The 284,750-nt window shown below is 42.4% G+C and overlaps 8 protein-coding genes and 1 long non-coding RNA gene across 27 annotated transcripts; 4 read left to right on the top strand and 5 right to left on the bottom strand.

Annotated features, from left to right (window-relative positions):
* Positions 1-9,607: 9,607 nt before the first annotated feature.
* Positions 9,608-20,400, bottom strand: FAM200A (family with sequence similarity 200 member A). 2 transcript variants are annotated; one of them, XM_008018629.3, is made up of 2 exons: positions 20,315-20,400; positions 9,608-11,448 (listed from the first exon to the last, which is right to left on the bottom strand). In XM_008018629.3, exon 2 carries the CDS (start codon positions 11,347-11,349, stop codon positions 9,628-9,630), a length of 1,722 nt encoding a protein of 573 aa, XP_008016820.3. In that variant the 5' UTR covers positions 11,350-11,448; positions 20,315-20,400; the 3' UTR covers positions 9,608-9,627. The 2 variants fall into 2 exon arrangements, with proteins under 2 accessions (XP_008016820.3, XP_008016818.3); XM_008018627.3 differs by lacking the exon at positions 20,315-20,400 and adding an exon at positions 13,744-14,006.
* Positions 20,401-20,690: 290 nt separating this feature from the next.
* On the top strand, positions 20,691-39,505 carry ZNF655 (zinc finger protein 655). Of its 7 annotated transcripts, none has more exons than XM_008018637.3 (5): positions 20,691-20,799; positions 22,859-23,021; positions 24,212-24,297; positions 24,742-24,868; positions 26,224-27,066. In XM_008018637.3, the coding sequence occupies exons 2-5, from the start codon at positions 22,886-22,888 to the stop codon at positions 26,418-26,420; spliced, it is 546 nt and encodes a 181-aa protein (XP_008016828.1). In that variant the 5' UTR covers positions 20,691-20,799; positions 22,859-22,885; the 3' UTR covers positions 26,421-27,066. The 7 variants fall into 7 exon arrangements, with proteins under 7 accessions (XP_008016828.1, XP_008016829.1, XP_008016825.1 ...); XM_008018638.3 differs by lacking the exon at positions 20,691-20,799 and adding an exon at positions 20,806-21,029; XM_008018634.3 differs by lacking the exons at positions 20,691-20,799; positions 24,212-24,297; positions 24,742-24,868; positions 26,224-27,066 and adding exons at positions 20,806-21,029; positions 34,768-34,872; positions 35,323-39,505.
* On the top strand, positions 22,912-68,901 carry TMEM225B (transmembrane protein 225B). Of its 2 annotated transcripts, none has more exons than XM_008018643.3 (6): positions 22,912-23,021; positions 56,460-56,541; positions 61,322-61,532; positions 64,356-64,502; positions 65,289-65,426; positions 68,530-68,901. In XM_008018643.3, exons 3-6 carry the CDS (start codon positions 61,325-61,327, stop codon positions 68,700-68,702), a joined length of 666 nt encoding a protein of 221 aa, XP_008016834.2. In that variant the 5' UTR covers positions 22,912-23,021; positions 56,460-56,541; positions 61,322-61,324; the 3' UTR covers positions 68,703-68,901. The 2 variants fall into 2 exon arrangements, with proteins under 2 accessions (XP_008016834.2, XP_072868885.1); XM_073012784.1 differs by lacking the exon at positions 22,912-23,021 and adding an exon at positions 39,617-43,002.
* Positions 68,902-74,791: 5,890 nt separating this feature from the next.
* On the top strand, positions 74,792-169,559 carry ZSCAN25 (zinc finger and SCAN domain containing 25). Of its 10 annotated transcripts, none has more exons than XR_005237932.2 (9): positions 74,792-75,178; positions 76,692-76,821; positions 77,719-78,151; positions 79,544-79,745; positions 80,402-80,493; positions 81,969-82,092; positions 143,677-143,776; positions 163,133-163,242; positions 168,734-169,559. XR_005237932.2 is itself a non-coding variant. In XM_037990549.2 (7 exons), exons 3-7 carry the CDS (start codon positions 77,765-77,767, stop codon positions 125,099-125,101), a joined length of 846 nt encoding a protein of 281 aa, XP_037846477.1. In that variant the 5' UTR covers positions 74,792-75,178; positions 76,692-76,821; positions 77,719-77,764; the 3' UTR covers positions 125,102-128,215. The 10 variants fall into 10 exon arrangements, 4 of the variants coding, with proteins under 4 accessions (XP_037846477.1, XP_072868882.1, XP_008016804.1 ...); XR_012091714.1 differs by lacking the exons at positions 163,133-163,242; positions 168,734-169,559 and adding exons at positions 86,964-87,861; positions 125,061-126,851 and having other exon boundaries at positions 74,793-75,178; positions 143,677-143,771; XR_012091715.1 differs by lacking the exons at positions 143,677-143,776; positions 163,133-163,242; positions 168,734-169,559 and adding exons at positions 86,964-87,861; positions 125,061-125,273; positions 126,695-128,204 and having other exon boundaries at positions 74,793-75,178.
* CYP3A5 (cytochrome P450 family 3 subfamily A member 5) lies at positions 110,780-155,148 on the bottom strand. 2 transcript variants are annotated; one of them, XM_073012782.1, is made up of 13 exons: positions 154,852-155,148; positions 150,661-150,754; positions 130,187-130,239; positions 128,239-128,338; positions 122,930-123,043; positions 122,579-122,667; positions 121,144-121,292; positions 119,964-120,091; positions 118,779-118,845; positions 116,457-116,617; positions 114,671-114,897; positions 112,647-112,809; positions 110,780-110,990 (listed from the first exon to the last, which is right to left on the bottom strand). In XM_073012782.1, exons 1-13 carry the CDS (start codon positions 154,920-154,922, stop codon positions 110,895-110,897), a joined length of 1,512 nt encoding a protein of 503 aa, XP_072868883.1. In that variant the 5' UTR covers positions 154,923-155,148; the 3' UTR covers positions 110,780-110,894. The 2 variants fall into 2 exon arrangements, with proteins under 2 accessions (XP_072868883.1, XP_008016807.1); XM_008018616.3 differs by lacking the exons at positions 150,661-150,754; positions 154,852-155,148 and adding exons at positions 132,641-132,734; positions 136,342-136,545.
* On the bottom strand, positions 156,284-185,170 carry CYP3A166 (cytochrome P450 family 3 subfamily A member 166). Its single transcript, XM_008018620.3, has 13 exons — positions 184,584-185,170; positions 181,941-182,034; positions 177,192-177,244; positions 175,531-175,630; positions 172,874-172,987; positions 172,521-172,609; positions 171,093-171,241; positions 169,878-170,005; positions 168,792-168,858; positions 166,019-166,179; positions 164,346-164,572; positions 163,117-163,279; positions 156,284-160,211 (listed from the first exon to the last, which is right to left on the bottom strand). The coding sequence occupies exons 1-13, from the start codon at positions 184,652-184,654 to the stop codon at positions 160,116-160,118; spliced, it is 1,512 nt and encodes a 503-aa protein (XP_008016811.3). The 5' UTR covers positions 184,655-185,170; the 3' UTR covers positions 156,284-160,115.
* Positions 175,624-180,030, top strand: LOC140710615 (uncharacterized). The gene is made up of 2 exons (XR_012091717.1): positions 175,624-178,569; positions 178,673-180,030. It is a non-coding gene; the product is annotated as an uncharacterized lncRNA (long non-coding RNA).
* A 21,238-nt stretch (positions 185,171-206,408) lies between the features above and the next one.
* On the bottom strand, positions 206,409-230,843 carry CYP3A7 (cytochrome P450 family 3 subfamily A member 7). Its single transcript, XM_008018612.3, has 13 exons — positions 230,649-230,843; positions 226,750-226,843; positions 224,364-224,416; positions 222,384-222,483; positions 219,734-219,847; positions 219,380-219,468; positions 217,953-218,101; positions 216,726-216,853; positions 215,651-215,717; positions 212,883-213,043; positions 211,126-211,352; positions 209,906-210,068; positions 206,409-207,673 (listed from the first exon to the last, which is right to left on the bottom strand). Exons 1-13 carry the CDS (start codon positions 230,717-230,719, stop codon positions 207,578-207,580), a joined length of 1,512 nt encoding a protein of 503 aa, XP_008016803.3. The 5' UTR covers positions 230,720-230,843; the 3' UTR covers positions 206,409-207,577.
* Positions 230,844-255,621: 24,778 nt separating this feature from the next.
* On the bottom strand, positions 255,622-260,340 carry LOC140710613 (cytochrome P450 3A7-like). Its single transcript, XM_073012779.1, has 3 exons — positions 260,120-260,340; positions 258,900-259,062; positions 255,622-256,667 (listed from the first exon to the last, which is right to left on the bottom strand). Exons 1-3 carry the CDS (start codon positions 260,314-260,316, stop codon positions 256,572-256,574), a joined length of 456 nt encoding a protein of 151 aa, XP_072868880.1. The 5' UTR covers positions 260,317-260,340; the 3' UTR covers positions 255,622-256,571.
* Between the last annotated feature and the right edge of the window lie 24,410 nt (positions 260,341-284,750).

Below are 284,750 nucleotides of genomic sequence, written 5' to 3'. Positions count from 1 at the left end.
TGTCCTTATGAGAAGCTGACTGTGGACGCAGGCACACAAGAGAGAAGGCCACATGATGGCAACGGCAGAGGCAGAGATGGGTTATGCAGCTGCAAGCCAAGGAATGCCAAAGATTGCCAGCAAACCACCAGAAGCTCTGAAGAGCCAAAGTTTCCCTTGCAGGTTTCAGGGGGAGCATAGACCTGCTGACACCTTAGTTTCTGACTTCGGAACTCCAGTACTGAGAGACAATACATTTTTATTGTTTTAAACCACCCAGTTTGTGGTACTTTGTTACAGCAGACCTGGGAAATGAATGCACAAGTGTATTCTCTCCTTTGTGAATATTAGCATATTAAGGATTTTTTTTTTTTTTTTTTTTTTTTGAGATGGAGTCTCACTCTCTCGCCCAGGCTGGAGTGTAGTGGTGCAATCTTGGCGCACTGCAACCTCCGCCTTCCGAGTTCAAGCGATTGTCTTGCCTCAGCCTCCCAAGTAGCTGGGATTGAAGAGCCGGCCGCACAGCTGTGTGTGGGAGCCACCGGACTAAGCAGCCGAGACAAGGTGGACAGTATAAGAGAATAGTGTAAGTAAGCTGCTAAGAGAGCTGCTAAATAAAACGACATTTCACCTGCCTCCTGCCTCCTGAGTGTTCTTTCAGCTATCTGCTCATCCACCCACTCCCTTTGAACCTCAGCATGAGTTGGAACCTCACCCTGGGCATGACAGTTGGCGTAGTTGTGAACCTGACACCGATGGAATAGTAGAGCTCTAAGGCGATCAATTGGAATATGAAGCAGTTAATTTTTGCATTGAGTTATTTCCACTTGTTAAAAGTGAAAAGGGGGGAAATGATTAAAATCTGCTTTTGTTGTTATTGTTGTTGAGACAGAGTCTCACTCTGTCACCCAGGCTGGAGTGCAATGGTGTGATGGTGGTTCACTGCACCCTCGACTTCCTGGGCTCAAGTGATCCTCCCACCTCGACCTCCTGAGCATTAGGGACTACAGGTGCTCACCATCATTCCTGGCTAAGTTGTAATTTTTGTGTGTGATGAGACTGGCTCTCACATGTTGCCCTGGCTGGTCTGTTAACTCCTGGCCTCAAGCAATCCTTCCACCTCAGCCTCCTGAGCAGCTGGGTCCATAGGCACACACCATCGTGCCTGGCTAATTTTTGCATTTTTGTAGAGATGGGGTTTTGCCGTGTTGCCTAGGCTCATCTCGAACTCTTGGGCAAAGGATCAAGTGATCCTCTGACTTCAGCCCACTTTGGCCTCCCAAAGTGTTGGGACTACAGGTATGAGCCACTACACCTGGCCCTGCTCTCTCTTTAGGAAGCAAAACCCATAAGAACTTTAAAGACTTCCTAAAGCAATTGGTCTTAACATTTTGGGGATAAGGTAGCCTTCTTAGAATCTGTTGAAATCCACTGGCCTTCCCCCCAGAAAAGTCCATATTTACAGAGTCTGATGCATGATGTCAGAATGTCTGTGGAGCCACTAGGGCTATCTGAAAATTCCAAAAGAAGGGACACAGAGGAAAAACTGGCTGAGGGGAATTGCATCAGGAGCACTGGGAGTAGTGACACAATCATACCTAAAGTAAGAGAACACCAAAGCATTACGGGGCATAGATGGATGTTAGAGAGTGGGGAAAAGGCAGGTTTATGGAGCCTGCACTACAAATGAGAAAGTAGGCAAAAATAAAAGACTGGCAGCTCAGAGTAATAACAAAAAAGAGGGGAGAAAATTATCTTTTTTCCTTTTTTCCCCTCCTTTTTTTTTTTTGAGACAGGGTCTCACTCTGTCCCCCAGGCTGGAGTGCAGTGGCATGATCTCAGCTCACTGCAATCTCCGCTTCCTGGTTTCAAGCGATTCTCCTGCCTCAGCCTCCCAAGTAGCTGGGACTATAGGCACCCATCACCATGCCCAGCTAATTTTTGTATTTTTTGGTAGAGATGGGGTTTCACCATGTTTGCCAGGCTGGTCTTGAACTCCTGACCTCAGGTGATCCACCCGCCTCAGTTGCCCAAAGTGCTGGGATTACAGGCATGAGCCACTGTGCCTGGCCTCATTTTCTTTTTGCTTTGATGATATACATTCTTTACATAATAATCATTCAGTACTAGTACAGAAAACACTTGTATTTCTTAAAAACCTAGGCATGATTGTTAACCTCAATGATATTTCCCTGAGGGAGCCCACGTGCTTAGCCAGGGTCAGCAAATAAAGTCAAAGAGTGATGAGTGGAGGTCAAGAGAAAACTCTCAGAGGTCACCCTAAAATCAGCATTTGTGGCTCAGATAACCCTGTTATATTTCAAGGATTATGTCCCTTCCTATCAGGGAATCTTCCCTTGGTCTTGACATTCCTGACCCTTGCTCAGTATCTTTTCCACTGGTTGACACATGAAGATAGGACACAGGAAGTGAAAACACACACTCTTTCCCCTCTGCCCGGGCTATCCAACACCATGTAATTAATCCTGGGGCGAAGGAAAACACCAGATGTCTTCGCTCATGTAGTATTTTATTCACAAGACACACCCCTTTGAAGTAGTGGTTTCTCTCCTTTGCTGGGTATTGTTGCTTATGACCAAGGAAATCTAGTATATATATATATATATTTTTCTGAGACGGGGACTTTCTCTGTTCCCCAGGCTGGAGTGCAGTGGCAAAATCCCAGCTCACTGCAGCCTTGAACTCCTGTGCTCAAGTGATCCTCTTGCCTCAGCCTCCTGGATAGCTGAGACTATGGGTGCACCACCGAGCCTTCCTACTTTTTAAAATTTTTTGTAGAGTTGAGGTCTTGCTATGTTGCTCAGGCTGGTCTTGAACTCCTGGCCTCAAGTGATCCATTTTGACCTCCCAAAGTCCTGGAATTACATGTGAGAGCCACCGCCCCCAGCAGAAATCTAGTCTTTTAGAGCTTTTCTCTGTCACATCATTCCTGAGATGTGGATTTTCTGGCACCTTAAAAGATGAGGGCTCCACCAAATCTCTTCTCCCATGCATGACAGTCATAAGGTTTATCTCTCAGGTAGATTCTATAATGTAAAATTAAGCTAATGCTGTGGCCCAAACTTTCCCACCTCCAGGATTTACAGGGCTTCTCTTCTGTCTACCACAAATGTCATGCTGAGGCTGGAAGCCTTTTCACACCCATTGCACTGCAGGATCTCTCCCCAGGCAGATCCTTGGTGCACAGTGAAGCATGAGCTTGACCTGAAGCTTTTCCCACACTCGCCATAAGGGTGGAATTGCTCTTCAGTGGAGCTACCTGGTGGTGATGAGAACTGAGCTCAGCCTGAAGCTTCTGCCACTCTTCCTACATGTTACAGTTTGGTCTCAGTGTGGATTCTTCCATGCACCATCCCCATGGTGCATGTAAAGTGTTCTCACAGTCAAGGCAATGATATCACCTCTCCCTGGTGCGATTCATGGTGAGGCCTGAGTTAGAACTAAAGCTCTTCTTGCACTTGTCACATGTTCGGGGCCTCTCCTGGGTATGCACTCTCTGGCTGAGCTTTTCCTGCATTCTTTTTTTTTTTTTTTTTTTTGAGACGGAGTCTCGCTCTGTTGCTCAGGCTGGAGTGCAGTGGCGTGGCGTGATCTTGGCTCACTGCAGGCTCCGTGTGGCGTGATCTTGGCTCACTGCAAGCTCCGCCTCCTGGATTCATGCCATTCTTCTGCCTCAGCCTCTCGAGTAGCTAGGACTATATAGGCACCCGCCAGCATGCCTGAATAATTTTTTTGTATTTTTAGTAGAGATGGGGTTTCACCGTGTTAGCCTTTGATCTCCTGACCTCGTGATCTGCCTGTCTCGGCCTCCCAAAGTGCTGGGATTACAGGCGTGAGCCACCGTGCCTGGCCTACGTTCTTTACACTGGTAGGGCTTCTCTCTGGCATGTGTCTTGTGATGGCACACCATGTTAGAACTCTGCCCAAGTTTTTTCCACTCTCCCCTATATGGGTTATGAAGACTATTTTTTTCCGGGCTTATTTTCCAGACATCTCTGTGCACATCTTCACATTGGACCTCTCTCTCCTGATCTCCTCTTCCTGGCCTTGCCCACCTTGCAAAATCATGGCCAGCTTATTGTTTGGTTTCTCCTCATAATGTCCTGGCAGGTATTTTTTTCACCGTTTTCTGCCTTGAAGGCCTTTTCCTTCTTCACGTTAGAATCCAAAGGCAAAAGTACAAAGTGAAGGTGTTAGCCTTGAAATAGGGTGTGGAACTGGGAAAAAAATAACAGGAACAATTGCATTAGATTCAGTTTAAGTGCAAGTTTCTTTGAATGAAGTAATTCACAGAGCTCAAAGGCAAAGCTAGAAGGAAGGTAGCTTTGGGTGACTCTGTCGAAACAACCCCTGAGCAAGGTCTTTTTCATAGGCTCATATGGACTGCTTCTTTTTTTTTTTTTTTGAGATGGAGTCTCTGTTGCCTAGGCTGGAGTGTAGAGGCGTGATCTCAGCTCACTGCAACCTCCGCCTCCCAGGTTCAAGTGATTCTCCCACTTCGGCCTCCCAAGTAGCTGGGATTACAGGTGCCCGCCACTGCCCTCAGCTAAGTTTTTTTTTTTTTTTTTTTTTTTTAAGACAGAGTCTCGCTCTGTCACCCAGGCTAGAGTGCAGTGGCTTGATCTTGGCTCACTGCAACCTCTGCCTCCTGGGTTCAAGTAATTCTCTTGCCTCAGCCTCCCAAGTAGCTGGGACTACAGGTGCCTGCCACCATGACCAGCTAATTTTTTTATTTTTAGTAGAGATGGGGTTTCACCATGTTGGCCAGGCTAGTCTCAAACTCCTGACCTTAATTGATCCTCCCACTTTGGCCTCCCAAAGTGCTGGAATTACAGGCATGAGCCACTGCGCCCAGCCTGGACTACTTGTGAACGATCATTTTACAGCCTGCCATGTATTTACTTCCTCTACAAAGACCTTTGTGATTCTTTCACAGTCTTCTCTACAGTCCCTCATTTAATTGAAATTACTCATTTATAATCCTCTTTTGTTTAACATTTATTTATTACTTGTGTAGCACTTACTAAACATCAGTCAGTCTCCTAAGTGCATGACATATATTAATTCAGTTATTTCACACAGTAACTGCATTAGGTAGGTACTATTATATATGTGTTTATTTATCAAGAGGTATTTTTTCATCCATGTACAAAAGAATGGTTAGAAAAAGACTGGGGACCAGGCACAGTGGCTCAGGCCTGTAATCCTAGCACTTTAGGAGGCTGAGGTGGGAGGATCGCTTGAGCCCAGGAGTTCAAGACCAGCCTGGGCAACACAGCGAGACCCCATTGCTACAAAAAAAAATCAACATTAGAGGCTGGGCGCAGTGGCTCACGCCTGTAATCCCAACACTTTGGGAGGCCGAGACGGGCCTGAAAGTCAGGAGTTCGAGACCAGCCTGGCCAACATGGTGAAACCGCATCTCCACCAAAAACACAAAAATTAGCTGGACATGGTGGCGGGCGCCTGTAATCCCAGCTACTCAGGAGGCTGAAGCAGGAGAATTGCTTGAGCTCGGGAGATGGAGGTTGCAGTGAGCTGAGATCGTGCCACTGCATTCCAGCCTGGGCGACAGAGTGAGACTCCATTTCAGGAAAAAATCAAAAACAAAAACAAAAAAAAACCAACATTAGCGGGGCGTGGTGGCACATGCCTATAGTCCCAGGAGGCTGTGGTGAGAGGATCACTTGAGCCCTGGAGGTTGAGACTGCAGTGAGTTGTCATCATGCCCACCTGGGCACCAGAGAAAGGGTCTGTCTGCCACCCTCCCACCCCAGGCACAGCCAAAAAAAAAGAAAAAGAAAAAAAAAGTATAGCCTCACAGAAATCTTGGGCCACTTCAGTCAGGGAGTGACAGTCCCATGACTAACTTGGGTCTCCTGACTCCTATCTATGGGACTTTCTGCTAACACTCACCTTCTAACTCCAGTTCCACCTGTCCCACGTCAAAAACCCTAATTTCAGCATCTCCGGGTTGGGGTCCAGGCGCCTCACTGTCCCTTTTGTTTGTGCCGCGTGCTCGCCCCGGCGAGGCCATTGGGTAGGGCAGGTGCATAGGGCACCTAGGGTGGGGGACGGACGTGTTCACTGCAGGCGCCAACTGCATGCACACAATGCTCACCTGCAGGCCTTGCCACCTAGGGTGGGTATGGAGCACCAGAGTCTTTTGCATAACTACAGTTCTGGCTCTGGATTTTCCGCCATTGCGACTGGCCGAGGCAGGGGCACCAGCTCCCAGCAATGCTCAGCGAAGGGCAGGCTGGGTCGTTCCTGCCACTTGAAGGACCGGGGTGGCCAGGCTGAGGACCTGGAGGAGAAGCGCCCTGTGCCCTGGTGTGCTCACTCCCAAAGCCTTTCTTCTCCATCCCAGGAAGCAGCCCTGAGTAGCGGTTTGCGCCCGGGTGTTGGTTCTGTTCTGCGGCCTAAGCTCTGTCTGCGGTCTACGAAGGAGCCACCTAATACCAAGGGTCTGTGAGCCAGAGTGCCCACTGGACAGGGGTCCTCAGCTCTGGGCAGAGGGAAGGCTTGGACCTCAGGCAGGCTCAACACACCCTTAGCCGGTCAGCGTGGGGACCAAGTGTGGTGTAGCTGCAGACGGCCAACGAAAAGGAGAAAGGGGTTGAAGAGCAGCTACCTCCTACCTCCCGTTTGCTCTGTCTAGCACAGGGGCACCAATCCCTGGAAGTGGAGAGAAGCACTTTAACTTCAAGTTTGAAGTTGAGAAAACTTCAGGCTTCACCTTGTACCCCAGTGAATGGCTAAACTAGCAAATCGACGGCCACTGTCTGATGTGTCCCACAGACGTACCATTTGTCCCTCACCATGTTTTCGGTATCTTTGAGGCAACATTAAAAATTGGATTTCAGGCCAGGCTCAGTGGCTCACATCTGTAATTCCAGCACTTCGGAAGGCTGAGGCAGGAGGACTACCTGAGACCAGGAGTCAAGGACAGCCTGGGCAACACAGTGAGATCCGTCTCTACAAAAAATAAAAATGATGAGGCAGGAAGATCGCTTGAGCCTGGAAAGGCTACAGTAAGCCCTGATTGCAAAGTGCATTCCAGCTGGGTGATGGAATGAGACCCTGTCTTGAAACAAAACACAAGAAAACAAAACACCATCATCATCTATCTTCTTTCCTGTGTCCTGACTTTTTTTTTTTTTTTGAGATGGAGTCTCGCTCTGTTGCCAGGCTGGAGTACAGTGGTGCGATCTCCACTCACTGCGACCTCTGCCTCCTGGGTTCAAGCTATTCTCCTGCCTCAGTCTCCCAAGTAGTTGAGATTATAGGCATGCGCCACCACACCTGGCTAATTTTTTTGCATTTTTAGTAGAGATGGGGTTTCACCATGTTAGCTAGGATGATCTCAATCTCTTGACCTCACGATCTGCCTGCCTCGGCCTCCCAATGCGCTGGGATTATGGGTGTGAGACACTGTGCCTGGCCTTTGTTTTTGTTTTTGAGATGGAGTCTCATTCTGCTGCCCAGGCTGGAGCGCAGTGGCAAAATCTTGGCTCACTGCAACTTCTGCCTCTCAGGTTCAAGTGATTCTCCTGCCTCAGCCTCCTGAGTAGCTGAGATTACAGGCACCCACTACCACACCCAGTTAATTTTTGTAGCTCCTGACCTCAAGTAATCCACCGCCTTGGTCTCCCAAAGTGCTGGGATTACAGGTGGCAGCCACCGCACCTGGCCTCTTGTGTCCTTTTTGAGAACAGGGAAAGTCAAGAAATATCCCAATAGATGGCCTAAACGTCTCATTAGCTAAATTGTAACACTTACCCATCTAAAAAAACCCAGCATGGCGTTAAACCAAGACTGGCATTAAGACTCACTTCCGGTGGTGCGCGGTGGCTCATGCCTGTAATCTCAGCACTTTGGGAGGCCGAGGTGGATCACCTGAGGTCAGGAGTTAGAGACCAGCCTGACCAAAATGGTGAAACCCTGTCTCTACTAAAAATACAAAAAAGTAGCACTCCATCCTGGGCAACAAGAGCAAAATTCTGTCCACAAAAAAAAAAAAAAAAAAAGGTACTCACTTCCTGGAATTAGGACAAAAAAAGACAAGCACATAGACAGGGAGTAACTGAATGTCAACAAGGTTCTGATGGAAAAGAGGAAGCAAGCCGATGGCGGTGGACAGGGGAACAGATTTGGGTATAAAAATAAGTGTTAAGCCGGGCATGGTGGCTCATGCCTGTAATCCCAGCACTTTGGGAGGCCGAGGCGGGCGGATCACCTGAGGTTGGGAGTTCGAGACCAGCCTGACCAACATGGAGAAACCCTGTCTCTACTAAAAAAATACAAAATTAGCCGGGCATGGTGGTGCATGCCTGTAATCCTAGCTACTTGGGAGGCTGAGGCAGGAGAATCACTTGAGCTGAGGAAGCGGAGGTTGCTGTGAGCTGAGATCACGCCATTGCACTCCAGCCTGGGCAACAAGAGTGAAACTCCGTCTCAAAAAAAAAAAAAAAAAAAAAAAAAGTGTTAAAAGCACTATTTACACCAGCCCGGTGGCTCACCCCTGTAACCCCAGCACTTTGGGAGGCCGAGGCGGGCTGATCACCTGAGGTCAGGAGTTTGAGACTAGCCTGGCTAACATGGTGAAACCCTGTTTCTACCAAAAATACAAAAAAAGTTACCTGGGCATGGTGGCGCATGCCTGTCATCCCAACTACTCGGGAGGCTGAGGCAGGAGAATCACTTGAACCCAGGAGGTGGAGGTTGCAGTGAGCCGAGATTGCGCCACTGCACTCCAGCTTGGGCAATAAGAGTGAAACCCTGTCTCAAAAAAAAAAGCAAAGCAGTACTTAAAAAAACTTTTTTTCAAGACAGGGTCTCACTCTGTTGCTCAGGCTAGAGGGCAGTGGCACGATCACAGCTCACTGTGGCCTCGACCTGCTGGGCTCATGATCCTCCCACCTCAGCCTCCCAAGAAGCTGGTACCAAAGGTGCGCACCACCAAGCCTGGCTAAATTTTTGTATTTTTTGTAGAGATGGGATTTGAATGTGTTGCCCAGGCGGGTCTCAAAACTCCTGGGCACAAGCAATCCACCCACCTTGGCCTCCCAAAGTGCTGGGATTACAGGTGTGAGCCACTGTGCTGGCCTCTTAGTTTTCAAAATTCTTGACAGTAATTCACAGAAGGACATATATTTTATATAATCATCTTCTACACATACACACATTCATGTAACTGAAATGAGTTTCATCAAACATACTATGTAGAAAAATAAAAACCTAATCGCAAATATAATTTTATTAACATTTAAATACAATATACTGCAAAATCCCTTTAAAAGTACAATTTTTTTTTTGTTTTGTTTTTGAGATGGAGTCTCACTCTGTTGCCCAGGCTGGAATGCAGTGGGATTATCTCAGCTCACTGCAATCTCTGGTTTAAGAGATTCTCCTGCCTTAGGCACCCAGGTAAGAGGGACTGCAGCCATGTACCACCATGCCTCGCTAAGTTTTGTATTTTTAGTAGAGATGGGGTTTCACCATGTTGGCCAGGCTTGTCTCGAACTCCCGATCTCATGTGGTCTGCCCACCTCGGTCTCCCAGTGCTGGGATTACAGGCGTAAGCCACCACACCCGACTAAACACAGAATTTTGTAAAGATTTTATTTAATGTGATGGGTGTGCTTGTCTGTTCATAAGTTCCTTCCAGTCAGGAACACATGAAGATAATGCTACCCGCATGTCCGGTGCACTGTTGAGCCTGTTTCTCTTCTTTGTTTTTAATCGTGTCAAGATTGAAAATCCTAGTTCACACAAGTAAGTAGTTGTGAATGGTAGTAACAGCGATATACTCTTCCTACTTAGCAGTGGAAATTCATCTTTAATCTTAATCCAAAATGCTGATAAACTTAATGTCTTATAATAATTCTTTAGTGTGAATGATGAACTGAGCTGCAATAATTCATTCCCTTCTTCAGGCTCCAAGTTTAACTTAATTATTGATGCTGGGTTTTGAAAAGCAAATGGATCTTTCATCCAAATATTTTCCTTTAATGATTCAAATTTCTCTTCTGGAAAGTAATAATTAAAAGTTTGAGACAAAGAAGTGAGATGCAACAATATCTCTAATTTTATTTCTTTTAAGCAGTCTTCGTTAATAATGTTCTCTTCGATGTGTTGCAATAATGTTGGAAACATATAGTAGCTAGGGCGGTTACTTTTAAGTCTTGCTTGCCAAAATAATAATGTCTTTTGGAATCCTAGAATATGTTCAAGATACTGAAATATATCATTGTTTTTCCCCTGTATTTTCAGGTTGAATTCATTAAGAATGCCAAAAATATCACTTAAATATGCCAATTTGGTTACCCAAATGTCGTCTTCAAAAATATTTGCCAAATGAGATTGCTTTTCAATGAGAAAAATGTAAATCTCATTCCTGAGTTCATATACTCTGCTCAATACCTTTCCTTGAGAAAGCCAACGAACTTCTGTATGAAACAATAAGTGGGTATGGTTAACTCCAATCTCTGAACAAAATATTTCGAGAAGTCGGCTATTCAGTGAGCTTCCTTTAATAAAATTAACAATTTTCACTGCCTTTTTCAATACATCCATTAGACTTGGTGAAATTTCTTTGGATACCAAAGCTTCTCGATGAATAAAACAGTGATTCCAAAGAGCATTGTTGTGGGTTGCTTCTAACAATTTTTCAGTAAGTCTGCTGTGTTTTCCGGTCATATTGGCTGCTCCATCACTTGAAATTCCTTTACAATGTTTCCAGTTTAATTTATACTGACCAACAATGCAGTTTTCTAATTCAGTAAATAAATCTAATCCAGTTATATGTGAATTTAAATTTAAACAACATAAGAGATCCTCTACGAAATCATCTTGCCACACATATCTGACATAGACCAAGAGTGTGGGACAACTTGCAATATCAGTGCTCTCATCAAGTTGGATTGCAAAGTCTATACCAGACTGCAGCCGTGTAATAAGCATTGCTTCCAAATGTTTTGCAATCGTACAGATTCGACGAGATATTGTATTATCACTAAGAGGTATAGTTCTTAGTTTATCAGCTGATTTGTCATCAAAAATTGTCCGTACCATGTCCATACATGCTGGAAGGATAATTTTTTCAGCCGCTGTGTGAGCCATTTTCTCTTTTGCCACTCTATATGCAACTAAATATGATGATAATAAGGCTCTCTCATTCATAGTTGTAGAGCGACTGAGAACTTGTGGCGACGACTCTACTTTGTTTCTTTGCTTTTGAAAATGGTCTTCTTCATCTTCCTCCTCCACCTTTACTATCACGATGCCTTCCATCTCCTGGGTACCCCGTAGAGACAAATCTGTAGTATCCCTTGATTCAGGAGTCATTATTCAGGTTCCAGGAACTGGCTCACTTGATCCAAATAGCGTCTGTTTTGTAGGGCTGTCCTTTGTGACCTAGGTTTTATGAGATCAGGTTTTGCTATCCTGCAAGGTAGAAAAACGTAACAGCAGTATTAAAAAGCAACATGGTATTGCTGGGCTGCTAACAACTCATACAAAACAATTCACTAAATCTAGTGGTGTGACATAGTAAATGATGAGCAACTGCCATTCATGTTGGCTGTGTGTCAGGGAGATTCGGTATACTACATACACCACTCATTTAATACCCAGGGAAACCTAATGAGGTTCACATAATTACTATTCTTATATTATAGATGAAAAATAAAACTTCAGAAAGATTAAATGTGTCTAACAACCCACAGTAAGTACAGAACCAGCACTCAAATCCAAGTCTGAAGCCAGTGTCCTAAATGTGCTGCTACATTGCCAACTCTAAAAAGTGATCTGGTCATTCTTTTTTTTTTTTTTTTTTTGAGATGGAGTGTCGCTCTTGTTGCCCAGGCTGGAGTGCAATGACGTGATCTCGGCTCACGGCAACCTCCGCCTCCCAGGTTCAAGTGATTCTCCTGCCTCTGCCTCCCAAATAGCTGGAATTACAGGCCATGTGCCACCACACCTGTCTAATTTTGTATTTTTAGTAGAGATGGGGTTTCTCCATGTTGGTCAGGACTGGTCTTGAACTCCTGACCTCAGATGATCCACCCGCCTCAACCTCCCAAAGTGCTGGGATTACAGGGGCATGAGTCACTGTGCCTGGCTGATCTGGTCACTCTTAAAAATGATCACCAAAGTAGGGTATATAGTATGATCCACTGGGGCATAGGGAAAAAAATTAGAACTTGTATTTATTTCTTAAAAATAAGAAATTAAGCTGTATAATTAGTATTATGAATACTGAAACATGTTCATGTTACATAGATCCATGAATTATTCTGAAGAGAGAATGAGATTTCTACAACACACGGGATTGAGAAAACACCCTCATTTGTTTGTTTGCTTTTAGTATACTGCAATATTTCACCATTCATGTGAGCTTAGTGGATTTAAAGATACTGCCTGACTTTACTAAACGAACCCCATTTTTTCTTCTCCTTTTTGAGACAGAGTCTTGGTCTGTCGCCCAGGCTCCAGCGCAGTGGCACAATCTTGGCTCACTGCAACCTCTGCCTTCTGGGTGCAAGTGATTCTCCTGCCTCGGCCTCCTGAGTAGCTGGGATTACAGGCTCCCACCACCACGCCCAGCTAATTTTTTTTTTTAGTAGAGACAGGATTTCACCATGTTGGCCAGGCTGGTCTCGAACTCCTGACCTCGTGATCCAACCGCCTTGGCCTCCCAAAGTGCTGGGATTACAAGCGAGAGCCACCGTACCCGGACAACAAACCCCATCTTTTCTTTGGTACCACTTAGCCTCTCAAAAATGCAATTAACTTTCTGCATGTTGGTGGCACAACTGGAAATGAACATTGGGCAGTAGGTTTTGCCTAGCTGAATGTTAAATTCAGTCTATCCGTGAATTCCAAAATTGGAAGAGACCTTGAGATAATCTATTTTACTTAGGACACGTTTGAGACTTGGTGGTCTACGTGTTCCATCCAAGAACATCAGTGGCAGAACTGGTACCATTCGCCAATGGTCCGCTGCACCGTCCACAAATTCCCTTCTCTCCTTTACCCCTCAGTGTAAAATAAAGCACTGATACTTCCCACAACTGAAAACCTCCCATGCCCGAAACTGCTCATTTAAAACCCTTCTCTGTCACCAGGCTGGAGTGCAGTGACACGATCTCGGCTCACTGCAACCTCCACCTCCCGGGTTCAAGCGATTCCCCTGCCTCAGCCTCCCAAGTAGCTGGGATTACAGGCGTGTGTCGCCACGCCTAATTTTCTGTATTTCTAGTAGAGACAGTGTTTCACTATGGAGGCAAGACTGATCTTGGAACTCCTGGCCTCAAGTGATTCGCCCGCCTAGGCTTCCCAAAGTGCTGGAATTACAGGCGTGAGCCACTGCGCCCGGCCTTCACTCTAATCACTACCATAATGGTGGTGGGTTTGAGGGTGAACATATCATCCGCGGACACTGGCTTAACAAGCCCATCCGAATAAAAAAAAATTATAACGCCAATGGCACTTGGTATCGTGTAAGATCGCCCGAATTTTACAACTCGGGGTACATAGGAAACCAAAAACTCCCCACCACAAGAAAAACCAGTGGGGACAACTGGGGAGTACAGATACCTGACTGGGGTCATTTTGTCCGCGCGTCTTTGGGATAAAAAACTAGGAGTAGGGGTCCAGAAGGGACACGCAGACCGCCTCTCCCCAGTCCCAGGAGTGTCTCATTCCAATCCGGAAACCAAAACTTCGTTCCCTTCCCACCTGTATCCAGGGACGCCTCTGCTGAGGGACAGCGCTTGCCACCGCCGACGCTGACGCGAGGGACGGGGACACGGACCCGCTTCCACTCCGTCCGGGGCGGTCGTGGCGAGCGGATTGCAGGACACAGCCGTGCACATCCACCTCTGTCCCCGCCCGGAGACGTCTGGGGTGCTGGGATAGAACGGGTTGTGACTTTGGGGACCAGGAGCGCTGGACTCAGATCTAGGCCTCCTGGACGTCAGAACCCAGGGAAAGCGTCACAAAAGCCGGAAGTGCGTCACACCCGCCTTCCGGAGCTGCGCTCCTCTTCGCGGTCCTCTCTAGGATCGCGGGAGGACTTTGCATTCCTGTCTAGGGCTCTAATCCCGGTTTGGGGGTCTTGGTCCTCAGCTTGCCCGCTCCGAGGAGGTGCGCGGGGTGGGGAAAAAGGGACGAATTTCCTTTTATACCGCCCTGCTCAGATGCTTATATATTCCTTCTATTTTTCTTGATGACAATAATTTTAATAGTTACAATACAAATAGTGATTGTCTGTGGCAGAGGAGCTGAATGAAACGAGGGTGGAGACAGGATCAAGAATAAATGGCTTCACAAAACCAAGAGGTTGTCTCTTGAGATGCTGATTATGTATGTATTGCCAGTTGAATAGGCAGTACTTTCAAATATTTGATCTATAGGCAACAGACGTTCTTTCCAACACTAGATAGTTATAAAATTATGAGTTTGCCTTACGTTTCCAGGGAGTTTTCAGATTAGCGACGGTGAAGAAATTTGAGGCCTTTTTGCTGTCAAAGTGTTACTGTAATAATTAAGGCTTCAATGAGTGGATCAAGCATAACTTCACCTTTTATAAAACAGTAACTGAAACCTTGAATGCTGTGACATGACTCTAAAAGTTCTGGGCAAGTCTGTGGTACAGCCCAACAAGAGAAAAGCCCACAAAAGGAACTGCTACCTGCTACAGAGCCTCTGATTACGTGGTATCCCGAATTACCTTCTAGGCCCTAACTAATGCTCCTTTCCTTTTGGGGTTTGATCTTGCTGTGGTTGCCATTTTCTACTTCCCCATGAGTCTTCTCAGTAATCCACTTGAGTGTGTCTTTGTTCCATATATATATATATTTTTTCCTCCTACGGCACCATCAAGTCCAATCTTTGCTCCTTTATCACTGGCTGGCCCTCTAACCTACAGTCTTCCTTGATGACATCATAGTCTCAGAACTTACTCCTCCAGATACATCCTCATATTTCCTTCCAGTGTTCCAAGGCATCTCTAAGAGCCATTACATTGCTACGTACTGTATTTTTCTTGTCTAAAACAGTCTCTCCTCCCCACCCCGTCCCCATTCCTACACTAAAGTGCCTAAAGGATCCAGGAAGGCAGATTACTGAATGCAGCTGACTGGGTATATGATTTTATATTTATGTTGTGTGTGTGGCAGGAATTGTGGGCATCTCTATAATGACTCCTTTCTTTGCCTACGGACCTGCTGGCACAAGAAACTCAAAGTGGCCTGGTGGTGTTCTGTTTTCAGTTCAGTGGAACAATTTAATGTCTCCTAAAGGAAATGTTCTTACTGGAAATGAGAATCATAACTCAGCTGGCTCCAGATTTCGGAGCTAGGAGGCACAAATTCTACATGTAAGTGGCTGGGTGTGATAGTAATAGAGGCTACTCCTGTATGCACGTAGTCCTACTGGAGACACAATACTATATATCCATTTTGGCCCAATGCATATCAGTGCATATACCATATCCTGAAGAACTGCTCCCAACTTTGCAAGGCATTACATCTTAGTCGGCAATTGAGCCCGGTCTTCAACAGGCCATTCCAAAGTCCTATCTGGCTAGCTACTTCTGGATGAATGGTATGCACCATTAATTCTGTAGCTTCGAGTTCACTGTCACACCTCCTTGGTTATCAATGGGTTCCTTAGTTTCAGGTATGTCAATGGATAAAGCACCCTGTAAGCTCTCAGATGGTGGTACTGCTGGAGGCAAAGTAGTTGGGGAAGACAAGCTCATTTAGAGTATATATCATTTCTGGTAAGAACAAATTGATGCCCATTCCAAGGTAAAGGGGATCTGATGCACTCAACCTGGTGGTAGCTGGTATCCCCAAGACTGAGTGTTGGTCTCCAGTGCTGGCAGGCTGGACACTCCACCATGGTGGGAGTTACATCAGCCTTGGTAAGAGGTAGCCCATATTGGCCGGGCATGGTAGCCCACGCCTGTAATCCCAGCACTTTGGGAGGCCAAGGTGGGTAGATCACAAGGTCAGGAGTTCAAGACCAGCCTGAGCAACATGGTGAAACCCCGTCTCAACTAAAAATACAAAAATTAGCTGGGCATGGTGGCATGCACCTGTAGTCCCAGCTACTCGGGAGGCTGAGGCAGGAGAATTGCTTGAACCCAGGAGGCTGCAGTGAGCCGAGATCACACCACTGCACTCCAGCCTGGGCAACAGGGTGAGACTCCGTCTCAAAAAAAAAAAAAGAAAAAAGAAAAAAATAAGAGGTAGCGCATATTGTTGGGACCACACACAGCCTCTATCCCTGCTACCATGGTCTCTGTTCATAAGCCTATTGCATAAACAATAAGATGGCCCCTAACCAACAAGCCAAGTCATTCATCACTGCCTGGGAGTCAATGCATATCTGTACCTTAGGTTACCTCCTCCAAAATATGGCATGGGTGACCAAATGTACCATTGCTCACTGAGGTAATTTCTCTTCACCAGTATGCTTCAGGGCAACTCAAGTGGGGCTGGAATGAAGGAACAGTCTGTTTCTGGAAGATGCCAACATGCTGAACTGACCCAATCTCCAATCTGTGAAGAGGCCAAGGCTCTTCTGTCTCCATCAGTTAGTTGTAGGGAACTTCTATAAGGCCATAGGTGTAAGTTTATGGGAGAGGTGGCAGTAGCGCAAAGGTAAGTGACATAGGAGCTTGGAAACGTGGTTTTTTTTGCCTTAGAAGGCATGACGTTGCTCCAGAATCTTAGGTATTTGTGCTGTGATTTTTTTTTTTTTTTTTTTTTTTTGAGACGGATTCTCGCTCTGTCGCCCAGACTGGAGTGCAGTGGCATGATCTCGGCTCACTGCAAGCTCTGCCTCCCGGGTTCACGCCATTCTCCTGCCTCAGCCTCCCGAGTAGCTGGGACTACAGGTGCCCACCACCATGCCTGGCTGATTTTTTGTATTTTTAGTGGAGATGGGGTTTCACCGTGTTAGCCAGGATGGTCTCAATCTCCTGACCTCGTGATCCGCCCTCCTCGGCCTCCGGAAGTGCTGGAATCACAGGAGTGAGCCACCGCGCCCGGCCTGCTGTGACTCTATTAGGGGTTGAATTGTACCTCCACCTCATCCCCTTAAGTTCTAGCCCCTGATACCTCAGAATGTGATCTTATTTGGCAACAGGAGCATTGCAGATGTAATTACTTAAGATGAGGTCATAGCGGATTAGCGTGGGTCCCTCATCTAATGACTGGTATCCTCATAAAAAAGGGAAGTTTGGAAGTAGCATGCAGGGAGAATGCCAAATGAAGATGAGGGTAAAGACAAGGAATGCAAAAGACATCCAGCAAACGCCCAGAAACTAGGAGAGAGGCATGGACAGATTGCTTCTCACAGCCTCAATAGGAACCACACCTTAATTTCTGACTTCTAGCCTCCAGACTGTGAACCAACAGATTTCTCTTGTTTAAGCCACCCAGTTTGTGGTACTTTGTTATGGGAGCCCTATCACACAAATGCACTCTCCTATTGGGGTGTGCCAGCGAGTGCATACAGCACCTGTATCCATCAAGGATATTTCTGGAACCAATGAATTTGCAAGTAAGCCTGCACTGTTGCTTGAATTTACTACAGAGCTCTCTCTTGCCTCAATAAAAAGTGGAAGCTGCCAGGCATAGTGGCTCACGCATGTAATCCCAGCACTTTGGGAGGCTGAGGTGGGTGGATTGCTTGAGGTCAGGAGTTCAAGATCAGCCAGGCCAACATGGTGAAACTCCTCTTCTACTAAAATACAAAAATGCTGGGCGTGATGTCGGGCACCTGTAATCCCAGCTACTAGGGAGGCTGAGGCAGGAGAATTGCTTGAATCCAGAAAGTGGAGGTTGCAGTGAGCCGAGATCACAGCACTGTACTCTAGCCTGGGCTACAGAGCAAGCCTCTGTGTCAAGAAAAATAACTAACTAACTAACTAACTAACTAACTAAATAAATAAAAAGTAGAAACCTTTTAGGTCACCTAATACATGTATTGGAACAGTTTTCTCAGGTGCAGAATATGCTACCTCCCAAATCCAAAGGGTCCCACCAGGACCTGTACCAATTTCTTTGGGATTAGAGGGTGCAAGGTGGAACGAACTTCTTTTCCCTTTGGGTGAAACCACTGGACCCCACCAAAACTTCATCCATTTGGTAAGTGCCCATATCTTCAGGTTTCTGTACTGCCTTAGTAAGAAGTCTTACTAGGATATCTATGACCCTTGTCACTTGCTGCCCACTGGGTGCTATTAGCATTTGTTATCAATATGTGGACCATCATGAACTTGCAGGTTGGGTCAAGTTCCTGCAGACTACACTGTGACAGAGAACAGGTCTCAGGATCCCACCCTCTCCCTGTATGAACCACGACTTTGACTCAGGGGACCTGCCGAGTATGCACAATTGGTCTCCTTTGCATTACTGTCACTGTTATAAACAGATCCTCGGCCTAATTTTCAGCTTAGCTAGATGCAGAATTACCTTAGTAATTTATAAAACAGCTATTGTATGTATTTAGGCCTATTTTTGGACTTTTTTCTTCTTTAAGAAATTCACCGATATTTTTGGACTTTCTGTTCTGCTCTATTGATCTATTTGTCTATCTTTATGCTGATACCATATCGTCTTGATTACTATAACTTTAGGAAAAAATCTTAAAAGTATACAAGTACTCCAATTTTATTCTTTTTCAAAATTGTTTTGGCAATTCTAAATCCTTAGCATTTCTACATAAACTTTAGAATCAGTTTGTTAATTTGCACTAAAAAAACAAAATAGGCTAGGTGCGGTGGCTCACACTTGTAATCCCAGCACTTTGGGAGGCCAAAGCGGGCGGATCACCTGAGGTCAGGAGTTTGGGACCAGCCTGGTGAAACCCCATCTGTACTAAAAATACAAAAATTAGCTGGGTGTGGTGGCACCCGCCTGTAATCCCAGCTACTCTGGAGGCTGAGGCAGGGAAATCCCTTGAACCCGGGAGCTGGAGGTTGCAGTGAGCTGAGATCACGCCACTGCACTCCAGCCTGGGCGACAGAGCAAGACTCTGTCTCAACAACAACAAAACAAAACAAAACAAAATAACAACTTTCTGAGTTGTTGCCACCGGTGTCATCTGGCAAACTGTTAAAAGAAGATTTTACTCAAAAGCAAAATAGTAGCTGCTGTTTCTTAGGACTCTTTGTTATGTTTCGATGAGTATTGGTGGGAAGTGGCCTCTTTAAGTGGGTGCCTTTTCTGGTCCTCTCACTGGAGCCAACAGCCCGAGTCAGCTAAAACTTGGAGGCAATGTGCCTCACTGCCATAGTTCACTCACCTCTGCTGCTGAAATGGTTTCCCATCACTTTGCTAATAGGTACAACCTGTGAAGGGTTCTGAGGTGGGGAAATGACAACTCAGGAAATAACTCCAAACCTTTAGCTCTCCTAGCATATTAAGGAAGTACTATGTCATCTATTGTCCTCGGGACCTGTCAATAGGAACAATAGCTAGACATCACCAGGGGGTGTATTTCTATTCAACACAAGGAAAAGTTTCTAATTGCAGCCCTCCAGCATGAAATGGACTAAGCCGTGTATTTTCCTTCTCTGATCCTGACTCCACTGTGACTGACTCTAATCTGTGACTGCAGATTAGAGAGACTGTGTCATAGTATGAATTTAGGTTAGGTCGATAGTTAGGGGGAAAGAGAGCAAAGGAATATCAGAATCTCCAAGAAGCTCATACAATTTGAAAAAATAAAATGCCACACTTCAGGTTTTCTTGTATTTAATTTGAAATGTCAAGTAACATTAAAGAATAGCATTTGATTTGCTTAAACAAAGTAGTAATAGCTGAAGTTCCTTCCAAATCACTTTTTGGATTCTCTAAGACGCTTGCCTATGCCTCGCAGATTAGCTCCATCCAGAAAACATATTCTTTAAGGATCCAGGATCAGCAAGGGGTCACAATGTCCTAAGAGTTTCTGTCCCGGCGCTCTACCTGTCCTGCTCGTGCACCATGCTTTTGCCTATCCCTGTTTCTGCATAGATTTTAGTCTTCCCACCAGGGGCGCAACTATCAGTCTCCTCGGTCTCTCTCGGTCCCATTCCAATCTGCTCATCTCCCCTCCCGTCCCCGCTTTCCCCAAGGACCTACTGAGTAGATTTCGATCCCACGACTTAGTGGGTCCCATCTCACCCAGGCCCCGCAATCCTCGCCTTCTACGAGTCAGCGTAGTACCACACTCTGAGCAGGCACCCCTGTGCTACTCACGGAAGCGGGACCATTAGGTCGGCCATTCCTCCTCACCCCACGACACGCACCCACAGAGTCGGGCCGCCTCCGAGTCTCAAGGGTGGGCTCGCGTCAGGGAGAGGCCCCGGGAGCGCTTTCCCAACATTGGTCTCAGTCATTGCTGGTATAACGGCTAGAGAAGCCCAGTGAGTTAGGATGGAGGGCGGTAGGACCGGAAAAAGACGTGGAAAAGCTGCGAAAACGAGCCTTTGAAGCCTGCACGCGCGGGCCCAGCTCCTCATCCGAGTTCCTCATCCGGGGCCCTCACTCACATCCGGGGCCCTCACTCACATCCGGGACCCTCATCCTGGACTTTTACCCACATCCGGGACCCTCATGCCGCGGCGCGGTGAGGGGGCCCTCATTCTGGGCCCTGCACTCCGTCGCCGGAAGTGCTACAGAGAAGCGCCGGCCTCCGGGCTGTCTAGAGTGGCCCGGGAGAAGCTGTGGTGGCCCGGAGCGCGGGTGTGTAGGTGACAGGACAGCTGCCAGGCCCGCCCCTCCCCTCCCCTCGGTGAGTACCCGGAAGCCGTTCTGGGGTCGCAGTGGGGTAGCCGCTTGTTTCGCCTTCACGGGAGTAGAAGGAGGCGGCGTCCGTCCGCGGCCGACGGTGGTTTGCTTCCCCGAGAGTGCGCGGAGGCCCGGGTGCGAGGAGGGCCTGTTTTTCTTCAGCCCTGGTTCATTCACCTCGCGGACCTAGGGCCCCGCCGTCAGGAGCCGGCGACCGTGCCCTGGTGCGAGCTGGTCGGTATGGCCCCCCTGGTTCTTTTGGGACTTTGCCTTGGCCTAAAAGGGAAGTGGGAGGAGGGCAGCGCCGGGCAAGGCCTTCTGAGGACCGAGCTGGGAGCCCGGCGAGGGCCCAGGGCGAGGGTGGTGGGAGGGGGACGGCACCCTCATGCGTCCTTGGGCCTGAAGGACGCCGCTCAAACCTGTTCGAACCGCAGCTTTTCCCTGCGTTGCTCTCAGGATTGCGGGAAAAGGCCGGCCTAGCTGGTCTGAGTTAGCGAAGGGCCTGCCCCAGAAGTGGAGTGTTATTTGCCAAGCCCGTTTAGTAAATCAGAGTGGGCTGACGGTGTTACCAAGACATTCCTAAGGGGCCTGCTGTTTATTTATTTATTTAAATGAGTTTATTTACGTAAACGCGGGCTTGTCACGGTGGTTCAAGCCTGTAATCCCCTCAGTTTGGGAGGCCAAGGTGGGAGGATTGCTTGAGTCCAGGAGTTCGAGTCCAACCTGGGCAACATAGGGAAACTCCCATCTCCACTAAAACAAAATTAAAGTGAGTAATCACAACTAGCGTTTTTCTTTGGGCACCAACTTGAGCCTCCAAAGAAAATTGTAAATTTTAAATATTTTATTTCAGACGGGCTGCCATGCTGTCATACAGGCTGGAGTGCAGTGGCGCAGTCATAGCTCACTGCAGCCTCTACCTCCCAAGCTCAAGCGATTCTCTTGACTTGGCCTTTGCAGTAGCTGGAACTACAGGCCTGGGCCACCACGCTTGGCTATTTATTTTTATTTTTTGTAGAGATGGGGTTTCACCGTGTTGTCCAGGACGGTTTGGAACTCCTGAGCTTAAGGGATCCACCCGTCTGGGCCTCCCAAAGTGTTGGGATTACAGGCTCGAGCCACCACACGTGGCCAATTTTAAATATTTTAAACTTTCTACAGAAAGTTTTACACTATTGAATTGTACTGTGTTGATTTTTTTTAATGCTACGAATTCCAAATTAGAGACTCCTCCATACTTGGATCATATGATTTGGTTCTTAAGTATTTAAAGCTGAAGCATATCCATATTTCTTTTTCTTTCTTTCTTTTTTTTTTTTTTTTGAAATGGAGCCTCACTCCGTTACCCAGGTTGGAGTGCAGTGGCGAGATCTTGGCTCACTGCGACGTACGCCTTCTGGATTCAAGCAATTCTTCTGCCTCAGCCTCCCAAATAGCTGGGATTACAGACCTGTACCAGCATGCTGGCTCATTTTTGTATTTTTAGTAGAGATGAAGTTGCCCCATGTTGATCAGGCTGGTCTCAAACTCCTGACCTCAAGTGATTGTCCCGCCTCAGCCTCCCAAAGTGCTGGGATTACATGCCACTGCACCTGGCCCCATTTTTCTGTAACTTTTTTTTTTTTTTTTTTTTGAGATGGAGTCTCGTTCTGTCACCCAGGCTGGAGTGCAGTGGCCGGATCTCAGCTCACTGCAAGCTCCGCCTCCCGGGTTTATGCCATTCTCCTGCCTCAGCCTTCTGAGTAGCTGGGACTACAGGTGCCCGCCACCACGCCCTGCTAGTTTTTTGTATTTTTTAGTAGAGACGGGGTTTCACTGTGTTAGCCAGGATGGTCTCGATCTCCTGACCTCGTGATCTGCCCGTCTCGGCCTCCCAAAGTGCTGGGATCACAGGCGTGAGCCACCGCGCCCGGCCTCTGTAACTTATTTAGGGTGGTTAATCATTATCAACTAATTTTTATTGAATATCCACAGTGTGTAAGATATTTTGCAAAGTCCTGATGATATAAAATGATGAAATGTTTTAACTTATTACAGTAATTTTTCTTAATCTCACCTTGCAGTGATGGTCATTGTCCTCCAGAGCAGTGATGGAGGAAATACCAGCCCAGGAAGCAGCAGGGTCACCAAGGGTACAGTTTCAGTCTTTGGAGACCCAGTCTGAGTGTCTGTCCCCAGAGCCTCAGTTTGTGCAGGACACCGACATGGAACAGGGACTCGCTGGGGGTAAGGCAGAGACAGCACTTCTATCTGGGAGAGTGGGAGTGTGGAGGGGCTCCCGAGGGGGCTCCTGGGCCTGGTGTGAGAGAGGCCAAGAACTGGAATAAGAACGTGGTCCCTAGAGGGAGGAATGAAAGAGGGGGCAGATGTGACTCAGTTCAGTCCTAGTCTGAGCCCTTTTATTAAGGACAGCTCGTCTTTCTTAAATAAGCAGAGTGATGGCACTTACTCGCTGTGGTTGTTTTTCCTTCAGGCAACCTTCACTTCATCCCAGTTCTCACATCCGGAATAATTTCTAAAATATGCTGCTTTTGCCACATCTCACAGTCCTTTCCTGGCTCTCACTTCCTCTTAAGATTCAGGACCTTTCCTTCCCTGGTTCCCTTCACTTAGTTTTGCTTTGCTTTGTCACCTGCCATCCATTCTGTTGTAACTGCAGTTTTTTGTGACTAGACTAAATTTGGTCAAGGAAGCAACCATTTAATTCCTTGTTTGAACACAATGCCTGTATGAATGTATATATACTGTATTTTGACTACGCAGTCACACTTTTCTGTATCGTATAGGTAGGTTGGTCTTTTTCTTCCTTTGTTTTGTAAGAGCTGTGTCTTAGATTGCCTGTGGTTAACCCTAGTGCCTGAAATAACTTGTGTGTCACCCACACAGATCAAGTGGCACAATGTGTAGAGTGCTGTGGGGGATTGTGGGACTGTAGAAAAGATTTCGAGGAAACAGATGACCCTTTCTTGTTCTTGGGGGCCTTACACACTGGTTGAGACAGTGCCCATTCACAAGAGAAAGGCTTATCAAGTGTCTAGAACAGTGCCTGGAAAGGGTCAGAAGTCTGCTAAATAACCCTAGCCCAGGACAAGTCCCCACAAATCTTTATGCTTTGCTTTGCCCATCTGCAAAACAGGTATAGTCTTACTCCTCTGTAAGAGGACTGTCATGTGATGAAAATAAAGTGAAATACAAGCTTTCCTAAGAAAATCCTGTATCACAGGTCTAAACTTGCATAAGGCATGCAAGTACTGAGACAAAGCAGAGTAGACACAACCCAATACCTAAAAAATGTTCATTGGTTTTACTAGAGTATTGAGGAGGGTCCTGCTGACACCCCTTGGGCTGGAGAGGCCTCTGAAAGGGAGCCCTGGGAAAGGGCTGCTCTCACCCTTCACTCCTTTCTCCTCCCTCAGCTCCACCTGTTCCCCAGGTGCCTGCTCTTCCCTGTGAGGGAAGCCCAGGAGACCAGGCAGCTGCGCTCTTGACAGCCAGGTACCAGGTGAGCTGAGGAACCCTCTGCTTTTCCTCAGGGACTATTGCTACTGATGGAGTGTGGCCTCTCACTCATCCCATCTGTAGACCTTGCCTGGAATTTTTTTCAATAGCAGAATCCAGTTTGGGAATTGATCCTCTTCAGAGACCTGGACTTCATATAAACCAACTTCCCATCTCCCCAGTACCATGAGCAAACTCTGTTTTTTCTTTGTTCATGGTTGTGTGACGGGTGCTTATTAGATGTTTAAGGGTTATGGGCTTTATTCCATAGGTTCTAATCTGTTCTCCCTCCTCCTCAACGTAAGTACATACTGGATACCCTCTCTGTGATCTTCATTCTCTGGCCATGATGCTACAGTGTTCTCATTCCCTCGCTATGATCTTCATTCTCTGGCCATGGTACTACAGTGTTCTCATTCCTCAGAGCAGCCAGGATATGTTATTTCAGGAGTTTGTGACATTCGAGGATGTGGCTGTGCACCTTACTCGAGAGGAATGGGGATACCTGGACCCTGTTCAGAGGGACCTCTACAGAGAAGTGATGTTAGAGAATTATGGGAACGTGGTCTCACTGGGTAAGGACTTCCTTATTATTTGGTTTATCTATTTGAATTTCTTTACTTTCTTGTTTCTTCCTAAGTATAAGGTCTCTGAGAAGGTCTGTAGAGTGTGGCTTAGATTCCAGGTCTTAGAACCTCTGAATCCTTATCTTTCATATCATCTTCTCTGGGAGGGATAATTAAGGTTTGTTTGGGGGTGCCAAGAGGAGACATTCTCCTCCTCATCCCCAGTTCATATTTCTGGCCATTGTGGGGCATCTGTTCCCTTTTAGCAAAGGGAAACTTTCTTGTGCTTTGCTTGATTTCTCACTATTCTCTCTTCCATTTTTGTAGAAGAGACCCCAGGGTGGCCTCCCAACCTCCACCTGGACACTTTCCTCTTTGGTATCTCAGTGTCCCTGTATTGGAGAATTGGAGAATTTCCCATTTTTCCAGGAAAAAGAAATGCCGTTTAAAAAGATAGGCTAAATTCCTTCTTGCTGAGTAGTCCCTCACCCCATAAGATCCCCAGATGTATCTCCAAGCAGGCAGAACTTGAGATGTCATTTGAAGGCGTGACTCACTGTGAGTACATTTCAGTGAGTCACCCAGAATGGTAATCCAACGTAACCGCACCCAGGGCAGCAGAAATCTCAGACGTTTACCCCACGCTGAGGTGGGGTCAATGCTTAACTCATGTCTCTCCCTTGTCATTTTGAAAGGTATAGTAGGAAGCTGGGATTAGGCAAGCTGTAGTGCTGCCGGGAAGCATCAGTAGGGTTTGTCGGCAGCTCCCTTGGTGTGAGCATTGTTCCTTTCTCTTTAGTTTATTTTTTATATTATATTTTTAATTTAATTTTATTTTTAGACAGAGTTTCACTCTTGTTGCCCAGGCTGGAGTGCAATGGTACAATCTCAGCTCACTGCAACCTCTGCCTCCTGGGTTCAAGCGATTCTCCTGCCTCAGCCTCCCAAGTAGCTGGGATTACAGGCGTGGGCCACCACGCCCGGCTAATTTTGTATTTTTAGAGGAGACGGAGTTTCACCGTGCTGGTCAGGCTGATCTCGAACTCTTGACCTCAAGTGATCCACCCTCCTCGGCCTCCCAAAGTGCTGGAATTACAGGCATGAGCCACTGCACCCGGCCTCCTTTTTCTTTAGTTTCTTGCTTGCTTCTGCACTCTTCTTTTTGTGTGTGTAAATACTGAATCACACGTTTTATTTTCTTTTTTTTCCCGTTGGCTTTGTCTATGCTGGTGGTATCCAGGGCATTGCTTTGTCTCCCGCTGATTATGCTCAGAATTCAAGGTCTTCTTATCTGTGGGGAGGCAGCCTGCCCACTGGGACGGTTTTTAGTGTGTTTTCCATTCCCGGCTCTTTAATCTTTGTAGGCATACTTCTCCGCCTTCCCACCACCCGGATTCATAGTGTGAATTCCTGCCCGGCCCTGAGTCATACCCAGGCAAGTGCTTTCTCTGGAGAAACACTTGCCATCCTTACAGCAGGAATCTCCAAGAGATGGCCCAAGTATCGGCTTCCCATCGATATTGCTCGTCCCTGCTCGGAAACTCCTTTTCCACGATTGTGAGATATTAAACTTGACTGATGGAATAGAAGCTCCCCAGGATGCCACCACTGTGTAAAATCGCAGCTCCTCAAATTACCTCTGTTTAATTTCTAATGTTAGGGTCCAAGGAAGCCCTCTGTTGCAACCAGATGCATTTTGAACTCAGTTCATTCAGAAACCATGGTTTGTGGTCATCATCTACTTGTGTTGTGAGAAACCAGAAATTCCAACTTCAGCTCTTCAGTTATGGTCTTTTCGTATTATTTTAGAATGTGAAACTTACGCTATGTGCCCCTCCTTTTATGTGGCAAACACAACCTGCCCCGTATGGTGCCTAACTCTCCTGTGAACCCTGGGCTTTCCTCATGTTTAACATTCTGGTTTCCTACTTCCTTGAAGTCCCTGTGGCCCTCTTCAAGGTCCTACCTTCTTCCCCTTTGTTCTTTGTGGTTCTGTACAGATTGATGTGTTTATATTGCCTTTCCTGATTAAGTGTTCCTTACTCTGTCCTTGATGGAGGGGAGAAGGGAGGGCAAAGAAGTTAAATTTATTTCAGCACATCAAAATGAATATCTACTTAATAACTTTGTAAACTGTAAAGTGACATACATATAATTGTAAAGTACTGTTAATTTTGTCTAATAATTACAGAGTTTCCAACAGTTAACCTGTCTACTTTTTGAAGTAAAGAAACTTTGTAGCAGTTTAATGCAGTCTAATAGCATAATATGCTATAGATTGAACTTTATCCCATTTCCTCTCTTATCTCTGCACGCACACTCCACATGCTTGCACACTTAAACGTACGAGAGACATACACACACGATGTAAGAGACCCTTCTACTCATCTTGCTTTTGTGATCAAGTTAGCAGCATCTCCTTAGCAGTTATTTTTACAATCATTGGGAAGTCATTTTCATATTTGTGGATTCAGCAAACTTCATCTGAAATTTAACTCATTTATGCCTAGAGTTCTATTATTGGAACACTAAGCTTGCGGGAATGATTTATATCTTGCTGCTCAAGGTCATCGCTAAGGTCTGATTTTTAACAAAAAATATGTGCAACCACTGGCACAACTGGGTTAAGTTTATACGTTTATTAATTTAACTTTTTGGGGTTGTAAGACTTTTTTTTTTTTTTTTTTTTTGGAGACGGAGTCTCGCTCTGTCGCCCAGGCTGGAGTGCAGTGGCACCATCTCGGCTCACTGCAAGCTCCGCCTCCTGGGTTCATGCCATTCTCCTGCCTCAGCCTCCCAAGTAGCTGGGACTACAGGCACTTGCCACCACGCCCGACTAATTTTTTTGTACTTTTAATAGAGACGGGGTGTCACCATGTTAGCCAAGATGGTCTCAATCTCCTGACCTCGTGATCTGCCCGTGTCAGCCTCCCACAGTGCTGGGATTACAGTCGTGAGCCACCGCACCCGGCCAAGACTTTATAATTCAGTCCTGCTTTCCAGTTTACATCGTTTTCTCATGGCAGGAGCTCCAGATTGTATTTTGTTTTGTTTTGTTTTTGAGACGGAGTCTCGCTGTGTCGCCCAGGCTGGAATGCAGTGGTGTGATCTCGGCTCACTGCAAGCTCCGCCTCCCGGGTTCATGCCATTCTCCTGCCTCAGCCTCCCGAGTGGTTGGGACTACAGGCGCCCACTACCATGCCCAGCTAATTTTTTGTTGTGTTTTTAGTAAAGACGGAGTTCATCATCTTAGCCAGGATGGTCTCGATCTCCTGACCTGGTGATCTGCCTGCCTCGGCCTCCCAAAGTGCTGGAATTACAGGTGTTAGGCACTGCGCCCGGCCTCCAGATTGTATTTGTCACAGACATCAGGACGTTGGTCCTTTGCTTAAGTGCTTCCACTATGTAGCAGTAAATATACAGAGTACAAATAGCTGAGTAAAGAAATCGGTAATAAGTAGTTTTCATTACCACATAATTTAAAAAGGAACATACTCCGTTGATGATGAATGAACAATTTGCTTGTGGGTCACTATCCATGGGGAAGTTACCTGTTACTTAGTGTGGGAGATTAAGACTGGGAAAGGGGACCGGGTTGCTTTTCACATGGGTCAGTGTGGCAGGTGCCCTATTAGATGCTGGCCTCAGAAACATGCTTGTTAAAATTCTAGTTGATACTAACTGGGTCAATAGATTGGGAATGTTTGGCACATACTCTCTGCTTTTTTAACTTGATGTCATGAAGAATTACAGTGATTTTGCACAGAATGTTTTCCATTGTCACAGCTATTTAATATTTATTGAACAGCCAGTATGTTATTGGGTGCTATAGATATGTGTGTGTGTATACACACACACACACACACAGAGACATAGGACATTTATATGTGTGTGTGTATATATATATAAATGAGATATATATATATATAAAAATGAGATATATATATCTCGTTTAGTCCTTACCATAACCCTGTGAGCAGATGATACTGCTCCATTTTATATCTGAGGAAACTGAGGTTCAGAGAAGTTAAGTGATCTTTGCAGGATCAGTGAGAGGATTGGGACCAGATCTGCCTCTGAAGCCCCTGCACTTTTTCACTACTTTGTGCCTTTAGGACAATAAGTTCAACTACACGTGAAGTTTTTAATATTTTTGGTGAGTTGTGTGTACTCTGATGACAAAAATTCAAAATGCCATGACAAATTAGACAGACAGGCCAGTTTATAGTTTGGGACCAGAAGGGCATGCATTCAAAAAGTAAAACTCTCTAGGGACACATTCCAGTCCAGCAGGTATCTACAAAAGAATGATATTGCTATGGAGAGATATTATTTGTGTATTAAGGACCAGGAAGAAAAGTGTGAAACTTTCAGATGGCTAAAAGCATAGCTGTAGTAAAAGCAACAAACCATATAATATGGCAGATTTTAAATATTATTATTACTATTTTTGAGACAGGGTCTCCTGTTGTCTCCCAGGCTGGAATACAGTGGCAAAATAACAGCTCACTGCAGCCTGGACTTCCCCCCCAGGCTCAGGTGATCCTCCTACCTCAGCCTTCTATGTAGCGGGGCATATAGGCCTGTACCACAGTGTAATTTTTTTCTATTTTTAGTAAAGAAGGTTTTTAGCTGTTACCCAGGTTGTTGAACTCCTGGACTCAAGTGATCTGCCTGCCTCAGCTCCCCAAAGTCCTGGGATTACACATGTGAGCCAACACCACACTCGGCTTTAACTGTTATTTTTGAAGACTAGATTAAAATAAATTTTATTAGAAAACTCTCAAGATTTAAATAAAATCTTCTTTTTTTTTTTTTTTTTTAGACAGGAGGCTTGCTCTGTCGCTCAGGCTGGAGTGTGGTGGCACAATGTCAGCTCACTGCAACCTCCACCTCCCAGGCCCAAAGCTGTTCTTGTACCTCAGCCTCCAGAGTAGCTGGGACTACAGGCATGCACCACCATACCCAGCTAATTTTTGTATTTTTAGTAGAGATGGGGTTTTGCCATGTTGGTCAGGCTGGTCTTGAACTCTTGGCCTCATGTGATCCACATCCAGCCTTAAAATCAAAAGGTTTTAATACGTTAATTTTAAATGGGAAAAATGTAAAGCAAGTGCATATTTTGAAAGCATAGAGTCGGCTGGGCGTGGTGGCATGAGCCACCTGTAATCCCAGCACTTTGGGAGGCCTAGGCGGGCAGATCATCTGAGGCTGGGAGTTCGAGATCAGCCTGACCAACATGGAGAAACCCCATCTCTACTAAAAATGAAATTAGCTGGGCATAGTGGCACATGCCAGTAATCTTAGCTACTCTGGAGGCTGAGGCAGAAGAATCACTTGAACCCAAGAGGTGGAGGTTGCAGTGAGCTGAGATCGTGCCATTGCACTCCAGCCTGGGCGACAAAGTGAGACTCTGTCTCAAAAAAAAAAAAAAAAAAAAAAAAAAAAGCATTCACATCAGTGTCAAGAGAACCTGCTACTAATGCTTTCTTTGATAGGCAGTATAGTAGGTTGGAAGGAATATAAACTGTGGGATCAAACTTGGGTTCCAGTATGTTGAGCAAATTATTTAATCTGACACTCATTTTCTTCATTTATAAAACATGAAAAACAACGTCTACCTTCTGGGTTGTACAGGATTGAATTTGATTATGCATGTAAGTTCCTGGCTTGTACTGGGTGTGGTGGCTCACGCCTAATCCCAGCACTTTGGGAGGGTGAGATGGGCAGATCACAAGGTCAGGAGTTCGAGACCAGCCTGACCAACATGGTGAAACCCTGTCTCTACTAAAAATACAAAAATTAGCCAGGCGTGGTGGTATGTGCCTGTGATTCTAGCTACCCAGGAGGCTGAGGCTGGAGAATTGCTTGAATCCGGGAGGTGGAGGTTGCAGCGAGCCAAGATTGTGTCATTGTACTCCAGCCTGGGTAACTCCATACCCGCCCCACCAAAAAAAAAAAAAAAATTAAGTACCTGGCTTGTGCTAGTAACTTTAATATTTTGGAAAGACAGCAGGTGATACGAGCTATAGACCAGATTGTTAAATACAAATAAAAATTTTAGGAATGTGTTCCAATTATTTATTTATAGTGGAGTTTCCTCAAATTGATTTTTGTTTGGATTATTGCTTAGGGGTTTGCATTTTTTTTTGTTTGTTTGTTTTTTTGAAATGGAGTCTCACTCTGTCACCCAGGCTAGAGTGCAGTGGCGCGATCTCAGCTCACTGCAACCTCCGCCTCCTGGGTTCAAGCGATTCTCCTGCCTCAGCTTCCCGAGTAGCTGGGACTACAGGCACCCACCACCATGCCTGGCTAACTTTTGGTATTTTTAGTAGAGACGGGGTTTCACTGTGTTAGCCAGTATGGTCTCGATCTCCTGACCTCGTGATCTGCCTGCCTTGGCCTCCCAAAGTGCTAGGATTACAGGCGTGAGTCACCGCGCCTGGCCGGGGTTTGCATTTTTATTGTAAAGGGATTTGCATTTCCTTGATAATAAATCATCTTTTAGATCACTTTTAATTTTTAATTTTAATTTTTTGTAGCAACAGAGTCTATGTTCCCCAGTCAGGTCTCAAATTTCTGAGCTCATGAGATCCTCCTGCCTTGGCTTGTCAAAGTGCTGGGATTATATGTGTGAGCCACCATGCCTGGTACATAGATCACATTGATTGGTTTATTGGTTGATTGACTGACAGGATCTCACTCTCACCCAGGCTGGAGTACAATGGTGTGATCTCAGCTCACTGCAGCCTCGACCTTCTGAGCTCAAGGGATCATTATGCCTCTGCCTCCCAAGTAGCTGGGACTACAGGCATGTGCCACCATGCCTGGCTAATTTTTGTATTTTTTGTAGAGATGGGATCTCACTATGTTGCCCAGGCTGGTCTCAGACTCTTGGGCTGAAGCGATCTGTCCGTCTTGGCCTCCCAAAGTGCTGGAATTACAGATGTGAGCTTCTGTGCCCAGCCATAGATCCCTTTTAAGTAACACTTCTACAACTCCCAATTATTTAGGCTCCTGGCTCACCGTATATTATTCCAATCACTTTTTCTCTGTTGTTTGTATTATTACCTTTTACTTCACTGTCAGTATTTTATAAATCATATTAGAAAACTCAAGATTTAAATAAAATCAAAAGGTTTTAATACACTAATTTTAAACAGGAAAAATGTAAAGCAAGTACATATTTTTGAAAGTAAAGTTTTGAGTTAAATTTAGGAAACAGGCATTTAGGCTAGTGGCAAGAAAACTTACATGTTCTTTCTGTGTGTAATTTGGAGGAAGGGATGAATTTTGTCCACAATCATCATTTATTTTTTTTCAGGGCTTGTTAGGAGGCAAAATCATATATATATATATATATATTTTTTTTTTTTTAACTAGCAGATTGTTTAAAGGCTAGGTTTTGAAATAAGACTGTACAGGTTTGAAAACTAAGCATTACCAGTTATTGTAACCTTGGGCAAGCTACTTAACCTCTGTGAATCTTAGTATTCCCATCTGTAAAATGGCTATAATAATAGTTTCTACCTTTTAAATTTATGGTATTAAATGAGTGAAAACCTAGAGAGCTCTTGGCACGGTACTTCGCACCTACCAAATACTTGGTAAAACTTAATAATATTTTGATGATACTGATGATACCCTGTTCCCTCTTCTAAACTGTGATATTGTATCTCTGCCTGCTCAGCATTTTCTCTCTTTTTTTTTTTTTTTTTTTTTTTTTTGAGACGGAGTCTCGCTCTGTAGCCCAGGCTGGAGTGCAGTGGCCGGATCTCAGCTCACTGCAAGCTCCGCCTCCCGGGCTTATGCCATTCTCCAGCCTCAGCCTCCCAAGTAGCTGGGACTACAGGCGCCCGCCACCTTGCCCGGCTAGGTTTTTTGTGTGTTTTTTAGTAGAGACGGGGTTTCACCGTATTATCCAGGATGGTCTTGATCTCTTGACTTCGTGATCCGCCTGTCTCGGCCTCCCAAAGTGCTGGGATTACAGGCTTGAGCCACCGAGCCCGGCCTCTCTTTTTTTTTTTTTTTTTTTTAAAAAAGTTAGTAGTGTTGGGGTACAAGTGGTTTTTTGTTACATGGATGAATTATATCACATAGTGGTGAATTTTGAGATTTTAGTGCACCTGTCACTGGAATAGTGTACATTGTGCCTAATATGTAGTTTTTTATCCCTTGTCCCTTCTCCCACCCTTTCCCTTCTTACTCTCTGAAGTCCATTTTATCACTCTGTATGCGTTTGCATACTCATCTACTGGGCATTTTCTCTTACACCTTCCTACGTTACGTTAAACAGATATCTAAAATCAAACCCCTCATCCTATATCAAGACCACCTTTTTGGTTGTGCGTATGTGTTTTAAGTGTAGATATGGAGTAAACAGCCAGAATTTCTTTCAGTTACTAAATATCGACAGACACCTTAAATATCTCAGTTAAAAGTTGCAAATTATGTTATTGGAATTCTGAGAATAATATTGATTGCTTCATGTTACACTAACTTTACTTTTTAAACTTCTGAAACGATTTCATTTGACATAGCAGACCTTAATTAAATAAATATCCACAAGGAGAACTGACTCTAAATGTCCAGCAGGATTTCAGAAACACAGTAAATACTTTTCTTCTATCTATTCTGATCTCCTTGCTCATAGGCTCTCACGTGGAATTTTCGGGGCAGCTGTCAACTCTTCATATTTTCCAGCCCCAGTGCCCTTTTTATAAAATTGGGTGGCTGTTAATACACTGATGCTTGGGCGCACAGAGTTGGCACTCAATAAGTAGCTGTTAAGTAAATTAATGAAAAGAAGTACAAGATACAAGATACCTGGTCCCTTCTATCAAAGAGTTTATAAATCAAGTATGAGTGATAATGCCTGAAACCACTTAAAAAAAATCTATGTAAACACCATTATATGTGACATGTCAGGATAAGAGGAACAACTAACAAATTTGGTACACATTCAGTAAATGAAGAGAAAGGTTTTTGGAGATGAGGGGCTTGAGCCAGACCTTGTATGTGTGCTATTAGAAGCTTTCTGGAATGGACAAATATAAAAACTGCCCTTTGATACTAATAGTATTAAAATTCTGTCTCTTTGGAAGCTGACTGTGTGTTGCTTTAGCCTTAAAAGAGATTTATATCCAGTCATTGCATTATGCAAGCCATAGAAGGACTGTTTTATGTGAAGATGCACTGATTGCACTTTACTCTCTATATTTTATTGTAGTTAGTTGTTTAGAGCTGTTTCTGTGTAGAATGTGAGGTCCTCAAGGGAAGGGACCTTCTTGGCCTCTTTATCCCCTGCATGCTTTGCATAGAGGAGGCACTTCATAAATGTTTATCGAATAAATACTACACTCCTAATGGGTAAGAATGTGTCATATTACTCTTTTTTTTCTTATGTGCACTGAAACAAATTGTTCCTTGAGATTGGTCCTTAGAATATTTATTTCGTTTTCACTGATTCTCTTGCTACAGGTTAGCTAACCATGCAGCAGGTGCTTGAGTTTCACCTTTCTCCAGTCCAGCAGAATTATATTTTGATGACCTCCGTTTTGATACTTGTAGACCAGATCTAATCTGAAGATTAATCTTTAGGTAACAGATGGAGAGTGATAATGATAACTTCTGTGAAGACAAACCCATGCACACATTCTGTTGTCTGAATAATATTTAAATGAATCCTTCTGCTCCCAAGTCATCAACTTGCCCCTTAACACACATCTCTCTAGAGCACAAATCTGAGCTCCTTGTAGAAGATCTTTGCCCTCTTCACTCTCCAGGCCTTCCTAATTAATGCCTTCTCAGAATTGACCTCTCTCTCTTAATCATTAGTTAAAAGAAAAAGTGACTGGTGTAGGACCTGGGGATACACTGCCACATTCCATTTCCTTCTCTATGAGCAGGATTTCCAATTTCCAAGCCTGATGGGATCTCCCAGCTGGAACAGGATCTACAGGTCTTTGATCTGGAAACTAAGACTAGAGAAGTCTTAAGAGGTGACTGCTCAGGTGAGTAAGGCAGAATCAATCAATTAGTAGGGAAGTAAAGTTCAGTTGTTCAGCCAAGTTGTAGCTGCTTTGGCACTCAGAATGAAGAGCTCTGTGTGTGTGCTAGCATGGAGAGTTCCTTCCTTTTCCCTTCAGTTAGGCTGACCTTTCCCATTTGTTTAGTACCTGTGCATATGTCGTACTAGACCCCTAATGAAGTTGCTTACCTAAAATTCTTTCAACTGTTTCCCTGTTATCTCCTTACTCTGCTGAACATGTCCGCTGTTTTACCTCACTGCTCCTGTTTATGCCCTTACTTCTGCTGTTGAGATTTTGTGCCTGTTTTTCAGAGGAAATAAACTTTTCTTGTCCTTGTAGATACTACATTGTTTAGTTTTCTCATCTGAGTTTTCTTTTCCTAAGCACAGGGTACAGATTACATTTGCATTTTCTATTTATATATTATATCAGATGGAGAGACCAGAGAAGAAAACAAGCTGTTGATTCCTAAGCAGAAAATTTCGGAAGAAGTACATTCATACAAAGTGAGAGTAGGAAGACTCAAACACGATATTACCCAAGTTCCTGAGACTAGAGAAGTGTATAAGTCTGAGGACAGATTAGAAAGGCTTCAGGAAATTCTAAGGAAATTTCTGTACCTGGAGAGAGAGTTTAGGCAAATAACAATCAGCAAGGAAACCTTCACCAGTGAGAAGAACAATGAATGTAATGAACCCGAGAAAAGCTTCAGTCTGGACTCTACTATTGATGCGGATCAGAGAGTTCTTAGAATACAGAATACTGATGACAGTGATAAGTACGACATGAGCTTCAGCCAGAATTCAGCCTCTGGTAAACATGAACACATAAATCTAACACAGGATTTTCAGAGTAGTGAATGTAAGGAAAGCTTAATGGATCTCTCCCACCTTAATAAATGGGAGAGCATCCCTAACACTGAGAAATCCTATAAATGTGATGTATGTGGGAAAATTTTCCATCAGAGTTCAGCCCTTACTAGACATCAGAGAATCCATACTAGAGAGAAGCCCTACAAATGTAAAGAATGTGAGAAGTCTTTCAGTCAGAGCTCAAGTCTTAGTCGACATAAAAGAATACACACTAGAGAAAAACCTTACAAATGTGAAGCATCTGATAAATCCTGTGAAGCGTCTGATAAATCCTGTAGTCCAAGCTCAGGCATTATTCAGCACAAGAAAATTCACACCAGAGCCAAATCTTACAAATGTAGCAGTTGTGAAAGAGTCTTCAGTCGTAGTGTCCACCTTACTCAACATCAGAAAATTCACAAAGAGATGTCCTGTAAGTGTACTATATGTGGCAGTGACTTCTGCCATACTTCATACCTACTTGAACATCAGAGGGTCCATCATGAAGAGAAAGCCTATGAGTATGATGAATATGGGTTGACCTATATTAAACAACAAGGAATTCATTTCAGAGAAAAGCCCTATACGTGTAATGAATGTGGAAAAGACTTCAGATTGAATTCACATCTTATTCAGCATCAAAGAATTCACACAGGAGAGAAAGCGCATGAATGTAATGAATGTGGAAAAGCTTTCAGTCAAACCTCATGCCTTATTCAGCACCACAAAATGCATAGGAAAGAGAAATCATATGAATGTAATGAGTATGAGGGCAGTTACAGTCATAGCTCAGATCTTATCCTGCAACAAGAAGTCCTCACCAGACAGAAAGCCTTTGATTGTGATGTATGGGAAAAGAACTCCAGTCAGAGAGCACACCTGGTTCAACATCAGAGCATTCATACCAAAGAGAACTCATGAATGTAATGAAGATGGGAAGACATTTAGTCAAATTCAGGCTTCATTCAGCATCTGAGCGTTCACACCAGGGAGAAATCATGTATGTACTGCATGTGGTAAAACCTTCAGTCATAGCTCAACCATTGCTCAGCATCAGATAATTCACACCAGAGGGAAACCCTCTGAATGTGACGAATGAAGAAAAGGTATTAGTGTTAAACTCCTAATTGACTCCGGAAATCTATACCAGTGAGAAATCTTATAAATGTATTGAATGTGGTAAATTTTTCATGCTGTTAATATTTTCATATCTTAGTCACATTCAGATAATTCACACGGGAATAAAATTCCATTGCTGCAGTGAATGTGAAAAAGCCATCAGTCAAAGAAACTACCTTGTTTAGTATCAAATTCATGCCATGCAAAAAGATTATAAATGTAATAAACATGTATGTGTGTGAGGAGATTCAGTCATAACCCAACACTCATTCAACATCAAATAATTTATACCTAAGATAACTTATTTGGGTGTAGTAAATGGCAAATCTTTCAATAGGAGTTTAGTCTTTGTCATATCAGAATATCCATAGTAGACAAGAATTTGATGTAATGCAAATGGAAAAACTTGACACCACATTTCAGGCTTTACCCAACATCGAAATAATGGAGAGAAAATTGTTGATTATTTGTTTATGAAATTGTTAATACATTGTCCCAATCTTTTTCATTACACAAAAATCTAGGGTTGACTTGGTAAATGCAGTGCCATTTTCTCATGGAGTTCCTTTATTTAATATGTATTCTAAGTAGGTACATTTATTTTTACTTTTTTATTATAATTTTGATATTAAAAAGAACAGAGATGGGGTCTTGCTTTGTTGCCCAGGCTGGTCTCGAACTCCTGGCCTTGAGCAATCCTCCCACCCGTCCTCCCAAAGTGCTGGGGTTGCAGGTGTGAGTCACTGTGCCGGGCCTATTTTATTTATAGAACTCATTTAAGCTGTTTTTATTTTAATATGCCCTATAAACATTTTTATTTTTGAAATTGGTTCTTAGTGTTCACAACTTCCATAAGATACTGCTAATGCACCAGTGTTAAAACACATCGACATAAGTAGCTCATTTAGCTTTTTCTGCTGTTCTTGGCCTAAGTTCTCTCCAAAACCAACTCTTAGGCCTGCTTTTTACTAGGGATCCTATGTCATATTGTTTTACAGCCACAACACTTGGATTCCTGTTGATTAACTTCTCCATTCTCTTAAGCACCTTTAGAAGACTTAGAAGTTTCCTAATTTTAAGCATTTCACCAGCAAGTATTCCATACCTACTTGATGTTGCTGGTCTGGTGTCTTATTTCCTAAAGCGAAGCATCTTTTTTAGAAAAATAATTGGATTGAAAATATATCCAGTCCAATATAAGTATGAAGGATTCTCTCTCTTGAGATTGTAGCAGGCAGCCAGACATTTTCAAATGATGCCCAAGGTTTTAGCTGTCTTATGTGCATCCACAGTCTGCGAAGAAGAGAGATGATAAGGACATCAGGGAGCCACCAAGACTCCTGGTAGCCTCACTACATTCATCCAGTGCCTATTCTGCATGCCTAAGCTTAGAGTTCTTTTATATACCTCTCAGGCCAGCAAAATGCTCAGGTCTGCTTTTGGTAGGGTAAACATAAGATACACAGGCTGGGCGTGGTGGCTCACACCTGTAATCCCAGCACTTTGGGAGGCTGAGGCAGGTGGATCATGAGGTCAGGCGATCCAGACCATCCTGGCCAACTTGGTGAAACCCCGTCTGTACTAAAAATACAAAAATTAGCCGGGCGTGGTGGCGTGTGCCTGTAATCCCAGCTACTCAGGAGGCTGAGGCAGGAGAACCGCCTGAACCTGGGAGGCAGAGGTTACAGTGAGCTGAGGTCGTGCCACTGCACTCCAGCCTGGGCAACAGAGCGGGACTCTGTCTCAAATAAATGAATAAATAAAATAAATAATAACACACACACAAATCAGTATCATAAGGGAATGTAGCCTTCCAACAGAGATGATGCTGTTCTTATGTTAATCTCAGAGACAGTATTTCAAGAGAGTGGCAGGTCTGTTCCTGGTAAAATTTTAACCATTAGGATTGCAGATAAATATTGAATTCTGCTCCCCCCTCATCAATCCAGGACAGTATTTGAAGTGTGAGGGCTTTGTGTATAGTTGTTTATCCATTGCCACATTTTTGTATTTTAATAGTCTACAGGCTATATAAAAGAACATGGCTTTTTGATTGATAAAAGTGATTACAGATGTTGGCTCAAGTTCAGGGCCACCATCATACACCGAACAAGAGTTCATGATTCTTTAGGTAATGTCAAAACATTTTGTATTTTTCTGTCTTAAGCTTTATAACATTTTGTGAGTGAGACAGATGTTGTTTAAAATTCTTGTTGTCAGTCCAGCAATTGAGGCTTTCATAGTTCAGTGTTAATAATATTCAGTAGAGTCCCTCAACAAATATATAAAAATATATTGCTCACTCTGTAATCTTCCTATGGCTAACCTCTAGGATAGTTCTGCCACTATATTTTACTTCTTTGCCATCAGCAAGAATAGGATCTCATCAAGGCAAGGTAGGAATCTAAATGAAATTGATATATAAATGAATTGATCTAAATGTAAAAGCAAATGAAAAATGCATGTGTTTTTTCCTATCAAACATGTATACCCTTATGTATAGAGACCAGTAGTCACCTGTGGTGACTGAAACAGGATTATGTAATCCCAAAAGCAGAATATGTAAAAATCACATGTATGCATTTGGTTTAGGAATGTGCTTTTGTACTTCCACTTGAATAAAGATGTGTTTGGTATTCTGAGAATTTGTTTCAAACAAAATCTGAAGGTCTCAGCCAGAAGCATTTGGGAATGTTGGAATCACCTCTGGCTACAACTCCTTTCCTTCCTGAAACTTGCTTCACAGCAAGAGTGGATCATTTTCCTTTGCATTGATGCAAAGCTTGCTTTTCCGCAGACCTCTGGAACAAAAGCTGAATGTTTGGAACTTAAAGCAGATTTGATTGGGAAGTTGTTGGTATATAAAATAAGACTAAATAGTTTGAGGTTTCAGTAGAACTAGGAATTTTTTTTTTTTTTTTTTTTTTTTTTGAGACAGAGTCTCATTCTGTTGCCCAGGCTGGAGTGCAGTGGCGCAATCTTGGCTCACTGCAACCTCTGCCTCGGGTTCAAGTGATTGTCTTGTGTCAGCCTCCCAAGTAGCTGGGATTACAGGCACCTGCCACCTTGCCTGGCTGATATTTGTATTTTTAGTAGAGACAGGGTTTCACTATGTTGGCCAGCCTGGTCTCAAACTCCTGACCTCAGGTGATCTGTCTGCCTCGGTCCCCCAAAGTGCTGGGATTACAGGTGTGAGCCGCCGTGCCCAGCCATATTTTTAAAATAAGTAAAACTTTCCTGGGCGTGGTGGCTCATGCTTGTAATCCCAGCACTTTGGGAGGCCAAGGTGGGCGGATCTCCTGAGGTCGGGAGTTTGAGACCAGCCTGACCAACATGAAGAAACCCCGTCTCTACTAAAAATACAAAAAATTAGCCAGGCGTGGTGGCACATGCCTGTAATCCCAGCTACTCGGGAGGCTGAGGCAGGAGAATCCCTTGAACCTGGGAGGTGGAGGTTGGGATGAGCCAAGACCACGCCATTGCACTCCAGCCTAGGCAACGAGCGAAACTCTGTCTCAAAAATAAAATAAAATAAAATAAAACTTTTAAAAATGCGGAATCAAAATAGTCCTTCAGGGCAATCCTTTAAGCAGCTATTTAAGGGGCCTGATACATGAGTTTGTGTTCTGAGTCATTTTGGTCTTGAAAGGGGAGAGAAGAGAAATAGAATAGTAGAGGGCACCTTTATCTTTTGTCTTTCCACCTACCTACACACACGTATGTTTGTACATATCTAAACTTTATTCTCAATTCTGCAAAGCAGCTAGCTTCATTTTACAGATAAATGTTTTAGTAAACATACCCCAGCCCTGGTGCAGTGGCTCACGCCTGTAATCCCAACCCTTTGGGAGGCCGAGGCAGGCAGATCACTTAAGGTCAGGAGTTTGAGACCAGCCTGGCCAACATGGCAAAACCCGGTCTATATTTAAAATAGAAAAATTAGCCAAGCGTGGTGTTGTGCACCTAAAATTCCAGCTACCTGGGAAGCTGAGGCACAACAATAGCTTGAGCCTGGGAGGCAGAGGTTGCAATGAGCCGAGATTGCGCCACTGTGCTCCAGCCTGGGTGACAGAGAGACTTTGTCTTAAGAAAACACGCAAAACAACAATATACCCCAAAGTGATGTTGGTATTACACAGATCTCAAAACCCAGAGAAGTTTGATAGCTCTTCATTCCCTAGTACATTGCTGATGACTCATTGTCATTAGTTTGCCACTGATCTCAAGCGCTCCCAGAGCTCTCTGGGATACTAGGAGAGAATATCCTGAGGTTTTTTTAGGGAGCTAGTCAAACCTGTGCTCTGAAACAGGTTTGGACAGTTTTGACAATGGCAGGTCACAGGTCAAAGCTCCCAGATTCATATCTCCTGTCAAGATACCGCTGCTGCCATCACTAGATTTGCATTTCCATTACACGGTGACCAAATTTACTCTTATATTTTTCTGATAACCAGAACTTGCTGGTGGGCATGTATCCTTGCTACGAGTCACTGTCACCTCTGGTTATAGCAGTGGAGCAAAGTGGTAATGGGAAAATTCCTAGGTTTTTGGCCTGAGTAAAAGGGTGGATAGAAGTAGATGACAGGTGGGGAACATGGGGACAGGAGCAGGGAGAGTTTTAGCCAAAGAGCTAGCATGTCAAGGCCTACATGTGAGAGTATGGCACTTTCAAGGTAATAAGTGAAGTCTGGAGAAATGCCTCACCCTAGGATGTAGTATGTGGGCAACTGAGGAGGTTGAAGAACCAAGTTCAAAGGAGGCCCCTAGAGATTAATCTAGAGAACCAAGCACTGTGGGATTCCCACATCTAAAAATGTTGCCTTCATTCATCCATTCATTCAGTAAACATTTAGCAGTGTAGGACTGGCATTGTTTGAGGAGGGATACCCTGGATTTGGAGATCTTAACATGTAACTAGAGAATACATTGGCATCCTGGGCTGTGGTGAGAACTACCACCCAAAAGGTAACTCCTTGCTGGAGTCAGCAAACTAACATCTGTCCTTTTTCTAACATTTGTATCATATGGAACCACCCTTTTTTTTTTTTGTTTTTTGAGACAGAATCTTGCTCTCTCGCCCAGGGTGGAGTGCAGTGATGCGATCTTGGCTCAGTGCAACCTCTGCCTCCCAGGTTTAAGTGATTTCCTGCCTCAGCCTCTTGTATGTGTATTTCATTCATGTTTATAAATTTACAACCTGGGCATAATAAAAGCATTTGTTTTTGTCTTTTCCCCATTTGCTCATGTTATAATGACACAGTCTTCCTCCATTGTCCTTTGTGGGTGCAGTTAGATGCCCCCGCTCTGGTATGAGCAGGCCAGGGTTCAAATGCTGCCTTTGTTACATAGCAACTGCAGCTCCAGAATGTAAGATGGTAAAAAAAAAAAACACCACCTGCACAGGACCGTTGTGAGGATTAATGAGTGTCAGTTTAAATGCTTCATAACTGGTAGTTGCTGTTTCTGAGTTTATCAGGAAACCCCTTATCATGAACAATTTGTCTCCTTAATCTTTTTTCTTCCTTTTCTGCTTCAATATATCTCATGCCTCTGGCAAACCCATACTCCTGGCGGGCTAGGTGATTGGCTCTTGGCCCCTTCTCTAAGGCTTTTCTTGCCCATTCCCTCTGCCTATTTATAGGTGGTGCAAAAGTAATTGCGGTTTTTGCCATTTGTAAAAAATTGCAAAACCACAGTTACTTTTGCACCAACCTAATACATACTCCAGGCCAAACTGGGAGGCGTTGGGGTGCACACAGGGAGAGGAGAATAGGCTGGCCTGAGGGTGAAGAGCGCAGGCCCAGCAGGGTCAACCCGGCCAGCGGTCACGAAAGGAGGTGAAGTTGAGGGGAGGCGACATAGGGCAGGAAGAGGGGAGGACAAACGGGGTGCACATGGGGACCGTGGCGATGACACGGAAGGGACAGCCAGTTAGAGTGTAGGCCCACTTAGGCGATGAAGGGCAGGTGAAGAAATCCCGTTCCATCTCCCTGCAGTCCTCCCTTGGGGAACCCCCATCCTATCCTGCTCTGGACCAGGGCGGTTCTTGGAGGGCCCGCGATCGAGATGAGGCCTCCGAGCCGCCCAGAATAGACTCCGAAGTGCGCGCAGCTGACCCCGAGGTTTCCTTGCGCCCCCTAGGGTGAGTGGGCGAGCTGCGCGCCCCCGTGCGAACAGAAGCGGGGTCCGCACCGTAGCGGCTGGAAACGCGGTCGACAGCGGGGCCCAGCTTGCAGGGCTCCTGGTCGCAGGGGCGGGGCCCGCCGCCGGTTTCTAAGGGCCTGGCTGCGTTCCTGCAGTCATGATCAGGGGTCTTCGCTTTCGCCCATCCCCTCCTGGAGAAAGAACGCAGCTTCTAACGCCGTCTTGGTTGGGCACCCTTCTGGGGAAAGCTCCGCCTACCATTGCCCTTGTACCTGCCCTCTCTCTCCCTTTCCTGAAGTGACTGCCCGTCTCTTGCATTGTGTTGTGAATGTGTCGAGATCTTGGCGCTGCAGCAGCGTGGGGGATTGGATCCAGCCCACGGAGAGGTCCCCGGACTCCATTTGTCCGTCTCCAGGGCAGGGGCCTCGGAAGAGGAAGGGAGAGGAGCTGATCTAGCCGGCTGATCTTTGTGGCTTAGACAAAACTTTAGAGTTTATTTGTCCTTCTGACCATGCTCTCAGATCAGATGGACAAGATTAGCCTTACACTTAGAAGCGTTGTGGTGCAAGACTAGTGACTTTTTTCTCCCTCTCTCCCTTCCCTTCCCTTCCCTTCCCTTCCCTTCCCTTCCCTCCCTCCCTCCCTCCCTCCCTCCCTCCCTCCCTCCCTTCCTTCCTTCCTTCCTTCCTTCCTTCCTTCCTTCCTTCCTTCCTTCCTTCCTTCCTTCCTTCCTCCCTTCCGCCCTCCCTCTCTCCCTCCTTCCCTCCCTTTCTTCCTTCCCTTTATCCACCTCCTTCTCTTTTTTCTTTTTGAGACAGGGTCTCACTCTGTTACTCAGGCTGGAGTGCAATGGCATGATCATCACTCACTGCAGCCTCGACCTTGTGGGCTCAGGTGATCCTCTCACCTCAGCCTCCCAAGTAGCTGGAACGACAGGCCCACACAACTACGCCCGGCTAATTAAATTTTTTTTTTTTTTTTTTTTGTAGAGACAGTGTCTCACTATGTTGCCCAGGCTGGTCTCCAGCTCCTGATATTAAGCTATTCTCGCTCCTTGGCCTACCAAGATGCTAGGATTACAGGTGTGAGCCACTGTGCCCGGCCATGACTTTTTTTTCTTCTTCTTTTTTTTTTTTTTTAAATTTTTTTTTTTTTTTTTTGAGACGGAGTCTCGCTCTGTCGCCCAGGCTGGAGTGCAGTGGCGCAATCTCGGCTCACTGCAAGCTCCGCCTCCCGGGTTCACGCCATTCTCCTACCTCAGCCTCCCGAGTAGCTGGGACTACAGGCGCCCGCCACTGCGCCTGGCTAATTTTTTTCTATTTTTTAGTAGAGACGGGGTTTCACCATGGTCTCGATCTCCTGACCTTGTGATCCGCCCGCCTCGGCCTCCCAAAGTGCTGGGATTACAGGCGTGAGCCACCGCGCCCGGCCTTTTTTCTTCTTTTTTAACCTGAAGCTGTAGCCCCTTTAACCTAAAGCCTGCAGCTAATGTTTCCTCTCTAACTGTGTAATATCTCCCTTAGATATTATGAACAATACCACAGGATGTACACCCACTGTGATATTAGGAGTAATATCTCCCTAAGATATTACGAATAATGTTAAAGGGTGTACCCCCACTGTGATATGAAGGTAATATTTCCCTTAGATATTATGAATAGTGTCACAGGGTGTACATTCACTGTGATATTAGGGGTAATATCTCCCTTAGATATTGGGAATAATATCACAGGGTATACAGCCACTGTGATAGTAGCATTAAGATCTTTCTTAGATATTATGAACCCACTGTGACATTAGGAGTAATAGCTCCCTGAAATGAATAATATCATAGGGTATACATCCACTGTGAAATTAGAAGTAATATCTCCCTTAGATATTATGAATATTATCACAGGGTGGATAACCACTATGATATTAGAAGTGATATCTCTCTTAGATATTACAAATAATATCAAAGGGTGTACATACAGGGTATAAACCCACTGCGATATTAGGAGTAATATCTCCCTTAGGTATCATGAATAATATCACAGGGTGTATAGCCACTGTGATATTAAAAGTAATATTTTCCTTAAATATTATGAATAATATCAAACAATGCACATCTACTTTGATATTAGGAGTAATGCATTCCTTAGATATTACAAATAATATTAAAGGTTGTACATCTACTGTGATATTAGGAGTAATGTCTCCCTTAGATATTATGAATAATATAACCCCACCATGATATCATTAGTAATATTCGGGGGGAAGAGGATGATAATACTGCCAATGTCCCAGGGGGTGTACACCCCACTGTGATATTGTTCATAATATCAAGGGAGGGAGAGGTTGATATTAATTCCAATATCGCTGCGGTTGTAGATATCCCTGTGATACTGTTCCTAATACACAGAGGAGGACAGTATGATATTACTCCCAACATCGCAGGGGGTGTACACCTTCCTGTGATATTGTTTGTAATATCCGGGGGGAGAGGATGATATTACTCGCAATATTGCAAGGGGTGTACACCCCCCTGTGATATTGCTTGTAGCATCCAGGAAAAGAGAGGATGATATTACTCCCAATATCACAGGGTGTGTATAGCCTCTGTGATATTGTCCGTAATATCCAGGGTGGAGAGGATGATATTACTTCCCATATCGCAGGGTGTGTACACTCCCCTGTAATATTGTCTGTAACATCCAGGAGTGGAGAGGATGACATTATTCTCCATATTGCAGAATGTGTACACTCCGCTGCGATACTGTTCCTATCATCCAGCGGGAGAGAGGATCATATTACTCCCCATATCGCAGAAGGTGTACACCCCCCTGTAATATTTTTCATAACATCTGGCGGGGAGGGGATGATATTACTTCCCATATCGCAGGAGGTGTTCACCCCCCTGTGAAGCTGTCCTTAACAGCAAGAGGGAGAGGGAATTATATAACTCCCCATATCGCAGAGGGTGTACACCCCCGTGTGATATTGTACTTAACATCCAGGGGCATGGAGGATGATATTACTCCCCATATAGCAGGGAGCGGACACTTCCTGTGATATTCATATTCAGGGGGGAAGAGGATGATATTGCTCTCTATGTCACAGAGGGTGTACACCTTCCTGTGATATTGTCTGTAATATCCAGGAAGAGAGAGGAAGATGTTAGTCCTCATATCGCAGGGGGTGTACACCCCCCTGCGATATTATCCATAATATCAAGAAAGGGCGAGGATAAAATTACTTTCCATATTGCAGCGGGGAGGAAGATGTTATTCTTCATATCCCAGTGGGTGTACACGCCCCTATGATATTGTTTGTAATATCCAGAAGAGGAGAGGATGATGTTACTCCCCATATCGCCGGGTGTGTACACCCACCTGCGATATTGTTTGTAATATTTGGGGGGAGAGAAAATGATATTACTTCACATATTTCAGGGGGTATGTAACCCACTGAGATACTGTTCGTTATATCCAGAGGGGTTATGATATTACTCCCAATATCGTAAACACCCTTTATGTACATTTTCTGTGATATTGTTCATAATATCCAGGGTGGCAGAGGATGATATTACTTCCAATATCACAGGTTGTGTACACCCTCCTTTGATATTGTTCGTAATATTCAGCTGAGGAGAGGATGATATTACTCCGAATATCACGGGGGGTGTACAACACCCCGTGATATTGTTCATAATTTTCAGGGAGGAAGAGGATGATATTACTCCGAATATCACGGGGGGTGTACAACGCCCCGTGATATTGTTCATAATTTTCAGGGAGGAAGAGGATGATATTACCCCGAACATCGCAGGGGGTGTACACCCCCCTGTGATACTGTTCATAATATCCAAGGAGGGAGAGGATGATATTACTCCCTATATCACAGGAGGTGTGCACCCTTCTGTGATATTGTTCTTAATATCCAGAGGGGGAGAGGATGATATTACTCCCAATATCGCAGGTGGTGTACACCCCCCTTGATATTATTAGTAATATCCAGAGGGGGAGAGGATGATATTATTCCCTATGTTGAATGAGGTGTACACACCTCTGTGATTTTGTTTGTAATGTCCTGGTGGGGAGATGATGATATTACTCCCAATATCGCAGAAGGTGTACACCCCCCTGTGATACTGTTCCTAATATCCAGGGAGGGTGAGGATTATATTAATCCCAATATCACAGGGGGATGTTCACTCCCCTGTGATATTGTTTGTAATATTTAGAAAGGGAGAAGATGATATTATTCCCAATATCGCAGGGGGTGTACATGTCCTGTGATATTGTTTGTAATATCCAGTGAGGGGAGAGGATATTACTCTCAACATCGCAGCGGGTGTGTATTATCCTGTGATATTGTTTTTAATATTCAGGGGAAGAGAAGATGATATTACTCCCAGTATCACAGGGGCTGCACCCCCCTGTGGTATTGTTTGTAATATTCAGGGAAGAAGATGATATGGTTTTCAATATCGTAAACACCCTGTGTGTGCAAAGTCTGTGATACTGTTTGTAATATCCAAGGGAAGAGAAGATGATATTACTCCCAATATCACAGGGGGTGCACCCCTCTGTGGTATTGTTTGTAATATTCAGGGAAGAAGATGATATGATTTTCAATATCGTAAACACCCTGTTTGTGCAAAGTCTGTGATACTGTTTGTAATATCCAAGGGAAGAGAAGATGATATTACTCCCCATATCGCAGAAGGTGTACATTTCTCTGCGATATAGTTCGTGACATTAAGGTGGGGAGAGGATGATATTACATCTCATATCGCAGGGTGTGTACACCCACTGTGATATTAGGAGTAATATCTTTCTTAGATATTATGAGTAATATACACAGTAGGTGTAAACCCACGGTGATATTATGAGTGATATCTCCCTTAGATATTATGAATAATATTACAGGGTTTACACCCACTGTGATACTAGGGGTAATGTCTCCCTTAAATATTACAAATAATTGAATAATATCACAGAGCATACACCCACTGTGATATTAGTAGGAATATTTCCCTAGGATATTACAAATAATATCACAAGGTGTACACCCACTGTGATATTAAAAGTAATATCTCTGTTAGATATTATAAATAATATCACAAGGTGTACACCCACTGTGATATTACGAGTAACATCTCCTTTAGATTTTATGATTACTATCACAGGGTGTACACCCACTGTGATATGAGGTGTACTATCTCCCTTACCTATTACGAATAATATCACAGGGTGTATATCCACTGTGATGTTAAAGGTACTATCTCCCTTAGATATTATGAATAATGTAACAGGGTGTACACCCACTGTGATATTAGGAGTCATATCTTCCTTAGATTTTATGAATAATATAACAGGGGGTGTACACACAGGGTGTACACCCACTGTGATATTACGAGTAAGGTCTCCCTTAGATATTACGAATAATATCACTGGGTTTACACACAGGGTGTACAACCACTGTGATAGTAGAGGTAATATATTCCTTATATATTACAAATAATGTCACTGTAATATTATGAGTAATATCTCCCTTATATATTACAAATAATATCACAGGGTGTACACACAGGGTGTACATCCACTGTGATATTAGGAGTAATATCTCCCTTAGATATCATGAGTAATATCACTGCGTTTACACACAGGGTGTATACCCATTGAGATATTAGGTGTACTACCTTCTTTAGATACAACAAATAATATCACAGGATGTACACCCACTTTGATATATGGAGTAATATCTTTTTTAGATATTACGAACAATATCACAGTGGGTGTACACACAGTGTACTGCACCACTGTGATATTAGAAGGAATATCTTTTAGATATTACGACTAATATCACATTTTGTACACACAGGGTCTACACTCCCGGTAGTATTAGGAGTAATATCTTTTAGATATTGTAAATAATATCACAGGGTGTACATCCATGGTTTTATTAGAAGGAATATCTTTTGAATATTGCCAATAGTATCACAGGGTGTACCCCCATGGTGATATTAGGAGTAATATCTTTTAGATATTGTAAATAATATCACAGCGTGTACACCCAAGGTGATATTAGGAGTAATATCTTTTAGATACTGTGAATAATATCATCACATGGTGTACACCCACTGTGGTATTAGGAGTAATGTCTTTTAGATATTATGAATAATATCATCACAGGTGATACTCCCACTGTAAACACTCTGAACGGCTACTTCAATATCACAGTATATAAACCCCCTGTAAACACTGATATGATAAATATCAGAAGCAATATTTCATCAATATCACAGTGTGTAAACACTGTTACATGATAAATATCAGAAGCGACATTTAATCAATATGACAGTATGTAAACCTATGTAAACACTTTGGTATGACATATATCAGAGACGATATTTCATCAATATCACAGTGTGTAAACACGCTGTGTAAATACTGTGATATGACAAATATCAGAAACGATACTTCACCAATATCATAGTGTGTAAACACTCTGTAAACACAAAGATATGACAAATATCAGAAGTGATATTTCATCAATATCATAGTGTGTAAACCCCCTGTAATCACTGTGATATGATAAACATCAGAAGGAGTATTTCATCACTAACACAGCATGTAAACACTGATATGATAAATATCAGAATCAATATTTCATCAATATCACAGAGTGTAAAGTTCCTGTAAATAGTGGTATGATAAATATCAGAAGCAATATTTCATCAATATCACAGCGTGTAAACACTGCGATATGATAAATATTAGAAACAATACTTCATCAATATCATAGTATGTAAACCCCCTGTAAACAGTGATATGATAAATATCAAAAGCGATATTTCATCAATATCACAGTGTGTATACCCCCTCTGTCAACACTGATATGATGAATATGAGAAGCAATATTTCATCAATATCACAGTGTGTGAACCGTCTGTGTAAGCACTGTGATATGATAATTATCGGAAGCGATATTTCATCAGTATCACAGTGTGTATACCCCCTCTGGCAACACTGTCGTATGATGAATATGAGAAGCGATATTTCGTCAATATCACAGTGTGTCAACTATCTGTGTAAGCACTGTGATATGATAATTATCAGAAGCGATATTTCATCAATATTACTGTGTGTAAACACTGTGATGTGATAAATATCAGAAGTGATATTTCATTAATATCACAAGTGCAACCATTGTGATACGGTAAATATCAGAAGCGATATTTCATTAATATCACCCTGTGTAAGCACTGTGATATGATAAATATCTGAAGCGATATTTCATTAATATCACAGTGTGTAAACACTCTGTAAACACTGTGATTTGATAAATATCAGAAGCTTTATTTCATTAATATCACAGTGAGTAAACGATCTGTGTAAACACTGTGATTTGATAACTATCAGAAGCGATATTTCATTAATATCACATTATGTAAACACTGTGTAAACACTTTTATACGATAAATATCAGAAGCGTTATTTCATTAATATCAGAGTGTAAACACTGTGTAAACACGGTGGTATGATCAATATCAGAAGCAATTTTTCATTATCACAGTATGTAAACACTGTGTGTAAACACTGCAATATGACAAATTTCAGAAGCGGTATTTCATTAATATCACGGTGTGTAAACTGTGTAATATGATCAATATCAGAAGCGATATACCATTAATATCACAATGTGTAAACACTCTGTGTAAACACTGTGATATGAAAAATATCAGAACGGATATTTCGTTTATATCACACTGTGTAAACACTGTGATATATCAGCAGTGATATTTCATGAATATCAGTGTGTAAACGCTCTGTGCAAACACTGATATGATATTAGAAGCGATATATCATTAATATCAAAGTGTGTAAACACTGTGTAAACACTATGATATGATAAATATCAGCAGTGATATTTCATTAATAACAGTGTATAAACACTCTGTGTAAACACCGTGATATGAAAAATATCAGAACCGATATTTCATTAATATCACAGTGTGTAAACTGAGAAATATTATAACAGATATTTCATTAATATCACAATGTGTAAACACTGGATGTTATAAATATTACAGTGATATTTTATTCATATCAGTGCGGAAACACTGGATATTATAAATATCACAGGGATATTTCATTTGTATCTGTGTGCATAAAGAGTGGATATTATAAATATCATCGATATTTCATTTATAGCCCTAAATGTGGAAACACTGGATATTATATATATCACAGCTGTATCTCATTTATATCTCTGTGTGGAAACATTGGATATTATAAATATCACAGCAAGATTTCAACTTTATCCCTGTGTGGAAACAGTGGATATTATAAATATCACGGCGATATTTCATTTATATCCTTTTGTGGAAACACCGGATATTTTAGTATTTCATTCATATCCCTATGTGGAAACACTGGATATTTTAATATTTCATTCATATCCCTGTTTGGAAACACTGGATATTTTAATATTTCATTCATAGCACAGTGTGGAAACACTGCATAGTATAATATTTCATTCATATCCCTGTGTGGAAACACTGCATAATATAATATTTCATTCATAACCCTGTGTGGAAACACTCAATATTATAATATTTCATTCATAGCTAATGTGGAAACACTGGATATTATAATATTTGATTCATAGCACAATGTGGAAACACTGAATATTATTTCATTCATAGCACAGTGTGGAAACACTGGATATTATAATATTTCATTCATAGCACGGTGTGAAAACACTGAATAGTATGATATTTCATAGCACAGTGTGGAAACACTGGATAGTATACTTCATACATAGCACAGTGTGGAAACACTGTATATTATAAATGTAACAGCAATATTTCATTAATATCACAGTGTGAAACAATAGGTATCAGTAGTGATATTGATGATGTTATGAACAAAATACAGTGTGTTAACACTGCGTTTTCACCCTGGATGTCAGTGGTAATATCATGGATATTATGAATAATATCACAGGGTGCGAACACAGTGTGTTCACACCCTGGATATCAGTAGTAACATCATAGACATGAATAATATCACAGGGTGTTAACACAGTGTGTTATCCTGGATATCAGTAGTGGATCAGTATCAGGATATCATCTTGGATATCACAGGGTGATATTATTCATAATATCATGGATATTAATTGTATTAACACCCTCGATATCAATAGTAATACACTGGATATTGTGAATAATATCAGAGGGTGTTAACCCAGTTTAACACCCTGGATGTCAGTAGTAATACATTGGATATTATGAATAATATCACAGTCTGTTAACAACAGTGGATATCAGTAGTAATATCGTGGATATTAGGAAGAATATCACAGTTTGTTAACACAGTATGTCAACACTGGATATTAGTGATGTTATGAAAAATATCACCGTGTGTTAACACTGAACATTAGTAGTAATATCATGAATATTCTGAATAACATCACAGTGTGTTAACATAGTGTGTTAACACTGGATATCAGCATTAATATCATAGATATTATGAATAATATCACAGTGTGTTAACATAGTGTGTTAACACTGGATATTAGTATTAATATCTAATGTGTGTTAACAGTAGTAATATGGATATGAATAATATCACAGTGTGTGACATTAATAATAATTATTAATGTCATAAATAGTAGTATCACAGTGTGATAACACTGGATATTAATATAGATATTAGTAATATCTAATATCTATAATAGATATTAGTAATATCTAATATCTATAATAGATATTAGTAATATCTAATATCTATAATAGATATTAATATAACACTGGATATCACTAATATGATAGATAATATAGATATTAGTAATATCACAGTGTGTTAACAGTGTGCTAACACTGGATATTATTAATGTCACAAATATTAGTAATATCACAGTGTGCTAACACTGAATACTATGAATATCATAGATGTTAGTAATACCACAGTGTGTTAACAGTGTGCTAACACTGGGTATCATTAGCATAACAGATATTAGTAATATCACAGTGTGCCACTATTAATATAAATGTTAATACTATTGGCATTCTATTATTAATATAACAGTGTTAACACTATATTATTAATGTAAGTGTTAATACTATGTTATTAATATGAGTGTTAATACTACTAACACTATATTTTTAATATGATGGTGTTAACACATTACTAATATAAGTAATGTGTTAGTGTTAATATTATTAGTGTTATATTATTAACAATATGTTAATATTATTAACACTATAATATTAATAACATAGCGTTAACCCTATTAATAATATAGTGATATTTTTCATAACATCACTAATATCCAGTGTTGACATACTGTGTTAACACACTATGGTATTCTTCCTAATATCTACGATATTACTACTGATATCCACTGTTGTTAACACACTGTGATATTATTCATAATATCCAATGTATTACTACTGACGTCCAGGGTGTTAATAATATAGTGTTAACTATATTATTAGCTAGTAATAGTTAACACCATTAATAATATAGTGTTAACGCTATATTATTAACAGTGTTAATACTATTAACACTATATTGTTAATATAATATATTACACAGTGTTAACGCTATATTATTAATATAATAGTTAATAGTGTTAAGTCTATATTATTAATATATTAATATAATAGTGTTAATACTATATTATTATACTATATTATTATTATTATTATTATTTGAGACGGAGTCTTGCTCTGTCGCCCAGGCTGGAGTGCAGTGGTGCGATCTCAGCTCACTGCAAGCTCCGCCTCCCGGGTTCACGCCATTCTCCTGCCTCAGTCTCCCGAGTAGCTGGAACTACAGGTGCCCGTCACCACGCCCGGCTAATTTTTTGTATTTTTTAGTAGAGACGGGGTTTCACCGTGTTAGCCAGGATGGTCTCGATCTTCTAACCTCATGATCCGCCTGCCTCGGCCTCCCAAATTACAGGCGTGAGCCACCGCGCCCAGACTAACACTATATTATGAAACACTATATTATTACTATAGTGTAGATACTATTACCACATTATTAATAGTGTTAACACTATTATATTAATAATAAAGTATTGACACTATTATATTAACGTAATGTAATGTAGTATTAATATAATAGTGTTAACACTATATTAATATAATAGTGTTAACTGTACTATTAATATAATAGTGTTAACACTATTAATAATGTAGTTAATCATGTATTAATATAGCAGTGTTAATACTAATAATGTAATCATGTATCATTAATATAGCAGTGTTAATACTAAGCCTATATTATTAATACAAGTGTTAATGCTATTAACGCTATATTATTAATAAAGTGTTAACATTATTAACACTATATTACTAATATAATAGTGTTAATAGGATATTAATATAATAGTGTGAATACTATTAACAGTATATTATTACTACTATTATTATTCCCATTTTACAGATGAGAAGCCCAGGACTCAGGAAGGAGACACAGGACGTTTACTCAAAGTCCCCACACTGGGAATGGCAGAGCTAGGATTTGAATTCAGATCCCTCCCGCTCTCTATTCCTCCGCCCCCACCCACCCGTGAGCGAGGCCGGTACTGTGGGCAGATGCCAGGGCCAGATTTCCCCACCCTCCCGCCAGATTTCCCCATCCTCCACCCGCCAGGTGTGCGGCGGCGGGGGCGGCAGGTAGGGAGGGTTGAGCCCGCGTCTCCTCCGTCTCCTCCGCAGAGCTGGAGCTGGAGCCAGGCCCAGAGGCCCAGGCTCAGTGGGTTCTGTCTCGGGTCGGGGCAACCCCCCGCCGGGGCCTCAGGGGCCAACGGAAGCTCCAGGAGCGCGGCGGAGCCTGGAAGGGCGGGCGAGGGCCCCACCGTGACCCGCCTGGAGGGCAGCCCAGTCCTGGGACGCGAGACCCCCTATGATGGTGCCGCAGGTGGAGGGAAGGGTAGAGGGGAGACCAGTAGGGGGCCAAGCAAGGTGGCCCCGCAGGTTGGGAGAAGATGTGGGGAAGTCCCCCTACCCACCCAAGGCCGAACATCACCTAACTGGCTGTGGGAAGCCCGGGGCAGGGGCTGGGGGCGGATGGCTTGGTTAGGGCGCAGCTTGGGGTCTTGAAAATATACCTATGGCTTTGGGGCCATGGAAGGGCGGAGTCCTGGCATTCAGGGGAAAGTGCCGAAGAGGGTTGTCAACGGGGAGGAACTTTGACCCCACCCTGGGTCAACGTGCAGTCCAAGTTGCCACAAATGACCAGAGGAAACAGTGGGAAGGGAAGGTCTCTTTCCCATTCCAAACCAGGATGCCCTTTAGGTAGCCCACTTCCTTCATCCCCAGCGCAGCTGCCGGCTTTCTCTGGAGGTGCCAGGGCCTGGGAGGTACGGGGCTGCAGCTCAGGCGCTGAAGAGGGGCAGGAGTCCAGGAACCTCCTGCCAAGCCAGTGGTCCTCAGATGCTGGTCCAGGCACCACCACGGGGTACACAGGTCTTCTTACCTCCTGGTGTTGTGGACCCTTTAAAAAATAATAATTTGGCCAGACATGGGGGCTCACGCCTGTCATTTCGGCACTTTGGGAGGTCAAGGTGGGAGGATCACTTGAACCTAGGGGTTGCCTGGGCAACATAGCAGGACCCCATCTCTTAAAAAAACAAAAAACAAAAAACAAAAAACAGGTGTAATGGCATACACCTGTAGTCCCAGCTACTTGGGAGGCTGAGGCAGGAGGATCGCTTGTGTCCAGGAGGCATGAATGCACTCCAGCCTGGGTGACACAAGAGTCTGTCTCAAAAATAAATAAAATAAATAAATAAATAAATAAATAAATAAAAATAAAAAAATAAAAACCAAACCAGTGACAGTAGATAAGTTGCTTTGTTTTGAATGCTCTTGGCAAAATAAAAAGTTGGCAGTCCTATATTCCCCCATTCTCTCTCCCTTTCTCACATATGCACATGCCTATAAAGAAAGCATTCTCTGGATCCACAGAATTCCAGATTTGGGAATCACTGAATTGAACTGCCGGCCACTGGTGGCTGGTGAGGCTGGCCTGGCAGTGATGCAGTATTCTGGTCCCTGTGCCAGCACTGATGGGCTGTGGAATCCTCCACCAGTTATTCCCTCTCTCCAGCTCTCCATCTCTGCTTCTGTACAAAAGGATCTTATACAAATCCCCTCTTATATTCAAATATCTATGATCTTTCGGCTTGGCCTATATCCGTGCGGATCTTAAGTTGTGTATCCGAAGATATACCCTTGTCCAGTACTGGCACTAAGGGCTGCTTCAGGGAGGGCCCTGGCCTAGTGCCCAGGGAAAGGAGGACAAGGTCCTCATCACTGGAGAGTGGAGGGGGCAGTGGGAAAGGGACAGATAAGGGGTAGTGCCCTGGAGTATGCCTGGCCCCAAAGTAACCTCGGGCTGTGAAGATGAAAGCACTGCATCACACGATGTGTTTCTGTGTCTCTCTCCCTAACAGTTCCAAGAGCCTCTGCTGAGTTCCTGTCTTTTTTTCATCTCAGAATCCCCACCATTGGCCTACACTGGGAACAGGGAGACCTGTAAGTGCACAGTGAATTTTTGCTGAGGGAGTGGCTGGGAGGGCTGTGTGGAGTGGACAGGACCAAGCTGCACTTTTCAGGGGAGTGGGATTTGGAAAATTTAGGAGAGCAGAACGGTCACCCTCCAGGAAGGAACCCATGTGTTCTCATGCTGCTAATAAAGACATACCCGAGACTGGGTAACTTATAAAAGAAAGAGATTTAATTGACTCGCACCACATGGCTGCGGAGGCCTCACAATCATGGCTGAAGGCGAATGAAGAGCAAAGTCACATCTTTCGTGGTGGCTGGTAGGAGAGAGCTTAAGCAGGGAAACTTCCACTTATAAAACCATCAGATCTTGTGAGACTTATTCACCACCACGAGAACAGTATGGGGGAAACTGCCCCCTGTGTTTCAATTATCTCCACCTGGCCCTGCTCTTGACACATGGGGATTATTACAATGCAAGGTGAGATTTGGGTGGGGACACAGCTAAACCAAATCACCAGGTATAGAGGCCAGAGAAGCCTGGGGGTGACGGTGATGTTCCGTGTGTGGAGGGAGGCGTGGTAGGCGTGGGGACAGGAAGGATGGAAGGTTGGGGAACTTTATGAAGGGAAAACTGAGAAGATGAGGAAGGCTGGTGAGATGGAAGTGGGGTTGGGGAGAGGGAAGAACCAGCATGAGCTCAAGGCTAGGGTTTGGGTGAAGGAGAGAAAAAAAGGTAGAAATAAAGGAGACACAGAGATCACTTCTAGACAAATTGAGGTGGAGATGGGGTAGACAGGAAGAGGTGCCCCCTATCAAATAAGAATGCCCAGTGTACTCCCATCTATACAGAGGACAGGGTCTAGATGCAGTCAGGACTCCTTCCCATTGAGTTCTAATACTAGAAGGATGCCTCAATGCTCTCTGGTCCAACAGACTTCATCATTTTAGAGAGAAGAAAATGGAGGCCCTGAGGTTGGGGTGGCTTGTATGACCTGGAGAGTGGATGGGAGATGGAAAAGGGAGATTTAAAGAGAGGGGAAGGCCAAGTGTGGTGGTTCATGCCTGTAATCCTAACTTTTTGGGAGGCCAAGACAGGAAGATCACTTAAGCTCAGGAGCTTAAGACACCCTAGGCAACATAGTGAGACCCCTGTCTCTACAAAAAATTAAAAAATTAGCTGGGCGTGGTGGCATGCACCTGTAGTCCCAGCTACTCATGAGGCTGAGGTAGGAGGATCACTTGTGCCCAGGAGGTTTAGCCTGGGTGACAGAGTGAGACCCTGTATCTAAAAACAAAAAATAATAAGGAAAGAAAGGGAAGAATTCAAGTTTTCAAGTGGGAAGAAGAGAAACTAGAGAACGTCAGAAAGGAAGAAAAGTACAAACATTTTCAAGTCACTCTGACAGCATTGAAGATAAACATGTGTTTACCCATTTATAACCAGTGTATTTGGGTGTGGGGGATACAGGAAGGGACCCACACCTCTGCCCTCTGCCATTAGGCTTGTTCAGCCATAGCCATCGGTAACTCTCAAAGATGCCCCCTTCCCTGGCTGCAGTGAGGGTCTGCATGGGGATTGGGTAGAGGCCCCAGTTCCTGCACTGAGCAAGGTTTCCACAGGGTGTGGGAGAAGAAGAGGGAAGCATGCTCACTCCAAGGGCCTTGTGCTCTCTACTTCCCAGGCACAGCTTGAAAACCGTGATGCTGCCAAGCCCAGCCTTGCACAGGCAAGAGTCCCCAGGCCTGGCTTTGGATAGGACTTGGAAAGAAAGGCTGTCATCTTGGGGTGCACCTCCCTTGTCACATCTTCCTATTACCTCCTGATGCCCCCTTTCTGCACTGCCAGGTAGCAAGGGTCATCATAGTGCCACCTGGAGGCCTCTGGCCAGGCTCACCCTCCCTGCAGCTCCAACCTCCCTGCTCCTTCCTTCCCTTCTTTCCTTCCTCCCTCCCTCCTTCCTTCCTCCCTCCCTCTCCCTCCCCTCCCCTTCCCTTCCCTCCTTCCCATTGATGGATAACTCTCATTCCTCAGAGCTGCCAGGCTCAGCACAGACAGAGGGGAAAGCAGATTCATTGAATCAATTTGTCCTGAAGTTGGGTGTGGCTTCCAGCCCCCTTCTCCCACAGGGATATCTGAATTTAAGAAGCCTGCCCTCCATCCCTGCCCTCCCAACTTTAACCAAGTACCTGAGTGCTCAGCACTGTGTTGGACACTTTGGTATGCGTTGTTTCATTTGGTCCTCTCAGTGGGCAGGTGTTGTATTCTTATTATTGGGCAGGTGTTATAATATATTCTTCCTTATCATTAGGCAGGTGTTATATCCTTCCTTTTCCACATGGGGAAAGCAAGGTCCTGAGACTCTGAGCAAGTTCCCCAAGATCACACAGCTAGGAAGTGATGAAGCTGAGACAAGACCAGCCAGCACTCACCCATCACGGTGTAACTACTCATTCAAAAGACGACATCTTTTGAAAATTTTTATTCTTTGAGCGACAAGGTCTTGCTTTGTTGCCCAGGCTGGAGTACAATGGCATGATCATAGCTCACTGCAGTCTCTAACTCCTGGGCTCAAGAGATCCTCCTGCCTCGTCCTCCCAAGTAGCTGGGAACTACAGACAGGCACATGCCCCCATGCCTGGCTAATTTTTAACAATTTCTTGTGGAGACTGGTCTGACTGTGTTGCCTAAGCTAGTCTCAAAACTCCTGAGTTCATGCGATCCTCCCGTGACAGCCTTCCAAAGTGCTGAGATTATAGGCATGAGCCACCAGTGACTGGCCACAAAAGAGACACCTCAGTGACAGATGGTGATGAAAGAGAAGATGGGTTTGGGGGAGGAACTCCACGTGATAGGAAGCCTTCACTGAGGGCCCGGGCTGCGGGAGGCTCGTATGAAACACCAGAACTCTTTGTAAAACTTCCTGTATGTACATGACCTGCTCATTTCTCAACATAGGCTCCTCCTGCCCAGATGGACCCCTCCACATCTAAACCCACAGTTCCTGTGGTCAGAAGGCCAGTCACTGAATAAGGGCACCTAAGGCTCTGGTCTGAATATCTCCCCTTGGTTCTCAGTCTGAAATCCCAAAAGGAAGACAGCTGACTGCAAAATAGGCTGGAGTTGTCCTTCTGATGGCCAGTAGAGGTGGCTGTTGATAGAACTGAAAGCTTAGGGCTGGGCGCGGTGGCTCACGTCTGCAATCCCAGCACTTTGGGAGGCTGAGGCGGATGGATCACCTGAGGTCAGGAGTTCGAGACCAGCCTGGCCAACATGGTGAAACCCCATCTCTACTAAAAATACAAAAATTAGCTGGGTGTGGTGGTGGACGTCTATAATCTCAGCTACTCAGGAGGCTGAGGCAGGAGAGTTGCTGGAACCCAGGAGGTGGAGGTTGCAGTGAGCCGAGATCATGTCATTGCACTCTAGCCTGGGCTGACAACAGCGAGACTCCATCTAAAAAAAAAAAAAAAAAAGGCCGGGCGTGGTGGCTCAAGCCTGTAATCCCAGCACTTTGGGAGGCCGAGACGGGCTGATCACGAGGTCAGGAGATTGAGACCATCCTGGCTAACACGGTGAAACCCCGTCTCTACTAAAAAATGCAAAAAAGTAGCCGGGCAAGGTGGCCGACGCCTGTAGTCCCAGCTACTCGGGAGGCTGAGGCAGGAGAATGGCGTGAACCCGGGAGGTGGAGCTTGCGGTGAGCTGAGATCTGGCCGCTGCACTCCAGCCTGGGCGACAGAGCGAGACTCTGTCTCAAAATAAATAAATAAATAAATAAATAAATAAATAAATAAATAAATAAAAAGAAAGCTTAGAACTTCAGTTTTTAAAAATTTTTAAAATTATTTAAGTTAATTTTTTTTTTTTTTTTTTGAGGCAGGGTCTTGCTCTGTCACACAGGCTGGAGGACAGTGGTGTGATCATGGTTCACTGCAGCCTTGACCTTCCTGGGCTTAGGCGATCCTCTCACCTCAGTCTTCTGAGTAGCTGGGACTACAGGCATGCACCACCATGCCTGGCTAATTTTTGGTAGAGACAGGGTTTCGCCATGTTGCCCAGGCTGTTCTTAAACTCCTGGACTCAAGCCATCCACCTGTCTCAGCCTCCCAAAGTGGTGGGATTGCAGGTGTGAGCCACCGCACCCAGCTGCAAGTTGAGAACTTTGAAGCTGAAGAGGCCTTGTGAATGGCCCAGGTCAACCTCCTCACTTTACCAGAGGAAGAAATTGGAGCTCAGAGGGGGAACCTGACATGCCCAAGATCACCTAGTGACTTAGCGACAGAAACATTTTATGCAATTTTTTTTTTTTTTTTTTTTTTTTTTTTTTTTGAGACGGAGTCTCGCTCTGTCTCCCAGGCTGGAGTGCAGTGGCCGGATCTCTGCTCACTGCAAGCTCCGCCTCCCGGGTTCACGCCATTCTCCTGCCTCAGCCTCCCGAGTAGCTGGGACTACAGGCGCCCGCCACCTCGCCCGGCTAGTTTTTTGTATTTTTTTAGTAGAGACGGGGTTTCACCGGGTTAGCCAGGATGGTCTCGATCTCCTGACCTCGTGATCCGCCCGTCTCGGCCTCCCAAAGTGCTGGGATTACAGGCTTGAGCCACCGCGCCCGGCCTTTTTTTTTTTTTTTTTTGTCTGCTGCAGAGGTGTGTAGGCTGTAAAGTTAAGCAAAGAAATCATCATTTACTGAGCTTCACATATGGGCCATACACAGCACTGACACTTCCCCACCTGTCATCTCCTTCCCTCTGTGCTGCAGGAGAATTTGGGTCGGTGTCCCACCTCCGTGATCACTTTTCTCTTACACAGGTGATGCTGATGTTAGAGGACAAGGACATGAAGGGATTCTCCTGGGCCATAGTCCCAGCCTTAACCTCCCTAGGCTACCTGCTTATCCTGGTGGTCTCCATCTATCCCTTCTGGGTGCGACTGACGAACGAGGAGTCCCACGAAGTCTTTTTCAGTGGCCTATTTGAGAACTGCTTCCATGTCAAATGCTGGAAGCCTCGACCCTTATCCAGTAAGGAGGGATGGAGGTGGGGAGGGGAGCGAGGGGGACGGGGCCAGTGTCGGGACAGAGGTGAGGGGTGAAAGAACAGAGTGGGAGCAGAGAGGACAAAATCCTATTAGCTCAGGGCTGGATGCAGTGGCTTGTGCCTGTAATCCCAGCACTTTGGGAGGCCGAAGCGAGAGGACTGCTTGAGACCAGCCTGGGCAACATAGCCAAACCCTGTTGCTACAAAAATGAAAAAATTAGCTAAGCATGGTGGCATGTGCCTGTAGTCCCAGCTACTCAAAAAGCTGAGGTTGGAGGGCTCCCACTTGAGCCCAGGAGTTCAAGGCTGCAGTGAGCTGTGATCGCGCCACAGAATTCCAGCCTGGGAGTGAGAGTGAGGCCCTGTCTTAAAAAAACAAAACAAAACAAAAAAAACCCAACCAATCAACAAACAAAAAAACACGTACAAAAAATTAACCAGGCTTGGTTAACCCAAGGGTAGACTCTGGGATATCTGGGACTTCAACAGCAACTTTGACTCCTTGTCCCACTGCCAGCTGCCCACCTCTACCAGCTCAGGAGGGTATACAAACTCATTTTCACATGGGTCTGCATCATGCCAGCAGTCAGAGAACAAATCACCCTGTTACCAGACTCTGGCTCTGCTAATTTTGGTCTGTTTCACTACTCTGGTTGTTGTTGTCGCTCTTTTTTGTTTTGTTTTGTTTTTTTGAGACAGAGTCTTGCTCTGTCGCCCAGGCTGGAGTGCAGTGGCCCGATCTCTGCTCACTGCAAGCTCCACCTCCCAGGTTCATGCCATTCTCCTGCCTCAGCCTCCCGAGTAGCTGGGACTACAGGCACCCGCCACCATGCCCGGCTAATTTTTTTTGTATTGTTAGTAGAGACGGGGTTTCACCGTGTTAGCCAGCATGGTCTTGATCTCCTGACCTCATGATCCGCCCGCCTCGGCCTCCCAAAGTGCTGGGATTACAGGCATGAGCCACCGCGCCCGGCCTGTTGTTGCTTTTAGAGATGGGGCCTCACTCTGTTGCCCAGGCTGAAGTGCAGTGGCATGACCATGGCTCACTGCAGCCTCCAACTCCTGATCCTCCTGCTTCAGCCTCATGAGTAGTTGGGACTACATGTGCTCACCATAGCTCCCAGCTAATTTTTAAATTTTATGTTTTGTGAAAAACAGGATCTCGCTCTGTCACCCAGGCTGGTGTGATCATAGCTTACTGGAGCCTCCAACTCTTGAGTTCAAGCGATCCTCCTACCTTAGCCTCCTGAGTAGTTAGGACTACAGGTGCGCACCACAGCTCCCAGCTAATTTTTTAATTTTAGGTTTTGTAAAAACAAGATCTTGCTCTGTCACGCAGGCTGGTGTGATCATAGCTCACTGCAGCCTCCACCTCCTCAGCTCAAGTGATCCTCCTGCCTCAGCCTCCCAAGTAGCTGGGACTACAGGTGTGCCCCACCATGCCCAACTTTTTAAAATTTCTTGTAGAGATAGGGTCTTATTATGTGGCCCAGGCTGGTCTCCAACTCCTGGCCTCAGGCAATCCTCCCACGTCAGCCTCCCAAAGTGTTGAGATTGTAGGTGTGAACCATTGCACCCAGTCTCACTCCTATTAACTAGGAAAATTAAATAGGGGTGTGGCGATTCCTTCGGAGTTCAGAACATTTTGACCTCACAAAGTTCTGATTTTCCACAGGTGAATTATTTCAGGGTAACCAATACAGGTGTGATTCTTCACATTTGCACATGCAACAAATTTTATCACAAGAGTTTGATTTTGTGTTGCTTTTTAAAACCACCATTTTCCCCTAGTGGATGATACATGGTTTGGTACAACCAAATTCACAAAATAACATTTGTTGGCTGGGCGCCGTGGCTCAAGCCTGTAATCACAGCACTTTGGGAGGCCGAGACGGGCGGATCACAAGGTCAGGAGATCGAGACCATCCTGGCTAACACGGTGAAACCCCGTCTCTACTAAAAAAATACAAAAAAACTAGCCGGGTAAGGTGGCGGGCGCCTGTAGTCCCAGCTACTCGGGAGGCTGAGGCAGGAGAATGGCATAAACCCGGGAGGTGGAGCTTGCAGTGAGCCGAGATCCGGCCACTGCACGCCAGCCTGGGCGACAGAGTGAGACTCCGTCTCAAAAAAACAAAACAAAACAAAACAAAACAAAACAAAAAACATTTGTTAAGGCCAGGCACGGTGGCTCACGCCTGTCATCCCAGCACTTTGAGAGGCCAAGATGGGAGGATCGCTGGAGCCCAGGAGGTTGAGGCTGCAGTGACCTATGATGGTGCCACTGCACTCTAGCTTGGGTGACAGACCAAGACCCTGTTTCTACAAAACAAAAATAAAAAAATTAGCCAGGTGTGGTGGTGCATGTCTATGGTCCCGGCTACTCTGGAAGCTGAAGCAGGAGGATTGTTTGGTCAGCCTGCAGAGTAGCTGGGACCATAGACATGCACTTCAAACTGTGAGGTCGAAGTTACAGTGAGCTGAGATCACACCACCACACTCCAGCCGGGATGATAGAGTGAGACCCTGTTGCAAAAAAAGAAAAAAAATTATTAAGAACTGGTGATTTCAGTGTCTGACATTGTCAATTTAATTTTTTTCATATATTTCTATGTCATTGGGAATCAAATTGTGGGACCAGAGCATTCTTGGGGCCAAGTGGCATGGTCACAACCTTGGTCCCAAGGCCATGCTTTGGGATCCAAGGGTGGTGGAGGCTCCGGGGGCCAGCCCTGCCCAGGCTCTGCGGGACTCTGTCCTTTTTCGGGTCAGGGTTCCCAGCTTCAGCCCCACTTTTCCCTCCCCTGCAGTTTACATCCTCCTCGGCCGGGTTTTCCTGCTGTCTGCAGTTTTCCTGGCTTTCCTCACCACCTTCATCATGGTGCCCTTTGAATCCAAGTTCTTCCCGAGGACCTGGAAGCAAAACTTTGTGTTAGCCTTCGTCAGCTTCTTCACAGGTGTGGAATAGCTAGGTGATCCCTGACCTTTGCTAGTGCCTGGGGAGGAGTCCAGAGAAAGAGGGTTGCTCAGTCTCTGTGATGTCAAAAGAGGCATAATTTTTCTTTTTAGGGACAGGGTCTCACTCTGTTGCCCAGGCTGGAGTGCAGTGGTGTGATCACAGCTCACTGCAGCCTCAACCTCCTGGGCTAAAGTGATCCTCCCACCTCAGCCTCCCAAGCAGATGGGACTCCAGGCATGTGCCACCATGCCTGGCTAACTTAAACATTTTTTTTTTTTGTAGAGATGTGGATCTCGCTATGTTGCCCAGACTGGCCTTGAACCCCTGGTGTCAAGTGGTACTCCTGCCTCAGCCTCCCAATTGCTGAGATTACAGGCATGAGCCACTGCACCCGGCCCCTTTTGACATTGATAAAGGGTGACCCAGGCTCCACCCTGAGAGGCTCCCAGGCAAATGGTGGACGTCGAGCACATGCAGTGGGAAAATGGGGTTGCATTTAATCCAAAGTGTTGCACCCAGAGGGTGCAACCTGAAGTGAGCTAAGGGCAGATGAAGAGGGTGCTAGGAAAGGGAGTTCTGATGATGGTTCCCTGCAAGTTGAAGCACATAGGTTTGAAGATGAGTCAGAAAGGAGGGAGGGACAGGCATCTGGGTGGGAGTTTTTTTTTTTCAGAGAGGGGGCAAGGAGGAAGGAGCCTCCAGGCAGGAGCCACAGGGGGTGAAGTTTGGAGGGAAGGTGGGCAGCATGGGAGGAGAGTGAGAGTGCCTCCCTGTGACCCTGCAGGGGCCTGTGCCTTCCTGGCTTTGGTGCTGCATGCCCTGGAGATCCAGGCTCTGCGGATGAAGCTCAGCCCCCTGCAGTTCTCCGTGCTATGGCCTTACTACGTGCTGGGCTTTGGCATCTTTCTGTTCATAGTGGCTGGTGAGTGTCCAGGGAACAGTGCCCTGCTTCTTGTCCTTGGTCTGGATTTAGGAACCTGTCTTGTGGAGGCCTTCCCTTTGGATTTTCTAGAGTTGCACTGCTCCAAACTGCAGCCACCTGCTAGACGTGGCTATTTAACTTTCATTAATTAAAACAGTTATTAGCCGGGTGTGGTGGCTCACGCCTGTAATCCCAGCACTTCGGGAGGCTGAGATGGGTGGATCACTTGAGGCCAGGAGTTTGAGACCAGCCTGGCCAACATGGTGAAACCCTGTCTCTACTAGAAATACAAAAATTAGCTGGGTGTGGTGGCACATGCCTGCAATCCCAGCTACTTGGGAGGCTGAGGCAGGAGAATTGCTTGAACCCAGGAGGCAGAGGTTTTAGTGAGCCGAGATTACACCGCTGCACTCTAGCCTGGGTGACAAAGCAAGACTCCATCTCTAAAATGAAATAAAAAGTGACGAATTCAGTTCCTCAGCCATACTAGCCATATCACCAGTGTTCAATAACCACATATATCCAGTGGCTATTGGACACTGTCATGTTGGACAGTGCAGACAGAGAAATTTCCTTCTCTGCAGAACGTTCTACTGGACAGCACTGCTCTGGAGCTTCAACCCCATACTTGGCCTTCTCGTTCTTATCCTTCTTGACTTAGAACTAAACTCCTTCAAATTTTTACAGTCTCCCTTCCACCATCCTGGTTGCTTCGGCTATCTATTCCTGTCTCTACCTTTTTTTTTTTTTTTTTTTTTAAGAGACAGGGTCTTGCTTTGTTGCCCAAGTTGGAGTGCAGTGGTTCAACTGCAGCCTCCAACTCCTGGGCTCAAGTGATCCTCTTGCCTCAGCCTTTTGAATCACTGAAACTACAGGCATGTGCCACCATGGCCAGCTAGTTTAAAAATATATATATATATACACACACACACACATATGTATATACACATACATATATATGTATGTGTATATATGGCCACGTGCGCTGGCTCACGCCTGTAATCCCAGCACTTTGGGAGGCTGAGGCAGGTGGACCACCTGAGGTTAGGAGTTCAAGACCAGCCTGGCCAACATGGGGAAACCCCATTTCTACTAAAAATACAAAAATTAGCTGGACATGGTGGCGTGTGCCTGTAATCCCAGCTACTCAGTAGGCTGAAGCAGGTGAATTGCTTGAACCCAGGAGGTGGAGGTTGTGGTGAGCGGAGATCTCACCACTGCACTCCAGCCTGGGCAACAGCGGGACTCCATCTCAAAAAACAAAACAGAACAAAAAGCAGCAACAACAACAACAACAACAAACCCCACATATTTATTTTTGTTTTTTTTATTTCTTATTTTCCCCATCACCAAATAGTTACAATATTTTATATTTTAACCTTTTAATTCCATTTTTTCATGATTTCCATGAACTCTTTGAAATTCCCTCACATTTTATTTAAAATTTTTGTGGCTTTTAGTGGGAGAGTAGTCTGCTATAATGATGAAAATATAAGTTGTCTTTTATCTTAGTCTTCATCTTAACACAGCATTGATCATTCACTCAGGATATCTCCATTTATTCTTTTTTTTTTTTTTCCTGAGACGGAATCTTGCTCTGTCACCCAGGCTGGAGTGCAGTGGTGTGATCTCGGCTCACTGCAACCTCCATCTCCTGGGTTCAAGCAATTCTGCCTCAGCCTCCCGAGTAGCTGGGACTACAGGCGCACATCACCATGCCCGGCTAATTTTTATATTTTTAGTAGAGACAGGGGTTTCACCGTGTTGGCCAGGCTGGTCTCGAACTCCCGACCTTGTGATATGCCCGCCTCAGCCTCCCAAAGTGCTCAGATTACAGGCATGAGCCACCGTGCCTGGCCATTTGTTCTGTCGCCCAGGCTGGAGTGTAGCGGCGGATCTCAGCTCACTGCAAGCTCCGCCTCTGGGGTTCCCGCCATTCTCCTGCCTCAGCCTCCTGAGTAGCTGGGACTACAGGCGCCCGCCACCACGCCCGGCTAATTTTTTGTATTTTTAGTAGAGACGGGGTTTCACTGTGTTAGCCAGGATGGTCTCGATCTCCTGACCTTGTGATCCGCCCACCTTGGCCTCCCAAAGTGCTGGGATTACAGGCTGAGCCACCACGCCCGGCCTATTTGTTCTTTTTTCTTTTTTTTTTTTTTTTTTTTTGAGACGGAGTCTCGCTGTCGCCCAGGCTGGAGTGCAGTGGCGCAATCTCGGCTCACTGCAAGCTCCGCCTCCCGGGTTCACGCCATTCTCCTGCCTCAGCCTCCCGAGTAGCTGGGACTACAGGCGCCCGCCACTGCGCCCGGTTAATTTTTTTCTATTTTTTAGTAGAGACGGTGTTTCACCATGGTCTCGATCTCCTGACCTTGTGATCCGCCCGCCTCGGCCTCCCAAAGTGCTGGGATTACAGGCGTGAGCCACCGCGCCCGGCCTATTTGTTCTTTTTTCAAAGGGACAAGGTCTTGCTCTGTCGCCCAGGCTGGAGGGCAGTGGTGTGATCATACCTCACTGCACCCTTGACCTCCCGGGCTCAAGTGATCCTCCTGCCTCAGCCTCCCAAGTAGCTGGGGCTTCAGGCTCATGCTATCATGCCTGGCTAATTTTATTTTTTTTTGTAGACACAAGGTCTTGCTATGTTGCCCATGATGAGTCTCGAATTCCTGGGCTCAAAAGACCCTCCTGCCTTGGCTTCCCAAAGCACTGGAATTATAGGCGTGAACTACCATGTCCATCCCTCATTTGTTCTTATTCATGTCAGTTGTCTATCTTTTACTTCACTGAAGGTCTTGAGTTGGGCCTGGGTTTTGTGTTGGAACTTCCTTTCTCTAAACCCTAGTTGTTTTTTTTTCACCCATTAAGGGACTACATGATTGCTGAGATGTCCTTCTAGGTGTTGACCATGGGTCTGTGATTTTATACATGTATTTATATTTCTTGTCCTTTGATGCATCCTGTCTGGAATCTCTCTCTGTAATACCCTAGACTGGGTGGCGGGGGTGCAGAATGAGGGAGGGTGGGTCTGGAGCTAGAGGGACCTGACCTCCAGGGCGTGGAGCTCTGGACTCTCTCTGACCTAACCCAAACCTTGGCTGTTCCCTAGGTACCATCTGCCTCGCTCAAGAAATGGCCTGCCCTTGCTGGCACTTGTTGTCCACTTCCCAGAGGATGAAGGAGGACCACGGGAGCCTGTACCTGGACAATCTGGAGAGTTTGGGAGTAGAACTGAGTTCAGTACAAAAGGAGACACAGGTGATGGGAGAAACAGTCATCTAGTCCATGACACGGCTTCTCTACCCTTCTTCAAGCCATGTGAGTGCACACATGTAGCTGTTTGTAGCCCTCCCCACCTTCTCTGCCAGCATCTGTGCCTTTGAGGAGCTTCTTGCATGTCAGATCAACCCTCCACCTCCCCATACTCACAGCAATTCTATCTTGCTTGTATGTGAAATTTGCTAAAAGTCCTTTCAACTCTTCTGAGCTTCCTGAGTGACATTTTTGCAGGGATTTTCAATAAAAAGAAGGGCTACTTTGTTCATCCATACCTCAAAAACAAAGCCTGCAGGGCAGGAGGGGAGGGAGGAATATTACAAGATAACCAAGTGAAATGGGATTTTGCAAAACAGAAACTGTACAGAATACAGAATATACTCGGGAGAATGACAACTATCTGGGCTGGTGGTACAGGGGTAAAATAATTTACCAAGACAGTAGTAGATAAAGAAAGGCAGATTTATTAAAGGAAGTATAAAAGTACGTTGCCAGGCTGGGCACGGTGGCTCATGCCTATAATCCCAGCACTTTGGGAGCTGAGGCGGGCAGATCACCTGAGGTCAGGAGTTTAAGACCAGTCTGATCAACATGGAGAAACCCTGTCTCTATTAAAAATACAAAATTAGCTGGGCGTGGTGGTGCATGCCTGTAATCCTAGCTACTTGGGAGACTGAGGCAGGAGAATCGCTTGAACCCAGGAGATGGAGGCTGCGGTGAGCTGAGATTGCGCCATTGCACTCCAGCCTGGGCAACAAGAGCGAAATTCCATCTCAAAAAAAAAAAAAAAAAAAAAAAGTACATTGCCAGGGAGCAACAGGCAGAACCAGCAGAAAAGGAGCTGACTGTAAGGAAACAAAGACTTGCTGGAGATTTGATGGCATACTGTTTATGCTGTATGCTGAAGAGGGCTTTGTGCAGTACTGATAATGCCAACGTTGCAGTGAGCTAACTTGCAGGTGTCTGGTGATAGTCTGGGCACAGGAAGATTGTGAGTTATTTGCACAGGAGGGTTCGTGTCCTGGACCATGAAGAAAGGCAGACTTGTAGCTTATCTGCTTCTTCTTTTTGCTTTCCCCTCCTCCCGCCAACCTGACTCCTTTTCCACAATTAGGACTGCACATTATATCTGGCATTCCATCATTTTCCTATAGCCAGAGGCCTCCCGAGTGCTCCTCCAGTGTGCTCCATTCACTGCCCTATGGTGCTTACATCATGGGGAGCACTCAGCCTCCCAGCAAAATGGGTGTAGCTGGGAAGAACACATGCTTGGGGCAGTGGGGCAGCTAGAACAGCGATACAAGCCCTCCACTGGCTTCATCTCTGTATTATTCTGTTTTCACGCTGCTGATGAAGACCTATCCGAGACTGGGTAATTTATCAAGAAAAAGAGGTTTAATTGATTCACGGTACCACATGGCTCGGGGTGCGGGGGTGCTCACAATCATGGCGGAAGGCAAAAGGCATGTCTTACATGGTGGCAGACAAGAGATAATGAGAACCAAGCAAAAAGGGAAACCTCGTATAAAACCATCAGATCTCGTGAGACTTATTCACTACCACAAGAACAATAGGGGGAAACCACCCCCATGATCCAATTATATTCCACTGGGTCCCTCCCACAACACGTGGGAATTATGAGAGCTACAAATTCAAGATGAGATCTGGGTGGGGACAAAGCCAAACCATATGAATCTCCATCCTTCATCTCAAAGATACCACCTATCAATGGCTTCCCACTTCTCTCTCCAAAAAACAGATGTGCAGAAAAAGCTCTTAGCACTTAAGCAGTGCAACTTCTAAAGCAAGTGCAGGGAGCTGTGGATGTCTTTTGGGAGAGAAGATGCCATGGACATGGCTAGAGTCACGTGGACTCCATAGTGATTAAATAGCATTCACTGAAGGTGAACTCATGTGGTGCACCTTGGAGTACAAAGAGATTTCAGAATTTGTCCCTGTTCCTACAGGCAAACACCCAAGCAGAGGAACTAAGACATACACACTTGAACAACCAACAGTCACTAGGTGCTTTAGTTAATTTTTTTGGAATTTCTCTTTTTCTTTTCTTTTCTTTTTCTTTCTTTTTTTTTTTTGGAGACAGAGTCTCACTCTGTCACCAGGCTGGAGTGCAGTGGCACGATCTCGACTCACTGCAACTTCTACCTCCCTGGTTCAAGCGATTCTCCTGCCTCAGCTTCCCGAGTAGCTGGGATTACAGGTGCATGCCACCATGCCCAGCTAATTTTTGTATTTTTAGTAGAGACAGGGTTTCACCACGTTGGCCAGGATGGTCTCGATCTCTTGACCTCGTGATCCGCCCGCCTCGGCCTCCCAAAGTGCTGGGATTACAGGCGTGAGCCACTGCGCCCGGCCTGGAATTTCTTATTACATTTCTCCCCAAAAGGTATCTTGGGAGTTTCTTATAGGGATATGATTACAGCCTAGCTCCAAATTGTCTCACTTTTCCATCTTAAAAAAGAAACCATGGGAACTGAAATTGTCAGTGAAACTAGGAATAGAGAACATCTACAAACTCCAACTTATATATCTGTGGCCCAAACCACCCCAATCCAGCAGAATCAGTTTGGGAAGCCATAGATGGGGGACTGGCTTGGTGGGCACAGTAGGGCAGATTAGAGAACATATAGGGGTTCCAGTGGTAGCAAATTTCAAATCATTAGCAAATATCAACCCTCAGATGCCTGAGAAGGACCCACCCTGAGGGGGAATGGCTATGAATGCAATAGAGAACAAACATGGTGGGATGTGTGTTGGGGAGGGGTGAAGGCATGGAAAGTGCATTGGGGCCTGTAGAGGGAAAGATTTAAGAATCAGCCTGTTTTAGTTATTTCAGCTTAGAATTAGAATGGGCCAGTAGTCCATGACTCACCTCCCCAAACTTCTCATCCAAATTCCTATAAATAACCAGAAAAGAATGGAAATTCGGCCAGGCGCAGTGGCTCACGCCTGTAATCCCAGCACTTTGGGAGGCTGAGGCGGGCGGATCGTGAGGTCAAGAGATCGAGACCATCCTGGCCAACATGGTGAAACGCCATCTCTAATAAAATTACAAAAATTAGCTGGGCATGGTGGTGCGCACCTGTAGTCTCAGCTACTTGGGAGGCTGAGGGAGGAGAATCGCTTGAACCCAGGAGGCAGAGGTTGCAGTGAGCCGAGATCACGCCACTGCACTCTAGCCTGGTGACAGAGCGAGACTCTGTCTCAAACAAACAAACAATGGAAATTCATGCCACCAGTGAAAGCTAGGATTGATGATGGATTTATTGCCAGAACTTGGAAAGAATTTTTACTAAAGGCCTATACAACTGGTCAAATAAAAAAATTAAATGAAAATCAAATCCACAAAGATTAGAAACCAGTCTTAGCCAATTTTGGTGAGTTGAGCACTCTCATATACATTTGATGGGAATGTAAATTGGCATGAACTTTCTGGAAAGCATTTTATAGGAGCATGCATTAATAGGTTTAAAAATATTCATACTTGGCGGCCCAGGAGTTGAATTTTAGGAATTTATTCTAAGGAAATAACCAGGGGTGAGGTCAAGTATTTGTATACAAGAATGCTTGTTCCAGGTTGCTTACAATAGCAAAAATAAAAGAGTATATTCTAGATTATTTCCCCCATGTTGAAATACTTTTTAAAAGTATAGTATATTCAGAGGATGGAATATTATACAGGCATTAAAAATATAATTTTAAGTGTCCTATTTGGAAGAAATAAAAACATATAAACAAAGAAGCCTGGAGAAAGCCTGCATCTGATAACATGGCAGACTAAATAGTTGGGCTGATTCTTCAGCCAAAAACAACAGAAATGATAAAATTCATAATAAAATCTAAAGGTATCAGAGAGATAACAAAATCATAATGCATTATAACATCAAAGTAAAGAGTAATACCTAGAGAAACCGTCTTGCGGAGATTTGATTTTTTAAAACTATGCCTAAAGTTTACTCAAGGAAGGGCATCTGATAGGAGAGCTTTCCCCCCATAAACCAAGGACTGCAAAAGGCTGGATTATCAGAAGAGACCGGGTGCGTTCAGGGTGGTATGGTCATAGACAAGGGCTGGCTTATCAATGTAAGGGTGAGAGATAAGTCACCTATCCCGTACCCCGACCACCAGGCGCCAGCAAGGCAATTTGTCTTAGTGCCAAGCTGAACAACCACAAAACCACAAAGATTTGTGGTTGAGAAGTTGCAACCACAAATCACCCCTCAATATTTGCAGCCCAAATTCATATTACTATTATAGCATGGTTCAAAAATCCTCAAATTATAGATTTGGTTTACAATGACCCTGGACTGGTGATGGTGACAAGAAAAAAATTTACACGGAAGAAAAAAATATCAATCTTCTCTAGATAAATTCACTTTATCCTGGAACTCAAGTTTCACAAAAACATTTCCAAGGAAAATGAGCAGCCTGTCACACAAGGAAGCCAGGTACCATGGTATGTTCGAGGAAGATATGTTTGAGGAATGCCCCCAATTAATGTTCTGGGGACGTTATTTAATGTACTGGAGACATAGTTAATGTCCTGGGGACAGTATTCAATGCTCTAGAGACATTATATAATGTCCCCAGAACTCATAAATCAATAAGAAAGAGATAAACAGCTTAACAGAAACACAAACAAAAGTCAGTTCACAGAAAAGGGAAGGCAAGAAGTTAATGAAAGTAGGAATAATGACTGACCTCACTCATAATGAAGAACATGCAAATTAAAAAATGAGGTAACATTTACTTCACCTGTCAATTGGCAACGATTAAAGCTGGATAATGGCAGAGATTATGAGATATGGGAAATGGATGCTGTCGGGTACTCCTGGTGGAAGTGGCACCATCAAAAACAGTGGAAATAGCAGATAACAGAAAGAGATCTCAGGGGACTTCACATCTCAGAATTATCAGGCTCAACTCTATTTACTATGTATAAAGAAAAGCCTAAACATATAGTAAATTCTTCTTTTAAAAGATCAATCTAGAATATTTGGAAAAAATCCAATAGAAATTCTAGAAATGAAAAAATATATTAATTAAAACAAAAATATGGGCGGCCAAGTGGGGAGGATTGCTTGAGCTCAGGAGTTTAAGACTAGCCTGGGCAACATAGTGAGACTCCGTCCTTACAAAACATTTTTTAAAGATTAGCTGGGTGTGGTGGCTCATGCCTGTAGTTCCAGCTATTTGCGAAGCTGAGGTGGGAGGATTGCTTGAACCCAGGAGTTGAAAGCTGTAGTGAGCTATGATAGCACTGCTGTACTCCAGCCTAGGTGACAGAGCAAGACCTTGTCTCTAAAACAAACAAACAAACAAAAACTGTAGATTTTGTAGCATATGAGAAACAGCTGAAAAGTGGGTTATTAACAAAAAGGTGAAGAAATAAACCCAAGTCAAATATGGGCAGACAAGAAAAATATGAAAGTGGGACAGAGACATAGAGGATAAAATGAGATGGTCTAACACCTATGTTATATTCTAGAAGTTCATTTATTCTGTAAGTATATATTTTTAGCAAATACTGTATCAGACACTTTGCAAAGTGCTGGAGAAGAGTAAGACGAGGGTTTCCTGTTTCCTGAGTGGATTCTGGAGGAACACTGGGCCATCCAGTTGAGGCAGACTGCCTTCAGGCTGGGCGCGGTGGCTTAAGCCTGCAATCCCAGCACTTTGGGAGGCCAAAGGTGGAAGATCGTTTGAGTCCAGAAGTTGGCGACCAGACTGGGCAAAATAGAGAGACCCCCTCTCTGCAAAAAATTGAAAAAAAGTCCCAGGAGACTGAGGTGGGAGGAATGCTTGAACTCAGGGCTTCGAGGTTGCAGTGAGCTGTGATCTCACCACTGCGCTCCATCCTAGCAGACAGAACGAGACTTCTCTCTCTCTCAAAAAACAAAAACAAAAAGAGACCAAAAAAACCCCCACAAAAAACAGATCCGATGCTGGTTCCTCCAGGAAGCCTTCCCTGACTACACACACACACACACGCGCGCGCGCGCACACTACTCGGGGTCAGGCACCTCTTATGTGAGCCCATAAGACCCAGTGCGCCCTCTATCTCCTCTGCCCCTACGCCCGGCGCAAGGCCCTGGCGGCCGGAATAGTCAACGCACGGACCGACTGGATTCTAAAGCTCCTTGGGGCAGGTGCTGTGTCCAGTAGTGTATCTGGCGATGCACTGAGTCCTCTTCACGGAGGGCAAGCAGGTGCAAAAGCACGGAGGTGGAAACGGGCCTGGCGACAGAGCGCCTCGAGCTGAGCAGTCAGTTTTGAGGAAGCCCTGGTGGTCTCGCCTCGCCGGTCTGGTAACAGCCGGCTGGGATCAGCGACCATCGAGGCGCATCCGCCGAGACCTCCGAGCATGCTAGAGAGGACACGGAAGCGAGTCTTTCCTTACGCACCTGTCTGACAGCGTCCGCGGTTCACTTCCGGTCCGCGGAGGGCACTGGCGACCCTGGCGGGTGAGAGCCTCTTCAGGGCCGCGGCGGGTGGCGGGCCAGGTGGTAAACGGCCGCGTTGACGGGTTTTGGTGCCGCTACGGGGCTCGGCGGCAGCGGGGTTGCACTAGAGCCCGTCTCCCTACACTCAGCCCCGGCTGGGGGTGGCAAGTCTCTCCGGAGCTGCATTCCGCGGCCCCGAGGTCCTGCGGGTCTGGACTCTGAGGGGCCGCCGCGTTGTAGGCTCAGGTAGGAGCGAGGCAGAACCCGTTCTGCCAGGCTTGGCTTAGTGCAGGGCTGGCTACGAACCCGAAGAGATCTTGAACCAAAGCAGAACTCTCTGCAAAGTCAAAGTAATCACGTAGGACACTGATTGAAAGAATAGTGATGGGCCAGCCTGGTCAACGTAGCAAGACCCTGTCTCTACAAAAATTAAAAAGTAGCCGGACATGGTGGCACGCGCCTGTGGTCCCAGCTAGTCGGGAGGCTGAGGCAGGATAATCTCCTGAGCCTAGGAGTTCAAGGCTGCAGTGACTTACATTCATGCCACTGCACTCCAGCCTGGGAAATGTAGGAAGACCCTGTCTCTACAAAAATAAAAAAAATTAGCTGGTCATGGTGGTACTTGCCAGTAGTTCCACCTACTCTGGAGGCTGAGGTGGGAGGATCGCCTCATCCCAGGAGGCAAAGGCTGCAGTGATCTCACCACTGCTCTCCAGCTGGGGTGACAAAACCCTGAGACCCTGTCTCAAAAAGAAACAAAAGAGTAACAATGGGTGGGGGAAGATAAAGAATAGCAATGGGGCACCTTCTGTTTGTCAAATGGCAGAGATAAAAGATTAATGAGGATCTTTCTTGCCTCCAGGGAGTCTGTTAGAGGGAGACACATGGGTAAACATTTGCACTGTAGTGCATTAAATGCACTAGTGGAGTGAACCAACGCAATAGCTAGAAAGGAATGAAAGAGAAATCTTAATGTTGCAGAGTCAATGAATAGAGTGAAAATATAAAATTGGTTTAAGTGGGGGTAGATAAATACACAAACTCCCAATAGAATATTTAGCAGATGCTTTGGGGTGTGCCTCCTGCCAGCTGCCGGTTCTCTGCTCCAGTCAGGTGATCTTTCCGTTTTCTGACAAGCAGGATCCCCTTCCCCTGATGCTTTGGACTTCCAAGTGTGTCTTCCCAGCCTAGGTCTTCCACCTAATCCACTTGGAAGTAAATAGGACTCATGCTCCAGTCTACTTCAAGCCTCTTGTTTTCCTTGAATACTTGGACTTTGATTAGTTCTCTCTCTTTTGACTTCGCATGTTTTTTTTTGTTTCAATCTGTACCATGTATTTTGGGAGGCAGTTATCATCTAGTCTCTTTTTTTTTTCCTTCTGAAAAGTAGGAGGAGTAGTACTCACCCTACAGAAGTATTTTAAGTATTAAATGAAGTTTGTGTTCACATGCTTTCTAAATAGTAAAGCCTGTACACGTTAGAAATCTTTTGATCATTTATAATGTATATATGTTGCTCCATTGTCTTTTTCAGGTTGAGTGCCCCATCACATCTAAGCCGTCAGCAAGTTTGTTGGTTTTAATCTCCAAAATACGTCTTGATTTTGTCTGACTCTCTGCCACCACCCTGATGTAAGCCCCTATCATCTCCTGCTTGAATCACTGTAAGTGCCATTTCCCTCTTGCCACCTCTAACCTATTCCCTGTCAACATACAGGCAGAATGACTTTTATAAAACGTGTAGTTCCTCGCTAAAGTAAGAAATAAGAATAAAGTTCGTAATTCTTACTGTGGCGCAGGCTCTGGGTGATGTGGTTTCTGTCTGCCTCTGCCACCTCTTCTGTTGCAGCTCTGCTGAAGCCATACTGAAATATGTCTTGTTCTTGGACACCCTACGTAATTTCTTAGCCTCAGGGCTTTTGCCTGGAATGCTCTTAGAATAACTGACTCATTCTCATCCTTAAAGTGAGCCCAGTGTCATGTCTTTAGAAAAGCCTTCTTCAAGTCATTTGCCCCCTGTTAACAGAGCATTCTACTTATTTTCTTTCTAGAACTTGTCCCCACTTGCAGTTTTTAAAAAAGTTGCTTCCATTTGACTTTTTCTGTCTGCTGTACCAGTATAGGAGTTTCAAGAGGGCAAACTCCCAGTGTGTCTTGTTCTCTATTTTGTTTGTTGTTTCTGCCTACCTGTTGTGTGTGTATATGTGTGTGTGTGTGTGTTGCATGTATGTTTCCTTTAGTATTGGAAGAGTAGGCCCCGGTGACTAACCCAGTTATAACCCATTATATATTATTCTCTGATTATAGTGTTATTCTTCAGTGAGATCCTAAGTTGTTTGTGGGTATAAGCAAAATCTTAGACATTTTCTATTTAGTCTCTGTACCTAATAGGTGCTTAGCAAATGATTACTATGTTGAATTGACCTGACTTTTGGGATCTGTGTTCAGTCTTTTGAAAATGCCTTGTAAAAAGGTAATTACTGTGTTCTCCAGTGGAATATTCCTTGATGTAGAGACAGAACTGGGATGGGCTGACCTTCTACATGTCTCGTTCTCAAAAGGGTCATTGATGTGGTCATTCTCGGTCTCCTCGAAGGGAGTGTGAAGATGCTTAAAGAGCATCCAGAGATGGCGGAAGCTCCTCAGCAGCAGTTGGGTGTTCCTGTGGTGAAACTGGAGAAAGAGTTGCCATGGGGCAGAGGAAGGGAAGACCCTAGTCCAGAGACTTTTCGGCTAAGGTTTCGGCAGTTCCGCTACCAGGAGGCAGCTGGACCCCAGGAAGCTCTTAGGGAGCTCCAGGAACTCTGTCGTCGGTGGCTGAGGCCCGAGTTGCACACCAAGGAGCAGATCCTGGAGTTGCTGGTGCTGGAGCAGTTCCTCACTATCCTGCCCCGCGAGTTCTACACCTGGATCCGGGAACATGGCCCAGAGAGTGGCAAGGCTCTGGCTGCCATAGTGGAGGACCTGACAGAAAGAGCGCTGGAGGCCAAGGCGGTGGGTGAGGAGGGGATCCAGGTCTGGCGCCCTTGGTGTGGGCAGGGAGTGTTAAAGAATCCAAAGATTTGAGGAAGTAGGAGTGGATGAGGTGTGGAACCTCCCTCCTCTGCCCTCAGACTCCCTGAGGCCCTTTTTGGAGAGCAGTGGAGTTTTCAGCAAGAAAAGCCTTTTCCAGGGGAGATGCTCTAATGCAGAAGGGCCTGAAGCCTCTGTTTGGTCATGAGGGCAGAGGCCTGGCCATATTTCCCTTGTGGGCATCAGGCAAAAAGAAGGCAGTTGTGATTGTTTTTGGGGTCCCTTATAGAACTGACCCTGCTTTGGACAGAGATGCCTCTGGGAAGGCAGAGAATCCTGCCTGGGGAATCTTTTTCCAGAAAAGGGTTGTCAGTAGCAGTGCTGTTTCTCTGTGGCTCACAGGGCTCCTGTAACAATTCTCTGGTGCTGCTGTAATGACACCAAGTGACTTGCACCACACGTGCTTCCTTGAGGTTCCAGCCATATTTCGGTCACTCTGTGGTACAGCCCCCTGATGGACGACTGGGAAAGGAGAGCAGGACTGAAGATACCGTCTTGCTCACAAGCCCCCATCCTTCTGTAGTTCAGCCTTCCGTGCACACTCTCGTCACCCTGACTTCCTGTCTTCAGAATCCTAAGAGAATTTTTTCCTACTCCCAACTCAGGAGCTTAAAAGTGGACCAGAAAGGCCTTGTTTTTGTGTGTTTTTCTCAGTGTGAGGGTCCTTCTGATTTTCCTTGCTCTTTTTAATTTATTATTTTTGAGACAAGACAGGGTCAGGTGACAGCCCAGGCTGGAGTGCAGTGGCACAATCCTAGCTTACTGCAGCCTTGAGCTCCTGGCTCAGTTGATCCTCCCACCTCAGCCTCCTGAGTAGCTGACACCACAGGCATGTACCACCTTGCCTGGCTAATTTTTTTTATTTTTTGTAACGATGGAGTCTCACCGTGTTGCCCAGGCTTCCTGGCTCTCTTTAAAGCAACTGTTTCTCACTAGCCTATTCACTGCGGGGTCTAGGCTTTGCATTTTTTATTTTCAGCTTCTTCAATTAAGAATTTTTTTTTTTTCTAGTAGTGAGTATATTGTGCTGAAATCCTCAGCAGGATAATATTTGGGCTTGGTGATGGCAGGTAGAAGGGATCCTTGTCAAATGGCATGGACAGATAAAAGTTGCTGAGGGCCTGATGCAGGGAATTTAGCTTCCTTTTCACTTCCTCACTGATGTCCTGGGGAAGAGCTCAGCTGATTTTTCCTGCCTCTCCCCTGAAGCTGGAGTGGGTCTTTTCTTGGTTCTCTTTTTAGATTTTAATTCAATTCCCTTCATAACAGCCTTGCCCAGGCCTCATTCTAATCAGTGTTGGGAACTGTTCTTAGGTTCCAAGCCACGGGCAGGGGGCGCAGGAGGAAACAGCTCTTTGCAGAGGCGCTTGGGAGCCAGGCATCCAGCTGGGGCCAGTGGAGGTCAAGCCTGAGTGGGGGATGCCCCCTGGGGAAGGAGTTCAAGGTCCAAACCCGGGTACCGAGGAGCAGCTCAGTCAGGACCCTGGAGATGAGACGCGGGCCTTCCAGGAGCAAGGTGAGTAAGAGCAGATAGTGGGGATGTCAGGGCACAGGAAACTGCTATGCAGCCAGCCCTCTTCAGAAACCCAGCAATGGAGCAACTAAGTTACCCACGAGGTGTAATTGTGAATTTTCTTGGCTGCTTCCTCCACCTTAGGAAGTAGATGAAGTGAAACTGTTTCTTCTCCCTTTACCCTCTGGTGTCTGGAGGGGATATCTGGGATCAAGCTTTCCTATTATTTTTCTTTTCTTTCCCTCAGATCCTTTCTAGAAACTACCAGGAAATATTCAGCTGACTTGCAGGAATACTTTTTCAGTGGGCAGATGAACTGTATCCCCTAAAGTAATACGTAGCTTTATTTTGCTACTGAATCTCAAAGGGGGTTATTCCCAGAGTGTGACTGGGGAGCATGGGTAGCCCTAAAGGGACAGGGCTGGGACAATCTTGCCAGCTGAGAACAGGGCTGGAGACACCCAGGCCCCAGCTGAGAACAGGGCAGGGGACACCCAGGCCCCTGTGCATGGGAAAACATGGTACCAAAGTGAAAAGTGATTTTGTCTGGAGTCTCCTGGTTCCTGAGGTTGTGTGCATCTGGTGGGGCACACCTTTGAACGAGCTAACAGCATGACATCACTGATCCTTCTGATCTTATGCTTTTTGTCCCTGTTCAGCACTACCTGTTCTGCAGGCAGGTCCTGGCCTCCCCACAATGAATCCCAGAGACCAAGAGATGGCAGCCGGGTTCTTTACCGCTGGACCGCAGGTGAGCTCTGACTCCCTTTCCAGAGATCATGGTGTTGCTTTGATTGAGGTTCACCTTCCCCAGGGTTTCTCTGCACAACAGTGCGCCCTCCCCACCCCCAAGTTGAGTCATTCTCCCTTCCTAGTCCTGGTGGACCTGATGGTGTGGTTTCCTCCGCTGAACCACCAGCCCCAGTTGTTAATTTGCTTTGAACCTTATGTGTGGAGCCTGAGCCACAGATGGACTATTTTTTTTTTTTTTTTTTTTGAGACAGAGTCTCGCTCTGTCGCCCAGGCTAGAGTGCAGTGGTGCAGTCTCGGCTCACTGCAAGTTCTGCCTCCCAGGTTCATGCCATTCTCCTGCCTCAGCCTCCCGAGTAGCTGGGACTACAGGTGCCCGCCACCGTGCCTGGCTAATTTTTTGTATTTTTAGTAGAGATGGGCTTTCACTGTGTTAGCCAGGATGGTCTTGATCTCCTGACCTCGTGATCCACCCGCCTCAGCCTCCCAAAGTGTTAGGATTACAGGTGTGAGCCACCACACCCGGCCACAGATGGACTCCTAATAACTGTTACAGATAGAAACCCCCTAGGGCTATCTAGGCCATGCTGGTTGGCCCCGAGGTAACCCTTTGTGGTTGTCCTTTATGGATACTTCTGCTGCTGCTTTTTCTGTTTTGGAAACTTCCCTGTCTCCTAACCTCAGCAGGAATGTGGCTGACTCAGGGTTGGGGCTTCCAGGAGCATTGAGCAGGGTGGTCTCTGTGGCCACAGAGGCCACACTAGGCCACACTACCTCGTTAACATTACTCATCTGCCACAAATGGTGTAACTGAAGCATAGATGGGGTGCTCTCTCTTCCACAGGGTGCTGAGTGCTACCAGGGAGGTGGGGGCTTTCCAGTGGGGCACCTTCCTCAAGGAGGCGAGTCTAAAAGAGTTCTTTGAAGAGGAAAAGGTGTTTGGCAGAAAAAAGAAGGGGATCAACTCTGGCCCTGCTCAAGCCATATTTGGGCAAGGCTGGATGCCAGCATCATTTCCCTTTCCTGTTCTCCAAGGACGTACTTTGGAGGGGATGAGGAATGATATCAGTGCTTTTTAATTTGGTTGGACCCTCCCTTGTACCATAATAGTTCTTCATGGTGCAGTGAGTGAGAAATTGAGGATGCATTTAATTTACCACAGCCTTGTTCTTAAGACAGGGCTTGGCTGAATGTGAACTTTCTTCTTGATGAGAAGGTAAATAGTGGCTGCCAGGCTCTGTCAAGCATGAGGTGTGAGTGGAGGCTGCTGCAGAGTGGAAATGAGGTGCCTTGGTTGTTAGGCGCAAGCTGAGCCCCAGCCACAGAGGCTCAAAACCACAGTGGCTCAAACAAGTAGATTACTCCAGTTCAACTGTTGGGAGGAAGCTGGTTGGGAGGAAGTTGAATTACAGACATAAGCCACTGTCTCTGGCCTAGGATTCTTTCTTTATTCATAGCAATCTCCTGTTGTTGCAGGGGTTGGGGCCATTTAAAGATATGGCCCTGGCCTTCCCTGAGGAGGAGTGGAGGCATGTGACCCCAGCCCAGATAGACTGCTTTGGGGAGTACGTGGAACCGCAGGACTGCAGGGTCTGCCCAGGTAAGACTGTCTCCACCCGCAGGTGAGGAACTGGGGAGTTCTGAAAGCTCAGGTCAGGGGTCCTGCCATAGCTCTGGTATTCCTAGCAAAGGAAGGAGATTTCATGGCAGGTGGGTAAATGGGTCCAGCATGGACCACGGGGCACGAGGAGCTGCTTTCCTGTGTCAAGAGAGGAGCCGAATAATAGAGCAGGAAATCATGAGGCCATTATTCTGGCTGTATGGAGACAGGTCGGTCATGAGGACCCCCAAACACCTACACTGTGTCCATGATTAAAGACACTGAGGGCTTGAGAGCAAGATACCAACAGCAAAAGATGGGGCATCTGAGCTTGTTCAGATATTTATTGAGTGCTCCCTGCATGTGGGCCCTGTGTTAGTGGTTTTCTCTTGGGGCAGGAAGTGGGCAGGACTAACGTGCATAAAAGCATCGGAGCTCACAGTGTGCATGTAGGAGGGCGTGAGGGGGCTTCGTGATGGTAGAGGTCAGAGTGGCCCGAGTCACAGAGGAAGCGGAGCTGTGCTAGGCCTCAGGTGGTGGCTGGGTTTGACCTGGACTCAGAGCCTGTGCGGATGCAGCCATTGTGTGTGACAGCAGCTCATGGGAGGAGGAGCAGCAGGAGAGAGCCCACAGAGGCTGCCAGCAGAGCGCACTGCAGGGCTTTGGGGCTGCCAGGGCAAGGGGCAGTATGGAGAGTCTGCATGGGTGGAATGAGGACACCAGCGGGGAGAGGATTTGTGGCTGGAACGGCCTCTCCTTGTTCTTTGATTTTCTTCTTTTTTGTTTCATAACTTCTTTGTGAGTTGTGCACTGACCTCCCATCTGTACTGACCCCACCTGGCTTTTCCTTATCCTGAAATGCTTTGAAGGATGATCAAGGTTATCCCTGTGCTTCCTTCAAGACATAAGAGAATCCATCCTGCCCCTCCACTTGCTGACCCTGACCTTGAGCATCTCCCTTGAGCTTTCCAGGTCTCAGTTTCCTCCATTGTGGAATGAGACTGTTCATGGAACCTGTGCTCATGGTGCTATGAGAATGAAGGGAGGCAGTTCATCTAAATGTGTGGTGACCATGGTATTGTTAGATTGTTTAGTTAGTGCTGAAATATTACTAAGGGATTCTTGTAGGAGCCATCAGCCTTCACTCATTTGTTCACCACAGAGCTGGACTTGGCACCTGCTCTGTGGCCAGTGCTGTTCTGGTCACTATGAAGAGTTAAAAATAAAGGTGCTTGCCTGTGGGGTCTTAGAGTTCAGGGGAAGAGGCCATGTGCATGTAATAGTGGGATAGGGCAAGGGGCACTGGGCTCTTGGGAGACCTGGGTCCAGGGCATGGTTGGCACAGCGTGACAGTGATGTGAGTGGCAGAACGATGTCAGCATACTTTACTTGGAGATGTGTGATTGCCGTGATGGCAGAGGATGACAGAACATAGCAGGGGCTCCAGTGACAAGCCCCGGACAAAGGTGCCAGTGTCCTGGTGCCAGGGTCCCCCTCAGGGGTGTTCCCCTCCCAGTGATGCTGCTGTGTGGGGTGAGGAGCCCCTTGCCCCCATTCTCACAAGGTTTTCATGCCCTCCTGGCCATTTCTGACTGTTCTGGAGACTGGTTCTGTTCTTGTCCCCTCACCAGCTTGGTGTCTCAGAACTCAGAGCAACTCAAGCCCCCACCTGAAATTGAACAGAAATGTTCAATTTCTGCCGAGGCCAGGTGACACGAAGGCCCATTTCCCAAGTGTACCATTCACTTGCTGTCCCAGCTTTCAGGTCTTCCTGGGATTCACACTCGGGTTGTCCTGGTGCTTGTACTGACAGCTGCGTGGGGCTGGGCCTGAGCTGCTTCACCTGTAAAGAGGCTGGATGCACAGGGCAGGGTTGAGCTAGGTGGCTGCCCAGATCACTTCCAGTTGTTGATCTGTTCTCCTTAGTGGACCGTGAGGTGCAGACCTTGTCGTCTGAGTTGTAATTGCAGTCATGGCCACAAGGACTGTAGCAAGAACTCACAAGATGATTTGGAATCACAGAGGCAAAAGGAGCAGGTGCAGAAATGTGAATGAGGACTCTGCAGGCTGGTTCCCAGGGTGATGAGGGTCTTGGAGTGAGAAACGAGTGATCAGGAGTAAGGAGGGGGCAGGAGTGAGGAGAGTGAGGCCGGCCATGAAGACTTGCGGTCCTTGTTTTAAAATTTTTTTCTGCGCAGAGTAATGTGATAGAGGTTTTACTTGAGGAAATTGGATTGACAGCAGGGTACGGCCAGTCTGGAGGGTTGAAATAATGTAGGCACCGGGGTAAGAGCAGGAACCAGGCCAGTGACCATGAAGAAGAGGGTTTACTGAAATATGCTTCCAAGGATGGGCCACACATTGGCCAGAGGGGAGGAAAGAGAAGAGTCAGAGAGGAGTCTACGTCTTAGGATCCTGGCTGGGACTAAAAATTATGTTACTCCTGTAAAGACTGGAAAAATTATGTTACTCCTGTCAGAAAGGGAGGGAAGCGTTTTCCTAAGAGGGAGGAAGAATGGAAAGTTCCATTTGTTGACTTTGAGATCTAAGTGGATGGTCCCTGGAAGTAGCTGTAAGTCCGGTAGATGGTCTGGGGGTTAAAATAATACCACGAACCATTGCATTCCTGCTCCATGTGTGCAGTGAACTTCATGAGTGTACAATCCATTTTGAAGGTGAAGAATGTAAGGCTCAGAGAGGTTAATTTTCCCATGATCATGCAGCAGTTGAGCAGCCAGTGCAGCACTCAAAACCGGTTTCTTACTGCTAGGTCCCTTCTCTTCCACTACTGTCTCTTTCTCCCAGTGTCTCTATTTATGTTTAGGTATCTCATTGTATTTATTTTTCCTGCAGCTTTATATTTTGAACTCTTTTTATGCAAATTTTCAAACATACAGGAAAGCTAAGACTAGTACAGAGAACACACTTAGGCCTTTATGTAGATTCACCAGTTGTTAACGTTTGCCATATTTAGCTGTATAATGTGTGTTTTTTTTGGAATGATATGGAAGTTGGAGGCATCTCAATCTTTCATCTGTAAATACTTCAGCATTTGTGTCACAATGACATTCCCAACATAGACCAGTGGCATAATTCCATCTAAGAAAATAAACATAAATTCCATGTGTGTAACATCTAGGGCATAGTCAGATTTCCCCAAGATCTAGTGGTTTGTGCATTGCATTTAGTTTTAATCTTACTATTCATAGCACCTCAAAACTGAAAACTACTCACATGAACATCAGTCAAATTAATAAGTAGGTTGCAATCTATCTATTATCTATATATCTCTATATATATACACAGACACACACACATACTCACAGTGGAATACTATACACCAATGAAAAAGAATAAACTACAGCTTCACACCATGACATAGGTGTATGTTACAAACATGATACCGAGCAGAAGAGGCCAGAAACAATGTGTGAGACAATTACATGAAGTTCAAGAACAGACAAAAAAGTCTGGACAGTGTGTTCCCCTTGGTATAATGTATATGTATACTATATATGTATATTATGTATATACCGTATGTGTATATACTATATATGGCAGGGTATAGTAATGGAGGAGATGAAAAATGGGCTTCTAGGGACTGGTTATGTTCTGTTTGTTGAACTGAATGCGGTTTACATGGTTGGGTTTGTTAAGAAAATTTGCATAGGGTGTGGTGATGCACACCTGTAATCCCAGCACTCAGTGAGGCAGAGGCGGGAGGGTCACTTGAGCCAAGGAATTTGAGACCAGCCTGGGCAACATAGTGAGGCGCCCATCTCCACAAAAAGGAGAAAAAGGGTAACTTGACATTTTTTAGCCAGCACTGGATCAAAAAAAAAATAAAATCTTTGCATATACAAAACATAAATGGCTTGTACACTTTTACTTTCACGAAAAGTTTACAAAGTAAAATCGAAGCTGATATGTATATATTTCATATTTTATCAAACCAGGAGGCATATACAGTCAGGTTTTTTTTTGTCTTCTAGTCATCTTGCCTAAAAGGACTCTATTCCCCTTTAAGCACCACTTATTTCTCCTTTTCTTTTTTTCTCTTCGCCTCTTTCTTCCCCAATACCTTTTCTTTTCTTCTCTTCTCTTCCCCTTCCTCTTACTCTTCCATAAACACCTGTTCTGTTAATTTAGAGAGAGTATAAGAAGGATCAGAGTGAGGATGAAGGAAGGGTGAGGCTGAGCATTTCAGCAGCATCATGGTCTCAGTCCTGATAAATGTGCTACCTAGGGGCTTTCTCCTGCAGGAGCCTCAGTGAAGCCTGCTTCATTCATTCAGCCAGCGGTTAGCAAGCATCTTCCCTGAGTCAGTCCCCTGTCAGGCTCCTAGGAGACCCTGGTTAGGCAGAGGGAGCATGTGGGCAGGACAGGGGGCTGAGCAGGCACCTGGAAGGTCTGGAGAGCTGCATGCTGCCCTGTGCTACAGCAGGTGTAGAATCGTTTGGGGAAGGCGCAGGACATCTGGATGAATGGAAACAGCATTTCCAACAAAGTCACATGTAAATAGGTACAGAATAATAAAGTGCTAGTTAGGTGCACAGTGCTGAAGAGGCCCAGAGTAAGAGAATAATCACGGTGAGTGTCTTAGAGGAAATTATTGAGCTACATTTTGAAGGAAATAAAAGTCTAGATTAGCAGCAAGATAAGTGGGCGGGCACTGAATTTGGCAGACTATTCTGTAAGAAGACATGGAAGTGGAAATAAGGAAAAAGAAGTAAGAAAAGCCTGAGTTGAGGTTGTTGGTCAAAGGAAAAAAGAGAAGGAACGGTGAATGGGACCCCTGTGAAGCAGAGTTCTAACCTGTAAATGTCCTGCGGCTACCACAGAATCAATCTTTATCTCCTCCTGTCCTGTAGGCGGTGGGAGCAAGGAAAAGGAGGCAAAACCCCCACAGGAAGACCTGAAAGGGGCGCTGGCGGCACTGACGTCAGAGAGGTTTGGGGAAGCCGCTCTCCAGGGCCCTGGGCTCGGAAGGGCCTGTGAGCAGGAGCCTGGTGGCTCTGCGGGCAGTGCGCCCGGGCTTCCTCCTCCCCAGCACGGTGCCATCCCCCTGCCTGACGAAGTCAAAACCCACAGCTCCTTCTGGAAGCCTTTCCAGTGCCCCGAGTGTGGGAAAGGATTCAGTCGGAGCTCCAATCTTGTCAGGCACCAGCGAACCCACGAAGAGGAGAAGTCCTATGGCTGTGTGGAGTGTGGGAAGGGCTTTACCCTGAGAGAGTACCTGATGAAGCACCAGAGAACCCACCTGGGAAAGAGGCCCTACGTGTGCAGTGAGTGCTGGAAAACCTTCAGCCAGAGACACCACCTGGAGGTGCACCAGCGCAGCCACACTGGGGAGAAGCCCTACAAGTGCGGGGACTGCTGGAAGAGCTTCAGCCGCCGGCAGCACCTGCAGGTGCACCGGAGGACGCACACCGGGGAGAAGCCCTACACCTGTGAGTGTGGCAAGAGCTTCAGCAGGAATGCCAACCTGGCGGTGCACCGGCGTGCCCACACTGGTGAGAAGCCGTATGGGTGCCAGGTGTGCGGGAAGCGGTTCAGCAAAGGGGAGCGGCTGGTCCGACACCAGAGGATCCACACAGGGGAGAAGCCCTACCACTGTCCTGCCTGTGGGCGAAGCTTCAACCAGAGGTCCATCCTCAACCGGCACCAGAAGACCCAGCACCGCCAGGAGCCGCTGGTGCAGTGAGCACAGCAGGTGGCAGGCAGCACCATCATTCATCTTTCTCACTGCCGGGCCTTGCAGGGTGCAAGGTGAGGCTGCAGGAAAGCACTGGTCCCATTCACAAACGCAGGAAAGGCAAGGCCTGGCTTACTTAGAGCTTCCAAGAGCATAGCTGCTTCCGTCTCTTACCCAAGTGGTGCTAAACAATTTTTCTTCCCATGTTTGAGAGAAGCAGTCTCCTGTGGTTCAGTTCAGGCTGATTTTTTCTCCTTCAGTGGACTGTCTGTGTCCCCCTGCCGAACAAGGCTGGGAGTAAAGGCATAACCATGACACGTGTTGGTAGCTGGGACCTCATCTTCCTGAGGGCTCTGTCCTGCCTGCAGGGTCGTTAGCTCAGACTCTTCCCTCACCCCCTCTCTTTTCCATTGAACAAACATTTATTGAACATCCTCTGAGCACCTGGCCCTGGGAATGCAGTGGTGAATAAGAGACTAGACCTCATTCCCCTGGGGCTCGTGCATTGGGGACGCGTGCAACAGCCCATGACCCGAGGCATTCTCAGGGTATCTGTGCTGTGTGCTCATGAGAGCATCTTCCCATGACCACTCCTGCCCTCCTGCCCCGTGCTGGATCTTCCTGCCCCAGCTGGGATCTGCTCCCAGGCAACTGTGTGAATTTTACATTATTTGGAGACTTGTCTGTGTCAGGCTGTAACATTCTATCCTCATCTGTAAAACTTCCCCATCCATTATTCCTTGCACTATAACAACTGTCAACACCAACTGTTAGGAAGTTACTATTTTGCTATTGATCACTGAATAAACATCAGAGTATTTTAAAAAACAGTTCTCTAGAAAGAACTGTTAAAATGAGTCGGAAAGGTGAACTAGTATTAACGCCCTATATTTGATGGCACTTTATAGTACATAAAATTAATTTCGCCCCATTCTCATTCAACCCATTTCCCAAGTGTTTATTCAGGCCCTGTAACATGTCAGGAACTCTTCTGGGTGCTTGAGAGACATCCATGAATAAAATAGGGAGAGACGCCATTGAACTCGTAGAGCTTACATCTCGTGGATGTACCTGATCTTTAGAACCCATGGATATTCCTGCAAATCCTCTGGGCCTGTATTCATGGCTTTGTCAGCATCTTGACCTGAAATGCATTTGCCACCTACCTCTTGTTACGGAATGGTCTCTGCCCTCTAGACCCTTGTCATCAAGGCACTCGGGGTCCTGGACACCCACTGGGGATGGTGAGCTGGTAGCGACCTGTTTTGCATGAGTGCCAAGTCAGGAAAAATAAAGATGTTTGTAGGCATTAAAAATATATACATTTCTTTAAAAATGAGAAGATGCAATATTTGTAAACTGTTGAAACTTCCTTATTGTGCCATCACTGAAGGGTTTCATTTCTGTTTAAAGTTCTGGAAGCTGCGTAACTAGCATGGACTGACTGCTGTGTCATTGTGCTGTGCCTTTGAACCCTGGCTGAGTGAGTGAGTTTGTCTTTTGTTGACATTGTACTATAATTGCGAAATGTGGTTTGTCCTCTGATGCCTCTTAATACCAGATTCTTCTACTGAGATTTTGTTTTTTCATTTTCCATTGTAAATAAGGTAAATGGTAATGACTAACACAAAGTTATATTACTCAGTCCACTTTAAAACATGGTTTTATCACCTATTCTTGGCAGGCAGCATGGTGTTTAATTTTGACTTAGCACATGGCCCTCCTTGGTCTTCCTGGCCCATTAGCTGTGCCCACGAGGCTGCAGTGACCAGATCGTAAATGTATCTGAGATGTCCACACAGGGCGGCTGCTGCTTCTCTGTGATACTGAGGTCCATGTGCAAAATCAGCTTCCCCCCCCGGCAATTATCAGAGCAGCTAGACAGGGCTGACAGCCAAGCAGACTCAGTGGGAGGCTTCTGGCCTGAGCGTGGCCATCCCCAGCGGGCGGTATTCCAAAGGCAGGTGGGGACTGGGGAGACCTCCAGGGGCTGCTTGTCACTCATCATTCTGTTTACCTGAATCGCGGATGCTCTTTAATCATACGCAGCCAGCACTCCTCTGGGTTTCAGCAAGTTGGGATATCTTAAGCTTCAGTAGGAGCTGGGCCTTGCTGACTTTCCTATCTGGCCTCTTCCCTATCTCCTGTGGGGCCAAAAGGTTAGGACAGTGTCTCAGAAAAGCCTCTTAGTAGGGGGTTTATCCCATGGGATTGTGGTAGTTTGATTTTTCATATCTATTCAAATGTTAAGAAATATTTTGTTTTCTGTATTTTTCTATTCTTTAGAAATTTTTTATAATAGATAATTTCAAACCTATATAAATGAATCCTTATGTATTTATCATTTGACTTTATTATAAACTCATAATCAGTCAATCTTGTTTCATCTCTGTCCACTCCTTCCTCCCCATCTTCTTCCCCCCACTGAAGTTTTGAAGTATATCCCAAGTGGTGTTTATGACCATTTCAGTGTGTACCTGTACAAGGTAAGGGCGGTTGGGTGTGGTGGCTCACACCTGTGATCCCTGCACTTTCGGAGGCCAAGGTGGGATTGCTTGAGAGGAGTTTGAGACCAGCCTGAGCAACATAGTGAGACCTCATCTACAAAGAAAAATTAACTGGGCATGGTGGTACATGCTGTGGTCCCAGCTATTCAGGAGGCTGAGGCGGGGCATCACTTGACCCCGAGAGGTTGAGGTTGCAGTGAGCCATGATTGTGCCATTGCACTCCAACCTGGGAGACAGAGCAAGACCCTTTCTCAATAAAGTTCCTTAATGTCAAAATATCCAGTGAATTTTAAGAACCCACCTAATTTTTCAATACATTTTAATTTGTTTCTTTGTCTCATAAGGCTTATAATCTGTAATACTTAACCTTTTCTTCTTGAAATTTATTCATTTTAAAAAACTGGATCGTTTATCCTGGAGAGTTTTTTACATTCTGCATTTTCGGTTTTTTTTTTTTTTTTAGATGGAGTCTTGCTCTGTTCCCCAGGCTGCAATGCAGTGGCACAATCTCGGCTCACTGCAACCTCCCTGTCCCGGGTTCAAGCGATTCTTCTGCCTCAGCCTCCCAAGTAGCTGGGATTACAGGCATATGCCACCATGCCCAGCTAATCATTCTGCATTTTCTGTTTGCATACCAATGGCATGATTTAACATCTTTCCCTGCCCTTGGTATTATCTAAAAATGTAGAAGTGTTTCGAGGTGTAATCAGATTCATATTTCACATTTTGGCAAGAACACATTGTAGATTGTGACATGCCTTGTTTCTGTTCATATGATTTTAGAAGCCTCGATCTGTTTGTTTCATTAGTTCTGTAAATGCTTCATCATTTAGTAGTTGGAGTATTTCTGTAAGAAATTTCCCTTCTTTAACATAGGTTACCCTTAGATACAGTTCATACAGGGAAGGCAAGAAAATGCTTCATCCTCCTCTTGATTTGCCTGTTTTCAGAATAACGAGCTAGTTACTTTTTGTTTCCTGTAAAGGGAGTCAAGTCTGTAGAAATCAATGCATTCATAGCTTTTTGCTTTTATTGGTTTTTTTGAGACAAGGTCTTGCTCTGTCACCCAGGCAGGAATGCAGTGGTGTAATTGTAGCTCACTGCAGCCTCAAACTCCCAGGGTAAGGCGCTCCCCCTTCCTTGGCCTTCCAAAGTATTGGAATTACAGGTGTGAGCCTCTGCACCTGGCCTGCACTCATAGATTTAAACATACTTGATATTGGTTAGTCCACTGCAGTTATAATTTGATGCTCAAATTATTTCACCTTTGACCAGTGGAGGCCCCTGGACCTTGGCTCCTGAATCCTTTTGACACAACCCTAATTCTCATTGACAGCTTCTTTGCTTTCTGGCGTGTCAAGATGTTCCAGGCAAATGTTCCACATTTCCTGCCCCTTTTGAGAGTGAAAGTGGGTGCTATTTATTATGCTGGTACAGTGGTGTAAACTGGGACTCTCTAGGTCAAACTGATATTTGGTCAACTCATAGATGGGCCTGCTTTTGTATGACAAGGCATCTGTGGTTGCCTCACATCCTGATGATGCTGTACACCTTTGGTGTTTGGTTGCATGTGCTGTGCTGCTGGGTAATGAGGGAGGCTGTTGTCCTTTGCAAGGGAAACTGTTTTCTCCCTTGGGTGGTGGTAGAACCAGGTAACTGCCTGAGGTCTGTCCTGGGGAAATATTTCATCAAGAAAGTTTGGTGCATGTCATAATGTGTGCCATGGGTGTTGTCTGCAGGCTGATTACGCTGAAAATACTTTCAGTACCTGTTTTATCCAAGCTGAGAGGCAAGGAGAACCTTTCTTTATTAAAAATTAAGCTGGTTTTGGCTGGGTGCAGTGGCTGACGCTTGTAATCCCAGCTCTTTGGTAGGCCAAGGCGAGTGGATCACCTGAGGCCAGGAGTTCGAGACCAGCCTGGACAACATGGTAAAACCTTGTCTCTATTAAAAATACAAAAATTTGGCCAGGCCTGGTGGCTCACGCCTGTAATCCCAGCACTTTGGGAGTCCGAGGCAGGTGGATCACAAGGTCAGGAGATTGAGAACATTCTGGTTAACACAGTGAAACCCCATCTCTATTAAAAATATAAAAAAACCAAAATAGCCGGGCATGGTGGCGGACACCTGTAGTCCCAGCTACTCGGGAGGCTGAGGCGTGAGAATGGTGTGAACCTGGGAGGTGGAACTTGCAGTGAGCTGGGATCATGCCACTGCACTCCAGCCTGGGTGACAGAGCGAGACTCTGTCTCAATAATAGTAGTAATAATAATAATAATAAGAAGAAGAATAAGCTGGTTTCAAGTCCCCTCCCTCTCCCCTTTACTGCACAGATTGACTTAATCCACTTTTGAGACAGGGAAAATGACAGGCAGCAACATGTTTCTCTAGCATGTATTTGCCCTTAAACTTCACTAGGTTTCTCAACCCCTGCACAGTTAACATTTTGTGCCAGATAATTCTCTGTTGGCAGCTGTCCTGGCTGCTTTATGCATTGTAGGATGTTCAGCAATCCTGGCCTCAACCTACCAGATGCCAGTAGCACCTGCTGGCTGTAACAACCAAAGATGTTTCTGGAGGAGCAATTTGGCTTTCAGGAAGAGCAAATAGTTCGACATCCCCTGGGGGAGGCAGAATCGACCTTAGCTGAGAATCACTGCTCTTAGCATTCAGGATAATATCTTATGTCAATTAGATATTTTAGCTATTGAGAGGAGGACTGGAACTCCATGGACTGGATCTGTTTCCTGCGGGAGTTTAAAGTCTCCACTTAGTTCCTAGAAAACAAAGGAGTTTTATTAGAGATCACTTGGGGGTAAAGGTAGTATTGTGAAGCAGAGTCAAGAGGTGTTGAAGTCTAATCTCAGGGCAGGGGCCTGCAATTCTGTAGCAAACAAACTAGGTGGTCCCTGTGGAGGCAGCCTGGCTCTAGCACTGCTGCTTTGGATTCTTGTCAGGCAGGTCCCTGCCCCAATGCCTCTGCATCACAATGAGCCTCTGCTTGGGTGTAGACTAACCTTCCCTTAGCAAGGGCCACTTAAGCGCAGTGCAGGCAGTTACAGGCTCTTTACTCCGTAACAGGAGACGGTAAATATTTGAATGAAAGGAAGACCTGGATTTCTACCTGTTTCAGCAATTAGAAGGCACTTAGGGTGAGAGCAGTTTCAGTGGCATAGTGGGGGAAAGCCAGATTCCAGTGGGTTGTAGATTTCTCCTGTGAATTCTAACTCATGTATAACTACTTACTTAGGCTGGGTGCAGTAGCTTCCGCCTGTAATCCCAGCACTTTGGAAGGCTGAGGTGGGAGGATCATTTGAGCCCAGGAGCTCAAGACCAGCCTGGGCAACATAATGAGACCCCCATCTCTACAAAAAGTTTAAAAATTAGCTGAGCATCATGGCATGCTACTCAAGAGGTTGAGGTGGAAGGATTGCTTGAGCCCAGGAGGTCAAGGCTGCAGTGAGCCAAGGTTGTATCACTACACTCCAGCCAGGGTGACAGAGCAAGACCCTGTCTCAAACAAAAACTAATTAAAGGTCAAATAGGCGTCTCATACATCACACACTAAACCAAACCCTTTGTTTTCTTCCCACCTTCAAAATCTGTTTCTCCTTTATTGACTGATTGGTTGGTTGAGACAGAGTTTTGCTCTTGTTGCCCAGGCTGGAGTGCAATGGTGCGATCTTGGCTTAATTGTAACCTCCGCCTCCCGGGTTCAAGCTATTCTGTCTCAGCCTCCAGAGTAGCTGGGATTACAGGCGCCTGCCGTATCCTGGCTAATTTTTGGTATTTTTAGTAGAGACGGGATTTCACCATGTTGGTCAGGCTGGTCTTAAACTCCTGAGCTTAGGTGATTACCTGCCTTGCCCTCCCAAAGTGCTGGGATTACAGGTGTGAGGCACCGCACCTGGCCTCTCCCTTATTTTAGTGAATGATACAATTCCCGCTCTCATACCCCACATCCAAACCATCAGCAAATCTTGCTTCTCTCATAGGCAATGATCTCTAGCTGTTTGTTGAGCCACCAATTGCAGTTCTACTGTATTCACTTGCCAGAAGTTCTCCAAGCCAAATAAATTCACTTGGTCCTCTCACAATTTTGAATTCCTGTCCTGCCTATTTTCTGTATGATCTCAGGGAAGGATATACTTCCAGAGAGCCATCTTGTTCAGCACATTCCCAGGATCAATATGTTTCAATAAAAAATCTCCATAAAAATTGGCTATGAAGCGGGGACGAGAGGCAATATTCTTTGTCACTGAGAATTAAACTGCTGGGAGAGGGAGGATGGAAATGCTTGGATAGTATATGTGTTATGCCCTGAGAAGTAGAGGGACTTGGGAGAAGCAATTTGGCTTTCAGGAAGAGCAAATAGTTTTGCTGCCACACGCACTAGCCGTAGCTCTGTGCTATCATCTGAGTGGCCAGAGACCAGGAAATGGTGGCAAACGTAAGAGCTTCATGTTTTCCCTTCCTAGTCAAAAAGTGCAGTCTCTTGAGAAGGTGGTAGAAGAGCTTTTAGATGGCGTTTGGGAGGAGAGAGGTGGTAGAAGTCTTTATTTACCTCCTGTATTAGTCTGTTCTCATGCTGCTATAAAGAACTGCCTAAGACTGGGTAATTTATAAAGGAGAGAGGTTTAATTGACTCAGTTCCTCAGGGATAGGGAGGCCTCGGGAAACTTACAATCATGGTTGAAGGGGAAGCAAACATGTCTTCATATGGCAGCAGGAAGAAGTGCCTAGCAAAGGGGGAAAAGCCCCTTATAAAACCGTCAGATCTTGTGAGAACTCACTATCATGAGAACAGCATGGGGGTAACCACCCCCATAATTCAATTACCTTCCTTCGGGTCCCTCCTACAACATGTGGGGATTATGGAAACTTCAAGATGAGATTTGGGTGGGGGCACAGACAAACCGTATCACCTCTTGTCCTTGACTCCCACCTGCAGGAGCTATTTGAGTATTATACTATCTCTGTGGCTGCAAAAATTTGGAGGAAAACCTGATCTATAAGAATTTCACTGACTTCTGAAAAGAGTCTCAGCCTGTTACTTGAAAAGGGAAAGTGGAATGTACGATGAGAAGTTTATCATTGACAGCCAGTTTTCTCACCATTTTTCCAGTCTTCATTTCTGTTCCTGCTGTCTAGACTAAGCTTCTGGTGGAGGGAATGGAAAATAAGTGATGGAAAAAAATCAACAGTTAAGATTATGTGATACTGGTCCATAAATAGACCAATGTATTAGAATAATAGTTTCAGAAATGAACTGGGTTCTATATAGAAATCTAGTATATCATAAAGATGATATCTTAAATTACTAGGGCAGAGATCGATTTTTTAAAAAGTGCTATTGGGATAAGTGATGATCTGTATGCAGCTCAGCTGAGATCGCCTATCAAGGAGAATGATGAGGAATGTCATATTAAATAGCTGCAGGAAGCCCTGTACCAATCAGGAAACTATTTACTTCTTAGCAATCACAAGAGATAGAACTCATCATTTTCTTCAAGTTATTTTTCCCTCCTTCCTTCCCTCCTTCCCTCCTTCCCTCCTTCCCTCCTTCCCTCCTTCCCTCTTTCCCTCTTTCCTTCCTTCCTTCCTTCCTTCCTTCCTTCCTTCCTTCCTTCCTTCCTTCCTTCCCTCCCTCCCTCCCTCCCTCCCTCCCTCCCTCCCTCCCTCCCTCCCTCCCTCCCTCCCTCCTTCCTTCCTTCCTTCCTTCCTTCCTTCCTTCCTTCCTTCCTTCCTTCCCTTTTTAGATGGAGTCTTGCTCTGTCACCCAGGCTGGAGTGCAGCGGCATGATCTTGGCTCACTGCAACCTCTGCCTCACGGGTTCGAGTGATTCTCCAGACTCAGCCTCCCGAGTAGCTGAGATTATGAGCGTGTGCCACCATACCCAACTAATTTTTGTATTTTTAGCAGGTATGGGTTTCACCATGTTGGCCAGGCTGGTCTTGAACTCCTGACCTCAGGTGATCCACCCGGCTTGGCCTCCCAAAGTGCTGGGATTACAGGCATGAGCCACTGCACCTGGCCTTTATTTCTTACCTGTTTTATTTTTTTAATAGAGTTGGGGAGGTCTCACTATGTTGTCTAGGCTGGTCTCAAACTTCTGGCCTCAAATGATCCTCCTGCCTTGGCCTCCCAAAGTGCTGGGATTACAGGCATGAGTCATGGAGGCTAAGCCATTTTTGATCTCTCTCCTTCATTTTTTTTTTTTTTTTTTTGAGACAGATTCTTGCTCTGTCACCGAGGCTGGAGTGCAGTGGTGCCATCTTGGCTTACTGCAACCTCTGCCTCCTGGGTTCCAGCGATTCTTGTGCCTCAGCCTCCTAAGTAGCTGGGACTACAGGGATGTACCACCACCAAGCCTGACTAATTTTTGTATTTTTAGTAGAGATTGGGTTTTACCATGTTAGCCAGGCTGGTCTCGAACTCCTGGCCTCAAACCATACACCCACCTCAGCCTCCCAAAGTGCTGGGATTACAGGTGTGAGCCCCTATACCCGGCACACTTTTGGTCTCTTGATAGCTCTTTTGCTTATTGTGCTTCTAAAGTCACATAATTGGCTGGGTGTGGCGGCTTATACCTGTAATCCCAGCACTTTGGGAGACTGAGTCAGGAGGATTGCTTGAGGCCAGGAGTTTATGACCACCCTTGCCAACATAAGGAGACCCTGTCTCTTAAAAAATAAAAAATAAAGAAAACCAAAAATGAAAGTAAAATCACGTAATATAACTATCCTTATTTTACCAGGACCATATTTTTAAAATTCAGGATATCTTGTAAGACTTTTTTGGTTCTAAGCTCATATAGGTTATGCTTGTGCCTTTTTTTCCTTTCAACTAAGGTGCATGGAAGATTTAAAGTTTGTGATTTCTATTTTCACAATAGCCTTTGGAGCCTTGTGGCCAAATGAGGTTGTCTAGGGAGAAGGCCTGGAATGAGCAGAGAAGAAGATCTTGAGGGATGCCAGCACTTAAGGGCTGGCAAGAGAAAGAGCCTGCCAGGGAGACTGAGAAAGACCAGTGAGAGAGGAAGTAGCAAGTCCCGAGTGTGTGCTGCCCTAGAAGGCAGGGGTGGATGGTGGTTTCCAAAGAAGGCCAAGTTCAAGGGTGAAATGCTGGCAAGAGGTCAAACAAGATAATGACAAAAAATGTGTGTTGGCTTTATCAACACTGGTGACATTAGTGAGATCAGTTTCAGTGGCATAGTGCATGGGAAGCCAGATTCCAGGGGGCTGTGGATTTCTCCCTTGAGTTCTAACTCATATTCACAACTACTTACTTAAAGATCAAGTAGGCATCTCAAACTTACCACCCCAAAACCAAAGTCTTCATTCTCCTCCCACCATCGAAACCTAATTCTTCCTCATCTTAATGAATGGACCCTCTGATGCCCCAGTTGCTCAGTCCAAAAAGCCTAGATGTCACTCTCTTATACCCTACATCGAAGCCATCAGCAAATCCTGTTGGCCCTACTTTCAGAATATAGACAGAGACAGGCAACTCCCCACTCCCTCCAAGGCTTCAGGTCCAATCCACCGTCTTCTCCCTAGACCTTGTCAGCTGTCTCCCTGCTTCTGCTCTTTCCTCTGTATACTCTCCTCACTATCCTAGAACCAGATAATCTTTTAAAAATAGAACTAAGATGATTTTCCATATTGTTTGGAACTTTCCAAAGGTTTCTCCTCTCAGTAACAGACAAAGTCCTTCCATACCCGACAGTTCTTCCCGATCACGCCAGGCACGCTCCCACTTTTGTGTTTAGTTCCTGTTGTTCTCCTTGCCTAGAAGCTACTTTCTCAAGCCCTTTACACAACTTTCTCCTTCTCTTCATGTGAGTTCCTATTTTGAGAGACCTTGTCTATCTGTCATGTTTTTAAAACATGTCTGCAAACTTCTTGACACTCTTTTCACCAAGAGTTCGAGTCCAGTTCCTCTCCTCTTGAAACTGACCAAAGTGACTCACTTCTAACAAATTAAATGTGAAGGCAGTGGTGCTGGGTCATAAGAGGTGATATGTGGGATGCTTGCTCTTGGAACAGAGCTGCAATGCTGGGAAGAAGCCTCTGCCACATTGACAGGCTGCACAGAGGTATTCCAGCAATAGTCCTCACTGTGGTCACAGTGGACACCTAGCACCGACCATCAGTCAGGTGAGAAGGAACCCTCCAGATGACTCCAGCTGCAGCCCCTGTTTGACTGGAACCATGTGAGAGACCCTACAGGGAAACCACCAAGCTCAGCCTGGTCACCCCTAGAAATGTGAACGAAAATAAATGCATGCTATTGTTTTTAGCCACTAAGTATGAGTGGTTTAATTACATAGCAATCAGTAATTGGAACACAGCGCTTCTACAGTAGCACTCCCCATCAGTCTCTATTTTCTTACCCAGATTTATTTTTCTTTGTAGCCCTTACCATTATCTGACATGTTATAAATTTGTTTTTGTTTCCTGTTCTACCACATGCCCTGGAATTTCAGCTGTGGGAAACTAGAAGCTTTGCTTGTTTTGCTGATATTTCCTCCACTACGTAGAACGGTGCTTGGTACAGGCGAGTCACTCAAGCTCAGAAGTTTTGTTAAATGGATGTACCTGTGGTCTGTGGTGTGAAGAAGGCATCCAAGTTGAACAGAGACAGTATGGGCATGAAAGTATTGTGGAACTTGGAAAGGACCACATAGGAGATATTATTATTCTCATTATTCTTGAGGATACTTCTACCTACCCATTAGTGGTCCTTAATAATGATTTTTTAATGGAGGTAATGAAGTTATTTTTTCTTTTTTTCTTTTTTTTTTTTTTGAGATGGAGTCTTGCTCTGTCGCCCAGGCTGGAGTGCAGTGGCCGGATCTCAGCTCACTGCAAGCTCCGCCTCCCGGGTTCACGCCATTCTCCTGCCTCAGCCTCCCGAGTAGCTGGGACTACAGGTGCTGCCACCACGCCCAGCTAGTTTTTTGTATTTTTTAGTAGAGACGGGTTTCATCGTGTTAGCCAGGATGGTCTCGATCTCCTGACCTCGTGATACGCCCGTCTCGGCCTCCCAAATTCTTTTTTTTGTAAACAATTTATTTTTGAAGTAGAAATAATTCTGGTGTTGATAGGGTTGAGTTTACACTTCCAGGTCTGTGAGAGTGACTAAGCTTCTGAACCTTTTATAGTTGCATTATGTGCAGGATGAGAAAGGGAATGTTCCTCTCCCCATGCCCCTGAGCAAGCAGCCTGCAGGCCAAGACCAGTGCCCATCTAGAAAGGCGTTTGACATGAGAGAAGGATCACTTTACCCTATGTACTCTGTTGGACTTTAGAAGACTGTGAGCCAGAAAGTCTCCTTACAGACCAGCATAGAGCAAGGTTAGGTAAAGGTCTTTAATATTTACCCATTGCTGCCCCTCTTTTTTTATTTTTTCTTGTTCATTTTTTTTTTCCATTGGGCCAAATCATTATATTCTTCACCATTACAGCAAATGCATATTGAACATTTCTTCATGTTGATGTCAACTCTTCATATCATTTTCACAGGCTTGAGGTGAAATTCTGTTGAGTTTTGTGTGGTGTTTTGGCCAGAGATCTAGGAAAGGCTGACTCTTGCCCTGCCAATCATCCCAACCTGGATGGCCCGAGGAACAACAGCAGATGGGGCTGTCAGTCCCACTGTACTAGTCTCCGAGTTGCACCTAGTAACCTGCATCATAGAGGTCACTGGGGAAGGGAGTTGTGAGATGGTGTAGGCCTGCCTTGCTCCCCACTCTCAGCCCCACAGCTGAGTTGAAGACTGTGGGTTCAGGCACACTGTGCAGGAGGGAGATAGGCAACCCGATACCAAATGGGGACTCCAAGAGGGTGCATGAGCAGAAGACTGTTCAGGGCCAGGCGAGAAGGAAGGGAGCTTCATCTCAGACGCTGACCCTGTGAGGCACACCACCCTTCATAAAATAGGGGCCAGTGAGATCCTGGGGCTCTGACCAAGCACACACTTAATTCTTTTTCTTTGGATGGGATCAGGAAAGACAAAGGGAATGAGTTAAGGCAAAATCTCTGGGAGAAGGTCATCAGTGTTCTTTCTTCAGTGTTTGCTGTCATCATCCTTGTCGTCATTGTCACCATCACCATCATTAGCTATAGCAGCACACTTGTACTGAGTCATTGTTTTACACCAGGCACTGTGATAGACTCTTCTGCCGATAGGGTTATTTGGATAAACAGGAGCTTTTATACAACTTAAGAACAAACAGACCTGTTTGGGGTAGCGTTTGGGGTGCACATAACTGATGGCAAGCAGAGCATGAAAAGGGCTGTCACAGAATTTGCATTCTGGCAGCTCTGGAGGGGAAAGAAGACCCTCTCCTGGCCTGGGACACTGGAGGCTTCATGAAGAGGATGCTATTTGATCTGAGCCTTGAAGGACAAGTGGAAGTTTATAGATAGAAGTGGGCAGGATGACAGGGACTGTCATCTGGGCAGCATGACGGGGACTAAAAGCATGGTGTGTTTGGTAGAGTGGTGAATTTCAGACTGACTGGTGCAGAGTCAGTGGCTAGAAATGAGAGGGACTTGGACTAGAAGTCAGTTGTTGTGACCCTCTGAGTAATTCTGTTTCCTCCTCCACACCCTTTGCAGCCTGAGTATTACCGTAATTGATAGAAAACTGTATCTAACTCCTCCCGCCATGAACTCATTTTTATGAGGCCTTTCTTCATTCATTTCCTTTCCCAAATCAGTGAGTGGAGAAGCACATTCCTAAGGATTATGATGGCCGATTTCCTGCATGTTCTTCACTCACAGAGAAGCAATGCCAGATCTGGTCTCCTTTCTTTCCTTTCCAAGTGCATAACAGACCTTTCTTTTTTTGAAAAAAGAGAACACATAGTGGGACAGGCTGGGGTCAGCTCCGGTGGCCAGGAGGGTCAGACATGAGACCTTCACTGTAGACACTCCTGATTCAAGTGCCTGGAGCCATGGAAGCCCACCTAGCAGGAGCCAAGGCCGGGAGCGGGATGGCTTTGAGGAGCACGATCAAGCCTGGCCTCAGAGCTAGGTTCACTTCAAAATGTGGGGATGGTGGTGAGGAGGGGGCTGTAGCTGAAAGGGTATCTACAGGGAGCTTGGAATTTGGGCTGCATGAGGGTTGAGGATTGGAGGAACTGGGGCCTGTGCAGCGGCTCTCAGAGGATTCCCCTTAGCACAGGCCATCAGCACAGGCTGCTGACTCCTAGTTCATTGTTTTCACATGGAATGTGTGACCTTTCCAACCCTCTCCAGGAGATCTGAGGTGAATTTGCATCTGTTGATGTGGTTCTGTGTCTTTGGGTTAGAGTTGATTCCCTTCTTGGTATCCTGGGAGTATCCTGTGCAGGGGCCACGAAGTGCCAGGCTTGCATATTACCTATTAGAGCAGTGAGGGGGATTCCCCAGCCCTGCTGACAAGCTGGGACAACCAGGCCGTGCTCCTCCTGCCCTGTTTGTGGAGCCTGTCCCTGGGGTTCACACAGGCCCTGAGGGGGAACTCTCCTGTGTCACAGCCTGTGGGACAAAGCCTTCGGGCTGAACAGTTTCCCTAGAGCGCCCTGTGTGTCCTTGTTGCTCAGGCAGTAGATGAAGGGATTCAGCATGGGGGTCACCACTGTGTACATCACTGAGGCTAGTGAGTCCTTGTCTGTGGAGTGGGAGGATGAGGGCCTCAGGTAGAGCCCTGAGATGGTGTCATAGAAGAGGATGACCATGGTCAGGTGGGAGCCACAGGTGGAAAAGGCCTTCTGCTTACCCCAGGTGTAGTGGACTCTGAGCACCGTGACTGCAATGCGTGTGTAGGAGCCGAGAATGCCAAGGAAGGGCAGGAGGACAATCAGGCCCCCCACCAGCATGATCATGAGCTGGTTGAGTCGGGTGTTGAAACAGGAGAGCTGGAGCAGGAGAATGAGGTCACAGAAGCAGTAGGGGATGATGTTGCTGGCGCAGAAGTCCAGCTGGGCCATGAGGAGGGTGTGCAGCAGGGCATGGAGGCTGGCGATGGCCCATGAGCTGCCCAGCATCAGGGCGCAGCCACGCAGGCTCATCTTGGAGGAGTAGGCAAGCGGGTGGCAGATGGCCAGGTAGCGGTCATAGGCCATTGCTGTCAGAAGGAAGTTGCTCCATGTTGGCGAGCCGGATGCAGATGTAGATCTGTCCCAGGCAGGTGCTGTAGGAGATGGCCTGAGTGCGTCTGGATGTTCTTGAGCATCGTGGGGATCGTGGCAGGGAAGAAGCAGAAATCCACCAGGGAGAGCTGGCTGACGAAGAAGTACATGGGGGTGTGGAGATGGGAGGCTGAGCAAATGGCCAGGATGATGAGCAGGTTTCCTGCCTTGCCAACCAGGTACATGGCCAGGAAGAACCCGAAGATGAGCTCCTCCTGCTCTGGCCGGCTGGAGAGCCCCAGGAGGAGGCACTCTGAGGCACTGGTGTGGTTTCTGCACTCCATGGATGACAGGTCCTGTGGGGAGAGCCAGACCAGTCGCAGACCAGTGAGAGATGAATTCCTGGGCCTCCTGCAGTCCCTCAGCTCTCATTTGGACACATCTCTGTGTTCATTTGGTACAAACCCCAAAGCAGGCTGTCAGCCAATGAAAGGAAAAGCCTCAGCCAGGAAGCCCTACGGCCTCAACATACCCAGGCATCAGGGTTCAGTTACTTCACTGCTAAACTTCTGCTGACTCTGAACCCACAAAGCCCCATCTGCTGTCCCTCCATGGAGAATCCTGGTGGTGTGTGGTCATGTATTCAGTGGTGGCAGCAATGAGGCGGTTACTTAGGGCATTTTACCCCCCAAGTTTTCATCACACTTTCATTCTTTGATATGAGCAACTGATAATGTCTCAAGATTAAGTAAAGACCTGTAGAAATGTAGTTTCTTCCCACTCCCGGTAAGGGGGGCCACCTGAAGGTTGTTTCTGTATGGAATTCTGGAAGTATAATGGCAGATGTGCAGAGCCGCAGGGTACTGTGGGTACACACCCTCTTTCCCCCTAAGATTTTGTCTCCTTTGGTCCCGACCCAGGCAGAGCCCAGGACTCAAGGGTCTGTGGCTGCTGCTCCCCACCTTCGGACACCTTGGCCCTGGTGATGCTGCTGAGGCTGAAGGTCCGGGCAAGCCTGGGCAGAGGAGCCTGTTGACATGGCCAGCTCAGCCAGCCTTCTGTCTGCGCTCGTCCAAGAAGGGCCTCACCTCTAGAGGGTAGTCGGGGAAGAGTGGGAGTTGTCCCTGCAGATACCAAGCAGAAGCTACAGCTGTAACATTGCCCAGAGTCACGGAGACCACAGCAGAGCCACATAGGGACCTCACTCAACTGGAATTCGTAATAGTTGAGAGATTTCAGCTGATGTTGCATTAGACATAAAGCATTTTTTGTGGCTTCAAAAGAAAGGGTGGGATGTGGGTCCTATCATAAAGTGAATCTGTAAAGAGAAAGGGAAGAAGGAGAGTGCAGGGTTAGTGTGCTGATTGGGGATGGGACACAGGTGATGGGAAATCTGTAGGAGAACGTGATGGGGTGGGGTTCTGGCCACATCGAAACTGGGCAGGGGATGAGAAGGGGAAGCATCTAGTGAATGTGGTAATCTTGTCTGCTAAAGGCATTCCTGTGAGGATTAAATGAGGAAATGCCCATATGTGCTAAGAACAGGGCATTGCACATAGGCACACAGTGAGCACTGGGTACTGTTATTCAAGTAATTTTTAGAGGCAAATGTGATTTTAATTCCAAACTAAATAAGGACAATGAAAAGATTGGAGTCCAGTTTTGTTTATAGACATAGATGTAAATGCCACAAATAAAATATTTGCAAGCAAAGAAAACTACACATTGATAGAGCTAGCTGTAAAACTGGATATCTGTTAACAAATGAAATATCAAAATAGTGTAATTCATTCATGATAAGACATCCAAATAAATTTATTGTTACTTTGTAGATGAAAACTCTCAAAGCATTAGGAGTGTTTTTTCTTAATATGATAAACTATGTATTTAAAAATAAGAGTTGGCCATGCATCGTGACTCACACCTGTCATCCCAGTACTTTGGGAGGCCGAGGCAGGAGGATTGCTTGAGCCCAGGAGTTCAAAACTAGCTTGGACAACATAGTGAGACTCTGGATCTATTAAAAAATAAAAAAATAAAAATGAGTCAACATCATGTCTATTGAAGAATACTACTTTCTCTCTAAAAGAATAAGATAGAAATGTTCTCTGTTATCATTCCTTCTTTAACATTTTCCTAGAAATGCTGATGATGGCTATCTGAAAAGGCAAAAGGAGTGAAAACAAGGTTTTGCAAAAGATTTACCTCATAAGTAAGCTATTGAAAGAAATAAAACAATTGTTAGAAGTAATGTTAGTTTAGCAGAGTTTCAGGATATAATGACAGACAAATATCAGTTACTTATACTGAATAACCATTTTAAAAAGCAATGAAAAAGATGATTTTATTTCCACTAATGATGAAAATGAATATTGGAATTTGAATGCAACTTAAAAATGAAATATTGTCCAAAATTTATAATGGATAAAGTTAAGGAATTCATAAGATAAAAATAGATTCTAATTGAAAAGTTTAAATATATTCAGATTATTATGCTCCCTAAAGAAAGAAATAGATGTTATTATTAATAATACAATTAATAAATATACACTATAGACCAAACATTGTGCTATTTACATATGAGTTTTTAAATTCTACCCCAAACTCTATAGGTGGGTATTCATTCTTTTTTTTTTTTTTTTTTTTTTTTTTTTGTGAGATAGAATTTTACTCTTGTGGCTCAGGCTGGAGTGCCAATGGCGTGATCTTGGCTCACTGCAACCTCTGCCTCCCAAGTGATTCTCCTGCCTCAGCCTCCCAAGTAGCTGGGATTACAGGCACCCACCACCACACCTAGCTAATTTTTTTTTAGTAGAAATGGGGTTTCACCACGTTGGCCAGGCTGATCTCGAACTCCTGACCTCAGGTGATCCACCTTCCTCAGCCTCCCAAAGTGCTGGGATTATAGGTGTGCACCACTGCACCTGCCCCGGATATTCTTGTCTTACTTACAGAGGCTTATAGAGATTAAGTAAATGTGTATAAATGTAGAAATTTTATGTTTGGGATTATACAGGAGGAAACAAATCAGATGAAAAGAGATCATTGGTTCAAAGATATCTGTTGAAACACCATTTTTAAATGTTTTAAATGTGAAACAACCAAATTTCCAAAATAATAAGAGAATAGTTTTGCAGACTCTGATGTCTCAATGGTATGGAATACTGTACAGACAGTAAAAATGAAAGATTGTGTCAATTTCTGGATATTTGCCTATGATGTAGATTTTCAAAGCAGAACACATGATAACCTATGCATACCAATGACATCTGTGTCAGAATGTTTGTGCACACGCCACCAAACATAAGATGTTAATTTGGAGGCTGATGGAGAGAATAGTTTGAGGTTTAATTTCCCCTGGCTTTTCCCCTGCTTACATTCTTCACGGTGTGACAATCAGGTCATTGCAGGCTGTCACCTGCTCTGCTTCTGGGCCTGTCTTTGCACCAGCAAACATTTTCTGATATCTCTGCCTAGAGATAGGCTGATATCTCTGCCTAGAGATAGTTAGAAGGGGCTGGAATTGCTGGGTAATGAAATTGCTGGAGAATCCTCCATTGTAGGGACGAGGGCAGAGGCTGAGAGGGGTTGTCCAGGAATCAAATCCTTTGTGCTGTGGGAAGTCTGTTCTCTGCTAAAATGATGGTGTTGGATCCCTGGATGGTTTCTAAGGTCCCTTCAGGGTCAGGTTCTGCTTGTCTTTGAGAGGTGGAGGAGGAGGAGATGTCTTTGGCTAAGACATTTAGGGACTTTGGGGAGGAGTGTTTCTCTTTCCTCCCCTACATGGGCACTGACCTGTCCAGTTGGTCTGATTTCTGCAAACCCCACCCAAGGCCCCTGCCTTCTCCTGAATGGCTTTTCCTCTCTGAGGAGCTCAGAAAGCTCACAAGCAGCCTGGGGCCAGGGACACAAGCCTGGGTCCCATGGAAAGCAAGATGAGAAAGCAGGTGGGTGGGAGGCAGGGAGAGGGAAGTGGCTGGGGAGAACAGAACCTGATTCCCTGGTGGTTGACCAAGGAGCAGTGTCTGGGCCTCACCCTCGGCTTATTTGCAGGGCTACTCTTGGAATATGGGGAGCAATCCCCAGTGGGCATCGTTAGAAATAAATGTATAGTAATTGCTTGGGGTGCTGCTGGGCCCATTTCTCCTGGGCTCCAGATGCACCATTTCCTTAGGGTTTTTCCACTGGAGAGTGACGGCCTTCAGAGGTTTAATTTGCTACTTTTGTCTCCAGAGGACATTTCTACAATTCTCTGCTTTTCTCTTTAGTTCAGGGAATTCATCTCATTGATTGTATGAGATCAGAACTCCAAAGTTCATGTTGATGGCCCCCTTTTAAATTGAGGACATGATCTCATTCTTTTTTATGGCTGCATAGTATTCCATGGTATATATGTACATTTTCTTTATGCAGTCTGCCATTAATGGGCATTTAGGTTGATTCCATGTCTTTGCTATTCAGTGCTATGATGAACACATGTGTGCATGTGTCTTTTTGTTGTTGTTGTTCTTTAAATGGTGTACATTTAAATAAGTTATTTTTTTTAACTTTTAAGTGCAGGAGTACATATACAGATTTGTTACATAGGTAAACTTTTATTGTAGGGATGTGTTACACAAATTATTTCATCTCCCAGGTATTAAATCTAGTACCTATTAGTTATTTTTCCTGATTCTCTCTCTCCTCCCACCCTCCACCCTCTGAGAGGCCCCAGTATGTATTGTTCCCCTCTATGTATCCATGTATTCTTATCATTTAGCTCCCACTTATATGTGAGGACATGCAGTATTTGGTTTTCTGTTCCTGTGTCACTTTGCTAAGGATAATAGCCTCCAGCTCTATCTATGTCCCTGCAAAGGACATGATCTCATCCTTTTCTTTTCGTTTTTTTTCAATGGAATCTTGCTCTATTGCCAGGCTGGAGTGCAATGGTGTGATCTTGGCTCACTGTAAACTCCACCTCCTGTGTTCAAGCGATTCTCATGCCTCAGCCTCCCGAGTAGCTGAGATTACAGGCACGTGCCACCACATGCAGCTAATTTTTGTATTTTTAGTAGAGATGGTGTTTCACCATGTTGGCCAGGATAGTTTTGATCTCCTGACCTTGTGATCTGCCCACCTCGGCCTCCCAAAGTGCTGGGATTACAGGCATGAGCCACCATTCCTGGCTGATCTCATTCTTTTTTATGGCTGCATAGTATTTCATGGTGTATATGTACCACATTTTCTTTATTCAGTCTGTCATTGATGGGTATTTAGGTTAATTTCATATCTTTGCTATTGTGAATAGTACTTCAATGAACATATGTGCATGTGTCTTTATGATTTATATTCCTTTGGATATATACCCAGTAATGGGATTGCTGGGCCAAATAATATTTCTGTCTTTAGGTCTTTGAGGAATTGCCACACTGTTTTCCGTAATGGTTGAACTAATTCACACTCCCACCAACAGTGTATACCTGTTTCTTTTTTTCTTTTTCTCCACAACTTCACCAACACCTGTTATTTTTTGACTTTTTAATAATAGCTATTCTGACTGGTGTTAGATGGTGTCTTGTTATGGTTTTGATTTGCATTTCTCTAGTAATCAGTGATGTTAAGCTTTTTTTTTTTTTTGAGACGGAGTCTTGCTCTGTCACCCAGGCTGGAGTGCAGTGGCGTGATCTCGGTTCACTGCAAGCTCCGCCTCCCTAGTTCATGCCGTTCTCCTGCCTCAGCCTCCCAAGTAACTGGGACTACAGGCGCCCACCCCCACGCCCAGCTAATTTTTTGTGTTTTTAGTAGAGATGGGGTTTCACTGTGTTAGCCAGGATGGTCTCGATCTCCTGACCTCGTGATCCGCCTGCCTCAGCCTCCCAAAGTGCTGGGAGTACAGGCGTGAGCCACTGCGCCTGGCCAAGCTTTTTTTTTTTTTTTTTTTTTAATAAGATTATCGGCCACACGTATGTCTTCTTCTGAAAAATGTCTGTTCATGTCCATTGCCCATGTTTAAAGTTTTTCTTTTCTTATAAATTTAAGTTCTTTATAGATGTTGGCTATTAGACCATTGTTGGATGCATAATTTGCATTTCTTTTCCCCAGTCTGCGTTCTTGGCACCTTTGTCAAAAATGAGTTCACTGTAGATGTGTAGATTTGTTTCTGGACTCTCTATTCTGTTCCACTGGTCTATGTGTCTGTTTTTATACCAGTACCATGCTGTTTTGGTTACTATAGCTCTCTATTGAAGTCAGTTAAATGTGATTCCTCCAGTTTTGTTATTTTTGCTGGCGATAGCTTTGGCTCTTCTTGGTCTTTTGTGGATCTATACAAATTTTAGGATTAAAAACATATTTCTGTGAAGAATGTCATTGGTATTTTGATAGGGATTGCATTGAATCCGTATATTGCTTTAGGTGTTGTGGACATTTTTAACAATATTGTCTTGAAATACATAAACATGAAATATCTTTCTATGTTTTTGTGTCCTCTTCAATTTCTTTCATCAGTGTTTTATAGTTTTCATTGTAGAGATCTTTCACTTCTTTGATTAAGTTAATTCCTAGGTATTTAATTTTATTCGTGGCTATTGATTTTATTTCAGATTGTTCCCTGCTGGTATATGGAAATGCTACCAATTTTGTACATTGATTTTGTATCCTACAACTTTACTGAATTTGTTTATCAGTTCTCATAGTTCTTTGGTGGAGTATTTAGGTTTTTAAAATGTCATTTGGAAGTCATATGGAAATATCATTTAGAAACCATTTCCAAATACCATTTAGAAACCATTTGAGTATTTTCTTACTTCCTGGAACAAAAAGTATCCTGAGCTCATCTTGAACATTCTTAGTCCTAGCCCTGGCATCAGCCATTTCTCTAAGGAACTCTGATTCCCTTCAGTGGAAAATGATATTCATAAGCCAAGATCTAGGCACTAAGTGTACTCATTGCTATTGAAATGTCATTGTTATCTAGCCCTATCAGTGGAGAGAAGTAGGGAATATATGTTTTACACACACACACACACATGCATGTTTACAAGTACATGCACATATATTTATATATATCTAATTATGTATCAACTATCTATTATCTATCTGTCATCTGTCTATCTATCCATCTATCTATCTAGAAAAGAATGAATGTACACTGATACATCCATTCCAATCTGACGCCATAGGATTCTTGCTAGCTTTCTCCCTTTCTGAATCTATGGCTCTTTCCTGCAAAAGTGACACACCTTTCTTCCAGTATACTTTATTTACTTATGTGATCAATCCCCTTCTGGTAGCCAACTCTCACCCATCCCTTCCCACTCATGGATGCCCTCCTCACCTCACGTGGGTTCTCCGTGCCCTATTTTGCTCTGGCTGCTCTTGAAGGTCACATCTCTGTGTGGACCCCTTCTCTCATTGCTTGGGCTCCCACATCCAGGTCAGGCTGCCCCTCCATGTGGATGCCTTCCCCAGCACCCTTGGAATCTGACTTGGAGCCACCTTGACTCTCCTCCACCTTAATGTGTGTCTACCACATGGCTGCAACCCACCTAATGGCTTTAGGATTCAGAAAGAGAGGGGAAAGGAAGGCATAAAAAAGGAAAATAAATGAGTGCTTTTAGACATGCTGCCCAATCAACTGACCAATTGACCATTTTTTATTCAGTGTTCATTGCATTAAGACAATTGGGAGGTGAAGATGGAATGCAAGACGTTTATAAGAAAACATGTTTCCTGTATTCCAGAAATGTCAGGGGAGATGAGGTAAAAACAATAAATCAAAACTCATAATATGATAAGTGCTTCATTGAGTGTTACAAAAAATATGTTCCTCAAAGAAGGCAGGATGAAACTACGAATATTCTCTCCAAGCGATGGTCAGAGTCACAGTAGATCAGCTCTCACCTATTTTAATAATCAAACTGGAGCTCTGACAAAGGCCCCACCAACAGTGACTGCAATGATCAGACCGTTTATTTGTTGTTTCTCAGTCATCCAGTTCTGTAGATTTCTCTTTAGTGTGCAGGACGGCATCAGATAATATTTTTGTAAAGGGGATTTTATCTCTTTGCTTAATATAAAACTTATTATGGAATATTACAAACAAAATGTGATATAAATGTCACTATTCAAGTCATCACGATAATTCTTATTTTTCTGAAAAATTATGGATCAAATCATTGATAAATATTTATTCTCTGATGAGAGCTCGGGAGGAGTTGATAATGCTAACTAGAGGTGGGTAGAGATAGTCCTATGAGAAGCTGAGTCTACCTATCTGTCACTTATCTGGTCACCTCCTTTATATTACGTAATGCACAACACTCTACACAGGCACTAGGAGAGCTCAATGAATGTACAAAACCACCAGCTACTCATGCAGTACACTAGATTAAGCCCATCTTTATTTCAAGGTTTTATTGACAACGTAAATTGAGATCTCTGGTGTTCTGGGGCACAGCTTTCTTGAAGAACAAAGTAGAAGTCCTTAGAATAACTCATTCTCCACTTAGGGTTCCATCTCTTGATTCAACCTTTAGAACAATGGGTTTTTCTGATTGAAGAAGGCCTTGGTTGCCTAATTTCAAGGGGATCTACAAGAGTTAAACAAGCATATGGAGAATTAATAAATGACATGAGAGAAGAAAAGATGGAAGCAAAGTAGAAAAAATACATGAATGACAAAAATGCTTTGCAAGCTTATAAAAACGACTCTCAACACCATGTATCTTGGATTCTTCATACTTAATCTATAAGCTGGGTAAATACTGGATAGTAAAAGCCCTCACCATCCATCATTTAACAAATATTTATGGAGCACCGACTCTGTGCCAGGCTTGCGACAAATTCTTGTGGACTTGTGTGTGTGTGTGTGTGTTTTTTTAATTTTAAGTAAAAAGGATGAGTTTTAAAAATTAAATTCAGATTATTAGGTATAATGGCAAACTACTTTGGAATTGCCATATAAAGTTAAATTTTTGTAGGTTAAAACTTGCAACGTAATCCTGAGTAGCTGTTGTACAGTTTAATTATGTGGGCAGTTTTCAACTTCCAGAGTCTAGTAACCCCTCCCAATTGAACCCATCAAGTGCAATGATGGGAAAGGTCTTCAGAAGGAATTATTCTTTTCTTTTTAACATCTCCTCTTGGCTTCCAAGTATAGTGCAAACAGGGTAGTTCTCAAGTTGTAGAGTGACTCATACTGCTAGCCCTATTGTCACTGAGTCGCTCCTTCACTGTTGGGGGAGCCACCAACAGAGTAACATTCTGATCTCAGTTCAGTGGGGGGAAAGCAAGTTGCCATGGATACAGAGAGTTGCCAGCCTGAGATGCCTGAGAGCTTGCCAGGGAATATCTTCCCTGTCCCAGGTGTGACAGTGGCCCACTTTCTCTCAGGGCTGAGTCCCCTGCCTGAATACATACATAGGAAAGCTACACAGCTGCCCCGAAGCCATTGATGGATGGCAACCATCTCCATCCTCCTCCTCTCCCAAGCACAAAGTGAACTTAAGGGGTAGAGTTGCATATTAAATGCACCGGTGCTGGAAATAAGACTTATAGGCTATTGCTTAATATGAATCAATGACATCTATTCTTTAACGTCTTCAGAGAAAAGATTTTAAATCTTTCTATAAATGTATCACCTGGAACGTAAGGTCAAACAGTAAGGATAGCCCTGCTCTATGGTAGTCCTTCATATCCACCAGAAATGCCTGAAATTAGTCATTCTCCACCTTGGCTTCATGTGAGAACTGATCGGGGAGCTTTTATAGTCACACTCTGGGTAAATTAGTTAAGAATTTCTGAGATATCGCAGGCATCGTGAATTTTTAAAGCTCCCTGGTGATTCCGATATACAGCTAGTGGTTGTGAACCACTGTCATGAGAGAGGGTCTACAGGCTCTGGTGATGGAGAGCATCATTTAAGTCACAGCCAGGTAATCATTGTACTTCATGACTATGCAGAACACTTCCTCTTTCCAACTGGCTTGAAACTGAATTTAAACTTACTCGGGTTCAAAGAGACTGCACATAATCATGCCATGCTAATCTGTATGGACTTTACGTGATGTTCTTAATGCTACAGGTTTTGAAGTCCAGAACTGAAGCATCCTTAATGATCAAAGATGGATCCAAAGACGTTCTTTGGTCCATAGAATGAATTATTAAAAGATACGCATATTCTTTTAAAAAATATATACCCTTCCGTTAAAAGAATTCTTAATACAACATACAGAAAGTGTACTGACCTGTGTTTCTTTACAAGGTTTGAAGGAGAAGTTCTGAAGGACTTTGATTATAGCAAGTTTCATGTTCATGAGAGCAAACCTCATGCCAATGCAGTTTCTGGGTCCAGTTCCAAAGGGTGTGTATATGTAAGGATCTATGCTGTCCTTGTTCTTCTTACTGAACCTAGTTCCATATTGGTAGATTAAAAAGTTAATGAAATATAAAAACCACAGGGTTACATGTTAGGGGTTCTTACTTAAGAACCATCCCCCTCCACCTCCCAACCAGTAATACACAGGATACTTTTATGGGTTGGTCATTGAAATCCTACTTTGGTTATTTTGTTATAATAATCGTAACCTACAGGTCCTTTCCATTCTCCATACCCTATAGGAGCGTTCAGATTTCTTGAGATGAGATGAATGTTGTTGCAAATAAAATTTATCTCTAAACTCTAAAATTATATTCAGGGTGGTGATGTGTTCACACTATAAAAGATACATAAGTGATAAGACTGATGGATGCGAAAGTGGATTCCTGCCTCAGCTCACACTTATGTTGGTCACATGCTCATTCGTGATAAAGGAGAAGGAGAAAGTGTCTTGTGCTATTTCAGGTTGTTATTTTTCCCTTTCCTTCTCCTGTCATCTCTTTTTTTCTAATTCCCCTCCTCCTCCTCTCCACCTTCCCCATCCACCTTCTCCTCTGCCTGCTTCTCCGCCTCCTTCTCTTCCTGGTTCTTCTGTCCATCTCTTCCTCGCTTTCTCCCCCACACCCTTATAGAATAGTTTAAGTCGAATAATTTACATGGACATATGATGCTACCCTACTGTACTGTCATCACTGCTTTCCTTGATGTGTTCCACTTGGCTGTAAATTCTTTGAAGATTGACCCATGTTTTATTCAAATTTGATTTCTAAATATTTGATTATAGTAAGGAAAAATTGTTGATCTGAGGAAAGTAATGGCATTGTTGTCATATGTTTTTACTGGAGTTCTTATATTTTGGAGAGCATTTTGAAATATTTACAGGCTATTGCTTCAAAATAACATAATAGGCAGGAGGAGGGTGGTGGTGGCGTTTGGATGGGGTAGCTAACATGGATTGATGGCTGTTGGAACCAGTGATAGATACATGGAGATGCACAAAAACTATTCTATAGGCTGGTGTCTATAGAATATACTTGTGTATATGTCAAACATTCTCTAATATATATACACACACACACATATATATCATGGATTTATGGACTTACATAAATCATATGGATTTATGGACTTACATAAATCATATGGATTCATGGATTTATATAAATCATATAGATTCATGGATTTATATAAATCATATGATTTAGATTTACATAAATGTCTACTGAGAGTATAAGGGAGCTGGCACAAGACTGCAGCCACAGACAGGACCAGGAGGACCTGTGCTGTCTTGTGTCCTCAGTGACAGCCCTAACCATTAGGGCTGAGGACTTCTCAGGACCTCAGCCTGCACTGTTATGATTACCATAGAGGAAACAGCAAGCAATGTTGAAAGCAAATGGAATGTGGAAGCATGTTTTAAAGTTGCTGTTAAATTCAGAGAGCTAAAGGGCACAGCATAGAAAAAACAGAAAGGAATAAAAAGCCTATACACCTGAAATAATTATCATGGTTAAATGGTTTATGGCATATGCAATATATACATATATAATTATAGTAATGTAGGTCAGTGGATAGTTTCCTGTTAAGTAAGCAAGAAGTCAAATAAGAAGTGATACCATTCTAGTTTTAAAAAGTCTACATAGGCATAGAAAAATGCCCACAGGGACATAATTGATGATCTTCATCTTAAGGTGCTGGGACTGTGGATGGCGGTAGTTTCATTTTTTTCTAGTCTGTGGTTTGTGAACTTTGATAATTATCACTTTTTTGTGATAAAAAGACTCACAAGCAAAAGATTGTACAACCACACGATTGTCATGTAGATTAAGAGAGGCAGAATATGCTTGAACCAGCCTGGTTCAGGGTGAGCTCCATTTCCTGGGAGCCTTGTACCTTTCAGGGCGGAACTCCTCAGGCTCTGTCCAGTACTTTGGGTCATGGTGAAGGGCATAGGTTGGAATCACCACCATTGCCCCTTTGGGAATGAACACCCCATTGATTTCAACATCTTTCTTGCAGACCCTCTCAAGTCTAATAGCAATTGGGAATAATCTGAGTGTTTCATTCACCACCATGTCAAGGTACTCCATCTGTACCATGGCATCGTAGGTGGCAGGTGCCTGGGAAGAAAGAAACAGATTTGGATAAATTGAGATTTTGAATTAACTCTCAACTGAGTCCATGCAGTACTACTGAAGTATTAGAAGTTCCAGAGAATAACTCATACTGGTAAATGATCATAGCATTCGTGAAGTCTTTTAATAACTGTCATGTCCATTGATGTGCTCAGTGACCTACTGAGATGTATGGAGGGGTTATGAATGTAGGAGATATTCAGGACCATCCTCACCCCAGGGACTGAAATCCCTAGCATGACCAAATAGTGATTTTTCTTTCTCATGGGAAGAAATGTGATTAATGGGCTATGACCATTACTACCAAATAAAATACACAAAAGTTACTATCACCTTTCAAAAAGAGGTCATACATCTGTACCAAGAAAGAAAAACAGGAAAAAGAGCAAATATCCTGTTCACACAAGGATTATTGGTTGCAAAGTCCTTCTTGGTAACTCTTTTGAGGAATTTGAGACCAGCTTGGGCAACATGGTGAGAACCCATCTCTACAAAAAATACAAAAGCTAGCTGGGTGTGGTGGCATGCACCTGTAGTTCCAGCTACTCAGGAGGCAGAGGTGGGAGGATGGCTTGAGCCTGGGAGGCAGACTTCACAGTGAGCTGAGATTGCACCACTGCCCTCCAGCTTGGGTCATAGAGTCAGAGACCCTGTCTCAATAAATAAATAAATAAATAAAATTGAGGATAAACTTGTTCCTTTCTATCACAAATATGACACAATACATTTATAATTGGATGCTACCAAGGTACACAATTTGAGTTGTTAAAGTTACGAAGAGAATAGAACCCCACACTCAGCCCCATCCCCTCCTTTTGGAACAGTCCCCTAGTTGTTGCTTCAGGGCTGAACTGTAATCTTCAGGGCTGGGTGTAAACATCCCTTTGTGTCTGCCTCACTGCCACACCAGGGTCAGCCCCACAGGCCACGTCTCTTCACACCAAAAAGAATCCCAGTTTGGGCAGAAGTCTGAAAACTGGATGATAGGTACCTAGCACTTGGTGTTATATTTGGGAGGCAGTATTGTAGAGGTTAAGAGTTTAGCTCAGGAGTCAGATACCCTGGTTCCTAGCTTGGCTTCTTTGCCAGTGGCTACCTGACTGGAACATGATGAGACAGGTGTGGTGAGAGCTGAGTCAGCCTGCACCACGCCCCCAGGGCCAGGCTCCGTCAGACCACAGCCAGACCAGAGCGAGTCCAGCCAGTATCAGCAGAGCTCACTGTCCAGTCTTGTGGGCAATAAATGCTTGTCGTTAGATGCCACTGAGGTTTTTGGATTTTTTTTTTTTTAAACTTAGCATTATTGTGGTAACAGAATGCAGATGAACCAGGGTCAGCCATATTTTACAAAGATCTTATGCTTCTGCCAGTAGCAACCATTCCCTATGTTTCTCCCATTGTTTTTCTCCTCAGGGGTTTTCTGCATACTGTCAGTGAAAGAATCAGTGATTATGCTTTTCATAAAAATCCTCCCGGGAGTGGTGAGGAGGCATTTTTACTCAGGCTTCACCTCTGCCCTTCATCTCCAGGGGTCATCCCCTCACCTTATTGGGCAAAACTGCATCAATCTCCTGCTGCAGTTTCTGCTGGACATCAGGGTGAGTGGCCAGTTCATATATAATGAAGGAAAGAACACTGCTGGTGGTTTCATAGCCAGCAAAAATGAAGATAATTGATTGGGCCACGAGCTCCAGATCAGACAGAGCTGAAAGGAGAGGAAAGACGTGTTAGATAAATCAGGTCAACGTACAACATCACGGCTTAGATGAAATCTAAGTGAAGCTCTCCAATCCCAAGAGGAAAAAATGGAAAAGCAATTCAGAGTCACACTGGGGTTGGTTTTCATTCCGATGTGTATCTTACACAGGACAAGAATGAGGCAAAATCATTTTAATCCAGGTTTTCCCAAGGTCTGCAAGATTGTGGGCCATCCACTCCTCCTCATGGCATCCCAGCACCAGCACTGCTGTAATTTCCAGAGAGAGCATTTCTGTCTTACATACTCAGTGTTATGGGTGTGCGCCTTGAATGATCCTCAAAGTACTTTAGCTGTAAGTAAATATGGGGTAGCCTTTTCCCCAAGAAAAATTTGATTTTCTACAATAGAGCTTGACAAACTTTGGGAGAATTCCAATATAGCTTGACAAACTTGAGAGAATTTGCAATATTTAGGACCTTTTCTCTATATATGTTTGAGGGAACTTAAAGGAGCAATATTGAGCTACAGATCACCTCTTGCTACTCCAAGTGTGTTTCATGGACCAGCAGCACCAGTCGCATCTGGGAGCTTATTAGAAATGCGGAATCTCAAACCCCACCATCGAACTATTGAATCAAAATGCAAACTTGCAGGAGATGTGGTGATTTGTGTGTACAACCTCACTTAAGCAGCATGGATTATATCTTTGACAGGCATCAGGCAATACAAGATCTAGGGTACAGTTCTCAGAATGGACTATCTCAGGGTGTGCAAGACAGCAGAGATAGACAAAAAGCCAGAAGCGTGGTGATTGACTGTAGTCTGATGAATGGCATTAATAAAATAGCAGAAGTTCATATGATTACGGGTTGGCCTCTCTCTTGATATTTCTCCTGAGAGAAGCTCACAATGATCCATCACTGGTCTGTTTGATCAGGACTAGATTAGGACCTTTAGAGACCTGAAACACAGAAATAAATATGGTGCCTGCTGCAACCATGTAACTCACAACTGAACACAGTATAAAATGAGTGTGAGAAAGGTCTATAGAGTTCTGAATTACCAGTGAATATTTCTGTATGCTGCTATGGGTAAATTCAACCATCCGATTATTTTATTGAGTTACATTGAACCCCATTATACTGAGTTGAAGTTGAACTGTAATTTTAAAGTTGGGAGCTCTGCTGTCCAATCTAGTAGCCACTATCCACCCATGGCTATTCAAATTCAAATTTTATTCAATTAAAATTAAATAGTCTTAAAAATTGTTCTTCAGGGACATTGGCCACATGTCCAGTACTCAATGGCTATAGGTGTCTAGTGATTTCTATATGAAACAGTGAAATGATAGACTATTTTCTTTATCACAGCAAGCTTTATTGAGATAGATAGATGATTAATTGATAGATTATAGACAGATCAATGATTGACAGATAGATAAACAGACAGAAGTAGATGTAGACATGGACATGTTTAAAGTGGTATACTGGAGTCTGCCCAACCCTGCTCTCTAGAACCAATTGTTAAGTATTGGAGAATTTTGTGAGATGGTTGCCAAATTTTGGTAGGTTGAAATTGACCATGGTTATCATTTTTCCACTGTCTTAGTAATAATGGTTTTGGTCAAAACCATCCATGGGTCATAAAACTAGTAGATAAAAGATTGAAGATTGAAGTAGATTTACATGGTCTCAGAGGTTTCCTCCATTAGTTACTTATCCATTTCAAAGGGAAAAACAAAACTTTACAGTAGATTAACCTGGCAAACACACTTTCATCAAGTACTGCCAGTTAAAATCACCCTTACTGGGACAGTGTGCCTTCTGATCAGTATGTTTAATATAAATTTCCAAGTAGAGATTCTCACTTGGTGGATCTGGAGGGGGCTGAGAACTGGCATATGAGCTCATGTAGGTGATCCACAAACCACTGACTGTCCTCCAAACAGTCTAGGTTTTCTTAGGGTTGCCCTTCAAGCCTGGAACATGGATATACCTGTGGGCTTCTGGAAGGTGCTTCCAGCTACCATTTATAACATCTAAATGTGTGTTGTTCTGCTATGTGGCAGAAATTCTCATCTTCCTGGAATACTTTCTGCACATTTTCAGAACAAGGGCCTCCCTCTTAGTGTCCCCGCCAGTAGCCCTCAGAAGCACTCTTTGGTTACCTTTGTGGGACTCAGTTTCTTTCGAATTCTGAGAGTCAATCATCAGCTGAAGGAAATCCACTCGGTGCTAGAAGCAAAAAGAGAGATTTCATTGGCAGAAAGTTACTCATGAAATCAGAAGTAAATCAAAAGTGCAGTCCTCAGCCTCCCTTCTTGACTTCCGTCCCTCAGTCTCCGTGTGATTTCTTGAAGACCAGAAGTCTGACGGGTGTTGCCTAGTCACCAGTGAACAAAAACATTCATCTAAATCCTTGGAAAGCAGGATGTTTTCCTGAACAAATCTAGCTATCATGTCTAATTGCTTTTTGGCCTTTGCCCTCCCTGTTCCTCATCTTCTCTGTCTTTTGGATACAGCTTTCTGGCCAAAGAGTTGCTGGGTTCCATCTCTGGTCGTAACTGCTTACCCAGGAAGAAGTCCTGGATCTTTTATTCTTCTACCTTTTTCTTCAGCAGTGTCCATATAGATTTATCTCCTGACATTTCTAGAACTTATCAGCAGCTTTTTTGGGGGAGCATTTTCAAATACTCCAACATTCTCAAACTTTAGATAACATTCTCAAACTTTAGATAAGATTCAGTGACAGCTGGGTTACCTGATCCTCCCTCCCTGACCTGCAGACATCCTTCGGCTGGCCTCTAGGGCTCTTGAGGGCAAAGCTGAGTTAGCCAACCTTGCAGCCTCAATTCTCGGAGAAGACTCCTGTTCACTCCAGTCTGTGAATTACTCAAATTTACCACACGCTGCATGTCAGCAGTCGGCAGGTAGCCTGATAGGACCCTTCATTGCAGAATATGTAAAATAAGAGTCTTGGACTTAAAATGATTCTTTACCAATCTGTGATATGAGGAAAACATAATACCAGTAAAATATATTTTCAAACAGGAAACTTTATCCTTTGACAATTTATTGAAGGGAAGAGAAGTGGTAAAATTATATCTCAATACTGTTTATATCATGGCATACTAATTGTTGTGCCTGATAGCAAGTTTTAAATGCTGTCTCTCTGACTCATTCTCATCTCCTTCCCCAATCTCCTTCTTTATTTCTACCAAATGACTTCTCTTGTTCTAAACATAAGTTCTCTGTCTTTATGTTTAAAAATACAGACACATGCACTATCATATGTATAAAATCTAAGTTTATCAAAAACTAAACATCGTCATTTAACCACCACCAGATTTTACCTTTTGTTTGTCGTCGAGGCGACTTTTTTTCATGCTGTTTACAGATTTATTTAAAAAATTTATGGCATCTTTTGGAAACAGAGAGACATTTAATGCCTCAAAAGCTGGGATAAGGAATGGAAAGAGTACTGTGGGAAAAACAAAACAAACAAAAGGAAATCACAGTGAAAATGCAAACTTTACCTGGAGCAATTATAATTTTCTCTACCAGTAATAAGAATAAGAACATCATGATTCTCAACTGGAACCCATTCCTTGTATCATGTTTGCCCCTCTTTCAGGCCGGTGACTGAGCAAGGGCAGGTCTCTACATAGGAAACACCACTACAGCAGTGAGATCAAAGGCACCTTCTGTGTCTTTGGAGTGACCAAAGGGATAGAATTAAATTCCCTGACCTTTCAGCCTTTATCTATTGGACTAGAGTGTTTGGATTAATGTAGACCATAGTCTGCTGCTTAACTTAATCATGCTGTTCAGGAAATGATACACAGCATATATACATCAACTTCCTTGGAATAAAACTAGAAATCAGTAGGGAAAGAAATTTGGGAAACTCATACATTTGTGGAAGTTAAACAATACAGTTTTAAGTGACCAGTGAGTCAAAGCAGGAATCAAAAGGGCAACAAGAAATTGTTTTGAGATGAACAAATAGATGACATGATATACCAAAACACAGGATGTAGCCAACACCAGTGCTCAGAGGGAAATTTATAGCTGTAATGTCTAAATTTAAAAGAAGAAAATATCTCAAACTGATAATAACCATTTACACCACAAAACACTAAAAGACAAAGAGCAAATGAAACCTAAAACCAGCAAAAGAAAGAAAACAACAAAGACTAAAGTACAAACTCATGAAATAGAGAATAAGAAACAACAGAAAAATCGATATTATTTCTATGAAGTGTCCAGAATAGACAAATCTACAGAGGCAGACAAATCTATATTGGTTGCTTAGGGTGATGGGGTTTGTGGTTGGGGGTTGATAGCTAAAATGTATGAGGGCTCTAGATTGACAAAAACATTTAGTTTACAACAGTAATGGTCATACATATTTTTGATTATCTTATAAACAATGGAATTGTACATTTTAAGTAGATGAATTATATGATACGTGAATTCTATGTCAAGAAAGCAGTTATTTTGAAAGGGAGAAAGAAATAATAGTCCACATACTTGTTAAGAGAAATACTGGATCTAAGAAATCAAATTTTAGGAACTTCTTAACGTTTTCCACAAAGGGGTCTTTTGGATTGTTGAGAGAGTCGATGTTCACTCCAAATGATGTGCCAGTGATCACATCCATGCTGTAGGCCCCAAAGATGCTGAGTGGAGAAAGATATGGAAAATTAAAATCAGCACCTCTTACCATCCTTCCATTATACATGCAGCAAGAAACCCACATGTCCAGTTAGGACAGATAAAGAGCCACAGACTTTCAGAACTATCTGCTGAGTCATCTCCCATCAACTCCCTCAGAAGGTGGTTATCCGGTGCCAGTGATGCAGCTGGCCCTATGCTGGGGGTGATGGAGACACCAAGCTGAGTTAGACTCACCTCTGAGGTCAAGGAGCCCAGTCGTAGGAAGACAGAGACCCATTATCAGACAATTACAGTAGCATGTATTGAGTGTGGATGATATAAGATGTGTAAGCACTGTGCTTCAGCAGAACAAGAGTGGAATAATTAACTCTTTCTCGTGGATTCAAGAAAGGTGGCGTTGTCTGACTACAGACTCTGTGCCCAGAGCCGATTCCTCTTCAGCACTTTACAAAACAGCAACATCCTGTTCTGAGTTCCTAGAAATATCATCCTTTATTCTCTACAATCCCTGCTAAAGCTCTGGAAAACCCCACTGTCCCCATCTCCTCTGACCTGAAGTTGCCCTGAGAGCAGAGTCATTTTTGTAAGAAGTGACAATCAAGAATGTTCTGGTTAAAAAAAATAGATCTCTCCAACATTGATTTGGAGAATCCTATAGCTGAGTGACCACATGTCCCAAGTGTGACCAGGACAGGCTCAGATTACACTTGTCGTTCTTGCATAATTGAAGCACATACAGGTGTAGACAGCAAATAATAGGCTTGCCTTACATATAGCATTTCTAGCACCCTTTCTTTTTTGAGATTGGAGGAAAAGGAAGTAGTGGGAAGGTTTAATAGTTCGTAGTTTGCTGATATTCTCAGAAAAACCATGAAGGGATTGAAATTGTTCCAAGTTCCCCATTGTAACTTTCCCATCTTACCCAATGCAAGGCAACAAGTACCAAATGCTTGCTTACCCACAGTTCTATATCCACTACACTCAACACTTTGATACGATCATGTTTTTTTATTTCTAAAGTATGTATTTAATCTCCCAGAATATTTATGGTGACAAGTTAACAGATAAGTAAATCCTGGCTCCTGTGCACACGAGAGAAGGCCGTTTTTCCCTGCTGACTTGCCTTCTCACAGGGGCCACTCCCTCTTAGGTGTCTCTCTGGAGTTGCAGCACTGCCCTGCTTTTGTCTGGTCACTGCAGTAAGCCAACAGTGGGACTGTTGACTCCATGGCAGGCAGCTGGAAGGGCTCATGACAGCTCAGAACCCCATGGCTGTGCTCCTACTTACTCTTTCAGGGTGACAGGCTTGCCTTTCTCTGCTTCCCGCCTCAAGTTTCTCACCAACACATCTCCATACTGGGCAATGATGGGGAACATCTAAGCACAAAACAGATCACTACCTGTAGTTAAGTGTGCAGACTCAAGTCCCAGAAGGACATGGCTTTCTCCAGCACGGAGCTGTAAGTGACATTTTATAATGAATTTTGTGATGTCTTTTCTGTACATAAAGATAAAAGACCATTTTTAGGAAGCTTGAACTCAGTGGACTACCCCTTGGAAATGGACTGTGATCTTACTTTCTACCTGTCCCCAGATTCATTCTTTACATTTCTAATTAAAACTCATCTTGTTTTCATACCTCCTTGAGTTTTCCGCTGGTGAAGGTTGGAGACAGCAATGACCGTATTCTCTTCCATTCTTCATCCTCAGCTATAGAGATGGCACTTTTCATAAGTCCCACTGGACCTAAAGGCTAGAGTTCAAAGTGGAAACGTTTTGTCTCACATTACTTGTGGTGATCTTCATGGTTGCACAAAATATGTTGAAGAGGCATCACTTATTTAACAAATATTTATTGACTGTATATGATGTTATGGCAGGCCACATCCAAGATGCTCAATAGAGATCCTAGATATCTAGCCTCTTCTGAGTGTATGTGGGGCAGGGGTGGGAGTTTGGAGACCCAGCCATCTGGTGTGGTCTCCTGCCTCTCTATCTCAGTCTCCTTTTAAGTGCAAATGCTCCACGTGGTAGGGAACTGTTCTTCCAGTGGAATAGACAGGAACAAGACCTAGCCCTTCCTCTGAGTGTGCAGAGTAGAAAAGGATTGGTGACAGATGGGCAGACTGTATGTTGCCTCAAACCAGCTCTGTCTTTAATACACCTACAGCATGGGCGACCTGAAAAAGTTATGCTATGATGTGGTGATTTTTTAGAAACGTAGGTAATACTTAAGACCAGAAGCCTGTTTTGAAGGAATAATGCAATTCCATGAAAATTCTTTTCTCTTAATTTTTTTTTCCATAAATAGAAGGAAAAAGAAAGGGATAATTCTTTTTCCCAACTTGGGGCTGAACTATCAAGCCAGCATGCTTGGAACTTTCTCTTATCTTCCACAACTATGTTTTGTTTTAAAATGTATACTTCCAGCTGTCATGATAAAATCTCAATACACTAGGAAGAGAGAGACAGTTCCTTCACTTGATAAAGACAATCTATAAAAAAATCAGTTAAATCACATTTAATGATGAAGGACTGAATGATTTTCCAAGGTCAAGAAGAATTCAAAAATGCCCACTCTCAACATTCTTAATGAAGAGCATACTGGATGTCTTAATACATTAGACAAGAAAAAGAAATAAAAGGCATACAGATTGAAAAGGAAATAATAGAATTGTCTCTATTTTCAGGTGACATAATTGTCAATGTATAAAATGTCAAGGAATATACAAAAAGACTTCTAGAATGAAGTTAAGTTCTGCAAGGCTATAGGATACAAGCTCAACACACAAAATTATTCACATTTCTATGTAACAACAATCAATATCTGAAAATACAAGAAGAACAATATCATTTACAGTTACTCCAACAAAAATGAAATTTTTCTGGTATAAATCTAACAAAAGATGTACAGGATCTCCATGCTGAAAACTACAAAATGTTCAGGAAAGAAACAAAAGCTAAAGAAATGGAGAGGCATACTATATTCATGGAATGAGACTGAACATCATAAAGATACAGATTATACCCAGGTTGTTCTATTGGTTTAATTCAAGCTTGTCCAACTTGTGACCTGCAGGCCTCATGCAGTCCAGGATGGCTTTGAATATAGCCCAATACAAATTTGGAAACTTTCTTAAAACATTTTGAGTTTTTTTGCAATTTCTTTTGGTAATTTTGTAATTTGACTATGCGATTCTCAAGGGTGAACTTTGTAGACGACAATGGAATGGAAAGGTATAATCAGAGTATGTCACATCCACAAATAATGGACTAGTATCCATAATTTGCATTGTAATTACAAACAGTTCAGCTAGAAGAAATGAAAAACCTTTAAAATTAACTAACAAAATAAAGAGCAAGAGGACGCTATTGCAATGCTACGTGAAGTGAATTGTGACAAAGAATTCAAGTGTGTATTCTGGACAAGGCAGAGCGCTGCTGTACAGCAGACACTCTCGCCATTTGTATGCATGTGTGGCTTCAGTTTTATGGTGGTGTACGACTTCCAGTGTGTTACCTACCAATCATGGACAGTTGAATTGACACCATCAGATATTAGGTGTGTTTGTGGTGACTTGGCAAGTAAAACACAGTGATTATCAATAATATTTCAACCTACTTTTGTAAATGATAGGTGTTTAATATTATTTAGAAGACATGTAAGTATTCTTATTTGATTATTAAACCTTGCTTTCTATTTTCCTATGTTAATTTTCATAATAAAAGTAAATATAGTTGCTTATCTATTATAATGCTTTTAATTCCAGAATGGCTTCCGCAATGTCTTAAAAAGAAAACAGAACCCTAAAAAGGAAAATTATGGATGAAGGAAGATTGTTCAATGAAAAGTGGACAAATGACTATTTTTCTTGCTGAGGCAAATAGCGAAGCACTCTGCTTAATTTCTATGGAATTTGTGCGAGTTTTCAAAGACTACAGTTTGAAGAGGCATTATATGCAAAAACCTGCTGAGAAATTTGGTGTGTATGTGTTGTAAGGACAAAATAGCAGAACTGAAAAAAAGTCTCTTTTCAACAGAAAAGATATTTAAAATAGTTACAACTCAAACGAACTCTATTGTAAGGTAAAAGCTAGTTATGTGTTAGCAAATTTAATAGCAAAAAAATCAAAACCATTTACTGATGGTGAGTTTATTAAGCAATGTATGGAAGATGTGGTAGATATTATTTGCCTTTAGAAACTGATATTTCTAAAATCAGTTTGTCTCTCCAGACTATAGCCAGGAGGATTGAAGAAATTGGGAAATCTATTGAAAGATGTTTGGAGAGTAAAACTGCTAATTTAAAATTGTATGCTTTGGTGATGGATGAAGGCACTGACTGACACTACAGATACGGCACAACTTGCTATTTTTATTGGAGGTATTGATGATGAATATAATGTCACTGAAGAAATGGAAATGTCACTGTGCCATTAAAAGACACAGCTAAATCAAGAGATTTATACAAAGCAATGAAAAATACGTTAAAGCGATTTTCTTTGTCCATTGTAAACATATCTGATATAGCTACAGATGGTGCCCTGGCGATGGTAGGTGAAAGAGAGGGGCTTGTATAATTAATAGAAGATGATGCAATTGCCGCACAAAACTCACGTTTGATTAGGTATTATTGCATAATACATCAAGAAAATCCATGTGCACAAGCTTTAAAAATGGATAACGTCATGCCAATTGTCATGAAGGCTGTAAATTTTACAAGGGCCCAGGGATTGAATCATCGCTAGTTCCAGGAATTCCTTAAAAGTATGGATGCTGACTCTAGCAACGTCATTCCCTTTTTAGAAGTAAGACAGTTAAGTCAAGGCGAAATGTAAAGATTTTATGCTTTGTGATGTGAAATCAAGCCGTTTATGGTATCAAACACAAAATTTGTGCCAGAACTTGCCAATGAAAACTGGCTTACAGACTTAGTATTTGTAGTGGATTTGACAGCCCATTTAAGTGAGTTAAACCTGTGTCTTCAAGGTGAAAACCAACTTAATAATACAATGTTTCAAACCATAACAGCATTCCAAATGAAACTGAAATTATGGCAAGCTCAATTAAGGCAAACAATTGAATGCATTTCAATGTGTTGGCTAAACATGGTCCTGTGAACAGCCAGAAATATGCAGCCTTGCTTTTCAATTTGATACAGGAATTTGAAAACAGGTATTTCAGGATTTCTGAAAAAATCAGTATTTTGGTATATTTATGACTCCATTTTCAGTTGACATAAATATGTTACCTGCCAATTTTCAAATGGAATGCCGAGAGCTGCAATCTGACTTTCAACTTAAAGAAAAATTTGATCATCCCTTTTTACTAGACTTTTGTGATACTATCTTCCCAATGACAAATATCCCTCACTTCACAATTCATGTCATTGCTTTTTGGCAGCACTTACATTTGTGAGCTACTATTTTCAAGGATGAAGAACATGAAGAGTAAAACTAGAACCAAAATATCTGATGAGCACCTTGAGAACTCACTGGGAATTGCAACTACTTCCATCAAGCCAGATACTGATGCATTAGTTTCTCAAAAACAATGTCAGGTACTCCACTGGTTTTATGTTGTCCTCTTTCTTTTATAATAAGAAATATCAAAAATAGTGAAGTTTTTTTTTTTTAGTTAGATATGTAAATTTTCTATATCAGTGATTGCAAACTTGGGACTGTTCAATGATTTTGAAAGATCCTCTGAATGGGGCTGTGAATAATTAGGATTATTATGTGAGGACATTTTTGCTTATCTGTGGTGGTAGATATAATGAAAACTATAAACGGATCTTTTGTGTGTGTGTGTGTATGTGTGTGTGTGTGTTAGTGTATTTTATGTGTGGCCCAAGACAATTCTTCCACTGTGGCCCAGGGAAGCCAAAAGATTAAATACCTCTGCTTTCATTCAGTTCTTATCAAAATTATGGCTGGTTTGTTTGTAGACACTTATAAGCTTATTCTGAATTTTTATGGAAAGGCAAGGGATAAGAAAAGCTAAAACTATTTTGAAAACATAAATCAATGAAGTAGAAAGAATTGCTCTATATGATGTTAAGAGTTACTGTACAGCTACTAGAGTCACCACAGTGTGGTATTGGTGGAGGAGTAAACACAGTCATCAATGGGACAGAGTAAACAATAAGAAATAGATGCACAAAGTATGCTCAGCTGATTTTTGACAATATGCCTACCTTTCCAAGATGGTGTTGGAACATTTGGACAACCATAGTCCACAAAAAATGAACTTTGATCTAAATCTGATAACTTATGCAATTATTAACACAAAATGGGTAATAGAGTTACATTTTGTAAAGTGTTAAACTATGTAACTCTTAGAAAAAGCAATGTAGAAAGGAGGGCTAAGCAAAGGATTTTCAGACTTGACACCAAAATAACAATCCATAAAAGGAAATATTAATACATTGGCCTCCTCAAATAAAAAGTTTGCTGTGATACAGACCCTGTCAGAGAAAAAGACAAACTCCATGTTGTGACTGTAGGCTAGCAGGAGGGAGCCACATGGTGACGGAATGGGTCTGCATCTTGATGGTGCTGGTCACTGCACAAATTTACGAATGTGAAAAATTTGCTTAGAACTACACACACATAAACACACACAAACGAGGGCATGTAAAACTGGTGAAATCTGAATAAGCTCTGTAAACTATATCAAAGTCAATTTCCTGTACTATAGTATTAGGTGGGTGCAAAGGTTATTTCAGTTTGCCATTTTAATTTTTGCACCAACCTAATATGAATATACTATATTTATAGTTAACGCAGGATTGCAAGATGTTACCATTGTAGGGGACAGGATGAAGAGTACATAGAACCTTCCTGTCCATTTTTTATGTAACTTTTTGTGGATATATAAGTTTTTTCAAAATAAAAATTTAATCAATGGATCAATCATTATTTAAGTTTCAAGAAATGGATGCTTACCCTTCGATTTGTGAAGACAGAATAACATTCTTTCACTAGCACTGTTTTGATCATGTCGGGATCTGTGATGGTCAGCACAGGGAGTTGACCATCTTGCGTTCTGTGTGGGGACAACAGAGCTGATTAAACTTCACTAGCCCGATTCTACAGCTGGAGCCACACCCAGGAAGCCAGACTTTGATCCTGATGTCATGTAACCCATGCCCCTAGTTGTACAACACACAGCAACCTTAGGTTCTAGTTCATTAGGGTGTGACACACAGCAAGAGTCTGACACAGGAGCCACCCAGGTCTTCATACGATGAAGGGTAATGTGGCCCAAACAGGGAAGAGACATTGCAAGACCAAAGAGCTCTTTGAAGACATCATGGTTAGAAATGACAGTACAGCATTTGTTAAGCTAGATGGTGCATACATGGGTATTTCCTATGCCACTCTCCATAATGTTTTATATGTTTAAAGTACTTAATTATCAATAACATTAGGTCAGTGAAAAATTGAAGGCAGGTAAATCATTAGCTGCTCAAAAGAGTAAATGTTGCAAGGGGCAGTTTGTGTGGGGACCACGGACATCCAGAGCTGTGTGTACTTTCTACTCAGTCATGTTGCCTGTATGGGCTGTGCCAGCTCCACAGCACCCTGCAGCCAGCACTGCAGTTTCTGAGGACTTGATGAGAGAAGATGAAGAAGTACAAAGAGGCAAAGCCTTCTCTCGCTTGCTTCTAGTGAACGAACACACCACTGTACCTCTTCCACTGCTCTCACCAAAACTCTAGCCCCGCTGACAGGGAACAGCTGCTGCAGTTGGCTGAGGCCACCTTATAAAATCACAGCCCATCAGCCCACCAGGGAACACAATGGTTTAAGAATATTCAGCATTTCTTCTTCAAAGTAAGCAAAATGGTATGACTCAATAAATACTTGTATATCCTTCTATTAAAAAGTCTTGGCTTAAATTTAAACAACAAAGCGGAACAAAAAGTTCCATACTTGCAGAGAAAGTTTTAAAAAGGGGAGCATAAATAGTTTCCCAATCTGTTTCTTTACATTTCTCAACCCTTCTTTCAAAAGCATGTTAGATTCAAAGTCTAAATGAAAGAGTTTTGGCTTTTAAATGAAAGTGAATCGATATGGGAAGGAGATGATGCCATGCATTTATGAGCACATATTAGAAGGGTCAGAGACAATACATGTGATAAAAGGACACCTAAGGAAGAAAAAAAGAAGAGGGGGATAGGCAGACACTGGACAGAAGGCAATGTTGGGAGTCCCTGGGCCCCCAAAGCCTGGAGAAAAGTGGTTACAACAATGCTCCCAGCCTAGTTGAGATTGAAGACCTCGACACCTGGTGACACATGGGATTCTTGGTAGGACAAGCCTCGAAAAGTTTTACGATAGCGAGTGTGAACGTTATCAGAACCAAAGTGACGTCACTAATTGTTTTTTTAACCCTGACAAATAAATCCCAAGAAGTCTATGAAGAGAGGATTCTCATGCTTGTGTTCCTGGAAACAAAACTATTACAAAAGTCTCTACCAAAACCACAACTTTGCACAAAGTCCATTTCAACTTTACACGAAAATATTTCTGCAAGGATACCTGCCCAGCAACTGCCTGTCCAACCTTGGTGTAGCATCACCCTTGTTATTGATCTTTGTAGCTAACAGTAATTACCTCAAAACAGTTATGAGATTCTCCTCACATTTTCCTTGGAGCATCTTTGTCTTGTTTACCTCCCTGAATTTGCACATCATTTATAATGGCAAGCAGATTCCCATTGCAATATTCTACTCCCAAATAATTATCCTCTTCTTTCAGACAACCTCTGTCTTATTTGGGTTGGCAAGAGCTTCATCCCATGAAGCCCTGGGCAGAGACTATCCTCTTTGCAGTGGGTAACCCTATCACGGCAGCAGGTCTATCCAATGGAGGTTTCCAGAGTACTCACCTCCACATTTTTCCATACTTTTTATAACATTCTGTGTCAAATTTCCAGATACCCTGGGAGAAGAAACAAAATACAATTTGGTTATTATTTTAAATAGAGTGAACCCTACCTCTAATTGGGGCTGAAAACAGTTGCATCCAGTGAAATCAGGCCTCAGACCTGCTATCTTTCACTGGCAGTTGGAGGAAGCTTATTCAGAGATGTCTTAAGGGAAAGGCAAGAAAACAGAGGATATATTTGAAGTGGGAAATTTAAAGTCACTCTTGAATTTTCTCCAAGTACTGAAGGACTCACCCTTATCTATGACTAGTAATTCCTTGTCTTTCTGATGTATTTTTGCTTTTTCTTTTATTCTCTCGAAAGTCTCCTAACTCCCTGAATGATCACCTGCAAAGGCAGGGGTGAAACTGAGGCTGAGGAAAAGTGAGTGTCTGCAGGGAATGCAAAATTTTTTTGTCTCCTCCATCAGCATCCTTTTCATTTATCTCATGTGCTCTCTCCAGAATTCTAGCAGAATTAGAAAGTTAAAGAAACCAGGGGCCTCTTTTAGTCTTGCAGATTTAGATAAGTCTAAGGCATGTTGTTGAGTGAGAAAATGAGTGAGTGAGTGAGTGAATGAGAAAGCAGACTTCCTTTCCAGTTTTCTAGCTTAACACAGAAAAGATGGAGAAGTGCCACCTCTACAGATCACACCCAATTACAATGCGTGCTCTGAGCTTTCACTTCTGAAATGTAAAAACAAACCTTCTTGTTGCTAAGATCCAGCTATGATGTTTTAACTGTGCAAAAGAAGGTCCCAGAAATGTCGATCTACTGTAAGAGTTGATCTGGGAAAGACGAAGAAGAAATTACTGCTTTTATTGAGAGTAAAATGGTATAGAATTCTCAGACAGTAATCAGACAACAGAGGCCTCAGTTGTGAGTGTTAGAATCTGAGAAACAAGCTTCAGGTATACAGGATAGGAAATCTGGGCTGGAGAGCAACTTGCTGGTGCTGGCCTTCTGGGCATAAGCTCGTGACTTTCCCTCCAGGGGCCAGACCCTGGGCAAAGCATCGGACCAGGGTAGCCACAAAGGCTCGGCCACAGTTTACAGTCCATGTGGCACATATGACATTCTGTTCAGTAAAATTAAATATTTAATAATTTTGTCAGCTATTTCCTTTCTAATGATTTTGCATAAGTGTTCGCACCTTTGTGTAAAAAACAAACAAACAACAACAAAAAACACCAAATTCATTTTCTGCTTAAATATCTGAGGTTGATGGACAACCACCATCTCATCTCAGTTACATCCACTCCCTGCTCAGACTCACCCATAGGGTGCAGCCTTTGAAGGAAAAGATGTAAAGCAGAACCGTCTTGTTCTTTCTCTCAAATCTGCAAAAGATGTTATAACAGCTGGGATAGAGCCATGGAAATATGCTCAGAGAGTTTAACAGTTCTTGAGAGAATTCAAATAGGTGCAAATTACCTGATGGTGAATATTTAGGTTGCCTAATAAACTAAAGTTTCAAAGTTGTCCAGGAGGAAGGGGAAAAAAAGACTGCTCATGAGCTCTTGCTACAAAGAGCCAAGTTTGAATCTGGTACACACAGCTAATGAGCCACTACCAGTGCCCCCCTTCCTGCTTTTCTCTTAATACTAACTAAGTATGACTATACCTTCCTGGGAACCTGCAAGGAGCAAAAAGAAAATCCTCTTTATGGTGCCACAAAGTCTGCACATCAAGTCCTGAACATCAAGTGCTGATCTGCCTGACATCTGGGCTATTCAACTGAGGCAAACCTGAAGCTCCTGAGAGTTAGCAAGAAAGCCCTGGGGTAAACCTGGCCGTGAGCCTACACATCTTTTCTTTTCTTTTCTTTTTTCTTTTCTTTCCTTTTTTTCTTTTCTTTTTTCCTTCCCTCCCTCCCTCCCTCCCTCCTTCCCTTCTTCCCTCCCTCCCTCCCTCCCTCGCTCCATTCCTCCCTCCCTCCCTCTTTCTCCCTCCCTCCCTCCCTCCATTCTTCCCTCCCTCTCTCCCTCCCTGCTTCCTTCCTTCCCTCCTTCCTTCCTTCGTCTTGCTCTGTTGACCAAGCTGGAGTGCAGTGGTGTGATCACAACTCAATACAGCCTTGACTTCCTGGGTTCATGCAGTCCTCCCACCTCAGCATTCAGATCAGCTGGGACTACAGGCATGGGCTACCATATCATGCACAGGTAATTTTTTCTTTCTAGAGACGGAGGTCTCACTGTGTTGCCCAGGCTGGTGTCAAACTCCTGGGCTCAAGCAAGTTGCCAGCCTTGGACTCACAAAGTCTGAGATTACAGGCATGATCCACTGCACCCAGTCCCACCATTTCTGAAAATGTGAAACTTCAGAACTCCCTCCCAAGGAGGAGCATTTTTACTGATGGAACTAAGCTGATGTTTGCAACCATGAAAAGCAAAAGAGGAAGTTCAAACAACTCACCTGACGATAGGACAAAATATTTCCCAAAAAAGGCAGAGGTGTGGGCCCTGGAATTCCCTGTCTCTTAAAAAGTCCATATGAACGGGTCCCGTATCTATGAAGTGAAACAGATATCAGGTCACAGGGTTTGCGACTTTTTAGATCGGAGGGCTGCTGAGTTACCGACTCAGGAGCTGGAATGGTTACGAGAAGGAGGTAATATGTATACAATAAATAATAACAGCAACTCCAATGGCAGTCATTGCATTCACTCATCAGGTCCTTTCCTGACTCTACTCTGAGACCCCCAAAAGTCTCAATGATTAGCTGAAAGCAGCTGAAGTCTTCATAGTCCCAGTCCTGGAGTGAATACTTGAGAAATGTCCTCAAATGCTCCTGAGAGGTTCAGGCAGGAATTCTTCCAGGACACTTCATTCTCTTATATCTATTTAGTAAGTGGACTCTTCCCTGATTTGGGGATTCTCATCCTAGGTAGAAAGGGTGAGACTTTTTTTGTCTTCTGCATTGATGATGAGATTTTGCATCGCTGTATCCACTCAATCACAGGTCACCGAGAGCCTATTCTGACACTGCCCTTACAATTTGCTCAGAAACTTTTATGCTTTTTCTTCCCTCTCATCTCTCTGACCCTGTTTTAGGATCTAGCCCTTAAACCTTCATTCACAGAGAGGCCTTGGAGGAGTCATGGAGTCCTTATTTCTACAGATTGACAACTGTGTTCATGGCATCTATTGGCCTTATAGAAATGTGGGCAGCTTTCAGCTACACCTCAGTCTCTGATTTGAACTATTGAGGAGATAGTTGACCCATATATCCTTGAACGATGGTGTGCAGAAGAACCAACAACTAATACTTCTCAGGTAATACTCACCTGAGAAGCACAGTGCCAGGCACACTCATCTTTTCCAAGGTGGTCAATCGAAAACAGTCAGTTCACTGCCTCTGTACATGAAGTATCTCTGAGGAAAAACTCATTAAGCCTGGTGTTCACTATGGCAGGCCTGCCTGCAACTCATCTTTCATGAGTCATGCAAACTCCTCCCACTGATGGTTCTGGATCCTTGCAGATCTTCCCCCTTTACTGTGACTGAGGGATGGAAAACTGGAGGAAGAAGAGAGGCTGAAGGATGAGGTTGCCAGACACTGATTCAGCTGTGAAGCTGTTAGCCCCACAAGGTTGACTCCACAGAGGCAAACTACAAAAATGTAGTTGAAAAAGATGATGTGCATAAAAGAATCCACATGCCTCATATGTACCTTCAGCTAAAAGACAGGGAGGGACCTTCCAAAGTCCAGGTACTTTCCTGTTGATAGCAAAAGATGCAGTATGGCATATAAGAGAAGTAATGATAAAACGTCCCAGAGAGTTGTATTAAGACCTTGCTTACTCCTCTTTAGAGGTTAGCCTTCAAGGCAGTATAGGTTCCAAACATTTTGTAACCATCCAGTGACTTATAAAATGTGATAAAAGAAAACTAAGAAATTTCATGAAGGGCAGGGTTTGGAGGACTCAGCCGGGGCAGCATGGGCAGGCCCAGTCATACATTTGGTTCCCTGCCCTAGAAGAGTTAGTGGAAGTGCTTGCACCACCTGCCAAAACCAGGGTGGCCCTGGGTATTCCCACTTCAGTTCCCTCCTTTGTTGTCACAGCCATGTCAAATCAATGACACTAATCTCTGCTCCTGAACTTTAAACATGTTACCTGACCTCTCAGGTGAGGACAAGCTATTGAGTTAATGTGTCAGCAGCATTGGCGCCCAAGGAAGGATCATGGTGAGTATATAGACTCACATGATACCATATCAAGGCAGACGCTGGGCTGGTCGAACTCTTTAGTTTCTTTTCAGCTCCCCTCTGTTTGGTGGAGTAATGCTGCTTTTGGTTCCAGTGAAGAGGCTAACAGAAAAGCCAGTCATCTAGTGCATGTAATTTTGTTGGCCTAAGGAGTACCTGATCTACACTGCAGTTTCTGACTCCTGGGCTGCACCAGCATCATCTAAGGCAAAGGTATTGTCTGCCTGGCTGCCCAAATCTGTAGTGACAGCCCACAACATGGCAGACCACACACAGAGTGACACAGATGGTGCCCCTGTGTCCAGGCTTGAAGCAGATGAGATGCCAACTGGTTTACCCTTTGAGTGACGTCCACTGTGGGGCCAGGACCCATGACTACCTCTTTGCAGTTGTACCCTGAGAGCTGAGGAATATTTTCTCACTTCATACTGATCCTACCTGGATGCCTTTGCTATTGTCACTGGCTCGCAGTCTTGCTTACTCCCCTGCCCTGAGAGTTTAAGCTAATCTGCTAGGCAGGTATTTTCGAAAAGGAGGTATTAAAAGAAATGGCCGGGCAGGTATATTTAAAAAGACATTTGTGCAGTCTTGTCTTAGAGGTATCCATTCGTGCATTAGACTAATATTTCTGACATTTAGGAAAGGTGACGTTATTTTACACACATTTATTGTCACAAATACTGAACTAACAGCCCTCTTTTATCATCCAGAAGGAACATGCTGGAAATAGTCTATCTCCAAAAATTCTGGTTTAAATAGGAATGATTTTAAATCATATCAATTCATTTAAAAATGTTAGACAATGGAAACCATGTTCCCACAACTCACTGAACTCCTAAGCTTTCTGTGAAAGAATTAAAATGAGGTTTATGTTTTCTATTTTCATGTCATTGTGGTTCCCTAGTCTTAGTAAAAGTCAAATTGAGGTAGAAGTCAAATGTGACAGGTCGAACCTCCACTACCCACAGTGGAAAGTAACTCTTCTCTCCACCTGCTCTAGGATGCCAGGAATCCCACCAGTGAGAGGGTTCATCCTCCTGTACTGTAACATAAAGGTGAAAACATGTACAATCCAAATTGGCTTTCATGGCTCCTGCCTTTTCAGGCTGCTAGCAGATTCCCATTAGGTGAGAAACAAAGCTGTATATTAATCCTAGCCTCCCAGAAACCAGAGGAAAAAGATTAAAGCAAAGAATAAATCTTCAGAACTTCCTCCAAGTCTCCTTTGCCCTAGAGATTAATCATTGCAAGATGAATAGTTCTGTGTATGACATGGTGGAGGAGTGAGTCATAGGAGGGAGGGGATTTTCAGGGGCATGGCACAGGAAAGAGGGAAGAGCCAAGGGACAGCTTCCCCTGAAGTATTGGTGTTCTCTGGTGCATTATGTAAATGATGTCCTGGGGTGGAAGGCAGGAGAGCAGGAACCACCGGGTTCACAGGGGACAATACATCTACACCCCCTTCCAGCAGACACAGAACCCAGAAAACAAAGATAAAGCGACAAAAACGCAAGCCACTCCCTCCTGCCCCCAGAAGCCCCAGAGCCTGGGAAGGGGATGAGGATCACACTGCCCGTCGTGATCAGTAGTTTGTAATCTGCCTCTGCCATGTTTTCATTGATTAGTCTTTGTGAAATCTAAGGTAATCCGATCATTCCGACTACCAAATGCTGTCCCTAAACCCTCCTAATCACCAAAATTAGAGGGTGGGTAGGAGAAATGCTTACTTATTCATTCATAGATCTGCATAAGATCAATAATAACCTCTCTATGTTTGTAGCGTCCAACAATTGTACTACTTCTCCTTGAACATCTCTTTTGATCTTCTAAGCAGATAAGGGAAAAGGGGCCCGATTAGCACCCCAAGTCCAAGGAAACAGAGGAGAGGAGCCTGGACAGTTACTCACAGATAGAGGAGCACCAGGCTGACAGCCAGGAGAAGCCAGGTTTCCACGGCCAAATTTGGGATGAGGTCCATCGCCACTTTCCTTCTTCAACTGTCTCCTCTGAGTCTTCCTTTTAGCTGCGTGCTGCTGTTTGCTGGACTGTGTTCCTGGAGCTTCCCTGCCCTGCACAGCAGTCTGCAGGCAAGCTGCTGAAATATTTATGTGCTGGAGAAGGAGGCGGGGCTGCAGCTCCAGCCAATAGCAAAGACTCACACACACCCCTTTGCTGACCTCTTTTGAGTTCATGTTCTATGAGGAATCATAAAAAACTTAATCAGTGTTAGTGGGGAGTCCAAGGGTTCTGAGTTCTTATCAGAAACTCAAGCAGAGCCATTGGCATGAAATCTGTTAACTCTCCTCTCACCTGCCCTTGTTTCCATGGCCGCCCTCATTCCAGAATAATTGAAATCCATCCTCACAAGCCACACCTACAGATCTTTACCCATGCAATTCCCTCTGCCTGGAGTGTACCTGTGCCCTCTAGATGACTCCTACATGTCCTTCCATGTCCAGCCAGACAGACCCCTTCTGTTAAAATCTTTCCTTACCAACCTCCTCACACAGATGTAACCATTTCCTCCTCTGGGTGCCTCCTATCCCCCTCACACAGTCCCATTGTCCTCTTTCCTCTCTGCCACCATTGTGGTTTTCTGTGCCTGTTTCCCTCAGCAGAGGTGAGCTCCTCAAGGGCACAGTCTGGTATTATTTACTGTCATGACCCTGGTCCCTAGCAGGGTACTGTACACACGGTGGGTAACCAGGAATGTTGGTGGAGTTGACTTGGGTGAGATTGCTGGGCCCCCGTGTGTCATCCCCTCTGACTCTGTGGTGATAGCAATAGACTAATGGTTACTTGGGACTCAAATGCAGCCAGTACTGTGTCCCAACCCACAACATTGGTCTTGTTCTGCAAAGGAAAATAATAGGAGGCATGTTCTGCCACTTAATTCCTCATAAGGTAACATAACATGAAGAGACTTACCTGTTGAGAGTTGTACTGAATGTGTCAAGGAAGATACTGTGTATCAGAAGAACACCCAACCACCTTGTGCCTCTCATCTGTTCATTCCTGTATTAAAGCATTCATCACGTATTTTAAAAGCTGTGCTCCCAGTACTTAGGGTACAAAATTGACTAAGGCCCAGACATTAGCTCAATTGTTTTGATTTGTAGATTCCACAAGTAAGTGAGAACGTACAATGTCTGTGTTTCTGTGCCTGGCTTATTCACTTAACATGATGACCTCCAGTTCCATCCATATTTTTACAGATAACAGGATCTCATGCTTTTTTAATGGCTGAATTGTACTCCATTGTGTATAATTGGAGTACTTTCTTTATCCATTTATCTGTTGATGGACACTTAGGTTGCTTCCAAATCTTGGCATTTGTGAATAGTGGCTATTTTTTACATGGGAGTGACAATATCTCTTCAATATACGGATTTCTTTTCTTCCAGGTATATATCCAGCATGGGGATTTCTGGATATTATGGTAGCTCTATTTTAATGTTTTGAGGAACCTCCAAATTGTTCTCTATAGTGGTTGTACTAATTTACACCAACAGTGTACAAGGGTTCCCTTTTCTCCACATTCTTGCTGGCATTTGTTGCTGCCTGTCTTTTGGATAAAATTATTGTAGATCTTTCCTTATTTTGGATTTTAAAGTTTGATTTCTTTCTCTTTTGGCCCAGTTATGCTTGGGATCAAACAGTTTTGGTAACACAAAAAACCAGCTCTTGCTCCAGTTTGACAATAAAATTGTGTTCTAAGTTAAACAAATAAACAAACAAACAAACAAAATTTTAGCTGGGGTGAGATGATATCTCATTGTAGTTTTGATTTGCATTTCTCTAATGATCAATGATGTTCAGCACCTTATCATATGCCTATGTGGCATTTGTATGTCTTCTTTTGAGAAATGTCTATTCAAATCTTTTGCCCATTTTTTGATTGGATTATTAGATTTTCCCCTACAGAGTTGTTTGAGCGCTTTATGTATTCTGGCTATTAATCTGTTGTCAGAGTGTTTAGTTTGAAAATATTTTCTCCCATTCTGTGGTTTGTGTGTTCACTTTGTTGATTGCTTTCTTTGCAGCACAGAAGCTTTTTAACTTGATCTGATTCCATTTGTCCATTTTTGCTGTGGTTGCCTGTGCTTGTGGGGTAGTTTTTCAGAAAGTTGTGCCCAGACCAGTATCCTGAAGAGTTTCCACAATGTTTTCTTGTAGCAGTTTCATCATTTGAGGTCTTAGATTTCAGTCTTTTTTTTTTTTTTTTTTTTTTTTTTTGAGACAGAGCCTCACTCTCTTGCCCAGGCTGGGGTGCATTGTCATGATCTTGGCTCACTGCCACCTGCACCTCTTGGGTCCAAGTGATTCTCCTACCTCAGCCTTCTGCGTAGCTGGGACTACAGGCATGCACCAGAATGCCCAGCTAACTCTTGTATTTTTTGGTAGACATGGGGTTTCACCATTGTGGCCAGGCTGGTCTTGAACTCCTGACCTCAAGTGATACACTGGCCTTAGCCTCTCAAAATGCTGGGATTTCAGGCATGAGCCACTGCGCTCAGCCAGATTTCAGTCTTTCATCCACCTTGATTTGATTTTTGTGTTTGGTGAGATATAGGGGTCTAGTTTCATTCTTTTGCATATTAATATCCAGCTTTCCCAGCACCAGAAGAGACCGTCTTTTCCCGTGTATGTTCTTGACAACATTGTGGAAAATGAGTTCACTGTAGGTGTGTGGAATTGTTTCTGGGTTCTCTATTCTATTTCATTGGTCTATGTGTCTGTTTTTATACAAATACCATGCTGTTTTGGTTATTATACCTCTGTGGTGTAATTTGAAGTCAGGTAATATGATTCCTCCAGTTTTGTTCTTTTTGCTGAAGATAGCTTTGGCTATTCTGGGTCTCTTGTGGTTCCATACAAATTTTAGAATTTTCTTTTCTATTTCTTTGAAGAATGTCATTGGTATTTTGAGAGACTGCATTGAATCTGTATATTGCTTTGGGTAGTGTGGACATTTTTAACAATATTAATGCTTACAATATATAAGCATGGAATATCCTTCTTTTTTGTGTCTTTTCAATTTCTTTCATCAGTGTTTTACAGTATTCATTGTAGACATCTTTCTCTTCTTTGATTAAATTTATTCCTAGGTATTTAATTTTATTTGGGGTTATTGTAAATGGGATTATATTTTTTATTTTTGCCAGATTGTTCACTGTTGGCATGCAGAAATGCTACTGGGTTTTGTATGTTGATTTTGTATCCAGCAACATTAGTGAATTTGTTTATTAGATCTAATAGTTCTTTGGTGGAGTCTTTAAGTGTTTCCATATATCATTTGGAAATCATTTTCAAATATCATTTCCAAACATTACTTGGAAATCATTTGAACATTTTCTGGCTTCCTGGCACAAAATATATCCTAGGCTTATCTTGAACATTCTTAATCTTGGCCCTGGAATTAGCCATTTCTCTAAGGAACTCTGGTTCCTTTCAGTGGAAAATGGTATTCATAAGCCAAGATCGGGGCACTAAATGTACTCATTGCTATTGAAATGTCATTGTTTCAACTAGCCCTATCAGTGGAGAGAACCAGGAAATATATGTTTTTTGTATACACACACAAACACATACATACATTTATGTCTGTCTAATGACCTTGTCAACTATCTGTTATCTTTCTATCACCTATCTAACCATTTATCTATCTAGAAGGATATGAAAATACATGGATACATCCATTTTAATCTAATTTCATAGGATTCATGCTAGTTTTCTCCCTTTCTGAATCCATGACTCTTTTCTGCAAAAGTGACACACCTGGCTTCCAGTATATTTACTTATTTGATCAATCCCCTTTATGTAGTGAAACCTCACCCATCCCTTCCCACTCATGGATGCCCTCCTCACCTCACGTGGGTTCTCCATGCCCTATTTAGGCTCTGGCTGCTCTTGCAGGCTACACCTCTGTGTCGACCCTTTCTCTGCTTGCTTGGACTCCCACACACAGGCCACGCTGTCTCTCCATATGAACACCTACTTGGTCCTCACCCTACTTGGTCTCTGACTTGGAGCCATCATGACTCTCTCTTCTCTACCTTAATGTGTGGCCACCATCTAGCTGCCACCCACCTAATGACTTTAGGGCTAAATTATTTAAGAAGGGAAAGTAAAGGAAGGAGTAGGAAAAGAAAAGGAATCAGTGCATTTAGCCTGTTGCCCAATCGACTGACCAATCGACTATTTTTTATTAAGTGTTCATTGCATTAAGAGAGTTGGGAGTTGAGAATGGAATGCAAGAGGTGTAAGAAAACATGTTTCTTGTCTCCCAGAAATATCAGGGGAGATGGCTTGAAAATATTAAATCAAAACTAATAATGTAATAAGGAATGCAGTTGTATGTTACAAAATATATGTGCTTCAAAAAGACGTAATTTGTTTTTTTTTTTTTTTTTTTTTTTTTGAGATGGAATCTCACTCTGTCACCCAGGCTGGAGTGTAATGGTGCTATCTTGGCTCGCTGCAACCTCTGCCTCCCAGGTTCAAGTGATTCTCCTGCCTCAGCCTCCTAGGTAGCTGAGATTATAGGTGCATGCCACCACACCTAGCTAGTTTTTGTAGTTTTAGTAGAGATGCGGTCTCACCATGTTGGTCAGGCTGATCTCGAACTCCTGACCTCAGGTGATCTGTCCATCTCGGTCTCCCAGAGTTCTGGGATTACAGTCATGAGCCACTGTGCTCAGTCAAAAAAGGCATAATTAAACTAGGAATATTCTTTCTAAACAATGGGCAAAGTCACAGTGCATTAACTCTCACCTGTGTTGATAATCACACTGGAGCTCTGACAAAGACCCCACATCAGCAGTGACTACAATGATCCAAATATTTACTTGTTGGTTTTCAGTCATTCAGTTCTATAGATTTCTCCTTAATGTGCAGGAAAGTATCTGATGATACGCTTGTTAAGAGGTTTTTATTGATTTTTTTTAACATAAAATGTATTATAGAATACTCCAGATAAAACAGGTGATATAAACGTCACTGTTAGAGCCATCAAAATAATTCTTATTTTCATTAATAACTGTGGATGAAATTATTGATAAATGTTGATTCTCTTATCAGAGCTCAGGAGTAGTTAATGGTGCTAACTAGGGGTGGCTGAGATTGTCCTGTGACAAACAAAGAAGCCAAATCTACTACCCCAGCACTGATTTAGTCACCTCCTTTATATTCCCAAGTATAACACTCTACACAGACAGTGAGAGAGCTCAATGCGTGTACAGAATCCCTGGTTATTTGTGCAGTACGTTGGATGAAGCCCGTCTTCATTTCAGAGTACTATTCACAAAGTAATTTGAGGTCTCTGGTGTTCTGGGGCACAGCTTTCTTGAAGAGCAAAGTGGAAGTCCTTAGGGAAATTCAGGCTCCACTTTCGGTCCCATCCTTTGACTCAATGTTTAGAATAATGGGTTTTTCTGGTTGAAGAAGTCCTCCAAAGCGTAATTTCAGCGGGATCTGCAACAGTTAAAAAAGCATATTGAGAAGCATTAAATAAAGCAAAAGTAGAAAGTATAGCATCAAAGTAAAAAAAAAAAAAATCCATTACTGACTATGCACATAGTTGGTGACCATTACAAATTATGTGCAAATTCAGGGAGGTAAAGCAAGACAAAGATGTTCCAAGGAAAATATGAGGAGGATTTCATATCAGTTTTGAAATAATTCTCCTTCGCTACAAAGATCGATAACAAGGGTGACGCCACACCAAAGTTGGAAAGGCAGTTGCTGGGCAGGTGCCCTTGCAGAAATATTTTTGTGAAAGGTTGGGATTGCCTTTGTGTAAGCTTGTGGTTTCGCAAAGCGTTTGTGACAGTTGTGTTATCAGGCACAGAGACATGGGAATCCCCTCTTCATAGCCTGCTTTATTTGTCAGGATTTTTAAACACACACGCTGACACACACACAAACACACACACACACACAGAAACACACACGTGACATCATTTTGGTCCTGACAACATCCACATTTGCTATTGTAAAACTTTTTGAGGTCTTCAGTCTAAACTAGGCTGGGAGCATTGTGGTTACCACTTTTCTCCAGGCTTTGGTGGCCCAGGGACTCTCAGCATCACGTTCTTTCCAGTGTCTCCCTATTCCCTTCTTTTATTCTTCCTTAGGTGCCCTTTTATCACATGCATTTTCTCAGACCCTCTAATATGTCTTCATAAATGCATGGCATTATCTCCTTCCCACATGAATACACTTTCAATTAAAAGCCAAAACTCTTTCATAGAGACTTTGGATTTAACATGCTTTTGAAAGAAGGGTTGAGAGATATAGAGAAACAGAATGGGAAGCCATTTATGCTCTGCTGTTCTGTTTTTTTGTTCTGTTTTGTTTTGTTTTTTAGCTTTCTCTGCAAGTGTGGAATTTTTCTTTCTGTTATTAAATTAAGACTTTTTAATGCAAGGATATATGAGTATTTCTTTGTCTGTATCTTTTTGCTGTATTTGAAGAAATGCCGAATATTCTTAAACCATTGTGTTCCCTGGTGGGCTGATGGACTGTGATTTTATAAGGTGTCCTCAGCCAACTGCAGCAGCTGTTCCCTGTCAGAGGGCCTAGAGGTTTGGCGAGAGCAGTGGAAGAGGTGCAGTGTTGTGTTCGTTCACTAGAAGCAAGAGGGAGAAGGTTTTGCCTCTTTGTACTTCATCGTCTCTCAAGTCCTCAGCAACCACAATGCTGGCTGCGGGGTGCTGTGGAGCTGGCACAGCCCACACAGGCAACACGACTGAGCAGAAAGAACACACAGCTCTGGATGTCCATGGGCCCCACAGCAACTGCTCTTACAATATTTAGTCCTTGTGAGCATTTGATGATTTACTTGCCTTCAACTTTTCACGGACCTAATATTCTCTTGGATAATGAAGTATTTTAAACATATAAAACATTATAGAGAATGGCATAGGAAATACCCATGTATGCACCACCGTGCTTAACAAACGCTCTCCCTTCGTTTCTAACATTGATCTCTTTGAAGAGCTCTTTGGTCTTTCAATGTCTCTTCCCTGTTTGGCCCACATTACCCTTCATCGTATGAAGACTTGAATGACTCCTATGTCAGACTCTTGCTCTGTGTCACACCCTAATGAACTAGAACCTAAGATTGTTACGCATTGCACAACTCGGGGATGACGTCAGCATCAAAGTCTGGCTTCCTGGGTTTGGCTCCAGCTGTAGAATAAGGCTGTTGATGTTTAATCAACTCTGTTTTTTCCACACAGGTTTTATGAGGGTCAACAACCTGTGCTGGCTGTCACAGATCCCAACATGACCAAAACAGTGCTAGTGAAAGAATGTTATTCTGTCTTCACAAACCGGAGGGTAAGCATCCAGTTTTTGAAATTAAAATACTCATTGATTGATTAAATTTTTATTTTAAAATTCTTATGTATCCATAGACAGTTACCTAAAAAAAATGTCAGGAAGTTTCCATGTACACTTCATACTGTCCCACCTAATGGTAACATCGTGCAATCGTGCATAACTATAAATACGGTATATCCATGTTATGATAGTACAGGAAATTGACGTTGATACTGCTGACAGAGCTTATTCAGATTTCACCAGTTTTATGTGCCCTCATTTGTGTGTGTGTGTGTGTGTGTAGTTCTGTGCAAATTTATCACATTCATAGATTTGCGCAACAACCAGCATGATCAAGAGGCAGACCCATTCCATCACCATGTGGCTCCCTCCTGCTATACTAGAGTCACAAGTCTTTTTCTCTGACAGGGTCTGTATCAGAGCAAACTTTTTTTTTTTTTTGAGGAGGTCAGCATATTAATATTTCCATTTCTGGATTTTGCTTTTGGTGTCAAGTTTGAAAGTTCTTTACCTAGCCCTCCTTCCTATATTGCTGTTTTTTCTTCTTTTTCTTTATTTATTATACTTTAAATTCTAGAGTACATGTGCACAGTGTGCAGGTTTGTTACATAGGTATACACGTGCCATGTTGGTTTGCTGCACCCATCAACTCGTCATTTACATTAGGTATTTCTCCTTCCCCAGCCCCACACTCCCCAACAGGCCCCGGGGTGTAATGTTCCCCATCCTGTGTCCAAGTGTTCTCATACCTAGTTTACTGAGCGTTTTTAGCATGAAGGACTGTTGAATTTTGTCAAAGGCCTTTTCTACGTCTATTGAGATAATCATGTGGTTTTTGTTGTTGGTTCTGTTTATGTGATGGATTACATTTATTGATTTGTATATGTTGAACCAGCCTTGCATCCCAGGGATGAAGCTGACTTGATCGTGGTGGATAAGCTTTTTGATGTGCTGCTGGATTTGGTTTGCCAGTATTTTATTGAGGATTTTCACATCCATGTTCATCAGGGATATTGGCCTAAAATTCTCTTCTTTCGTTGTGTCTCTGCCAGGCTTTGGTATCAGGATGATGCTGGCCTCATAAAATGAGTTAGGGAGGATTCCCTCTTTTTCTATTCATTGAAATAGTTTTAGAAGGAATGATACCAGCTCCTCTTTGTACCTCTGGTAGAATTCGACTGTGAATCCATCTGGTCCTGGACATTTTTTGGTTGGTTGGCTATTAATTATTGCCTCAATTTAAGAACTTTGTTATTGGTCTATTCAGAGATTCAACTTCTTCCTGGTTTATTCTTGGGAGAATGTATGCGTCCAGGAATTTATCCATTCCTTCTAGATTTTCTAATTTACTTGCATAGAGGTGTTTATAGTATTCTCTGATGGTATTTCTGTGGGATAGGTGGTAATATCCCCTTTGTCATTTTTTATTGCATCTATTTGATTCTTCTCTCTTTTCTTCTTTATTAGTCCTGCTAGCTGTCTATTTTGTTGATCTTTTCAAAAAACCAGCTCCTGGATTCATTGATTTTTTTGAAGGGTTTTTGTGTCTCTATCTTCTTCAGTTCTGTGCTGATCTTAGTTATTTCTTGCTTTCTGCTAGCTTTTGAATGTGTTTGCTCTTGCTTCTCTAGTTCTTTTAATTGTGATGTTAGGGTGTTGATTTTAGATCTTTCCTGCTTTCTCTTGTGGGCCTTTATAAATGCTATAAATTTCCCTTTACACACTGCTTTAAATGTGTCCCAGAGACTTTGGTACTTTGTTCTCATTGGTTTCAAAGAACATCTTTATTTCTGCCCTCATTTTGTTATTTACCCAGTAGTCATTCAGGAGCAGGTTGTTCAATTTCCACGTAGTTGTGTGGTTTTGAGTGATTTTCTTAGTCCTGAGTTCTTATTTGATTGCACTGTGGTCTGAGAGATGGTTGGTTAAAATTTCTGTTCTTTTACATTTGCTGAGGAGTGTTTTACTACCAATTATGTGGTCAATTTTAGACTATGTGCAATGTGGTGCTGAGAAGAATGTATATTCTGTTGATTTGGGGTGGAGAGTTCTGTAGATATCTGTTAGGTCTGTTTGGTCCAGAGTTGAGTTCAAGTCCTGGATATCCTTGTTAACCTTCTGTCTCATTGATCTGTCTAATATTGACAGTGGGGTGTTAAAGCCTCCCATTATTACTGTGTGGGAGCCTAAGTCTCTTTCTAGGTCTCTAATGACTTGCTTTATTAATCTGGGTGCTCCTGTATTGGGTGCATATATATTTAGGATAGTTAGCTCTAATTGTTGAATTGATCCATTTATCATTATGTAGTGGCCTTGTCTTTTTTGATCTTTGTTGGTTTAAGGTCCATTTTATCAGAGGCTAGGATTGCAACCCCTGCTTTTTTTTTTTTTTTTTTTTTTTTTTTGCTTTCCATTTGCTTGGTAGTTTTTCTTCCATCCTCTTATTTTGAGCCTATGTGCGTCTTTGCACGTGAGGTGGGTCTCCTGAATACAGCACACCAATGGGTCTTCACTCTTTATCCAATTTGTCAGTCTGTGTCTTTTAATTGGGGCATTTTGCCCATTTACATTTAAGGTTAATATTGTTATGTGTGAATTTGATCCTGCAGTTATGATGTTAGCTGGTTATTTTGTCCTTTAATTGATGCAGCTTCTTCATAGCATCGATGGCCTTTACCATCTGGCAAGTTTTTGCAGTGGCTGTTAGCAGTTGTTTATTTCCATGTTTAGTGCTTCCTTCAGGAGCTCCTGTAAGGCAGGCCTGATGGTGACAGAATCTCTCAGCATTTGCTTGTCTGTGTAAAGGATTTTATTTTTCCCTCACGTATGAAGTGTAGTTTGGCTGGATATGAGATTCTGGGTTGAAAATTCTTTTCTTTAAGTATGTTGAATATTGGCCCCCACTCTCTTCTGGCTTATAGGGTTTCTTCTGAGAGATCTACTATTAGTCTGATGGACTTCCCTTTGTGGGGAAGCCGACCTTTCTCTCTGGCTGCCCTTAACATTTTTTCCTTCATTTCAACCTTGGTGAATCTGACAATTATGTGTCTTGGGGTTGCTCTTTTCGAGGAGTATTTTTGTGGTGTTCTCTGTATTTCCTGAATTTGAATGTTGGCCTGCTTTGCTAGTTTGGGGAAATTCTCTTGGATAATATCCTGAAGAGTGTTTTCCAACTTGGTTCCATTCTCCCCGTCACTTTCTGATACACCAATCAAACGTAGATTTGGTCTTTTCACATAGTCCCATATTTCTTGGAGGCTTTGTTCATTTCTTTTCACTCTTTTTTCTCTAATCTTGTCTTCTCACTTTATTTCATTTACTTGATCTTCAATCACTGATATCCTTTCTTACACTTGACTGAATCGGCTATTGAAGCTTATGCATGTGTCACAAAGTTCTCGTACCATGGTTTTGAGCTCCATCCAGTCATTTAAGGTGTTCTTGACACTGTTTATTTTAGCCACTCATCTAACCTTTTTAAAAGGTTTTTAGCTTCCTTGCGATGGGTTAGAACATGCTTCTTTAGCTCAGAGAAACTTGCTAATAGCAACCTTCTGAAGCCTACTTCTGTCAAATCATCAAACTCATTCTCTGTCTAGTTTTGTTCCCTTGCTGGTGAGGAGCTGCAATCCTTTGGAAGAGAAGAGATGCTCTGTTTTTTGGAATTTTCAGCTTTTTTGCTCTGGTTTCTTCCCATCTTTGTGGTTTTATCTACCTTTGGTCTCTGATGTTGGTGACCTACAAATGGGGTTTTGGTGTGGATGTCCTTTTCATTGATGTTGATGCCATTTCTGTATGTTAGTTTTTCTTCTAACTGTCAGACTCCTCAGCTGCAGGTCTGTTGGAATTTGCTGGAGGTCCTCTCCAGACCCTGTTTGCCTGGGTATTACCTGCAGAGGCTGCAGAACAGTAACTATTTCTGCCTCATCCTTCCTCTGGAAGCTTTGCGCCAGAGGGGCACCCACATGTTTGAAGTGTCTGTCAGCCTCTACTGGGAGGTGTTTCCCAGTCCGGCTACAGGGGGGTGAGGGACACATTTGAGGAGGCAGTCTGTCCATTCTCAGAGCTTGAACACCGTGCTGAGAGAACCACTGCTCTCTTCAGAGCTGTCAGACAGGGACATTTAAATCTGTAGAAGCTGTCTGCTGCATTTTGTTCTACTATGCCCTGCCCCCAGAGGTGGAATCTGCAGAGGCAGTAGGCTTTGCTGAGCTGCGGTGGACTCTGCCCAGTTCGTACTTCCAGGCCTCTTTGTTTACACAGTGAGCTACTCAAGCCTCAGCAATGGCCAACACCCCTCCCCCCGTCAAGCTGTAGCGTCACAGGTCTATCTCAGACTGCTGCACTAGCAGTGAGTAAGGCTCTATGGGTGTGGCACCTGCCGAGCCAGGCACGGGAGGGTATCTCCTGGTCTACCGGTTGCTAAGACTCAGTTGGAAGTGCAGAAATCACCCACCTTCTGCATCAGTCTTGCTGGAAGCTGCAGACCGGAGCTGTTCCTATTCGGCCATCTTGGAAGCGCTCCCTTTGATCAATATTTCAAATGTACTTAACCCTGCCTCTAATCGGGGCTGAAAACAGTTGAATCCAATGAAATCAGACTTGCTGGCAGTTAGAGGAAGCTTATTTAGAGAGGTCATAAGGGAAAGAAGAGAGAACAGAGGAGGTATTTGAAATGGGAAGTTTAAAATCACTCTTGAATTTTCTCAAAGTGTTGTAGATACTGAAAGACTTATCCTTGTGTAAACTAACTAACTCCTTGTCTTTCTGATATCTTTTTGCTTTTTCATGTGTTGTCTCTAAAATCTCATAAATGCCTGAATGATCACCTCTAGGGGCATGTGGGGAAACTGAGGCTGAGGGAAAGTGAGTGAGTGTCAGAAGGGAATGCACAGTCTTTTATCTCTTTGTCCATCATCCTTTTCATTTATTTCATGAGCTCGCTCTGGAATTCTAGCAGAATTAGAAAGTTACAGACATCAGGGACCTCTTTTAGTCTAGCGGATTTAGGTAAGTCTGAGGCATGTTTGTTGAGTGAGAAAAGGAGTGAGTGACAGAATGACAAAGTGGACTCGCTTTCCAGTTTCCCAGCATAACATGGAAGTTCTGAGAAAATGTCACCTCTACACATTGGACACAGCAAATTACAACACTTGCTAAGCGTTTTCACTGAAACTTAAAAACAAACCTTCCTGTTTCTACATTTCAGGGTTGACACTTTAGCTATGCAAACAAAGGTCCCAGGAATGTGTATCTTGAGGGTACATCTACTAAAGAGCTGACCTGGAAAAGGTGGTGGGGAAATTATTGCTTTTGCAAAGTGAAAAAGTATGAAATTCCTGGCCAGTAATTAAATAACAAAGCCCTCACTTGGAAGAATTGGAATCAGAGAAATAAGCCTCAGGTATGCAGGAAAGATTATCTAAGCCAGAGAGCTGACTGCTGCTGCTGGCCCTGTGGACATGAGCTCATAATTTTCCATCCAGGGGCCAGGCCCTGGGCAGAGCATCAGACCAGGTTAGGCACAAAGGCTCGGCCAAAGTTCACAGTCCATGTGGCACATATTACATTCTATTCAGTGAAATTAAATATTTAATAATTTCATCAAATTATCCCCTTTCTAGTGATTTTGTAGCAGGATGAGCCGCAGACAAAACTCCTCAGACACCGACTTAAAGAAGGAAGGGGTTTATTCGGCCATGGGCATCGGCAAGACTCATGTCTCAAGAGCCAAGCTCCCCGAGTGGGCAATTCCTGTCCCTTTTAAGGGCTCATAACTCTAAGGGGTGCGTGTGAGAGGGTCGTGATTGATTGAGCAAGCAGGGGGTACGTGACTGGGGGCTTCATGTGTAATTAGATCAGAACAAAACAAGATAGGGATTTTCACAGTGCATTTTTATACAATGTCTGTAATCTATAGATAACATAACTGATAAGGTCAGGGGTCGATCTTTAACTACCAGACCCAAGGTGCGGCGCTGGACTGTCTGCCTGTGGATTTCATTTCTGCCTTTTAGTTTTTACTTCTTCTTTCTTTGGAGGCAGAAATTGGGCATAAGACAATATGAAGGGTGGTCTCCTTCCTTAATTTTACATGTGATTCTGCCTTTGTGTAAAAAAAAAAAAAAACCCACAAATTCATTTTGTGCTTAAATATCTGACATTTATAGACAACTACTATCTCATCTCAGTTATATCCACTCCCTGCTCAGACTCACCCATAAGCTACAGTCTTTGAAAGAAAAGAAGTAAAGCAGAACCCCTTTGTTCTGACTCTCAAAGCTGCAGAAGATGTCATGGGGAGTAAGAGCTGGGGTAGAGCCATGGAAATACCTTCAGGGAATTTAGCATTTTTTGGAGAGGATTCAAGCAGGTGAAAATGACCCAACGGTAAATACTTGATCTCCCTAATAAAGTGAGTTTCAAAGCTGTCCAAGAGGTAGGGAAAAAAGGCTACTCCGGAGCTCTTGCTATAGAAAGAAAAGTTTGACTCTCATGTACACAGATAACAAGCCACAATCAGGGGGTCCTTTTCTTACTCTTAATACTAACTAAATATGACTGTACCTTCCTGGGAACCTACATGGGGCAAAAGGAAAATCTTCTTTATGGTGCTGTCAAAGTCTGCACATCAAGTTCTGAACATCAGGTTGCCGATATGCCTGAGATTTGGGCTGTTCAACTGAGGCAAACCTGAGGTTCCTCAGAGTTAGCCAGAGGGCCCTGGGGTAAACCTTGCCATGCTCTGGGTGGTGCCTATACACTGTTTCTGAAAGTATAAAACCTCAGACCTTCCTCCTGAGGAGAAGCATTTTTACTGATGGAACTAAGCTGTTATTTCCAATCATAAGAAGCGAAAGAGCAAGCTCAAAAACACTCACCTGACGGTAGGACAAAGTAGTTCCTAAAAAAGGCAGAGGTGTGGGCCCTGGAATTCCAAGCTTCTTAAAAAGTGCATGTGAATGGGCTCCATATCTACAAAGTGAAACAGAAATCAGGTCTCAGGAATTGTGACTTTATAGATATAGGGGCTGATGAGTCACTGATGGAGGAACTGGAATGCTCAAGAGAAGGAGGTAACATTAAGGCAATAAATGATAACAGTAACTCCGATGGCAATGATTATGTTTGTTCATCAGGTCCTTTCCCGCCTCCACCATGAGACCCCAAAAAGTTGCAATGACTAACTGAAAGCAGCAGAAGTCTTCATGGTCCCAATCCTGGAATGAATACTTGATAAATGTCCTCAAACTTGAGTGCTCCTGAGAGGTTCAGGCAGTAATTCTTCCAGGGCAGTTCAGTCCCTTATGTCTGTTTAGTAAGTGGACTCTTCCCTGATTTGGGGATTCTCATCCTAGGTAGAAAGGGTGAATTTTTTTTTTTTTTGTCTTCAGCCATGATGATGAGATTTTGCATCACTGCATCCACTCAGTCACAGAGGGTCACTGAGAGCCTATGGTGACCCTGTCTTTAGAATTTGCTAAGAGTCATTTATGGTTTCCCTTCCCTCTGAGCTCTGACCCTATTTTAGGATCTGGCCCTTCTTAAACCATCATTCACAGAGAGGTGTTGGAGGAGTCACAGAGTCCTTATTTCTGCAGACTGACAGCCGTGCTCTAGGCTTCCATTGGCCTCGTAGAAATGCGAGAACCTTTCAACTACACCTCAGTCTCTGTGGTCAGATAATCTGGTTGATTTGAGCTACTGGGGAAGATGAGTGACTCATATTTCCCTGAATGACAGTGTGCAGAAGAATCACAACTTAAAGAACCAATTTCCAGGACATTCCTCCTCTTGTAGAATCTAGCCTTCCAACTGGTGATATTCATCTGATAAGCACAGTGCTAGTGGTATGGTCTGAATCTGCCCCTACCCAAATCTCATGTTGAAATGTAATCCCCAGTGCTGGTGGTAGGGCCTGATAGAAGGTGATTGTATCTTTGGGGCAGTTTCTCATGGTTTCGTACCAACCCCCCTGGGTGTTTTCCTCGTGACAACGAGTTTTTGTGAGATCTGGTGGTTTAAAAGTGTGTGGCACCTTCTTCCCACTCTCTCCTGCTTCTGCTCAAGCCATGTAAGATCTGCCTACTTCTTCTTCACCTTCTGGCATGATTGTAAATTTCCTGAGGCCTGCCCAGAGCAGAAGTTGCTATGCTTCCTGTAGAGCCTGCAGAACCATGAGACAATTAAATCTCTTTTCTTTATAAATTACCCAGCCTCAGGTATCTCTTTATCGCAGTGCAAGAAAGGACTTAATATATCCAGGCATGCTCATTTTTTTCAAGGTGATCAATCACAAAGCAGTCAATTTATTGCCTCTGCACATCAAGTATCTCTGTAGGAAAACTCATTAAGGCTGGTTCTCCCTATGGCAGGCCTGCATGCAACTCATCTTTGATGGGTCACGTATGGACTCCCCCAACTGGGGTTTCTGGATGTGTGAAGACCTTCCCAGTCTGATATTACTGAGGAGTGGAAGACTGGAGGAAGAAGAAAGGCTGATGGAAGAGGTCGCCATCCATCAGTGCAACCTTGAATCTGCTAGTCCCAAAAGATTGGCCGTAGAGAGGCAAATTAGGAAAATATGGCTGAAAAGTATGGTGTGCATAAATGGATCTATATGCCTCATATGTGCTTTCAGCTGAAAGACAGGCACCTTCTAAAGTCCATGTACCTTCCTGTTGATAGGAAAGATGCAGTATTCCACATAAGTAACCATAAAATGTTCCAGATAGTTGAATTTAGACCTTGTTTTCTCTTCTTTAAAGGATAGCCCTTAAGGCAGTATAGGTTCCAAACATTCTGTGCAAATCCAGTGACTCTGATAATATATGGTAAAATACAACTGAGAAATGGCCTGGAGGCTCGTGTTTGAAGGACCCAGCAGAGGCAGCATAGCCAGGCCCAATAGTGCATTTGGATCCTTGCCCCCAGAACAGTTAGTGGAAGTGTGTGCATCGTCTACTGAAACCAGGGCGGCCTTGGGTTTTCTCACTCCCTTCCTTTGTTGTCACAGCCATGGCAAATCAGTGACACTAATCTCTGCTTCTAAACTTTCTACATGTTACTTGACCTCTCAGGCCAGGATAGATAAACTATTGAGTTAATGTGTCAGCAACATTGGCCCCCGAGGAAAGATCTAGGTGAGTGTCTAGACTCACATGGTTCCATGTCAAGGCAGAGGCTGTGCTGCGTAAGCTGTTTAGTTTCTTTCCAGCTCCCCTCTGGTGGAGTAATGCTGCTTTCGTTTTCAATGAAGAGGCTAACAGAAAAGCCAGTCATCTATTGCACATAATTGTGTTGGCCTAAGGAGGGCATGGTCTCCACTATAGCTTCTGACTCCTGGACTGCACCAGCATTGTCTAAGGCTAAGGTATTGTCTGCCCAGCTGCCTGAATCTGTAATGACCACCCCACAACATGGCCGACCACACGCAGAGTGACACAGATGGTGCCCCTGTGTCCAGGCTTGAAGCAGATGAGATGCCAACCTGTTTGCCCTTTGAGTGACGTCCACTGTGGGGCCAGGACCCATGAGTATCTCTTTGCAGTTCTACCCTGAGAGCTGAGGAATATATTCTCACTTCATACTGATCCTACCTGGATGCCTTTGCTATCGTCACTGGCTCACAGTCTTGCCTACTCCCCTGCCCTGAGAGTTTAACACAGCCTGCTAAGCAGGTATATTCAAAAATGAGGTATTAAAATAAACTTGTCAGGCAGGTATATTTACAAAGACATATGCAGTCCTGTCTTAGAAGTGTACATTTGTGCATTAGACTAATATTCCTGATATTATTCTGGAAAGGTGATGTTATTTTACACACATTTATTGTCACAAATGCTGAACTAACAGCCCTCTTTTGTCATCCAGAAGGAACATGCTGGAAATAGTCTATCTCTAAAAAATTCTGGTTTAAAAACGAATGAATTTAAACAATATCAATTCATTTTGAAATGTTAGAAAATGGAAACCATGTTGCCACAACTCACTGAATTCCTAAGCTTTCCATGAAAGAATTAAAATGAGGTTTGTATTTTCTATTTTCATGTCATTGTAGTTCCCTACTCTTAATAAAAATAAACTTGTTGTAGAAGTCAAATGTGACAGATTGAGCCTCCACTACCCACAGTGGAAGGTAACTCTTCTCTCCACCTGCTCTAGGATGCCAGGATTCCCACCAGTGAGAGGGTTCGTTCTCCTGTACTGTAACATAAAGGGGAAAAAATGTCTAAAATCCAAATTGGCTTTCATGGCTCCTGCCTTTTCAGGCTGCTAGCAGATTCCCATTAGGTAAGAAATAAAGCTCTATATTAATCCTAGCCTCCCAGAGACTGGAGGAAAAAGATTAAAGCAAAGAATAAATCTTTAAAAACTTCCTGTAAGTCTCCTTTGCTCTAGAAATTAATCATTGCAAGTTAAATAGTTCTGTGTACGACAAGGTGGAGGATTGAGTCATAGGAGGGAGGGGATTTTCAGGGGCATGGCACAGGAAAGAGGGAAGAGCCAAGGGACAGCTTCCCCTGAAGTATTGGTGTTCTCTGGTGCCTCATGTAAATGATATCGTGGGGTGGAAGGCAGGGGAGCAGGAACCACCGGGTCCACAGGGGACAATACATCTGCACATCCCTTCCAGCAGACACAGAACCCAGAAAACAAAGATAAAGCGACAAAAACGCAAGCCACTCCCTCCTGTCCCCAGAATCCCCAGAGCCTGGGAAGGAGATGAGGATCACACTGCCCATTGTGTTCAGTAGTTTGTAATCCGCCTCGGCTGTGTTTCCATAGGTTAGTATAGGTCAAGTCTAACCTAATCAGATCACTCCCACTACAAAATGCTGTCACTAAACCATCCTAGTCACCAAAAATAGAAGGTGGATGAGAGAAATGCTTATTTATTCCTTCAACCATCTGCATAAGAACAATAATAACCTCTCTGTGTTTGTAGCATCCAACAATTGTACTACTTCTTAAACATCTCTTTTGATCTTCTAAGCAGATAAGGGAAAGGGGGCCGGATTAGCACCCCAAGTCCAAGGAAACAGAGGAGAGGAGCCTGGACAGTTACTCACAGATAGAGGAGCACCAGGCTGACAGCCAGGAGAAGCCAGGTTTCCACGGCCAAATTTGGGATGAGGTCCATCGCCACTTTCCTTCTTCAGCTATCTCCTCTGAGTCTTCCTTTCAGCTGCGTGCTGCTGTTTGCTGGACTGTCTGTCTGGAGCTTCCCTGCCCTGCACAGCAGTCTGCAGCCAAGTTGCTGAAATGTTTCTGTGCTGGAGAAGGAGGTGGGGCTGCAGCTGTAGCCAGTAGCAAAGACTCACACACACCCCTTTGCTGACCTCCTTTGAGTTCATGTTCTATGAGGAATCATAAACAATTTAATCAGTGTTATCGAGGAGTCCAAGGATTCTGATTTCTTACCAGAAACTGAAGTGGAGCCATTGGCATGAAATCTATTAAATCTCCTCTCACCTGCCCTTGTTTCCATGGCTGTCCTCATTCCAGAATACTTGAAATCCATCCCCACAAGCCACACCTACAGATCTTTACCCATGCAATTCCCTCTGCCTGGAGTGTACTTGCGCCCCCTAGATGACTCCTATACATTCTTCCAAGCCCAGATAGACAGACCCCTTCTGTTAAAGTCTTTCCTTACGAACCTCCTCATACAGATGTAACCATTTCCTCCTCTGGATGCCTCCTATCCCCCTCACACAGTCCTATTGTCCTATTTCTTCTCTACCACTATTGTGGGTTTCTGTGCCTGTTTCCCTCAGCAGAGGTGAGCTCCTCAAGGGTACAGTCTGGTATTATTTACTGTCATCACCCTGGTCACTAGCAGGGCTCTATACACACAGTGGGTGACCAGAAAGTGTGGTGGAGTTGACTTGGGTGAGATTGCTGGCCCCTGCGTGTCATACCCTCTGACTCTGTGGTGATAGCGACGGCCTAATTGTTGCTTGGGACTCAAATGCAGCCAGCAATTGGTCTTGTCTGGAAAGGAAAATAATAGAAGACATGTTCTGCCACTTAATTTCTCATAACATGAAGAGACTTACCTGTTGAGAGTTGTACTGAATGTGTCAAGGAAGATACTATGCATCAGAAGAACACCCAACCACCTTGTGCCTCTCTATTCATTCCTGTATTAAAGCATTCATCATGTATTTTAAAGACTGTGCTCCCAGTACTTAGGGTACAAAATTGACTAAGACCCAGACATAGCTCAATTGTTTTGATTTGTATATCCCACAGATAAGTGAGAACACGCAATGCCTATATTTCCGTGCCTGGCTTATTTCACTTAACATAATGACCTCCAGTTCCATCCACGTTATTACAAGTAACAGGATCTCATGCTTTTTTCATGGCTGAATTGTACTCCATTGTGTATGAGTAGAGTACTTTCTTTAGCCATTCATCTCTTGATGCACATGTAGGTTTCTTCCAAATCTTGGCAGTTATGAATAGTCGCTATTGTGAACATGGGAATGAAGATATCTCTTTAATATATGGATTTCCTTTCTTCCAGCTATATACCCAGCACAAGGATTTCTGGATCTTATGATATCTCTATTTTAATGTTTTGAGGAACCTCCAAACTGTTCTCTATAGTGGTTGTACTAATTTACACCAACAGTGTACAAGAATTTCCTTTTCTCCACATTCTCGCTGGCATTTGTTATTGCCTGTCTTTTGGATAAAAACCGTTTTAGCTGGAGTGAGATGATATTGTAGTTTTGATTTGCATTTCTCTAATGATCAATGATGCTGAGCACCTTTTCATATGCCTATGTGGCATTTGTGTGTCTTCTTTTGAGAAATGTCTACTGAAACCTTTTGCCCATTTTTTGATTATTAGGATTATTAATTTTTTTCTGAAGAGTTGTTTGTGTTCTGTGTATATTCTTGTTGTTCATCTGTTGTTGGAGTGTTAGTTTGAAAATATTTTCTCCCATTCTGTGGTTTGAGTCGTCACTTTGTTGATTGCTTTCTTTGCAGCACAGAAGCTTTTTAACTTGATGTGATTCCATTTGTCCAGTTTTGCCTTGGTTTCCTGTGTTTGTGGGATATTACTTCAGCATTTTTTGTACAGACAAATGTCCTGAAGAATTTCCACAATGTTTCCTGTAGCAGTTTCATCATTTGAGGTCTTGGATTTCAGTTCTTTTTTTTTTTTTTTTTCCTTTTTTTGAGACAGAGTCTCACTCTGTTGCCTAGGCTGGGGTGCGTTGGCATGATCTCAGCTCACTGCAGCCTCCACCTCCTGGGTCCAAGTGACTCTCCCACCTCAGCCTACTGAGTAGCTGAGACTACAGGCATGCACTATCATGCCCAGCTAACTGTTATATTTTTTGGTAGAGATGGGATTTCATCTTGTTTGCCAGGCTGGTCTTGAAATCCTGACCTCAAGTGATCCACCCGCCTCAGCCTCTCAAAGTGCTGGGATTACAGGCATGAGCCACAACTCTTGGCCAAATTTCAGTCTTTCATCCACTTTGATTTGATTTTTGTGTCTGGTGAGATATAGGGGTCTAGTTTCATTCTTCTATATATTGATAGTCAGCTTTCCCAGCACCAGAAGAGACTGTCTTTTCCTCAGTGTATGTTCTTGACAACATTGTCTAAAACGAATTCACTGTAAGTGTGTGGATTTGTTTCTGGGTGCTCTATTCTATTTCATTGGTCAACATGTCTGTTTTTATACAAGAATCGTGCTGTTTTGGTTACTATACCTCTGTAGTATAAGTTGAAGTCAGGTAATATGATTTCTCCAGTTTTGTTCTTTTTGCTGAAGATTTGGCTATTCTGGGTCTTTTGTGGTTCTACAGAAGTGTTAGAATTTTTTATTCTATTTCTTTGAAGAATGTCATTGGTATTTTGAGGGATTGTGTTGAATCTCTACATTGCTTTGGGTAGTAGGGACAGTTTTAACAATATTGATTCTTACAGTATGTAAACATGGAATATCCTTCTGTTTTTGTGTCTTCTTTAATTTCTTTCATCAGTGTTTTACAGTATTCATTGTAGAGATCTCTCTCTTCTTTAAGTTAATTCCTAGGTATTTAGTTTTATTTGTGGTATTGTAAAAGGGATTACTTTTTTATTTTTGCCAGATTGTTCACTATTTGCATATAGAAATGCTACTAATTTTTGTATGTGGATTTTATATCCTGCAACTTAACTGAGTATGTTTATCAGTCCTAATAGTTCTTTGGTGGAGTCTTTAGGTTTTTGCAAATATCACTTGGAATTATCATTTGGAAGACTTTTTCAAATATCATTTCTAAACATTACTTGGAAATCATTTGAACATTTTCTTGCTTCCTGGCACAAAATGTGTCCTAGGCTTGTCTTGAACATTCTTAACCCTGGCCCTGGAATCAGGCATTTCTCTAAAGAGCTCTGGTTCCTTTCCGCAGAAAATGGTATTCATAAGCGAAGATCTGAGCACTAAGTGTACTCATTGGTATTGAAATGTCATTGTTACCTAGCCCTATCAGTGAAGAGAAGTAGGAACTATATGGGTTTTTTTGTACACACACACAAACACACATATATATTTACATCTATCTATATAACTATCTGTCATCGATCTGTTATCTATCACCTATCTACCCATCTATCTATCTAGAAGGGTATGAATATACACGAATACATCCATTCCAATCTAATTTCGTAGGATTCATTCTGGTTTTCTCCCTTTCTGAATCCATGACTCCCTTCTGCAAAGGTGAGAAGCCTGGCTTCCATCATCCATAATATATTTACTTATTTGATCAATTCCCTTTATGCAACCAAACCTCACCCATCGCTTCCCACTCATGGATGTCCTCCTTACCTCACGTGGATTCTCCATGCCATATTTAGGCTCTGGCTGCTCTTTTAGGCCACCCCTCTGTATGGACCCCTTCTCTGCTTTCCTGGACTCCCACACCCAGGAAGGTTGTTTCCACATGAACACCCACTTTGTCCTCATCCTACCTGGTCTCTAACTTGGAACTACCGTGACTCTCTTCTCTACCTTAATGTGTGGCCACCATCTGGCTGCCACCCACCTAATGCCTCTAGGACTAAATTATTCAGAAAGGGAAAATAAAGGAAGAAATAGGAAAAGAACAGGAATGAGTATTTTTAGCCTTGTTGCCCAATCAATTGACCAATCAACTGTTTTTTAAGTGTTGTTTGCATTAAGACAGTTGAGAGTTGAGGATGGAATGCAAGAGGTGTAGGAAAACATGTTTCCTGTCTCCCAGAAATGTCAGGGGAGATGGGCTGAAAATATTAAATCAAAACTAATAATATAATAATGACTTCAGTTATATGTTACAAAATATATGTGCTACAAAAAGGTATATATTTTTTTCTTTTTCTTTTGAGATGCAGTCTTACTGTATCACCCAGGCTAGAGTTCAGTGGGGTGATCTTGGCTCACTGCAGCCTCTGCTTCCCAGGTTCAAGCAACTGCCTGCCTCAGCATCCTGGGTAGCTGAGATTATAGGCATGTGCCACCACGCATAGCTAATTTTTATATTTTTAGTAGAAATGGGGCTTCACCAAGTTGGTCAGGCTGGTCTCGATCTCCTGGCCTCAGGTGATCTGCCTGCCTTGGCCTCCCAGAGTACTGGGATTATAGGCGTGAGCCACTGTGCCTAGTCAAAAATGTCATAATTAAACTATGAATATTCTTTCTAAACAACGGGCAAAGTCATAGTGGATTAACTCTCACCTGTGTTAATAATCAAACTGGAATTCTGACGAAGGCCTCATACCAATAGTGACTACAATGATCAAAATATTTACTTGTTGGTTCTCAGTCATTCAGTTCTATAGATTTCTCCTTAATGTGCAGGAAAGCATACGATAATACTTTTGTAAAGAGGTTTTTATTGATTAGCTTAATATAAAACTTACTATAGAATACTCCAGATGTAACATGTGATATAAATGCCACTGTTAGAGCCATCAAAATAATTCTTATTTTCATTAATGATTGTAGATGAAATTATTGAGAAATGTTTATTCTGTTATCAGAGCTCAGGAGGAGTTAATGGTGCTAACTGGGGGTGGTGGAGATAGTCCTATGAGAAGCAGAGAGAAGCCAAATCTACTTCCCCAGCATTGATTTAGTCATCTCCTTTATATTACCAAGTATAACACTCTATACAGACCATGAGAGAGCACAATACATGCAGAGAATCCCCGGTTATTTATGCGATACATTGGATGAAGCAAATCTTCATTTCAGGGTTCTATTCACAAAGTAATTTGAGGTCTCTGGGGTTCTGGGGCACAGCTTTCTTGAAGAGCAAAGCAGAAGTCCTTAGGGAAATCAGGCTCCACTTACGGTCTCATCCCTTGACTCAGCCATTAGAACAATGGGTTTTTCTGTTTGAAGAAGTCCTCCAAAGCGTAATTTCAGGGGGATCTGCAACAGTTAAACAAGCATATTGAGAAGCATTACATAAAGCAAAAGTAGAAAGTATAGTATCAAAGTAAAAAAATGCATTAATGACAATAATACTTTGTAAACATATAAAAACTACTTTCAGCATTATAAATCTTGGATTCTTTATACTTACTCAATAAGATGTGTGAAGATTGGATAATGAGAGCATTCATCATCAATCATTTAAGAGAATATTTATGGAGCACCTATTCTGTACGAGGCTTGACCTGAGACAAATTCATGGGAACCCGTGTTCTTTTTTGATTTAAATTTTAAGAAAATAGATGAGTTTTAAAAATTTAAACTAGATTATTAGGTATAATGCTAAACTATTTTTAAAGCATCTTATGAAGTTAATTTTGTGTATGTTGAAACTTGCAAGGTAATCCTGACTAACTATTGTACATTTTATTTATATGGACAGTCTTCAACTTCCAGAGTCCAGTAATTCCTCCCAATGGAAGCCATCTAGTGTAAAGATGGGAAGACACCTTCAGGAAGCATCATCATTTTATTTTTTAACATTTTCTCTTGGTTTCCAAGGGTAGTGCAAGTGGGGAACCTCTCAATTCTTACAGTGTTTTGACTCAACTTTTAGCCCCATTCTTATTGAGACACTGCTTCAGTGTTGAGGGAACACAACAGAGTGATATTCTGATCTCCATGGAGTGATGGGAAATCAAGAAGTGCCAGCTTGGGACTTACAAGTGAGTGCCTTCCCCATCCCAGGTGTGCCAGAGGACCACTTTCTCTCAGGGCTGAGTCCCCTGTCTGAGCACACATGCAGGATAGCTACATAGCTGGCCTAAAGCCATAAATAATGTGGAATATGGAAATAATATGGAAACCATCTCTATCTTCCTCCTCTCCTATGTAGAAAGCCTGCTTAAGGGGTGGAGTTGCTTAATAAATACATGAGACCTAGAAATAAGATTTATAGGGTCTTGCTTAATATGAATAAATGACATCTATTTTTTAACTTCTTCAGAGAAAAGATTCCAAATCTTTCTACAAATATAATACCTTATTATTTAAAAATTTTCAAAAGGCAAGAATACATTTTCCCTGCAGACAGACAGACATGCACGTGGACATATCACATACACACACATGCAAATACATGAATGTCATTTGCTAAATGTTCACATTAAAAAACTTAGTATTTGTATTCAAGCCAGTCGACTGCACATCACTCCTTAAACATTTACCAAATGACCAAATGCTTGAATTAGATAAGGTCACTTGCAAGGCACCACTGGGATATTTTAAAAGGAATAAAATGAGAGGATTTATTATTTTTTTTGTAGTTATCTAAAAAAATTTTATTTATTTTTTATTATACTTCAAGTTCTAGGGTACATGTGCACAATGTGCAGGTTTGTTATATATGTATACATGCGCCATGTTGGTGTGCTGCACCCATTAACTCGTCATTTACATTAGGTATATCTCCTACTGCTATCCCTCCCCCAACCCCATGACAGACTCTGGTGTGTGATGTTCCCTGTTCCCTCTCCTGTGTCCAAGTGTTCTTATTGTTCAATTACCAACTATGAGTGAGAACATGGGGTGTTTGGTTTTCTGTTCTTGCGATAGTTTTCTGAGAATGATGGTTCCCAGCTGCATCCATGTCCCTACAAAGGACGGGAACTCATCCTTTTTTATGGCTGTATAGTATTCCATGGTGTATATGTGCCATATTTTCTTAATCCAGTCTGTCGCTGATGGACATTTGGATTGGTTCCAAGTCTTTGCTATTGTGAATAGTGCCACAATAAATATACATGTGCATGTGTCTTTATAGAAGCATGATTGATAATCCTTTGGGTATATCCCTAGTAATGGGATGGCTGGGTCAAATGGTATTTCTAGTTCTAGATCCTTGAAGAATTGCCACACTGTCTTCCACAATGGTTGAACTAGTTTACAGTCCCACCAACAGTGTAAAAGTGTTCCCTATTTCTCCACACGAGAGGATATTGTTAATGGAAGGGGGAAGACATTCTTAGATACAGATAAAATATAGAGAACAAAACTCAATGATTTAATGGCAAATTATGAAATTATATGATAATAGCCTCCAGTAACCAATAACAGAGCAAAAGAGTAAATGAGCCCTGGACTAGGTGGAGAAGACACCTTGGAGGGGCTTGGGAATTGAACTAGGACTTGAAAGATAAGAACAGAATGAGGAGAAGAAAGGGAAGAAGATTAATAGAGTTATAATTGGGTTGAAAAGGAGCCCAGTTTGATGGAGCTAGGCACTTGGAAGGTAAGGTCAGTAAGGATGGCCTTGGACTATGGTAGTCCTTCATATCCAATAGAAATACCTTAAATTAGTCATTTTCCACCTTGGCTTCACATGAGAAGCAATTGGGGAGCTTTTAAAGCCACACTCTGGGCAAATTAGTTTAGAATTTCTGAGATGTCCCAGGCATAATAAATTTTTAAAGCTCAGTGGTGATTCCAATGTACAGCTAGTGGTTGGGAGCCACTGTCATGAGAAAGCTTCCTCAAGTTCTGGGAAGGAATAGCACCATTCAAAAGTCAAAACAAGATAATAATTGCACCTCATTATTGCATGAAATACTTCCCCATCTTTCCAATAGACTTGAAACTGAATTTAAACTTTGTTCAAGTTCAAGGAGACTGCAGATAATCATGCCATGCTAATCTACGTGGAATTTACATGATGTTTTTAATGGAGGCTTTTGACCTCCAGAACTGAAGCACCCTTAAAGATCATAGATGGGTCCAAAGAGATTCCTTGGCCCATAGAACAAATTATTAAAAGATTAAATGAGTGTATTCTTTTTTAAATATATAGACCCTTCAGTTAAAATAATTCTTAATAAAACATTATTAATGCAGAAAATTGACTGACCTGTGTTTCTTTACAGGGTTTGAAGGAGAAGTTCTGAAGGACTCTGATTAGAGCAAGTTTCATGTTCATGAGAGCAAACCTCATGCCAATGCAGTTTCTCGGTCCATTTCCAAAGGGTGTATATATGTAAGGATCTATGTTGTCCTTGTTCTTCTTACTGAACCTGGTTCCATATTGGTAGATATTTTAAAAGTTAATGACATAATACCCCTAAGAGTTACATGTTAGGGTTTCTTACTTAGGGCCCACTCCTCTACTAGTAGTACACAGTATACTTTTGTGGGCTGGTCATTGAAATCCGGCTATGCCTATTTTGCTATGAGAATTGTAAGTTACAGATCCTTTCTACTCTCCTTACACTATAGGAGGTTTCAGTCTTGTTGAGAGGAGATAAATAGTGTTGCAAAGGGTATTTATTTCTAAACACTCAGATTATATTCAGGGTGGTGATGTTTTCACACTATAAAACGCAAGTAAGTGATGAGACTGACTGATGGAAAAGTAGATTCCTGCCTCAAGTCACACTTATGTTGGTCATGAGGAAGGAGAAGAAGAAATCGTCTTGCACTACTTCAAAATTGTTATTTTGCACTTTCCTTTTCTCCTCTCCTCTCTTGTTTTTCTAATTCTCCTCCTTCTCCTCCCTACCTTGTCTTATCCCTCCTTTCCTTCTCCTCCTCCTTCCTCTAATCTCCATCTCTGCCTCTTTCTCCCCAGTTCCTCCACAGAATAGTTTAAGTCAGATAATTTACATGGGCATATGCTACTGTACCAGTGCAAAGAAGTATCATCACTGCTTTCTTTGTCTATCTCTTCCACTAAGCTATGAATTCTTTGAAGATTGGACACATGGTTTTTACTCAAATTTGATTCCAGAAGATTTGATTATATTAAGGAAAAAATATTCATTTGTAGGACATAATAGTAGCATTGTGATCATATGTTTTTAAAAGAGTCCTTATATTTTGGACTCTTATGACCCCTAAGGACATAATTTATGACCTTCATCTTAAATTGCTGGGACTGTGGGTGGCTATAGTTTTCTTTTATCTAGTCTATGGTTTGTAAAGTGTGACAATGATCAATTTCATGATTAAAAAAAAAACTTTTAAAAGTTAAAAGATAAGCAAATGATTGTACAAGCCCATGACTGTCCTGTAGATTAAGAGAGGCAGAATATGTTTGAACCAGGCTGGTTCAGGGAGGGCTCCTTTCCCAGGGCCTTGTACCTTTCAGGGAGGAACTTCTCAGGCTCTGTCCAGTACTTTGGGTCATGATGAAGAACATAGCTTGGAATCATCACTACCACCCCTTTGGGAATGAACATCCCATTGATTTCAACATCTTTTTTGCAGACCCTCTCAAGTCTCATAGCAACTGGGAATAATCTGAGTGTTTCATTCACCACCATGTCGAGATAATCCATCTGTAGCATAGTATCATAGGTGGGTGGTGCCTGGAAAGAAAGAAGCAGATTTGGATAAATTGAGATTTTGAATTAACTTTTTAACTCAGTCCATGCAGTACTGTTGAAGTGTTAGAAGCTCCAGAGTATAAGTCATACTGGTAAAGGATTGTAGCATTCATAAAGTGTTTTAATAACTGTCATGCCCATTGATGTGCTCAACGGCCCACTGAGATGTGTGGAGGAGTTATGAAAGCGGGAGACTTTCGGGACAGCTCTCACCCTAGGGACTGAAATCCTTAGCATAACCATGTAGTGTTTTTTCTTTCTCATGGAAGCAAGTGTGACTAATAGGCTATGACCACCAGCATCAAATACAATATGACAAAGTGATTGTCCCTTTCAAAAAGAGGTCACATGTCTGTAACCAAGAAAGTGAAAACAGATAGAAAAAGCAAGTTCTCTGTACCACACAAGGATTATTGGTCAAAGTCCTGCTTCATAACTCTTTTTGTTATATATGCAAACAAAAAGAGTTACAAAGCAGGATTTGTATTATATATATGTGTGTGTGTGTACATACACACACACACAAGCAGGGCTTTTGTTATACACATAAAATGTGGAAACACTATATTATATAAAATCTCTATGAATAATTTGAGAACAAACTAGTCCCTTTCTATCCCAAATATGACAAAAGAAGGTTCTGATTGGATGTTACCAGTGCACATGATTAAAGTGCTAGGCAAAGTTATGAAGAGGATAGAACCCCCCACAGCCCTGTCCTCACTTGCTGAAACAGTCTCCTAGTTGTTGCTTCAGGGCTGGACTGTAATCTCTAAAGAACATCCCTTTGTGTTCACCTCACTGCCATATGAGGGCCAGCCCAAAAGCCTTGTCTCTTCATACCACAGAGAATCCCAGTTTTGGCAGAGGTCTGAAAACAGTATGGTTGATATGCACCTAGTACTTGATATTATATTTGGAAGGCAGTATTATAGAGTTTAAGAGTTGAGCTCAAGGGTCAGGTATGCTGGTTCTAGCTTTGCTTCTTCACCAGTGGCTACCTGACTGAGACAGCTGTGCAGCAGAGCTGAGTCAGCCTGCACAGCACACCCAGGGCCAGGCTCCCTCAGACCCCGGCCAGACCAGAGCAAATCCTGCCAATATCAGCAGAGCTCACGATGAAGATGTGTGAGCAATATGCTTATCGTTAAATGCCACTGAGTTTTTTGGATGTTTTTTCCTTAGCATTATTGTGGTAATAGAAAGCAGATGAACCAGGGAGAGGACTGTTTTACAAAGATCTTATACTTCTGCCAATAGCAACAATTCCCTATGTTTCTTTTTTTTTCATTTTCAGAACCTTCCTACATATTGTGAGTGAAATAATCATGATTATGCTTTTTATAAACATTCTCCTGGGAAGTGGTGAGGAGGCATTTTTGCTAAGGCTTCACCTCCTCCCTCCTTCTCCATGCATCATCCACTCACCTTATTGGGTAAAACTGAATCAATTTCCTTCTGCAGTTTCTGCTGGACATCAGGGTGAGTGGCCAGTTCATATATAATGAAGGAGAGAACACTGCTCGTGGTTTCATAGCCAGCAAAAATAAACATAATTGATTGGGCCATGAGCTCCAGATCAGACAGAGCTGAAAGGAGAGGAAAGACATTTCAGGTAAATCAGGTCAATGTGGGCCATCACAGTTTAGATGAAGAGAAATCTAAATGAAGCCCTCAAATACCTAGGGGAAAAAATAGAAAAGCAATTCAGAGTCTCACTGCGGGTGGCTTCACTCTGATGTGTGTCTTACAGAGCCACAACAAGGCAAATAATTTTAATCCAGTTTTCCCCAAGGTCGTCAAAAATGTGGGCCATCCACTCCTCCTCATGCCATCCCTGCCACCTGCACAGCTGGGTAATTTCCAGAGAGAGCGTTTCTGCATAATATATTCAGTGTTATGGGTGTGCTCCCTGAATGATCCTAAAAGTACTTTATTGTAAATTAATATGAGGTAGTCTTCTCTCCCAAGAAAAATGTAATTCATTTTAGCTACAATATACCTTGACAAACTTTGAGAAAAATTGCAACATTAATGGTTAAATGTATGGAAAATTAAAGGACATTTCCTGTAGATATGTTTGAGGGAACTTAAGAGACCAATATTGGAATACAGACCACCTCTTGTTACTCAAAGTGTGGTCTATGGGTCATAAACATCTGGGAGCTAGTTAGAAATGCAAAACTGGGTGTGGTGGTACACACCTGTAATCCGAGCACTTTGGGAGGCCAAGGCGGATGGATCACCTGAGGTCAGGAGTTCAAGACCAGCCTAACCAACATGGAGAAACCCCGCCTCTACTAAAATACAAAATTACCCAGGCATGGTGGCACATGCCTGTAATCCCAGCTACTTGGGAGGCTGAGGCAGAAGAATCGTTTGAGTCTGGGAGGCTGAGGTTGTGGTGAGCCGAAATTGTGCCATTGCACCCCAGCCTGCGCAACAAGAGCAAAAACTCTGTCTCAAAGCAAAACAACAGCAACAAAAACAGAAATGCAAAATCTCAAACTCCACCATTGAACTACTGATTCAAAATCTGAATTTCACAAGATGCAGTAATTTGTGTGCATAGCCCATCTTGAGAAGTGTGGCTTATATCTTTGATGCATCAGCTGGTAGATCTAGGCTATAGGTCTCAGAATTGACTATCTCAGGATGTACAGCAATTGGAGATGGACAAAAAGCTAGATGAGTGGTGATTGACTGTAGTCTGATGAATGGCATTAAAATAGCATAAGCCTTTGTCATTACAAGTTGGCACCCCCCTTGATTTTTCTCCTGAGAGAAGCTCAGGGTGGTCTATCATTGGTCTGTTTGATCAGGACTGGATTAGGACATTTAAAGACCTGGAACACAGAAATAAATATGACGCCTGCTCCAACTACATAATTCACAACCAAAAGCCATATGAAAGGAGTGTGAGAAATGTCAACAAAGCTGTGATTTACCGGTGAAGATTTCTGTGATGCAGTTGTGGGTAAATTCAACTATCTAATACATGTATTCAGTTACCATGAACCTGATGATACTGATGCAAAACTGAACTATAATCTCAAAGTTTAGAGCTCTGCTGTCCAATATGGTAGCCACTATCGAAATGTGATTATTTAAAATCAAATTTTAGTCAATTAAACTTAAATACAATTTAAAATTTTTCATCAGTGGCACTAGCCACATGTGCAGTGCTCAATAGCTATATGTGTCTAGTGATTTCTAGATGAAACACTAACACAATAGGCTATTTTGTTTATCACAGCAAGTTGTAATGGGATAGATAGATGAATAGACAGATGAGAGATAGATACGTAGATAATCAATAAGTAGATAAATAGATGATAGATGGGTAGATGATAGATAGATAGATAGATAGATAGATAGATAGATAGATAGATAGATAGACAGACAGAAGTAGTTGTAGACATGGACATATTTAAAGCAGTATGCTGAAGTCAGCCTACTCCTGCTCTCTGGAACCAATGATTAAATATTCAGGAATTTTGTGACATGATTGCCAAACCTTGGTGACTTGAAATTGAACATGGTCATCATTTTGCCACTGTCATGGTAATAATGACTTCAGTGAAAATTGTACATGGATTTTAAAACTAGTAGGTGAAAGATTGAAGACAAAGAGGATATTTACATGGTCTCAGAGGTTTTCCCCACAAGTTACTTATCCTTTCCAAAGAAAAAAATAACTTTGTAGTAGATTAACCTGGTGAACACACTTTCACCAAATATTACCAGTTAAAATCACCCTTATTAGGACAGCATGCCTCCTGATTGGATGTTAGATGCATTAGGCTGCTGCAAAAGTAATTGCGGTTTTTGCGATTAAGAGTAATCACACAAATCGCAATTACTTTTGCAGAAACCTAATAAATTTCCAGGCAGAAATTTTAATTCTGTGAATGTGGAGGAGGCTGAAACTGCCATTTGATCTTATGTAGGTGATTCACAGACTGCTGACTCTGGCATGCCAGGTTTCCTTAGGGTTGCCCTTTAAGTTTAGAACATGGCTATCTATGCCTGTATGCCTCTAGAAAGTGCCTCCAGCTACCATTTATAACATCCAAAACCTGTGTCATTCTGCTATGTGGCAGAAATTCTCATCTTCCTGGAATACTTCCTGTATATTTTCAGAACAAGGACCTCCCTCTGAGTGCCCCACCAGGAGCCCCCAGAAGCACTCTTTGGATACCTTTGTGGGACTCAGTGTCTTTCGAATTCTGAGAGTCAATCATCAGCTGAAGGAAATCCACTCGGCGCTAGAAGCAAAAAGAGAAATTTTATTGACAGAAAGTGACTCATGAAGACAGAAGTTAATCGGAAGTGCAGTCCTCAACCTCCCTTCTGAGAATATGGCCCCTTGAAGACCAGAAATCTGATGGGTGTTGCCTGAGTCACCAGTGAAAAAAATATCCATCTAAATCCTTGGAAAGCAGGATGTTTTCCTGAAACAAATCTGGATAAAATGTTCAATTGCTTTTTGGTCTTTTCCGTGGTCCTAACTGCATACCCATGAAGAAGTCCTGGACGTTTTATTCTTCTGTCGTCTTCTTCACCAATGTTCACGAAGATTATTCTCCTGACATTTCCAGAACTTATCAGCAGCTTTGGTGGGAGCATCTTCAAATACTCCAACATTCCCAAAATCTATACAATCTTCAGCAACACCTGGGTTAACCATTCCTACCTCCCTGACCTGCAGACATCCTTTGGCTGGCCTCTAGGGCTGATGAAGGCAAAGCTGAGTTAGCCAGCCTTGCAGCCTCAATTCCCGGAGAAGACGCCTGTTCACTTGAGGCTGTGAGAGGGCTCAAATGTAACACACACTACACTTCAGGAGGTGGCCTGATAGGGCCTTTCATTGGAGAATGTTTGAAATAACAGGCTTGTACTTGAAATGATTCTTTACCAATCTATGATCTAGAGAAAGCATAATACCAGTAAAATATATTTCCAAATAGTAATGTTTATCCTTTGGCAATTTATTGAAGGGAAGTGGTGTGATAAAGTTTTATGTGAATAATATTTATGCCATGACATACTAATTGTGGTGCCTGATATCAAATTTTAAGTGCTATCTCTGACTCGTTCTCATATCTCCTTCCCCAAATTCCGCTTTCTGCATTCCTACCAAATCAATTATCTTGCTCTAAGCATGAGTACTCTTTATGTTAAAATATTTCTCTAAAAACAGACAGGGAAGTGCACCAATCATATGTATATTAACAAAAAATTATGAAAAACTAAACATCCACCTGTAACTGCCACCATGTTTTACCTTTTGTGTCTCTTTGAGGCGACCTTCTTTTATCCTCTTTACAGATTTTCTTAGAAAACTTGTAACTTTTCTTGGAAACACAGTGATATTTAATGCTTCAAAAATTGGGGTAAGGAATGGAAAGATTTCTGTAGGAAAAAAAAAAAACACAAAATGAAACCATTGTGAACGTGCAAAATTTACCTGGAGCAATTCTAATTTTCTCTACCCATCAGAAGAGTAAAATACATCAAGGTTCTCAACTGGAAGCCATTCTTTCTATGAGTTTTGCCCTCTCACAGGCCAGTGGCTGAGCAAGGGCAGGTCTATGCATAGGGACCACCACTACGGCAGTGAGATCAGCAGCCCCTTGTGCATCTTGTGAATGATGAAACAACCAAAATTCAGTGCCCTAGTCTCTTTGCCTTTATCTATTGAACTAGAGTCTCTTAGGATAACCCAAATCATACCTGCTGTTTAAATTAATCATGCTGTTCAAGAAATAGCAGGTAGTCAAGATAGAAATAACACAGTATATCTCGGTCACCTATCATGGAATAAAGCTAAAATCAAAGTAAAGAAAATTGGGAAACTCACACATATGTGAAAGTTAAATAATAAACTTTTAAGTAACCAATGAGTCAAAGTGGAAATTAAAAGGGCAAATAGAATGTGTTTAGAACTGAACAAAAATTAAGATGTGATAGGCCAGATTCTGATGGTATTTGGCAAAGAAGTGCTCAGAAGAAAATTTATAGTTGTAATGTCTAAATTTACAAGAACAAAAAATCACAAATCAATAATCTACATTCATGCCACAACACAGTAAATGAAGAAGGGCAAACTAAGCCTGAAGCCAGCAGAAGAAAGAAAATAATACAGACTAAAGTACAAATTAATGAACTAGAGAATAATAAAAAAGAAAACTGTAACAAATAAATATCATTTCTATGAAGCATCCAGAATAGGCAAATCTATAGCGGCAGAGTGTTGATTAGTGGTTGCTTATGACAACAGGGTTTGTGGCAGGGGGTTGATAACTAAAAATGTACGAGGTCTCTAGACTGACAAAAATGTTTTAAAGTTTACAAAGGTGCTGGTCATACATATCTTCAAATGTACTACAAATCATTAAACTGCATATTTTAAGTGGATGAATTACATGGTGATTTACATCTCAATAAAGCAGTTATTTTTAAGAGAGAGAAAGAGAAAAGGAAATGGTAGTCCACATACTTATTGAGAGAAAGAAAGGATCTAATGAATTGAATCTTAAAAGCTTCTTGGTGTTTTCCACAAAGGGGTCTTGTGGATTGTTGAGAGAGTCGATGTTCACTCCAAATGATGTGCTAGTGATCACGTCCATGCTGTAGGCCCCAAAGACGCTGAGTGGAGAAAGATATGGAAAATTAAAATCAGCACCTCTTTACCATCCTTCCACTATAGGTGCAACAGGAAACCCACATGTCCAGTCAAGACAGACAAAGAGCCACAGACTTTCAGAACTATCTACTGGATCATGTCCCATTGCACTCCATCACATGGTGGTTATCGGGTACCAGTGACACAGCTGGCCCTACATTGGGGGTGATGGAGACTCTGAACTGAGTTATACTTACCTCTGAGATCAAGGAGCCCATCATAGGAAGACAGGGACCCACTATCAGAGAACTGGAGTAGCATGTGTTGAGTGTGGATGATACAAGATGGGTAAGCAGTGTGCTTCAGCAGAACAAGAGGAGAAAAATTCACTTTTCCTAAGGGGCTCAAGACAGGTGACATTGCGTGACTACAGACTATGCCCAGAGCTGATTCTTCTTCAGCACTTCACAAAACAGCAACACCCTGTTCTGAGCTCCCAGAAATATCGTCCTTATTCTCTACACTCCCTGCTCAAGATTTGGAAAGTCTCACTATCCCCAGTTCTTGTGAGCTGAGATTGCCCTGTTGGCAGAATCATTTTAGTAAAATATAATGACCAGCAATGTCCTGGTTTAAAGAAAATCACTAAAAATTGATTTGGAAATTCCTATAGCTGAGTGACCACATATCTCTGGTCTGCCCAGGACAGGCGCAGATTACACCTGTTGTTCCTGCATAATTGAAGCACATACCAGTGTAGACAGCAAATGATAGGCTTACCCTGCCTATAGCATTTATAGGACCTTGTCTCTTTAAGACTGGAGGAAAAAGCAGTGTTGGGAATGTGTAATATTTAGTATTCTACTGATATCCTCAGAAAAACCATGAAAGGGTCAAAATTATTCAAAGTTCTCCATTATAACTTTCCCATCGTACTCACTGCCAACCAATAGATACCAAGTGCCTTCCCCTTCCATCATTCCATACATGCTTAAAACTTTGGTGCAATCACACATTTCCCCCCCTAAAATATGCATTTAGTCTTCCAGAACATTCATGTTGACAATTTAATGGATAAGTAAATCCTGGTCCATGTGCATATGGGAGAAGACCTTTTTCCCCCAGCTACCCCACCTCCTCTTGGGAGTGGGCCTATCTTGGGAGACCCATTGAAGTTGCAATACCACAACCTTCCTTTTGTCTGGTGACTGGAATAACCCAACAGTGGGAATATCAGCTCCATGGCAGGCAGCTTGAGGGGTTCATGACAGCTCAGAACCCCATGGCTGCGCTTCTACTTACTCCTTCAAGGTGACAGGCATGCCTGTCTCTGCTTCCCGCCTCAGATTTCTCACCAGCACGTCTCCATACTGGGCAATGATAGGGACCATCTAAGCACAAAACACAACACCACTCATAGTAAAATGTGCAGACTCAAGTCCCAGAAGAACATGCCTTTCCCCGGCACGGAGCAGTAAGTGACATTTTATAGTGAATTTTGTGATGTCTTTTCTGTACATAAAGATAAAAGACCATTTTTAGGAAACTCAAATTCAGCAGACTACCCCTTGGAAAGAAAATGTGATCTTACTTTCTACCTGTCCCCACCTGATTCATTCTTAAGTTTCTAATTAAAACTAATGTTATTTTCATACCTCTTTGAGTTTTCCACTGGTGAAAGTTGGAGAGAGCAATGATCGTATTCTCTTCCATTCTTCATCCTCAGCTACAGTGATGGCACTTTTCATAAATCCTACTGGACCTAAAGGCTAGAGTTCAAAGCAGAAACATTTTGTCCTGTGTCAGTTGTGGAGATCTCCATGGTTGTAGAAAATGTTAAACAGGCATCACATATTTAACAAATATTTAGTGACTGTCTAATAGGTGACAGACCCTATGCCAGATGCTCAATAGAGATTTATCCCAGATGCCCAGTGTCCTGGGATGTATTTGTGTGTGTGTGGGGGGGCGGGGGGCAGTGTTCGGGAGACCCAGCCACCTGATGTGGTCTCCAGCCTGTATATCCCAGTCTCCTTTTACATACAAATTCTCCACATGGTAGGGAACCTGTTCTTCCAGTGGAATAGTCAGGATCAACACCTAGCACTTGTGCAGTGTAGAGAGAGAGTGGTGACAGAGAGGCAGGTGGCTTTGGTGTACTGTATGTTGCCTCAGACGAGCTCTGTCTTTATGTTCACCTAAACCATGGGCAACATGAAAAAGAGGTGCCTCGATATGGTGGTTTTAAAAAAATGGTAGGTAACAGTTTCGAAACTAGAAACATATTTTGAAGGAATAATGCAATTCTATGAACATTCTTTTCTCTTAGTTTTTTATTTCATGGATAGAAAAAAAGAGAAAGAGATAATTATTTTTGCCTAGTTGGAACTGGCCTATCAAGCCAGCATGTTTGAAACTTTCTTTCATCTTCCATAGCCATGTTTTGTTTTATAATGAGTACTTACAGCAGTCTTTTATGTTAAAAATTCAGCAAACTAGGGAGAGAAAGTTCCTCAATTTGATAGAGGGAATCTACAAAAAAACTCCACTTCATCTAAATCATGCTTAATCACGAAAGACCAAATGTTTCCTTCCTAATATTAGGAACAATTAAAAAATTCACCACAAATAACTTGACATTATACTGGGAAATCCTAGTGCAATAGACAAGGAAAAAGAATTAAAAGGCATACAGATTGGAAAGGAAATACAAGAATTGTATATTTTCAAGAGACATAACTGTCAGTGTCTAAAATCTCAAGGAATATACAAAAAGACTTCTAGAAATACTAAGTCAGTTCTGCAAGGTTCTAGGATACAACATCAACAAACAACAATCAAGCATGTTTTTGTGTACCAACAATCAATATCTGAAAACACAAGAAAAACATAATATTTACAGTCACTCCAACAAAAATGAAATACTTTAGCTGTAAATCTAACAAAACATGTACAGGATCTCTATGCTGAAAACTACAAATTGTTAAAAACAATCAGAAAATCTAAGGACTTGGAGACGCATGCTATGTTCATGAATTGAAAGACCAAACATAGTATAGATAAAGACTTTCCCTAAATTGATGTATACACTTAATTCAATTCTTGTCAAAATAACAGCTTGTTTATTTGTAGACACTGAGACACTCATTCTCAATTTTTATGGGAAAGCAGAGGACCAGGAGGAGCTAAAATAAATCTGAAAAAATAAGTCAATAAAAGTGGGAAGATTCACTCTACACGATATTGAGTTACTGTACAGCTAGTAGAGTCACCAGTTTGTTATTGGTGGAAGAATAAACACAGTGATCAGTGGGACAGAATAGCAAATGACAGATGCAAAGAAACATGCCCACTTGATTTTTAACAATATGCCCAACTTTCCAAAAATGGCTTTGGAACAACTGGATGGTCATAAGCCACAAAAAACGAACCTTGATCTAAATCTCATACCTTATACAAAAAATAACACAAAATAAGTAATAGAGTTACATTTAGTAAAGCATTAAATTTTATGACTTTTAGAAAAATTGGCAATATAGGAAGGAGGGCTAGGCAAAGAACTTTCAGACTTGACACCGAAAGCACAATCCATAAAAAAAATTAATACATTGGCTTCCTCAAAATAGAAAGACATTTTCACTGATAAAGACCCTCTCAGAGAAAAAGACTTGTGACTGTACGATAGCAGCAGGGAGCTATATGGAGATGGAATGGGTCTGCATCTTGATCATGCTGGTCATTGCATAAATCTACAAATGTGATAAATTTACGTAGAACTACCCATGCACTCAATACCAGCCTGGCCAATATGGTGAAACCTCATCTCTACTAAAAATACAAAAATTAGCGGGGCGTGGTGGTACGCACCTGTAGTCCCAGCTACTTGGGAGGCGGAGGCAGAAGAATTGCTTGAACCCTGGAGGTGGAGGTTGCAGTGAGCCAAGACCATGCCACTGCACTCCAGTCTGGGTGACAGAGCAAGACTCTGTCTCAAAAAGCAAACAAACAACAAAAAAAAAACACACAAAAACAAAAAACTACACACAGAAATGAGGGCACATAGAACTGGTGAAATCTGAATAAGCTCTGTAAACTGTATCAATGTCAATTTCCTGTACTATCATAACATGAATATGCTGTATTTATAGTTATGCCAGATTGCAAGATGTCAGCACTGGGGGAGTGGGTAGGATGAAGTGTACCTGGAATCTTGCTGCACATTTTTTAGGCAAATGTCTATGAATATATAAGAATTTTAAAATAAAATTTAATCAATCAATGAGTATTTTAATTTCAAAAACTGGATGCTTACCCTCCGGTTTGTGAAGACAGAATAGCATTCTTTCACTAGCACTGTTTTGATCATGTTGGGATCTGTGATAGCCAGCACAGGCTGTCGACAGTCATAAAAACTGTGTGGAGAATACAGAGTTGATTAAACATCAACAGCCTTATGCTACAGCTGGAGCCAAACCCAGGAAGCCAGACTTTGATCGTGAAAGTAAATCATCAAATGCTCACAAGGACTAAATGTTTCAAGGGCAGATGCTCTGGGGCCGATGGATATCCAGAGCTGTATGTTCTTTCTACTCAGTCGTGTTGTGTGTATGGGCTGTGCCAGCTCCACAGCACCCTTCAGGCAGCACTGTGGTTTCCGAGGACTTGATGAGACAAGATGAAGTACAAAGAGGCAAAACCTTCTCCCTGTTGCATCTTGTGAACGAACACACCATTACACCTCTTCCACCGCTCTTGCCAAACTGCTTGCCCCTCTGACAGGGAACAGCTGCTGCAGTTGGCTGAGGCCACCTTATACAATCACAGTCCATCAACCCACCAGGGAACACAATGGTTTAAGGATATTCACCATTTCTTCAAATTCAGCAGAAAGGTATAGACAAAGATATATTTGTATATCCTTCTATTAAAAAGTCTTGGCTTAAAGTTAATAATAAAACAGAACGAAACATTCTACACTTACACAGAAAGTTAAAAAAAAGAAACAGCAGAGCATAAATGGTTTCCCAATCTGTTTCTCTATATCTCTCAACCCTTCTTTCAAAAGCATGTTAAATCCAAAGTTTAAATGAAAGAGTTTTGGCTTTTAACTGAAAGTGAATCGATGTGGGAAGAAGACGATGCCCTGCATTTATGAGCACATATTAGAAGCATCTGAGACAATGCATGATATGAAAGGCACCAAGGGAAGAAAAAAAGAGGGGGGAATAGGGAGACACTGGACAGAACATGATGCTGGGAGTCCCTGGGCCACCAAAGCCTGGAGAAAAGTGGTAACCACAATGCTCCCAGCCTAGTTTAGACCAAAGACCTCAACACCTGGTGACACAGGGGATCCTTGGTAGGACAAGCCTCAAAGAGTTTTACAATAGCGAGTGTGAACGTTGTGAGAACCAAAATTGTGGCACGTGTATGTGTGTGTCAGTGTGTCTGTGTGCCTATGTGTGTGATTAAAAACCCTGACAAATCACAGAAGGCTATGAAGAGCGGATTCTCATGCTTGTGTGCCTGATAACAAAACTATCACAAAAGACTTTGCAAAACCACAAGCTTGCAAAAAGCCCATCCCAACTTTACACAAAAATATTTCTGCAAAGACACCTGCCAAGCAACTGCGTGTCCAAACTTGGTGTGGCATCACCCTTGTTACTGATCTTTGTAGTGAAGGAGAACTATTTCAAAACCCATGTGAAGTCCTCCTCATATTTTCCTTGGAACATCTTTGTCTTCCTTTCCCTCGTTGAATTTGCACATAGCTTATAATGGCACACAGATTCCCATTCTAATACTCTACTCCCAGATACATATCCTCTTCTTTCAGAGAGCCTCTCTGTTTGTAGTTAGGTTGGCAAGAGTTTCATCCCAAGAGGCTCTGGGCTGAGACTGTCCTCTGTGCAGTGGGGTAAACTCATCACAGAAACAAGTCTATCCAATGGAAGTTTCTAGAATACTCACCCCCAGACTTTTCTGTACTTTTTATAACATTCCATGTCAAACGTCCAAAAGCCCTGGGAGGAGAAACAAAATAACATTTGATTATTGTTTTAAATGTACTTAACCCTGCCTCTAATTGGGGCTGAAAACAGTCAAATCCAATGAAATTAGACTTGCCGGCAGTTAGAGGAAGCTTATTTAGAGACATCATAAGGGAAAGGAGAGAAAACAGAGGAGGTATTTGACATGGGAAATTTAAAATCACTCTTGAATTTTCTTTAAGTGTTGTGGATACTGAATGACTGATCCTTGTGTATAAATACTAAGTAACTCCTTGTCTTTCTGATGTCTCTTTGCTTTCCCTGAATGATCACCTCCAGGGGCATGTGGAGAAACTGAAGTTAAGGGAAAGGGAGAGTGTCAGAAGGGAACATACACTCTTTTATCTCTTTGTTCTTCATCCTTTTCATTTATTTCATGAGCTCACTTTAGGATTCTGGCAGAATTAGAAAGTTACAGACATGAGGGACCTCTTTTAGACTAGCAGATTTAGATAAGTGTGAGGCATGTTTGTTCAGTGAGAAAATGAGTGAGTGACAAGATGACAAAGAGGACTTGCTTTCCAGTGTTCCAGCTTAACATGGACGTTCTGAAAAAATGTCCCCTCTACACATCGAACACAGCAAATTATGACACTTGCTTGGAGTTTGCACTGGAAAACTTTCCTGTTTCTACATTTCAGGGGTGAAGTTTTAACTATGGAAAAGAAAGTCCCTCGAATGTGTATCTTGGGGGTTCATCTACTAAAGAGTTGACATGGGAAAGATGGTGGGTTTCAGGTCTCTGAGTCCGAGTCTATATGTATACATCCAGATGGCCTGAGGTAACCAAAAACTACAAATGAAGTGAAACAGCCAGCTGCTGTCTTAACTGATTGACCAACCTTACAACATTCCATTATGACTTGTTCCTGCCCTGCTCCAGTTGATCAATCGATCAACCTCGTGACAATCTTCTGGACAATAAGTCTTATGATCTCCCCACCATGCACCTTGTGACCCCCTCCTCTGCTGACAATAGATAACCTCTTTTAACTGTAACTTTCCACTGCTTACCCCAGTCCTATAAAACTGCCCTACCTCTGCCTTTTTTTGCTGACTCCTTTTTCAGATTCAGTTGGCCTGCACCCAGGTGATTAAAAACCTTTATTGCTCACACAAAGACTTTTTGGTGGTCTCTTCACACGGATGTGCATGACATTTGGTGTCAAAGACCCAGGACGGGGGACTCCTTTGGGAGACCAGTTTCTGTCCTCGCCCTCACTCCATGAGGAGATCCACCTATGACCTTGGGTCCTCAGAACAGCCAGTCCAAGGACATCTCACCAATTTTAAATCGGGTAAGCAGCCTCTTTTTATTCTCTTCTCCAACCTCTCTTGCTATCCCTCCCCCCTTCAATCTCTCCCTTCCTTAATTTCAGTTTCTTTCCCTTTCTGGTACAGACAGAGGAGATGCGTTTTATCCATGAACTCAAAACTCTGGTTCTGGTCACGAACTCAGGAACAGTCTTCCCTTGGTGTCTAAATCACTGTAGAGATGCCTGCCTGGTGATTCACCCACATTTCAGACGTATCTGATCACTGTCCGGATGCCTGCCTTGATCATTCACCTTGGTGGCAAGTACCACCTCCTCTGGATGGCAAGTACCACGTTCCCTGGGTGGCAAGTACCACCTCCCCTGGGTGGCAAGTACCATCCCCCCATCTCCGTGTCTCTACCTTCTCTTTTCTCTGGGGTTGCCTCCTTCACTATGGGCAAACTTCCACCCTCCATTCCCCCTTCTTCCTTAGCCTGTGTTCTTCAAAACCTAAAACCCCTTTGACTAACACCTGACCTAAAACCTAAATGCCTTATTTTCTTCTGCAATACTGCTTGGCCCCAATACAAACTTGACAATGGTTCCAAATAACCAGAAAATGACACTTGATTTCTCCATCTTACAAGACCTGGATGATTTTTGTTGAAAAATGGGCAAATGGTCTGAGGTGCCTGACATCCAGGCATTCTTTTACATATCGGTCTCTCCATAGTCTCTGCTCTCAATGTGACTCATTCCAAATCTTTCTTCTTTCTCTCCTGTCTCTTCCTTCAGTCTCCACCCCAAGCTCTGAGTCCTTTGAATCCTCCTTTTCTATGAACCCATCTGACCTCTCCCCTCCCCACCTGCTGCTCCTCAACAGGCCAAGTCCCAATTCTTCCTCAGCCTCTGCTCCTCCACCGTATAATCCTTCTATCACCTCCCCTCCTCACACCTGATCCAGCTAACAGTTTCATTCCGAGACTAGCCCTTCCCCACCTGCCCAACAATTTCCTCTTAAAGAGGTGGCTGGAGCTGAAGGCATAGTCAGGTGCCTTTTTCTCTATTGGACCTCTCCCATCAGTCACCTTTTAGGCTCTTTCTCATCAGACCCCACTAAATATATACAGGAATTCCAATATTTAACTCAGTCCTACAGTTTAACCTGGAGGGACTTAAATGTCATCCTGACTTCTACCCTCTCCTGAGATGAGCGGGAAACAGTTTATACCCTAGCCCAATCTCACACTGACACCCACTGGTGTCATGAGCCAGACCTTCAAGAAGGCACAAGGGCAGTTCCCCAAGAGGATCCCCATTGGCAATACAAGATGGACTCCCCAGGTATAACTAGGCGTTTCAACTTCTGTCACAACTTTCTGTAGCCTTTCTAATGATTTTTCTCCTAGCATTACAGATATATCACAAACTTTATCAGTCCTTCAGGCCCAGGTTGACTCCTTAGCTGTAGTCATCCTCCAAAGTCGCTGAGGCCTTGACCTACTCACTGCTGAAAAAGGAGGACTCTGTATATTTTTAAATGAAGAATGTTATTTTTATCTAAACCAATCTGGCCTGGTATATAACAATATAAAAAAAGCTTAAAGATAAAGCCCAAAATCTCACCACCCAGGCAAATAATTACTCTGGACCCATGTAGACACTTTCTAACTGGGCATCTTGGCTCCTCCCTATTCTTAGTCCCCTGGTACCTGTTTTTCTCCTTCTCTATTTAGGCCTTGTGTCTTGCATTTGGCTTCTCAATTTATACAAAAACGTACTGAGACCATCACCAATTATTCTATATGACAAATGTTACTTTTAACAAGTCCACGGTACCATCGTCTGCCCCAAGATCTCTCCACAGTCTAAATTCCTATTCCTTGCAACTCATTATAAAATTTTCTTTAAAGTGTCCACACGTCCCCTAATCCCGCTTGAAGCAACCCGGAGAAACATCGCCCATTATCTCTCTGTAACACCCCCCAAGAATTTTTGCTGCCACAACACTTCACCTCTATTTTGTTTTATTTTTCTTAAAATAAGAAGACAGGAATGTCAGACCTCTGGGCCCAAGCCTGCACGTGTACATCCAGATGGCTTGAGACAACTGAAAACTACAAAAGAAATGAAACAGCCAGCTCCTGTCTTAACTTTCCACTGCTACGCCTGTCCTAGAAAACTGCCCCACCCCATCTCCCCTCGCTGACTCCTTTTTCAGACTCAGTTGGTCTGCACCCAAGTGATTAAAAACCTTTATTGCTCCCACAAAGCCTATTTGCTGGCCTCCTCACAAGGATGCGTGTGAAAGTAGGGAAATTATTGCTTTTGCAGAGGGAAAAAATATGAAATTCCTCGGCAGTAATTAGACAACAAAGCCCTCACTTGGGAGAACTAGAATCTGAGAAACAAGCCTCAGGTATGCAGGAAAGATTATCTAAGCCAGAGAGCTGACTGCTGTTGCTGGCCCTGTGGAGATGAGCTCATAATTTTCCATCCAGGGACCAGGCCCTGAACAGAGCATCAGATAAGGTTAGGCACAAAGGCTCAGCCAAAGTTCACAGTCCATGTGGCACATAGGACATTCTATTTAGTGAAATTAAATATTTAATAATTTTGTCAAATCATCCCCTTTCTAGTGATTTTGCATGTGATTCTGACTTTGTGTAAAAAATAAACCCACAAATTCATATTGTGCTTAAATATCTGAGGTTAATAGACAACCACTCTCTCATCTCAGTTACATCCACTTCCTGCTCAGACTCACCCACAAGATGCAACCTTCAAAGGAAAAGAAGTAAAGCAGAACACCTTTGTTCTGTATCTCAAAGTGGCAAAAGATGTCATGGGGAGTAAGAGCTGTGGTAGAGCTATGGAAATATCCTCAGGAAATTTAGCATTTTTTGGAGAGGCTTCAACAAGGTACAAATGACCCGATGGTAAATATTTGATTTCCCTAATATAAACTGAGTTTCAAAACTGTGCAGGAGGAAGGGAAAAAAGGCTATTCATGAGATTTTGCTACAGAGAGGAAATTTTACTCTCATGTCCACAGATAACAAGCCACAATCAAGGGCTTCTGTTCCTACTTTTAATACTAAGTATGACTGTACCTTCCTGGGAACCTACATCGAGCAAAAAGGAAATGCTCTTTATGGTGCTCACAATGTCTGCACATCAAGTTGCTGATCTACCTGAGATTTGGGCTGTTCAACTGTGGCAAACTTGAGGTTCCTGAGAGTTAGCAAGAGAGCCCCAGGGTAAACTTTGCCGTGCTCTGGGTGATGCCTACACACTGTTTCTGAAAGTATAAAACCTCAGACCTTCCTTCTGAGGAGAAGCACTTTTACTCATGGAAGTAAGCTGCTCTTTGCAATCGTAAGACGCGAAAGAGGAAGCTCAAAAACACTCACCTTACGGAAAGACAAAACATTTCCGAAAAAAGGCAGAGGTGTGGGTCCTGGAATTCCAAGCTTCTTAAAAAGTCCATGTGAATGGGTTCCATATCTACAAAGTGAAACAGAAATCAGGTCACAGGGATTGTGACTTTATAGATATAGGGACTGGTGAGTCACTGACTGAGGAACTGGAATGCTCAAGAGAGGGAGGTAACATTAAGGCAATAAAAGATAACAGTAACTCTGACGACAATGATTATGTTGTTCATAAGGTCCTTTGGCACCTCCACCATGAGACACCAAAACGTTACAATGATTAACTCAAAGCAGCAGAAGTCTTCATGGTCCCATTCCTGGAATCAATACTTGATAAATGTTCTCAAATGTGAATGATCCTGAGAGGTTCAGGCAGGAATTCTTCCAGGGCACTTCATTCCCTTATGTCTTTTTAGTAAGTGAACTCTTCCCTGATTTTGGGATTCTCATTCTAGGTAGAAAGGGTGAATTTTTTTTTTTTTTTCCTGCAGTGATGATGAGATTTTGCATCACTACATCCACTCGGTCACAGGGGGTCACTGAGAGCCTATGGTGACCCTGTCTTTAGAATTTGCTCAGAGGCTTTTATGCTTTCCCTTCCCTCTAAGCTCTGACCATGTTTTAGGAACTGGGCCTTCTTAAGCCGTCATTCACAGAGAGGTGTTGGAGGAGTCACGGAGTCCTTATTTCTACAGACTGACAACTGTGCTCCGGGCTTCCATTGGCCTCGTAGAAATGCGAGCACCTTTCAGCTACACTTAAGTCTCTGTGGTGAGATGATCTGGTTGATTTGAGCTACTGGGGAGGATGATTGACTCATATTTCCTTGAATGACAGTGTGCAGAAGAATCACAACTAAGAACCAGGTCATTCCTCCTCTTGTGGAATCTAGCCTTCCAGCTGGTGATATTCACCTGATAAGCACAGTGTCAGTGATATGGTCTTAATCTGTGCCCCTACCCAAATCTCATGTTGAAATGTAATCCCCAGTGCTGGATGTGGGGACTGATAGGAGGTGATTGGATCCTAGGAGCAGTTTCTCATGGTTTCACACCATCCTCCTTGGGTGCTGTCCTTGTGACAATGAGTTTTTATGAGATCTGGTGGTTTATAAGTGTGCAGCACCTCCTCCACACTCTCTCTCTCACACTATAGCTTCTGAATACTAGGCTGTACCGGCATCGTCTAAGGCTCAGGTACTATCTGCCTGACTGCCAGATCTGAAGTGACAGCCCCACGACATGGCCGACCACACACAGATGACACTGATGGTGCCCCTGTGTCCAAGCTTGAAGCAGATGAGATGCCAACATGTTTGCCCTTCCAGTGACCTCCACTAGGGGGACAGGAACCATGAATATCTATTTGGAGTTCTACCTGAGGGGTGAGGAATATTTTCTCAGTTCATCTTGATCCTACCTGGATGCTTTTGCTATCATCACAGACTCACAGTCTTGTTTACTTCCTTGCCCTGAGAGTTAAGGATATTTAACTGGTTTATTTGAAATGGGGGTATTGAAATAAACTCTTGAGAAGGTATTTTTAAAAAGACACATGCAATCTTGTCATAGAGATATACATTTGTGCATTAGACTCATATTCCTGACATTATTCTGGAAAGGTGAGGTTATTTTATACATATTTATTGTCACAAATACTGAACTAATAGCCCTCTTTTATCACCCAGAAGGAACATGTTGGAAATAGTCTATCTCCAAAAAAATCAGGCTTTAAAAAGGATGAATTTAAGCCATGCCAATTCATGTTAAAATGCCAGTAGATGGAAACTGTGTTACCCCAACTCACCAAATTGCTAAACTTTCTGTGAAAGAATTAAAACGAGGTTTGTATTTTCTATTTTCATATCACCATGTTTCCTTACTCTTAATAACTGTGAAATTGAGTTAGAAGTAAAATGTGACAGGCAGGAAGCCTCCACTACACAGTAGGGAGTGACTCTTCTCTCCACCTGCCCCTAGCATGTCAGGATCCCACCGGTGAGAAGATTCATCCTCTTCTCCTGCAAGTTAAAGGGAAAAATGTAAAATCCAAATTCTGGTTTAGTAAGCTGGGTCCAAACCATTGTCAATTAGATTATCCTCTATCAATGCTGTCCCTGAACCCTTCTTGACACTAGAGATGGATGGGGGAGAGGCTTATTTATTCCTTTATAAATCTGCAAAAGATCCATCATAACCCGTGTATGTTTGTAGCATCCAAAACTTAAGCTACTTCTCCTTGAAAATCTTTTTTTTTCTTTTTTGAGATGGAGTGCAGTGGCATGATCTCAGTTCACTGCAACCTCTGCCTCCCGGGTTCAAGCGATTCTCCTGCCTCGCCCTCCCAAGTAGCTGGGACTACAGGTATGCACCACCAAGCCCAGGTAATTTTTGTAATTTTAGTAGAGATGGGGTTTCACCATGTCAGCCAGGCTGGTCTTGAACTCCAGACCTCAGGCAGTCCACCTGCCTCGGTCTCCCAAAGGGCTGGGATGACAAGTGTGAGCCACCACACCCGGCCTGAACATCCTTTTTGATCTTCAAAACACATAAGGGAAAGAGAGGCCTGATTAGCACCCCAAGTCCAAGGAAACAGAGAAGAGGAGCCTGGACAGTTACTCACAGATAGAGGAGTATCAGGCTGAGAGCCAGGAGAAGCCAGGTTTCCACGGCCAAGTCTGGGATGAGATCCATCACTACTTTCCTTCCTTATCTCTCTCTTCCGAGTCTTCCTTTCAGCTGTGTGCTGCTGTTTGCTGGGCTGTGTGTGTGGAGCTTTCCTGCACTGCACAGCAGTGATTCACTGAGGCTCCTGGATTGTTTATATGCTGCAGAAGGAGGCAGGGCTGGGGTGGCAGCCAGTATCAGGGCCACCTGTGCTCCACCTGCAGTTGGAAGAGGCTTCTCCACCAAGCAGTTGGCAAAGAATCACACACACCCCTCATTGACCTGCTTTGAGTTCATGTTCTATGTGGAATCAAAAACAACTCAATCAATGTTACTGGGGAGTCCAAGGGTTCTGGGTTCTTATCAGAAACTCAAGTGGAGCCATTGGCATGAAATCTATTAAATCTCCTCTCTCCTGCCCTTGTCTCCATGGCTGTCCTCATTCCACAATACTTGAAATCCATCCCAACAAGCCACACCTACAGATCTTTGCCTATGCCTAGAGTGTGCCTGCACTCCCTAGAAGACTCCTACACATCCTTCCAAACCCAGCCAGACAAAGCCTTCTTTTAGAGTCTTTCCTCACCAACCTCCTCACACACATTTAACTGTTTCCTCCCCTGGGTACTTTCCATCCCCTTCATGCAGTCCTATTGTCCTCTTTTCTCTTTGCCACCATTGTGTGTTTCCACACCCTTTTCCCTTAGCAGAGGTGAGTTCCTCAAGGGCATAGCCTGGTCTTATTCACTGTCATGGCTCTGGTCCCTATCAGGTTGCTGTACACACAATTGGTTACCAGTAAGCTGGTGGAATTGACTTGGCCGAAATTGCTGGTTCCCTGCGTGTGACTTCCTGTGACTTTCTGGTGACTACCCCATCTTCATAGGTCATTAATACAGCCATAGCTCTTGGCTGTGCCTCAGCTGCTGTCTCTGCACTTTCAGGCAGGTCCACTGTGATTCTGTTGGCAAGAGGACCCCTAAAAAAGACACAGGGCATGGATGAGGTGGAGCTGATGGCTTTGTGGAATAGTATCAATTTGTGCTGCTTCCTGTGAACCTTTCAAAAGTCCTGCCGTAGACAGCAAGTCAGACAGGTTCTTTACCAAAGAGTGGTCCCTACTCTCTGGATATGCTGCATGTCTGGAAACAGTAGGAGAGAAAGGCGAGAAGAGAACAGCTGCCCAGATGACCAAGTGGACCCCAACCACCTCAGCCAGCAAAGATGGGGCAGTGGTCACTGCAGGTCACACAGCATCAAGGACTCCAATAAATGGTCCCAGCCTCTTGGGAGTGGAATTGCAATTCAAAGAAAATGGCTTCCTTTTTGACAAGTGGAGGATTTTCTAAAGGGAGGAGAGCAGGTCCCAGGAGCTGCTAGAGATGAGGCCTGTAATAGCAGTTGCTGCCACCTGTGAGCCTCCTGACCCATTCCTCATGGGAGAGATCTCAGTGATGAGGTTGTGAAAATTATATCAGCTCATTATCACTCAGACCCAAGTTCTGTGTCTGCTTGACCTGAGGAATGGATTACATAACAAACAAAATCTCAGAGTTCTTAAAACTCAGTAGAAATAGATGATGTTTAATCTCTGCTTGTGTACTTCCTTCTCTCTTTATTCTTTCTCACACTTAGCTATCCTGCAGAAACTGATACCCTAGAAAGGCACCTTTTCCCATCCCTCTGGCCCCTATGCCTCCAGGGCTGCTCAGGACCTGGGATGAGTGGGTGAACATCATGCCAGATTCCATGTCAGATTCAAGGCCAAGTGGGTGAATGTCATGTGCAGTGTCATGCCAGGTGTGTTGTGGGAGCCACACACCTTTTTTTTTTTTTTTTTTTTTTTTTTTTTTTTTTTTTTTTTTTACTACTTTAAGTTCTAAGTTCTGGTATTGATATTGTTATGATCCTTATTTTACAGATGAGCAAACTAAGCCACAGGAAGGTTAACTGACCCATCCAAGGTTACATCACTAATTGCTCTAGTGGAGCCAGGATTCATATTTAGATCCTCTAGCTTGAGAGCCCAGGGTCATAATTTTTTGACACAAGCCCAGCCTTACCAAGGTCACACAGAGTTAGTGGGGAACTAGTAATGCAGCTCAGGCCTTCTGAATTGGTAGTGGCCAGAGCTCTGCCCCTACGCTGGGACAAAGTGAAGTCCCTTAGCAAACTTGTCAGTGAGGTCTAGGGTGAAGTAATGTCCTTTCGTCTCCCTCCCTGCCCTTGCCCTGAAGTATGTGCACTTCTGTAGACTTTATGACAAAAAAGAAGAGGAGCTCTGTCTCTCTTGCTGCCTTGTGAAGAGAGTGCCTTCTTCCCCTTTGCCTTCTGACATGATTGTAAGTTTCCTGAGGCCTCCCCAACCATATGGAACTGTGAGCCAATTAAACCTTTGTAAATTAAAAAGAAGAAGAGAAGGAGGACTTAATCATGACTGTCTGCTTTCTCCTGCATTCTAGAGTGTCTATTTCTTGATAAAGTAACAACTAACAGCTCCATGGAAATTCACAATTTATACAGTTCTTTCCCAACTCTTTTAATGATCAGCAAGAAAACTGTAAGATGGGTAGTGTTAGGATGATTTAACTCATACCTTATAGATGTGGAAACAGACAGTTAGAAAGAGACTTCAGAAGTGACTAAACCATGAAGCCAGGGCATGGAGAAGGACATTGGGATTACAAATTGTGCCAGTGACATTTTTGCTAGGATTCCAAGGAGGCTCGTAACACAGCATGGCAGGTTGTGTCAGCCACACATGAGATTAATATTACCCTCTACACTTCCCAGCACACTGCCAATGTAGTTATAAAACGCTACAGAGCTGGTTGTGACCATGAAAACAACATGTGCATCCTAAACTTTACTAAATTGTGTACTCAGTGAACTCATGGTTTCAGCAGAAAGGGTAATGTTGCAAATAATTCTGACATGTCGCAATCAGAATCATTTGTGTTTCCAGGAAAGTGAAAAGTAAAAGGTAATGAAACCAACATGTCAAAGAGAAATCTGAGAATATGAGGCAAATTTCAGAGGAGCACATGGAAGGGAATAAATGAAACAGGAAATTGGTGAAAGATATGAAGATTGTCATAGATGTGTTACAAAACATCAGCAAAACCTACACGGTTTCTCATATTCCTTATTTCAGTAACCTCCGAACTTGCTTTGCCTGACCTTGGGCGGGCCTTACCCCGGGAATTCCCAACTCAGCCACCAGACAGCGTGTCAAAAAACATGGATCTTGAAACATGTTTCCTTGACTTCAGTCCCTCCAACTGTTCCTATCACCCACAGGATAAAATCTAAGTATCTCTAGGAAGTAACACAAGACCCTTTCTCATCTGGCCACTGTCAGTTTCTTCAGCCTGTCTCAGTCCACTTCTCCAAATATACACAATGTTTTAAGCAAATGGTGTGATTGGCCTGTCCCCAGGCTCCACAAATATGACATGTCCATGTCTCCTTGTGTCCACACAAGTTGTTCTTTAGTATAGAACAGGTCCCACCCAGATTCCATCTGGTGCATTCCTAACCATCCTTCAAGAGTCAACCAGGGCATCATCTCCCCAACAAGCCTCTTCCATGATCTCAGCAGGCAAGTGCTGGAGAGGGTCCTACTGGTGCTTTCTCACAGTTTTAACAGCCGAACATGCAGTGGCTGTCATCCTGGGATGCTCACAGAAGTCACATGCATGGGGAGCTTTTAAAAACCACAGCTTCACTGGGCGTGGAGGCTCATGCCTGTAATCTCAGCATTTTGGGAGGCTGAGGTAGGCAGATCATGAGGTCAGGAATTTGAGACTAGCCTGGCCAAGAGACCAGAATGGCCTATATTGTGAAACCCCATCTCTACTAAAAATACAAAAATTCGCCAGGCGTGGTGGTGGGTGCCTGTAGTCCCAGCTACTTAGGAGGCTGAAGCAGAAGAATTTCTTGAACCCAGGAGGAGGAGGATGAACTGAGCCGAGATCAGACCATTGAACTCCAACTCCAGCCTGAGTGACAGAGCAAGACTCCAACTCAAACAAACAAACAAACAAACATAAGACCCACAGGTTCCTGGGCCTATCAGAAATGAGAAGGGGTTGCCCAGGGGCCTAACAGTGAGGAAGCAGGGACCATTGAGGGTGATCTGGAGAGAATCCAAAGTGTCCCATCTATCCAGAGACATGAAAAAGAAGGCATCATGCCCTACTCATTCCATGAGGGTCACATGATCCAAATCAGAAAAAAATCAGGACTGTAAAGGAAGACGGCATGCCAGTGTCATTCATGAGCATCAGTGCAAAAATCCTGAGCAAAATAGTACCAAGTCAGAGACAGCAGTGTTCAAAGATGATACACCATGACCAAGTTGAATTTAAACCTGAGACTCAAGAATAGTTAACACAGAAAAAGTATAAATACCAATGATTTCATCAACAGATTAAAGGAGAACGATTATAAGATCATCTCAATTGTTTTAGGAAGAGCCTTTGATAGTTCAGTAATAATATATTAATAATATATGATAATATGCGACTCCCATTTATGATATAAAAAACCTTCAACTCCTAATAGCAGTGAATTTTTCTTAATCTGATGAAAGCATCTACCAAAAAAAACCTTAGAGGAAACTTTATTCTTAGCAGTATAAAAACATTATCCTCTTATACCTTCTTAATGCTTACCATGTGCATAAATTATCTTTTCAAAACTAATAACTTTTTTTAAACAAAAAAATCCTATCATATAACTTACTTTTTCTGTAATTGTAAAGAATATCATAACTTGTCCTTGTCAGAAGTCCAGCTTGTGATTCACCTGGGGTCAACACAGGGCAAGGTTTAATAATCACTGAAATAATTAAACATTGTAATGCCTCATGGGGCTGCTTGAACTGACATGATTTCAAGGGCCTCGAGAGCCTGCGGGAAAGCAGAGGGCAGAAAGTTCATTCAGCTGAGATTATCTCAGTTTACAAACTGGAGTTTATGACCTTCAGTTGGGACATGAGTTTCTTTGATTATCAAATGAAGGAATGAACCATCTTTCCAGAATAAACCAGCATCCAGCATTTTTGCATGAAGTTCCAAGAGGACCCCAGGGAGACATGTTACTAGGAAGCTTGCCAAACCCAGTGACTTTCCAGGGGGCCTGCCCACCCAAGTGCAGCCCATGCCTGACACCCAGCCCTCAATGCCCTATTCTGATCAGTTACATGGTTATCTCCAGAACCATGGGCCCTCTCTATCAGTGTGAATGGGTTGTCCACTCTGCCCAGTGCTATGACACAACACAGGGGAACAGAACCATAAGGGAAAATGTGAATAAGACCTTCACAGAAGGAGTCATGCTGAGACCCAAGGTGGGGGTACTTCACCACACCGAGGGAACTGGGGAGACACCAGGAGTTCTGGGAAGGCAGAAAAAAGGGGATCTGGAAATACCTGGGGTGAAATCTGCCTAAAGGAGTGACTATTTGCATTATCATAGACAGAGAAGTGTTTGGACAGAAGAAGGGAAGGTGAGAAGCATTTCAGGCCATGAGAATGGTGCAGATTTTTTTAGTAATAAAAAAACAGAAAAGTAGAAATTGCTTTTAACTTTGCATATTGAATAAGCAAGAAATGGCATCCCAACCCTTTTCTTTATTATTATTATTATCATTATTATTATTATCGTTATGATTGTTTAGAAAGAGTCTTGCTGCATTGCCCAGGCTGGAATGCAATGGCAAAATCATGGCTCACTGCCACCTCAACCTCCCAGGCTCAAACAATCCTCCTGCCTCAGCCTCTTGAGGGGCTGGGACTACAGGCATGCACCACCTTGCATGGCTAATTTTTTGATGTTTGGTAGAGATGAAGCCTGGTCTCAAACTGACTTGCCTAGGATGGTCTTGAACTTGTGGCCTCAAGTGATCCTCTTGTCTCACCCTTGCAAATGACTGGGATTACAGGAATGAACCATTGAGGCCAGCCACTTTATTATTAACAAGGTTGAATATTTCTGTATTTTTGATAGCTGTGTTTCTTTTTTGATAAATTGTTCATGTCCACTCAGCTCTGCACCCAGTGCACCAAACAGACATCTGCAGAACTCTACACCCCAAGTCAACAGAATATACATTCTTCTCAGCATCACATCGCACTTATTCTAAAATTGACCAGGTAATGGGAAGTAAAGCACTGCTCAGCAAATGTAAAAGAACAGAAATCACAAAAAACTGTCTCTCAGACAACAGTGCTGTCAATTTAGAACTCAGGATTAAGAAACTCACTCAAAACCACACAACTACATGCAAACTGAACAATGTGCTCCTGAATGACTACTGGGTACATAATGAAATGAAGGCAGAAATAAAGATATTCTTGAAACCAATGAGAACAAAGACACAAAGTACCAGAGTCTCAGGGACACATTTAAAGCGGTGTGTAGAGGGAAATTTATAGCACTAAATGTCCACAAGAAAAAGCAAGAAAGATCTAAAATGGACACCCTAGCATCACAATTAAAAGAACTAGAGAATCAAGAACAATCACATTCAAAAGCTAGCAGAAGGCAAGAAATAACTGTCCGAGCAGTACTGAAGGAGGTAGAGACACAAAAACTCCTTAAAAAAAATCAATGAATCCAGGAGCTGGTTTTTTGAAAAGATCAACAAAATTGATAGACCGGTAGCAAGACTAATAAAGAAGGAAGGAGAGAAGAATTAAATAGATGCAATAAAAAATGATAAAGAGGATATCACCACTACTCTCACAGAAATACAAACTACCATCAGAGGATGCTATAAACACCTCTATGCAAATAAACCAGGAAATCTAGAAGAAATGGATAAATTCCTGGATACACAAACCCTCCAAAGACTAAACCAGGAGGAAGTTGAATCTCTGAATAGACCAATAACAGGATCTGAGGCAATAATTAATAGCTTACCAACCAAAAAAAATATCCAGGACCAGATGGATTCACAGCCGAATTCTGCCAGAGGTACAAGGAGGAGCTGGTACCATTCCTTCTGAAACTATTTCAATGAATAGAAAAAGAGGGATTCTCCCTAACTAATCTTATGAGGCCTTCATCATCCTAATACCTAAGCCTGGTGGACACACAACAAAAAAAGAGAATTTTAGACCAATATCCCTGATGAATATCGATGCGAAAATCCTCAATAAAATACTGGCAAACCGAATCCAGCAGCACATCAAAAAGCTTATCAACCACGGTCAAGTCAGCTTCATCCCTGGTATGCAAGGCTGGTTCAGCATAGCAAATTAATAAACATAATCCATCACCAAAGAAACCAGCGACAAAGAAATCACATGATTGTCTTAACAGATGCAGAAAAGGCCGTTGACAAAATTCAACAGCCCTTCCTGCTAAAAACTCTAAACAAACTAGGTATTTATGGAACATATCTCAAAATACTAAGAGCTATTTATGACAAACCCACAGCCAAAATCATACTGAATGGGCAAAAACTGCAAGCATTCCCTTTGAAAAACCAGCACAAGACAAGGATGCCCTCTCTCCCGACTCTTATTCAACATAGTATTGGAAGATCTGGCTGGGGCAATCAGGCAAGAAAAAGAAATAAAGGGTATTCAATTAGGAAAAGAGGAAGTCAAATTGTCCCTGTTTGCAGATGACATGATTGTATATTTAGAAAACCCCATCGTCTCAGCTCCAAATCCTTTCAAGCTGATAAGCAACTTCAGCAAAGTCTCAGGATACAAAATTAATGCGCAAAAATCACAAGAATTCCTATGCACCAATAACAGAAAGAGAGACAATTCATGAGTGAACTCCCATTCACAATTGCTACTAAGAGAATAAAATACCTAGGAATCCAACTTACAAGGGATGTGAACGACCTCTTCAAGGAGAACTACAAACCACTGCTCAATGAAATAGAAGAGGACACAAACAAATGGAAGAACATTACATGTTCATGGATAGGAAGAATCAATATGGTGAAAATGGCTATCCTGCCCAAGGTAATTTATAAATTCAGTGCCATCCCCATCAAGCTACCAATGACTTTCTTCACAGAATTGAAAAGAAAACTACTTTAAACTTCATATGGAACCAAAAAAGAGCCCACATTCCCAAGACAATCCTAAGCAAAAAGAACGAAGCTGGAGGTATCATGCTACCTGACTTCAAACTGTACTATAAGGCTACAGTAACCAAAACAGCATGGTACTGGTACCAAAACAGAGATATAGACCAATGGAACAGAAAAGAGGCCTCAGAAAGAACACCACACATCTACAACCATCTGATCTTTGACAAACCTGACATAAACAAGAAATGGGGAAAGGATTCTGTGTTTAATAAATGGTGCTGGGAAAACTGGCTAGCTACATGTAGAAAGCTGAAACCGGATCCCTTCCTTACACTTTATACAAAAATTAACTCAAGATGGATTAAAGGCTTAAACATAAGACCTAAACCCATACAAACCCTAGAAGAAAACCTAGGCAATACCAGTCAGGATATAGGCACGGGCAAGGACGTCATGACTAAAACACCAAAAGAAATGGCGACAAAAGCCAAAATAGACCAATGAGATCTAATTAAACTAAAGAGCTTCTGCACAGCAGAAGAAACTACCTTCAGAGTGAACAGAAAACCTAACAGAATGGGAGAAAATTTTTGCAATCCACCCCTCTGACAAAGGGCTAATATCCAGAATCTAGAGAGAACTCAAACAAATTTACAAGAAAAAACCAAATAACCCCATCAAAAAGTGGGCAAAGGATATGAACAGAACTTTCTCAAACGAAGACATTTATGCAGCCAACAGACACATGAAAAAATGCTCATCATCACTGGTCATCAGAGAAATGCAAACCAAAACCACAATGAGATACCATCTCACACCAGTTAGAATGGCGATCATTAAAAAGTCAGGAAACAACTGATGCTGGAGAGGATGCGGAGAAATAGGAAAGCTTTTACACTGTTGGTAGGAGTGTAAATTAGTTCAACTGTTGTGGAAGACAGTGTGGCGATTCCTCAAGGAGCTAGAGCTAGAAATACTATTTGACTCAGCCATCCCATTACTGGGTATGTACCCACTGGATTACAAATCATGCTACTATAAGGACACATGCACACGTGTGTATATTGTGGCAATATTCACTATAGCAAAGACTTGGAAGCAACCCAAATGTCCATCGATGATAGACTGGATTAAGAAAATGTGGCACATATACACCTTGAAATACTATGCCACCATAAAAAAGGATGAGTTCATGTCCCTTGCAGGCACATGGATGAAGCTGGAATCCTTCATTTTCAGCAAGCTCTCACAAGGACGGAAAACCAAACACCGCATGTTCTCACTGATAGGTGAGAATTGAACAAAGAACAGTTGGACACAGGGCGGGGAGCATTGCACACCAGGGCCTATCAGGGGGTGGGGGACTATGGGAGGGATAGCATTAGGAAAAACGCCTAATGTGAATGACGAGTTGGTGGGTGCAGGAAACCTACATGGCACATGTATACCTATGTAACAAACTTGCACGTTCTGTATATGTAACCTAGAACTTAAGGTATTAAAAAAAAAAAAAAAAAAAAAAGAAAGAAAGAAAGAACAGAAATGTTCATGTCCTTTGCCCTCATGATTCCTGTTGGAGTTGCTTTGATTTTCATGTCGGGCTATAATAAATATAATTTAACTGGCAAAGAGAGAATGGCCCAGCTTAACCCTTATTATCATTGTTGAGTCATTTCTTGGTTGCAAGGTACAGTGTCTGTACTGACACAGTTTTAATTACCGCTAATAAAGAAGCCATCTGGCCAGGAGTCATTCCAGCATGTGGATCTTACACTTTTAGGGCAAATGTTTTACCCTCCACCAGTCAACAAGAGGCTTTAGGTTGGGTGGGGGCGCCAGATAACATCACTGGGCTTGGCAGGCACCATAGTGACATGTCCCATGTCTGCTAGTGTATATTTCTGAGATTTAAAATATATGTAGAGGTGGAATTCACATAACATAAAATTAACCATTTTTTAATGATTATCCAATCTGAGGACTGAAAATTAACCGTTTTAAGGTGAACAAATCAGTGGGATTCAGTACATTCTGTGTTCTGCAATCACTACCTCTATCTAGTTGCAAAACGTTCCCATCATTCCAAAATAAAGCCTGTACCAGTTGAGCAGTTTCTCCCCATTCTCCCTCCCCGCAGACCCTGGCATCCACTGTTGCACGTTCTGTCTCTGTAGGTTTCTCTCTTCTGGATATTTTATATGATGCAATATATGGACTTTTGTTTCCGGCCTTCACTTCATAGAGTATTTTTGAGGTTCATCCATTCTGTGGCATGTGTCAGTACTTCATTCTGTTTATGGCCAAATAATATTCCATTGTATGGATAGACCACAATTTATTTATCCATTCATCAATGGACGTGTGCGCTATTTGCACCTTTTGGCTATTGTGAATTGGACTGTTAGGAATATGTGAGTCCATGTATTTAAGTAACTGTTTTCAATCCTCTTAGATATATAACTTGGAGGAGAATTGCTGGGTCACATAGAAATTCTGTTTAACTTTTTGAGGAACCTCCAAGATGTTTTCCATAGCGGCAGCACCGTATTACGTTCTCAACCATAATGGGTGAGAATACCAATTTCTCCACATTCTTGTCAACACTTCTTATCTTCCTTTTTAAAAAAAGTAGCCATCTGAGCGGGTGTGAAGTGGTAACTTTTCTGGGATTTTGACTTTGTGCAACCACAAAGAATTAAGAACCTGTGAGAAGATGCCAGAGACAGAGAAGGACAAGAAAATATGTGGCTGGGAACCTGACAAAGGTGGCCCCCGGGCTTTCTACTTTTGTTTGTTTCTTTGTGTTTGTGTTTGTTTTTGTTTTTGAGGTGGAGTCTTGCTCTGTTGCCCAGGCTGGAGTGCGCCGGCACAATCTCGGCTCACTGCAACCGCTGCCTCCTGGGCTCAAGTGGTTCTTGTGCCTCAGCCTCCCAAGTAGCTGAGATTAGAGGCATGCACCACCATGCCCAGCTAATTTTTTTGTATTTTTAGAAGCGATGGAGTTTTGCCATGTTGCCCAGGCTGGTCTTGAACTCCTGAGCTCGGGTGATCTCCCTGCCTCAGCCTTCCAATGTGCTGGGATTACAGGCATGGTCGCCACACCCAGCCAGGCCCCTGGGCTTTCTATGGACTCCAGAGACATCTCTTCTCATTCTGCAGAGAGAAGAGAGCAAGAAGGGATCCTCAGAATATGACTGATGTGCAGGCTGTGTATGAGTTATTTAAACCCCCTCAGCCTCAGTTGCCCCATTTATAAAATGGGTGTTAATCATTCTGTCTTTCCCTCCTAAAGGAGCCCAGAGGAGATCAGACCCTGGCCTGTGACCTGCAGTGGGCTTGGGACCTAGATCTGCAAGTGTGGCTGGTGCTGGCTTTGACTAGAGAGAACGGGGGACATTACCAAGCCTAGTACCTGAGTCTTGGCAGTCCTTCCATAAACGTTTGCTCAATACGAAAACAGTTAGTTTAGTAGTTGCCAAGAGAGAGGACAAGAGTTATAGAGTAGCCCTGTATTATATAACGTATTTTCTTTTTATCAAGAAGGGGAGACATGAGTTCAAATTTCACTGAACAAATAATTAAAAGGTTGGGCATTTGTTAAGCAGGGTCTCTGAGCCACAGAGTGACCTATGGAAGGAAGCATTGGAGAAGGCAGGAATTGGAAGGTGGGAAACAGATCAGACTGGACATGGGATTAGGAGAAAACAAAGGGACAACTGAAACAGTATTGTCAGAATGAAGTCATCACAGGAGTCCAGACACCCCTCCAAACCTGCCGTTTACTCACTTGACCATGGGCAAGATCCTTTTACTCTCATTCTCCGTCTAGCCATTAGAACCACATGTTTTTGATGCCCAGGATTCTATGAGCTAAGTTCAAAGCTTCCAAGATTGCAGACCATGAGACAGAGATAAAATGCAGGCATGGTGGGTGAGATCAGCAGCCAGTTAAAATATGTTGCAACTTAGATAATACCACCAGTGAGGACACATATCTAATATTTTCATACCATCTTAGTGCAATAATCCTTGTTGAATATTAAACAATGAACTCAACTTTGCACATGAACTTTAGGAAGTTCAGATTATAATGACTACTGCAAACACATTGAGAACATGAAGTAGGCTTACTCCAAAACACATTATTAGGGTCAATTCCAGTGCCTACATTGAAAGTCAAGGTTTCTTTGACAGGTTTAATTCTCTCAGAATATGTACATCAAAGTAGAATCTGAAAGACAGCTACTTGCATGCCCCCAAATTATTTTTATTTTAATTATACTTTTGAGTTCTGGGATAAATGTGCAGAACGTGCAGTTTTGTCATATAGGTATACACATGCCATGCTCCTCCACAACCCCCCAACCCCCGCAACTCCCGACATGCCTCAGTGTGTGATGTTCCCCTCCTTGTGTCCATGTGTTCTCATTGTTCAACTCCTACTTATGAGTAAGAACATGCAGTGTTTGGTTTTCTGTTCCATTGTTAACTTGCTAAGAATGATGGTTTCCATCATTTTTAGGGCTGAAGAGTATTCCATGGTATATATGTGCCACATTTTCTTTATCCAGTCTATCACTGATGGACATTTGGGTTGGTTCCAAGTCTGCTATTGTGAATAGTGCTGCAATAAATGTATATGTGCATGTGTCTTTATAATAGAATAATTTATAGTCCTTTGGGTATATACCTAGTAATAGGATTGCTGGGTCAAATGGAATTTCTAGTTCCAGATCCTTGAGGAATCACCACACTGTCTTCCACAATGGTTGAACTAATTGACACTCCCACCAACAATAGAAAAAGTGTTTCTATTTCCCCATATCCTCTCCAGCATCTATTGTTTCCTGACTTTTTAATGAATGCCATTCTAACTGGAGTGAGATGGTATCTCGTTAAGGCTTTGATTTGCATTTCTCTGATGGCCAGTGATGATGAACTTTTTATCATATGTTTCTTGGCTGAATAAATGTCTTGTTTTGAGAAGTGTCTGTCCATATCCTTTGCTGACTTTTTGATGAGCTTGTTTGTTTTTTTCTTGTAAGTTTGTTTAAGTTCCTTGTGGCTTCTGGATATTAGCCCTTTGTCAGATAAATAGATTGCAAAGATTTTCTCCCATTCTGTAGGTTGCCTGTTCACTCTGATGATAGTTTCTTTCACTGTGCAGAAGCTCTTTAGTTTAATTAGATACCATTTGTCAATTTTGACTTTCGTTGCAATTGCTTTTAGTGTTTGAGTGATGAAGTCCTTGCCCATGCCTATGTCCTGAATGGTATTGCCTAGGTTTTCTTCTAGGGATTTTATGGTTTTAGGTCTTATGTTTAAGCCTTTAATCCATCTTGAGTTAATTTTTGTATAAGGCTTAAGAAAGGGGTCCAGCTTCAGCTTTCTGCTTATGGCTATCCAGTTTTACCTGTACCATTTATTAAATAGGGAATTCTTTACCCATTCTTTGTTTTTGTCAGGTTTGTCAAAGATCAGATGGTGGTAGATGTGTGGTGTTCTTTCTGAGGTCTCTGTCCTATTCCATTGGTCTATATCTCTATTTTGGTACCAGTACCATGCTGTTTTGGTTACTGTAGCCCTTTAGTATAGTTTGAAGTCAGGTAGTATGATGCCTCCAGCTTTGTTGTTTTTATCTAGAATTGTCTTGGCTATGCAGGCTCTTTTTAGGTTCCATATGAAGTTTAAAGTAGTCTTTTCCAATTGTGTGAGGAAAGTCAGTGGTAGCTTGATGGGGATAGCATTGAATCTATAAATTACCTTGGGCAGTATGGCCATTTTCACGATATTGATTCTTCCTATCCATGAGCATGGAATGTTCTTCCATTTGTTTGTGTCCTCTCTTATTTCCTTGAGAAGTGGTTTGTAGTTCTCCTTGAAGAGGTCCTTTACATCCCTTGTAAGTTGGATTCCTAGGTATTTTATTCTCTTAGTAGCAATTGTGAATGGGAGTTCACTCATGATTTGGCTCTCTCTTTGTCTGTTATTGATGTATAGGAATTCTTGTGATTTTTGCACATTGATTTTGTATCCTGAGACTCTGCTGAAGTTGCTTATCAGCTTAAGAAGATTTTGATCTGAGACATTGGGGTTTTCTAAATATACAATCATGTCATCTGCAAACAGGGATAATTTGACTTCCTCTTTTCCTATTTGAATACCCTTTATTTCTGTCTCTTTCCTGATTTAATTGGCCAGAACTTCGAATACTATGTTGAATATGAGTCGTGAAAGAGTGCATCTTGTCTCGTGCCGGTTTTCAAAGGGAATGCTTCCTGTTTTTGCCAATTCAGTAGGATATTGGCTGTGGGTTTGTCATAAGTAGCTCTTATTAGTTTGAGATACGTTTCATCAATACCTAGTTAATTGAGAGTTTTTATCAGGAAGGGCTGTTGAATTTTGTCAAAGGCCTTTTCTGCATCTATTGAGATAATCATGTGGTGTTTGTTGTTGGTTCTGTTTATGTGATGGATTACGTTTGTTGATTTGTGTGTGTTGAACCAGACTTGCATCCCAGGGATGAAGCCCACTTCATCATGGTGGATAAGCTTTTTGATGTGTTGCTGGATTCGGTTTGCCAGTATTTTATTGAGGATTTTCACATCGATGTCAGGGATATTGGTCTAAAATTCTCTTTTTTTGTTGTATCTCTGCCAGGCTTTGGATCAGGATGATTTTGGCCTCATAAAATGAGTTAGGGAGGATTCCCTGTTTTTCTATTCATTGGAATAGTTTCAGAAGGAATGCTACCAGCTTCTCCTTGTACCTCTGGTAGAATTCGGCTGTGAATCTGTTTGGTCCTGGACTTTTTCTGGTTGGTAGGCTATTAATTATTGCCTCAATTTCAGAGCCTGTTATTGGTCTATTCAGGGATTCAACTTCTTCCTGGTTTAGTCTTGGGAGAGTGTATGTGTTCAGGAATTTATCCATTTCTTCTAGGTTTTCTAGTTTATTTCCGTAGAGGTGTTTACAGTATTCTCTGATGGTAGTTTGAATTTCTGTGGGGTCAGTGGTGATATCCCCTTTATCATTTTTTATTGTGTATATTTGATTCTTCTCTCTTTTCTTCTTTATTACTCTTGCTAGCAGTCTATCAATTTTGTTGATCTTTTCAAAAAACCAGCTACTGGATTCATTGGTTTTTTGAAAGGTTTCTTTGTGTCTCTATCTCCTTCAGTTCTCTCTGATCTTAGTTATTTCTTGCCTTCTGCTAGCTTTTGAATGTGTTTGCTCTTGATTCTCTAGTTCTTTTAATTGTGATGTTAGCATGTCCATTTTAGATATTTCCTGCTTTCTCTTGTGGGCATTTAGTGCTATAAATTTCCCTCTACACATTGCTCTAATTGTGTCCCAGAGATTCTGGTATGTTGTGTCTTTGTTCTCATTGGTTTCAAAGAACATTTTTTTTTCTGCCTTCATTTTGTTATATAGCCAGTAGTCACTCAGGAGAAGGTTGTTCAGTTTTCATGTAGTTGAGCAGTTTTGAGTGAGTTTCTTAATCCTGAGTTCTAGTTTGATTGCACTATGGTCTGAGAGACAGTTTGTTATAATTTCTGTTCTTTTACTTTTGCTGAGGAGTGCTTTACTTCCAACTATGTGGTCAGTTTTGGAATAAGTGCGATGTGGTACTGAGAAGAATGTCTATTCTGTTGATTTGGGGTGGAGAGTTCTGTAGATGTCTATTAGGTCAGGTTGGTGCAGAGCCAAGTTCAATTCCTGGATATCCTTGTTAACTTTCTGTCTTGTTGATCTCTCTAATGTTGACAGTGGGGTGTTAAAATCTTCCATTATTATTGTGTGGGAGTCTAAGTCTCTTTGTAAGTCTCTAAGGACTTCCTTTATGAATCTGGGTGCTCCCATATTGGGTGCATATATATTTAGGATAGTTAGCTCTTCTTGTTGAATTGATCCCTTTACCATTATGTAATGGCCTTCTTTGTCTCTTTTGAACTTTGTTGGTTTAAAGTCTGTTTTATCAGAGAGTAGGATTGGAACCCATGCCTCTTTTTGTTTTCCATTCGCTTGGTAGATCTTCCTCCATCCCTTTATTTTGAGGCTATGTGTGTCTCTGCACATGAGATGGGTCTCCTGAATACAGCACACTGATGGGTCTTGATTCTTTATCCAATTTGCCGGTGTGTGTCTTTTAATTGGAGCATTTTGCCCATTTACATTTCAGGTTAATATTGTTATGTGTGAATTTGATCCTGTCATTATGATGTTAGCTGGTTATTTTGCTCATTAGTTGATGCAGTTTCTTCCTAGCATCAATAGTCTTTACATTTTTGCATGTTTTTGCAGTGGCTAGTACCGGTTGTTCCTTTCCATGTTTAGTCCTTCCTCCAGGAGCTCTTGTAGGGCAGGCTCGGTGGTGACAAAGTCTCTCAGCATTTACTTGTGTGTAAAGGATTTTATTTCTCCTTCACTTATGAAGCTTAATTTGACTGAATATGAAATTCTAGGTTGAAAATTGTTTTCTTAAAGATGTTGAATATTGGCCCCCACTCTCTTCTGGCTTGCAGAGTTTCTGCCAAGAGATCCACTGTTAGTCTGATGGGCTTCCCTTTGTGGGTAACCCGACCCTTCTCTCTGGCTGCCCTTAACAATTTTTCCTTCATTTCAACTTTGATGAATCTGACAATTATGTGTCTTGGAGTCACTCTTCTCGAGGAGCATCTTGTGACATTCTCTGTATTTCCTGAATTTGAACATTGGCCTGCCTTTCTAGGTTGGGGAAGTTCTCCTGGATAATATCCTGCAGAGTGTCTTCCAACTTGGTTCCATTATCCCTGTTGCTTTCAGGTACACCAATCAGACATAGATTTGGTCTTTTCACATAGTCCCATATTTCTTGAAAGTTTTGTTCATTTCTTGTTACTCTTTTTTCTCTAAACATCTTCTCACTTCGTTGCATTCATTTGATCTTCAGTCACTGATACCCTTTCTTCCAGTTGATCAAATCAGTTACTTTGTGCATCAGAAGCTTGTGCATTCACCACACAGTTCTCGTGCCATGGTTTTCACCTCTATCGGTCATTTCAGGACTTCTCTTCATAAGTTGTTCTAGTTAGTCATTTGTCTAATCTTTTTTCAAGGTTTTTAGCTTCCTTGCAATGGGTTTGAACTTCCTCTTTTAGCTCGGAGAAGTTTGATTGTCTGAAGACTTCTTCTCTCAACTCGTCAAAGTCATTGTCCATCCAGCTTTGTTATGTGGCTGGTGAGGAGATGCATTCCTTTGGAGGGGGAGAGACGCTCTGATTTTTAGAATTTTCAGCTTTTCTGCCCTGCTTTTTCCACATCTTTGTGGTTTTATCTACCTTTGGTCTTTGATGATGGTGAGGTACAGATTGGATTTTGGTATGGAGGAACTTTTTGTTTGTTAGTTTTCCTTCTAACAGTCAGGACACTCAGCTGCAGGTCTGTTGGAGTTTGCTGGAGGTCCACTCCAGACCTTGTTTGCCTGGGTATCAGCAGTGGAGGCTGTAGTAGAGTGAATATTGCTGAACAGCAAATGTTGCTGTCTGATCATTCCTCTGGAAGCTTTGTCTCAGAGGGGTACCCGACCGTGTGAGGTGTCAGTCTGCCCCTACTGGGGGATGCCTCCCAGTTAGGCTACTTGGGGGTCAGGGACCCACTTGAGGAGACAATCTGTCCGTTCTCAGATCTCACACTCCATGCTGGGAGAACCACTACTCTCTTCAAAGCTGTCAGACAGGGACATTTAAATCTGCAGAGGTTTCTGCTGCCTTTTGTTTGGCTATGCCCTGTCTCCAGAGGTGGAGTCTACAGAGGCAGGAAGGCCTCCTTGATCTGCAGTGGGCTCCACCCAGTTCGAGCTTCCCAGAGGCTTTGTTTACCTACTCAAGCCTCAGCAATGGCAGACGCCCCTCCTCCAGCCTTGCTGCCAACTTGCAGTTAGATCTCAGACTGCTGTGCTAGTGAGAGGTGACAATATGCTAGCAACCCTCACTCTCAGTGCCTCCGGCCTCGGCTTCCACTTTGGCTACATTTGAGGAGCCCTTCAACCCATCAGGGCACCCTGGGAGCCCCTCTCTAAGCTGACTGAGGCCAGAGCCTCCTCCCCCTGCTTGCAGGGAGGTGTGGAGGGAGAGGCGCCGGTGGGAACCAAGGCTGCGCTGGCAGGCCGGTGTGAGTTTCCCGAGGCAGGCGTGGGCGCGGCTGGCCCTGCAGGTGCAGCTGACCTGGCGCACGGAGAGGATGGCGGGCACCGCAGGCCCAGGGCAGTGAGGGGCTTAGCACCCAGGCCAGCAGCTGTGGGGGTTGTGCCGTGTCCCCCAGCAGTGCCGGCAGGCCAACGCCACACTGAAATTCTCGCCAGGCCTTAGTTGCTTCCTGGTGGGGCAGGGCTCCGGACCTGCAGCCCGCCATGTCTGAGCTCCCACCCTGTGGTGGGCTCCCGGGCAGCCTGAGCCTCCCCCAGGGGCACTGCCCTCTGCTGCGTGTTGCCCGGTCCCGTGGACAGCCCAAGGGCTGAGGAGTGCAAACGCTCTAGGGACTGGCGGGCAGCTCCGCCTGCAGCCCTGGTGCAGGATCCACTGGGTGAAGCCAGTTGGGCTCCTGAACTGGATGGGGACTTGGAGAACTTTTATATCTAGTGGGAGGATCGTATGTGCACCAATCAGCACTCTTTGTCTAGTACAGGGTTTGTAAATACAACAATCAATATTCTGTGTCTAGCTCAAGTTTTGTGAATATGTATCTAACTAACCTAGTGGGGACTTGGAGGACTAGCACTCTGTGACTCTGTGTCTAGCTCAAGGATTGTAAAGGCACCAATCAGCACTCTGTGTCTAGCTCAGGGTTTGTAAATACACCAATTGGTACTTTGTATATAGCTAACTCTGTATCTAGCTAACACTCTGTGACTCTGTGTCTAGCTCAAGGATTGTAAGTGCACCAATCAGCACTCTGTCAAAATGGACCAATCAGCTCTCTGTAAAACAGACCAATCAGCAGCATGTGGGTGAGATCAGATAAGGGAATAAAAGCAGGCTGCCCCAGCCAGCCAGCTAGGCAACCCACTCGGGTCACCTTCCACACCATGGAAGTTTTATTCTTTCGCTCTTTGCAATAAATCTTGCTGCTGCTCACTCTTTGGTTCCACGCTGCCTTTATGAGCTGTAACACTCACAGCGAAGGTCTGCAGCTTCACTCCTGACAGCGAGACTATGAACCCACCAGAAGGAAGAAGCTCCAGATGCATCTGAATGTCTGAAGGAACAAACTCCGGACACACCATCTTTAAGAACTGTAACACTCACCGTGAGGGTCTGCGGCTTCATTCTTGAAGTCAGTGAGACCAAGAACCCACCATTCCGGACACACTAGCAATGAGGGAGGCTCCGTGGGTTGGGGCCCTCTGAGTCAGGCACAGGATATAATCTCCTGGTGTGCTGTTTGCTAAGACCCCTGGAAAAGCACAGTATTAGGGTGGGAGTAACCCGGTTTTCCAGGTTCTGTGTGTCACGGTTTCCGTTGGCTACGAAAGGGAATTCCCTTACCCCTTGTACTTCCTGGCTGAGGTGATGCCCCGCCCTGCTTCGGCTCTCGCTGGGTGGGCTGCACCCACTGTCCTGCACCCACGGTCTGACATGCCCCAGTGGATGAACCTGGTACCTCAGTTGGAAATGCAGAAATCACCCATCTTCTGTGTCGCTCACGCTGGGAGCTGTAGTCTGGAGCTGTTCCTGTTCGGCCATCTTGGAACTGACCCCCCAACTTTTTATTTTTTTGTGACAGTCTCACTCTCTTGCCCAGGCTGGGGTGCATTGACATGACTTTGGCTCACTGCAACCTCTGCCTCCTGGGTCCAAGTGATTCTCCCACCTCAGCCTCCTGAGTAACTGGAACTAGAGGCATGCCCCACCATGCCCAGCTAACTTTTGTGTTTTTTGGTAGAGATGGGGTTTCACCTTTTTCGTCAGGCTGGTCTTGAACTCCTGACCTCAAGTGATCCGCCCGCCTCTGCCACTCAAAGTGCTGGGATTACAGGCATGAGCCACCGCACTCAGCCAGATTTCAGTCTTTAATCCACCTTGATTTGATTTTTGTGTCTGGTGAGATATAGGGGTCTAGTTTCATTCTTCTGCATATTGATATCCAGCTTTCCCAGCTCCAAAAGAGACTATCTTTTCCCCAGTGTATGTTCTTGACAACAATATTGAAAATGAGTTAACTATAGGTGTGTGGATTTGTTTCTGGGTGCTCTATTCTATTTCATTGGTCAATGTGTCTGTTTTTATACAAGTTCCATGCTATTTTGGTTACTATACCTCTGTAGTATAACTTGAAGTCAGGTAATATGATTTCTCCAGTTTTGTTCTTTTTGCTGAAGACAGTTTTAGCTGTTCTGAGTCTTTTATGGTTCTACAGAAATTTTAGGATTTTTTTCCTCTATTTCTTTGATGAAAGTCATTGGTATTTTGAGAGATTGCATTGAATCTGTACATTGCTTTGAGTACTGTGGACAGTTTTAACTATATCGATTCTTACAATATGTAGACATATAATGTCCTTCGTTTTTGTGTCTTCTTCATTTTCCTTCATCAGTGTTTTACAGTATTCATTGTAGACATCGCCCTTTTCTTTGATTAAGCTAATTCCTAGATATTTAGTTTTAGCTGTGGTATTGTAAATGGGATTACTTTTTTATTTTTGCCAGATTGTTCACTATTGACATACAGAAATGCTGCTGATTTTTGTATGTTGATTTCGTATCCTGCAACTTTACTGAATATGTTTATCAGTTCTAATAGTTCTTTGGTCGAGTCTATACGTTTTTTTCAAGTATTATTTGGAAATCATTTGGGATTATCATTTGGAAGACTTTTTCAAATATCATTTCCAAACATTACTTGGAAATCATTTGAACATTTTCTTGCTTCCTGGCACAAAATGTGTCCTAGGCTTATCTTGAACATTCTTAACCCTGGCCCTGGAATCAGGCATTTCTCTAAAGAGCTCTGGTTCCCTTCAGTGGAAAACGGTATTCATAAGCCAAGATCTTGGCACTAAGTGTGCTCATTGCTATTGAAATGTCATTGTCACCTAGCCCTATCAGTGGAGAGAACTAGGAAATATTTGGGGGTTTTTTTTTTGTACATGCACACAAAAACGTGTATACATTTATGTCTATATCTGTCATTGATCTGTTATCTATCTATTACCTATCTAAACCTCTATCTATCTAGAAGAGTATGAATATACACGAATACTTCCACTCCAATCTAATTTCACAGGATTCATGCTGGTTTTCTCCCTTTCTGAATTCATGACTCCCTTCTGCAAAGGTAAGAAGCCTGGCTTCCATCATCCATAATATATTTACATATTTGATCAATTCCCTTTATGTAGCCAAACCTTGCCCATCCCTTCCCACTCATGGATGCCCTCCTCACCTCGTGTGGGTTCTCCATGCCATATTTAGGCTCTGGCTGCTCTTGCAGGCCACCCCTCTGTGTGGACCCTTTCTCTGCTTGCTTGGACTCCCACACCGAGGCAGGCTGTTTCCACATGGACACCCACTTGGTCCTCATCCTACTTGGTCTCTGACTTGGAACCACCATGACTCTCTTCTCTACCTTAATGTGTGGCCACCATCTGGCTGCCACCCACCTAATGGCTCTGGGACTAAATTATTCAAAAGGGAAAATAAAGGAAGAAATAGGAAAAGAAAAGGAATGAGTACTTTTAGCCATTTTGCCCAATCAATTGACCAATCAGCTGTTTTTTATTAAGTGTTCTTTGCATTAAGACAGTTGGGAGTTGAGGACGGAATGCAAGAGGTGTAAGAAAACGTTTCCTGTCTCCCAGAAATATGAGGGGAGATGGGCTGAAAACATTAAATCGAAACTAATGATATAATAACGGCTTCAGTTGTATGTTACAAAATAAATGTGCTACAAAAAGACATAATTTTTTTTTTTTTTTTGAGATGCAGTCTCATTCTGTCACCCTGACTGGAGTGTGGTGCTGTGATCTCAGCTCACTGCAGGTTCAAGCAATTCCCCTGCCTCAGCTTCCTAGGTAGCTGAGATGACAGGCGCATGCCACCACGCCTAGCTAATTTTTGTATTTTTAGTAAAAATGGGGCTTCACCATGTTGGTCAGGCTGGTGTCGAACTCCTGGCCTCAGGTGATCCACCCACCATGGCCTCCCAAAGTACAGGGATTACAGGTGTTAGCCACTGTGCCTGGTCAAAAATGTCATAATTAAACTATGAATATTCCTTCTAAACAATGGGCAAAGTCATAGTGGATTAACTCTCTCCTATGTTAATAATCAAACTGGAGTTCTGACAAAGACCCCACATCAGCAGTGGTTACAATGATCAGAATATTTACTTGTTGGTTCTCAGTCATTCAGTTCTATGGATTTCTCCTTAATGTGCAGGAAAGCATACGATAATACTTTTGTAAAGAGGTTTTTGTTGATTTGCTTAATATAAAACTTAGTATAGAATACTTCAGATATAACATGTGATATAAATGTCACTGTTAGAGCCATCAAAATAATTGTTATTTTCATTAATGATTGTGGATGAAGTTTTTAAGAAATGTTTTCTGTTATCAGAGCTCAGGAGGAGTTAATGGTGCTAACTGGGAGTGGTGGAGATAGTCCTATGAGAAGAGAGAAGCCAAATCTACTTCCCCAGCACTGATTTGGTCATCTCCTTTACATTACCGAGTATAACACTCTATATACACTGTGAGAGAGCTCAATACATGTAGAGAATCCCTAGTTATTTATGCAGTACGTTGGATAAAGCCCATCTTCATTTCAGGGTTCTATTCACAAAGTAATTTGAAGTCTCTGGGGTTCTGGGGCACAGCTTTCTTGAAGAGCAAAGCAGAAGTCCTTAGGGAAATCAGGCTCCACTTACGGTCCCATTCCTTGACTCAGCCGTTAGAACAATGGGTTTTTCTGGTTGAAGAAGTCCTCCAAAGCGTAATTTCAGGGGGATCTGCAACAGTTAAATAAGCATATTGAGTAGCATTAAATAAAGCAAAAGTAGAAAGTATAGCATCAACGTAAAAAAATGCATTAATAACAATAATCCTTTGTAAACATATAAAAACTACTTTCAGTATTATAAATCTTGGATTCCTTATACTTACTCTATAAGATGTGTGAAGATTGTATAATGAGAGCATTCATCATCTATCATTTAACAAAATATTTATGGAGCACCTATTCTGTGCAATGCCTGACCTCAGACAAATTCATGGGAATCCATGTTCTTTTTGATTTACATTTTAAGTAAAATGGATGAGTTTTAAAAATTTAAATCAGATCATTAGGCATGATGGCAAACTATTTTTGAAGAGTCATATAAAGTTAATTTTGTGTATGTTGAAACTTGCAAGGTAATCCTGAGTAGTTATTGTACATTTTACTTATATGGACAGTCTTCAACTTCCAGAGTCCAGTAATTCCTCCCAATTGAACCCATCTAGTGTAAAGATGGGAAGACGCCTTCAGGAAGCATCATCATTTTATTTTTTAACATTTTCTCTTAGTTTCCAAGGGTAGTGCAAGTGGGGAACCTCTCAATTCTTACAGTGTTTTGACTCAACTTTTAGCCCCATTCTTATGGAGACAAACACTGCTTCAGTGTTGAGGGAACACAACAGAGTGATATTCTGATCTCCATGGAGTGATGGGCAAAAAAATTGCCATGGAGATCCAGAAGTGCTATCTTGAAACTTACAAGTGAGTACCTTTCCCATCCCAGGTGTGCCAGAGGACTACTTTCTCTCAGGGCTGTGTCCCCTGTCTGAGCACACATGCAGGATAGCTACATAGCTGGCCTAAAGCCACAAATAATGTGGAATATGGAGGTAATATGGAAATCATCTCTATCTTTTTCCTCTCCTATGTAGAAAACCTGCTTAAGGGGTGGAATTGCTTAATAAATACATGAGACCTAGAAATAAGATTTATAGGGTCTTGCTTAATATGAATAAATGACATCTGTTCTTTAATTTCTTCAGAGAAAAGATCCCAAATCTTTTTATAAATATAATATTTATTATTTAAAACTTTCCAAAAGGCATGAATATATTTTCCCTGCAGGCAGACAGGCACGTGCACATGTGCAAGCACAAACACACATGCAAATACATGAATGTCATTTGTTAAGTGTTCACATTAAAAAACTTAATATTTGTATGCAAGCCAATCAACTGCACATCCCTCCTTAAACATTTACCAAATGACCAAATGCTTGAATTAGATTAGGTCGCTTGCAAGGCACCACTGGGATATTTTAAAAGGAACAAAATGACAAGATATTGTTAATGGATCGGGGGAAGAGATTCTTAGACACAGAGAAAATACAGAGAAGAAAACCCAATGATTTAATGGCAAATTATGAAATTATATGATAATAGTCTCCAGTAACAAATAACAGAGCAGAGGAGTAAATGAGCCCTGGACTAGGTCGAGAAGACACCTTGGAGAGCTTGAGAATTGAACTAGGTCTTGAAAGATAAGAACAGAATGAGGAGAAGAAAGGGAAGAAGATTAATAGAGTTATAATTGGGTTGAAAAGGAGCCCAGTTGGATAGAGCTAGGCAACTGGAAGGTAAGGTCAGTAAGGATGGCCTTGGACTGTGGTAGTCCTTCATATCCAGTAGAAATACCTTACTCATTTTCCACCTTGGCTTCACATGAGAAGCAATTGGGGAGCTTTTAAAGCCACACTGTGGGCAAATTAGTTTAGAATTTCTGAGATGTCCCAGGCATCATGAATTTTTAAAGCTCACTGGTGATTCCAATGTACAGCTAGTGGTTGGGAGCCACTGTAATGAGAGGGCTTCTACAAGTTCTGGGAAGGAATAGCACCATTCAAAAGAGAAAACAAGATAGTAATTGCTCTTTGTGATTGTGCAAAATACTTCCCCATCTTTCCTATTGACTTGAAACTGAATTTAAACCTTGCTGAAATTCAAGGAGACTGCAGATAGTCATGCCATGCTAATCTACATTGATGTTACATGATGTTTTTAACGCTACAGCTTTTTACCGCCAGAACTGAAGGACCCTTAAAGATCACAGATGGGCCCAAATAGATTCCTTGGCCCATAGAACAAATTAGTAGAAGATTAAATGAGTGTGTTCTTTTTTAAATATGTAGACCCTTCAGTTAAAATAATTCTTAAGAAAACATTATTTATGCAGAAAATTGACTGACCTGTGTTTCTTTACAAGGTTTGAAGGAGAAGTTCTGAAGGACTCTGATTAGAGCAAGTTTCATGTTCATGAGCGCAAACCTCATGCCAATGCAGTTTCTGGGTCCACTCCCAAAGGGTGTATATATGTAAGGATCTATGTTGTCCTTGTTCTTCTTACTGAACCTGGTTCCATATTGGTAGATTTTTAAAAAGTTAATGACATAATACCCCTAAGAGTTACATGTTATGATTTCTTACTTAGGGCCCACTCCTCTACTAGTAGTACACAGGATAGTTTTGTGGACTGGTCATTGAAATCCTGCTATGCTTATTTTACTATGAGAATTGTAAGCTATAGATCCTTTCTACTCCCGTTACACTATAGGAGGTTTCAGTCTTGTTGAGAGGAGATAAATAGTGTTGCAAAGAATATTTATTTCTAAACACTCAGATTATATTCAGGGTGGTTATGTGTTCACACTATAAAGGCACATAAGTGATGAGACTGATGGCAAAGTAGATTCCTGCCTCAAGATACATTTATATTGGTCATGAGGAAGGAGAAGAAGAAATTGTCTTGCACTATTTCAAAATTGTTATTTTGCACTTTCCTTCTCATCTCCTCTCTTGTTTTTCTAATTCTCCTCCTTCTCCTCCCTGCCTTGTCTTATCCCTCCTCTCCTCCTTATGCTCCTTCTTCTTCTCTCCTTCTCTCCCTCTTTCTCCCCCACACCTCCATAGAATAGTTGAAGTCAGATAATGTACATGAGTGTATGATGCTACTGTACCAGTGCAAAGCAGTATCATCACTGCTTTCTTTGTCTATCTGTTCCACTAAGCTATAAATTCTTTGAAGATTAGACCCATGTTTTTTATTCAAACTTGATTCCTAAATATTTGATTATATTAAGAAAAAATATTCATTTCTGGGACATAATAATAGCATTGTGATCATGTGTTTTTAAAAGAGTCCTTATATTTTGAACACTTATGGCCCATAAGGACATAACTGATGACCTTCATTTTAAGTTTTTGGAACTGTGGGTGGTTGTAGTTTTCTTTTATCTAGTCTATGGTTTGTACAGTGTGACAATGATCAATTTCATGAAAAAAAACTTTCAAAAATAAAAAGACAAGCAAATGATTGTACAAGACCATGACTGTCCTGTAGATTAAGAGAGGCAGAATATGCTTGAACCAGGCTGGTTCAGGGAGGACTGCTTTCCCAGTGGCCTTGTACCTTTCAGGGAGGAACTTCTCAGGCTCTGTCCAGTGCTTTGGGTCATGATGAAGAACATAGCTTGGAATCATCACCACCACCCCTTTGGGAATGAACATCCCATTGATTTCAACATCTTTTTTGCAGACCCTCTCAAGTCTCATAGCAACTGGGAATAATCTGAGCGTTTCATTCACTACCATGTCGAGATACTCCATCTGTAGCACAGTATCATAGGTGGGTGGTGCCTGGTAAGAAAGAAACAGATTTGGATAAACTGAGATTTTGAATTAACTTTTAACTCAGTCCACGCAGTACTGTTGACATTTCAGAAGCTCCAGAGAATAACTCATACTGGTAAAGGATCATAACATTCATAAATTGTTTTAATAACTGTCATGCCCATTGATGTGCTCAACGGCCCACTGTAATGTGTGGAGGAGTTATGAAAGTGGGAGACATTCGGGACGGTTCTCATTCCAGGGGCAGAAATCCTTAGCATAACCGTCTAGTGGTTTTTCTTTCTCATGGAAACAAACGTGACTAATAGGCTATGAGCATTAGCATCAGATAAAATATGACAAAGTGATTGTCACCTTTCAAAAAAGAGATCACGTGTCTGTAACCAAGAAAGTGAAAAGAGATATTAAAAGCAAATTCTCTGTGCCATACAAGGACTATTGGTCAGAGTCCTGCTTCATAATTCTTTTTGTTACATATACAAACAAAAACAGCTACTAAGCAGGATTTGTATTGTATATATGTGTGTGTATATATGTACACATGAATATATATACATATATACACACACGTATATATATACACACATATACACAATACAAATGTATACATACACATATACACACACAAGACTTTTGTTATATACATAAAATGTGGAGAGAAACACTATATTATATAAAATCTCTATCAATAATTTGAGGACAACTAGTCCCTTCTATCCCAAATATGACAAAAGAAGGTTCTGATTGGATGTTACCAGAGCACATGATTTCAGTGCTAGTGGAAATTATAAAGAGGATAGAACCCCACACAGCCCTATCCTCACTTGCTGAAACAGTCTCCTAGTTGTTGCTCCAGGGCTGAACTGTAATCTCTGAAGAACATCCCTTTGTGTTCATCTCACTGCCACACCCAGGCCAGCCCAAAGCTGTGTCTCTTCATACCACAAAGAATCCCAGTTTTGGCAGAGCTCTGAAAACTGTACGGTTGATATGCACCTAGTACTTGGTGTTATATTTGGAAGGCACTATTCTAGAGTTTAAGAGTTTAGCTCAGGGGTCAGATACCCTGGTTCCTACTTGGCTTCTTCACCAGTGGTTACCTGACTGAAACATGAGACAGGTGTGGGGCAGAGCTGAGTCAGCCTGCACAGCGCACCCAGGGCCAGGCCCTGTCAGACCACAGCCAGCATAGAGCAAGTCCTGCCAATATTACCGGAGCTCACTATCAAGACTTGTGAGCAATAAATGCTTATGGTTAGATGCCACTGAGGTTTTTGGATGTTTTTTATTTAGAATTATTGTGATAGCAGAAAGCAGATGAACCAGGGCCAGGACTGTTTAACAAAGATCTTATACTTCTGCCAATAGCAACCATTCCCTATATTTCTTTCTTTTTCTTTTTTGGAGCCTTCCTACACAGTGTCAGTGAAGGAATCATGATTTTGCTTTTCATAAAAATTCTCCTGGGAAGTGGTGAGGAGGCATTTTTGCTAAGGCTTCACCTCCTCCCTCCTTCTCCATGCATCATCCACTCACCTTATTGGGTAAAACTGCGTCAATTTCCTTCTGCAGTTTCTGCTGGACATCAGGGTGAGTGGCCAGTTCATACATAATGAAAGAGAGAACACTGCTCGTGGTTTCATAGCCAGCAAAAATGAAGATAATTGATTGGGCCACAAGCTCCAGATCAGACAGAGCTGAATGGAGAAGAAAGACATTTTAGGTAAATCAGATCAGTATAGGCCATCACAGTTTAGATGAAGAGAAATCTAAGTGAAAGTCCTTAAATCCCTAGGGAAAAAAAATAGAAAAGCAATTCAGTCTCACTGGGGGTGGTTTCGTTCTGATGTGTGTCTTACAGGGCCACAACAAGGCAAATCATTTTTATCAGGTTTTCCCCAAAGTCTTCGAGAATGTGGGCCATCCACTCCTTCTTGTGCCATCCCTGACACCTGCACAGCTGGGTAATTTCCAGAGAGAGCGTTTCTTCATAGCATACTCAGTGTTATGGGTGTGCTCCTTGAATGATCCTAAAAGTACTTTATTGTAAATTAATATGGGGTAGTCTTCTCTCCCAAGAAAAATGTAATTTATTTTAGCCAAAATATATCTTGACAAACTTTGAGAAAAATTGCAACATTAATGGTTAAATGTATGGAAAATTAAAGGACATTTCCTGTAGATATGTTTGAGGAAACTTAAGAGACCAATATTGGAATACAGACCACCTCTTGCTACTCAAAGTGTGGTCCATGGGTCATAAACATCTGGGGGCTAGTTAGAAATGCAAAGGCTGGGTGTGGTGGTACACACCTGTAATCTGAGCACTTTGGGAGGCCAAGGCGGATGGATCACCTGAGGTCAGGAGTTCAAGACCAGCCTAACCAACATGGAGAAACCCCACCTCTACTAAAATACAAAATTACCCAGGCGTGGTGGCACATGCCTGTAATCCCAGCTACTCGGGAGACTGAGGCAGAAGAATCACTTGAATCTGGGAGGCTGAGGTTGTGGTGAGCCAAGATTGTGCCATTGCACTCCAGCCTGGGCAACAAGAGCGAAAACTGTCTCAAAACAAAACAACAACAACAACAAAAACAGAAATGCAAAATCTCAAACCCCACTATTGAAGTACTGATTCACAATCGAATTTCACAAGATGTGGTGATTTGTGTGCATAGCCCAGCTTGAGAAGTATGGATTATATCTTTGAGATGCATCAGCTGATAGATCTAGGCTATAGGTCTCAGAATTGACTATCCCAGGATGTACAGCAACTGGAGATGGACAAAAAGCTAGATGAGTGGTGATTGACTGTAGTCTGATGAATGGCATTAAAATAGCATAAGCTCCTGTGATTAGAAGTTTGCCCCCCTCTTGGTTTTTCTCCTGAGAGAAGCTCAGGATGGTCCGTCACTGCTCTGTTTGATCAAGACTGGATTAGGACATTTAGAAACCTGGAACACAGAAATTAATATGGTGCCTGTTCCAACAATGTAATTCACTACCAAAACCAATATGAAAGGAGTGTGAGAAATGTTGACAGAGCTGTGATTTACCAGTCAAGATTTCTGTGATGCAGTTGTGGGTAAATTCAACTATCTAATACATGTATTCAGTTACCATGAAACTGATGATACTGATGCGAAATTGAACTATAATCTCAAAGTTTAGAGCTCTGCTGTCCAATACGGTAGCCACTATCGACATGTGGCTATTTAAAATCAAATGTTATTCAATTAAACTTAAATACAATTTAAAATTTTTCATCAGTGACACTAGCCACATGTGCAGTGCTCAATAGCTACATGTGTCTAGTGATTTCTAGATGAAACACTAACACAATAGGCTATTTCCTTTATCATAGCAAGTTGTATTGGGATAGATAGATGAATAGATAGATAGATGATAGATAATCAATAAGCAGATAAATAGATGATGGATAGATAATAGATATAGATAGATAGATAGATAGATAGATAGATAGATAGACAGGCAGACAGAAGTAGACATAGACATGAACATATTTAAAGTGGTATGCTGAATTCAGCCTACTCCTGCTCTCTAGAACCAATGATGAAATATTCAGGAATTTTGTGACATGATTGCCAAATCTTGGTGGCTTGAAATTGAACATGGTCATCATTTTGCCACTGTCATAGTAATAATGACTTCAGTGAAAATCCAATATGGGTTTTAAAACTAGTAGGTGAAAGATTGAAGACAAAGAGGATATTTACATGATCCCAGAGGTTTTCCACACAAGTTACTTATCCATTCCAAAGGAAAAAATAACTTTGTAGTAGATTAACCTGGTGAACACACTTTCACCAAAAAATGCCAGTTAAAATCACCCTTATTAGGACAGCATGCCTCCTGATTGGATGTTAGATGCATTAGGTTGCTGCAAAAGTAATTGCAGTTTTTGCCATTAAAAGTAATCACAAAAATTCGGAATTACTTTTGCAGAAACCGAATAAATTTCCAGGCAGAAATTTTAATTCTGAGGATCTGGAGGAGGCTGAGAACTGCTACTTGATCTCAGGTAGGTGATCCACAGACCACTGACTCTTTCTGGCATGCCAGGTTTCCTTAGGGTTGCCCTTTAAGTTTAGAACATGGCTATCTATGCCTGTATGCCTCTAGAAAGTGCCTCCAGCTACCATTTATAACATCCAAAACCTGTGTCATTCTGCTATGTGGCAGAAATTCTCATCTTCCTGGAATACTTCCTGTATATTTTCAGAACAAGGACCTCCCTCTGAGTGCCCCACCAGGAGCCCCCAGAAGCACTCTTTGGATACCTTTGTGGGACTCAGTGTCTTTCGAATTCTGAGAGTCAATCATCAGCTGAAGGAAATCCACTCGGCGCTAGAAGCAAAAAGAGAAATTTTATTGATAGAAAGTGACTCATGAAGACAGAAGTTAATCGGAAGTGCAGTCCTCAACCTCCCTTCTGAGAATATGGCCCCTTGAAGACCAGAAATCTGATGGGTGTTGCCTGAGTCACCAGTGAAAAAAATATCCATCTAAATCCTTGGAAAGCAGGATGTTTTCCTGAAACAAGTCTGGATAAATGTTCAATTGCTTTTTGGTCTTTTCCGTGGTCCTAACTGCATACCCATGAAGAAGTCCTGGACGTTTTATTCTTCTGTCTTCTTCTTCACCAATGTTCACGAAGATTATTCTCCTGACATTTCCAGAACTTATCAGCAGCTTTGGTGGGAGCATCTTCAAATACTCCAACATTCCCAAAAGCTATACAATCTTCAGCAACACCTGGGTTACCCATTCCTGCCTCCCTGACCTGCAGACATCCTTTGGCTGGCCTCTAGGGCTGATGAAGGCAAAGCTGAGTTAGCCAGCCTTGCAGCCTCAATTCTCGGAGAAGACACCTGTTCACTTGAGTCTGTGAGAGGGCTCAAATGTAACACACACTACACTTCAGCAGGTGGCCTGATAGGGCCTTTCATTGGAGAATGTTTGAAATAACAGGCTTGTACTTGAAACGATTCTTTACCAATCTATGATCTAGAGAAAGCATAATACCAGAAAAAAAATATCTAAACAGTAACGTTTATCCTTTGGCAATTTATTGAAGGGAAGTGATGTGATAAAGTTTTATGTGAATAATATTTATGCCATGGCATACTAATTGTGATGCCTGATATTAAATTTTAAGTGCTATCTCTGACTCGTTCTCATATCTCCTTCCCCAAACTCCACTTTCTGCAACCAAATGAATTATCTTGCTCTAAGCATGAGTACTCTTTATGTTAAAATATTTCTCTAAAGACAGGGAAGTGCACCAATCATATGTATATTAACAAAAAATTATGAAAAACTAAACATCCTCCTATAACTACCACCATGTTTTACCTTTTGTGTCTCTTTGAGGCGATCTTCTTTTATCTTATTTACAGATTTTCTTAGAAAATTTGTAACTTTTCTTGAAAACATAGTGATATTTAATGCTTCAAAAATTGGGGTAAGGAATGGAAAGATTTCTGTAGAAAAAAAAAAAACACAACAGAAAATGAAATCATTGTGAAAGTGCAAAATTTACCTGGAGCAATTCTTATTTTCTCTGCCAATCAAAAAGTAAAATACATCAAGTTTCTCAACTGGAAGCCATTCCTTCTCTGACTTTTGCCCCTCTCACAGGCCAGTGACTGAACAAGGGCAGATCTATGCATAGGGACCACCACTACATCAGTGAGATCAGCAGCCCCTTCTGCATCGTTCAAATAATGAAAAAAACAAAGTTCAATGCCCTAATCTCCTTGCCTTTATCTATTGGATGAGAGTCTCTTAGGATAACCCAAATCATAATCTGCTGCTTAAATTAATCATGCTGTTCAAGAAATAGCAGGTAATCAAGATAGAAATAACACAGTGTATCTCAGTCACCTATCACAGAATAAAGCTAAAATCAATAAGGTAAGGAAAACTGGGAAACTCACACATATTTGGAAGTTAAATAATAAACTTTTAAGTAACCAATGAGTCAAAGTAGAAATTAAAAGGGCAAATAGAAAGTGTTTAGAGCAGAACAAAAATTAAGGTGTGATAGGCCAGAATTTGATGGTATTTGGCAAAGAAGTGCTCAGAGGAAAATTTATAGTTGTGATGTCTAAATTTACAAGAACAAAAAATCACAAATCAATAATCTACATTCATGCCACAACACAGTAAATGAAGAAGGGCAAACTAAGCCTGAAGCCAGCAGAAGAAAGAAAATAATACAGACTAAAGTACAAATCCATGAACTAGAGAACAACAACAAAAAAAAAACCCTGACAAATTAATGTCATTTCTATGAAGTGTCCAGAATAGGCAAAGCTATAGAGGCAGAAAGTTGATTTGTGGTTGCATATGACAACAGGGTTTGTGGCAGGGGGTTGATAGCTAAAAATGTATGAGGTCTCTAGATTGACAAAAATATTTTAAGGTTTACAATGGTGATGGTCATACATATCTTCAAATGTACTACAAACCATTAAACTGTACATTTTAAGTGGATGAATTACATTGTGATTTACATCTCAATAAAGCAGTTATTTTTAAGAGCGAGAGAGAGAGAAAAGGAAATAGTAGTCCACATACTTATTGAGAGAAAGAATGGATCTAATGAATTAAATCTTAAAAGCTTCTTGGTGTTTTCCACAAAGGGGTCTTGTGGATTGTTGAGAGAGTCGACGTTCACTCCAAATGATGTGCTAGTGATCACGTCCATGCTGTAGGCCCCAAAGATGCTGAGTGGAGAAAGACGTGAAAAATTAAAATCAGCACCTCTTTACCATCCTTCCACTATAGTTGCAACAGGAAGCCCACATGTCCAGTCAAGACAGACAAAGAGCCACAGACTTTCAGAACTATCTACTGGATCATGTCCCATCACACTCCATCAGAAGGGGTTTATCAGGTGCCAGTGACGCAGCTGGCCCTACACTGGGGGTGATGGAGACTGAACTGAGTTATACTTACCTCTGAGATCAAGGAGCCCATCATAGGAAGACAGAGACCCACTATCAGAGAACTAGAGTAGCATGTGTTGAGTGTGGATGATACAAGATGAGTAAGCAGTGTGCTTCAGCAGAACAAGAGGAGAAAAATTCACTCTTCTTACGGACTCAAGACAGGTGATATTGCCTGACTACAGACTATGCCCAGAGCTGATTCCTCTTCATTACTTCACAAAACAGCAACACCCTGTTCTGAGCTCCTAGAAATATCATCCTTATTCTCTACACTCCCTGCTCAAGCTTTGGAAAGTTTCACTATCTCCAGCTCTTGTGAGCTGAAATTGCACTGACGGCAGAATCATTTTAGTAAAATGTAATGACCAACAATGTCCTGGTTTAAAAAAATTCACTAAAAGTTGATTTGGAAATTCCTATAGCTGAGTGACCACATATCCCTGGTCTGCCCAGGACAGGTGCAGATTACACCTGTTGTTCCTGAATAATTGAAGCACAAACCAGTGTAGATAGCAAATAATAGGCTTACCCTACATTTAGCATTAAACCCCCACCCCTTCTCTTTAAGATTGGAGGAAAAAGCAGTGGTGGGAATGTTTAATATTTAGTATTCTACTGATATCCTCAGAAAAACCATGAAAGGGTCAAAATTATTCAAAGTTCTCCATTATAACTTTCCCATCGTACTCACTGCCAACCAATAGATACCAAGTGCCTTCCCCTTCCACCATTCCGTACACGCCATGCTTAAAACTTTGGTACAATCACACGTTTTCCCCCCTAAAGTATGCATTTAGTCTTCCAGGACATTTGGGCTGACAATTTAATGGATAAGTAAATCCTTCCATGATAAGGAAGAAGACATTTTTCCCCCAGCTACCCCACCTCCTCTTGGGAGTGGCCCCATCTTGAGAGACCCATTGAAGTTGCAATACTACAGCCATCCTTTAGTCTAGTCACTGGAATGACCCAACAGTGGGAATATCAGCTCCATGGCAGGCAGCTGGCAGGGCTCATGACAGCTCAGAACCCCACGGCTGTGCTCCTACTTACTCTTTCAAGGTGACAGGCTTGCCTGTCTCTGCTTCCCGCCTCAGATTTCTCACCAGCACGTCTCCATACTGGGCAATGATAGGGACCATCTAAGCACAAAACACAACACCACCCATAGTAAAATGTGCAGACTCTAGTCCACGAAGAACGTGGCTTTCCCCAGCACGGAGCAGTACGTGACATTTTATAATGAATTTTGTGATGTCTTTTCTGTACATAAAGATAAAAGACCATTTTTAGGAAGCTCAAATTCAGCAGACTACCCCTTGGAAAGGGACTGTGGTCTTACTTTTTACCTGTCCCCACCTGATTCATTCTTTAAGTTTCTAATTAAAACTCATGCTATTTTCATACCTCCTTGAGTTTTCCGCTGGTGAAGGTTGGAGAGAGCAATGATCGTATTCTCTTCCATTCTTCATCCTGAGCTCTAGAGAGGGCACTTTTCATAAATCCCACTGGACCTAAAGGCTAGAGTTCAAAGCAGAAACATTTTGTCCTGTGTCAGTTGTGGAGATCTCCATGGTTGTAGAAAATGTTAAACAGGCATCACATATTTAACAAATATTTAGTGACCATCTACTAGGTGACAGGCCCTATGCTAGATGCTCAATACAGATTTATCCCAGATGCCCAGTGTCCTGGGATATATTTTTGTGTGTGTGTGGGGGGCAGTGTTCGGGAGACCCAGCCACCTGATGTGGTCTCCAGCCTGTATTTCCCAGTCTCCTTTTACATGCAAATTCTCCACATGATAGGGAACCTGTTCTTCCAGTGGAATAGTCAGGATCAACACCTAGCACTTGTGCAGTGTAGAGAGAGAGAGAGAGAGTGGTGACAGAGAGGCAGGTGGCTTTGGTGTACTGTATGTTGCCTCAGACAAGCTCTGTCTTTATGTTCACCTAAACCATGGGCAACATGAAAAAGAGGTGCCTCGATGTGGTGGTTTTAAAAAAATGGTAGGTAATAGTTTTAAAACTAGGAATGTATTTTGAAGAAATAATGTGATTCTATGAACATTCTTTTCTCTTAATTTTTTATTCCATGGATAGAAAAAAAAAAGGAAGAGATAATTATTTTTGCCAACTTGGAACTGTCCTATCAAGCCAACATGCTTGAAACTTTCTTTCATCTTCCATAACCATATTTTGTTTTATAATGAGTACTTACAGCCCTCTTTTATGTTAAAAATTCAGCAAACTAGGGAAAGTTTCTCAATTTGATAAAGAGAGTCTACAAAAAAAAAAAAAAACCCACTTCATCTAAATCATGCTTATTGATGAAAGACTGAATGCCTCCCTCCTAATATTAGGAACAATTGAAAAATTCACCACATTTACTTGACATTATACTGGGAAGTCCTAGTGCAGTAGACAAGGAAAAAGAATTAAAAGGCATACAGATTGGAAAGGAAATGAAAGAATTGCCTCTATTTTCAAGTGACATAATTGTCAATGTATAAAATCTCAAGGAATATACAAAAAGATTTCTAGAAATACTAAGTGAGTTCTGCAACGTTCTGTGATACAAGATCAACAAACAAAATCCAAGCACGTTTCTATGTACCAACAATCAATATCTGAAAACACAAGAAAAATATAATATCATTTACAGTCACTCAAACAAAAATGAAATTCTTTAGCTGTAAATCCAACAAAACATGTACAGGATCTCTATGCTGAAAACTACAAATTGTTAAAAAGCAATCGGAGAAAATCTAAGGAAATGGAGAGGCATACTAAGTTCATGAATTGAAAGACCAAACATGGTAAAGATAAGACTTTCCCTAAATTGATCTGTACGTTTAATTCAATTCTTGTCAAAATAACAGCATGCTTATTTGTAGACACTGAGAAACTCATTCTGATTTTTTATGGAAAAGCAGAGGACCAGGAAGAGCTAAAACAGATCTGAAAAAATAAGTCAATAAAAGTGGGAAGAATCACTCTACATGATGTTAAGAGTTACTGTACAGCTAGTAGAGTCACCAGTTTGTTATTGGTGGAAGAATAAACACAGTGATCAGTGGGACAGAATAGCAAATGACAGATGCAAAGAAACATGCCCACTTGATTTTTAACAATATGCCCAACTTTCCAAAAATGACATTGGAGCAACTGGACAGCCATAAGCCACAAAAAATGAACCTTGATCTAAATCTCATACCTTACGCAAAAAATAACACAAAATAGGTAATAGAGTTACATTTAGTAAAGCATGAAACTTTATGACTTTTAGAAAAATTGGCAATATAGGAAGGAGGGCTAGGCAAAGAACTTTCAGACTTGACACCAAAAGCACAATCCATAAAAAAAATATTAATACATTGGCCTCCTCAAAATAGAAAGACATTTTCACTGATAAAGACTCTCTCAGAGAAGAAGACTTGTGACTGTACGATAGCAGCAGGGAGCCATATGGAGATGGAATGGGTCTGCATCTTGATCATACTGGTCATTGCACAAATCTACAAATGTGATAAATTTGCATAGAACTACCCACACACTCAAGACCAGCCTGGCCAATACAGTGAAACCTCATCTCTACTAAAAATACAAAAATTAGCGGGGCATGGTGGGGCTGAGGCAGGAAACTGGCGTAAACCCGGGAGGCGGAGGTTGCAGTGAGCCAAGACCGCACCACTGCACTCCAGTCTGGGTGACAGAGCGAAACTCCCTCTCAAAAAACAAACAAAGAAAAAAACAACAAACAAAAACAGAAAACTACACACAGAAATGAGGGACACATAAAACTGGTGAAATCTGAATAAGCTCTGTGAACTGTATCAATGTCAATTTCCTGTACTATCATAACATGAATATGCTGTATTTATAGTTATGCAAGATTGCAAGATGTCAGCACTGGGGGAGGGGGGGGGTGGGTAGGATGAAGTGTACCTGGAATCTTCCTGCACACTTTTTAGGCAAATGTCTATGAATATATAAGAATTTTAAAATAAAATTTAATCAATCAATGAGTATTTTAATTTCAAAAACTGGATGCTTACCCTCCGGTTTGTGAAGACAGAATAACATTCTTTCACTAGCACTGTTTTGATCATGTTGGGATCTGTGATAGCCAGCACAGGCTGTAGACAGTCATAAAAACTGTGTGGAAAAAACAGAGTTGATTAAACATCAACAGCCTTATTCTACAGCTGGAGCCCAACCCAGGAAGCCAGACTTTAATCCTGACATTACATAATACCCTAAATGTACAATACACAGTAATCTTAGGTTCTAGTTCATTAGGTATAACACACAGCAAGAGTCTGACATGGGAGCCACCCAAGTCTTCATACGATGAAGGGTAATGTGGGCCAAACAGGGAGGAGACATTGAAAGACAAAAGAGCTCTTCAAAGAGATCATGGTTAGAAATGACAGGAGAGCATTTGTTAAGCTGGGTGGTGCATGTGTGGGTATTTTCCATGCCATTCTCCACAATGTTTCATATGTTTAAAATATTTCACTTTTAAAAAGAATATTAGGTCCATGGAAAAACGAAGGCAAGTAAATCATCAAATGCTCACAAGGACTAAGTGTTTCCAGGGCAGTTGCTGTGGGGCCCGTGGACATCCAGAGCTGTGTGTTCTTTCTACTCAGTTGTGTTCCTTGTGTGGGCCATGCCAGGTCCACAGCACCCTTCAGGCAGCACTGTGGTTTCTGAGGACTAGATTAGAGAAGATGGAGTACAAAGAGGCAAAGCCTTCTGCCTCTTGCTTCTAGTTAACCAACACACCACTGCACCTCTTCCACTGCTCTTGCCAAACCTCTAGCCCCTCTGACAGTGGCTGCAGTTGGCTGAGGCCACCTTATAAAATCACAGTCCGTCAGCTCACAAGGGAACACAATGGTTTAAGAATATTCAGCATTTCTTCATATTCAGCAGAAAGGTATAGACAAAGATATACTTATATCCTTCTATTAAAAAGTCTTGGCTTAAAGTTAATAATAAAACGGAATGAAAAATTCCACAATTACACAGAAAGTTAAAAAAAAAAACAAACAGCAGAGCATAAATGGTTTCCCAATCTGTTTCTCTATGTCTCTCAACCCTTCTTCCAAAAGCATGTTAAATCCAAAGTATAAATGAAGAGTTTTGGCTTTTAATTGAAAGTGAATCGATGTGGGAAGGAGATGATGCCCTGCTAATATGAGCACATATTAGAAGCGTCTGAGACGATGCATGCGATAAAAGGGCACCAAGGGAAGAAAAAAAGAAGAGGAGAATAGGCAGACACTGGACAGAACGTGATGCTGGGAGTCCCTGGGCCACCAAAGTCTGGGGAAAAGTGGTAACCACAATGCTCCCAGCCTAGTTTAGACCAAAGACCTCAACACCTGGTGACACAGGGGATCCTTGGTAGGACAAGCCTCAAAAAGTTTTACAATAGCGAGTGTGAACGTTGTGAGAACCAAAATTATGGCACGTGTTTGTGTGTGTGTGTGTGTGTCAGTGTGTCCGTGTGCCTATGTGTGTGATTAAAAACCCTGACAAATAAATCACAGAAGGCTATGAAGAGAGGATTCACATTCTTGTATGCCTGATAACAAAACTATCACAAAAGACTGTGAAACCACAAGCCTGCAGAAAGCCCATCCCAACCTTACACAAAAATATTTCTGCAAAGACACCTGCCCAGCAACTACCTGTCCAACCTTGGTGTGGCATCACCCTTGTTACTGATCTTTGTAGTGAAGGAAAACTATTTCAAAACCCATATGAAGTACTCCTCATATTTTCCTTGGAACATCTTTGTCTTCCTTTCCCTCCTTGAATTTGCACATAGCTTATAATGGCACATAGATTCCCATTCTAATACTCTACCCCCAAATACATATCTTCTTCTTTCAGAGAACCTCTCTGTTTGTAGTTAGGTTGGCAAGAGTTTCATCCCAAGAAGCTCTGGGCCGAGACTATCCTCTGTGCGGTGGGGTAAACTCATAGAAACAAGTCTATCCAATGGAAGCTTCCAGAATACTCACCCCCAGACTTTTCTGTACTTTTTATAACATTCCATGTCAAACGTCCAAAGGCCCTGGGAGGAGAAACAAAATAATATTTGATTATTATTTTAAATGTACTTAACCCTGCCTCTGATTGGGGCTGAAAACAGTCAAATCCAATGAAATTAGACTTGCTGACAGTTAGAGGAAGCTTATTTAGAGACATCACAAGAGAAAGGAGAGAAAAGACAGGAGGTATTTGAAAAGGGAAATATAAAATCACTCTTGAATTTTCTTTAACTGTCGTGGATACTGAATGACTTATCCTGATGTATAAATACTAAGTAACTCCTTGTCTTTCTGATGTCTCTTTGCTTTTTCATGTGTTGTCTCTAAAATCTCATAAATCCCTGAATGATCACCTCCAGGGGCATGTGGGGAAACTAAGGCTGAGGGAAAGTGAGTGCGCATCAGAAGGGAATGTGCACTCTTTTATCTCTTTGTTCTTCATCCTTTTCATTTATTTCATGAGCTCGCTCTGGAATTCTAGCAGAATTAGAAAGTTACAGACACCAGGGACCTCTTTTAGTCTAGCGGATTTAGATAAATATGAGGCATATTTGTTGAGTGAGAAATGAGTGAGTGACAGAATGACAAAGTGGACTCACTTTCCGATTTTGCAGCTTAACATGGAAGTTCTGAGAAAATGTCACCTCTACACATTGGACACAGCAAATTATGACACTTGCTTGGAGTTTGCACTGAAACTTAAAAGTAAACCTTCCTCTTTCTACATTTCAAGGGTGAAGTTTTAATTATTGAAAAGAAGGTCTGAGGAACGTGTATCTTGTGGATCCATCTACTAAAGAGTTGACATGGGGAAAGTGGTGGGTTTCACGCCTCTGAGCCCAAATCTGCATGTATATATACAGATGACCTGAGGCAACCAAAAACTACAAAAGAAGTGAAACAGCCAGCTCCTGTCTTAACTGATTGATCAACCTTACAACATTCCATTATGACTTGTTCCTGCCCTGCCCCAACTAATCGATCGATCGACCTCATGACGTTCTTCTTCTGGACAATGAGTCCTATGATCTCCCCACCATGTGCCTTGTGGCCCCCTCCTCTGCTGACAATGGATAACCACCTTTAACTGTAACTTTCCACTGCTTACCCCAGTCCTATAAAACTGCCCCACTCCTATCTCCCCTCGCTGACTCCTTTTTCAGACTCAGTCGGTCTGCACCCAAGTAATTAAAAACCTTTACACAAAGCCTGTTTGCTGGCCTCCTCACACGGATGTGTGTGAAAGTAGGGAAATTATTGCTTTTGCAGGGGGAAAAAATATGAAATTCCTGGGCAGTAATTAGACAACAAAGCCCTCACTTGGGAGAACTAGAATCTGAGAAACAAGCCTCAGTTTGCAGGAGAGAGAGGCTAAGCCAGAGAGCTGACTGCTGTTGCTGGCCCTGTGGAGATGAGCTCATAATTTTCCATCCAGGGACCAGGCCCTGAACAGAGGATCAGATAAGGTTAGGCACAAAGGCTCAGCCAAATTTCACAGTCCGTGTGGCACATACGACATTCTATTTAGTGAAATTAAATATTTAATAATTTTGTCGAATCATCCCCTTTCTAGCGATTTTGCATGTGTTTCTGACTTTGTGTAAAAAATAAACCCACAAATTCATATTGTGCTTAAATATCTGAGGTTAATAGACAACCACTCTCTCATCTCAGTTACATCCACTTCCTGCTCAGACTCACCCACAAGATGCAACCTTCAAAGGAAAAGAAGTAAAGCAGAACACCTTTGTTCTGTATCTCAAAGTGGCAAAAGATGTCATGGGGAGTAAGAGCCGTGGTAGAGCCGTGGAAATATCCTCAGGAAATTTAGCATTTTTTGGAGAGGCTTCAAGCAGGTGCAAATGACCCAATGGTAAATACTTGGTTTCCCTAATAATAATAAACTGAGTTTCAAAGCTGTGCAGGAGGAAGGGAAAAAAGGCTACTCATGAGCTACTGCTACAGAGAGGAAAGTTTGACTCTCATGTCCACAGATAACAAGCCACAATCAGGGGCTCCTGTTCCTACTTTTAATATGAACTAAGTATGACTGTACCTTCCTGGGAACCTACATCTAGCAAAAAGGAAATGCTCTTTATGGTGCTCACAATGTCTTCACATCAAGTTGCTGATCTACCTGAGATTTGGGCTGTTCAACTGTGGCAAACTTGAGGCTCCTGAGAGTTAGCAAGAGAGCCCCAGGGTAAACTTTGCTGTGCTCTGGGTGATGCCTACACACTGTTTCTGAAAGTATAAAACCTCAGACCTTCCTTCTGAGGAGAAGCACTTTTACTCATGGAAGTAAGCTGCTCTTTGCAATCGTAAGACGCGAAAGAGGAAGCTCAAAAACACTCACCTTACGGAAAGACAAAACATTTCCTAAAAAAGGCAGAGGTGTGGGCCCCGGAATTCCAAGCTTCTTGAAAAGTCCATGTGAATGGGTTCCATATCTACAAAGTGAAACAGAAATCAGGTCACAGGGATTGTGACTTTATAGATATAGGGACTGGTGAGTCACTGACTGAGGAACTGGAATGCTCAAGAGGAGGTAACATTAAGGCAATTAAAAATAACAGTAACTCCGATGGCAATGATTATATTTGTTCATCAGGTCATTTGGTGCCTCCACTGTGAGACCCCAAAAAGTCACAATGATTAGCTCAAAGCAGCAGAAGTCTTCATGGTCCCAATCCTGTAATGAATACTTGATAAATGTCCTCAAATGTGAATGATACTGAGAGATTCAGGCACGAATTCTTCCAGGGCACTTCTTTCCCTTATATCTTTTTAGTAAGTGGATTCTTCTCTGATTTTGGGATTCTCATCCTAGGTAGAAAGGGTGACAATTTATTTTGTTTGTTTCCTGCAGTGATGATGAGATTTTGCGTCACTGCATCCACTCAATCACAGAAGGTCACTGAGAGCCTATGGTGACCCTGTCTTTAGAGTTTGCTCAGAGGCTTTTATGCTCTCCCTTTGCTCTAACCTCTGACCCTGTTCTAGGATCTGGCCTTTCTTAAACCGTCATTCACAGAGAGGTCTTGGAGGAGTCACAGAGTCCTTATTTCTATAGATTGACAACTGTGCTCCGGGCTTCCATTGGCCTCGTAGAAATGTGAGCACCTTTCAGCTACACCTCAGTCTCTGGTTGATTTGAGCTATTTGGAGAATGATTGACTCATATTTCCCTGAATGATAGTGTGCAAAAGAATCACAACTAAGAACCAGGACATTCCTCCTCTTGTGAAATCTAGCCTTCCAACTGGTGCTATTCACCTGATAAGCACAGTGCCAGTGATATGGTCTTAATCTGTGCCCCTACCCAAATCTCATGTTGAAATGTAATCCCCAATGCTGGATGTGGGGCCTGATAGGAGGTGATTGTATCTTAGAGACAGTTTTTCATGGTTTTACACAATCCCCCTTGGGTGTTGTCCTCGTGACAATGAGTTTTTATGAGATCTGGTGGTTTAAAAGTGTGTGGCACCTCCTCCCCACCCTCTCTTGCTTCTGCTCCAGTCATGTAAGATCTGATTGCTTCTCTTTCACCTTTTGCCATGATTGTAAATTTCCTGAGGCCTCCCTAGAGGCAGAAGTCACTATGCTTCCTGAACAGCCTGCAGAACCATGAGCCAATTAAATCTCTTTTCTTTATAAATTATCCACCCTGAGATATTTCTTTACAGCAATGGAAGAAAAGACTAATACAGCCAGACATGCTCATTTTTTCCAAGGTGATCAATTACAAAGCAGTTTATTGCCTCTGCACATGAACTATCTCTGTAGGAAAACCCATTAAGGCTGCTGCTCCCTATGGCAGGCCTGCTTGCAACTCATCTTTGATGGGTCATATATGGACTCCCCCAACTGGGGATTCTGGATGTCTGAAGACCTTCCCAGTCTGATGTTACTGAGGGGTGGAAGACTGGAGGAAGAAGAAAGGCTGATGGAAGAGGTCACCAGCCATCAATTCAACCATGAATCTCCTAATCCCACAAGCTTGACCCCAGAGAGGCAAATTAGGAAAATGTGGCTGAAAAGTATAGAGTATATAAATAGACGTATGTGCTGAAAGACAGGCACCTTCTAATGTTCACGTACCTTCCTGTTGATAGGAAAAGATGCAGTATTCCACATAAATAACCATAAAATATTCCAGACAGTTGAATTAAAACCTTGTTTTCTCTTCTTTAAAGGGTTTCCTGTAAGGCAGTATAGGTTCTAAGCATTCTGTACAAATCCAGTGACTCGGATAATATATGGTAAAGTACAACTGAGAAATGGCCTGGAGGCTTGTGCTTGGAGGACCCAGCACAGGCAGCATAGCCAGGCTCAATAGTGCATTTGGATCCTTGCCTCAGAACAGTTGGTGGAAGTGTGTGCACCATCTACCAAAACCAGGGTGGCCTTGGGTTTTCCCACTCCAGTTCCTTCCTTTGTTGTCACAGCCATGGCAAATCAATGACACTAATCTCTGCTTCTAAACTTTCTACATGTTACATGATCTTTCAGGCCAGGACAAACTATTGAGTTAATATGTCGGCAGCACTGGCCCCCGAGGAAAGATCTAGGCGAGTGTCTAGACTCACATGGTACCATGTCAAGGCAGAGGCTGGCCTGGGCAAACTGTTTAGTTTCTTTACAGCTTCCCTCTGTTTGATAGAGTAATGCTGCTTTCATTTACAATGAAGAGGCTAACAGAAAAGCCAGTCATCTATTGCATGTAATTGTATAGGCCTAAGAAGGGTATGGTCTACCCTATAGCTTCTGAATAACTGGGCTGTACCAGCCTCGTCTCAGGCTCAGGTATTGTCTGCCTGACTGCCAGAATCTGAAGTGACAGCCCCACAACATGGCAGACCACACACAGAGTGACACCAATCGTGCCCCTGTGTCCAGGATTGAAGCAGATGAGATGTCAACATGTTTGCTCTTCGAGTGACCTCCACTGGGGGGCAGGAACCATGAATATCTCTTTAGAGTTCTACCCTGAGGGATGAGGAATATTTTCTCACTTCATCTTGATCCTACCTGGATGCTTTTGCTGTCCTCACTGGTTCACAGTCTTGCTTACTTCCTTGTCCTGAGAGTTTAAGATAACCTGCTAAGCAGGCTTATTTGAAATGGGGGTATTAAAATAAACTGACAGGAAGGTATTTTTAAAAAGACATATGCAATCTTGTCATAGAGATATACATTTGTGTGTTAGAGTCATATTCCTGACATTATTCTGGAAAGGTGAGGTTATTTTACACACATTTATTGTCACAAATACTGAACTAACAGCTCTCTTTTATCACCCAGGAGGAATATGCTGGAAATAGTGTATCTCCAAAAAAGTCTGGCTTTAAAAAGGATGAATTTAAGTCATATCAATTCCTGTTAAAATGCCAGCAGGAGGAAACCATGTTACCACAACTTACCGAATTCCTAATCTTTTGGTGAAAGAATTAAAATGAGGTTTGTATTTTCTATTTTCATATCACCATGATTCCCTACTCTTAATAACAGTGAAATTGAGTTAGAAGTAAAATGTGACAGGCAGGAAGCCTCCACTGCAAACACAGTGGGAGTGGCTGTTCCCTGCACCTGCCCTAGCATGTCAGGATCCCACCGGTGAGAAGATTCATCCTCTTCTCCTGCAAGTTAAAGGGAAAAATGTAAAATCCAAATTCTGGTTTAGTAAGCTGGGTCCAAACCACTGTTAATTAGATTATCCTCAATCAATGCTGTCCCTAAACCCTTCTTGACACTAGAGATGGATGGGGGAGAGGCTTATTTATTCCTTTATAGATCTGCCAAAGATCCATCATAACCTCTCTGTGTTTGTAGCATCCAACACTTAAGCTACTTCTCCTTGAAAATCTTCTTTTTCTTTTTTGAGATGGAGTCTCACTCTGTTACCCCAGCTGGAGTTCAGTGGCATGATCTCAGTTCACTGCAACCTCCACCTCCCAGGTTCAAGTGATTCTCCTGCCTCACCCTCCCAAGTAGCTGGGACTACCACTAAGCCCAGGTAATTTTTGTAATTTTAGTAGAGATGGGGTTTCACCATGTTAGCCAGGCTGCTCTTGAACTCCTGACCTCAGGCAGTCCACCTGCCTCGGCCTCCCAAAGGGCTGGGATGACAAGTGTGAGCCACTGCGCCCGACCTGAACATCCTTTTTGATCTTCAAAACAGAGAAGGGAAAGAGAGGCCTGATTAGCAGCCCAAGTCCAAGGACACAGAGAAGAGGAGCCTGGACAGTTACTCACAGATAGAGGAGTATCAGGCTGACAGCCAGGAGAAGCCAGGTTTCCACGGCCAAGTCTGGGATGAGATCCATCACTACTTTCCTTCCTTATCTCTCTCCTCTGAGTCTTCCTTTCAGCTGTGTGCTGCTGTTTGCTGGGCTGTGTGCGTGGAGCTTTCCTGCTGGGCTGTGTGCGTGGAGCTTTCCTTCCCTGCACAGCAGTGATTCACTGAGGCTCCTGGATTGTTTATATGCTGGAGAAAGAGGCAGGGCTGGGGTGGCAGCCAGTAGCAGGGTCAACTGTGCTCCACTTGCAGTTGGAAGAGGCTTCTCCACCTTGGCAGTTGGCAAAGAATCACACACACACACCCCTCACTGACCTCCTTTGAGTTCATATTCTATGAGGAATCATAAACAACTCAATCAATGTTACTGGGGAGTCCAAGGGTCCTGGATTCTTATCAGAAACTCAAGTGGAGCCATTGGCATAAAATTTATTAAATCTCCTCTCTCCTGCCCTTGTCTCCATGGCTGTCCTCATTCCAGAATCCTTGAAATTCATCCCAACAAGCCATGCCTGCAGATCTTTATCTATGCCTGGTGTGTGCCTGTGCCTCCTAGAAGACTCATACACATCCTTCCAAACCCAGCCAGACAGAGCCTTCTCTTAGAGTCTTTCCTCACCAACCTCCTCACACACATTTAACTGTTTCCTCCCCTGGGTACTTTCCATCCCCTTCATGCAGTCCTATTGTCCTCTTTTCTCTTTGCCACCATTGTGTGTTTCCACACCCTTTTCCCTTAGCAGAGGTGAGTTCCTCAAGGGCATAGTCTCGTCTTATTCACTGTCATGGCTCTGGTCCCTATCAGGGTGCTGTACACACAGTGACCAGAAAGGCTGATGGAGTTGACTTAGCTGAGCTTGCTGGGCCTGTGCGTGTCACTTCCTCTGACATTCTGGTGACTACTCCATCTTCTTAGGTCATTAATACAGCCAGAGCTCTTGGCTGTGCCTCAGCTGCCGTCTCTGCACTTTCAGGCAGGTCTACTGTGATTCTGTTGGCAAGAGGACCCCTAAAAAAGACAGGGCATGGATGAGGTGGAGCTGATGGCTTCGTGGAGTAGTATCAATTTGTGCTGCTTCCTGTGAACCTTTCAAAAGTCCTGCCGTAGACAGCAAGTTAGACAGGTTCTTTCCCAAAGACTGGCCCTTTCTCTCTGGAAATACTGCATGTCTGGAAATGGTAGGAGAGAAAGGAGAGAAGAGAACAGCTGTCCAGATGACCAAGTGGACCCCAACCACCTCAGCCAGCAATGATGGGGCAGCGGTCACTGCAGGTCATACAGCGTTAAGGACTCCAATAAATGGTCCCAGCTTCTTGGGGGTGGAATTGGAATTCAAAGCAAATGGCTTCCTTTTTGACAAGTGGAGGATTTTCTAAAGGGAGGAGAGCAGGCCCCAGGAGCTGCTAGAGATGTAATAGCAGTTGCTATTACAGGCCACTTGTGAGCCCCGTGACCCATTCCTGATGGGAGAGATCTCAGTGATGAGAGCGTGAAAATCATATCAGCTCATTATCATCACTCAGACCCAGGTTCTGTGTCTGCTTGGCTTGAGGAATGGTAGATTACATGACAAATAAATAAAATCTCAGAGTTCTTATAACTCAGTAGAAACAGACGATGTTTAAGCTGTGCTTGTGCACTTCCTTCTCTCTTTATTCTTTCTCACACTCAGCTCTCCTGCAGAAACTGATACTCACCCCAGAAAGGCAGCTTTTCCCATCCCTGTGGCCCCTAAGCCTCCAGGGCTGCATGGCACCTGGGATGAGTGGGTGAACATCATGCAAATTCCATATCAGATTCAAGGCCAAGTGCATGAATATCATGTGCAGTGTTGTGCCAGGCGTGTGCTGAGAGCCACATCTTCCTTGGGTGTGACACCTCCTGCCTAGTGAAGCAGGAGACACATAAACGTTCTTGGATGGAGTCATGTGCTGTAACTCTGGAATCCCTGGAATAAAGGAGCCCTACAGAGAGGTACCTAAGAAGTGACAAGTGTCAAACCAACACAGGACAGACATGGGAAGGTGATTGACAATCCCCATAAGTAGGATAAAAGTTCAGAGAATTCGGATACATATCTGTCTCCTTTCAGTGGCTTTGCTGAGCACATTAAATAGGACCATGCTACTATCCCCAGTTTACAGATGTAGAAACTGAGGCTCAGTGACTGTAAGTAGCTTCCCAAATGCTACTGATCACAATAAAACATTATAAAAAGCTAACAGGAAGGGAGATAGAAGGTCCTCTGCTGCTCTGGCAGGTGCACCTGCCATTCCCTGCTAAGTGTCACTATAGGAAATAGTGAGACTCAAGGCTGCAATCACATATTGGTCAAGATTCATGTTCCTGTCTCAAGGGTTACTCCCAGCGGCCCCCCTGTGGTCTTCTGGAACAAAGGACTCCATCTCATCTCAGTAGGGAGAAAGAAAGATGTAGTTTCTGACCATATCAGTGGTATCGCTGGAGGATCTCCCTCTCTATGTTCCCACACTGAGAGGTGCACAAACACACTCAGAGAAGTAAAGATTCCAGTGTCATCTGATGACTATCAACAACTTCATTAGCTCACCTAAACCCAGAGCCTTTCCTATTTGTTTTTTTTTTTAGAAACAAAACTCTTATGGAAATGAATATGTTTTCTTCTTTCCTCTCTAAAACACATACTTGGCTAAGATGATTTTTATTCTAAGATGAAGATTTACCTGCCTTACACACTTCAGGAGGTGGTCTGACTGTTTGAAATCTATACCAACGGTGATAGACTAATCATTGCTTGGAACTCGAATGCATCCAGCACTGTGTCCTAACTAATGCAATTGGTGTTGTTCTGCAAAGGAAAATAATTGAAGGTATGTTCTGCCACTTAATTCCACAGAAGGTAACATCTTCTAACATGTAGGGACTTGCCTACTGAGAGCTGCACTGAATGTGTCAAGGAAGATACTATATATTTGAAGAACACGAAACCACCACATGCCTCTCCCCTACTCATTTCCTGTATTAAAGCATTTATCATGTTTTTTAAAGCTGTTCTCTCAGTACCGTGCTCCCAGACATTATTCTTGGTCTTGGTCAACTTTGTACCCTAAGCACATGGAGAAGAGACAAATAAGCAGATAATTATAGTACAGCTAAGGAAAAATAATCACAAAACTATGAAAAATATAATGTCCTTGTCAATGACAGACTTTTATTCTTTCTTGGTCTAGTTTCATTGGGTCAAAGTTAAATCTCAACATTCAGAGAAGCACTAGGCTCAGATATCAGCATCAGTGGACAGGCTGTCCAGGGACTCAGTGATGCAAGGAACACCATCACTCTGATATTTTCATCCTTTTATATTGGTAGTCCAAGTGGTACCTCTCTTCTGGGAAGCTTGTCCTGACTTCCAGTGGCCAAATGAATTGCTGGTGGTATGGGGAGGCAACATTGCTCTGAAATGATTTGTGTATTAGATTCAAATTTCACAGGTCATGATCTTGAGGATGTAAACAAACAAAAAAAAAAAAAGAAGGGGAAGATTATTTCTCTGTAACTCAGCTCTCAAGTCCCCATTCTTCTCAGTAGTGGAAAACTTGATTTTGCAGGTCAGGGTGACCAGGTGGTATCTAAATTTTGTTTTTATTTATTTATTTTTAAAATTGTTTTGAGGCAGGGTCTCACTCTGTTGCTCACGCTGGAGTTCAGTGTTGTGGTTATAGCTCACTGTTGCTTCCACCTCCTGATTCAAGTGATCCTCCTACCTCAGCCTCCTTGGTAGCTGGTACTACAGGCTTGCGACCATGCCCAGCTAATTTGTAGTACAGATGGGGTCTAGCTATGTTGCCCAGGCTCTCAAATTCCCAGCCTCAAGTGATCCTCCTGCTGCTGTCTCCTAAAGTTCTGGGATTTCAGATGGGAGCCACCACACCTGGCCTTTTAGTTTTGGTGGCTGGAGAAGGGGAGTAGCTAATGCTTTTGGGCCTCATGCTTGGGGGTGGTGTTGAGGAGAGTGACAGGTCCATGGACATGTACTCTAGGTATGGGATAAGGTAGGTGCCTTACTTCGAAGCCACTGTATGTTCATTAGCCTGTGTACTTGCTGTGTTCAGGGCATGTGGCAAGCACTAAATATTAAAGAATCAGAATCCTTGCCCTTATGAAGCCAGCTCTCTAATAGGAGAAAGAGATAGCAAACAGCCACACAAATTATACTGAATTATGAATTGGGATAAATGATATGATGTAAAAGAACCCTTTACTTAAGCTCTCAATGGTATCAGACACAGTTGATCCTTCTTTCTTTCCCTAAACTGTATCTCTCTTTGAAAGACATGAACACAACAGAATCAACAGGACTTGATGGATGGGAAATGTGAGACCTTGGATATTCCTGGGCCTGTTTCCTCATCTGTTCATGGGGGAAATTGACCAGAATTGGCCTATGAAGACCAAGGTCCTCTTTGTCCCATTCAGAAGACCCTGTAGGACTACCTGCCTCTCAGCCTCTGTGTCCCTCTAGAATTTTCAAAGACATTCCCTGTCCTCTATTCTCCTTCTCTTAAAGATCTCCTAGGGTCCACCAGGTCTTCCAGCCTAATCAAGGACAACAGCTCCTGTGGGCAGGAGGAAGAGCAAGGTGGGATAGGATGGAACTGGGAAAAGACAACCGCCCGTTTAGACCCTGAACTTCAAATTCTGGATTGAAGAAATTCTGCAATTTCTTAACTGAGATTGCAGAGAAAAGGTTTCACACATTGTCACACCCACTCACAGACAGCTCTTACCCAAGGAAATGATAGTGGATAGGTGTCATGCTAAGTACTTGCCCTGCATTAACTGATTCAATCTGTCCAACAACCCCATGGTATTGATACTGTTATGATCCCTATTTTGCAGATGAGCAAACTAAGCCACGGGAAGGTTAACTGACCCATCCATGGTTACATCACTAATTGCTCTAGCAGAGCCAGGATTCATATTTAGATCCTCTAGTTTGAGAGCCCAGGGTCATAATCTTTGACACAGGCCCAGCTTTGTCCAAGGTCACACAGAGTTAGTGGGGAACTAGCAATGCAGCCCAGGCCTTCTGAATGGGTAGTGGCCAGAGCCCTGCCCCTACACTGGGACAAAGTGAAGCCCCCTAGCAAACTTGTCAGTGAGGGCTGGGGTGAAGCAATGTCCTTTCTTCTCCATGCCTGCCCTTGCCCTGAAGTATAAGCACTTCTGTAGATTTTATGACAAAAAAGAAGAAGCGCTCTCTCTCTCCTGTTGCCTTGTGAAGAAGGTGCCTTCTTCTCCTTTGCCTCCTGACATGATTGTAAGTTTCCTGAGGCCTCCCAGCCATACGGAACTGTGAGTCAATTAAACCTTTCTTTGTAAATAAAAAAAAAAAGAACAAGAAGAGGAGGACCTAATCATAACTGTTTGCTCTCTACTTCACTCTAGAGTGTCTATTTCTTGATAAAGTAACAACTAACATCGCCATGGCAGTTCACAATTTATACAGTTCTTTCCCAACACTCTTAATATCAGCAAGAAAACTTTGTAAGATGAGTAGTGTTAGGATGATTTAACTCATACTTTACAGATGTGGAAACAGACAGTTAGAAAGAGACTTCAGAAGTGACTAAGCCATGAAGCCAGGGCATGGAGAAGGACATTGGGATTACAAATTGTGCCAGGGGCATTCTTGCTGGGATTCCAAGGAGGCTCCTAAAACAATATGGCAGGTTGTGTCAGCCACACTTGAGATAAATATTTCCCTCTACAACTCCCCGCACACTGCCAATGTAGTTATAAAATGCTACAGAGCTGGTTGTGACCATGAAAACAACATGTGCATCCTACACTTTAGTAAATTGTGTATTCAGTGAGCTCATGGTTTCAGCAGAAAGGGTAATGTTACAAATAATTCTGACATGTCACAATCAGAATCATTTGTGTTTCCAGGAAAGCAAAAAGTAAAAGGTGATGAAACCAACATATCAAAGAGAAATCTGAGAATGTGGGGCAAATTTCAAATGAGCACATGGAAGGGAATAAATGAAACAGGAAATTGGTGAATGAAATGAAGATCGTCATGAGATGTATTACGAAACATCAGAAAAACCTGCACCATTTCTCATACTCCTTATTTCAGTAACCTCCTAACTTGTTTTGCCTGACCCTGGGCAGGACTTATCCAGGGAATTCCTGACTCAGCCACCAGACAGCATCTCAAAAAACATGGATCTTGAAGCATGTTTCCTTGGCTTCAGTCCCTCCAGGTGCTCCTATCACCTACAGGATAAAATCTAAGTATCTCTAGGAAGTAACACAAGACCCTTTCTCATCTTGCCACTGTCAGCTTCTTTAGCCTGTCTCAGTCCACTTCTCCAAATGTACAGAATGTTTTAAGCAAATGGTGTGATTGGCCACTCCTTAGGCTCTACAAATATGATATGTCCATGTCTCCTTGTGTCCATACAAGTTGTTCGTTAGCATAGAGTGGGTCAACCCAGCTTCCATCTGCTGCATTCCTAACCATTCTTCAGGGGTCAACCAGGGCATCATCTCCCCAAGAAGCCTCTTCTATGACGTCAGCAGGCAAGTGCTGGAGAGGGTCCCACTGGTGGTTTCTCACAGTTTTAACAGCCGAACTCACAGTGGATGTCATCCTGGGATGCTCACAGCATTCACATGCACGGGGAGCTTTTAAAAACCACAGGTTCACTGGGTGTGGAGGCTCATTCCTGTAACCTTAGCACTTTGGGAGTCTGAGGCAGGCAGATCATGAGGTCAGGAATTCGAGAGCAGCCTGGCCAATAGTCCAGAATGGCATATATTGTGAAACACTGTCTCTACTAAAAATACAAAAATTCGCCAGGCGTGGTGATGGGCACCTGTAATCCCAGCTACTTAGGAGGCTGAGGCAGGAGAATCACTTGAACCCAGGAGGTGGAGTTTGCAGTAAACCGAGATCAGGACTTTGCACTCCAACTCCAGCCTGGGTGACAGAGCGAGACTCCAACTCAAAAACAAACAAACAAACAAACAACATAAGACCCACAGGTTCCTGGGCCTACCAGAAATGAGAAGGGGCTGCCCAGGGGCCTAACAATGAGGAGGCAGGGACCATTGAGGGCCTTCTGGAGAGACTCCAAAATGTCCCATCTATCCAGAGACATGAAAAAGAGGCATCATGCCCAACTCATTCCATGAGGGCCACATGATCCAAATCAGAAAAAAATCAGGACTGCAAAGGAAGATGGCATGTCAGTGTCATTCATGAGCATCAGCACAAAAATCCTGAACAAAATAGTACCAAGTCAGAGACAGCAGTGATCAAAGATGACACACCATGACCACGTTGAATTTAAACCTGAGACTCAAGAATAGTTAACAGAGAAAAAGTATAAATACCAATGATTTCATCAACAGATTAAAGGAGAACAATTATAAGATCATCTCAATTGTTTTAGGAAGAGCCTTTGATAGTTCAGTAATAATATATTAATAATATATGATAATATTCAACTCCCATTTATGATATAAAAAGCCTTCAACAACTAATAGCAGGGAATTTTCTTCATCTGATGAAAGCATCTACCAAAAAAAGTTAGATAAAACATTATTCTTAGTAGTATAAAAGCATTATCCCGGTATACCTTCTTAATGTTTCCCATGTGCACATATTACCTTTAAAACTAGTAACATTTTTTAAACAAAAACATCCTATCAATTAACTTATTTTTTCTGTAATGGAAAAGAATATCATAGCTTGTCCTTGTCAGAAGTCCAGCTTGTGATTCACCTGGGGTCAACACAGGGCAAGGTTTAATAATCACTGAAGTAATTAAACATTGTAAAGCCTCATGGGGCTGCTTGAACTGACATGATTTCAAGGGCACCAAGAGGCTGCGGGAAAGCAGAGGGTCAGCAAGTTCATTCAGCTGAGATTATCTCAGTTTACAAACTGGAGTTTATGACCTTTAGTTGGGACATGAGTTTCTCTGACTATCAAATGAGAGGAATGAACCAACTCTCCAGAATAAACCAGCATCCAGCATTTTTGCATGAAGTTCCAAGAGGACCCCAGGGAGACATGTTACTAGGAAACTTGCCAAACCCAGTGACTTTCCAGGGGGCCTGCCTACCCAAGTGCAGCCCATGCCTGACACCCAGCCCTCAATGCCCTATTCTGATCAGTTACATGGTTATCTCCAGAACCATGGGCCCTCTCTATCAGTGTGAATGGGTTGTCCACTCTGCCCAGTGCTATGACACAACACAGGGGAACAGAGCCATAAGGGAAAATGTGAATAAGACCTTCACAGAAGGAGTCATGCTGAGACCCAAGGTGGTGGGGGTACTTCACCACACCAAGGGAACTGGGGAGACACCAGGAGTTCTGGGAAGGCAGAAATAAGGGGATCTGGAACTACCCGGGGTGAAGTCTTCCTAAAGGAGTGACTGTTTGCATTATCATAGACAGAGAAGTGTTTGGACAGAAAAAGGGAAGGTGAGAAGCATTTCAGGCCATGAGAATGGTGCAGATTTTTTTAGTAATAAAAAAATAGAAAAGTAGAAATTGCTTTTAACTTTGCGTATTGAATAAGCAACAAATGGCATCCCAACCCTTTTCTTTATTATTATTATCATTATCATTATTATTATTATCATTATGATTGTTTAGAAAGAGTCTTGCTGCATTGCCCAGGCTGGACTGCAATGGCACAATCATGGCTCACTGCCACCTCAACCTCCCAGGCTCAAGGAATCCTCCTGCCTCATCCTCCTGAGGAGCTGGGACTACAGGCATGCACCACCTTGCATGGCTCATTTTTTGATGTTTGGTAGAGATGAAGTCTGGTCTCAAACTGACTTGCCTAGAATGGTCTTGAATTTGTGGCCTCAAGTGATTCTCTTGTCTCACCCTTGCAAATGACTGGGATTACAGGAATGAACCATTGAGGCCGGCCACTTTATTATTAACAAGGTTGAATATTTCTGTATTTTTGATAGCCATGTTTCTTTTTTGATAAATTGTTCATGTCCACTCAGCTCTGCACCCAGTGCACCGAATAGACATCTGCAGAACTCTACACCCCAAGTCAACAGAATATGCATTCTTCTCAGCATCACATCACACTTATTCTAAAATTGACCAGGTAATGGGAAGTAAAGCACTGCTCAGCAAATGTAAACGAACAGAAATCACAAAAAACTGTCTCTCAGACAAGAGTGCAGTCAAGTTAGAACTCAGGATTAAGAAACTCACTCAAAACCACACAACTACATGCAAACTGAACAACGTGCTCCTGAATGACTACTGGGTACATAATGAAATGAAGGCAGAAATAAAGATATTCTTGAAACCAATGAGAACAAAGACACAAAGTACCAGCGTCTCAGGGACACATTTAAAGCAGTGTGTAGAGGGAAATTTATAGCACTAAATGTCCACAAGAGAAAGCAGGAAAGATCTAAAATGGACACCCTAGCATCACAATTAAAAGAACTAGAGAATCAAGAGCAAACACATTCAAAAGCTAACAGAAGGCAAGAAATAACTATCCCAGCTGTACTGAAGGAGGAAGAGACAAAAATCCCTTTAAAAAAATCAATGAATCCAGGAGTTGGTTTTTTGAAAAGATCAACAAAATTGATAGACCACTAGCAAGACTAATAAAGAAGGAAGGAGAGAAGAATTAAATAGACACAATAAAAAATGATAAAGGGGATATCACCATCACTCTCACAGAAATACAAACTACCATCAGAGGATACTGTAAACACCTCTATGCAAATAAACTAGGAAATCTAGAAGAAATGGATAAATTCCTGGCTACACACACCCTCCAAAGACTAAACCAGAGGAAATTGAATCTCTGAATAGACCAATAACAGGATCTGAGGCAATAATTAATAGCCTACCAACCAAAAAATATGTCCAGGACCAGATGGATTCACAGCCGAATTCTACCAGAGGTACAAGGAGGAGCTGGTACCATTCCTTCTGAAACTATTCCAATGAATAGAAAAAGGGATTCTCCCTCCTGATTTTATGAGGACTGCATCATCCTGATACCAAAGCCTGGTGGACACACAACAAAAAAAGAAAATTTTAGACCAATATCCCTGATGAATATCGATGTGAAAATCCTCAATAAAATACTCGCAAACCGAATCCAGCAGCACATCAAAAAGCTTATCAACCACGATCAAGTCAGCTTCATCCCTGGGATGCAAGGCTGGTTCAACATAGCAAATTAATAAACATAATCCATCACCAAAGAAACCAACGACAAAGAAACCACATGATTGTCTCAATAGATGCAGAAAAGGCGGTTGACAAAATTCAACAGCCCTTCTTGCTAAAAGCTCTCAGCAAACTAGGTATTTATGGAATGTATCTCAAAATAATAAGAGCTATTTATGATAAACCCACAGCCAAAATCATACTGAATGGGCAAAAACCGCAAGCATTCCCTTTGAAAAACCGGCACAAGGCAAGGATGCCCTCTCTCACAACTCTTATTCAACATAGTATTGGAAGTTCTGGCCAGGGCAATCAGGCAGGAAAAAGAAATAAAGGGTATTCAATTAGGAAAAGAGGAAGTCAAATTGTCCCTGTTTGCAGATGACATGATTGTATATTTAGAAAACCCCATCTTCTCAGCCCCAAATCCTTTTAAGCTGATAAGCAACTTCAGCAAAGTCTCAGGATACAAAATTAATGTGCAAAAATCACAAGAATTCCTATACACCAATAACAGAAAAAGAGACAATTCATGAGTGAACTCCCATTCACAATTGCTAATAAGAGAATAAAATACCTAGGAATCCAACTTACAAGGGATGTGAACGACCTCTTCAAGGAGAACTACAAACCACTGCTCAACGAAATAAAAGAGGACACAAACAAATGGAACATTCCATGTTCGTGGATAGGAAGAATCAATATCGTGAATATGACTATCCTGCCCAAGGTAATTTATAAATTCAGTGCCATCCCCATCAAGCTACCAATGACTTTCTTCACAGAATTGAAAAAAAAAACTACTTTAAACTTCATATGGAACCAAAAAAGAGCCCACATTCCCAAGACAATCCTAAGCAAGAAGAACGAAGCTGGAGGTATCATGCTACCTGACTTCAAATTGTACTACAAGGCTACAGTAACCAAAACAGCATGGTACTGGTACCAAAACAGAGATATAGACCAATGGAACAGAAAAGAGGCCTCAGAAAGAACACCACACATCTACAACCATCTGATCTTTGACAAACCTGACATAAACAAGAAATGGGGAAAGAATTCTGTGTTTAATAAATGGTGCTGGGAAAACTGGCTAGCTGTATGTAGAAAGCTGAAACTGTATCCCTTCCTTACACTTTATACAAAAATTAACTCAAGATGGATTAAAGGCTTAAACATAAGACCTAAAACCATACAAACCCTAGAAGAAAACCTAGGCAATACCAGTCAGGACATAGGCACGGGCAAGGACGTCATGACTAAAACACCAAAAGAAATGGCGACAAAAGCCAAAATAGACCAATGAGATCCAATTAAACTAAAGAGCTTCTGCACAGCAAAAGAAACTACCTTCACAGTGAACAGGCAACCTAACAGAATGAGAGAAAAATTTTGCAATCCACCCCTCTGACAAAGGGCTAATATCCAGAATCTACAAAGAACTCAAAAAATTTTACAAGAAAAAACCAAACAACCCCATCAAAAAGTGGGCAAAGGATATGAACAGACCTTTCTCAAAAGAAGACATTTATGCAGCCAACAGACACAGGAAAAAATGCTCATCATCACTGGTCATCAGAGAAATGCAAATCAAAACCACAGTGAGATACCATCTCACGCCAGTTAAAATGGCGATCATTAAAAAGTCAGGGAACAACTGATGCTGGAGAGGAATAGGAAAGCTTTTACACTGTTGGTAGGAGTGTAAATTAGTTCAACTGTTGTGGAAGACAGTGTGGCGATTCCTCAAGGAGCTAGAACTAGAAATACCATTTGACTCAGCCATCCCATTACTGGGTATATACCCACTGGATTACAAATAATGCTACTATAAGGACACATGCACACGTATGTATATTGTGGCAATATTCACTATAGCAAAGACTTGGAACCAACCCAAATGTCCATCAATGATAGACTGGATTAAGAAAATGTGGCACATATACACCTTGAAATACTATGTAGCCATAAAAAAGGATGAGTTCATCTCCTTTGCAGGCACATGGATGAAGCTGGAATCCTTCATTTTCAGCAAGCTCTCACAGAAAACCAAACACCGCATGTTCTCACTGATAGGTGGGAATTGAACAAAGAACAGTTGGACACAGGGCGGGGAGTATTGTACACCCAGGCCTATCAGGGGGTGGGGGACTATGGGAAGGATAGCATTAGGAAAAACGCCTAATGTGAATGATGAGTTGGTGGGTGCAGGAAACCTACATGGCCCAGCTTAACCCTTATTATCATTGTTGAGTCATTTCTTCGTTGCAAGGTACAGTGTCTGTACTGACACAGTTTTAATTACCGCTAATAAAGAAGCCATCTGGCCAGGAATCATTCCAGCACGTGGATCTTACACTTTTAGAGCAAATGTTTTACCCTCCACCAGTCAACAAGAGGCTTTAGGTTGGGTGGGGGCGCCAGATAACATCACTGGGCTTGGCAGGCACCATAGTGACATGTCCCATGTCTGCTAGTGTATATTTCTGAGATTTAAAATATGTGTAGAGGTGGAATTCACATACCATAAAATTAACCATTTTTTTTATGTTTATCCAATCTGAGGACTGAAAATTAACCATTTTAAGGTGAACAAATCAGTGGAATTCAGTACATTCTGTGTTCTGCAATCACTACCTCTATCTAGTTGCAAAACGTTCCCATCATTCCAAAATAAAGCCTGTACCAGTTGAGCAGTTTCTCCCCATTCTCCCCCCCCCCCCCCCCCCCCCGCGGCAGACCCTGGCATGCACTGTTGCACGTTCTGTCTCTGTAGGTTTCTCTCTTCTGGATATTTTATATGATGCAATATATGGACTTTTGTTTCCGGCCTTCACTTCATAGAGTATTTTTGAGGTTCATCCACTCTGTGGCATGTGTCAGTACTTGATTCCGTTTATGGCCAAATAATATTCCATTGTATGGATAGACCACAATTTATTTATCCATTCATCAATGGACGTGTGGGCTATTTGCACCTTTTGGCTATTGTGAATTGGACTGTTAGGAATATGTGAGTCCACGTATTTAAGTAACTGTTTTTAATCCTCTTAGATATACAACCTGGAGGAGAATTTCTGGGTCACATAGAAATTCTGTTTAACTTTTTGAGGAACCTCCAAGATGTTTTCTATAGCGGCAGCATCATATTACGTTCTCAACCACAATGGGTGAGAATTCCAATTTCTCCACGTTCTTGTCAACACTTCTTATCTTCCTTTTTAAAAAAATAGTCATCAGAGTGGGTGTGAAGTGGTAACTTTTCTGGGATTTTGACTTTGTGCAACCACAAAGAATTAAGAACCCGTGAGAAGATGCCAGAGACAGAGGAGGACAAGAAAATGTGTGGCTGGGAACCTGACAAAGGTGGCCCCCGGGCTTTCTACTTTTGTTTGTTTCTTTGTGTTTGTGTTTGTTTTTGTTTTTGAGACGGAGTCTTGCTCTGTTGCCCAGGCTGGAGTGTGCCGGCACAATCTCGGCTCACTGCAACCACTGCCTCCTGGGCTCAAGTGGTTCTTGTGCCTCAGCCTCCCAAGTAGCTGAGATTAGAGGCATGCACCACCATGCCCAGCTAATGTTTTTGTATTTTTAGAAGTGATGGGGTTTTGCCACGGTGCCCAGGCTGGTCTTGAACTCCTGAGCTCAGGTGATCTCCCTGCCTCGGCCTCCCAAAGTGCTGGGATTACAGGCATGGGCCACCACACCCAGCCAGGCCCCTGGGCTTTCTATGGACTCCAGAGACATTTCTTCTCCTTCTGCAGAGAGAAGAGAGCAAGAAGGGATCCTCAGAATATGACTGATGTGTAGGCTGTGTATGAGTTATTTAAACCCCCTCAGCCTCAGTTGCCCCATTTATAAAATGGGTGTTAATCATTCTGTCTTTCCATCCTAAAGGAGCCCAGAGGAGATCAGACCCTGGCCTGTGACCTGCAGTGGGCTTGGGACCTAGATCTGCAAGTGTGGCTGGTGCTGGCTTTGACTAGAGAGAATGGGGGATATTACCAAGCCTGGTACCTGAGTCTTGGCAGTCCTTCCATAAACATTTGCTCAATACGAAAACAGTTTAGTAGTTGCCAAGAGAGGACAAGAGTTATAGAGTAGGCCTGTATTATATAACGTATTTTCTTTTTATCAAGAAGGGGGGACATGAGTTCAAATTTTACTGAACAAATAATTAAAAGATTGGGCATTTGTTAAGCAAAGTCTCTGAGCCACAGAGTGACCTATGGAAGGAAGCATTGGAGAAGGCAGGAATTGGAAGGTGGGTAACAGCCAGATCAGACCGGACATGGGATTAGGAGAAAACAAAGGGACAACAGGAACAGTATTGTCAGAATGAAGTCATCACAGGAGTTCAGACACCCCTCCAAATCTGCCGTTTACTCACTTGACCATGGGCAAGATCCTTTTACTCTCATTCTCTGTCTAACCATTAGAACCACATGTTTTTGATGCCCAGGATTCTATGAGCTAAGTCCAAAGCTTCCAAGGTTGCAGACCATGCGACAGAGATAAAATGCAGGCATGGTGGGTGAGATCAGCAGCCAATTAAAATGTGTTGCAACTTAGATAATACCACCAGTGAGGACACATATCTAATATTTTCATACCATCTTACTGCAATAATCCTTGTTGAATATTAAACAATGAACTCAACTTTGCACATGAACTTTAGGAAGTTCAGATTATAATGACTCCTGCTGACACTTTGAGAACATGAAGTAGGCTTACCCCAAAACACATTATTAGGGTCAATTCCAGTGCCTGCCATTGAAAGTCAAGGTTTCTTTGATAGGTTTAATTCTCTCAGAATATGTACATCAAAGTAGAATCTGAAAGACAGCTACCTGCATGCCCCCAAGTTATTATTATTTTAATTATACTTTAAGTTCTGGGATAAATGTGCAGAACGTGCAGTTTTGTCATATAGGTATACACATGCCATGCTAATTTGCTGCACCCATCAACCTGTCATCTACATTAGGTATTTCTCCTAATGCTGTGCCTCCACAACCCCCCAACCCCCACAACCCCCGACATGCCTCAGTGTGTGATGTTCCCCTCCTTGTGTCCATGTGTTCTCATTGTTCAACTCCCACTTATGAGTGAGAACATGCAGTGTTTGGTTTTCTGTTCCTGTGTTAACTTGCTAAGAATGATGGTTTCCAGCTTCATCCATGTCCCTTCAAAGGAAATGAACTCATCATTTTTAGGGCTGAAGAGTATTCCATGGTATATATGTGCCACATTTTCTTTATCCAGTCTATCATTGATGGACATTTGGGTTGGTTCCAAGTCTGCTATTGTGAATAGTGCTGCAATAGATGTATGTGTGCATGTGTCTTTATAGTAGAATAATTTATAATCCTTTGGGTATATACCCAGAAATAGGATTGCTGGGTCAAATGGAATTTCTAGTTCTAGATCCTTGAGGAATCACCACACTGTCTTCCACAATGGTTGAACTAATTGACACTCCCACCAATAGTGTAAAAGTGTTTCTATTTCTCCATATCCTCTCCAGTATCTGTTGTTTCCTGACTTTTTAATGATCGCCATTCTAACTGGAATGAGATGGTATCTCGTTGTGGGTTTGATTTGCATTTCTCTGATGACCAGTGATGATGAGCTTTTTATCATATGTTTGTTGGCTGAATAAATGTCTTGTTTTGAGAAGTGTCTGTCCATATCCTTTGCTCACTTTTTGATGAGCTTGTTTGTTTTTTTCTTGTAAGTTTGTTTAAGTTCCTTGTGGCTTCTGGATCTTAGCTCTTTGTCAGAAAAATAGATTGCAAAGATTTTCTCCCATTCCGTAGGTTGCCTGTTCACTCTGATGATAGTTTCTTTCACTGTGCAGAAGCTCTTTAGTTTAATTAGAGACCATTTGTCAATTTTGGCTTTTGTTGCAATTGCTTTTAGTGTTTGAGTGATGAAGTCCTTGCCCATGCCTATGTCCTGAATAGTATTGCCTAGGTTTTCTTCTAGGAATTTTATGGTTTTAGGTCTTATGTTTAAGCCTTTAATCCATCTCGAGTTATTTTTTGTATAAGGTGTAAGAAAGGGGTCCAGCTTCAGCTTTCTGCATATAGCTATCCAGTTTTACCTGTACCATTTATTAAATATGGAATTCTTTACCCATTCTTTGTTTTTGTCAGGTTTGTCAAAGATCAGATGGTGGTAGATGTGTAGTGTTCTTTCTGAAGTCTCTGTCCTGTTCCATTGGTCTATATCTCTATTTTGGTACCAGTATCATGCTGTTTTGGTTACTGTAGCCGTTTAGTATAGTTTGAAGTCAGGTAGTATGATGCCTCCAGCTTTGTTGTTTTTATCTAGAATTGTCTTGGCTATGCGGGCTCTTTTTAGGTCCCACATGAAGTTTAAAGTAGTTTTTCCCAATTGTGTGAAGAAAGTCAATGGTAGCTTGATGGGGATAGCACTGAATCTATAAATTACCTTGGGCAATATGGCCATTTTCACGATATTGATTCTTCCTATCCATGAGCATGGAATGTTCTTCCATTTGTTTGTGTCCTCTCTTATTTCCTTGAGAAGTGGTTTGTAGTTTTCCTTGAAGAGGTCCTTTACATCCCTTGTAAGTTGGATTCCTATGTATTTTATTCTCTTAGTAGCAACTGTGAATGGGAGTTCACTCATGATTTGGCTCTCTGTTTGTCTGTTATTGGTGTATAGGAATTCTTGTGATTTTTGCACATTGATTTTGTATCCTGAGACTCTGCTGAAGTTGCTTATCAGCTTAAGAAGATTTTGGTCTGAGACAATGGGGTTTTCTAAATATACAATCATGTCATCTGCAAACAGGGATAATTTGACTTCCTCTTTTCCTATTTGAATACCCTTTATTTCTGTCTCTTTCCTGATTTAATTGGCCATAAATTCCAGTACTATGTTGGAAAAGAGTCGTGAGAGAATGCGTCTTTGTCTCGTGCCGGTTTTCAAAGGGAATGCTTCCTGTTTTTGCCAATTCAGTAGGATATTGGCTGTGGGTTTGTCATAAGTAGCTCTAATTAGTTTGAGATATGTTTCATCAGTACCTAGTTAATTGAGAGTTTTTATCAGGAAGGGCTGTTGAATTTTGTCAAAGGCCTTTTCTGCATCTATTGAGATAATCATGTGGTGTTTGTTGGTGGTTCTGTTTATGTGATGGATTATGTTTGTTGATTTGCATATGTTGAACCAGACTTGCATCCCAGGGATGAAGCCCACTTGATCATGGTGGATAAGCTTTTTGATGTGTTGCTGGATTTGGTTTGCCAGTATTTTATTGAGGATTTTCACATTGATGTCAGGGATATTGGTCTAAAATTCTCTTTTTTTGTTGTATCTCTGCCAGGTTTTGGTATCAGGATGATTTTGGCCTCATAAAATGAGTTAGGGAGGATTCCCTGTTTTTCTATTCATTGGAATAGTTTCAGAAGGAATGGTACCAGCTCCTCCTTGTACCTCTGGTAGAATTCAGCTGTGAATCCATCTGGTCCTGGAATTTTTCTGGTTGGTAGGCTATTAATTATTGCCTCAATTTCAGAGCCTGTTATTGGTCTATTCAGGGATTCAACTTCTTCCTGGTTTAGTCTTGGGAGAGTGTATGTGTTCAGGAATTTATCCATTTCTTCTAGGTTTTCTAGTTTATTTCTGTAGAGGTGTTTACAGTATTCTCTGACGGTAGTTTGAATTTCTGTGGGGTCAGTGGTGATATCCCCTTTATCATTTTTTATTGTGTATATTTGATTCTTCTCTCTTTTCTTCTTTATTAGTCTTGCTAGCAGTCTATCAATTTTGTTCATCTTTTCAAACACCCAGCTACTGGATTCATTGGTTTTCTGAAGAGTTTCTTTGTGTCTCTATCTCCTTCAGTTCTCTCTGATCTTAGTTATTTCTTGCCTCCTGCTAGCTTTTGAATGTGTTTGCTCTTGATTCTCTAGTTTTTTAATTGTGATATTAGCATGTCCATTTTAGATCTTTCCTGCTGTCTCCTGTGGGCATTTAGTGCTATAAATTTCCTTCTACACATTGCTCTGATTGTGTCCCAGAGATTCTGGTATGTTGTGTCTTTGTTCTCATTGGTTTCAAAGAACATTTTTATTTCTGCCTTCATTTCATTATATAGCCAGTAGTCACTCAGGAGAAGGTTGTTCAGTTTCCACGTAGTTGAGCGGTTTTGAGTGAGTTTCTTAATCCTGAGTTCTAGTTTGATTGCACTATGGTCTGAGAGACAGTTTGTTATAATTTCTGTTCTTTTACATTTGCTGAGGAGTGCTTTACTTCCAACTATGTGGTCAGTTCTGGAGTAAGTGCGATGTGGTACTGAGAAGAATGTCTATTCTGTTGATTTGGGGTGGAGAGTTCTGTAGATGTCTATTAGGTCTGGTTGGTGCAGAGCCAAGTTCAATTCCTGGATATCCTTGTTAACTTTCTGTCTTGTTGATCTCTCTAATGTTGACAGTGGGGTGTTAAAATCTCCCATTATTATTGTGTGGGAGTCTAAGTCTCTTTGTAAATCTCTAAGGACTAGCTTTATGAATCTGGGTGCTCCCGTATTGGGTGCATATATATTTAGGATAGTTAGCTCTTCTTGTTGAATTGATCCCTTTACCATTATGTGATGGCCTTCTTTGTCTCTTTTGAACTTTGTTGGTTTAAAGTCTGTTTTATCAGAGACTAGGATTGGAACCCCTGCCTCTTTTTGTTTTCCATTCGCTTGGTAGATCTTCCTCCATCCCTTTATTTTGAGCCTATGTGTGTCTCTGCACATGAGATGGGTCTCCTGAATACAGCACACTGATGGGTCTTGATTCTTTATCCAATTTGCCAGTGTGTGTCTTTTAATTGGAGCATTTTGCCCATTTACATTTCAGGTTAATATTGTTATGTGTGAATTTGATCCTGTCATTATGATGTTAGCTGGTTATTTTGCTCATTGGTTGATGCAGTTTCTTCCTAGCATCGATGGTCTTTACATTTTGGCATGTTTTTGCAGTGTCTGGTACCGGTTGTTCCTTTCCACGCTTAGTGCTTCCTCCAGGCGCTCTTGTACGGCAGGCCTGGTGGTGACAAAATCTCTCAGCATTTACTTGTCTGCAAAGGATTTTATTTCTCCTTCACTTATGAAGCTTAATTTGACTGAATATGAAATTCTAGGTTGAAAATTCTTTTCTTTAAAGATGTTGAATATTGGCCGCCACTCTCTTCTGGCTTGCAGAGTTTCTGCCAAGAGATCCACTGTTAGTCTAATGGATTTCCCTTTGTGGGTAACCCGACCCTTCTCTCTGGTTGCCCTTAACACTTTTTCGTTCATTTCAACTTTGATAAATCTGACAATTATGTGTCTTGGAGTCACTCTTCTCGAAGAGCATCTTGTGACATTCTCTGTATTTCTTGAATTTGAACGTTGGCCTGCCTTTCTAGGTTGGGGAAGTTCTCCTGGATAATATCCTGCAGAGTGTCTTCCAACTTGGATCCAGTCTCCCTGTCACTTTCAGGTACACCAATCAGACATAGATTTGGTCTTTTCACATAGTCCCATATTTCTTGGAAATTTCGTTCATTTCTTTTTACTCTTTTTTCTCTAAACATCTCTTCTCACTTCGTTTCATTCATTTGATCTTCAGTCACTGATGCCCTTTCTTCCAGTTGATCAAATCCATTACTGAAGCTTCTGCATTCACCACACAGTTCTCGTGCCATGGTTTTCACCTCTATCGGTCATTTCAGGACTTCTCTACATAAGTTATTCTAGTTAGTCATTTGTCTAATCTTTTTTCAAGGTTTTTAGCTTCTTTGCGATGGGTTTGAACTTCCTCCTTTAGCTCGGAGAAGTTTGATTGTCCAAAGCCTTCTTCTCTCAACTCATCAAAGTCATTCTCCATCCAGCTTTGTTATGTTGCTGGTGAGGAGATGCATTCCTTTGGAGGGGGAGAGACACTCTGATTTTTAGAATTTTCAGCTTTTCTGCCCTGCTTTTTCCACATCTTTGTGGTTTTATCTACCTTTGGTCTTTGATGATGGTGAGGTACAGGTGGGATTTTGGTGTGGATGAACTTTTTGTTTGTTAGTTTTCCTTCTAACAGTCAGGACACTCGGCTGCAGGTCTGTTGGAGTTTGCTAGAGGTCCACTCCAGACCTTGTTTGCCTGGGTATCAGCAGTGGAGGCTGTAGAAGAGTGAATATTGCTGAGCAGCAAATGTTGCTGTCTGATCATTCCTCTGGAAGCTTTGTCTCAGAGGGGTACCCGACCGTGTGACGTGTCAGTCTGCCCCTACTGGGGGATGCCTCCCAGTTAGGCTACTTGGGAGTCAGGGACCCACTTGAGGAGACAGTCTGTCTGTTCTCAGATCTCAAACTCCATGCTGGGAGAACCACTACTCTCTTCAAAGCTGTCAGACGGGGACATTTAAATCTGCAGAGGTTTCTGCTGCCTTTTGTTTGGCTATGCCCTGTCTCCAGAGGCGGAGTCTACAGAGACAGGAAGGCCTCCTTGATCTGTGGTGGGCTCCACCCAGTTCGAGCTTCCCAGAGGTTTTGTTTACCTACTCAAACCTCAGCAATGGCAGACACCGCTCCCCAAGTCTTGCTGCCACCTTGCAGTTAGATCTCAGACTGCTGTGCTAGTGAGAGGTGACAATATGCTAGCAGCCCTCACTCTCAGCACCTCCGGCCTTGGCTTCCAATCTGGCCGCACTTGAGGAGCCCTTTAACCCCTCACGGCACCCTGGGAGCCCCTCTCTGAGCTGACTGAGGCCGGAGCCTCCTCCCGCTGCTTGCGGGGAGGTGTGGAGGGAGAGGTGCCGGTGGGAACCAAGGCTGCACTCGCAGGCTGGTGTGTGTTTCAGGAGGCCGGCATGGGTGTGGCTGGCCCCGCAGGTGCAGCTGGCCTGGTGCATGGAGAGGACGGTGGGCACTGCAGGCCCAGGGCAGTAACGGGCTTAGCACCTGGGCCAGCAACTCTCGGGGTTGTGTCCGGTCCCCCAGCAGTGCTGGCAGGCTGGAGCCACACTCAAATTCTCGCCAGGCCTTAGTTGCCTCCCAGGGGGCAGGGCTGGGGACTTGTGGCCCGCCATGTGTGAGCTCCCCCCCTGCGGTGGGCTCCTGGCAGCCTGAGCCTCCCCCAGGTGTGCCGCCCCCTGCTCCATGGCACCTGGTCCCATGGACAGGCCAAGGGCTGAGGAGTGCAGGCGCTCTAGGGACTGGCAGGCAGCTCCGCCTGCAGCCCTGGTTCAGGATCCACTGGGTGAAGCCACTTGGGCTCCTGAACTGGATGGGGACTTGGAGAACTTTTATATCTAGCGGAAGGATGGTATGTGCACCAATCAGCACTCTATGTCTAGCTCAGGGTTTGTAAATGCACCAATCAGTATTCTGTGTCTAGCTCAAGGCTTGGGAATATGTATCTAACTAACCTAGTGGGGACTTGGAGGACTAGCACTCTGTGACTCTGTGTCTAGGTCAAGGATTGTGAAGGCACCAGTCAGCGCTCTGTCTAGCTCAGGGTTTGTAAATACACCAATCAGCACTCTGTGTCTAGCTCAGGGTTTGTAAATATACCAATCAGTAGTCTGTGTCTAGCCCAAGGTTTGTAAATACACCAATTGGTACTTTGCATCTAACTCACTGTATATCTAGCTAACTAGCACTCTGTGACTCTGTGTCTAGCTCAAGGATTGTAAGCGCACCAATCAGCACTCTGTCAAAACGGGCCAATCAGCTCTCTGTAAAACAGACCAATCAGCAGGATGTGGGTGGTACCAGATAAGGGAATAAAAGCAGGCTGCCCCAGCCAGCCAGCGAGGCAACCCACTCGGGTCACCTTCCACACCATGGAAGTTTTATTCTTTCGCTCTTTGCAATAAATCTTGCTGCTGCTCACTCTTTGGGTCCAGGCTGCCTTTATGAGCTGTAACACTCAGGGCGAAGGTCTGCAGCTTCACTCCTGACAGCGAGACTATGAACCCACCAGAAGGAAGAAGCTCCAGACACATCTGAATGTCTGAAGGAACAAACTCCAGACACACCATCTTTAAGAACTGTAACACTCACCCTGAGGGTCTGCAGCTTCATTCTTGAAGTAAATGAGACCAAGAACCCACCAATTCCGGACACACTAGCAATGAGGGAGTCTCCGTGGGTGTGGGGCCCTCTGAGTCAGGCACAGGATATAATCTCCTGGTGTGCTGTTTGCTAAGACTCCTGGAAAAGCACAGTATTAGGGTGGGAGTGACCTGATTTTCCAGGTGCTGTGTGTCACGGTTTCCCTTGGCTAGGAAAGGGAATTCCCTTACCCCTTGTACTTCCTGGCTGAGGCAATGCCCCGCCCTGCTTTGGCTCTCGCTGGGTGGCCTGCACCCACTGTCCTGCACCCACGGTCTGACATGCCCCAGTGGATGAACCCGGTACCTCAGTTGGAAATGCAGAAATCACCCATCTTCTGTGTCGCTCACGCTGGGAGCTGTATCCTGGAGCTGTTCCTGTTCAGCCATCTTGGAACTGACCCCCCCACTTTTTATTTTTTGTGACAGAGTCTCATTGTCTTGCCCAGGCTGGAGTGCATTGGCATGACCTTGGCTCACTGCAACCTCTGCCTCCTGGGTCCAAGTGATTCTCCCACCTTGGCCTCCTGAGTAACTGGAACTAGAGGCATGCCCCACCATGCCCAGCTAACTCTTGTATATTTTGGTAGAGATGGGGTTTCACCTTTTTGGTCTGGCTGGTCTTGAACTCCTGACTTCAAGTGATCCACCCGCCTCTGCCTGTCAAAGTACTGGGATTACAGGCATGAGCCACCGCGCTCAGCCAGATTTCAGTCTTTAATCCACCTTGATTTGATTTTTGTGTCTGGTGAGATATAGGGGTCTAGTTTCATTCTTCTGCATATTGATATCCAGCTTTCCCAGCACCAGAAGAGACCATCTTTTCCCCAGTGTATGTTCTTGACAACAATATTGAAAATGAGTTCACTATAGGTGTGTGGATTTGTTTCTGGGTGGTCTATTCTATTTCATTGGTCAATGTGTCTGTTTTTATACAAGTTCCATGCTGTTTTGGTTACTATACCTCTGTAGTATAATTTGAAGTCAGGTAATATGATTTCTCCAGTTTTGTTCTTTTTGCTGAAGACAGTTTTAGCTGTGCTGGGTCTTTTATGGTTCTATAGAAATTTTAGGATTTTTTCTTCATTTCTTTGAAGAATGTCATTGGTATTTTGAGAGATTGCATTGAATCTGTACATTGCTTTGAGTAGTGTGGACAGTTTTAACTATATCGATTCTTACAATATGTAGACATGGAATATCCTTCTGTTTTTGTGTCTTCTTCATTTTCCTTCATCAGTGTTTTACAGTATTCATTGTAGACATCACCCTCTTCTTTGATTAAGCTAATTCCTAGATATTTAGTTTTATTTGCGGTATTCTAAATGGGATTACTTTTTTATTTTTGCCAGATTGTTCACTATTGACATGCAGAAATGCTGCTGATTTTTGTATGTTGATTTTGTATCCTGCAACTTTACTGAATATGTTTATCAGTTCTAGTAGTTCTTTCGTCGAGTCGTTACATTTTTTCAAGTATCATTTGGAAATCATTTGGGATTATCATTTTAAGACTTTTTCAAATATCATTTCCAAACATTACTTGGAAATAATTTGAACATTTTCTTGCTTCCTGGCACAAAATGTGTCCTAGGCTTGTCTTGAACATTCTTAACCCTGGCCCTGGAATCAGGCATTTCTCTAAAGAGCTCTGGTTCCCTTCAGTGGAAAACGGTATTCATAAGCCAAGATCTTGCCACTAAGTGTGCTCATTGCTATTGAAATGTCATTGTTGCCTAGCCCTATCAGTGGAGAGAACTAGGAAATATATGGGGATTTTTTTTTTGTACATGCACACAAAAACATGTATACATTTATGTCTATATCTGTCATTGATCTGTTATCTATTACCTATCTAAACCGCTATCTATCTAGAAGAGTATGAGTATACACGAATACTTTCACTCCAATCTAATTTCATAGGATTCATGCTAGTTTTCTCCCTTTCTGAATCCATGACTCCCTTCTGCAAAGGTGAGAAGCCTGGCTTCCATCATCCTTAATATATTTACATATTTGATCAATTCCCTTTATGTAGCCAAACCTTGCCCATACCTTCCCACTCATGGATGCCCTCCTCACCTCGTGTGGGTTCTCCATGCCATATATAGGCTCTGGCTGCTCTTGCAGGCCACCCCTCTGTGTGGACCCTTTCTCTGCTTGCTTGAACTCCCACACCCAGGCAGGCTGTTTCCACATGGACACCCACTTGGTCCTCATCCTACTTGGTCTCTGACTTGGAACCACCATGACTCTCTTCTCTACCTTAATGTGTGGCCACCATCTGGCTGCCACCCACCTAATGGCTCTGGGACTAAATTATTCAAAAGGGAAAATAAAGGAAGAAATAGGAAAAGAAAAGGAATGAGTACTTTTAGCCATTTTGCCCAATCAATTGACCAATCAGCTGTTTTTTATTAAGTGTTCTTTGCATTAAGACAGTTGGGAGTTGAGGACGGAATGCAAGAGGTGTAAGAAAACGTTTCCCAGAAATATGAGGGGAGATGGGCTGAAAACATTAAATCGAAACTAATGATATAATAATGGCTTCAGTTGTATGTTACAAAATAAATGTGCTACAAAAAGACATAATTTTTTTTTTTTTTTTTTTTTTTTTTGAGATGCAGTCTCATTCTGTCACCCTGGCTGGAGTGTGGTGCTGTGATCTTGGCTCACTGCAGGGTCAAGCAATTCCCCTGCCTCAGCTTCCTAGGTAGCTGAGATGACAGGCGCATGCCACCATGCCTAGCTAATTTTTGTATTTTTAGTAAAAATGGGGCTTCACCATGTTGGTCAGGCTGGTGTCGAACTCCTGGCCTCAGGTGATCCACCCACCATGGCCTCCCAAAGTACAGGGATTACAGGTGTTAGCCACTGTGCCTGGTCAAAAATGTCATACTTAAACTATGAATATTCCTTCTAAACAATGGGCAAAGTCACAGTGGATTAACTCTCTCCTGTGTTAATAATCACACTGGAGTTCTGACAAAGACCCCACATCAGCAGTGATTACAATGATCAGAATATTTACTTGTTGGTTCTCAGTCATTCAGTTCTATAGATTTCTCATTAATGTGTGGGAGATTATCTGATAATACTTTTGTAAAGAGGTTTTTATCGATTTGCTTAATATAAAACTTAGTATAGAATACTCTAGATATAACATGTGATATAAATGTCACTGTTAGAGCCATCAAAATAACTGTTATTTTCATTAATGATTATGGATGAAGTTTTTAAGAAATGTTTTCTGTTATCAGAGCTCAGGAGGAGTTAATGGTGCTAACTGGGGGTGGTGGAGATAGTCCTATGAGAAGCAGAGAAGCCAAATATACTTCCCCAGCACTGATTTGGTCATCTCCTTTGTATTACCAAGTATGACATTCTATACAGACCGTGAGAGAGCTCAATACATGTAAAGAATCCCCGGTTATTTATGCAGTACATTGGATAAAGTCCATCTTCATTTCAGGGTTCTACTCACAAAGTAATTTGAGGTCTCTGGGGTTCTGGGGCACAGCTTTCTTGAGGAGCAAAGCAGAAGTCCTTAGGGAAATCAGGTTCCACTTACGGTCCCAGCCCTTGACTCAGCCATTAGAACAATGGGTTTTTCTCGTTGAAGAAGTCCTCCAAAGTGTAATTTCAGGGGGATCTGCAACAGTTAAATAAGCATATTGAGTAGCATTAAATAAAGCAAAAGTAGAAAGTATAGCATCAAAGTAAAAAAATGCATTAATGACAATAATGCTTTGTAAACATATAAAAACTACTTTCAGTATTATAAATCTTGGATTCTTTATACTTACTCTATAAGATGTGTGAAGATTGTATAATGAGAGCATTCATCATCTATCATTTAACAAAATATTTATGGAGCACCTATTCTGTGCAACGCCTGACCTGAGACAAATTCATGGGAATCCATGTTCTTTTTTATTTAAATTTTAAGTAAAATGGATGAGTTTTAAAAATTTAAACCAGATTATTAGGCATGATGGCAAACTATTTTTGAAGAGTCATATAAAGTTAATTTTGTGTATATTGAAACTTGCAAGGTAATCCTGAGTAGTTATTGCACATTTTACTTATATGGACAGTCTTCAACTTCCACAGTCTAGTAATTCCTCCCAATTGAACCCATCTGGTGTAAAGATGGGAAGACACCTTCAGGAAGCATCATCGTTTCATTTTTTAACATTTTTTCTTGGTTTCCAAGGGTAGTGCAAGTGGGAAATCTCTCAATTCTTACAGTGTTTTGACTCAACTTTTAGCCCCATTCTCATTGAGAGAGACACTGCTTCAGTGATGAGGGAACACAACAGAGTGATATTGTGATCTCCATGGAGTGATGGGCAAGAAAATTGCCATGGAGATCAAGAAGTGCTAGCTTGGAACTTACAAGTGAGTACCTTTGCCATCCCAGGTGTGCCAGACGACTACTTTCTCTCAGGGCTGCATCTCCTGTCTGAGCACACTTGTAGGATAGCTACATAGCTTGCCTAAAGCCACAAATAATGTGGAATATGGAAATAATATGGAACTCATCTCTATCTTTTTCCTCTCCTATGTAGAAAGCCTGCTTAAGGGGTGGAATTGCTTAATAAATACATGAGACCTAGAAATAAGATTTATAGGGTCTTGCTTAATATGAATAAATGACATCTGTTCTTTAATTTCTTCAGAGAAAAGATCCCAAATCTTTTTATAAATATAATATTTATTATTTAAAACTTTCCAAAAGGCATGAATATATTTTCCCTGCAGGCAGACAGGCACGTGCACATGTGCAAGCACAAACACATATGCAAATACATGAATGTCATTTGTTAAATGTTCACATTAAAAAACTTAACATTTGTATGCAAGCCAATCAACTGCACATCCCTCCTTAAACATTTACCAAATGACCAAATGCTTGAATTAGAGTAGGTCACTTGCAAGGCACCACTGGGATATTTTAAAAGGAACAAAAGGACAAGATATTGTTAATGGATCGGGGGAAGAGATTCTTAGACACAGAGAAAATACAGAGAAGAAAACTCAATGATTTAATGGCAAATTATGAAATTATATGATAATAGTCTCCAGTAACAAATAACAGAGCAGAGGAGTAAATGAGCCCTGGACTAGGTCGAGAAGACACCTTGGAGAGCTTGAGAATTGAACTAGGTCTTGAAAGATAAGAACAGAATGAGGAGAAGAAAAGGAAGAAGATTAATAGAGTTATAATTGGGTTGAAAAGGAGCCCAGTTGGATAGAGCTAGGCAACTGGAAGGTAAGGTCAGTAAGGATGGCCTTGGACTGTGGTAGTCCTTCATATCCAGTAGAAATACCTTAGTCATTTTCCACCTTGGCTTCACAGGAGAAGCAATTGGGGAGCTTTTAAAGCCACACTGTGGGCAAATTAGTTTAGAATTTCTGAGATGTCCCAGGCATCATGAATTTTTAAAGCTCACTGGTGATTCCAAGGTACAGCTAGTGGTTGGGAGTCACTCTCATGAGAAAGCTTCTACAAGTTCTGGGAAGGAATAGCACCATTCAAAAGTCAAAACAAGATAGTAATTGCACTTCATGATTGTGCAAAATACTTCCCAATCTTTCCAATTGACTTGAAACTGAATTTAAACTTTGCTGAAATTCAAGGAGATTGCAGATAGTCATGCCATGCTAATCTACATTGATGTTACATGATGTTTTTAATGCTACAGCTTTTTACCGCCAGAACTGAAGCACCCTTAAAGATCACAGATGGGCCCAAATAGATTCCTTGGCCCATAGAACAAATTAGTAGAAGATTAAATGAGTGTGTTCTTTTTTAAATATGTAGACACATCAGTTAAAATAATTCTTAAGAAAACATTATTTATGCAGAAAATTGACTGACCTGTGTTTCTTTACAAGGTTTGAAGGAGAAGTTCTGAAGGACTCTGATTAGAGCAAGTTTCATGTTCATGAGCGCAAACCTCATGCCAATGCAGTTTCTGGGTCCACTCCCAAAGGGTGTATATATGTAAGGATCTATGTTGTCCTTGTTCTTCTTACTGAACCTGGTTCCATATTGGTAGATTTTTTAAAAGTTAATGCCATAACACCCCTAAGAGTTCCATGTTAGGGCTTCTTTCTTAGGGCCCACTCCTCTACTAGTAGTACACAGGATGCTTTTGCGGACTGGTCATTGAACTCCTGCTATGCTTATTTTACTATGAGAATTGTAAGCTACAGATTCTTTTTACTCTCGTTACACTATAGGAGGTTTCAGTCTTGTTGAGAGGAGATAAATAGTGTTGCAAAGAATATTTATTTCTAAGCACTCAGATTATATTCAGGGTGGTTATGTGTTCACAGTATAAAGGCACAGAAGTGATGAGACTGATGGCAAAGTAGATTCCTGCCTCAAGTCACACTTATGTTGGTCATGAGGAAGGAGAAGAAGAAATTGTCTTGCACTATTTCAAAATTGTTATTTTGCACTTTCCTTCTCATCTCCTCCCTTGTTTTTCTAATTCTCCTCCTTCTCCTCCCTGCCTTGTCTTATTCCTCCTCTCCTCCTTATGCTCCTCCTTCTTCTCTCCATCTCTCCCTCTTTCTCCCCCACACCTCCATAGAATAGTTGAGGTCAGATAATTTACACGGGTGTATGATGCTACTGTACCAGTGCAAAGCAGTATCATCACTGCTTTCTTTGTCTATCTGTTCCACTAAGCTATAAATTCTTTGAAGATTAGACCCACGTTTTTTATTCAAACTTGATTCCTAAATATTTGATTATATTAAGAAAAAAATAGTCATTTCTGGGACATAATAATAGCATTGTGATCTTGTGTTTTTAAAAAAGTCCTTATATTTTGAACAGTTATGACCCATAAGGACATAACTGATGACCTTCATTTTAAGTTTTTGGGACTGTGGGTGGCTGTAATTTTCTTTTATCTAGTCTATGGTTTGTAAAGTGTGACAATGATCAATTTCATGAAAAAAAACTTTCAAAAATAAAAAGACAAGCAAATGATTGTGGAAGACCACGACTGTCCTGTAGATTAAGAGAGGCAGAATATGCTTGAACCAGGATGGTTCAGGGAGGGCTCCTTTCCCAGGGGCTTGTACCTTTCAGGGAGGAACTTCTCAGGCTCTGTCCAGTGCTTTGGGTCATGATGAAGAACATAGCTTGGAATCATCACCACCACCCCTTTGGGAATGAACATCTCATTGATTTCAACATCTTTTTTGCAGACCCTCTCAAGTCTCATAGCAACTGGGAATAATCTGAGCATTTCATTCACCACCATGTGGAGATACTCCATCTGTAGCACAGTATCATAGGTGGGTGGTGCTTGGTAAGAAAGAAACAGATTTTGATAAACTGAGATTTTGGATTAACTTTTAACTCAGTCCACGCAGTACTATTGACATGTTAGAAGCTCCAGAGAATAACTCATACTGGTAAAGGATCATAACATTCATAAATTGTTTTAATAACTGTCATGCCCATTGATGTGCTCAATGGCCCACTGAGATGTGTGGAGGAGTTATGAAAGTGGGAGACATTCGGGACAGTTCTCACTCCAGGGATAGAAATCCTTAGCATAACCGTCTAGTGGTTTTTCTTTCTCATGGAAACAAACGTGACTAATAGGCTATGAGCATTAGCATCAGATAAAATATGACAAAGTGATTGTCACCTTTCAAAAAAGAGATCACACGTCTGTAACCAAGAAAGTGAAAAGAGATATTAAAAGCAAATTCTCTGTGCCACACAAGGACTATTGGTCAAAGTCCTGCTCTGTAATTCTTTTTGTTATATATACAAACAAAAACAGCTACTAAGCAGGATTTGTATTGTATGTATGTATGTGTGTGTATATGTACACATGGATATATACACATATATACACACATGTATATATATACACACACATGTATATATATACACACACATGTATATATATACACACATATATATAATACAAATGTGTATGTACACATATACACACACAAGACTTTTGTTATATTCATAAAATGTGGAGAGAAACACTATATTATATAAAATCTCTATCAATAATTTGAGGACAACTAGTCCCTTCTATCCCAAATACGACAAAAGAAGGTTCTGGTGGGATTATACCATGATTTCAGTGCTAGTGGAAATTATAAAGAGGATAGAACCCCACACAGCCCTATCCTCACTTGCTGAAACAGTCTCCTAGTGGTTGCTCCAGGGCTGAACTGTAATCTCTGAAGAACATCCCTTTGTGTTCACCTCACTGCCACACCCAGGCTGAGATCAGGCCTTTGCACCCCAACTCCAGCCTGGGTGACAGAGCAAGACTCCAACTCAAAAACAAACAAACAAACAAACATAAAACCCACAGGTTCCTGGGCCTACCAGAAATGAGAAGGGGTTGCCCAGGGGCCTAACAACGAGGAGGCAGGGACCATTGAGGGCCATCTGGAGAGACTCCAAAGTGTCCCATCTATCCAGAGACATGAAAAAGAAGGCATCATGCCCAACTCATTCCATTAGGGCCACATCATCCAAATCAGAAAAAAATCAGGACCGCAAAGGAAGATGGCATGCCAGTCTCATTCATGAGCATCAGCACAAAAATCCTGAACAAAATAGTACCAAGTCAGAAACAGCAGTGTTCAAAGATGATACACCATGACCAAGTTGAATTTAAACCTGAGGCTCAAGAATAGTTAACAAAGTATAAATACCAATGATTTCATCAACAGATTAAAGGAGAATGATTATAAAATCATCTCAATTGTTTTAGGAAGAGCCTTTGATAGTTCAGTAATAATATATTAATAATATATGATAATATTCAACTCCCATTTATGATATAAAAAACCTTCAACAACTAATAGCAGGGAATTTTCTTCATCTGATGAAAGCATCTACCAAAAAAAGTTAGATAAAACATTATTCTTAGTAGTATAAAAGCATTATCCTGGTATACCTTCTTAATGTTTCCCATGTGCACAAATTACCTTTAAAACTAGTAACTTTTTTTAAACAAAAACATCCTATCAATTAACTTACTTTTTCTGTAATTGAAAAGAATATCATAACTTGCCCTTGTCAGAAGTTCTGCTTGTGATTCACCTGGGGTCAACACAGGGCAAGGTTTAATAATCACTGAAGTAATTAAACATTGTAATGCCTCATGGGGCTGCTTGAACTGACATGACTTCAAGGGCACTGAGAGCCTGCGGGAAAGCAGAGGGTCAGCAAGTTCATTCAGCTGAGATTATCTCAGTTTACAAACTGGAGTTTATGACCTTTAGTTGGGACATGAGTTTCTCTGACTATCAAATGACAGGAATGAACCAACTCTCCAGAATAAACCAGCATCCAGCATTTTTGCATGAAGTTCCAAGAGGACCCCAGGGAGACATGTTACTAGGAAGCTTGCCAAACCCAGTGACTTTCCAGGGGGCCTGCCCACCCAAGTGCAGCCCATGCCTGACACCCAGCCCTCAATGCCCTATTCTGATCGGTTACATGGTTATCTCCAGAACCATGGGCCCTCTCTGTCAGTGTGAATGGGCTGTCCACACTGCCCAGTGCTATGACACAACACAGGGGAAAAGAACCATAAAGGAAAATGAAACAAGACCTTCACAGAGGCAGTCATGCCAAGACCCAGGATGGGGGTACTTCACCACCCGGAGGAAACTGGGGAGACACCAGGAGTTCTGGGAAGGCAGAGATAAGGGGATCTGGAACTACCTGGGGTGAAGTCTTCCTAAAGGAATGACGGTTTGCATTATCGTCGACAGAGAAGTGTTTGGACAGAAGAAGGTAGGGTGAGAAACATTTCAGGCTATGAGAATGGTCCAGCTTTTTTTAGTAATAAAAAGTAGAAAAAGTAGAAATTGCTTTTAACATTATGTATTGAATAAGCAAGAAATGGCTTCCCAATCCTTTTCTTTATCATTATTTTTATTGTTTAGACAGAGTCCTGCTGCATTGCCCAGGCTGGAGTGCAATGGCACAATCATGGCTCACTGCCACCTCAACCTCCCAAGCTCAAGGAATCCTCCTGCCTCAGCCTCCTGAGGAGCTGGGACTACAGGCATGCACCACCATGAGTGGTTCATTTTTTGATGTTTGCTAGAGATGAAGTCTGGTCTCAAACTGACTTGCCTAGGATGGTCTTGAACTTGTGGCCTCAAGTGATCCTTTTGTCTCACCCTTGCAAATGACTGGGATTACAGGAATGAAACACTGTGGCTGGCCACTTTATTATTAACAAGGTTGAATATTTCTGTATTTTTGACAACTGTGTTTCTTTTTTGATAAATTGCTCATGTCCACTCAGCTCTGCACCTGGTGCACCGAACAGACATCTGCAGAACTCTACACCCCAAGTCAACAGAATATACATTCTTCTCAGCATCACATCACACTTATTCTAAAATTGACCACATAATGGGAAGTAAAGCACTGCTCAGCAAATGTAAAAGAATAGAAATCACAAAAAACTATCTCTCAGACAACAGTGCGGTGAAGTTAGAACTCAGGATTAAGAAACTCACTCAAAACCACACAATTATATGTAAACTGAACAACCTGCTCCTGAATGACTACTGAGTAAATAACGAAACGAAGGCAGAAATAAAGATGTTCTTGAAAACAATGAGAACAAAGACACAGTGTACCAGAATCTCTGGTACACATTTAAAGCAGTGTGTAGAGGGAAATTTAAAGCACTAAATGACCACAAGAGAAAGCAGGAAAGATCTAAAACCGACACCCTAACATCATAATTCAAAGAACTAGAGAAGCAAAAGCAAACACTTTCAAAATTAGCAGAAGGCAAGAAATAACTAAGATCAGAGGAGAACTGAAGGAGATAGAGACACAAAAAAACCTTCAAAAAATCAGTGAATCCAGGAGCTGGTTTTTTGAAAAGATCAATAAAATTGATAGACTGCTAGCCAGACTAATAAAGAAGAAAAGAGGGAAGAATCAAATAGAGGCAATAAAAAATGATAAGGGGGATATCACCACCACTCTCACAGAAATACAAGCTACCATCAGAGAATACTATAAACACCTCTATACAAATAAACTAGAAAATCTAGAATAAATGGATAAATTCCTGGACACGTACACCCTCCCAAGACTAAACCAGGAACAAGTTGGATCTCTGAATAGACCAATACCAGGCTCTGAAATTGAGGCAATAATTAATAGCCTACTAACTAAAAAAGGCCCAGGACCAGATGGATTCACAGCTGAATTTTACCAGAGGTAGAAAGAGTAGCTGGTACTATTCTTTCTGAAACGATTCCAATCAATAGAAAAAGAGGGAATCCTCCCTAACTGATTTTATGAGGCCTGCATCATCCTGATACCAAAGCCTGGTGGACACACAAGAAAAAAGGAGAATTTTCAACCAATACTCCTGATGAACATTGATGCAAAAATCCTCAATAAAATACTGGCAAACCGAACCCAGCAGCACATCAAAAAGCTTATCCACCACAATCAAGTTGGCCTCATCCCAGTAATGCAATGCTGGTTCAACATACACAAATTAATGAACATAATCAATCACATAAACAGAACCAGTGACCAAAAAAACCATGATTATCTCAATAGATGCAGAAAAGGCCTTTGACAAAATTCAACAGCCCTTCCTGCTAAAAACTCTCAACAAACTAGGTATTGATGAAACGTATCTCAAAATAGTAAGAGCTATTTATGACAAACCCACAGCCAAAATCATACTGAATGGGCAAAAAGTGCAAGTATTCTTTTTGAAAACCAGGACAAGGATGCCCTCTCTCACGACTCTTATTCAACATAGTATTGGAAATTCTAGCCAGGGCAATCAGGCAAGAAAAAGAAATAAAGGGTATTCAATTAGGAAAAGAGGAAGTCAAATTGTCCCTGTTTGCAGATGACTTGATTGTATATTTAGAAAACCCCATCATTTCAGTCCCAAATCCTTTTAAGCTGATAAGCGACTTCAGCAAAGTCTCAGGATACAAAATCAATGTGCAAAAATCACAAGCATCCCTATACACCAATAACAGAAAGAGAGCCAAATCATGAGTGAAATCCCATTCACAATTGCTACTAAGAGAATAAAATACCTAGGAATCCAGCTTACAAGGGATGTGAAACGTCTTCAAGGAGAACTACAAACCACTGCTCAACGAAATAAAAGAAGACACAAACAGAAACACATTCCATGTTTATGGATAGGAAGAATCAATATCATAAAAATGGCTATCCTGCCCAAGGCAATTTATAAATTCAATGCCATCCAAATCAAGTTACCAGTGACTTTCTCACAAAATTGGAAAAAAACTACTTTAAACTTCATATGGAACCAAAAAAGAGCCCACATACCCAAGACAATCCTAAGCAAAAAGAACAAAGCTAGAGGCATCACGCTACCTGACTCAAACTATACTACAAGGCTACAGCATCAAAACAGCATGATACCGGTACCAAAACAGAGACATAGACCAATGGAACAGAACAGAGGCCTCAGAAGAAAACACCACAAATCTGCAACCATCTGATCTTTCACAAACCTGACAAAAACAAGCAACAGGGAAAGGATTTCCTGTTTAATAAACGGTGCTGGGAAAATTGGCTAGCCATATGTAGAAAGCTGAAACTGGATCCCTTCCTTACACCTTACACAAAAATTAACTCAAGATGGATTAAAGACTTAAACATAAGACCTAAAACCATAAAAACCCTAGAAGAAAACCTAGGCAATACCATTCGGGACATAGGCATGGGCAAGGAAGTCATGACTAAAACTCCAAAAGCAATGGCAACAAAAGCCAAAATAGACCAATGAGATCTAATTAAACTAAAGAGCTTCTGCATGGCAAAAGAAACTGTCATCAGAGTGAACAGGCAACTGTACAGAATGGGAGAAAATGTTTGCATTCCACCCCTCTGACAAAGGGCTAATATCCAGAATCTACAAAGAACTCAAACAAATTTACAAGAAAAAAACAACCCCATCAAAAAAAGTGGGCAAAGGATATGAACAGAACCTTCTCAAAAGAAGACATTTATGCAGCCAACAGACACATGAAAAAATGCTCCTCATCACTGGTCATCAGAGAAATGCAAATCAAAACCGCAATGAGATACCACCTCATGCCAGTTAGAATAGTGATCGTTAGAAAGTCAGGAAACAATAGATGCTGGAGAGGATGCGGAGAAATAGGAAAGCTTTTACTTTGTTGGTGGGAGTGTAAATTAGTTCAACTGTTGTGGAAGACAGTGGGATGATTCCTCAAGGAGCTAGAACTAGAAATACCATTTGACTCAGCCATCCCATTACTGGTATATACCCACTGGATCACAAATCATGCTACTATAAGGACACATGCACACGTATGTATATTGTGGCAATATTCACTATAGCAAAGACTTGAAACCAACCCAAATGTCCATCAATGATAGACTGGATTAAGAAAATGTGGCACATATACACCTTGAAATACTACGCAGCCATGAAAAAGGATGAGTTCATGTCTTTGCAGGCACATGGATGAAGCTGGAATCCTTCATTTTCAGCAAGTTCTCACAAGGACAGAAAACCAAACACCGCATCTTCTCACTGATAGGTGGGAATTGAACAAAGAACAGTTGGACACAGGGTGGGGAGCATTGCACACCAGGGCCTATCAGGGGTGGGGGACTATGGGAGGGATAGCATTAGGAAAAATGCCTAATGTGAATGACGAGTTGGTGGGTGCAGGAAACCTACATGGCACATGTATACCTATGTAACAAACCTGCACATTCTGTACATGTACTCTAGAACTTAACATATTAAAAAAAAGAAGGAACAAAAATGACAGAGGAGGACAAGAAAATGTGTGGCTGGGAAGCTGATGCAGATGGCCCCTGAGCTTTCTATTTTTGTTTGTTTCTTTGTTTGTGTTTGTGTTTGTTTTTGTTTTTGAGATGGAGTCTTGCTCTGTTGCCCAGGCTGGAGTGAACTGGCATAATCTCGGCTCACTGCAATGTCTGCCTCCTGCACTCAAGCAATTCTTGTGCCTCAGCCTCCCAAGTAGCTGGGATTAGAGGCATGCACCACCATGCCCAGCTAATTTTTTGTATTTTTAGTAGAGATGGGGTTTTGCCACGGTGCCCAGGCTGGTCTTGAACTCCTGAGCTCGGGTGATCTGCCTGCCTCAGCCTCCCAATCTGTTGGGATTATAGGCATGGGTCACCACACCCAGCCAGGCCCCTGGGCTTTCTATGGACTCCAGAGACATCTCTTCTCATTCTGCAGAGAGAAGAGAGCAAGTAGCGATCCTCAGAATATGACTGATGTGCAGGCTGTGTATGTTATTTAAACCCCCTCAGCCTCAGTTGCCCCATTTATAAAATAGATGTTAATGATTCTGTCTTTCCCTCCTAAAGGAGCCCAGAGGAGATCAGACCCTGGCCTGTGACCTGCAGTGGGCTTGGGACCTAGATCTGCAAGTGTGGCTGGTGCTGGCTTTGACTAGAGAGAACGGGGGCTATTACCAAGCCTAGTACCTGAGTCTTGGCAGTCCTTCCATAAACGTTTGCTCAATATGAAAAGAGTTAGTTCAGTAGTTGCCAAGAGAGAGGACAAGAGTTATAGAGTAGCCCTATATTACATAACGTATTTTCTTTTTATCAAGAAGAGGAGACATGAGTTAAAATTTCACTGAACAAATAATTAAAAGGTTGGGCATTTGTTAAGCAGGGTCTCTGAGCCACAGAGTGACCTATGGAAGGAAGCATTGGAGAAGGCAGGAATTGGAAGGTGGGAAACAGCCAGATCAGACCAGACATGGCATTAGGAGGAAATGAAGGGACAGCTGGAACAGTATTGTCAGAATGAAGTCATCATAGGAGTCCAGACACCTCCAAACCTGTCGTTTACTCACTTGACCATGGGCAAGATCCTTTTACTCTCATTCTCTGTCTAGCCATTAGAACCACATGTTTTTGATGCCCAGGATTCTATGAGTAAGTTCAAAGCTCCCAAGGTTGCAGACCATGAGACAGAGATAAAATGCAGGCATGGTGGGTGAGATCAGCAGCCAGTTAAAATATGTTGCAACTTAGATAATACCACCAGTGAGGACACATATCTAATATTTTCATACCATCTTACTGCAATAATCCTTGTTGAATATTAAACAATGAACTCAACTTTGCACATGAACTTTAGGAAGTTCAGATTATAATGACTACTGCAGACAGGTTGAGAATATGAAGTAGGTTTATCCCAAAACACATTATTAGGGTCAGTTTCAGTGCCTGCCATTGAAAGTCAAGGTTTCTTTTTTATATATATATGTACTTCTAGGGTACATGTGCACAATGTGCAGGTTTATTACATATGCATACATGTGCCATGTTTGAGTGCTGCACCCATTAACTCATCATTTACATTAGGTATATCTCCTAATGCTGTCCCTCCCCCATTCCCCCTCTCCACAATAGGCCCCGGTGTGTGATATTCCCCTTCCTGTGTCCAAGTGATCTCATTGTTCAATTCCCACCTATGAGTGAGAACACGCAGTGTTTGATTTTCTGTTCTTGTGAAGGCTTGCTGAGAATGATGGTTTCCAGCTGCATCCATGTCCCTACAAAGGACACGAACTCATCCTTTTTTATGGCTGCATAGTATTCCATGGTGTATATGTGCCACATTTTCTTAATCCAGTCTGTCACTGATGGACATTTCGGTTGATTCCAAGTCTTTGCTATTGTGAATAGTGCTGCAATAAACATACATGTGCATGTCTTTATAGCAGCATGATTTATAATCCTTTGGGTATATACCCAGTAATAGGATGGCTGGGTCAAATGGTATTTCTAGTTCTAGATCCTTGAGGAATCGCCACACTGTTTTCGACAATGGTTGAACTAGTTTACAGTCCCACTAACAGTGTAAAAGTGTTCCTATTTCTCCATATCCTCTCCAGCACCTGTTGTTTCCTGGAAAGTCAAGGTTTCTTTGACAGATTTAATTCTCTCAGAATATGTACATCAAAGCAGAATCTGAAAGACTGCTACTTGCGCCCCAAAATTATTATTATTATTTTATTATACTTTAAGTTCTGGGATAAATGTGCAGAACGTGCAGTTTTGTTACATAGGTATACCTGTTCCATGGTGGTTTGCTGCAATCATTAACCTGTCATCTATATTAGGTATGTCTCCTAATGCTATCCCTCCACTAGCCCTTCACCCTCTGACAGGCCTCGGTGTGTGACGTTCCCCTCCTTGTGTCCATGTGTTCTCATTGTTCAACTCCCACTTTTGAGTGAGAACATGCAGTGTGTGGTTTTCTGTTCCTGTGTTAACTTGCTAAGAATGATGGTTTCCAGCTTCATGCATGTCCCTTCAAAGGAAATGAACTCATCCTTTATATGGCTGCGTAGTATCCCATGGTATATATGTGCCACATTTTCTTTATCCAGTCTATCATTGATGGACATTTGGGTTGGTTCCAAGTCTGCTCTTGTGAATAGTGCTGCAATAGATGTATGTGTGCATGTGTCTTTATAGTAGAATAATTTATAATCCTTTGGGTATATACCCAGAAATAGGATTGCTGGGTCAAATGGAATTTCTAGTTCTAGATCCTTGAGGAATCACCGCACTGTCTTCCACAATGGTTGAACTAATTGACACTCCCACCAACAGTATAAAAGTGTTCTATTTCTCCATATCCTCTCCAGCATCTGTTGTTTCCTGACTTTTTAATGATCGCCATTCTAACTGGCATGAGATGGTATCTCATTGTGGTTTTGATTTGCATTTCTCTGATGACCAGTTATGATGAGCCTTTTAATCATATGTTCGTTGGCCGCATAAATGTCTTCTTTTGAGAAATGTCTGTCTATATCTTTTGCTCCCTTTTTGATGAGCTTGTTTTTGTTTTTTTTTTTTCTCGTTAATTTGTTTAAGTTCCTTGTGGCTTCTGGATATTAGCCCTTTGTCAGATAAACAGATTGTAAAGATTTTCTCCCAATCTGTAGGTTAACTGTTCACTCTGATGATAGTTTCTTTTGCTGTGCAGAAGTTTTTTTAGTTTAATTATATCCCATTGGTCTATTGTGACTTTTGTTGCTATTGCTTTTTGTGTTTAAGTCATGAAGTCCTTGCCCATGCCTATGTCCTGAATAGTATTGCCTAGGTTTTCTTCTAGGATTTTTATGGTTTTAGGTCTTATGTTTAAGCCTTTAATCCATCTCCAGTTAATTTTTGTATAAGGTGTAAGGAAGGAGTCCAGCTTCAGCTTTCTGCATATGGCTACCCAGTTTTACCTATACCATTTATTAAATAGGGAATCCCTTCCCCATTCCTTGTTTTTGTTAGGTTTGTCAAAGATCAGAGGGTGGTAGATGTGTGGTGTTATTTCTGAGGTCTCTGTCCTGTTCCATTGGTCTATATCTCTATTTTGGTACCAGTACCATGCTGTTTTGGTTACTGTAGCCCTTTAGTATAGTTTGAAGTCAGGTAGTATGATGCCTCCAGCTTTGTTCTTTTTGTTTAGAATTGTCTTGGCTATGCAGGCTCTTTTTAGGTTCCATATGAACTTTAAGGTAGTTTTTTTCAATTCTGTGAAGAAAGTCAGTGGTAGCTTGATGGGGATAGCATTGAATCTACAAATTGCACCGGGCAGTATGGCCATTTTCACGATAATGATTCTTCCTATCCATAAACATGGAATGTGTTTCTATTTGTTTGTGTCCTCTCTTATTTCCTTGAGCAGTGGTTTGTAGTTCTCCTTGAAGAGGTCCTTCACATACCTTGTAAGCTGGATTCCTAGGTGTTTTATTCTCTTAGTAGCAATTGTGAATGAGAGTTCACTCATGATTTGGCTCTCTGTTTGTCTGTTATTGGTGTATAGGAATTCTTGTGATTTTTGCACATTGGTTTTGTATCCTGAGACTGCTAAAGTTCCTTATCAGCTTAAGAAGATTTTGAGCTGAAAAGGTGGAGTTTTCTAAATATACAATCATGTCATCTGCAAACAGGGACAATTTGACTTCCTCTTTTCCTATTTGAATACCCTTTATTTCTGTCTCTTGCCTGAGTGCCCTGACCAGAACTTCCAATAGTATGCTGAATAGGATTCATGAGAGAGGGCATCCTTGTCTTGTGCCGATTTTCAAAGAGAATGCTTCCAGCTTTTCCCCATTCAATATGATACTGGCTGTGGGTTTGTCATAAATAGCTCTTATTATTTTGAGATACGTTCCATCAATACCTACTTTATTGAGAGTTTTTAGCATGAAGGGCTGTTGAATTCTGTTAAGGTCTTTTTCTGCATCTATTGAATAATCATATGGTTTTTGTCATTTGTTCTGTTTATGTGATGGATTAAGTTTACTTATTTGTGTATGTTGAATCAGCCTTGCATCCCAGGGATGAAGCCAACTTGATCGTGGTGGATAAGATTTTGGATGTGCTGCTGGATTCGGTTTGCCAGTATTTCACTGAGGATTTTCAAATTGATGTTCATCAGAAATATTGGCCTGAAATTTTCTTTTCTTTCTTTCTTTCTTTCTTTCTTTCTTTCTTTCTTTCTTTCTTTGTGTGTGTGTGTGTGTGTGTGTGTGTGTGTGTGTGAGGTTTTGGTATTAGAATGATGCTGGCCTCATAAAATGAGTCAGGGAGAATTCCCTCTTTTTCTATTGATTGAAATAGTTTCAGAAGGAATGGTACCAGCTACTCTTTGTACCTCTGGTAGAATTCAGCTGTGAATCCATCTAGTCCTGGACTTTTTTTGATTGGTAGGCCATTAATTACTGCCTCAAATTCAGAACTTGTTATTGGTCTGCTCAGGGATTCAACTTCTTACTGGTTTAGTCTTGGGAGGGTGTATGTGTCCAGGAATGTATCCATTTCTTCTAGATTTTCTAGTTTATTTGCGTAGAGGCATTTATTGTATTTTCTGATGGTCGTTTGTATTTCTGTAGGATCAGTGGTGATATCCCCTTTATCATTTTCTATTGCACCTCTTTGATTCTTCTCTCTTTTCTTTGGTATTAGTCAGACTAACGGTTTATCTATCTTGTTTATCTTTCCAAAAAGCAGCTTCTTGGAAAGAACTATGAATCCATGAGCTGCTTTTTGGAAAGATAAACAAAGTTCTTTCCAAGAAGCTAATGCAATGGTCATTTCCAGGCAAATTTAAAGGAAACACTAAGACTGCTTCGTGGATTATCCAATTCCTTTAAAAGGTATGTCTATATACACACAGACACATTCCTTTTCTAAGTGCTTACATTTTAATAGAGTCAAAACAGTTTTGGAACCTAGACCATTTTCAAAGCTGACACCACAGGCTGTGAAATGATTTTTAACTTCTGGAATCATGTTGTCTACTGTTACTCCAAATAAAAATATATGGATTTTGAACGTGATTTTTTTGGCCTATTTTTAAAATTTGAATTTCAACTTTAGTTAACCTTGCATACACTGAATTTAGTCTAAAGAAGTGAGACATCTCAGTATCAAAATGCCTATTGTATTTATGGATTAAAAATTGCATATAAAAGCCTATGTTGCTACTCCTGCTCTTGAAAATGATAATATTCTACGTAGTCAAATATTTGGACTCATTCTGGACTTGAGCACTTCAGTATACTTGATTTTTTAAAAAAAATTTAACTCTTTTTCACAGTCATACTAAGAGTAAAAATGAGTAATTTCTGCCTGTCTTTCATTTCAAGTATTTCTGGATAATGGATTTAAAAAATGGAAACTATAATATGATGTAATATTAATGTAATATAACATAATGAAATTGGTCTTTCTAGGGTCAGAGATTAGTTCTTTTGCTTTATACTTTTATATATTATTTTCTTATCACAGAGTATTTTTACATGTTTGTAAGCAAATGTGCTTTCACAGCATACCCCGTGCCTATGAAAACATAAGTATTTAATTTTCATTGTTCACTTTTAACTGACAAAGCAAAATAAGTGGAAACTACAGAAACTGTGGTAGAATTTTTACTTGCCGGTCTGGTCTTGGTTGTACCCATTTTTGGCCAGGTTTCTTACTCAAGAAACCTTTCCAACAGAGTACAACAGGATGAGACTCTGAAATCACTTTCAATATCCCCCACTAGATATTGACTGTTATATCAAGTATTAAATGTAAAACTTTTAATTGACAATGGTATAACTGTGAGTGGCTTCTGGTTTTTGCTTTTAATTCTGTAAATTGTGTTTAAACAATGCTAAAGTCTGTTCCTTTTTTGAGATTGTAAGTAGTATTGCATAGTTGTAAACATTTATAGAATGTTTAAAGAGCATACTCTTGTACACCTTCAGGTCTAGAATTAAAATTAATCTGTTATCACAGAAAAAAATAAAGAAAGAAAGAAAGATCTCAGATCTACAATCTGGCTTTATACATTAAGGAATTGGAAAAGAAAAATATACTAAAGCCAGAGCTAGCAAAAGTAAGGTAATAATAAAGATTAGAGCAAAGAAAAACAAAACTGGAAATAGAAAAGCAATAGAGAAAATCAATGAAACCAAGAGTTGGTTCATTAAAATATGAACAAAGGGCGGGCCCCGGGGGGCGGGGCCGCCGGCTGCTCGCGCGCGCCGCCAAGGTTCCGCAAGCCCTCGCGCGGGCCTGGCGTCCCTGTGCAGCCTGGGCCGCCGATGGGGGAGGTGGAGCCCGGGCCCGCGGGCCCGCTGGAACCCCCGGAGCCGCCCGAAGCGCCGGCGAGCCGCTGGCCAGGAGGGATCCGGGTCCTGAAGGTCCTGGACCCAAGCCAGAAGCCTCTGCAAAGCTTCCTTCCAGACCTGCGGATAACTATGACAACTTTGTCCTACCAGAGTTGCCATCTGTGCCAGATACACTACCAACTGCATCTGCTGGTGCCAGCACCTCAGCATCTGAAGACATTGACTTTGATGATCTTTCCCGGAGGTTTGAAGAGCTGAAAAAGAAAACATAGGTCTCTTAAACCAGGCAACTTTCACATTCTAGGAGTTGAGACTGAGCAGTTTCTCCTTGTAACAAAGAATCTCCATGAAATTCCGTTTCATCTGTTAACTGTCACTGAGCACAACACTCCTCCTCTGGGCTCTCTTCCTGCTCCTCCAGATCCTGCTGCTTTCCAGTTCTCTGTTGATCCTGAGACTAACAACTGGAGACTGAGGCCGGAGCAGCTGACTCCTGGCAGCTGTGCTTGTCCGTTTCCTGTCAGAGTGATCCCAGGTTTCCTCCTGGCCGGTCCCATGGTCCCTCCACAGGAGCGTGAGAGGATGGGGAAGCACTGTGGGGAGACCACCAAAGATGGCTGGACAGTGGGAGAGAGCACGTCGTGAAGCATCCCAGCCTCGTGTTGAGGTTCCAGACTTAGAAACAAACTTCTCTGTACAGGGGGATTGTGAGTGAGAATCAAGGCCACAGTGTGTATTTTCTCACTCTCGAATGCAAGTGGGAGAGAGAAAGTGACTCAGGACGCCATTGTAACTGTTCCTGGAAGCTGGGCCCTCTCATTGGCATATACACTACTGCTTGCCACAGGGCACTGTCCCACCGGGATCCAGTTGCAAAGTTTGTCTCCACAGTTGAAGGCCTCGCTTAGTTGTAGTGGATTCTCAGGGAGCCCTCTGTGGCCTTTTTGCTTTGAGGGCTGTGTTTCCCTTGTACCAGAGGGCGGCACTGTGGAAATTGTTTTCCCCGTAGCATATTCTGTTGGATTGCATTACTGGCAGGGAAAGGACAAGTTGCCTTTCAAGTCTAGGGTGGGCTTCCAGCTGCCTTAATAGAAATACTCAAGTCTTTTGAGTAGTGAGCTGGAAAGTCTACAGGAAAAGAGGGGTACCTGTTTTCATTTGAAAACTTTGATTCATGGAACCTTTAAAACTAATCTCAGATAAATTTCCAGTGCCCATGCAGCTGTAGTTGTTCACTGCTTTCCTGGATGGATGGGACTCTCATATTGTAACTTCTGTACTCCTTTGGCCCATAGCTAAGGTCATCCTTTCCCACACAGGTGGCTTTGGGATTGGATGATACAGCTTTTGCTTCTGTGTAGTATACCTGTACATACCTGCTTCAGGCAGCCTTTAATGTTTTCAGTTGGTTTGTATTCTGTAGTTCAGTAGCTGCTAATAAAGTTAAAGATCCTGTGTCAAAAAAAAAAAATGAACAAAATGGACAAACTTTTAGTTAGATACAGTAAGAAAAAAAATACTCAAATAATGAAAATTAGAAAAGAAAGAGAGAATATGATTATCAATTTTACAATAGTAAAAAGAATTATAAAAGAATACTATGAACAATTGTACAACAACACATTGGTTACCCTTGATTAAATGGACAAATTCCTATGAAAACACAACCCACCAAGTTTGAATCAGAAGAAATACATAATCTGAACAGATCTGTGGCTGGTAAGGAGGTTGAATCACTGATCAAAAACCTCTCAATAATGAAAAGCCCAGGACACATGGATTCACTGGTGAATTCTACCAAACATTAAAGGGATAATTGTCAAAGACAAATTGTCTTCAAATTCTTCCAAAGAATAGAAGAGGAGGGAGCACTTCCAAACTCATTCTAGGAGGGCAGTGTTACCTTGATACCAAAGAAAAAAAAAGACACTACGAGAAAACAGTGGGCCAATATATCTGATGAATATTGGTGCAAAAAATCCTCATCAAAATACTAGCAAATAGAATTCAACAGCACAATAAAAGGATTATAAACCATAACCAAAAGAGATTTATTCCCAGAATGCAAGGATGATTCAGCAGATGACAATCAACCAATTAACACCACATTAACAGAATGAAGAGGAAAAAAAGACTACTTGGTTGATTATCTCAATTGATGCAGAGAAAGTATTTGACAAAACTTAACACCCTTCCATGATAAAACCCTCAATAAATTAACAATAGAAGGAAACCACCTCAACATAATAAAGGCCACATACAACATCATTTCCGTTGATGAAAGACTGAAAACTTTTTCTGCTTGGTCAGGCACAGGACAAGGATATCTACTTTACCACTTCTATTCAACATAATACTGGAATCACTAGCCAAATCAATTAACTAAGAAACAAATAAAAGCCATTCAAGTTAGAATGGAAGAAGTAAAATTATCCCTGTTCACATATTGCATGATTTTATATGTAGTAACCACTTAAGATTCCACACGAAAAGCTATTAGAACTAATAAACAACTTTAGCATGGCTGGGTATGATGGCTCATGCCTATAATCCCAGGCACTTTGGGAGGTTGAGCTGGGAGGATCGCTTGAGGTCAAGAGTTCAAGACAAATTTAGCAAAGTTGCAGGATGCAAAATCAACACACAAAAATCATTTGTGTTTCTATACACTAACCATGAGCATATGAAAAGGAAATTAAGAAAAAAATCCATTTGTAATAGCATAAAAAAGAATAAAATACTTAGGAATAAACTTAACCAAGAAGAGAAGAGACATACATTGAAAACTATGAAACATTGCTTAAAGAAATTGAAGACACTAATAAATGGAAAAGCATTTCATGTTTATGGATTGGAAGACTTAATATCATTACAATGTCAATACTACCCAAAGAGATTGGTAAATTTAATGCAATTTCTGTCCAAATCCAAATGGTGGTTTTTTGTTATAAATAAAAATATTCATGTAGAATCTCAAGGAACCCCAAATAGCCAAAATAATCTTGAAAAAAAAAAGAAAAAAAGCTGGAGGTCTTACATTTCCTGACTTCAAAACTTACTACAAAGCTACAGTAATCAAAACAGTATGGTGCTGGCATAAAGACAGACATAGAGATCAGTAGATCAAAACAGAGAGCCCTGAAATCAACTTTGTATACATGGTCAAATGACTTTTGACAAGGGTGCCAAGACCAATTGAGAATCAACAGTCTTTTCAACAAATACTGTTGGGAAAACTGATATCCACATGCAAAAGAATGAAATTGGGCCCTTAGCTTACACTATATACAAAAATTCACTGAAATGGATCAAAGGCCTAAGTATAAGAGCTAAAGCTATAAAACTCTTAGAAAGAAACATAGGAGAAAAGATTTATGACATCGGATATGGCAATGAGTTATTGAATATGACACCAAAAGTACAGGCAACAAAAGAAAATATAGAATGTGGACTACATTGAAATTAAAATCTGTGTGACAAAGGACACAATCAACTGAGTGAAAAAGCAATCTATAGAATGTAAGAAAATACTTGCAAGTTAAATATCTGGGAAAAGGTTAATATCCTGTAATTCAGCAACAACAAAAACAAATGACCTGACTTTAAAAATAGGCAAAGGACTTCAATAAAGATTTCTCCAATGAAGATATACAAATAGCCAAAAAGCACATGAAAAAAATGCTCAGTATCACAAATCATTAGGGAAATGCAAATCAAAACCACGATGAGATACCTCCTTGCACCCATTAGGATAGCCACAATAAAAAAACAACAGCAACTAAGAAATAGCAAATGTTGGTGAAGATATGGAAGAATTGGAACATTTGTGACTTCTTGGTGGGAATGTAAAATGGTGCAGCCACTATAGAAAAGTGTGATAGTTCCTCAGAAAATTAAGAATACAATTACTGTATGATCCAGCAATGCTATTTCTGGATATATACCTAAAATAACTGAAACTAGGATCTCAAAAAGATATTTTTAAAGCCATGTTCATGCAGCATTATTCACAATATTCAAAAGGTGGACACAGCCCAAGAGTCCATTGACATATGAATGGGTAAATGAAATGTGATATATATACACAATGGAAGGTTATTCAGCCTTAAAAGGAAGACAAGTCTGACACCTGTTACAAATAGATGAAGTTTGAGGACATCATGTTAAGTGAAATAAGCCAGACACAAAAGGACAAATACTGTATGATTCCATTTATATGAGGTACTCAGAGAAGTCAAAATTATAGAGACAGAAAGTAGAATGGCGGTTGCTGTGGGCTGGGGGCAGGGAGGAATAGGGAGTTGTTTTTCTTAAGGGATCCAGGAGTCCAGTTTGGAAAGATGAAAAGAGTTCTGGACATTGGTTACACAACAATGTGAATGTATTTTAACAGTGTTGGTTGACCAACTTAAAAGTGGTTTAGATGGTGAATTTTATGTTTTGTGTATTTTTCCTCAATTTGAAAAGGGGCCATCAACATGAATTTTGGAGCTCTGATCTCATACAGTCAACAAGATGAATTCCCTGGACTGAAGAGAAAAGTAAGAAATTATGGAGATTTCCCCTGGAGACAGAAGTGCAAACTAAACCTCGGAAGGCTGTCACTCTCCAGTGGAAAAACCCTAAGGAGATGGTGTGTCTGGAGCCCAGGAGAAATGGGCCCAGCAGGACCCCAAGCAATTACTGCACATTGATTTCTAACGATGCCCAGTGGAGGTTACTCCATGGAGTCCAAGAGCAACCCTGCAAATAAGCTGAGGGTGAGCCCAGTCACCCCTCCTTGGCCCACCCGCCAGGGAATGAGGCTCTGCTGTCTCCAGACACCTCCCTCTCCCTGCCTCCCACAATCCCACAACCTGTTTTCTCATCTTGCTTTCCATGGGGCCCAGGTTTGTTTCCCAGGTCCCAGCCTGCTTGTGACCTTTCTGCCCTCTTAAGAGAGGAGAAGTCACTCAGGAGGAGGCAGAGGCCTCAGGTAGGGTTAGCAGAAATCAAACCAACTGGACAGGTCACAGCCCATGTAGGGGAAGGAAGAGACACTCCTTCCCAAAGTTCCTAAATGCTTTAGCCAGAGACATCTCTATCTTCTCCACTTCTCCAAGACAAACAGAACCTGATGCTGAAGGGACACTGGAAACTATCCAGGGATCCAACCCCATCACTTTAGCAGAGTACAGACTTCCCACACCACATAGGATTCGATTCCTGGACAACAACTCTCAGGCCCTGCCCTCATACCTACAATGGAGGGATTCTCCAGCACTTTCATTACCCAGCAATTCCAGCCCCTTCTAACGTTTAAAATGTGCAGAGACATCAGAAAATGTTTGCTGGTGCAAAGACAGGCCCAGAAGCAGAGTGGGTGACTGCCTGCAATGACCTCATTGTCACATTGTGAAGAATGTAAGCCACTTATCAGGGAATAGCTGGTGGAAGTTAAACCTTAAAATGTTCTCATCACCCTCCAAATTGACATCTTATGTTTGTTGGCATGTGCACAAACATTCTGACACAGATGTCATCTGTATGTAAAGGCTATTATGTGTTCTGCTGTGAAAATCTACCTCCTAGGCACATATCCAGACATTGACACAATATTTCATTTTTACTCTCTGTATAGTGTTCCATATCATGCATATGTCATCGTTTGCAAGCAATTCTCCTATTATTTTGGACACTTGGGTGTTTCAGTTTTTTAAAGTTTAAAACTGATGTCTCAAGAAACACCTTTGAACCGATGATCTTTTTCCATATGATTTGTTTCCTTCTGTGTGATCTCAAACATAAAATTCCTACTATGTTTATTTAATCTCTGTAAGCCTTTCTAACTGAGATGAGAGTACCCACCTATACAGTTTGGGGTAGAATTTTAAAGCTAATACTGAAATAGCACAGCATCTGTTCTACAGTGTACATTTATTAAAAATCAAAACAATTGAACTCATAGAGATAAAGAGTAGAAGGATGGTAAACAGACTGGGAAAGGTAGTAGAGAGGGGAGTGAGGATAGTTACTGGGTACAAAAAAGCACTTAGTGCTTGATAGCACACAGGGTGACTATAATCAGTAATAATTCAAACACACATTTAAAAATAACTTAAAACATATTATTGGATTATTTGTAAAACAAAAAGATAAATGCTTGAGGGAATAGATGCCACATTTTCCAGGATGTGATTATCATGCATTGCATCCCCATATCGAAACATCTCATGTATGCCATAAGTATTTACTCCAACTATGTGCCCACAAAAATTAAAAATAATACAGTATATAAAACATATTTTAAAACATATTTAAAATATATTTTATGTTTTAAAATGGACAAAAATTTAAATTTAAATTAGAGTATTTTACATATCAACCCAGAATTTCACATTCAGCCAAACTAAGCTTCATAAGTGAAGGAGAAATACAATCCTCTACACACAAGCAAATGCTGAGGGATTTTGTCACCCCTAGGCCTGCCTTACAAGAGCTCCTGAAGGAAGCACTAAATATGGAAAGGAAAAACGAGTACCAGCCACTGCAAAAACATACCAAAATGTAAAGACTATCGACACTATGAAAGGACTGCATCAACTAATGAGCAAAATAAAGAGCTAGAATCATAATGACAGGATCAAATTCACACATAACAATATTGACCTTAAATGTAAATGGGCTAAATCTCCCAATTAAAAGACACAGACTGGCAAATTGGATAAAGAGTCAAGACCCATCAGTTTGCTGTATTCAAGAGACCCATCTCACGTGTAAAGACACATATAGGCTCAAAATAAAGGGATGGAGGAAGATTTACCCAGCAAATGGAAAGCAAAAAACAGCAGGGGTTGCAATCCTAGTCTCTGATAAAGCAGACTTGAAACCAACAAATATCAAAAAAGACAAGAAAGGGCATTACATAATGGTAAAGGGATCAATGCAACAAGAAGAGCTAACTATACTAAACATATATGCACCCAATACAGGAGCACCCAGATTTATAAAGCAAATTCTTAGAGACCTACAAAGAGACTTAAACTCCCACACAATAATAATGGGAAACTTTTAACACCCCACTGTCTATATTAGACAGATCAATGAGACAGAAAATTAATAAGGATATTTAGGACTTGAACTCATCTCTGGACCAAGCAGACCTAATAGATATCTATAGAACACTCCACCCCAAATCAATAGAATATACATTCTTCCCAGCACCACATCACACCTATTCTAAAATCTAAATTCTAAATCTACCACATAATTGGAAGTAAAACACTCCTCAGCAAATACAAAAGAAAGGAAACAATAATAAACAGTCTCTCAGATAACAGTGTAATCAAATTAGAACTCAGGATTAAGCAATTCACTCAAAACTGCAAAACTACATGGGAACTGAACAACCTGCTCCTGAATGATTACTGGGTAAGTAACGAAATGAAGGCAAAAATAAAGATGTTCTTTGAAATCAATGAGAAAAAAGATACAATGTACCAGAATCTCTGGGACACAGATAAAGCAGTGTTTAGAGGGAAATTTATAGCAGTAAATGCCCACAGGAGAAAGTGGGAAAGATCTAAAATCAACACCGTAACATCACAATTAAAAGACCTAAAGAAGCAAGAGCAAACTAATTCAAAAGCTAGCAGAAGACAAGGAATAACTAAGATCAGAGCAGAAATGAAGAAGATAGAGACAGGAAAAACCCTTCAAAAACATCAAGGAATCCAGGAGCCGGTTTTGTGAAAGGATTAACAAAATAGGTAGACCGCTAGCCAGAATAATAAAGAAAAAAAGAGTGAAGAATCAAATAGACACAATAAAAAGTGATAAAGGACAGATCATGACTGATCCCACAGAAATACAAACCACCACCAGAGAATACTATAAACACTTCTATGCTATACAAATAAATTAGAAAATCTAGAAGAAATTGATAAATTCCTGGACATATACACCCTCCCAAGACTAAACCAGGAAGAACTTAAATCCCTGAATAGACCAATAACAAGTTCTGAATTTGAGGCAGTAATTAATAGCTTACCAACCCAAAAAAGCCCAGGCCCAGACAAATTCAGAGCTGCATTCTACCAGAGGTACAAATAGGAGCTGGTACCATTCTTTCTGAAACTATTCCAAACAATGGAAAAAGAGGGGCTCCTCCCTAACTGATTTTATGAGGCCAGCATCATCCTGATACCAAAACCTGCAGAGACACAACAGAAAAAGAAAATTTCAGGCCAATATCCCTGATAAACATCAAATTGAAAATCCTCAATAAAATACTGCCAAACTGAATCCAGCAGCACATTAAAAAGCTTATCTACCACAATCAAGTCTTCATCCCTGGGATGGAAAGCTGGTTCAATATATGCAAATCAACAAACGTAACCCATCACATAAACAGAACCAATGACAAAAACCACATGATTAGCTCAATAGATGCAGAAAAGATGCAGAAAAAGTATTCAATAAAATTCAACACCCCTTCATGCTAAAACACTCAATGAACTAGGTATTGTTGGAATATATCTCAAAATAATGAGGGTTATTTATGACAAACCCAAGGTCAATATGATACTCAATGGGCAAAAACTGGAAGCATTCCCTTTGAAAACCGGCACATGACTCTCTTATAACTCCGATTCAACATAGTATTGGAAGTTCAGGACAGGACAATCAGGCAAGAGAAAGAAATAAAAATCACAAGTATTCCTATACACCAATAGCAGAGAGCCAAATCATGAGCAAACTCCCATTCATAATAGCTACAAAGAGAATAAAATAACTAGGAATCCAACTTACAACAGATGTGAAGGACCTCTTCAAGGAGAACTACAAACTACTGCTCAAGGAAATAAGAGTGGACACAAAAAAATGGAAACACATTCCATGCTCATGGATAGGAAGAATCAATATTGTGAAAATGGCCATACTGCCCATAGTAATTTATAGATTCAATGCTCTTCCCATCAAGCTACCATTGACTTTATTCACAGAATTGGAAAAAACTACTTTAAACTTCATATGGAACCAAAAAAGAGCCTATATATCTAAGACAATCCTAAGCAAAAAGAACAAAGCTGGAGGCATCACACTATCTGACTTTAAAATATTCGACAGGGCTACAGTAACCAAAACAGCATGGTACTGGTACCAAAACAGATATATAGACCAGTGGAACAGAACGGATGCCTCAGAAATAACACCACACATCTCCAACCAATTGATCTTTGACAAACCTGACAAAAACAAGAAATGGGGAAAGGATTCCCTATTTAATAAATGGCATTGGGAAAATGTAGGGAGACTCCCTGAAACTATTGCTATGGAATAAAAGATGAAATGCTTCTGATTATCGTAAATACAAAATTGCATGCAGGATTGTGTAAAGACAATGCCAGGTTGGACTGCCAGAATGAGCCAACAGCATGTGATGTGCTTCCCCCTGCAGAGAACCTATGAATGGATGTGCAGTCAGGGAGGTTTCACATCACCAAGATTCCTATTCCAGAAAAGCAGATGTTCATAGCTCTGGGAATGGAATGCAACCCTTATGGAGAGCCTATAAATGGATGCATGGGGGGCACCTGTCCATATGGATAAGATAGGGCTATAAATGCCCTCATCTTGTCATGGCTTTTCTAGGCCTCTTTTAGGTTAAGGCATACGGCCTTCTGAGAATTTCTGGTCTAACCCATTGTCTAGCTTCACGTCCTGTTACTATGGATTGTTTGTAACCAGCTTTTGTTGCAACTGTTATGGCTGATTAATATCTTGCTAATCATAGGTTATGGAAAGACTGTGTTTCTGTTTTAAGGCTCTGTTAGAAATTACTGATGCACACACTGTGTTGTAAATTCTTATCTCTGTATACTGTACTTCTGCATACAGATATTATGTTAAAGAATTACTTCATCCCCATGTGACCATCTCACCTCATAATCAAATGACCCTAAATCCCTTACTCACCTACCCCCACCCTCACTAAACTTAATAATAAATGCTGACATATCCAGTGCATTGTTGGTACCATGGGACCAGAAGGCGGTGACCCCCCTGGACCCAGCTTTCACTGTCTTGTATGTGTCTATTATTTCTCGACCTGCTGATCCACCTGGGAACAAAAAGAGAGCCCCATTGCATTGTGGGCTGCTGGCCAGATCCCGCAATGAAAACTGGCCAGCGATAAGCAAAAAACTGAAACTGGACCCCTTCTTTACACCTTATAAAAATATTAACTCAAGATGGATTAAAGATTTAAATGTAACACCTAAAACCATAAAAACTCTAGAAGAAGATCTAGGCAATACCATTCATGACAAAAGCATGTGCAAAGACTTCCTTAAAAAAAACACAAAAAGCAATGGCAACAAAAGCCAAAATAGACCAATGGGATCTAATTAAACTAAAGAGCTTCTGCACAGCAAAAAATTATATATATATATATATAATCAGCGTGAACAGACAACCTACAGAATGGGAGAAAATTTTTGCCATCTATCCATGTGACAAAGGGCTAATATCCAGAATCTACAAGGAATTTAAACAAATTTACAAGAAACAAACAACCCCATCAAAAAGTGGGCAAAGGATATGAACAGACACTTTTCAAAAGAAGACATGTATACAGCCAACAAACATATGAAAAAAAGCTCATCATCACTAGTCATTAGAGAAATGCAAATCAAAACCACCATGAGATACCATCTCATGCCAGTTAAAATGGCGATCATTAAAAAGTCAGGAAACAGCAGATGCTGGAGAGGATGTGGAGAAATAGGAACACTTTTATACTGTTGGTGGGAGTGTCAATTAGTTCAACCATTGTGGAATACAGCGTGGCGATTCCTCAAGGATCTAGAACCAGAAATACCATTTGACCCAGCAATCCTATTACTGGGTATATACCTAAAGGATCATAAATCATGCTACTATAAAGACACATGCACACATATGTTTATTGCAGCACTCTTCACAATAACAAATGCTTGGAACCAACCCAAATGCTCATCAATGATATTCTGGATAAAGAAAATGTGGCACATATACACCA

Source organism: Chlorocebus sabaeus, chromosome 28 (genome assembly GCF_047675955.1).
Source record: "Chlorocebus sabaeus isolate Y175 chromosome 28, mChlSab1.0.hap1, whole genome shotgun sequence".
NCBI classification, from domain to species: domain Eukaryota; kingdom Metazoa; phylum Chordata; class Mammalia; order Primates; family Cercopithecidae; genus Chlorocebus; species Chlorocebus sabaeus.
This window is presented reverse-complemented; position numbering and strand designations above follow the sequence as displayed.

Coding starts and splice junctions, on each gene's coding strand:
- FAM200A (XM_008018629.3), bottom strand. CDS start 11,349: ATGACTCCTGAATCAAGGGATACTACAGATTTGTCTCTACGGGGTACC.
- ZNF655 (XM_008018634.3), top strand. CDS start 22,886: ATGGAGGAAATACCAGCCCAGGAAGCAGCAGGGTCACCAAGGGTACAG. Junction 23,022..34,767: donor GGAACAGGGACTCGCTGGGG/GTAAGGCAGAGA, acceptor CTCTATGAGCAG/GATTTCCAATTTCCAAGCCT. Junction 34,873..35,322: donor CTTAAGAGGTGACTGCTCAG/GTGAGTAAGGCA, acceptor ATATTATATCAG/ATGGAGAGACCAGAGAAGAA.
- ZSCAN25 (XM_073012781.1), top strand. CDS start 77,765: ATGCTTAAAGAGCATCCAGAGATGGCGGAAGCTCCTCAGCAGCAGTTG. Junction 78,152..79,543: donor GAGCGCTGGAGGCCAAGGCG/GTGGGTGAGGAG, acceptor AACTGTTCTTAG/GTTCCAAGCCACGGGCAGGG. Junction 82,093..86,963: donor GGACTGCAGGGTCTGCCCAG/GTAAGACTGTCT, acceptor CCTGTCCTGTAG/GCGGTGGGAGCAAGGAAAAG.
- LOC140710613 (XM_073012779.1), bottom strand. CDS start 260,316: ATGGAGTATCTCCACATGGTGGTGAATGAAATGCTCAGATTATTCCCA. Junction 259,063..260,119: donor GAGAAGTTCCTCCCTGAAAG/GTACAAGCCCCT, acceptor ATATGGAACCAG/GTTCAGTAAGAAGAACAAGG. Junction 256,668..258,899: donor AACCTTGTAAAGAAACACAG/GTCAGTCAATTT, acceptor TAACTGTTGCAG/ATCCCCCTGAAATTACACTT.
- TMEM225B (XM_008018643.3), top strand. CDS start 61,325: ATGCTGATGTTAGAGGACAAGGACATGAAGGGATTCTCCTGGGCCATA. Junction 61,533..64,355: donor GAAGCCTCGACCCTTATCCA/GTAAGGAGGGAT, acceptor CCTCCCCTGCAG/TTTACATCCTCCTCGGCCGG. Junction 65,427..68,529: donor CTTTCTGTTCATAGTGGCTG/GTGAGTGTCCAG, acceptor GCTGTTCCCTAG/GTACCATCTGCCTCGCTCAA.
- CYP3A166 (XM_008018620.3), bottom strand. CDS start 184,654: ATGGATCTCATCCCAGACTTGGCCGTGGAAACCTGGCTTCTCCTGGCT. Junction 182,035..184,583: donor AGCCTGATACTCCTCTATCT/GTGAGTAACTGT, acceptor TTCACTTTGTAG/ATATGGAACCCATTCACATG. Junction 164,573..166,018: donor ATTCAGTTTTACCCAATAAG/GTGAGTGGATGA, acceptor CTTTCTTTCCAG/GCACCACCCACCTATGATAC.
- CYP3A5 (XM_073012782.1), bottom strand. CDS start 154,922: ATGGACCTCATCCCAAATTTGGCCGTGGAAACCTGGCTTCTCCTGGCT. Junction 150,755..154,851: donor AGCCTGGTGCTCCTCTATCT/GTGAGTAACTGT, acceptor TTCACTTTGTAG/ATATGGAGCCCATTCACATG. Junction 112,810..114,670: donor GAGGAGTTCCGCCCTGAAAG/GTACAAGGCTCC, acceptor ATATGGAACTAG/GTTCAGTAAGAAGAACAAGG.
- CYP3A7 (XM_008018612.3), bottom strand. CDS start 230,719: ATGGATCTCATCCCAGACTTGGCCGTGGAAACCTGGCTTCTCCTGGCT. Junction 216,854..217,952: donor TCCATTCTTTCTCTCAATAA/GTATGTGGACTA, acceptor TTTTTTCTACAG/AAATCTTTCCATTCCTTACC. Junction 207,674..209,905: donor AACCTTGTAAAGAAACACAG/GTCAGTCAATTT, acceptor TAACTGTTGCAG/ATCCCCCTGAAATTACGCTT.